Source organism: Rhopalosiphum padi, chromosome 2 (assembly GCF_020882245.1).
Source record: "Rhopalosiphum padi isolate XX-2018 chromosome 2, ASM2088224v1, whole genome shotgun sequence".
In the NCBI taxonomy this organism is placed as follows: Eukaryota; Metazoa; Arthropoda; class Insecta; order Hemiptera; family Aphididae; genus Rhopalosiphum; species Rhopalosiphum padi.
The window spans coordinates 9,007,822-9,272,657 of NC_083598.1; the positions used below are offsets into that span (position 1 = coordinate 9,007,822).

At 28.1% G+C, this 264,836-nt stretch overlaps 14 protein-coding genes and 1 pseudogene across 20 annotated transcripts; 7 read left to right on the forward strand and 8 right to left on the reverse strand.

Moving 5' to 3' along the window:
- Positions 1 to 3,189: 3,189 nt before the first annotated feature.
- On the reverse strand, positions 3,190 to 58,671 carry LOC132921584 (DNA-binding protein D-ETS-3-like). 2 transcript variants are annotated; one of them, XM_060984680.1, is made up of 10 exons: positions 57,973 to 58,671; positions 53,667 to 53,827; positions 53,279 to 53,499; positions 50,928 to 50,999; positions 47,500 to 47,577; positions 26,209 to 26,259; positions 17,876 to 17,923; positions 16,708 to 16,897; positions 14,925 to 15,148; positions 3,190 to 5,289 (listed from the first exon to the last, which is right to left on the reverse strand). In XM_060984680.1, the coding sequence occupies exons 2-10, from the start codon at positions 53,816 to 53,818 to the stop codon at positions 5,099 to 5,101; spliced, it is 1,227 nt and encodes a 408-aa protein (XP_060840663.1). In that variant the 5' UTR covers positions 53,819 to 53,827; positions 57,973 to 58,671; the 3' UTR covers positions 3,190 to 5,098. The 2 variants fall into 2 exon arrangements, with proteins under 2 accessions (XP_060840663.1, XP_060840664.1); XM_060984681.1 differs by lacking the exon at positions 47,500 to 47,577.
- A 22,662-nt stretch (positions 58,672 to 81,333) lies between these two features.
- On the forward strand, positions 81,334 to 97,541 carry LOC132920855 (protein SCAI). The gene is made up of 15 exons (XM_060983573.1): positions 81,334 to 82,434; positions 85,235 to 85,330; positions 86,111 to 86,197; positions 87,243 to 87,341; positions 87,894 to 87,990; positions 88,197 to 88,354; positions 89,271 to 89,364; positions 89,479 to 89,592; positions 90,041 to 90,188; positions 90,249 to 90,335; positions 91,023 to 91,113; positions 91,189 to 91,343; positions 93,547 to 93,723; positions 93,822 to 93,922; positions 95,132 to 97,541. The coding sequence occupies exons 1-15, from the start codon at positions 82,328 to 82,330 to the stop codon at positions 95,264 to 95,266; spliced, it is 1,746 nt and encodes a 581-aa protein (XP_060839556.1). The 5' UTR covers positions 81,334 to 82,327; the 3' UTR covers positions 95,267 to 97,541.
- A 256-nt stretch (positions 97,542 to 97,797) lies between these two features.
- Positions 97,798 to 110,091, forward strand: LOC132920854 (uncharacterized). Of its 3 annotated transcripts, none has more exons than XM_060983570.1 (4): positions 97,798 to 98,047; positions 98,951 to 99,308; positions 101,491 to 103,255; positions 106,249 to 110,091. In XM_060983570.1, exons 1-4 carry the CDS (start codon positions 97,999 to 98,001, stop codon positions 108,235 to 108,237), a joined length of 4,161 nt encoding a protein of 1,386 aa, XP_060839553.1. In that variant the 5' UTR covers positions 97,798 to 97,998; the 3' UTR covers positions 108,238 to 110,091. The 3 variants fall into 3 exon arrangements, with proteins under 3 accessions (XP_060839553.1, XP_060839554.1, XP_060839555.1); XM_060983571.1 differs by having other exon boundaries at positions 97,798 to 98,024; XM_060983572.1 differs by lacking the exons at positions 97,798 to 98,047; positions 98,951 to 99,308 and adding an exon at positions 100,256 to 100,762.
- Positions 109,412 to 113,298, reverse strand: LOC132920856 (negative elongation factor E). Its single transcript, XM_060983574.1, has 6 exons — positions 113,032 to 113,298; positions 112,616 to 112,939; positions 112,345 to 112,550; positions 112,230 to 112,284; positions 112,064 to 112,166; positions 109,412 to 109,625 (listed from the first exon to the last, which is right to left on the reverse strand). The coding sequence occupies exons 1-6, from the start codon at positions 113,110 to 113,112 to the stop codon at positions 109,555 to 109,557; spliced, it is 840 nt and encodes a 279-aa protein (XP_060839557.1). The 5' UTR covers positions 113,113 to 113,298; the 3' UTR covers positions 109,412 to 109,554.
- A 12,564-nt stretch (positions 113,299 to 125,862) lies between these two features.
- Positions 125,863 to 140,729, reverse strand: LOC132922598 (adenosine receptor A2b-like). The gene is made up of 4 exons (XM_060986186.1): positions 140,622 to 140,729; positions 137,946 to 138,625; positions 127,521 to 127,735; positions 125,863 to 126,632 (listed from the first exon to the last, which is right to left on the reverse strand). The coding sequence occupies exons 2-4, from the start codon at positions 138,319 to 138,321 to the stop codon at positions 125,982 to 125,984; spliced, it is 1,242 nt and encodes a 413-aa protein (XP_060842169.1). The 5' UTR covers positions 138,322 to 138,625; positions 140,622 to 140,729; the 3' UTR covers positions 125,863 to 125,981.
- Positions 140,730 to 144,063: 3,334 nt separating this feature from the next.
- On the reverse strand, positions 144,064 to 151,695 carry LOC132919185 (ecdysteroid-phosphate phosphatase). The gene is made up of 9 exons (XM_060980557.1): positions 151,258 to 151,695; positions 150,950 to 151,194; positions 150,661 to 150,855; positions 149,527 to 149,702; positions 149,296 to 149,434; positions 149,162 to 149,231; positions 148,647 to 149,098; positions 147,061 to 147,318; positions 144,064 to 146,298 (listed from the first exon to the last, which is right to left on the reverse strand). Exons 1-9 carry the CDS (start codon positions 151,368 to 151,370, stop codon positions 146,039 to 146,041), a joined length of 1,908 nt encoding a protein of 635 aa, XP_060836540.1. The 5' UTR covers positions 151,371 to 151,695; the 3' UTR covers positions 144,064 to 146,038.
- An 85-nt stretch (positions 151,696 to 151,780) lies between these two features.
- LOC132919187 (DNA-directed RNA polymerases I, II, and III subunit RPABC3) lies at positions 151,781 to 206,042 on the forward strand. 2 transcript variants are annotated; one of them, XM_060980558.1, is made up of 4 exons: positions 151,781 to 151,999; positions 179,769 to 179,852; positions 188,699 to 188,885; positions 205,810 to 206,042. In XM_060980558.1, exons 1-4 carry the CDS (start codon positions 151,924 to 151,926, stop codon positions 205,925 to 205,927), a joined length of 465 nt encoding a protein of 154 aa, XP_060836541.1. In that variant the 5' UTR covers positions 151,781 to 151,923; the 3' UTR covers positions 205,928 to 206,042. The 2 variants fall into 2 exon arrangements, with proteins under 2 accessions (XP_060836541.1, XP_060836542.1); XM_060980559.1 differs by lacking the exons at positions 151,781 to 151,999; positions 179,769 to 179,852 and adding an exon at positions 181,520 to 181,677.
- LOC132919186 (uncharacterized) lies at positions 191,584 to 205,136 on the forward strand (annotated as a pseudogene).
- An 857-nt stretch (positions 206,043 to 206,899) lies between the features above and the next one.
- Positions 206,900 to 215,392, reverse strand: LOC132923062 (uncharacterized). The gene is made up of 3 exons (XM_060986869.1): positions 215,108 to 215,392; positions 212,826 to 213,284; positions 206,900 to 207,112 (listed from the first exon to the last, which is right to left on the reverse strand). The coding sequence occupies exons 1-3, from the start codon at positions 215,390 to 215,392 to the stop codon at positions 206,900 to 206,902; spliced, it is 957 nt and encodes a 318-aa protein (XP_060842852.1).
- Positions 215,393 to 230,292: 14,900 nt separating this feature from the next.
- On the reverse strand, positions 230,293 to 232,565 carry LOC132922333 (replication factor C subunit 4). The gene is made up of 2 exons (XM_060985801.1): positions 232,339 to 232,565; positions 230,293 to 231,484 (listed from the first exon to the last, which is right to left on the reverse strand). Exon 2 carries the CDS (start codon positions 231,468 to 231,470, stop codon positions 230,391 to 230,393), a length of 1,080 nt encoding a protein of 359 aa, XP_060841784.1. The 5' UTR covers positions 231,471 to 231,484; positions 232,339 to 232,565; the 3' UTR covers positions 230,293 to 230,390.
- A 101-nt stretch (positions 232,566 to 232,666) lies between these two features.
- LOC132922335 (density-regulated protein homolog) lies at positions 232,667 to 234,064 on the forward strand. Of its 3 annotated transcripts, none has more exons than XM_060985803.1 (3): positions 232,667 to 232,822; positions 233,274 to 233,574; positions 233,652 to 234,064. In XM_060985803.1, exons 2-3 carry the CDS (start codon positions 233,305 to 233,307, stop codon positions 233,904 to 233,906), a joined length of 525 nt encoding a protein of 174 aa, XP_060841786.1. In that variant the 5' UTR covers positions 232,667 to 232,822; positions 233,274 to 233,304; the 3' UTR covers positions 233,907 to 234,064. The 3 variants fall into 3 exon arrangements, with proteins under 3 accessions (XP_060841786.1, XP_060841789.1, XP_060841787.1); XM_060985806.1 differs by having other exon boundaries at positions 232,684 to 232,822; positions 233,295 to 233,574; XM_060985804.1 differs by lacking the exon at positions 232,667 to 232,822 and adding an exon at positions 232,895 to 233,043.
- Positions 234,065 to 235,173: 1,109 nt separating this feature from the next.
- Positions 235,174 to 242,990, reverse strand: LOC132922332 (WD repeat-containing protein 76-like). Its single transcript, XM_060985800.1, has 12 exons — positions 242,773 to 242,990; positions 240,974 to 241,104; positions 239,826 to 239,921; positions 239,602 to 239,744; positions 239,039 to 239,144; positions 238,593 to 238,726; positions 238,318 to 238,478; positions 238,142 to 238,235; positions 237,917 to 238,055; positions 237,628 to 237,812; positions 237,322 to 237,443; positions 235,174 to 235,575 (listed from the first exon to the last, which is right to left on the reverse strand). Exons 2-12 carry the CDS (start codon positions 241,102 to 241,104, stop codon positions 235,411 to 235,413), a joined length of 1,476 nt encoding a protein of 491 aa, XP_060841783.1. The 5' UTR covers positions 242,773 to 242,990; the 3' UTR covers positions 235,174 to 235,410.
- A 123-nt stretch (positions 242,991 to 243,113) lies between these two features.
- Positions 243,114 to 246,730, forward strand: LOC132922331 (splicing factor 3B subunit 2). Its single transcript, XM_060985799.1, has 2 exons — positions 243,114 to 243,273; positions 244,498 to 246,730. The coding sequence occupies exon 2, from the start codon at positions 244,671 to 244,673 to the stop codon at positions 246,600 to 246,602; it is 1,932 nt and encodes a 643-aa protein (XP_060841782.1). The 5' UTR covers positions 243,114 to 243,273; positions 244,498 to 244,670; the 3' UTR covers positions 246,603 to 246,730.
- A 1,228-nt stretch (positions 246,731 to 247,958) lies between these two features.
- LOC132922334 (uncharacterized) lies at positions 247,959 to 251,326 on the forward strand. The gene is made up of 2 exons (XM_060985802.1): positions 247,959 to 248,172; positions 250,186 to 251,326. Exon 2 carries the CDS (start codon positions 250,253 to 250,255, stop codon positions 251,090 to 251,092), a length of 840 nt encoding a protein of 279 aa, XP_060841785.1. The 5' UTR covers positions 247,959 to 248,172; positions 250,186 to 250,252; the 3' UTR covers positions 251,093 to 251,326.
- A 4,530-nt stretch (positions 251,327 to 255,856) lies between these two features.
- On the reverse strand, positions 255,857 to 264,620 carry LOC132920665 (atlastin). The gene is made up of 9 exons (XM_060983225.1): positions 264,240 to 264,620; positions 260,404 to 260,627; positions 260,022 to 260,333; positions 259,660 to 259,948; positions 259,409 to 259,593; positions 259,113 to 259,334; positions 258,830 to 259,044; positions 257,307 to 257,373; positions 255,857 to 257,241 (listed from the first exon to the last, which is right to left on the reverse strand). The coding sequence occupies exons 2-9, from the start codon at positions 260,620 to 260,622 to the stop codon at positions 257,056 to 257,058; spliced, it is 1,695 nt and encodes a 564-aa protein (XP_060839208.1). The 5' UTR covers positions 260,623 to 260,627; positions 264,240 to 264,620; the 3' UTR covers positions 255,857 to 257,055.
- Positions 264,621 to 264,836: the final 216 nt, after the last annotated feature.

Sequence of the window (264,836 nt, forward strand, 5' to 3'; positions counted from 1 at the left end):
GCGGTATTTTTCGTTTAAAATGACCATAAGATATATTTCCAGTATATTTTATTTTTTAAAAAACAATTTATTCTGGTACTATAAAATCTAAATAAATTATTGTATTATAAAATATGTAGTCATTTTCATTATTACATAAATTAAATATTTAAAAAATTATTAATACATATTTAAGAAAGATAAAATTATTAAAATGTTAAATTATTATAATACCTTTCTATTTTATAATATATTATACTTATATGTATATATGATAGGTATACCTACACATTTTTAGTAAAAACATTAACTGATATTGATTGATTTTTCCTATTAAGATAGATTTTTGTTGAATGAAATTTGCCTTGAACAATTTTTAAATAAATTAAAAGTTTAATGATTTAAACAAATCTGCATAAAAGTATTTTCATTTTTTTTTTTTATTGGAGGCAATGTAAATTGTATGTATTATCTATAAGCAATTTAAGAGTAAGAAAAAACATGAAATTAAATGGATAATTTTTTTTTTTAATTAGAGATCACAGTGGATAATGATTAATGATTATCATACACCGAATTATTTTTGATTTATATTATCATTATTTAAGATATTATGCTTGTATAGTTATTAAATTGTTCAATACTTAATATAGGTAAAATATTTATAAAATATTTCAAATGTAAACTATTAGATTCTGAACGAAGTGATTAATGTACTAGATTTAAAATGATACATTGATTTTTTTCTTGAAATTTCCTTAGTCATAATAGCATTTATTAGAAATGATATAATTTTTAAAATATTCTGGATCTTAATTGATATTTCAAAAAAAAAGTTTAGCGTATACTTAATTACATTTTTTTAATGAGTTATTGAAGTTCAAATCTAGTTAACAATAAATATTGACACACACACTAATGATTTTTCTTAAACAATTTTTATTATTTTGTTGTTATTCAAAAAATACTTATCGTAATCCGTCAAAATTCGAAACATTCTAATATTACTTAAATAATGAATAATAATAATAATAATAATGTAATAATCTGATGATCCTACTCGTACCGCTGTGCTGGCGGGGTAAGTAGTAGGCACTACTTGATACAATATATCTATGGACGAGGAAATCCGTTGCCGGCAAGTAGCCGTCTCCGGCATCCACCACAAACGGTGCCGGTGCTCGTTATATTATGTATAATCGATACCTACGCAGTTATTTCACGGTGTGCTGTGTGTGTGGGTGGCGATATGACGGGTGGGTAGATTAGTGGGCTGGTGAGTATAAATTCAGGAGTGAGAGAGAGCGTAACGGTCGGGCCGCTGCTGGTGGGAAGGAGGATAGAAAAAGCTTGCAGGAGGTAGCGGGGTAGTGATGCTTTTGGCACGGGTAGGTGTGGTCCCACCGTTGTCTCCATCTTGTGCCAGGAAAGTTCCGGAAACGTCGGTTGGTTGCGCAGGTGGTCGATACCAACTTCCGGTTGGCCCTACCACCATTTCCATAACAAAAGCTTCCCGCTCCACCCCTTCCTTCCCCCGGGCTACACACGTGCTTTACCACCGTCTTCTTACTCTACTATATTGCACGCCCTATCTCTTTCTCTTTCTGTATATACATAGAATCATACGCACGCGATGGATATAATAGTGGCTGTTGTTAATCTTACACGCGTGAATTATAAGCCGATTTCCGCCTCACCTGGAACTCTACAGAGAGACTTCGTTGTATTCTCATTTTCCTGTACTTTAAGAACGTTTCAATAAAATTTTAAATAAATCTTATCAACTATAAGTGGTAAAAATATAATAGAACTTGGAATTATTAAAATATCAAATTGTGTGAAAAATTGATTTTATTTTCTCATCAAGTTTTGAATATCATTCACCGTTGTACTTATATAATATTAAGTCATATTTTTGACCTTAAGTAGTTAAGTTGAAAATTTAAAATATAAATGTTCATATGTATTTTATATGTAACATTGTAGCTATATAAATTTCAGGTTTGTTTAAGTTTATACTATAGAGTTTCAATAAAATCGAAACAATAACAATTTTAACTAAATTAAACTTGTATATACCTATTAATTATATTAAATTCAATTTGATGGTATAAATTTCGTGTACCTATTTATAACCAAAGATCAGCATGGAACAACTATATTTAACTATTATTTAATTAACCTATTGGTATTATAGTAACATAGTATAAATATATAATGTATACTATATAGTATATTATAAACATAAACTATAGTTGTTAGAAATAAATTTATTAAATAATACGTGATAATCTGTCATAGATAAACATGCATTTTTTAATGCGTGCGTAATATCAAATACATAAATTCTAGAAAATAACTACATGAATGAATACATTTGAATTGTTTTAATTTATATTTAAATAAAAAATTGTTCATATGGCTAACGGTCTAATAAAATCATTCTATTGATAAAAATACAAAATATAACAATAAAATATTCGCCTAACTATTAAGAATATGATAAAGAAAGTTGTAGGAGAATTTGTTCTAGTTCATATCAGTATTGTAAAATTATAATTTCATAAATGTCGATAAGAAATTCACATTATGAGTGAATTACTTCCTCCTCCTACTACACTTATGAATTTATGATTAATACAATGAAAAGTTTGGTGGGACTTTTTTTTATAGCTTCCGAGGGTAAAAATATCAAGTAGTCGAGCTCATGCATATTCATTGTTACTCGGTTCTAAACTACCCATTTTAATGTTCATGTTCAACAAACGGAGAAAATCTGAACAATATATATATAATATATATATTATATATACGTCGTGTGGTGGTGGCTCATGTCTTCAGTTTTTCCTTCGTTTCCGGCCCCCTCACTTTTCAGTCATTGTTCCACGTGGCGTTTGAAATTATTCTTGAGAATAACCCTCTTATGTTTGTACACAATAACATAATATATATTATATATGTATTTTATATACATATATATTACATAGATGTACATATTTGTATATATTTATGTGACATTTTATCACGCTTCTCATTGAATGAATGGGCATTTTCAAACATATTTATTAATATAATATTGTGCTTATTGTATTTAAAATTTGAAATTGTCAGATAAATTCAAACTTCTTTTTCATTAACAGTAGTAATTTGCCAAGAAAATTAAGAAATACCTATGTAAATAAAAAGGATAGAAATAATTAAGATAACAAATTAAAAACACAGTATAATAATGGTTTTATTTCGTTCTCCAACACGGAATTGTATTTACAGTGTGTAACGTCATTCTATTATTTGATGACACTATTATAATAAATGTAATGACCATATGTATATAATAGCGTATAAGACTAGTTTTGATGCCTTCTATTAGTATAAGGCCTGTACAAAGATTAATATTACATTCATACAAATTAAACTTCTAACTAAATTTCTTATATCTATTAAAACAAAAATGTATAATTATGTATATTGCACTTTACTTTTACTTTAGCACAAAGCTAAGTATTTTTATTTCCTTAATATAAATTATTTTATAATACATTGAAATTTAAAACTTTTTTATATATAATCTATAGCTATGATAGATTGTCATAACTCATACATAAAGTATCTAACAAAACAAATGGAAAATGTTGTACTATACTTGTACAATCATTGTGGGCTATATAAATATTTTTTAATAATAATAAACACTGTTGTTTAATACAAATAAGGGGTTTGTTTATCAAGAAACGAGATCTGAATTGCCAGTTTTAATCACAAAATGACTAGAATAAGTGTTATATTATGTTAAATAATATTGATATTCCAATATAATGTTTGCAGTAAATAGGAAATAACAATTATTAGTATATTAACATTTGTACTTGTAAATTCTATTGGAATAATGATTTTGGTTTTTCACTGATTCAAGGAATGCATATATCTTTAATATATATTATTAATATCTGAGTGTTCAGTTTATTATAGTTACAAGCATTTAAATTAAATTTGTTTTTATAAAATAAAATAATAATACTTTTGTTAAAATTCTGTTTGTACTAGTTGCTTTTAATTATTTAGTTTATAATTATTATTTTAGTATATTATATGTATTTTTCAATAAAAGTACGTACATAAGTGGTAGGCTATATTATTGTATAATTAATATTGCTCAAGGCAAAAATAAGGATATATGATTTTAAGTTTGTACTTGTATAGAATTATCACGAGTTGTTTAACACGTTACATACAGTTTAAAGCATTTAATACACTAGTACACTACACTCATTTTTTCAGTCAATCTTGGTTAGGTTAGATAAGCATAGGCTGGTAAAATATTCAAATTAAAAATGAGTTGTTAATAAAAAAAGGTTAAAAACCTAAAAGTTACAACCATAATAAATAGTAAAAAATTAATAATTTTGTGATAAGTTCACAGAATCAGCTAAATAAAAATCATCGTTTTTTAAATCACAAAATTGACCGATAAAATATAATGTATCAGTATCACGTTTAAACGCTTACCTGTAGTACAGGTGTGTACGTAGTTCTAAATCAAAGTACAAATTACAGTTATGATGTTGATTAGCATGAGAACTTTTAGTTAATACTTTTGCGTGGTGTATTCTGTACATTGTTGATACGAGTTGATTGTCATGAGCTCATAACCTGTGTAGTGTGTGTGTGGGTGTGCGCGTCAGTTTTTTCGTCTTATAAGAACTTTTTTAATACACTAAAACTAATCAACACTTAGCGGCTGCACAGACGAAAGGTATTTTTATAATTAAAATTTATTTGCGTACAATGAAATTAATATGCATTTTCGTACGCCGTTCTTTCCACTCTGGTGAGATTCTAACTGTGTGTCGGATATATAATTATATTGTATTATTATTATTATTATTATCGTTATATCTACATAAAATACGATATAGTATAACGGTTTGAAATTGGACTTATGTTTTCGCTGGATTATTACAACGATTGAAAAACAATGTTGTATTGTTGTGATAAATTAAGCACGTAAATGATGACTAGGGCCACTAGGAATTATTCATTCGGTGTGCTTATATGGATGTGGAGCCCGGGCTGCATTGGTGCCTGGCAGCGACCTGGTGGCCCAGTGTACATCCGTCGGTCATGGTGACGCGTAGTGTGAGTAGTTTGCCAGGTGTGGTGAGACTCCCGTGTGGTGGCTGACACCGGTACTTGCGCCTGGGTGGTGGTGATGATGGCCCATAGAATGCGACGCAGACGCAGCGGCAATGTTCGAGTAAAGGTTGGCACCTGGGTTGGTCCAATACGATGACGCCGATGGAAATATGCTACCTGTAAAATGCAAATAAATAATACGTGTATGACGCGTTTGAGTTAAAAGACTTACAACAATACACGAATATAATAATATATTATGTAAATATCATATCAGTAGCGTATATATTGGGGTGATTAGTGGATCACGCTCACTCTCTTGGATGGATAGGGGGGGGGGGGGCAAGATCACTTTAGCCTAAAAATAATTTTTTTATTCGTTCACGTCTCTTTTCGCATAAAAATTTAAAAATGAAATAAAAATTAATGATAATGCAATATACTATTAAAAATTCAAGAAGTCAATTAATGTGTGAGATAAAAGGGATCCTTTTAAAGGGAAAATTAGTTACAATTATCGAGAAGGGACTATAAAATGTTAAAATAACTAGTTAAGTATAAAAATAATTTATCAATATCATATGAGATACCTACCAGATATCACACATCACACAAATAGTTGTTTTTAATATAGTTATATAAACTCAGAGAAGACAGATGTTCTATAAGGTATATTTCAAAACAATTTGAGATATCTATTTTAAATTTATTTTTAAAAAAAGGTGAAATTTCAGTCAAATTAATATGCCAATGCTATGCCAGCTTGTGTAGATTTATGTATTAGACACATAGAATATATAAATATAATATACACATATTATGTTAATTGTACAAAAATGCTAAACAAATTCGAACGAAATAAAAATTTAGTAATAATTGTAAGCAATGTAAACTTTAAATTATCCCTACTATATTAAATATAGTCTATTTCAATATTTTACCAACGATTAAGTTGTTTTTAGTTAGTTTAACTAGTTACGAAAAACAAATTTAGTATTACATTTTTAACGAGCCACATTTAAAGTTAGAGTAGTTTGTTATAAATATTAAAAACAATAATATTACTAGCTATAGTTGAGATCTCAGTATATCCATATGATCACGTATAGAGGCTACATTACCATTCTAACTTGAATTTTTACGAACAATATGTTGAAAGTAATTTTAAATTTAATGATTCAAAAATCATACACTATTTAAACATATTATTCTTTTATTAATAAATTAATATATATGTTCTGTATTACAATTAATTGATTTGGTTTTTAGTTATATAACATTTGGTAATCTAAAAATCTAAAATAAATTCTGAAGTTGATAAGTTAAAAAACACACATATTATAGTATAATAAATACGTTAAATGAATCGTTTCCTTTTTGTTATCGTAATTGTATTTGTCTGGAAAAAGAATGGGAATCAATGTTTCAAAATATTAGCACCGGAAAAACATATAAACCAAAAGGGAAAACTTCGTTATTGCAAAAAATGTATTTTTTTCCATTGCCGACGGGCAAGCGGTTTAACCGAGGGTTCTATTCCCAATATTTCACGGGTTATTGCAATGAACAAAACCCCCTGTTCGGTGTTCGACCGAAACGAACATATTGACAAATGAAATTACAAACTAATGGATTTCTTGAAATTGATTTTGTTGTTCCTCATTTTGTAATAATTATATTTTAATCAAACTATCAGTAAAACTAGATATTTTACTAAAAATAATAATAATTATAGTTATGTAATAATAAACAAATATACATAATATACATATTACATATTATAAATTACGAGGTTGTCTTATTAATGAATAATTTTGACTATGATACAAAAACTTTAAAAAAAAAATAGTTTTTCTATAATTCTTTAAAGAATTAAGTAGGCAGTATATTTAATTATTAATTTTTTAATTTAAATATTCATTATTTTTTAAATATATTAAATTGATTTAGTTTTTAATCGACTGTTTATGTAGAATTATCATTCGTTATGCATTCATAAATACCTAAACTACATTTTAGAACTTCCATATTCATTCTTTATGAGTAAAAACATTTTAGATTCTAAGCGGAGCGATAAATGTATTGATTTTTAGGGGTCTGGTACGAAACGTCGACAATCAAAATATCGACAAGTTAAAATGTCGACGGCCGAAACATCGACAAGTACAAAATATCGACGGGTCATTATAACGACAAGTACAAAATGTCGACAAATTACAATGTCGACAGGTACAAAATTTCGAAAAAAAAAATTAAATTTTATTATTTAACGTTGAGATAAAATGAACGGTATTCTTTTATATTTAGTATACAAAGATAAGGATAAAATAAATAGTAGGTATTTCTTATGTGATGGTGTGGTCAAATCAAATCATTTCGATCATTTCGACAACGCGCGTGTACGACTATTTATGTACCTACCTCGCAGAGCCTACGTTTAAGACAGTACCAACAATATTCCACCAGTTATATTCAATTCATGCTCCAGTTGAACATTGTACAAATTCACAATTTTTACCTCTGGTTTTTGCTCTCTTAAGTAGTAAGTCTAAACAATGTTATATTCGTATGTTTCAAGATTTACAAGACTATGCATCGGAAAATAATATAGTTTTACAGTCTGATTATATTTTAACCGATTTTGAACATGCGGCTATTAGTGCAGTTAAACAAGAGTTCACAAATAGTCAAAGTCGATTATGTCTCTTTCATTTGGGACAAAGTATGTGGTATTATAATTTTATTTTATTTCATGTTTCATACATTTTATTTCCATTTATATCTATACCCAAGAATATTTATTTTATTTATATAATTCGTATTTCGTATTTTATACTTTATTTGATTTTTATAATTCATATCCTTATATTTATTCGTATTTATTTAAATAAATTAAAATAATAATAATTTTAATTAATTTAATTTGTCGATATTGTAATTTGTCGATATATTGACCTGTCGACATTGTTTACTTGTCGATATAATGATCCGTCGACATTTTGTACTTATCGATGTTTCAACCGTCGACATTTTAATTTGTCGATATTTTGATTGTCGACGTTTCAACTGGCTCCCGATTTTTAGAACGATGGGTCGATAGGTGTGTAATTTTTTACTTGTCTTCGAAAATGATTCGATTTTTAACTTTGCGGATGGTTTTGATAATAAATGAGATTTAGTTAGTACTTTGGATCTTAAGGGGTTAAAAGTAAGAAATTCTTAATATCTACTTTTTTTAATAATTGGGAAAAACAGAAAAAAAAATACGAAAAAACGGGGGCTTTACGTGAATCCCATTTTCGAAAAAAATAATTTTATTTTTATGGTGTAACTTAAAAATGAATAATCGTAATATAATTATTCGCTGTGTCAAAAATCATGAAAATTTAATACAAGATTGAAGATTCCTCATAGATACTGAGAACTTTTATGTATATTATATTTTCGTAAATTTTCTTATACGTAATGTTTATCGTATACATTTAATTGAATTTAAAATTATACTAAAAATATTGTATAATAAAAAATTTATAAAATCTTCAATTTTTAAAATTAAGGTTTGAAAATTTAATTAAACGTTCCTCATAAGTACCGGAACTGAAAAATGTAAAAAATATATGAATATTTATATACCTACATTAATAAATTCAAAACGGCTCTACGTACAAACGGCTTTTGCCAAAGTAGCCACATCGAAATATCCCAGACCGATTTTTCGTTAGAAATTGTCAAATCATTTTGAGTTTCGAGTTAATTTTTAGAGACTTACAATTAAATAGACCATTATTGTGAAAACCATATGAGTTGTACATTTTATTATTATCATCGACACACTTGATGCATTTTTTCAACTGCAGCACTTGGCATACTTAATTTTGTTTTTTATAGTATGTACTCGTTGCAGGTAACCCGACATTTATATGTAGATTATAAAGTTATAATGTTATATAATATGTATTACACGTACATTGTAAGTTGTAGGTACTTAATATGCTATGTGCGTATGTGTGAACTTATAAATTATAGCGATATCGTAACGAAAATGTTTCCATATATTTATGTTATATGAATAAGAAGAAAAAAAATATATCAAATGCAACTGGTGTACGTGCGATTTGCGGGTAGTGTACAAGTGCGATGACTCGAAAGTTTTTTTATGTGGCGTGACCTACTTGTTCAAATCACTAAACTTGATTGGGCGTCAATGTTCGAACAGTATTATATTTTGAAAGAGTACCTACGCCGTAGTGTGGGTTGTGGTTATGGTCTAACGGTCGAAAGTTTCCAAGAGCCACGTGACGACGTCGACAACCTTTTTCACATCGACAGCACGTTTCGACAATTGGGAGTGTGTCGCTTCGGGTCGATCATCATCGGCGGGTGATGTAGAGATTGTCGCGAAGAAGAATGCTGCAGGGGGGTGGGTGGGTGGGTGGATGTCAGCGAAACTGTCGAAGAGACTCATCACCGAACGAGCGAACGGTCTCGCGCGCGCGCGCACGCGTGTAAAGACGAGGATCGCTTTTGTTTGGGTAACCCGCGCGCTTGTCGTCCGGGCGTTGAGGAGTTTGCTTACGGTTGCCGCCGGGGAGTTTAATAAACGCTTTGCTCCCGGGGAACCCGTGCGTACATAGCCGTACGTAGCCTCGTCGGCGGCGGTTGATGTAGTGCGCGTTATCGGTTCGGTAGCGCCAAGCAATTTCCGGGAGTGACGAAAGCTCGTCCGCGATCGCTTTTGTTACTTTCCGCCTCTCCTTACACACACTTACACATATATATATGAATCACCGCGTTTCTCACGACGATGTTCAATATACGCGTGGCCGAGACGTTTTGCCGCAAGCACTGTGTTCGCATTCGACGGTTAATTCTTATCTTTCTTACCCGCCCTCTAGTAATGAACGCGTGATATGATATTATTATTTTAATTTAAATTATTATTTCAAATCATTACACAACTTATGTATTCAAATAAATAAATAAATAAAATGATTTGTCTACATAAGTAAGCTTAAGTAGGAGACAGGAGTTCTATCTAATATTAAGTTTACGTACACAAAGAAAAAAATGTAAAGGCACTACACAATAATAAAGAATAATTAATAAATAAATATGATATAAAAATAATGTTAAGAATTAAAAATTACAGTGAATTCTTATACATATGGCTAGAAATAAATTATACAAACATATAAACGTGTATAATAAAATATGTTGCGTTATATCAACCGCGTGTCTTCCGAGCGTACACAATTTTCAATTATTATCACCACACATCGTGTGAAATAAGCATAATTATATTTTTGGGCTGTGGTTTAGTACAATGTACATATTTTTTTGTTGTATATTATAGGTATAGAGCCTCGTTTTGTGTATTTTACGATTATAAATACGAATAGCTAGGATTGTACTAGAATGATCGATTTACATCACGGGAAGGTAAGAATAACGAATTAATGATATATAAAAAGCCTAATCGCATTGGTCTGAACATGAGTAGTAAAAAATACAAATAAATTGAAATTTCTCAATCATATGTATCAAATTAAATTTTTTTAGTACTTTACAGGCCTTAAGTCTTATACTAAACTTTTCCATCTATTTCGGTTCATTACATTATCCATTTGTATTGACTTATCAATTTCTGAAATATATTTCTATACTACTCTTTGGTCGTTTTTTTATTGATTTCCGATAAAGAAGTATCTTATAACTTTATAAAACTATTTTCAGTTAGATATGGTTAATCCTATTTAATTCGTTTTACTTTAAGAAACAATTTGTCATTAGACTCGTCGTACAACTATTCTAAATTATTGTTTTTTTGTCTCTAATATTCCTTATTTTAATTTTGGATAGGTTTTTTAATTTTTTTATATCTTGACTACAGTTCAATTACGCAATGGTATTTTATCTTGAATTTCGAAATAACAAAATTTATAGTTGAGTTTATCCGTCGTATTTCGTTGAACAGGCGTTTTCTGTATACGAATCGCTGCCGTTATGCCTGCTGCAGCATAGCAGACTGATGACATTGTTACACGTGTGTGTTGCATTATTCTAATCATCGCGAGATATCACCGGTATTTATATATCTATACAATAATAATAATCATTCATATGATATCGATTATGGAAAGCAATATAATATTATATTGTTTTTGTACTCGTAATATTATACGATACTATATGTTGTTACGTTTATCGGACGATTAACGATGTCGACAACGACTGAACGACGTGAGTATAATAATAATATATTATATACGTACTATATATAGTATATAGTAACGGTGCGCAACGGAGCGAAAAATCACTGGATACAATGTCTTCGGGAGCGGAGCGCGTCATCGGTGGCTGTCGCACGCGTAGAAGTATATAGCGCGTCACATACACATTGAAGGGTCCGCAACGCTACACAACAGTCATTAAACGCGGCAAGGACCGAATGACGGCGACGGCAGGGTCATTAAGGGCCCATTGTGGACGGCTAATGAGACAGACGATTCGCTTCGGCGTGTATAAATATGGTCGCTCGGTTTGCACTAAATCTCCGGCTCTTAATGTCCGCGCGTGGGGTCTGCTGTCGACGACTTTATATAATATTATACCATAATATACTATGTATATACATATTATACATATATAATGTACGCGAGCTCATAATGTTGCCAAGTAGGGTCTAATGAATTTCACGATCGCGTAGGTTATAATACACATTACACATCCATATAAATCACATCTTGACAATATTATATCGTATTATCGGTTACGTTTTTATGTACAGTAAAGAAGAGTTCTTGAGCATATCCAACTTTAGAATACTCCGAACTTTGAGAAATTTGGACAGTTTGATGTTGGATATTAATACTCGAAATATCGAATACTTCGAACTTACAATTAGCATATATATAGCAATATAATATTTAGCATATATGCAACAATAAAACATTTTTGGGTGTTGCAAAAGTAATGTTTTGAGACACTAAAATATTCAAGATTGTATTTGTTATAACTTATAAGTATGAATTTCGCTATTTATCATGATATTAATCTATATTGATTTATTTTAATTAAGATAAAGGTACATACGTAAAATAGTATCTAAGTATCTGATTTCTGAATTAGTTAGAAAATATTTCGTTGAGAATTTTTTTTTAAAAATTAGTGACCAATTTTTGTTTCAGAAGATTGAGACCATTGATGGATAACAGAGGGAGATTAAGTATTTATTATAAGTTATAAAATAAACTAATTTTTAATATAAAAAATATGAACCAAATTACGCCCTTAGTTAAGCATGGATAACGAGTAAAACAAACCGTATCAAACGGTATGGATTTAAAAAACAAAAAACGTTTTAACTAGGTCGCCCTATTGTGCATGTAATTTAAATAGAATACCAATATTATGATATAATAGTATAGTACATTAGTACGCATCTTATATAAAATGTAAATTTCGCTGAGATAACAATAATTTACTCGATTCAATTAAGTTAATCCTCAGAATCGGCAGTCAGGACATGTAAACTAATATATTATGTTCATTTGAATATAAAACCAAAGTTTTTCTCATTTGCATATCGTTAAATTAAGTCTCAAAGCTAACGTTTTCATCGACAACAGTGGAAATTAATTTTTAAAGGGGCGAAAAGTATATTATATATATGCGTATAAAACAAAGCATAGATCGAAATTTTATGTTTATTTTCAACGCTTTGACGTGTGATTACGATTTTTTTATTTAAATTTATGAAAATTTAAAGATAAGCAATATTGTGTTGTTAAAATGTCTGTATAGATACATTATAAAATATAAATACACCACTTAATTCATAAATATAGTTACATTATAATATATACTCACTGGCTTGTCACGACTAAGAAAACATTTTAGAGTAGGTTTATCAAGTTTTGCATAAACATTATTATTATTACTGTTGTCATCTGTCGTATTTCTTCGATAATTTAACTTATCCCAACAAATCGTTTTGAGAATAGTGTCGAGTTCAGAGTACACATACGACATACCACTGCACTTTTAGTATAGGTACACACGCAAACGTGTATATACGTTAATATATATAATATACACGTATACTCGTATAATAGAGGTGATGAAGGTGTAAACGTTATTGTACAAACTCGTCCTTTTATTCATTTTTTTCCTTTCTTCGGGTTTTTCCTTCTCTCGTATAAGTAGGTGTACAAACACACACACGCACACAAATGGGTCAATACACACCCGCTTGCAGTTGGATATATATATATATATATATAATATTGTTTGTATTGTGTATACGTTGCGCGCACCCTACTATGCTACTGCCACCTCCGAATTCGATGTAAATTTCCATTGCGACGCCGCCGGTAAAATGCGTGCGGTTGACAAGTTTTGTTTGCTTTTTGTGCGCGCGGTGTATATATAATATTATTGTGTATACTATCATCGGTCCCTGGTCGTGCGACTTTCACGCTTTAAAAGCACAATCGTCGTCGTCTTCGTTTACATACGAATGATTTTCGCACGGGTTGTTTGCCTATAACATAGTTTACCCTTCTCCCCAAACCTATCACACACAAAAACACGTACACTGTTTGCATGCACGAATGACGCGACGAAGACGTTATAATATAGTTCCCCTTCAACGCCGCCGGACTGGCTGTTTTGTTATTATTATTTATTATTAATAGTAGTAGTAGCAGTATTGTATGTACTTCTCGAGCGAGGAATATAATATTATATTGTAAATGTCTTGTTCATTTTTATCAAAAATAATGTACTGTAGGCTTGTTAGTTTTGTTTTCTGATTACTGTATCATATATATATATATATATATATATATATATATACATGTATTGTTTATTATTCATTTATCATCGTCGAGGTGTTTTGATTGAATACTTCACTATAATATGTACCATATATTTTTTAATTGGTCTTACCCGTTTAATTCATAATAAAGTAAAATAAATATACATATTATATATAGTACATACTATATAGCTATAAAGAATGTCGGCTGTACCAGACTTATCAGAGTTGGGTTTTAAATTATTTTAGGTACTAGTAGTTGGGTCCCGAATTTTTGATGTTTAAAATATGTTTTTTGTGGAGCGGCAATTTTTTTTTGTCATGTATATTAGGTACCTAAAATAATCCAAGACCTATAATTATATAGTACTATCTATTGTTCAGCCTAGTACTTGAACTCAAAGATACGCTGAATATTTCAATATGATAATATATAATATAACCAAAATAATATATTTTCATAACGGTCAGCTTAAAAATACGTGTTACGATTATGGTTAGGGTTGCATAAGAATCATAATTCAAATAATAAAAGTTACATATATTCCTTTTACCATTTTTGAAACATATGTTTTTTATCACTTCGATTTAGATAAAAATGTTCAAAATTTCGTTACTTAAGTGAATGTATTCAGCTTTATTAAATGCATAGTGAGATTCAACACAAAAATAAATAATTTTAGAATAATCGTTGAATAAGTAATAAATTAAAACAATTTATGTTTAAATTTATTTTAACAACTTAATCTGTTTTTAACCGCTGATAATTTGATATTATTATTATTATTATTATTTTAGTTTTATACATCCTTTTAGTTTTATTTATTGCAGTTAAAAAAAAAGTTAATGACTTTTTGTATTTAGGTTAATATCTTTTCGTTCTTTATGATTACATATTATTTCTTTCTGACATGTAAAAGTTGACTGGTATGGAAAATTAATGATAAAAATTTTTATTCTGTTTAATTTTATTGTAATAAAATATTAAATTTACCTGCAGTAGATGTTATTCCAGGGGCATGAGGTGAAATGAAGTTTAATTTTGGAGAATGATGATGATGGTGGTGATAGGTTGTCATGAATAAGTCTGATTGATATTTGTACGCAGATGGATCTGCAGCAGCTGGTTGAGTTGCTGCTGCCAACCCTTGAAAGTCGAACTTGTATGCATACCTTTTTCCGTGGACTTTGGTCATAATATTCTTATCATAATAATACCTATAGATTAGATAAAAGATTAAAACATATTTTTTTAGCAAGGTAAAATTTATTTCAAGAATAAAGTTTACTTCCAAGCTTAAACAATGCGTAAAACGATAAATAAATATAATATGTCAATGTATAATATATTTTAAATTATAGCTAATAAAAAATTAAAATTTAGTCTAAGTAATTTTAATAAATAAATGACATTAATTTGTATGCGTTTCGTATGAATAATTTAGATTTTGTACATCACAATTTGTTTTTAAATGTTGATTTAAATTAAAACTCAATTTTGCATTATTATTATTTGAAAGTTTTATGTAGGTCGATTAAATATCAGGTGTATGTGGAAGTATATGTTATGATGATTCGTTAGGATTACGCCAATGGGAATGATTTGAGTCGTAATAAGTTCGTAGACGACGGCGAAAAGGTTTCCAAACCCACGATTATCAATTTATATCCGGACCCTTTTTGAATCCCGTAGACTTAATTTAATTTCCAAATCAAAAACATCGAATGACTTTTGCTGCCGTGCGATATAAAATAATTTCAAATCATTATTGCACCACATAGTGACGAGAAAAGGTTAAAAAATCAATTACTAAAAATAAATGTAAATAACAAATAACATTTAGTTTTCATCAAACAATAAAAATAGTAAAAGTAAGACATTTATTGGTTAGAATCTAAAAAACAACGTTGTCATTTTATGGGATAGTCTTCGACAGCACATTCGGTGTCTTTTTTATCAAAACATATTAAAACGGTGAAATCAAAAACGAAATGTCTGGATTAAATGAGAATTCAGAGGCTTTGGTGCGCTTACAGAATTAATAAACGTTTTCTGTTGTATCGCGTTTTCTCCGTAGAAGAAGGGCGTGGGTGATTAACGCACAATCAGTGGCAATCACCGACCAACAACCCCTCGCGTACAATTAGAGCGCCAAAAGCCAGTTTCACACCCCTTCGCTTCCATACCACTGTGACTGCTGCCGCCCTAACCATGTAATTAGGATATATTACACGTTCGCCCTTTGGTATACCCAGTGGATGAGCGAATACGTGTCTGCCGAAGAACAGGGCATTCTATAAATCCAATTACTGAGGTATATTCGAGGTGAAATGGTATGAAAAGAACAAAAATCAATATGCATAAAAGTTAAATCAGCATATAGTTATTTTATTTGAAAGTGAACAAAATTTTAAATAAGTATTGTAGGTATATTCAAAATATAATATTATATGAATAAACTGAATTTTTAAACCTTCCTTAACACCCATATTATGATTTACCTAACTCAACATTATTTTTTTACATTAGATCAAAAATACATAATTTTTTTTTTGGAACAATAATATAAAATACGCCTCAGATCTCCCTCCATCATACGCTCAATATGTTGGTTTACTAATCTTAGAATTTCCTAAATTATTTGTAGACGTTATTGAAGTTTGCAAGTCGTGGTAAAAGTAATGTTTAGTTTACTGGCCAATTGATTTAATAAATACATTTTTTTTAAATTTTAATGAATGTAGTACAACGCACATTTAAATATAAGTTAATTTACCTTAATGCCCTGCTTAATTTGTCGTAGTTCATGTTTGGCTTAGACTTCCTTTCACCCCATCTACGTGCTACTTCATCAGGGTCGGTTAACTTAAATTCACCGTTCGTACCTTCCCACGTTATACATGCTGCATTACTACTATCAGACAATAATTCCAATAGAAATTGCCACAATTGTATTTGACCAGATCCTATAAAAATACATAAAAACATAAACTGTTCAGTTTTTTAATATGTATGTAGTGTTAAGGTTATTTATATTTGTTTATTTGATTAAATAACACTAAATTAACATAAACGTAGAATTAAAATTTATATTTTTTTATGTTATTTTAACTAATAACTGATAAAACAAACTTATATCTTTATATCATACTGTAAACATAGCTTTCTTAATAGATAAATAAATTCATAAATTATTATTAGGTATGTCAGGTATGTGTGACTGTAAAGTAAAAACTTAAAAGTCTTAATTCAATTTAAAATTTAGAGCATTTATTATTATTTTAGATTTATTGTTAGTGTATTATGCTAAATTGAAAATTTAAAAATTAAATAGATATGTATTGTCTAATTATTTTGGATACAAATCGACATAAAATATAGGGACCAATAAAACGTGTATCTAGTTGTCAGATAGTATATTATAAGTAGGGGGCATCATAGACCGTGACGAATGGGTTGTAGCCGATAGTGTGGCAAAAGTCGATTGCATACACGCAAGCCGGACATAATTCAAACCAAAGCCGGAAAAGTGTCAAGTATTGCGTGGGAATATTTTTTACGCTATATTAGACAACCTTAGTAATATAATAATAATAAATATGAATCATGTTAGTCATTAACATTTTAAAAATAGTACCCAATTAATATGTATTTTTAATTTCAGGTTTATTAGTTAAAGAAAAGTAACATATTTATTTTGTTATCACTATGAAAGTTTTATAATTAATCCAAACAAAATATTACTTTTCCTAAATAATTTAAAAATTATTTGTAAAATGTATTTTTACATAATTAACGAAAATATCTATGATACTAATTTAAAATTTATCAAAATTTAAAAAAAAAAGTAATAATGAAATCAAATGTATAAAAAACAATGTCGTTTCCAATTCCTACAAGAAAATTTTAAAACATATAGTTTATATGATAATTGTTCAACTTACCAGAACTAGCTAATCGACTGCTTGTGGCCCCGAACATTTGATATGGATCTGAAATATTATACATATAAAATTAATTAAATTAATGATTAATATTTTATCTATATGAATATATTGTTCATTAAACATATGATATTAAAGTTTGTGAACATGTTAACCAAACTACCAAAGAATTAATACTAAGTATACAGTATGTGCTTTAATATTAAAAATAATAGATGATATTTTCTTGAATTATATTATACAGTTATCTATTTTCTCTTAAATTAAGTTTAAACGATAATTTGCAATGAATTGATTTTAACAAAGGGGCTAAAAAAATATCCCGAGGGAACAATAAAATAGGGAGTATGTCGAATTGTTTGCGTACAGGCAGCACAAACAAAACCACTACCTACCAAAATATCACCCTAGGGCCTATAATGGGAGACAAGCTATTTAATGATTTTTCGTAAGTAATGGACATATGATGTACATTGTATACTATATTTACCTATATATGTCAATACTATTTCAAACACCTGAATCGTAATACTTTAAATTAAAAATGTTTATTAAGATTTATTTTCTAATTGTTTGCACATAGAAACTTGTCAAAATATTTAAATGTATATTATATACGTATTTTAAATTAATATATCAATGTGTATAAAGTTTATTGTTTTTAAAAAAAAACAGGGAAGTCGCTATGTTGTATAATATTTTCCGAGTGTACATTGTCAATCATCATTAAGGTAGACACTATAATGGATGTGTTAAATTGTAATTCAATAATAAACATTACATATTATACAAAACGATTCTGAGCGGAAACGGTTTGCCAGCTTCTAAGTACTTTTATATTTTTTTAGTATTACCATAAGTAATATTCTTAGTTGAATATTTTTTTGCCAAAAACAAACTGTATATAATATTATTATTAACTCGTGACTAGAGCGCGGAATTTTATGCACTAAAAGTATCAGAATATGCAATAAACATGCAAGACAATTTAAATTATTTACATCACAAATTTTTACAAAATTAATAGAAATATTAATAGTGGTACTTATTTAGTTATTATAAGTATTGTAAAAAAGGTATAATAAATTTCTAAATTACTAAATTAATATATTTTTTATATTTTATTTATTATTAAATTGAATAACCATATGCACTACTAATTTTTTTTTTCTGTGAATCTGTGACGTTTTATGACAATATATTTTTAAATACAGAGATCCTTCGACGTCAACTGAAGTGGTTGAGGGTTGAGGCATACTCATATATATATACGATTATATAGTTAAATAGTAATAGCTTGAATTTTTTCTTTTATTTTATTAACAATTATTAAAATGCTTTCATGTAATGTCATATTTTGAGTTCCTAGTTTTTTTTATTGTTATCACATAAAATTGCAAATGAGTAGATATAAAACGTTAATTCATTGAAAACATTACCAGCCTTGACTTATAAGTCGATACCAACTTTTTTAGTTTGAATAGGATAAAGGTATAAATAACTTAAATCTTATTTAAATATTTTGAAATTGCATTGTGAATAAAAAATAATAAAAGTTTCAATTACCTATGATTAATATTTTTCAAATAATAACAAAAATAACTAAAATTGTTATTTTTTTATTTAAATATTCATGCACATTTTTTGTATAATATATTGTTAATTACATAGTTATTGTATAGTTAATACCATTAATAATAATATATAATCAATGTTAACCCTCATAATAATTAATATGTTAAAATATATACATATTTATTTAGATTATTATTTTTAGACATTCAGTGAGAAGAGAATTACTCAAGTTTCAATACCTAATGAATGTTATTTTTCGGTCAACATTTTTAATTTTTCTTTGCATACAATTTCTTTATAGTTTGAAATTTAATATAAATATTATTTAGAAAAAGTGATAGGTACTTTTTTTTATTTAATTACATTTTTTAATAAACTATTAAATCATTTTAAATAAACTATTCACTCATAATACGAGTACTATGAAGTTTAAATACAAAAATGAGAATATAAGTTGTAAGAGATATATAATTTCAAAAATTAATTAAACTTTTTCCTTTTAAGTAAGAAAAAAATTTAACTTTATCTTTAATCATGCGATTCTTAGTGAATTAATAACTTTGTAAAAGTTATAATACTTCATAATATATATTTGATATATTTTGATTCTCACTTCGCTGGGTTAATTAGAAACTGCTGCTTCTGTAAAATGTTGACGTAGTGACCGGAATTGTGTTTTTTCCCGGGGATCGTCTAATAACTTTGTCACGGAGGGAAGTATAAAAAAAGGGTCAGTGAGTAAATAACTGTGACTTGTTATTCTTTCAGGTTGACTTGATAAGCGACGTTTAGGTTGCATTTTAAACGTGATACTTTTCGGCGGGGTCTGACAACTGAGTGCTTACAAAAACGCTTTAGCAGTTCCATTATCGGCACGTGGACTCGTGTACGGCCGTCTGAGCTGATTGACAGCTTAAAGGGATCGCGAGGGATAAGGTACAGAGTATAGGGGAAAAAAGGCGATCGTTCTTCGTTTTCGGTCCATAACTTGTATGTCAAGTACCACCTCTCTATAACCACAGCCAAAGTTCATTATTCTGCCCAACCCTTTTAAACACATTATTTCCCTCTAAATGTTAACAAAGATTTTTTTTTAAATATATTATACTCACTATATCTAAGTTTAGTGGTGACTACTCTATAAGCTAATTTTGAAGGAGGGAAGAGGGTGAATTCATATCATATTATATAGCTAAATTTTCATTTTCTATTACAAGGAAAAAATCTTCCGGATTCTCAATAATTATATCGAATAGTTAAACCACGCAACGCCAGTCACTAAGCGGTAAAATTAAACTTGGTAAGACATAAGATTTTGACGTCTAAAAAAAATAAACATTTTAAATTGAATTTTCTAATGAAAAATCTATAAGTGTTAGTTTTTTAATCTATTAAAATAAAATGTTATATTAAAAAATGAAAAACAAGATACAAGTAGGTAGGTACTTATCATAATTCAATATTTCTAATCATTCAGAAATAAATAAGCAGTAACCTCAATTACCAGATAATAAAATAGGTAAATAATATAATATTTTATGGATAAGTTAACTTAGTTAATTTGTATATCTTCTACTAATGCGTTCATAAGCTGTAAACTGTCCAATTCAAAAGAACGTGTAATTAAGTTAGTTTAATGACTACCTATACAAAATGGATATACCAATTTTCTCCTTTAAGAACATATGTCATAAAATATCTGAAGATATTATACAGTCATTACTCATTACCTAAAAGTGAATTTTTAATATGATTAAAAGACAAAGAAGTCTAATTTGATACTCTAAAACTGTATAAAAACTTCAAGTATAGTTAAAAGCAGATTCAGCATTAAACAGTTAAGGTTGCTAGTAAGGGCTATTTAGGGCCATAGTCATTATATATAATTCCGAAAACGACGGTGAGGAATGTTTAGTTAAATGATAAACTTAAAAAGACTATAATTTCGAAATGAAGTTTGAGCGACAATTCATATAATTACACCATCATTTTATCAACTCGATTAAATTAAATTTTTTTTTTTTTTCGATTTCCCGATAGGCGATAGGTGTGATATAATATAAATGTTGACTTAAAACAGTGATGTTGAGTATAACAGAAATTTCTACGTGCATTTTTGTGAACTTCGTCAACTCTTGACTAACCATGACAAACGTTACGCTTAGTTTTTCCATCGATTGCGTACATTGTGCTTCCCACCGAGGCAAGAAAATACATATTATATCAATCTCTTAAAGGCTTTTTTTAGATAAATTTGCGATTTTTGATTGGTATTTTTGGTTGTACTTAAACATCGAAATATAATGCGTGTGCATAGGATAGAAAAACAAAACGAAAATATGATTTATTTTGTTATTGAATATCGTGACAACAGCTGACCGATAAGTACGCGCTTGTCGGGCCGTTTTTAAATCGGCATAAAAATCTGGCAGTCAATGCTGTCACGGTATAAAAAAAAATATACAGAAACATATACCACGCACTTCGTATCATATTATTATTATGATAACAACGATATAATAATAATACGATCGGCGAAGAGGGCGACACGGTCGGTTGGACATGGCCACCGTCGTCACCGTTGTCGTCGACGTAATCCCACGGGATGGATTTCGGTTTCGAGTTAAACGCCACGCCGCCTGTTGTGTGAGCGCGAGTACCGGCCACTCTTGTTCACGGTCACTTGTTGGGGCGTTTGGCAGCCACAGTCGTCTGCAACGGCGGCGGCGGTACGCTAGCGAAATCCGCCCACTCAATATATTATTATTAACTACGAGAAAAAGCTGCCGCTTCGCCGTGTCTGCGTTTGCGATTACGTACGGCCGGAGGAGTTTAATTTTAATTATAACCGCCGCCACCCTCCATTATTGTTAATCCTGTGCACACTCCACTTGTTCGATTTATCATAACAATAATATCGCCTACGACACTTTTAGTCGACTCACACTCGTCGCCGCTACGGGACGAGCATGTATTGTACTGCACTAATGGAATCGAATAACGTGCGTAACGCATTTCCGACGAACCGTTTTGTATATTATATTATAATTATGTATATACATTATACACATCGTACAGAGTGTTTTATTTCACTGTTTTTTAAATTTACTATTATTCATTATAACACTATATAAATTTACATAGTATTATTATGTCTAACTACATAAGGCATGTTCACGCCCATTTTTTCAAATTCAGATTATTGGAATTTTTCAAATATAATTAATGACCATATTTTTAATTTATTTTATAAGGTGCAAAGTAACCTATGTTGATATTTCTGTTTTTAAAATGAGAGATTCTTATTTTTAGTGTCAATCTTTAAGTGAATAACTTTTTTGAAGATTTTGATGTAACTAATTAAAAATTTGAACAAGTTATTTTTCAATTTTTAAAATGTTTATACAAAGAATAATAGTCCTTAAAAATGATTTTACAGAAATAATTATACTCGTATTATTGGATCTAGTATGTATTATACATGACCAATTTTTATAAATTATAAATATTGATAGTTTAATAAAAATTAAATGTTTGTGATTTCAATATAATTAAAACTTTTGAATACTAGCTATGTTAATTTTATCAAAACTTAAGCTTTAGTTTTTCCTAAAATATCGGGAAAATATTGAATAACAACGTAACTATGTTTAAAATTTGAATTTTGTAATTTTGTGTATTTATTAATATTTAATAATATACACTTTCCTAAAAATTGCCATTTATTTTATCATACTTGTTATTATGTTTATATTTTAAAAATCTTTTACATTTTAAGTTTCTGAATAATAATTTTTTTAAGTTAAATTATATATGATTTGATCATTATCATTATATTATATCCAATATGAATGAAACATTATATTATGCTGGAGTATCCTGCTTGACATTTTAGAAATGAATGTAAAAATAAAATATTCTTATTAAAATTGTCAAAAAAATATATGGGTGTCTACATGTTTTGATTGAATTTTCATAATATTACGAAACTCAACAGACCCCAGCTATATTTACCAGCTTTTACAGTTGAACGCTTTTACAAAGGTGACGGCCAGCCTAGGGCGGTTCTCGTAATGCGGTCGGTGGTAAATAACAAACATGCCTTTGATGTGTCTAATCAAAGCTCATTGAACCGTTGTGCCTGTGGCCTTTGGCGGTGGTCGAATAACAAGAGATTATAATAGAATTAGATGTCCGTATTCAGTTTGTTTTATATCCCACAAAAAAGCGCCCTGATGTATTTTTAGTTAATAGAGATTCCATTTTTATTTTTTATCTGACAAGAAAATTATGATTCATAATAACTACGTTAAGAAGTTTATTGAAACGATTCCTACGTATAAAATGATTCATTGCAGAATGCATTATAGTCTATAGATTATAATATAATTTATGATTAACGGATATCTTATTTAGAAAATTTATTTTTATTTCACGTGTAAATTTATTAAAATGTATTAATTATTGTAATACATTATATAATTTGTAAACATAAAATAATCAATTATTATAATGAATTATTTCATTCAATATATTATTATATTCAATATTTATTCAAATTATTTTTGTATAAATTTTAGTTAGAAAAAAATAACTAATACTGGTATCATGATTATATAATTTTAAACTTGTGTCATGTATTTTTTAACTTTTTAAAAGTTTGGTTAGTTTAAATTAATTTCATATATAACTTACACAATGACTGATAATGATATACATTATTTAGTTTATAAGCTTGATAATGCTATTCTTTATAGGGAAATATTTTAATTAATGTCCGGGCCCGGGCCTTTAAAATATTGAAATTTATCTAGTTAAAAAAAATAAAACAGTAAATAATTAACAATTCTAAGAACAATTTGATATTTAATTACGTCTATAGATGTTTGTTACAAAGACAACTTTATTAATAATAACTCCCTTAATAACATCAATAATCACTGTAAATTAATATTTTTTATTCAACTTTTATATAATACGATATATATATTTACCTAAATTATCAATATTTTCAAAATTTTTTTTTATCACCCTATATAATTTTGGTCAACAAGAATGTCAAGTTTTGGGATAAAAATCATATAGTTAGATAAACCATAAATTGTATATATTTCATAAATTATATAAATCTTAATATTAATTTTTTCCTTAAAGAATTAAGATCATTGGTAACCCCCGTGAATCGTGATTTATCTTCTCACAATACTAATAAACAAAATAATTTACGATCTAACCTGTCTAGTTTCAAAATTAAATTCCGGGTAACTCACCTAAAAAACGAACAGATATAGAGAACATACTCTCTACTTAAAAAATATAATGTAGGAATACAGAAACAGTATGTCATTCTCTCTTTTGTTCTGATTATTTTAATATTTTACTCCACATTTACTTTTTGGACTTATTTTATATTGTATATTATACATTATAAATATTTTAAATTTTTAAAAAAATAGTTAAATAATAATAGACATAATTATTACAGCGAAATTGAATAGATTTCTATAACTGTGTAAACATTAAAGTTTATTATAATTATTATTGATAATAAAAATATATACTAATATATTAATAATTTTTAAAATGGTTAAAAAATATATAAATGTAACAAGAATTAAGCTTTTGAAGGTTATAAATTTTTATTATAATGTGTATTATAAAAAACTCAAAGTTATTTAAGAATATTGAACGAATTAACTTTCATGCTTTTATATTTAAGTTATAATGATTTGGTGTGATTTATATATTAAATAAGGTTATTTTTTTAATACTGTTTGTTATGTTGTGTTTGCTTTATGATAATTTTATTCAGTGGGATAGAGTAACGGTACAAAAATCAATGGATAACATCTACTTTACATGCAAGAAGAATTGCTCGCTCATCCATACGGATGTTATTTGATTGTCTGTCCGAAACGGCTCAGACGACAACATTTTGATAGTGTTCGCGCGTGATCAAGCGCATTTGTTATACTAGACCTTTTCACCCCTAAAATTGTTGTCTTGATTGGAACGGAAAAAAGGAAAGAGAGAATATATGTTTAGTTGACGATCAAAAGGTAAGGTCTTTTTTATGATTTTATTGATTTTGCTGGACAACGTGACAATCATGCCATGTGTTTATTTAGAATAACCTTTTTTCCCTTTTTAATGTTTTTAACAAAATGTTCTATTCAAATAATCTACCATGTTCATATTATCTGTATCGTTTATAGTTTTGTTTTTAAATTATACGTTGATTTTAAACGATGGTATTATTTTTGATTTTTCATTATAATTAATAGTAATATTATAAACAACTACTTCTCTCGATTTATTTATTATATTTAATAATTTAGAAAAATTAATTTTATAAAATACTTCGATTCTGTGAATAATAATAAAATATATAACGTTGTTATAAGTGAGATCATTAATGTTGAATTTATTTTTAATATCATCATAATTAACTACGAGAATAGTTAGTATAGACCAATAAACAAAACTATTTATTTAAGTTATATTTATAGTTTTGTTATCATTATTTATTATCTTGTAATAATTGTTTAGGTACCTATATTTGAATGAGTAAAAAATAAATTAAATATTTTTTTTATATGTTAAAAAATAAATATTTATTAATAAATTACAATAATTTAAATAAATTTGTATCAGAAAAATAGTTAATAGTTTGCTCACTTTATTATTAATGTATAAGTAATTCAGTTACCTTTTTTATGTTTACATAATGATTGTATAAAATAACTTTAAATACATACCTTGTGTTTGCCCTGATGAATGTGTACTCCATGATCCTTTATAATGAGTATCTAAAACAATATTTGATTATATACATTTTTGTGTAATAGATTATAATTAAACATTAAAAATTATGTATTATTCTTAAGTTAATTTATATTATTAATAATTTAAATATAACGTGATTTATTGAGAATTATATATATATATATATTTTTCAAATTAAAAATAAAAACTGATAAAAACAAGCATTGTGGAATAAGATTACATTTTTCACGATGAAAAAGTGATGAAATGAAATACTTTTAGGTACTGTATATCTTTTTAAATTTAAGTATACTGAAAAATATTTTTACAATTTTTTTTAATGCTTTCTCTTTGATTTTTTAAAATTAAATAAGCAATTAAATGTTTTATATAATATGTACTATGTACTACCTTTAACTTATTATTTATTATCATTCACATAATATAATTTTTAATAATATGTCTAACGTCCATAGTTAAATAACAATATATATATAACAATTATAACAATAAGTTTTCATAGATAATATTTTATATTACTACCTAGTTAAAGTATTTATAATATTATATTAAAAAAAATTAGTTTTTACTATTTTTTTTATTTTTGAATTAATAAAATAAGCATTTGCCAGTGAAAAAGATACGTATGCAGTTATTTCATTATATGTGAGCATAGAAGATAATTATTTGTATGTATTTGTATTTTTATAAGTTTAGGATTATAATATTCCGTATGCATATTCTTTACTGTGCATTATATAGTTGTTTAATAATTATTTGATTAATATTCATTACATTATTATATTATATTATAAACTTGTTTAAAGTTTCAGATATGAATAATAGACATAATAGGCATAGGTATTGTAACAATTATAAATAAGTATGTTACATGACACTTATATGTATACGTACGGACTCTGTTGCTGGCCAATGCAGTATTAACACACACATATATTTGTAAGGCCTATAGCCAAGCCACCGAATGTATAGGTAGTTAGTCAGATTTTACACCTTAGACATAAAAGATTGCTGGACTCCGTACGACTACGTTAAGGTCATTATTAGTATAGAAGATAATTACCGTGAGTAACATTATTTATAAGTATTTAGTATATAATAAAAGTTAATAATACCTGAAACAGAATCCTATTTATTTATATTACATTTAAGATTCCTACATTCTACCCCTGGCTACGGAAACTATATCTATAGAGTCCTACTACTCTCCCTAGATATCTCATATTTAACTGGTCATTCCCCGACCACGTTACAGTATGGTTAAAACGTATTCTTTAAATCTTAATTATCACACGCAAGTTTATATTATTATTTATATATACATAATACATATATATTAATATTTAATTCTATGATAATGGAACTCATATATTTATTATAGATTAGAGAAACACATTTATTCATATCTTTGTAATAGAAAACATCAATTATCAACTTAAGTAAAAAAATGTTATCTAGTTAGTAGTATTTTAGGAAGTAAAAAATAAAAATTTTTATAGAAATACGGAAATACGAGTATTTATGCAGCACAAGTTTTTAATAAAATCAATTTTGTATATTTATTATATTTAAAAAAATAAACAACCGTGGTAACTTAATTTTTTTTCTAAATATTAATTATTTTTACAGGAAATGATTTAAAAAATAATTAGACTTATTTTAAGCTATTTATAAAATTAAAAGTATTTGAGGTTATTTACAGACATTTTCAATGTTAACGTTTGGTATTAGATATTTGCAAAAAATTAATGGTTTTGCTTATTTTGTTATAATTTAAAAAAAAATATATTAGTATAGGGAGTTTAAATTTTTGTTTTTGCATATACTCGTATTATTATTTGCTATTCATAACTAAAATTTCAAAATATTTAGATTAATTTTAGGCTATTTATAGGTACCCTTTTCCACATTGTTCTACGATATGTCAGTATTTACTCGTACTTATAAGTTACAAACAAATCGTATATAATATAATATAATTATATAATATTATAACGTATTCGATAGCTTTTGATGATGTTAGTTTAACTTGCTATATTATTTACTAATAGAAAACAAGAATTACCAATAATAATATTAACAAATAATATTCTTAAAAATAGCAACTGATAGATCGCATCTGATTAGAATCGTTTTACATAATCAATGATCTATTATTAAATCTAAATTTAATATATATCCATTATAGGGATTTAATCAATGATCAGGTACACTCAAAACTTACTATAATGTAGAGAGAGACTCTTCCCAAGGTCTTTTACTTATTATTTTCATTTACACTTTATCATATCTTACTTATCTTCAATTATTAAAACGTATCAAAGATTATTATTTTAACAAATATACATAATAGTCTAGAAGCTATATTGGGTTTAGACAATTAGTAACTATATGAGAAAATTAATATCAATATTAACAAAAGTGACATGTAGGTAATTTATACGTGGTTGTAAGTGGAGGAGTTTAAAATATTTAAAAAAGAATATATAATATGAGTTAAAAAAAACATTAAATAAAAAATTTCAAAATATAAATTTGTAATAGGTAGACCTATTATCAATAAATAATGTAACATAATATTATAAAATAATAATTTAGTATGAAATAATTTTAGATAATATCTTCAGTAAGTTGAAATATTATTGTTTTCAAACAAATAAAACGGGTAGCTAATGTCGTAATTAGTGAATTTATAGTATGCTATTTCAGCTATTTGTTACCAAAAAAAAAAATACAAACACATACCGGCGAAAATCATTGATAAATTGGGAAACGTCCCATTTCTGCTTAGGTAATCCGATGTTTTGATGTCCAACATAATTCACGCGATAGATCGTTCACCCGATCGTCACGATTATTTCCAATAGTGCCATATGTATAGTGTGAATCTAGAGTCGTTTTCGATTAAATCGAAACGGTCTATTAATGTTAAATAATTGAATAGTACACGTGTCACTTTATATATATTTATAATACTTTGTGTGTATGAAATATCTCGGTGGCGTGACAAACAATCGGGAGAATGATATCAGACCAGACGCGATTATACAACTGACCCGCTGACGACGTCGAGGTATTGCCAGCGCCGCGTAAGGGAGTCGCTCGCACGACGACGGTGGACGCGTGGGGCGCGGCGTCGGAAAAATCGATGACGACCAATCGGGTACCGGCGCCCACGACAAATCACTCCCCTCGAGTACTTCCGGATTGGTCGGATAGGATATTGCGACGTGGAAACCGAAAGCAGGGAATACAGAGGCAGTAGTAAGCGTGGGAGTGTGGAGGCTACCGGAGAAAACATACGTGCCGTGTTTGCTGCCGTTCCCGACCATCCATCCAACATTTCACTATGCACTCCCCTGTTCTGAATTTTTTTCACCCTGTCCTCATCCGTGTCGGCTAATAACTAAGTACGTTCAGGCATTCTTTCCTTCCTTCCTTCCTTCCTTCCTTCCTTCCTTCCTTCCGACGTTTATTCTTATCGTCTTTTCCATTAACGTTTCCTTCTACTTTAATTAGAACCACATTACATTTTTTTCCATTGTTGGTGAGTTTTTTCTAGTCACACCTAACAACTTTCATTAATATAAATATTTTTTCACCGCTGTCACTTTTATAAATACGCTGCACAAATAGTGCACGTTAAATTACAATACATAATTTCCGATTTATTAACTAGTTGAATATGTTTACACTTCATATTACCTATACAATATTAGCATGCCAATGATTTACAATAATTCTGTACATCAAACATGTTTTTAATACCTATATGATTCATCTTATACCATAGTATATTTTGAAAATTATGACCAGAAATAATATTGTTATGTTGATGTAATTTATTTCTTATTATCTATCTGTGAACTGAAGTTAAAAATGAAACTTTTTATAGACATAGTTTTGTTATTTTATTATTGAACATGAATACTTATAAATTTAATATGTTATACTGTATACAATGTAATAACACATTATATGGGCTTTCAAATTGTGTATGACAAAAATGGAAGGAATCGCTTAAGAATACCAACATAATCCCCACTATTTTTGTGACACGAAATTTGGAATATTCTATGTAATTTTACTTAATCCGTATAAAAATAAAATATAATTTACGCATATTCAAACACCAGAACACTTTAAATTGCTTAAAAGGTTTGAGACGTTTGAGTATCCTTTGTAGGTATCAAACTAATTCATACATTGCGAAAGTATTTACGCTATCGTCTTTACATTTATATATAACAGTTATATTTAATTTATCTGTGTAATATAAGTCCCACTTTTAGTATTATATTCAACATGTTCAATATCACAGCTATCTGTTTATCAGTGACGGTACCAAAACTTTTTCTACTAGGGGTGATATTATTTTTCAATGATCATTGTTGTGTAGGGAGGAAAGATTACGAGACTTCAATATTTATTATTATCTTTCCGCTTAATTTTGATAAACATATTTACTGACACAACAAAACAAAAATATGGAATATAAAGATATTTTAATTTATCAAAATACAGGTAGAACATATTTGAGATAAAAAAAAATATATGTGTGCAATTCACCCTCCTCATCTTGGCTCCAGTATAGCACCACCTCAAACAGCTCTTTCTAAATATTATTTTATATACTGTTTTTGTATTACTTATGCACCTAATATATTTTAATTTTGTCTTATATCCGCAACATGTTCAATGAACATATTGTTCATTTGACTGTTTTCTATATCACGGTTCGCTAATTTTCATCATCGGTACTTCTAGGCGACGCTTACTACACTCATTTTACGTTAGCACGGGCCATGGTCACGGTCAGTTGTGAACTGCATAATATTTAAATAATTAAACATTTTACCTACTAACAGCTTTTTATATTAGTAACCAAATTTATTCATAGTTATATGCGTAGATAACGTTTTTTTGAAATATCGATCACTCTAATATTTTTTGTTAAAGTTAACACGTTTATATACACGTTCGTTGTACATAATCCTTACAATTATAAATGAAGCATTAATTTTTTAACTAAGCCAATTAATAACGATATACCTTCATTACAATTCTTATTACATAATATTGCCATGCTCGTCACAATATCAATAATAATATTAAAGTATGATCTAGAAATGTATCTTTTGTATCGATAACAATTTAAAAGTAGTTACATGTAACTTAAACAAATATATCAATTTAATTATAACTCAAGATTTACAAAATAAATTTGTAGTTACTGGTTTAAGGAAAAGAAAGAAGAAAGAAGAAATAAGATAGAAAGAGAAGAATAAGATGAATTATAATTATTTTAGATGTAGGTAAAATAACATAATATTTAAAGCTAGTTTTCAACTATACGGTGTATGAAAGGTAAATGTTAATAAATAAGGTAATATCCACATCTTATTACAAATATATTAATAAAATCTATGTTTTTTTTTTAAATTGTTTATACTTCATTAAAATTAAATGATATTATAACAATTTAAATTGCATAATAATATTTTAGGAATCTAAAGTAATTTATATAATATCAAAAATACAAATTAATAGTTAAGTAATTAATAATTTCTAACCAATCATCATTTTTTAAAACTAAGGCTGATAATAGAATTATAATATTTGTAATTATATGTTAGTATTGCCATAGGATACTCCTTAAATTGAAAATCTGATGCTTAAGTGGTTAAGTATATATTTGAAAATTCCAAATCAAAATTTAAATAAATTCATTATTTAAGGAAAAACGAGGTTGATTATTTTTTCGAATAATACTGTTTATTTAATAATTTTAGAGCAAAAACATTAAATTCTTTCTCTTTTATGAAATAGTGAGATATGTTCATAATTTTACTGTGATATTTTTTAAGTTCAATAAGCATTTTAGTAAAGGTTTAAATAAAACTACATATTTTATTAATATTATTATCTTATGATTTATAATATTATTTATTTCTGCTTAAACATATATAGCTTATAAAAAGAAGGTTTTTATAATAAAAATGAATTATTTTTGTATATTAAAACGATGAATATTTTAGCAAAAATATGTTACCGTACAACGTAAAACCATAATATATTAAAAATTTGACTAATAATAAAATTTGTCACGGGCTAGTAAATGCATTTATCAAAAAGAATATGTGCACAGGATGAAATAAAATATTTTGATGTGAAAAAAAGTCTACTGATGCAAAAATTATGTTGTTCAATGGCGGTGACCCATGGCAATAGTGACTGTCATGATGCAGGGAGGGAGGAAAAAATTATAGTGCCTTTTATTTTCGTGTATTGGGGTTCGCGATTTCATTCCAAGCCATTTGATCCTTTAAGGAGCACTATATGTTCCTTCAGACATCACGACGCTAATTTTATATTCGTCTTTTGGCTCGGAATAAAACTATCCTTAAAAGCTTCCGCCGATTCTATAGGTATTTCACCGCTTTCTTTTACGAGTGTGATTTAGATGAAATTCTGTAGAAATTTTCTAAAATCGTAAAACTTATATTTCTGTAGCCAGGTGAAACTAAAGTTGACTTTACAGTACATTTTTTTAGAAATTATATTAAATAGTTCTCTATTGTAACCATCAGATATAGAAGGTAGTAGGTAATATACAATTTAATTTATAGTATATATTATATACAGTAAAACCTCCTTGAAGCGGACCCTTTATAAGGCAGGACTCTTCTTAAAACAGAAAACACCAACAGTTCTGTTTTTTTAGTCTACTTATAACAGAAACATCATAAAAAGACAATAGTTAATACCTAGCTATTCTGTTATAAGGAGATTTTACTGTAAATACAATAATATGTATAAAATTACAATTTATCAATGGTATATACATGTCGATAAAATAGGTGTTACGCATTTGATAGAAAAAAAATTTCACTAATCTGTTAATTTTTTTTTTCCTGTTTTCTAGTAGGTTAATTTAAAAATAAATTAAGCACGTGTTGTTCTGTAAAATATATATCACGGTATTATGGTATTTTTTGCCGTTTTACACGCGTACAATCATATGAGCGCGGTGCGTGTGTATGCGTTCATCGGGTGTACGACTACGGTATATTGAAAAAAAATATCTTCTTATATTTTATTATAATATATAATTTACATTATCATTCCGTCCAATTATCTGCGTATTGTTGGTGGCGATTGAGAGTCAACTACAGTGGGGGCAGCGTGCCGTCAAGGTTCACCGGCGTGTGAGGGAGAGCGTATACACATACGGTAAAAACACGGGAAAAAAATCCACCACCCCGCGGGTAGTCGTAACGCCACGGTGAGAGGGGAACGGCGTACCGACACCGTGTGAAAATCGGTGAAACGGATACACTCGGTCGGTTAAGTGGCTGAGCACGTGATCCAGTAAATATATCGTTTATTATTATACATATACATATATTATTGTTATTATTATTATTATTGTATATTATATTTACACACACACACGCGCGCGCGTGCATTGTCGATTTGCACAATATGTTTTCACCCGTCCACTCCCCCACCCACACAGACCGTGGTGAAGTCGGGCGCGTGCTTCTCGTAAAAACCGATTTTGTCACTACGGTCATGCGACGCACGCGGGTGGTCGCCCATAAAATACCGCTCCGCTTCACCGTCATTAAATTTGACATCGAGCATATTGTGCCAGCGCCGGTCAATGTGAACACTGAACATCTTCATAATATGATATTATAATACTCGTAATAATGACTGTACGGTGTCGAATTTTGTTATGAGCCCATCGCCATATATCGGTGTTGTGGAGGGGGCTGGTTGAGATTAGAAAAAATAACTTAGAATTGTATCGGAAACTTACTTATTAGTACATAGTAATATCATATTTTAATAATGTAATGTACTATTTCAAGTTGAAGTAAGCATGCTTACTAAGTAACTAACTTAACTATAAATGCACTTACAATTATAATGAGAACGTAGCGGAAAACTGTCTCCCTTCCCTCACATCTGTCTTCGAACACATTTCATTCAATACAATATAATGATTTGCGAAAGCTTGTCGAACGATATAATGTAAATTATCACAAACGCGTGTCAAAATACGTATATGTGGTCCACCATGACAATATGTGTCTTGTTTAGTTTATTGTACTTCGATTTTCGAACTTTATATATTTTATTATTATTGAGTAATGCGTAGACAGTTTTTCATTTGTCATGTACTCATGTATGTTTGCATGTGTTGGTTATGAGCATAATATATGTTGCATAAATCATAGTAAATGTACAGGCTGATTAACATTTGAATATGCATATCATCGATATTCTATGCCAATAGGAACCTATATCCATATTATGCAATAACCCTTTTCAATACGGGAAAATCACAACAGTGACAGAAATAAAGACACGAATTATTTTAATTGGTTGAATCGAAACAGCATTTTGAATAGTTGTCATTTTTTCATAATTTTTTTTTTTTACACTTACATGTCTGCATGTATTGAAAGACAAATTATTATATGTAGATTGTAGGTACATGTAAAAATATGCGACGTAAACAAACTTTATCGATATCTTATGAGTTTTGTACTACTTCGTGTGGACAACAAACCAAGTAAAACATTAATAAAAAATAATTATTTCAGGTCCCCTACAGGTAATTTGGAATAGTTCCAACGCCCGGACACAATCGATGCGTTGCCATGGTGATCGAGGGTCGCCGAGGAGCCGCGATCGACCGTTTCTCTCTTAATAATATACAGCGGTCGAGTAATTTTTATTTGGAAATTTAGAATAAGCCTTTCATATAGTTAACTTAGAAACTATCAAAATACACAAATTATCTATATATTAAGATAACAGTATCTAAAATTTTTTTGTCAAAGTGACCTGCACTATTTACCAAACCTAATATTAACCTAAACCTAAACTTACTTGTCAATGCATGTTTGACCTTTTTTGAAAAATACAGTTTTAACAAAATTAATTCGTAATAATAACTAAAGTGTTCCTAAAAAGTAAATATATTAGCTCGTATCATACTTTTAAATATATTTTATACATATAGTATGTACTCATAGGTTGTGATATATATTATACAGAAATAATGACAATTAATGTTTTTTTTATTTAAGCAAAATGTATGTTGAAAAATAATTTATATAAACCGATCGGATGTACAACAAGTATACCTCCCAGTGGGAAAATGGGTGTTGGTTATATTATAACGTTCATATATGAAACAACGGTGGAGAATGGTGATCACAAAAGAACCTTTAAAAGTGGACCAAATAGTGCTGTAATTAAGTGTAATTACTTTCAAAATACGTTTAGAGTGCCTTGGTCGGGAAAGGCTTTAAAAATGGTCAGAAATAGTATGGTGGTCATAAAAGAAAAATCCCCATGTATACAAGCAGGCCTTTTGTTTTCAACTATGTAGTACTTAGCTCATATATACTCATTCAAACAATAAATACTTCACACTATTGTATCAACCCTTTGTCGCCAGTTACACACTATTTTTTTCGGCGTACAACGCATTTATAATCCAATACATAATATTTTAAGTACATCGCGATACCTTGTATAACTGTAATATATACATGACATTATATGTATATGTATTATGTACATAGATTTGTGTAGTGTATAGTGTATTTAGCGAATAATTTAACAGGCAAAAATGTTAATATTTTTTTACGATGATTCATAATTTTCTTGTTCCAAATTTTTTAATGTCGAAATTCTAATATTATATTTATATGTTTATCGAGTTTTGTTAGTAATAACCGGAGTAAATCTTCTGGCTTCTAATTATACTTTATTATTATTATTATTATTTATTATCCATAATTCAAATTAAGAGCCAAATTTTGGTGGTATCCTTTTCTAGTATTTAGATGTAAGCTTCACTATTTAGTGAAAACTATAGTTTTATAGTCTATAACAGGGATGGGCAACTCAATGCTACTAGAGAGCCTATTTATTGAAAGTGAAAATCTAGCGAGCCAGAGAACATAGAAAAAAACAAAAAAGGTCAATAAAATTTACAACTTACATTTATAGTTCAATTCTAACAATACTAAATAACTAAATAAAAATTCATACGTTTTAAAATATAAATTATGCCGGTTTTATAAATATAATAAAATTAAATACAAACAAATTCTAACGTTTTATATTTTTATAAAGTAATTTGAAATGTAGCACAGGCCAAGGCTACCGGGCCAGTTAAAAATGGAACGCCAGTTGCCCATTTCTGGTCTATAATAATAAATATTCTTTATTTAGGTAAAAAACTCTATTTTAAAAATTGTAATATTATAAATATTAAATAATAGTTTTAAATGAATATTAATATTAGTATTTGGTTTAACAAAATAAATAAATAATTATAAAATAATGACAATAATCAATACAATATAATGCTATTGATTATAAATATCATGTTTCCCAGAATACAATATTACTCATATACACAACCGTATGAAAAAGATTGAATACGAATTTAAATGCTTACAATATTTAGTCATGTAGGTAGATAGGTAGCATAGTTTTATTATTTTTTATCAATTGTAATAAATATAGTTATTAGGAGGCATTTTTAAAAGTTTTATTTTATGGAGTAATTACATTATGTAAAAGATTGAAAAATAAAAAATTCAATTATTAGCTATTTTAATAGTCACTTTATCTTAGCAGAAATGTAAATATATAAAATATTTCGATGAGTCGAAACATTAAATTAAAAAGTTAAATAGTTATTTCACAATAGTTAATGAATGTACAAATCGTGTTCGTGATTCTATTAAAGATAAGATGGATATATGATGTATATATTACCTTATATTATATTATCAACGGTACACATACACACGTCAATAATATTGAAAGTTTCTTAGGGGATTGGAAGCAATGATTTTCTGTTTTTGTCTAATATACCGGGAATGTGAGAATTTAGACGTATTTTAATCTCAATAAACCGATTGATTTAGTGAAGCCATAAGAATTTGAATTTGTCGCCAAGTTTAATTTAAATAAACTTACCTACATTTTTGATAAATCCTAAAAAAAATCATACTAAAAAGAAGAAATTAAAAAAAAAAATGGATGTATTTCAATTTTCGGAGAAAACAAAATTAAAAAATCAAAAATCTAGAAAAAATGATCTCGAGTAAGCTTGATGAAAAATTTAAATCTGTTTTAGAAATTTTTATTGCTTCATTAGATCAATTGGTACGTTAGAATGAATACACCTTTCAATTTCTATACTACACGTATGTTGGACAAAGACAGGAAATCACTGTATCTAATAATCCTCTTAAATTATCATCAAAATATTATGAACCGTAATATTTTATTCCAAAGATTATTTTCCTGGGAATTTTAATTCCGTTTTCCTATAATGTAATGGCAACAATAATAATAATATTAAAGTAAAAAATATTATAAATTAAATATTTTCAACTTTAATTTAGGTTGTTAAAAAAATAATAATTTTAATACCATAGATATTAAATATTAAGTGGGAGAATAAGCAAAAATAACGGCGTGCGTCGTGCGTGTATTAGATATTTAGATACACTATTAATATTATTAATAATCATATATCTGTTAATTTCCCTATTATATACGTATGAACATTTTGAAAATCATAATAATTTTTTTAATTCTTTGTATAAATAATAAATAATAATATACAATAGCAATATACCATTAAACTTTTTTTTAACTTTAGTTTTATTATTACACAATTTATAAAATAATTATTTACAATACGTGTAAAAGCTGTATGATAAGTGTTACTTAATAATATATTTAAAGCATTTAAAACTATGAATTAGTTTACTTTGAAAATAAGATGCTACAATTATAGTATTTACATTTTTCTTTACATAAACTGTATCACATCCTATACAATATTAAAATATGAGATTATGTATCATATAATATACATATTTTTTGGATTATCTGTGAGTCATGTCTCAATTATTGTCAGTAAAAATACGGTAGGGCCAACACTAGGGTATACAAAAAAACATGAATTGATACGGTTGTCGTCCACGTGCAGTGTCGAGAACAGGAAACGATAAGGTAACGTAGAGAATATAATATATCGCAAACGCGGCCAACACGCTTGTAACCGCACGCTTATTTTTATCTGATTTTGTAACATTCAACATGCCACTCATAGGAGCATTATTAATTTGATAAAGGGTCGTCGCCGCATATAATAACATCTGTACTAATATAATAATAGAATGTGGTTTTTTTTGTTCGTAGAAAAATCAAAATGTATTACTGGGACCGTCGTCTCAAAAAGTTTTGACATAATATATGTTGTTGTTGACTAGGTAGGTATTCTTATTAGAGTAAAAATGTGATATTATGGGGTTTTCGATAAAATGTGTTTCATTTTTTAACGAGAATACCTAATAGTTATTTAAATCATAAATTGATTTTTGTGCAAATAAAAACTATTGTTTTACGTGTTTTTACAAAGAAATGATTAATTAACAAAATTGAATTACAGAGGAACCCCTCTCGTCCGCCACTCCGGTTGACCAGACCATAGTATTATCAATATGAATAATTCAAAAATAAATTTTGATTTTCAAATTTATTGTAGATATATAAAATTAATTGCTAGTTTAATTTTTCCCTTATAGGGTTCTGTATATTCAGATAATCCTACCTTCTTTTTCGCGTTCCGACCACACCCCCAGTTCCGAAGGTGATGGATTAGAGAGGTTCTACTGTATATATATGCATAACTATCACTTAGGAACTTACCCTCTTATGTTATAAACTTACACATTTTAATATTTTATATAAATATGCACACTGAATTCAATATGTATATAAACGAAAATTAATATAAACATAAAATTATAAAAATATATTTATTTACTATTTCATATATGTTTCAGAATTTCCTTATTATGCAAATAATTATAATTTTAAGGCTAGCTACAACTATTTCTATGTTTTTTTATCATGTAATGAAGGGAGAATAGTTTCACATGAAAACTGATTATAAATACCTACTTTTACTCAATAGTTAGTTAATATAAATTAATATCTAAGTTTCTTGTATATAAAATGTGAACTAACACTGTGTTGGGTTTATAGTTTTTTAATGGACAAATAATTGATAATATCTATTTGTCATTATTTTTTCTGAGTAGGTTAATATAATCATGCATAGTATGATATATCTATAAAAAGATACAATTCTAATATGTTAAATAATATAGCATACATATTACATAGTTTATTGAAGTTCGAAGTAAAGCAACTTCAAATTTCAATGCATGTATTGATAATTTGTGTCTAATACATTTTATTAAAAATAAAACTATATTGAACAATGCATTTATTATTCATCATGATCATTTTTTTTTTTTAATGTTTACAGAACCAAACGGACATCTGTGATCGATCTATAAAATAATAACAGGCACACAAGTCAAATTTTAATTTTTTTGCCAATATTTTAATTTTATTTTTTAATACATTAATGTTTAATCATTTTAAATTTTGAAGTAAAATTATTCACGTATAATGTAAAATGATTTTAATAACGAAGTGTTGAATGTACGACTATAAATAGTTATTATTAATATTTTGGTATTCGTGTAGTACCTATGTTATCTACCATTGTTTGCTACTATATTGATGTAGACGTGTAGTATACTACGAACTAGAAAATATGGTATACGCATACCTGTAGGTTTTATTAATATTATGATATGTGTTATATTTTTATTTCATTTTGTTACTGCAAAGTATCTGTGACACAAGTTATTAGATAAAAAGCTTTAACAGTAATACAATACTATAATACCCATTATGATAACTGATAAATAACCAAAATAATGATAACTTACTACACTCTCGAATTATGTAAAAACACCATAGCATTACAATATACACTATTTTAAAATAATTGACTATGATGTCATGATGATGATCAACAATATTATATTAAATAAGTTTTAGTTTAATAAATCGTAATTAATTAGTAGATAGAACATAATATAGTGTTTTCGGTTAATGGTAAATGGCATTTGACGGTAGGTAGCATATGATATACCTAAGGACACGAGTACCAATATTTTGGACGATTCAAAGGATGTGACTAATGATTAGTTGAAGACTTGAACTAAACTAGTCATCTGAAAAATCTTGGATCCAATTAGTGTACTTGCTATATAAAAACCATTAACCACGGTCCAACTCAACACTAGTGGATAGACGCTGCTGTATTTATTAAATATTAAACTAAGTATAAACGATCGCAATTATATTTAAAAAAACTTAAACATAAAACTATATTATCATGATATTATTGCTGAATTGCATAAAACAATTATTAAATATTTAATAAATCAATACTAAACTGAGATCCATTATATTTAAGTAAATCTATTTTATAGGCAACATGGTAAGTTTATTTGTTGTAATAATTTATATTTTAAATATATAAATTAAAAAATCCTATTAAATATAAACATTATAATATAGTAGGCAAACCCAGCTCCAGATAAAATCATATTTTAAAATACAATATTAATTATTAATTATTATTATTATATTAATCTTAGTAGATAGATGCATTTCAAATATTACTTGATTAAAGTTTACCTAAGTGATATCAATTTTCAGACAGAGTAGTGCGCTCTATGTTACCAATATTTCCTTTCCGTTTTTTTGCACCCCTTCCGGATCATATCGATCGTAGAGAAACTCAATATCCTAGCGCACTCTGTCATTCAATATTCTTGAACTTTCGTCTTTCAAAAGGAAGTAAATAAAGAATACTGATAAACATAGTTTTAAGTATCTAATACACCTCAATTATTACTTAATAATTAATTGATAATATTGTTTTATAATGTCATAAAATTAACAACGAAATTTAACGATAATATTGTTATTAATATAAAATATAATGAACATTAGATACACGGTTCATACACATGGTTTAAATATTTGCATTATTATTATTTATGATGGTGTCAACACACTATTAGTTTTTTATCTCTGTGGTCCATCCGCAATATCATAAATTTTAATTCAGCAGAATCATTGAACCAACCTTGTTAGGAAGTAGGTGTATAATCATTAACTTAAAGTTAAAATAATAGCTCACTATGCTATGCGTGGGTCAGAAAAAAGAACAATAATAGACAGTGTATCGATATCCTTTAATATTCTGTTTTAAATAAAGTATTGCTTTGAATTAAAATTTTGAAAATAGCTCAATATTATTTCAAGTTATAATAATATTTATTTCTATAGAAGTACACTTTCGTGATAAATTAATAGTTAATAAATATAGTTGTAGAATGAACCTAAATATTTGTAATCAATTCTATTCCTATAATTTAATTACATAGATAATACCTTACATCACTATATTATACTACATTCAATATTTCACTAATCGCAGTCATCTTAAAATGATGATTCGATGTACAATGCGCCATGAGCAATAATGCCATAATGGGATTAAACAATGAACACAGTATAAATTGAAATTAGACTTATTAGCCGTCAGATATATTTATGTATAGACAGGTGATGACCACACAGCGGTGTATACTATAATAATGAATTGATTTTAGGGGTGATTAGTACCTACAGAGAACACTTTGGCTTATTATTAAATTCATCTATGCTATTTAGATGTAGGGGAACCAAGCTATATCAAAGTATAATATCATTAAACGATTTAATGAAATCTACGCCAGGTGAAAACAATTTTAAATTATAATAAAAACACATGTTTTAAGGTTGAGTGAAATATATAGGTGTATATTTTTTGTTAGCGACTATAAAGTATAAACATACATTTACTGATTTATTTAATACTATTACACTTTATTTTGTTGTCTGTAGACTGTAAGTACTACGTGCTATTCGTGCTAATATAAACTAGTAAAGTTTAATAATATACTCTATACTCCATAGTAATTTACCTATCTATATGTACTATTCACATTGCCCGTTAAACATTTTTTTTATTCATACATTATAATATTTGATATTTCAGTTTATAAATGACGGTTTTTATTAAATACGTGAGATACAATCTACCTATATACCTAGCTGTAAAAATACAGATTAAAATACAAGAATAAATTTCTTATACATGTATAAGTTACAATCTTAGAATTTTATGATACATAAAATAATAACACTTAAAATATAGATACAGGTTAGGTTAGATATTAGTTTAATAATTTTCATTACGATTCCAATTATTTTTGTATTAAAATAATACAATTTTTTTATCGACGTTTTGATATTTTATAGTTCAACTTTTAAGGTTTTTACCTAAAGATAAAAATATTAAAAATAAATACATAATGTTCGTATAAAAGGAATTTCATTTGATAAAATTAAGTATAAAATTTGACATAATGATATTGTTATAGTCACGTTGGTACATCGCCGTTAGTTGTCATAAAAATGAAAAATTATTGCAATGTCATGTGAGATGTTCCGTATAAAAACGCTATTGTGTACATTATTATTTTTTTATTATTATTATGCGCGTATTTTTTTCTGGCCCGTTTGGTTTTAATCATAAACAAACAATGGTCGAGTTGTAGGACAGAGTGAAAGGGTCGCTCGTTAAAGGCGGTCGTCCACTGGTGAAATGGACCGAAAGGGCCTTTAATTGACAAAGGCCGCGACGCGTGTGGACTGGGGCTATTATTTCGAGCCGTACGTACGGCAGGAAACCGTACGCCGCCGACTTTCCATTCCGAAACGGAAACCCATAGAGATTAGTCATGTTCGAAAACTCGTCGTCGCGGCGGTCGGCGAGTGGGCGCAGTATATGGTGTAGGCCGTGTAGGGTGCCGAAGGAGTCGGGGTGATAGTGGGCAAGAGCAAGCGTATTCAAAGACTATAACATTGCGTTGTTGGGGTGGAAGAGGTAGAGAGACGACATGTGATATGGTATCGACGACAGACAAAAGTAACCATACCGTACTTCGATTTAATTCACTGGTAACAATTATAATTATTATTGTCATAAATTCTCTTTATTATGTAAAATAACGTTCGACTAGAGGGGTAACGTATATATTCGTTGTGACAATGGAACACTGCACGTGTTTCAAATAATAACTTTTCAAAGTTCGAGTCTCAGTAGTAAAAAATGTATATTTTAAACATCATAGCTATTATTGTAATTCTATCATAATTTTTTAAATAATTTTCCATATAATTAGGATCGTATTAGTTATTATATATAATATACACAATATTGTTTTTTTTTAATATTTTCAAATTCAATTAGTTTAACTGTGCATGTATCGGTTGCAGGAATGTTTTCATTTTAATAGATAATTTATTAATATAACATAATATACTCGTACATAGATTAGGTGAAGTGATTAATTAATTATGTAGATAAAGTTACTACATACATGTACGAGCAATTTATATTGAATATATATTAAACGAATAAATATTAAATTTGACTACAGTGTGGGCTCAATTTCCGACACATCGCCCTAGTTGATGCACTAGCTATTGGAAAAATAAATAAAACCTCTATTATTTACGGGTTGGTGGGTTTTCTCAGCTTTGATTACATCTTGAGTCAAATGTTTTATGATGCCGAGGTTAACGTGTGCACGGTGAAGGGTGAAGGGTGGATACGAATGAAAGCTTCGAGACAAAGCATTCTGGGTAAACAAAAAAAAAATAAAATAAAAATGTATATAATATTTTTATTTATTGCTAATAGGGATGGACTAAAGTCGTTCGGCGAGGGGGCCGGAGCCATTAATCATAACCGAGTTAACTGTGGCCTCCTCCCACTGTACAGACTTGCCTATGTGAAATTTTATATTGCATTGTTCGATTCGATGACTGTCACGAAGAGACACCTTGGCTTTTATACGGTTTATTGCGAAAAAGGGATGTCAGTCACGCTATATATATATACCTATATTAACGCTACAGACAAACGCCACCACGCCATCACCCGTGTGTATAGGTACCGAAGTAAACACGATAATCAATGTTTATTTTTTCTACTACTAACTGTATATTATACACGGATACCTGCCTATATTTCGATTATATTAATGTATATTCAGCCTGCTGTGGCGGTAGAATAGGGGTAAATTTTATTCTTGCGTGTTTCGATAACTCTAAAATTTTGGATACAAATGAATAAATCTCATAAATCTTACTTAAAATACAGCTACAAAAACTGAATGAATGACATGTGGGATGATTCTATACTTATTTTCATAACAATGCCATATACGTAAGTACATAGTTTGTATTACAATGCACGTGTTTTATGTGTTATAATAATATTGTCTATGAGCGCGCATATTATGTTGTTCTTTTTAGTTTTTATTATAACTATGCGTACTATACATCAGTGGCGTATTTAGAAATTTGTCAAGGGGGGAATATACGTTGGCAAACATATATAATTTCCTAGACATGGAGGGGGGTACAATTATCACCACTGTTTCTCAAAAATGTTAAACATTTATATATTTTTTATCAATAAGTACCTATACATAAATATATAAATCTGTATTCTTTTGTTTGAAGATTTATTATTCATAGGTAATTAATTTTTTTATAAAACCGAGAAAACCATGAGAATACAATATGTAGTACCTATTGATAAATATATATTTTTATATATGTAGGACGAAAAAAGTAAAAAATAGTGTACCAGGCAACCAGCCTAGTACTGGCAAAAGCGCGAGTGTTCGACTATAATGAGTAATTACTATGCTGGATTAAAAATAAACTATTGCAATAATAAATTATAAAAATAATTAATAACTCGTATTTTACTGTTTAAGTTTGATTATTATTTGTATTGGAATTTATTGTTTAGAACGCCTATTTATATATAGGTACATGCCTTCGGCCCTTCGCCCTGCAATATGTTTTGAAATAGCAACTAAACGCATTTTTATTATTAAAAACACGATAATAGCCGGATCGTTACTGACATTTGACAATAATGACGATTGACAGCATTTTACGATTTACGATACGAATTGTTTTCAATCATATACATATTTAGCACTTTAGCAGTAACTAGTAAGTCGTGTATGGACTACGGGCATCAACCATAAAATTTCCAAATTCTTAATATATCAATATTCAATATTATAATAAAGTGTAGCGTTATCAATAATTTTATTCTGTGTGTCTGTAATACACGTATGGAATTATTAAACCTACCAGTAAAAAAAAGACCAAGGGGGGATCTATCCCCCATATCACCCCCCCCTCCCATAAATATTCCACTGCTATACATTATTATAAACAGTACCTATATATTTCCAAATACACTAATAATTAGATGCATATAATAATGTTTTAGGATTCTGAACGGAATAACGATATATTTTCCTTTTTCTCTGCAGACGTCAGCTTTAGCTTTATAGGAGCAGTAAAAAAGTTTTAATCTTCAACTTTGAGGTTGGTTTTTGGTTGAAAATTGAATTTTGGAGAGTCCTAGTTCTTTTTTAGAAATCATTGTAAAAAACTAAAAAATTGACAAAAAATAGGAATATTTAAGTAACCTCTAGTTTTTGACAATAGATTTTGTTAATTTTTTGCAATTACAAAAATAATAATTATATATAAAAACTTGATAATTCAAATTTCTACCAAATATAATCTTTTATTAGCTTAAAAATGCAATACAACATAATTCTTAAGTCATCCGCACAGGAATTAAAATTTTTTTAATGCCTTTTATAATATGAACAATTTTTTTTAGACAAATTTGTACCTAGTTCAAATCCTATTGAAATTTAACACATAAGCGAAAAATAATAGCTCTGCTTCAAATAATTTAAATTATTCAGTTTTTATTTATAAAATATTAATTGTAGAAACTATTTTATATAAATATTTAGAATAAATTTGAGTCATATTTTTACCAAAAATCTATATTTACACTGTTGTATAGTACTTTTTTTATTGACTCGTTATTGACTTATAAGTTGATAATAGTTATATTAGGTATATCGATGTAGGATAATAAAAATTATTAATAATACTCGTTTATAATGCTATACCTTAGTTAGTTATTGTTATAAATATGTTGTAATATGTTATGATTTTAGTAAAAATTAGTCCAACCTACCGTATTATTATTAGATGAATCACTTAAAAATATTAATAAATAATAAAATATAGTTTTATTGTATGTAATGATTTATTATTGAATTAAAATTTAACAAACTCATAACAATGACTTACACAATAGCTAAGTATACTCAAAACTTATACTTAGCAGAGCGACTTCTCCATTTATTTTAATACAATTTTTAGATATAGATAAAAGACAAGTAAAAGCACAAAAATTCAATATTTGTATTATTCGAAATAATATGGAAATAATAAATGAAACATATAAAATATGTAAGTATATAGTTGAAAATGTTAAAAAAGAATTTAATGATATTTTAAAGAATTTATGCTATTGAGAAGGATACCATTTTCTTTCTATAAAAAGCCATGTTAGCCATGTCCCCTATACTCGGGAACCTATATAAAAGTTATGATTTTAATAATTGTATATTTGTATGTCATACGTATTAAATTGTTAGAGTAAGCGAAGAATAAAATTAGAAGTCATTTTACCACTGTTTTAATTAACTTATTTTATCATTTTTATATATTTTTTTTAAATTTGCCTTTCAATGTCCCCATTATGATTTATTATTGATTTAATATATATTATATGAGATATATCTCATACAAGGATATAAAAAAAGATTAATTTTTGGTGATCATTTTATTAAATGTTATGATTCACAAAGTACAAATAATAGTAAAGATAAATATAAATAATAATAGAGATTTGCTGCAATATATAGTAATATTTCTATAGTGTACCATTTCAGGGAAAATGTTCCACTTTCACTAGACTAGACTATTATATTGTACCTACTATGTATTTATATATGAACTGATTTCAAACTTTATAATACTAGTTAATATACCAAAACCTATCCAAATGTTATGAATATAAATGATTAACTACTACTAATAATAATATATACCTACCTATTAATAGTAAGACGGAAGTTAATTGCATACTTTTTAATGTGAATGTAGTACATTGTTTGTAATACATTTAAATTTTTTTTTTTTATTATCTAATTCACCTTCATGTATAATTATTTAAATACATATAATAAAAATATAAAATTATTTAAAATAAAACTTTTATTGATGGAATTAACTTTAATACAAACGCAAACAGATTAATGACATACCTGATTTAGATGACGATCTAAATGATTCTGATATGGATGATGGCAAATACGACGATGATTTTCCTACAGAAGATAAACCTGTAGAAATTATTAAAAAAAATATTATAGTTATATATTTTTTACTCAACAAAGTTACAGAATATAAGTATGTTTACAAAATATTAAAAAATATATGGACATAGATTTTACGTCATTATAATAGTCTAAAGATTAAATAATATATTATATATTATATATAAGTCAGACTACTACTTGTTAAAATATATGTTTATTTTAATTAATATTAATGAGTATAATGATATTTTTTAAAATATTTAAATCTAATAGAATAATAATTGTTATATACCAATATATTTCAATAGTTTTATGCTGGTCCTCATTATATTATTTATAAGTCAGTATTCAATAGCTAAATATATTTATTATTTGGTAGCTTTATAAACGTATATATGTATTAAAATTTAAAATAATAAATTAATAGTAGAGTGCTCAAAGAATAGCTGCAATTCAGCTGGTAATCAGACCGGGTATTTTTATTTTTATTTAATATAGAGTTCAGTAGTAGGAGATAAATCAAATCGTATAAGTATTTAAAATTACATAAAATTAATAACCTAAACCACATATCTTTATAAGTTTTTTACTTAACATTTTTAAACGTTATTATTCTACACCAAGAAATTCAATTGACGTAATAATCAAGTACAAAATAGTCAACATATATCATGTTAAAGTCGTATACTATTAAATTGGTTGTACCTACTATACATAGATAATAAGTGAAAACCCCATAATTGTATAGTGTAAATATTATAGGTAATAGCTAGTGTATTAGTGTTATACTTATTACTTTATTAGTTATGTAAATAATTGTTTGAACAATTTATATTAGTTATCTGTATATTGTAAACTCTGTGTATTTGTTTACTGCATTTTTGGCTATTATTTATTTATTAATGTTTTCATGATAATCTGATTTGCCGCAAATAAAAATGATTTCAAGCTTCTCATTATCTACAATTAGACTTATGACTTTTATATTTATAGAAGTTTGAATAGTATTTTTGTTAAAAACGTGTGAATCATCGAAAAAATATATTATAAAAACTTTGTAAAGAATCTAAAAACGTTCCTCGCCTTTGTACCATAATTTAATGCCAAACAGAAAAAAATCTATTAGATGTTAAGAAGAAAGCCCCGAATAGGAATGATTGGCGAGGCGGTATGGGATGGCGGCCATTTGACTGACGACAGTTTCCATGGTAACAACATGTGACCCTCATACCGATGGGTTGACAGTTTTTCCCCCTTCCTGTAAAATTGTAAAAGCGAACCTTCGTCGGAGATAAACACACTATATCGTCAAAGAGGAGAGAGTGAGGGGGGTCACGCGACTCCCCTTTTCACCCAACATCACAGCTACATTTATAGTTTATAATAAATAATTCAATATCATACATATTAGGTGTGTATGTAGCCATGTGGGGGTTATATTTTTCGTCTCCGCCCACAGATTATTATTTTTGAAATGTAATTTTTTCGGGATACCTATACAATATTATTTGACAATAACGAGATTATTTTGTATTTATGTCGTATTAATACGTAAGTACAAGTAAATAATATTGAAAATATAAATTTGTGTTATAGTTATTTTAGTTTATTTATAGCAAACGCCTTATGAGATTGTATTAATATAATTTATTTTTTATTTATTTGGTAAAACTTGAATTATTGGTAACTAAAAACTATATTTTGATCGCTTAAATTAAATACGAATTAGATCCATGAGAATAGGGTTTTATTTGAATGTTATAGATAATGACGTAATCGGAAAAGATGCTTTGATTTACCAGTGAAGGATTGACCCGATTAAGTTTTGTGAAAGAAGTGTCTTTTGAATTTCTTTATTTCTTTAAGTTTCATTATAATGAAATTAAAAAAACAGAAAAACAGAAAAAAAGAATTAAGCTGTGTATTTATGTACATTTTATGAAAAAAAAAATATTTTAATATTTTATTAATTTTATCAGAGGATTAGGTACCAAAATATAATATTGTTCAATCATTGGTAGAATTTTGTTAACAGTAATACTGCTAGTAGGTTAGAATAAACCAATTTAAGTTTTCTCAAAATAAATATGCTAGAACCCAACATATGTTCGACGTAATCCGTTTGTTTAGAATTTGTGGAAAACGTATTATTTTTCAGTATTTGTTACAACAATTGCGTTTTTATACGTTCTTTCTGATAATTTAATATTGCTATTTTAGGCATATAATAAATTCATAAAACAATATAAATATAAATTCCAATATTCATTATGAATAAAATATAATAAACATCATCAAAATAAATACTTCAGTCTAGAATGTTTTGTTTTTTTAATGTAAAACACGGTTTCTGGGTTTCGGTGCAATTATATGCAACACAACCACCACGCGAATACATTGCATCAACAATCAACATACTAAATACTTAATTGATACATCACCGCAGATTGCATACTAATTATGGTACTAATTAAAATTAAATTAATATAACATATCAACAAAATTAATCTATGATAAACTCTATATGTATAATAAGCAATTACAGTATTATGAAGCTGTAATGATACAAGATAGGTATACTCTAGCTATAATGATATAATTATATATTATTGATGAATAAATAAGTTATGCAACATTTGGTTAGGTCAGTGGTTTTCAACCTGGATGGTCGCCAAAAAAATGGACGAGATTATTTTTCCATATTATTTAAAAAAATAAAATAAAGTTATAATTTTTTATTTTGTTCTATATCCATACAATAACATGCCGAGGAGCGTACTCTTATCGTTTGATTATTAAATTGTTCGTAACACATATCGTATACGTAGGTACCTATATTTGAAAAATTTTAATAAAAATATTTATAATAATCAGTTCCTACCTAGGTGTCATTTTGGTAGTACATGTATAAATGTATAAATCAAATTTTGATGAATAAAACAACGGTTTTTTTTTGAAAAGGGTCGCATTACAAAAAAATAAAAAATGGTGGTCGCAATCCAAAAAAGTTTGAAAACCACTGGGTTAAGTAACCTATAATCTTTGGTTCCCAATGATCCCATATATTTTAATTTTCTTTCTTATAAATTATAATGTATACTACGACACTACGTTATTACTTAGGTATTAGTTATTTATACGAGTATGTTTAAAGTGTAGACGAAATTACCGTAGTAGATATTATAGTGAAATACAATTATGTTTTGTCAAAGTAATAATGTAGTTTTACAATGTGCATATTGCATTTCAATTCAGAGGTAGAATCTAAGTACTTATAAAATATTTTATAATTGCGTTTATAAAATAATAATTATCCTTTTTAAAATTTATTTGAAATATTACTATATAAAATAAATGTATTGTGTATACTTTACCATTTGAAGTAGACGATGATAAATGCATCAATCCAGAGCTTTTATCATATCTGCTATTTGATGAATCAATGTCTAAAAAAAATAAAAAATAAATTGTAACTATTTATTAAATACATAGAAAAATAATATGCATATGGTGACCAATACTTTTCGTAATACGAAAATATATGTATTATATGTGATCTAAATATTTATGAATTATGGACGTTTATATTCATTACAAGTCACAAGTAATTATTTTGTGGTAGAAAAAAATATAAATAACTAAAAAATGTATTTTAAATCTAATATGCAACAGCTAAATGTCAATTATCTATATAGTATATTATTATTATTTGTAATATGAATACAGATATAATTATATTCAAAATATGTTTGTATTTGTGATTAAAAAATTATTATTCATCATTGAATATTAAATCAAAATAAATAAACTGCACGTTATTGAAAACATTAATAACATAGATGTCAAGAGAAAATAATATGATGAGGGCCGAATCAAATAAAATACAAATAACTAATAAATCAAGTATGATTATTAACTGAAATGAAATAGTATGTTGTCAGCGCATTAGTTAATAATTTTAGAAAGAAAACATATTTTCCACTAATTATTCAAAAGTATCACATTTTACAATAAAACACGAGCGTCTGGAAAATGTTTTTAAATAGATATTTTAATTTTATTTTGTTAAATAACATTTCTTTTGTGTCAAATAAAATGCACCAGGAAAACTAACCGGAACACCGGAAAAGGATACTATCGTTGCGGCTCGTCGCCTGGAATCGGTATTAATGTTCCGGAGGTCTTCTTTTTATCATGTCTATGTTATTTTTTTCTATATTTGTTTATAATGATAATTTTCCTTCTTTTTATGTAGGTTATTCATTATTTTCCGTTTACGTCAGCAAAATAATTATCTAGAAAGGTGTTGAAAAAAAAACAACAAAAGCGTTTACAAAAATAAAAGAAGGAAAAATAAAACATTTGAAAGAAAAAGGATTCTATTCTCGCTGTTCCTTGCATTTATAACAAGAAATAAGATTTGCTTCAAGACATTATTTTCATTCAATTAAATATTTACCAAATAAATTTCAAACTTATAAGATCCTAATATTACTTAAACAGTTAAACTAGGTAATTTTTTTATTACGTGTAATGCCTCATTTATGTTTATAATTATATATAATTTATCGATTACATTATGTATATGCATATACAAATATATTACAAATTTAATACATATATTATAATATAATCTATTCAAATGTTATCTAAGTTTCATTAATATTTATTGTAAAAAAAAAAGTTGTTTGTTTACAAATAATATTCATCAAAGTTTGATATGTTTTATAAATTGTTTTTAAACATTTTTTTTATACAAACAACATAAGTACTTCAAACTTTGATATAACTTGTAATGATTCGTCAATTAAAATGTATTATGAAGTATTTATTATGATTTTATTAAATCAAAAGAAAAAAAAAGAAAATATTACCTAACTAAATTAAAGTTCAAAACTTTATTAAATTTATTAATCATCCTCGTAAGCGTAATAAAAGCTTAAATATTTTATGCAATTACTTATATTTAGAATTTTTTTAAATTAAAAAATATTTGAAGTATGTAAAAAAAATATTATATTATACCATGAATTTTCAAGGAAGGAAATGATAATCATAAAAGGATTATGTGCCTGGTCTGATATGGTCGTCGGAAGTGGACTACAATAATAAAAACCGATGTCCCTGGTATATCATTAAAAAGCATTTTCTTTTTTTCGTTTTCACTTATTTTATTTTTTTGCTAAAAAGCCACAACGGATGTACTCAATTTTCATTCACTCCTCTTCCACACCCGGGAACCCCTTTACTATCTCATTCCTATTCGTTTCCGAATGCCCGGTGAGAAAATATATGTATATAATGTATTGTGTTTGAACTCAGTGCAATTGTTCCAAAATGCGCCATTTTTTCTCAGAGGGCCAAAAGCACAAAACCACTGAAGGATGACGACCGAAAGTTGTTTCCATGGAAACTGTTTTCTTCCTTCTTAACTTTATTTTCTATAGAAACGACAATACATTCTAATATAGTATACTGTTTGGAGATTTTCAACGATATATATTATTATTATTATTGGGTATAGAAAAATAGATAATACGATTCATTAAAAATAAATAGTTATTATATTACCTATAAATAATTATTGCGTTATTTTTACCATTAGTTGAATTGTATTATTTTGATTTAAAGATAAATTTTTATTGCACTTATATTATAGAATGTTATAGGTGTTCGTATATTTGAATGTTATTTTTAAACTTTTAACTGTTGTTGATAAACTTACAATTGTTTCGTTTGTCGGTATTATTTTGTTCATCCTGAAATAAATCGAGTGAATTGGTAGTTGGATGAGTGGACACTGGCGTCCTAGATGATGGTGTTGCTGGACAAAAAGGAGACGTACCTAAGTCACACGATGATAAGTAACTTCCACGATCCTGTAATGCAGCTTTTGCCTTTTCTACTGACTGTTTGAGTTGTTCAAACGTGGAATTACATGCAAACCTTATAAAATATAAAATAGGTATTAATAATAAATTATTACTTGTTCATAGTGCAAGTGTATTTAGTATACGAGTATAAAACGTGTATATAGTGTATTATAAATGCATTAGTGCACTCAAAGAGCTGTTCTAATTAATCGAATTAAGTAAATAAATTGTGGTGTTTACCTATAAGCACAACTAGCCACTCCTACCGATGGCCATTGTGGAGTAGTAGTTGGAAGACAATCGTTTTCTGTTTTTATATTAGGTGGTGATGACATCGCCACCCTTTTTAGGTCTAATGCACTTTGGTACGAACATGCGCTTTCGTACATCATTGAGTATAACTGAAACGCAAAAAATAACTATAAGAATTAATTATATTATATCGAAAGATAGCATGGATTTAATTTAAAAATAATAATTCTATATTTATTTTAACTAAAAGGATTGAATAACTCAACTACTTGATACATAAGTTGATTAAATAGTGTTAAAAGCAATATAGGGTTATATTTATAAGAAATACAGAATAAGAGATACACAACTAGATTAAAATTACAATTTTAATAGAAAAATAATTTCAATAATAGAATATAGTACATCATCTAAAACATAAAATGAGTATCTACTGAAAATAAATTACCAACTAAGAAACATATTAAAATATAATTAAATTTTACTTAAACAATAGGTTAATTAGCGTGTAGTCATATAGATAATATAATATAAAATTATATTTAGAAGAAAAGCAGTAAAAGGTAAGAATTTCTTTGCACCCGATCGATTATTTGAAGATAGTAAAATGTCGAAGGATCTCGTTTTTAAAACATTTAGCTAGAAAAAAGTTATGTAAGTACGTTTTTTATTATCATTAGAGGAAAATAATTATATGTTTTTATACATCAATGACATAAATCATCTATAGTTGACTTTTTTAATAACTTATTTATGAACTTGTAAAGTTCATAATATAAAACGATTTACATTCAGAGATGTCAACAAGTATAAATTAAACATGATACTACAATAATACATAAATAACTACAAAAATACAAAAATGATAATAATTAATTTAAATTTTAAATGTAGGCGAAAAAAATTAAGCAAACATTTATCAATTTATCATTCTTGCTAACTCTAACCTAACCTAACTGTTAGTGTTAAAAACATAATAAAAATATGAATATTTTTTTAAACAAAAACGAGTAAGATAATAGCTTTTTAAACATCGATAAAGAATCTTAAATAGTTTTTAATTAGTATTTATGATGACTGTAGTAATAAACATGGTAAACCATAAATAATAATGTCATTCGCTATACTCCCCTTTTTCACTAACTGCCTTATTTGTAATTACAACTGTTTTAATACTATTTATGATACAACTAAAGAATCAAAACACGTACGTGGTTTTTACATGATAAAAAGGGTCAGTGTATGCATATGTTTAGAGGGTTGTTTTGTCCTTACATGCCGTTATAATTTATTGGCTCGAGTTTTTCGAATAACTTTCCACACCATAACTTATATTTTCCTGTGTGGTATATTTTTGTATACCGTTTTTTGTTTTTTTGTTTTTTTTTAGAATTGCCGGGTAACTAACCATATATGTATATAAATATTATTCAACTATAAATAATAAACGTGTGATTGCAGCTAAAGTAGCGCTAAATATTTTTTAACCCTATTTCCGACCTTTCGTCGCCGCCGACAGAATATAACCTGTTTCGACCACAACAACTTAGGGACATCCATTAGGAAAACCCAACAATATTTTTTTTATCCGATTGTTGAATCGATATTTTCTTATGTCGAATGTTGATAATTATAGGAATTTGTCCAAAATTAAAATATCTACATTTTGTATGTAAAAGTAATAAATATGGGTAAGACATATAACTTATATGTTATATAGTGTAGGTACAATTATTTAGTTTAAAATTATTAATTAATAATATAAATACTTTGCATTATCATAGAGCATTTTATAAAATAAACTGTAGCATGAATAATATTAGTTAAACGATAAAATTAGTTTATTTAATTTGTTTACCTAAGTAATTTTAATGATAAAAAAATTAACTTGGCAGTAAGTATAACATATTTTATGAGTTTAAGACTCCATAAAACCTGTTATAAAGTATAATGTTCCCATTTTTAAGGTAATATTAAAATGAATAACTTCACAACTTCACACTTTTGAATTTTTTGTACTATGTTAACTCAACTAACTTAATATGAGATAATTATTTTGTTATTCGTTAATGTATACAACCCCTAAATCCCCCATTAAAATTGACGCCTGGTCCTGTGCATAATATTGATACACCCTCCGCACGTGCAGTATTTTTTGAGTGCTAGCTGATGTGTAAGTCGTACTTTTAAATAAACCCAAATATTATACAATAAGAGCTCTTATTTTATATTAATATATTTAATGTATCAATGTTTAAATGTTTATTGACGAATTATATTTAAAATTGTATAAAATTATCTATTTAAATGTTTATAACCATTATTATTTTGAAAAAATTTGGCAATTATCTTTTAAAAATAATTTAATGTTACAAAAAAAATGTGTAAGCAATATTTTTGAAAAAATTGATATTTTCACAATTAATAATTATTATTATAAATGTTCATATTTTTTACTTTTATAGAATGACAACATTTCTTTTTCAATTTTATATTCTAAAACTGAATAATGTTCGTATATAATATTTTAATAAATAAAAATGAATTCCGAATAAGTACCTAGTTAGTTAGTTAAAACTTATAGTATTGATTTCAGGATGTATTTGATATTTATTTAAATATTTTTAAGTTTAAATGCAAATTTATAAACGAAATACTCTAAATTATCGAAATAAAAACTTAAATTAAAAAAAAAAACTCGTATAATGCGTAAAAAATAAAAACATATAAATAACAGTAAAAATCTTCAAAATAAATAATATCTCATAAATATTATTGATGCTTGTATAAGATACTTAAATCGTCAATCAATCATAAAATGAGCAACTTGTATATTTATATAGTTAAATAATTTCTAATAATAGCATTTCATATAAAGTTATTTTATTTTTTATTTGCCGATACAACACGCTGGTATAGTGGTATGTATAGGTACTAGGTGCCAACGTTAATAAGGATACCTTATAATATATATAATATATATTATATTTATATACCTTTCTTTAATATTATTAGCATTTATTTACCGATTTTACATAATATTTAGTTATGCATTATATTATTATATATATATATTCAACAAAAAGTTTTCTTTCTATAATAAATTCGATATGAAAGATATCTCAGAATCGCTTCGGATTTTTATGATTTCTAAAAACATAATATAGTATATAATATGTATAAGTTTATGTTTACTATAAATTGATGTACATATATATTGGATAGGTATTAACTTAAATATTATTTTTATATTATGTTTATATAGTATGGCATTTAATATAATTTTGATCGATGCTAATTTTAACTTATGAGTAAGTATAGATATATAATAATAATTAATAAGTATTCATATTTAAAGACTATAAAATTGTATTTTTCATTTGTTCAAATATCAAATGTAAATGTTCCACATATTCGTATATAGGTATAGTCATATAACAACTCTATTCTTTTATAATCAGTCTAAGTTTCATCAGTATACAAGTATTAAAATTTCAAGTAAAATGATATAGTAAATTTTAAATTTTTTCACATATTACCTATCAGTTTAACTTTATTTTATTTTACTTAATATCACTTAATTTTTACTTAATTTTAAATTATTACATAATTTTCACGAATAAAACGTATACATTTATAAGCAAAAATGCATGTATATAACATATATTGTTTATTCTGGATAGTATAGAGCTGCAGCTAATATTTATTAGTAGGTACTAGCGTACTACTTTTTAAAAGTTTTTCAAGAAATGTAAGGTTATTTATTATAAGAAATTATAAAATGTAAAACATATAATTCCTCATCAGGATATCCGATAGATATGTGTTATGTGAACATTTAAGGTTCGTGTATGAATTTTGTATTGTAAATTTGTAATAAAATTAAAATGATTGAGCTATACGTTAATATTTTATAACGACAATGATAATAATGTATGTATTATACGCCATTAAATAAATAATTTTGTAGTTTTTCTATAAACATTTTATATATAATAAATGCTACAATAAAATTATAAAATTTTTATGTAGGGGATGCGGGTGGCAAAGCCTTACGCGGGCCTGTTCTATGTTTATAATTTTAGCTCTCCTCTTCTAACAAATACAATTTACGCCTATGTTTACACTCACATATTTAAACGCAGATATACATACGTATATTAATTAATATTTAACCAACATAGTTTAAAAAAAAAATTACACAACTCATAAGTCCTAGACGTACTACAACATACTAAATATTACATATTATGACGCGTATATTAAAAATAAGCATTATTGTAGGGTTGTTTACCTGTACAAAATCGTCTGAAAAAATATGATTTTCCGATTAGCAGCGTCACACGTGATCAGTGCGACCGTCAACAAATGGATTTTAAAAAAATGTCACGAGTAAAAAATCGCCAAAAAAACATTGCAATTTATTATGGAATTGGAAGTTTAAAAATATCGCCGAAGAACCACCGTGGACTGCCGCACGGTCGCCGGGGTTCCGATTAGACACGATAACGACGAAGACGACGACAACAATTTAGTTATACGTATATATTATATTATACGTAATAGATACGACTGTATAATGTTATTGCAGTTGTTATTGTTATGATAACCGGCACCGGACCACCGTTTTTCGCACCGGACACACTGTTCGGAAGTCAATGTTCCGGCGGCTCCCGTCTCGTCGAAACCGCGCACTCGTTACCTGCAGCGCAGCAGTCGGAAATCGCGCGGCGAATAGGCCGCCGCGACGCGGACCTTTGACGGCGATTGTAAACGAATATTAACCGTAGTAAATACGAACAACGATCGGAATACGGCGCACTCGTCGCAGGTGTATGTTGTGAGCGGATAATAATATTATCGTTATTATATTGTATCGTTTGTTTACGATTTTTCGGATATCGTAGGTAAAGCGCGCGTGGCCACTATATAGACGAACATCCACACTGGCGGCGGTGGTCTGTACGCGATATCAGACGAACTCGCGGGCCTGTACGACTACATAATGATCCGATAATTAAATTTAACTGGCGTCCCGGTGGCGCGCTCGGGGGGTGGGGAGTGCCATCCGACGACGATACGCCCGGCGGTTCCGATTGGTCGGAAACGGATGCGCGCACGCGCGTCGCGTCGTACGCCGAGTTATCCGCCGACCCCCACAGCCGCCGCCGGATGACATTGTCCTTCTTTTTCTGGTGCAGCTAGGGATTCTCCAGGCGTCGGCGGCGGCGGTGACGCGCGCTACCCCCCTTTCCGTTTGCCGTGGAGTTCCCCCAACCTATCTACCCATCTACCCAGCTCGGCCCATCATCACGTCTATCCTACGCCCCCTTACCACCCGTTGCACTTCACCACGGTCGCCGCCGAAATAGGATCATCCGTACAAATGGCGCTCGATAAAGGGCCACCGTTATAATATTAATATTATTATTAAATGTATATATTATATATTATCTGTGTCGCTCCGCAGCATTACCAAAGAGAAAATATCGTTTCGACGACGATATTCATACGTAGAACGGTATATGCGTTTGTGGATATAATAATCTTATTATATTAATATTATATTAGATACGAGTTGGAAGAATATATATATATTTTAAATTGTGAATAATGCATTTTATAAGTTTATTATTTTAATTTTTGAGTTGGTATATTATTATGTATTACAATTATTTAATAGTTTTGTTCTTGATTTTTTGTGCATAATATCTTCTTATACCAACAACTACTGTCGAATCATTTAAAATGATCGTCCCTTTTAGCGTTGAGCGAATTTCGACATCCACGTTGTATAAAATATTGTAATAGGTAGTCAATAATATAGTCATTATTTTTTACTATAATATAGTGTTCATATTATAATACATAATATAATATAATTAACATTTTTATATATTTTCACAATATTTCAACATTTAAATCTCATTCAAAATACCGCCAGGGCGCCAGAGTGGGACAGTATCAAAGATAAAATTGTACATCTTATATCTTATTGTAACGAGTGACGAGTATCATAATTTATCTTATTTTGCCGAAAGATAAAAGATGCTATTATAATAAAAATTTGTATACTGAATAGTGAATAGTACAAAGAAATTTGAATTCAATTTACAGGATACTTGAAACTTAAAATCAATATAACAATAATTGTAGTATTGTGTGTGTGTGTGTGTGTGTGTGTGAGTATTATTAACCCTTTGAGTGCCATAGACGCATATATATTTGTAAAAATAATATTTTGCATTATTGTAAATAATTTCATTGTGGATCCCTGAATTTTTATGAAACATTTTCCAGGCATACAATTGAGCTGAAATTATTGATAACGAAAAAAATTACAAAACAAATTTGTAAAATAATTTGAAAAACATAAATTAAATTAAGATACTCTGATGGTTAATGTATATAGTTTATACGTGTAATATTCAATAAAATAAAATTGTATATATTTTAAAAGTATCATGTATACTTTTACATTTTCTTGTATATATTGTATCTATAGATACACTAAATGTATGTATCATGATTCTTATTTTTTTTTGAGTATCTTATCCAACCCTGAATACTGCAAAATTATCAGTTCAACATAAAAAAAAAAAAATCTCAGAAAATATAAATAAGTTAAGTTAAAAGTAAATAGTTACCACAATATCTAAACAATAATATAATTTTTGGATGCCAAATTAATAATTTTTGGTTTTTTAACTTTGGATCTTATTATTTTCTGGAAATTCTGATACTCGTGTAGGTATTTAGAAATTATATAATATTGTCGTATTCTTACGACTTCTACTCACATTCTACAATAGACATTTTAATTTGTACAGTGTACAGTCGTATAGAGTTGGTTTGTGATATTATATCGTGCTGATTATCTATTCCGAAGGGATAAAAAAAAAATGTACATTTATGTGTTTAGTGTAAAACTATTAAAATGTAGATAATTAGCTTATATAAATCCTAAAATACATGATTTAATTACGTATTTATAATATAGCGCTTTTTAAGAGGCTTTCAATAAAATTTTCGATTGATGTTATATTGTGTGAATAATATTAATATATGATATAATATGAATAATAATAATATTATGTTAAATAATATGATCCTATATTAGTAATGACTGATATCCCTTCCCTTATCCATGCCCATTTCTGTCATCTGATTTAATTTGTCTTAATTTAAATTTTAATTAGTACTTATTACCTTCATAAATATATTTTTGCTTACGATATCCCGAGAACAATAATCAATTATATACGTAGTATTTCGTTGTTATGTTTTATGTATTATGTTTTGCCGTATTATGTTTGTTATATTTTAGGTATATAACGTTAAATCATTTGTTAATAATATAATATAATATATATATATTATCCATTGCATTTTATGGCCACATTATTTAAAGAGCATACCATTGCACTATAACTTTAATGTATTTTTGGAAAAAGAGTATAAATCATATACTTTCATACGCACTAGCATTTCCTTCGCTATATAAACGTCGTAAATGAGATGTTCATATTATATTCATAAAATTTGCATTTTTCCTTCATAGAACGATGTTATAAATCAGACACGCGGAATCCACGCACGTAAAATAACAGCGAAGTTTTCGTTGTCTTATACCGCCTATAAATGTGAAATAAGTTCTCCATATTTAGAAAGATACGTCACTTTTTAAACAAAAAAAAGTTAGGTAGTTTATATGTTGTTGCCGCGTTAATTGGGATTCCGTACGTATACATTATAATGAAAGCGAGCGGACGTATGCACTCGTCAACCGTACTATAAACCTATACCTATATTTGGTGCATAAACATTATAACTTTATATTTATATTTCATGTATAAAATAAATACTCATATACACGCACTTAGCCTACGTGTATATACACGATACACATCCATTTTATAAACGATCAGAGTATAGACAGCTGAGTATGGGATGAACAATAAATAATGGTGAACAATATATATTATATAATATACATTACTAAAAAGAAAAAAGGCTAAACTGGACACATGAAATCGAGTGATTTTTGGTTAGGAGAAGGTGGCGATGTGGTGGTGATGTGTATGGATTTCTATTTAAACTACATTATATTACTTAATTATTATTATCAATATTATCGTATGACTTTAGGTTTTAATAATCATATACCTACTAATATTATTATTATTTATTTTTATAAGCAGATGAGAAATCGTTTAATTAAATAAAACAGCTTAGATCCAATGGCGCAACTAGGGGGGTGCAAAAAGGTCTTTAACACCCCCAAGTTAAAATTTAGCACACCTTGTTTTTTTACACCTAACAATTATTATTTAAGTGAAATACCATCAATTGGTAAACTGTCAACAGTTTTAGCACACCACATTTTAGAGGTCTAGTTGCGCCCGGTGCATCCGAGTTGGGTCCCGAATACTAGGGGCTAATCGCAGGTAGTGTACTAGTTAGGTCCCAGATTTTTATAGGTACTATACTAGTTGGGTCCCAAATTATTATAGGTATTCCACTAGTTCCTGAATATTTTTTGGTAAGTACTACACTATACTAACATTTTCATTCCCATTTTAACAGACTGTCTATGAGCTATTTAGACCACAGGTATGGTTAAAAATGTTTTTTACAGTTTTTTTTTAAAATATTAAAAATGCTAAAAACCAAGTATATAAATACATATTATTTAATTTAAATAAATCCATATAATAGGTTTATGAAGAATTGTATAATTTATATAATAGTATTTGATAGTTAGTAAAAATATTGTACAATAATATTAATAGAATTTTATTAAATTTAAAAGTAAATGAAAAGTACTTATACATATATAATATGACTATTATGGGATATTCGTAATAAAAAAAGACGTAAGTGGTTTTCTCTCATGGATTTTTCGAGCATTCGTGTAATAATATCAGTATTATAGAAATATTAAATAGGCAGATATTAAATAATAATTTAAAGAGAAAAGCTCAAAATGATATATGTGAGAAACCTTCTAAATTATTACATGCTGAATTAAAAAACAATGATATAGATACATTAACACGTTACGATTGTACACTTATTAAAAAAAATATTCATCACGCGAGAAAAAATATTCTACCAAATATTCCACAAAGTTATGACGAGGTTCACAAAGTATTGAACGATTTAAATATAAAAACTAACAAACAAGAAAATTTTTTATTAATTAATGATAATCAATATAACATAGTTATTTTTTGTACAGTCGAAAATTTAAATTTTTTATGTAACAACAACACGTTTTACGTAGATGGCACATTCAAAAGTTGCCCAAAAATATTTATGCAAATATTCACAATACATACAATACATAATAATCATTATATTCCACTTATTTTTTGTCTACTCCCAAATAAACAAAAAGAAATTTATACTCAAACTTTTCGGATGTTATGTAATGAATGCGAAAAACTTAATTTAAAATTTTTACCTCAAACAATATATGTAGACTTTGAAGAAGCTATTCATAATTCTATTTTATCAGTATGGCCGGAAATAAATATTAAAGGGTGTAGATTCCATTTAGGGCAGAGCTGGTGGCGGAAAATTCAAAATTTGGGATTAACAAACGAGTATAAAAGTAATTCTGAATTAAGTAAATATCTCAAATATTTTTTTGGCTTACCATTTCTACACCCAGAAGAAGTGGAAAATTGTTTTATTGAAGATATAATGAGTCTCCAACCAAACGACAATAAAATTCGAGAATTCACTGATTATGTTTTTGACAATTATATTAATGAAGAATCTAGATTTCCACCAAAAATTTGGTCAGAATTTAATGCCTCGACAATGCGAACCACAAATTCCTGCGAATCATTCCATTCTCATTTTAATTCTATGTTTTACACAGCACACCCAAATATTTATCAGTTCCTAGAAATTTTAAAAAACGTACAAATTGATACTTATATAAAAATGAGAAGTGTAGAAGTAATGAAAAAAAGAAACTGCATTTTGCTAAAAGAAAAATTTATAGCTGACAATATGAATAAAAAAACTGCAGGAATAATCAATCGATTTGATTTTGTAAAATTAATATCGTATAAATTTTTACCAACAAACATGTGATTTTTCCAAAAATATTTTTTTTTTGTATTTATAATATTATTGTATAATAATTTTAACATTTTTAATATTTTTTAACTTACACCTATATGGCTATATTTATATTATATAATATGTATTTTTATACTAATTAGTTTTTAACCTTTTCAATATATAAGTGATTTATTTTTTTATAAAATTCTAATTACTTATATTTTAATAGAAAAGAAACAAAACTAAAAAAAAAACTGTAAAAAACATTTTTAACCATACCTGTGGTCTAAATAGATCATAGACAGTCCTAAGTCTGTTAAAATGGGAAGGAAAATGTTAGTATAGTACTATAGTGTAGTACTTACCAAAAAATATTCAAGAACTAGTATTGTAGCTAAAATAATTCAGGACCCAACTAGTGTAGCAACTATAAAAATCCGGGACCGAACTAGTATAGTACCTACAAAAATCCGGGACCCAACTAGTGTAGTACCTAAAATAATTCGGGACCCAACTAGTGTAGTAATTATAAATTTGGGACCCAACTCGGATGCAGCCGTTGCGCCGATGCCTAGATCAAACCTTTATAGGTATCAATTAACTATACGAATGTATATATATATATATTATTGCTTAGTATAATATTATTTATTTTCCCAAAACTGTTATTAAATAATAATCTCAATTTAAACCTAAAATACTTTTAAACAACCTGCATTTTTAACGTTTGTTTAGGTATTTTTGAATTATGGTTATTATGTCTAATTTCTATGACATACCATAAACTTACATAATAATATAGTAAGTATATTTTTTACGCAAACTATTCGCTCAAAATTTAAGACTACTCTTTATCAAATTATACATATATATATATATAGCCTAACCTAACCATTTACACAATCGATCCTTTTCTCAAACGGTTCCTTTGGGTTTTAGTTTTACGAGCTCCAAACTAAACGTTACACAATGTGGACATTAGATATTTGCATTGTGCATATTACCTATGTATTATTTGATACCATATGTTAATATGTAGATATATTAACATACAGAACATCTTCATGTCGGCGGGGTTAAAGTAAACCACCGAGGTCGTTCAATATTCATATAATACAACAATATTAATCTTATTATTATGTACTGCCCTGACGATACGCAGTACAGAGAGGTACGGTTGAAATTAATGCGCCGTCGGTGTATATGCGTCACTACGTCACTATATCTATATCTACGAGTATATATGATATGTATATATTATGTGTGTGTAACGGGAACGCTGATAGTTTTGGGGTGTTTATGATTTGTAGCTTTTGGAGAAAGGGGTATATATTGTAATTTTGGTAAGCGAGCGGGGGCGGTTTTGGGTCGTCGGGTGTACAGGGGTAGCTAAATTCGCAAGATAAGACACGTGCAACGGTCGCCGCTTTTACACGCTTTCACCGCGACGGCGGTGGTGGTGGTGTGAGAAGAGGCGCGACGCAATGGCTGCAGAAACAATTCCGTGAATACATAAATACACAATTAATCACTCTCTCGTTAAAATTGCGAGCCTGCCGCATCGCGTTTTCTCTGCTCCGCGCGTTAACGGATGAAATACATCACAATCGCCCTTTGCATCTTTTCAACCTAATCGCGACCCTGTACATTAAACCACATGTGTAATCGCTATAATAATATTAACGCCGTGTATACCTAATGTTTTCGGCGGTCGTTTTTATTGACGGATTTTCGTTAAATCGCGAAGAAGAACAAAATCGGTTACAGGGTGATATTCGATTTTTTTATTTCGACCATACACCCGATAGGTATCAGTATTATCCTGCATTGTGTAATAAATGTAGTATGGCCAGTACAGGTGAGGTGAGATTCACGTTTTTAAACTCAAGGGAAAGTTACATGTAATGTCACATTATTAGATCCATCTTGATATTTTTGAAAATAGTTTAGCATATTATTACTTGGTTTAACATTGATGGATGTCAATGATGGTGTCACAGTGGTTTGATTTATAATACATTTTAATAATTGTGATATCATTAATATTTAATGTTATATATGTGTCACGAACCACTATATATATATAAATCAATATCACTACGTAAACCACGAGATTATATTAAACTCCTATACTACTGCCACTATATGGTTGTAAACCCGATAATTCGTACCATTCGTGAAATATACCCTCACCGCCAAGTTCTGCAATTTTAGAAAAGAAACTTTACTCAAAGTTTTTATCATCAACCGGACGCGGGTTTAATTAAAAATAAACTTTCGCAGATTGGACCCGACCGCCGGGATGGCGCTTCACTCGGTTATAACTTATAGTTATAATATTATTATATCTATATATATATATATAGGAACGTTGAATCATTATTATTTTCTGTAATCGCATGTATACAAACCAAGAAAATCTTTGACGGCGGGTTTGGTAATAATATTACGTATATATAATATATATGTTCTTATATATATGCCTTGCATACTATATACTTTTTTTTCAAAAACTACATTAAAACCTTATCGCCGTGCGAATGAAATTTTGAAACAAGAGTTGGCTTAATTACTGTTTTAAACTTTAATTTAATTATACATGTCACGTTTCGCCGACTATCCGACTCCGCGTTGAAATATTATAAAACATTATTTATATCTTGATTTCATATATAATACATACAATTAAGTCAAAAAGACTGTTGGCATTAGCATTATATAGTTATTCGTACATTATGGTATAATAAAATTATTAATTATAAAGTTTAAAATTATTAAAAACAGATCTATACTTAAACAATACATTTTTTTTTTTTTTGATTTTTCTCAACTTCCCCTATAACGTTCATTCCGGTTATAAAACTCACTCATTTATTGTTGGTTCCAAAGAGAGCCTTATAAATGGCGCCCACTGTATGTAATATAATATGTATGTCGAATGGAACAAATAAACTTGTATTTAGGCTACCTTCTTTTCGGCTAAAATGTGCCTTTCTTTTTTTGGCTTCTGTTTTTCTTCTCAAACAGCACAGTTTTGTTTAAAGTTTACAATAGAACCACTTCACTAAAACGCTTTAAATTTAACTACTTTATAAGATACTAAATATCAGTGACGTACGCAGAAAAAAGCTTGGGGGGGGGGTGTTTTTGAAAATCAGTAGAAAAAAGTAGAACTTTTTTTTTAATAAACATACGAATTTTTTTGATCAAAACTAGCTATACTTACTTAAGTACAATACCTACTTTTTTAAGTATAAACATTGATATAAAGAAAAATTACAATACTAAATCTAATTTTCGCGAAGTTTTAGCTATTATATTAAGAATATCTTCACTAAAAATGTTAAGTCTTTTGAAGATTATAACCGTTTAAAAGTTTTATTATATATATTGAAAAAATAAATGATATGCATAGGATTAAAAACTAGTTAGTGTAGATCGAGTGACGAGTGTTTGGTACACTCAAAACCATATATCGTTTTGGTGCGTAAAATGTACGGCCGCCCGACGATCCACCATTCGTCTAACGTCTTGGTATGTAATTTGCATTGCCATCATATAATATAATATATATATATGAGTCAACTTCGTGTGCTATTGGTGGCGCATCAGTTTCGTTATGAATACCTACGGCCCGTCAAATTCACTATTACCGGACGACGCATCACATCGAAATCGCGCGTCTTCGCCGGTGATGCAAACGCCGGCCGGTCACCTTGTAATTGTTCCGTTGTGCTTATTATTATTGTTATCAATGACGTATTGGCGTTAATATCACATATAGTCCGTGACCCGATGTCAGTGATGTCACCACAGTATTTTAATTCATAATAAATATATATATCGTCACCATCACGGCAACAGTCAGGATATATATGTATATATGGATCTCGTTCAGTACCGCCGTGTCACTGCAATTACACATTGTCACTACATTCAAAGACATGTTGACCATTGGTTGTATGTTCCCGCAATCCATGTCACACGAGATTTGTTTTTTTTTTTTTATTTTTATAATATGTTCTTGAGACGTCTCCGACACCCGACATCGTATTATTGTACGATCGCAAAATACCATTTGCAATTTTGTCGATTTTGATCGGCTGCGCTTTATCGGTCACCGTATTATTTTTATGCGTCTTCGATTGCGTTCAGCGGTTCGTCAGCCTCCGCCCTAGTGTGCCCCGCTTCGTGGCAACTTACTCGACGTTAAACGCTTTAGTACGTTTTTAATGTTTTTATCGTTGTTGTCCGGCTTCTTCGCCGGCTGTTCCGTCGCCGCCCGCCAACTTTTATACCGTTTGTCGTTATACCTTTAAACGCGCGATGCAGTACATTCTCGCTCTAACTATACCGTTATCCATGAAGTTTCGTGTCCATCAAGCAGTCGGTCGCATTGTTACGTAACGATTAATTGTCGATCTCTCGTAAATTAGTAACAATTGCTATAACTGCTATTGGTGCCGTTAATAAGGTAGCACCGTTGTCCACTCCGGTACCGCTTATAATAAGAACTGCAATTTTACGTACGTCGTCGGTTCGTCAACTGCTGTATCTTCAATGCACGAAATCATTGTATTGCGATAACGATAATATACGATTACCGATGATTTCATTAATAACAACAGTGAGTCGGTGTATTCGATTTCATTGATGTTGGCTGATTCGTAGACTGCAGCCATTTACTCTCGTGTGGTGTTTGACGTTTGAACTCTGAATTGCAAATTAACTAAATTCTGATTTCGTCCGATGCCGGGCCTTCCAGGCGACGAGTAAAACTTTTTTTTTTCTTATTACCAGCAAGCTATAGTGTGATGTTCATTATTCTTAACGGCCAGTAGATATCAGGAATGAACGCTTTTTTATTTTCTATAGACGATTATTTTTTATGTATAACACGTAGTACTTACGGTAAATAGAATATTATATTTTAATATCTTAACGAGGATTTGTATTATTTTATACTCGTTTTATACTTTTAAGAAGGGGTCTTTTTTATATTTAATTTTTCTTCTTTCAATTTAAGTCTTCAGACATATTTTTCCAATAAAATTAGGTAATTTGAAAAAAAACAGTGTTCGATTCAGAATATACGATAGAAATCGTCATAATTTACAATGAGTAAAAGCAAATTATTAACCACGCCAGTATTATATACATAATTAATTGTAATTTTTATGCACAACGTTATGAATAATATTAGATATTAAAAGCAAAAAAAGCACATTTTTAACCACGCATTTTTAATATAACAGATAGTACTAAGCCTGTAAAAGTGAGAAAGAAAATGTGCTTTTTTGGAAACTAAACCTGTGATAACCAGGGACTCAGTTTACCTTATACCTTTTAAAATCCGGGACTCAGTTTACCACAAAAACGGTATTTCGGACTCAATTTACCTAGCCCCCCGTATGATATTACAGGTTAGGTATATCAAACCTGTTTATCAAAGTATAATAATAATTATGACAATTAACATTAAGATAGAATAAGTAAATAACCATACAAAAACCAAATATTTTGGGGGGCGTTTGAACACCCAAAACACCCCCCTGTGTACGTCCCTGCTAAATATATATATATATTATATTAGATATTTTCCTTCATTAAAAAATCAAATTTATTTAATTACATTTTAATTACATTTAAATTAATTGTTCTAATTGTAAATTTAAAAAAAAATCTAATAATTGAAAAAGGACAGTGGTGATAGAAAAGGAAACGTTAAATTTTGGTCAAAAAGGTAGAGTAATTTTGGTCGAAAATAGTGTCACTCATATTTTGCTGTTATGGAAATGAGGAAAAACCTTTTTCCCATTTTCATAATCGAATTATTTGCTTTTACTTAATTGTAAAAATAATAAATAACTATAGACATGTGGTACTCCGAGTAGAAAATGTTACTAAATTTATATATTATTTTAACTTAACTATAATTGTATAGTTTAAGAGTTTTACAAATTTAATCGAAGATTAGGTTCGATTGCCAAAATAATGTGATGTATTATATTGAACAATACATGTTGGGACCTTCATATAAGTACTTATTGTAAATAGTTCTATTCAACGTACGGAAAGTCAAGCGTACATTTTTTAGTTTGCTAGTTTTATTTTAGATATTTTATCTTCTCCTTGTAATCACGCCTCTGTTGGCAATCGCAAATCATCTTAAGAGTACACAATAATGCTAAGTACACAAATGGAAATGGATAACACGGTTATTGTCTATTGAAAATAATTGAGTGAGTTTGATAAATCGGAAAAAACTTTGTAAAATATTTTTATTCAAAATTAAAGCCTAAACAATAATCGTATTGAAATTAATACCACAACGCAATCAATTAATTCACTGATACCGAAGATCTTGGCGAAAAATTCTATAGAACGCGTATACGAAGCTCGAACGCGTTACGACATCCGTCAGCAAACTATAGATGAATTTATAGAACCATGAAAATTTAGATTTACATAGGCAACGCAGGAAAAAATGTCGGCGGTTGTTTTTGAAAAAATGTACATAAATATCATACTATTCATATGTAGGTCAGGTAATTTATTTTTTGTTCTTGATGATATTTCGGAATGGGTTTAAACACCCCTCTCCCTGCATTCGTGCCTGTACATAGGACATCATAATATAGTTATTATCAGTATATCGTACTATTAGTATAATAAGTCAACACTGCAGGCATTACGGTAGGTATTATTATTACTTCAAAGTATTTGTTATATTATCAGCGGAGTTATCGATGAAAAGGATACAAATTTTTATTTCGATCTACTGTGGACAACAAATAATCGGATAACCGTATAACGCACGGCATGCACGATATTTAGATTCGTACAACTCCGCGCACACACATCCTCTACTGTATACCGCAACGGTCACCGGTCACCGATTAAAAACGTTGTTGCGCCGTATAATCCCGTCGTAATCGCGTCGTACTTGACTCGTCCCTCACAACACAATATACTTTAATACAATCAACCCATCATCGCGTTTATTTTCCGTGTTCAAGAGTATGGTTTTTTCAATATTTTCGGACGTGCACTCCCGCCGCGCACTGCCATATCATATCATATATACACATAATATTTATTGTTCGTATACACACAGACGAGTAACGGTCGCATCGTACGATAAAAATACGTGTGCGTATATATACATATACAGTGCTCATCCGGTCGCGGACGAGCACTCCGCTGCCGACGTCGTTGCGCGGCGCACGTGACCGGCGAACGCGCGCGTATTATAATAATATAACATTATATACGCGCGCGACCGTCGCATATAGAGTCGTACCACCGGCAGCGAGCGAGGGGTGCCGGGCCACGTGCGCCGGGCGTGCGGTGCCGTGAAAAAATTATCGACGAGCGGCGGCCGAACACCATAACAGACGCCGGCGGTGGTCCTCGGGCAAACGGTAAATTAGCTAGTTTCGGCATATTGTCCGCGGTTAATGGTTCGCGATGTTTTCGCGATGGTTGCGAAACGTTTACCTCCCACGGTCCCGCCGCGCCGTGGCCTACGAGCCGTACGACAACGGCGACGACGACAACGACGGTACCTCGCCATCGTCTCTGCGATGTGAAATAATTATTGTGAACGTCGTTCAGCGATAATGGACTTAATGCACTGCACCGCTGGTATATAAACATAAATATAAATGCTAACATCATCGTCACTGAGACCTATAACCCAACCTTATAGTGCGAACCGTGAAAACTTGGGAGTTTTTTTTATACATAATATGTTACGTAGGTATACACTATAGATTATTATTATTTTTCGTTGTCTTAGTTTTATGTTACCGGTGTATACGAAGGTGATATAGTTTAGATTTTTGACTTTTTCATCTCTAGAAAATAAAATACGACTGACGGATTGTGCCGTCTCTGTTCGGAATCGTTTTGCTCCTGGAAGCAGTGACGCACAGAAAATAAATGTAGCTATAAGCTAGCTAGTATAAACGTTTGGTAAAAATTTAAAATGAATAAGGTTATTCGTTTTTGATTACACCAAGAAAATAATATCGATTTTGACTTCTCATAGTACTAACTAGATCTAATTTGCTACCAGAATCCAGTCTTAAAATTTAAATATTATTTTTACTGTCCTAAAGATGAACAAATAAAAAAAAATACATATATATCATTCTAAAATGAATATATTTATCGGTTAGCTTAGAATCTAAAATTAGCTGCATACTTTTTAATCATGTTTCACGATTTTGATAACATATTTCGATTATTTTTAATGAAATATGTCCCGCATAGTTCTAGTTTTAAATTATAATAATATAATATAATATAATATAATATATAATATTATTATCAAGAACTTATTATATACTTTTCACGTGATTAAGTTGGTTATTTATTTTGCATAATTTTTATCAATCGTCTTAATATAGGATTTCTCTGATCACCCAAAGAACATTTATACTATTATTATGTCGGCATCAAAATTATGGTCAATTTGCAGATACATATTTAAATAGATTTCTTGTTCAATATTACTGTAATAGTATTATTGTTAAATTTTTGATTTACCGGAAACGTCGGAGAGTGACGACAAATTTCAAATTGTACAATCAAGTTTAAAATATGATATCAATATATCACCCATTGTTACTAATGTTTATACCTAAATATTAACGTATGATCCATATTATATAGGTATTGACTTGTTTTTACATATTGAAGTATACGCCCACGTATTATAGAATTCACGTGTTGACAGGGATGCAGGGTGTGCGTTTACCCACTCGGAATCGCACCCTTGTTTTTCGATGTGCTCGTTTCGATAAATATAAATCTCGGTGATTCTGCACTTGTGTAATACTCTGTATTCATACCACAACATGTTTTTATCCGATTTTCTTTTATCGTATAACCCTTTTAGCTATTTCATTTTAACAGCCACGAGCAATATCACAGAACAATATGTACTGTAACAAAATAAGTAATATGAAAAATATTTGTTTGTTGTTATTTTTTTTGTTGTTATATTTTAGATGCATACCACCTACCTATCAGTAAAAGAATATTACTATTTAATTTGCGTTTTATTTTTTTAATGATTACTTTTCCACGTGATTTTATACTAAAGATCTACTGACGTTCACATATTATTGTATTAAATTAACTATTTTTAAGTAATTCATGTAAACGTAGAAACAGGCTATAGTTACGCTGTAATATGATTTTTAATAATGTTTTCCTTCTATTATCACCGCTATTTCAGTTTTTCACGTCAAGTTTATTTTTTTCTTAAGTAATAGGATATCGGTATGCTTACATTATCTGAAATCACTCGTTATACTGCTTATTTATATAAAATATTACATGTATTTATGTTTACAATTTAGTAAACAAATCAATAGTTGTAAATGTCAGTTTTCAATCAATTGTTAATGATTTATATAATATACCTAATTTTATTTTCATAATTTCACAAACACTTTGCTTTAAGAAGTGTTTTCTGTTAATAATTATATAATATATCAATATATCATATGCTAGGTTGGCAGGTTACTTAAAATATCAATAATATTTTATAAATTAAATACAAACTTAAACCCTAATATAGTCGTATCAACAAAATATTTCTATATTTATTTTACTTAACATTTTAAAACGTTAAAGTTATTACTTATTTGCATAAAATAAAAATTCAGTTTAAGTAATGGATGATACACTTTGAATATTTATACTTTGTTACAAGTTTTTACCCTATAATGTTGTAATGCTGTATATATTTATACAATATTCGCATCGACTCATTTAGCTTTAAATTAATGCAATGTTTTTTAATGACTTCATTTTTAAGTTACAAACAGGGATCAAAATGGTCCCCTTCTTATAATAACTTCTTTATAGGTTGGGCGTGTCGTTATTAAAACACTTTTCATTGGTTAAACTTGCATTTCTTTCTGTCAGTTAACTTTGCTAATTTACATTTCTATGCAGCTTCTGATTTATATATACTTTAAAAAGTTTTAGGCTTCTATTACCTTTCTTCCACAACTGATGACATAAAAATCGATAAAAAAAAATATAAAATTATGTGTACCTAGGTATATTTTGGTATGATAATTGATCATTTTATTCTTGGTTTCTAATAAATAGATAGGTATAATATATTTAATTATAATATAAAGTTTAATAAAAAACTAATCAATTTAAGACATCATAAATATCTAAATATTTATTTTGTATTAGACATACAAAATTGTTGGTCTTTTATGAGCTTAAATAATTCCAAAGAAGTATAATAATCATATTAAAAAGTGGTAAATAGTGAATAATTTGGATAGTGCTTAGTGTGGCTATTAAATTGAGTCCAAGTATAAAAATATTTTCTTGACCGGTCTTAAAATATTAATAAATTTTTGAATTGGTATTTGATATCTGTACTTGTAGGAAATCATTTGGTTAAAGTTTAAAAACATATGTTATATAATAAAAAAAACTTATAAATTGAGTAAAACTGTTAGTGGGAGTATAGAACGAATAATTAATGATATTATTACCTATTATATTTACCTTATTATATTGATTACCTATTGCTTATAATTATAAATAATAATAATCGTAGGTGTACAACGTTATTTGAAAATCTAGCGTACATATTATATTTTCATCTATAAACTGTTAGAAGTATTTTGTATTAAATAAAGTGTATGTGTTTTGGTATGTGTTAATAACACAGTGTTGTAATGTCTTACTTTTCAGTTTTTTATACACACTCATATTATTTTCATTTATGATGTATTTGAATTATTTGCATATTATAATTATTATATAAACCGGTAACATTTAAAACCACTCCAAGTGGAGTGGAGTCAAATATTGTATTTTTTCTAAATAGTTTCTTACAACTATATTATGTGATTTATTCGACTTGGTAAATCCATAAATAATGAAATATTTCGGATTTTTCCAGCGCAGTTATAGGTACTACATAATATATAATATATAGTATATTCTATATTAATCTTTATACTTCTGTTCATATAAATACTCGAATTGCTATCTTGGTATTTCATGATTCGTTCTGTCACTGCCCACTGGATAGGCGAGTTATCATCGAGTGTGTAAAATTATATGTTATAGTGTTACACATGTATCACATATAATGCACAGGGTCGTGTCTGTGGCGTGGCGATTATATATTATATGTATTATTCACGTGTATACTGTATGCATCGTGAGAACTTTCACTCAGTGATTTCTACGGTCGGTCGTTAAAACGCAAAATAATATACTCCGCCGGATATAATTTCGAGTTGGCAAGATTCGTCGCGCTGGGTATTATTATATTATATATTATATTTATGATGCGCGTTTGGTAGAGCACGAGAGGAACACCGGCGTGACGTCTATATATACACAATAATTATTATGATATATATTATATGTGCGTATCAATACGGTATTGTTACATTTGAATTTAGGCCCACGCGTGCATAGTGTATATATATTCATATTGTTGTTTGATGTACACGAACGACTCAATTATTCGACACCGTGACTAATTGTCGCGGGTGCGCGCTGTAAGTGCCGTCGATGTGGCTGTAGGGGGATTATATATATTATTAACAGGCATGTGAATCTAACGTAAAAATGAATTCAAATGTATACTTTTCAGATTTTGCATTATACATATATATATATATAAAATATTAAAAAAAAATTCAAACGTATAATTCACAGCGATTTATACTCTGTCCTGCGAGAGAACACGCCGCAAACCGACCAAAATTAGTTTTTCTGCGCATTCCCCAATGATACCCAGTCATAAGTGAACCAGTTTTTATAGCATGATGGTGACGGGGGGAGGTTGTGCAGAATCGGCGCGTTCTCTTGCTGGACAGACTATAGGTATAATAATTATAATAATTTATTAAGTGATTTATGTAGGATGAAATATATGACATATTAACTCAACAGGGCTAGCGCGCGCGTAACCTGCAATATGACGATATAATATAATATATAATATATCCTATAGTTTCCTGAAAAATAGGACCTATAGTAACTAGTTCATAGGTCAGATTAAACGCGTTCCATCGTATTTTGTTTAATACCGTGAGTGTAATATAATTTTCTAAATTTGAATGTGTAGACAGCATCATTTTTATTTTAAAATACTTGTGTTTCGCCTTAGCTATATATTTAAACAGTAAAAATCGGTTTTTTTTTTTAAATTTATGTATAGGTACCTACTATTAAGTTGCTATTGTTAAATTGTTTAATAACTTAATGTTTGAAGTAGTGTAATGAATTTTCCGAAAAAATAAGATTTCTGTTGGAAAAGAATGAACATTTTTACTTGCTTATAATGATGATGTATAATAATGACCTATATATATTATCATAATATGTAAAATTGAACCTTTAAATATATATATATATATAGGTACTTACTTACTTATGATAAATTATTTGTTTTAATAATTCACATAATAAAATGTATTATAAAAAAGTTATAAACAATAAATTCAAATAAATATAAATAAAACAACGAGGTATATTTTTTGTGTTGTCTTATTGGTCTTCTGATTTCAAGGAAGATTTTTTGTGGTAAGCGCGGTTTGACATAACGGCAACTGGCAAGTTTAGATGTTTTTTCACATACTGATTAATTATCCAAGGACCCTGTTGATGTATCTCTAAATATTTCTTTGAATCATCTTTATTGTTTCATTAGATGTCTTGGTTGTTAATTTGTACCAAAGCTGGATTTATTTATCTCTTCGAGGTAAATAGCTTGGCTTCACTTTTGGCGCAGGGATTTAGGATAAGTTTCCATCTTGAGAACCACGTGGATAATTCTCGTTCGTTTAACATGATTTATCATCTTTCGTGCAAATGCGTGTGTGTTGGGCGCGCGCAAGCATAACTATTGCTATATTATGTGATTTGAACTATGGGGCGGGTCACGGACGGTGTGGGAAACGCGATGCGCGCACCGTGACGAAACGGTGGCGGGCTTTTACCCTCCTTGCCACCCGTCAGTTCATCTTCGGGTGCCCTGCCGATGCGGGGTGTGTGGTGGAGGGTAGTTTATCAATCGGTCGCCGCAGGGGCGCGACGGACCGACGACCGTCACCGCCGCCGCCGCTGTCGGATCGTCCGTCACGGCCAGACGCGCGTGCCCGTCCCCATCGCTCTGTATACACATCACTATAACGTTATTATTATTATTATTATTATTATTATCATTATATTGTATAACAGCACCGCTTCGTATTATATCGTTCACGATGTTTTCGGCGGACAAGTCGAATGATTTGACATGTTTCGGCGGTGTTGGCGTCAGCGCGTAAAGTATAATGATATTATGTACGCACTACCGTTACGCACCGCTGCGCGCCGCCGCTGTATTTTGTATAGGTCCTGCCGTCGCTACTACACGTGAGAATCGTTCCAATCAAAATTATTAAAGGTGCGTCACGCGTGTACATCTTTTTTTCCGGGCACGGGACGAGTCGGACGCGCCAAAGTATGTCGCGATAAAATCATTAAAGTAATTATTATAGTATTATTATTATCAAAAATAAAAATATTGATATTAATATTTAATGTTTTTTTAGAATAACTGTAATTAATTGATTTTTATTGTCATTTGCTAGAAATAATATTATACTAAATTAAAAGTCGAAAAATAACTATACGATTTAGTGTGAAATTCTAATTACCCCGTGAGCTTGCATAAAGTATTATGAATTTATGCACCTTATATAAAGTGGATGTAATATATACAACATAATGATAGGCCTGTGCTCATTTACGGAACAGTTATTATCTATAGGTGTAAAAATAAATAACTCGTAGTTATTGCAAAGACGTCATGTTTACTACTAAATAAATTTTAATAATAACAATAATGATTTGTAATATTATAGCTAAAATGTAACTAAAAATAAAATAAAAACACAAATTATTAAAAAACTTTTTTTTTTTTTTTATTATTTGAGTACCTATAGACTGCTTGTATAAAATAAAAACAAATTACATGAATAATAAATAATAATATGATTTATAACATTATAGGGTCAAATCGCTTCAATATATATATAAACTATCATATATTTTATTGAATTATATATAATATAAATATTACAATATGTATTTTTTATATCTTAATGAATCAATTGAAATCATAAATAGTCAGAATAACAATTATATACAATTTTTTTTGTTTAATCACTGTAGTTATGAATGTATTTATGATGGTTATGGTGTTGTATATTGGAATAAAAATATACGAATTTAAAATATAGTAATTTTATTCATATTTTATAAAATAATATTTATAGGATGTGTTTATTAGCAAAGAAAATGAAGTGCGGAACATAAAACAAAAAGCAAAGCAAAATAAAAATGAATAATAGCAACGAATATTTTGACAATTCGTCGTTTGCCTGCCATTCATTCTTTTTCACATATAAAGCACGTTAAAGTCCATGAAAAACTCTGTAAAAATAGTTATAAATAAAAAAAATACAATTTATCAAATCACCCCTTCTCTAGAGCAGGTCGTTATATATACGTAAATATATAACTGAAATTCTACATGATGATGGGGTAAAAATACACATTCATATCGTACAAAGTTTGCTAAAAAATCATTTATGAAATATATCATATTCATGCATATACACGTAAATATATATTTTTTTTCATCACTCTGAATTGGAAAAAAAAATTGAATAACAGCATTTATGCTCTGAATTCACAGTTGTTATTGTTTTGAAATCCGAGAGAATAGTACCATTCAAATTCGACGTGTAATTTATATAGATTGTAAATCATCCTGAGAGTAAAGCGAGATCCGCCCGGATATGGAGCTATTCTCTCAATCCCCATTTGTTGACATAATGTTTGTCATAACATTAAAATAAGTAACGAAATGTAAGAAGCACTATTTAATAATATATTTTTCTGTACCTTCTGTTTTTTTATTATAGTTGGAATTTAATCATATAATATTATGTTTTTTACAATTATATTTTAAGTATTACATTATTAGATTGATGTGAGATCTATTTGTAAAAAAAAATTACGATTTTATTATAATTTATAACAGTGGTCGGTATAGTGGCCAGGGTAGATTCTTAAAATTAACTTTCTTCTTTTATCAACAAAATGAATAAGTAAGGAATATACAATTATTGTACAACTAACCTAAATATTATATAATAATAACAATTTAAAATCTTATAGTGCTTAAATATATGCTGGCACGTATATAAGGGGATGATTTATGTGCTCAAACTTCACCAAAATAAATTCAAAAATTACTTTTTTTTTAATATAGCTATATAGAATTAATAACAATTTTTAATTTTATATTTGTGAAATGTTTGATTTATATTGCTAACTATTATAGTAGTATAGGTTTTTTTGAATTCAAATTTCTTAAGTTAACCCGCTAAACCCTATACTAAATATAGTTCTAAAATTAAAATAGTTATTAATTGTAAAAAAAATATAAAAATTACTAATTATTTTGGTTATTTTTAAATAAACAACTTTCGAATTAAAATGTTTTCTCTATTCTGAATATTTTATAATTACCAATATGATGAAATGGCTGTAATATACTCATTTCTAATTACTGTATGTCATACCTATTGTTTTTTTTATAATGTATGTATAATATATTACATAACATAACAAATATAATATAAAATCATATTTTGTAAAGAATTTAGGAAAATCAACTAAAATTAATTTTCGATATTACAAAATTGGAAGCCAATTATGATATCGATTATTATTTGATATGATATTGACATAAAAAAATTAGAGTGTAAGACCCACAAGTGCACATTTTTGTCTTGTGAGCACGTTGAGTCTATTAATTTAAGTTCAGTTCAGTTTAGTTGTATTCCATTTCCAGATCACTAGAAATTTAAACTTGGATCACACATCACATCAGTCTCTTTTATTTAGTGAATTAAACGTGTTTTTATGTGTAAAATATAGTTTATAAAATATATGATATTATTTTTTAAAACTAATTTTATTATACCGTGATGGGGAAGAAGTAATTGCTGTTGCAATGTATTTTGGAGAATTCGACAAATCGGAAAGATTATATAGATGCAATCATTTAAGATGGAAATAGTATTATAATACATGGCTGTGTGGGGGGGGGCTTTTGGGGCTATGGGTAATATCAATAGGGAATTCATAATCTAATTCTATTTCTTTTTACATTTTTATAATGTTGTGAAAAATGTATTTTTAGACTTGTTATTATTTTACTATTTTTTTTTTTTTTTTTTTTTTTTTTTAATACAACTAATTCGTTAAGTCCATTTCATTACCTGAACCTTAAGCAGGTACTAATTCGATAACATTTAATTTAATAACATTTTTTTTTATCAAATCTTGTATGTTAAACACATGTACAATTCACTTATGAATTAAGATATTAAAAATTATTTTGAGTAAATCATTTTTATAAAGCTATTCAATTATAACTTATAAATGCATTTCATGCATTATAATATGGACATTTTTATTATTGACGAGATGCATATTTTTTAAAAGTTAATGTAATAGTAATTTATTATTGACGAGATGCATATTTTTTAAAAGTTAATGTAATAGTAATTTATTATTTGGTGATATTTCATTACTTACATTTGTTAAATTTAATTGTAGTAATACTTGGTAATCTTTGTTTTTTGGTATTAACTGGGTAAAATTAAGACTGTTAAGTTATAAAATATTTTAACCATCTATACGCTTCTTATTTCTTAAAGGAATATAACATTATAAATCACATATACCTATCAGGAATATGGTTTTCTAATTTTCTTAGCTCGTAATCTGTAACGAGCCATGATACTTTTCATTGGTATACCTAGATATTTATAACTTAATAATCTCTTCCATGACTTCAGACATTTTATCCAAAAAATCGGTGAGCTTGTATTGTTATTATGTTTATTTGTTTTTTAAATAATAATTTAAGATTTGAGTTGTAGGTTGAATGTTTCTTTCTCTATTAATAAAAAAGTTTGCATTTCTGTCATTACCGATCACCTAACTTATAATTTACTTAGGTACGTTCCACACTACTAAAATCACCTACGTAAGTTTATATATTTTTATTTTGTATGGTCGTTATTATTTATAGCGCCGTCTCTTCATCTCACAAAATATCGTTATGAACTCGATGCGTGACGACGTTATAAGTTTTTAACAAATACTCGTCGATGGTAAATATAGTAATAAAAACAGTTTTTTTTCAACAACGTTTTGAATAAAAATCATAACTTGTGTCGACATCTGTTGGCGCGATAAACCAAAGCGCGCTATCTGTAAGTATCGCGTGCTTCGCATTGATAGCCGACATCGCTATACCAGTGCGTCGCGCGTCGCTGCTGCCGCCGCCGTCGTCAGCAAAAAGTTCACGGCCGTCCGTCGGCCGTGGTGGCGGCACCCCGCGCCGGCCAGATTCAACCCTTCTCGTTGCGGTGCAGCCGTCGACCGTGGGGTTGGTGAGCGGGAGGGTAGCAGTACAATCAATAACGACGCAACCCTTATGCGTCGAAGCCGGCGCGGTGGATTCGGCCGACGAGACGCGTCGTCGTCGTGGTCCGCTCACCGCCTACGCCGCGCCGCTACCGAAATTGAAACGACCTACGCGAGCGCCGTCTCCAGTCCGCCAACGCAACCACCCCCTCAACCGACGCACTGCTACCACTAGCGAAAACCCGCAAAACGCGTGCCACCGCGCCCCGAGATTACATTTCGTTGTTTCGCCGGACGCGGACGAACGCCGACCGAGCGCGCGCCGCAGCCGAACATCGATCCGTACACGTGCGTGGGCGATACGGCGCTAAACACATCCCCCGCCGCCCACGAGACGCGTCTCTCCGATCGGTGATTGTGCGATCGCCGTCGTTGCTCGCTCGCCGCACACACTACCGACGACAGTGTACACGGTCGCACCACTATCGGCTACTATACCGCTGAAACCGCCCGTGGCTGGTCTCGCGTGAGTATAATACGATCGTATAATAAATATAATATACACCTCGACAAAACCATTTACCTCCGCACGTTTTGAACATAAAATAATAACAGTCGATCGCGTTATGGTCAGCGTAGAATATTGAATTGCACATCGCACCGCTGCAACAATAATATCGTCACAATATCGCGTATCGTACCAGTGTCGCGGGTGCAGGTGCAACGGTCGTTTGGTCGGCGGTGACCGACATGGACCGCCGCGCCGAACCACCGACCAAATCGGGCGCGACGCGGCTCCGCTGCTGCTGCTGCTGCTGCTGTCAGACGACGGGACGGACTTACTGGTCGTCCACACGCGCTGCGGCCGTTCGAACACGTCCCGCCGCTAGTACGTGAGATCGCTGCTGCTGCTGCAGAGCTCCGGCGGCGGCGGCGACGGTGACGACGGTGACGACGACCATCACTGTGCGGCGAAGGTGCAGCGGGCGGCGGATGCGGCGACGTGGTGATCGCCGGTGGTGGCTTGTACCGTCACAGCAGTTCGTCTCTCGACACCAGTGTACGTGATAATTATGGTCGTGGCCGCAACCATGGCCAGCATGGATGACCACGAGCGGAAGATTGTCGTCGAGTTCTGTCAACTGCTCGAACAGTCGAAGCAGCTATTTAACGGGCTCCGGTAAGTGATGCGTTATGGTGCGTTTATGCGATACCGGCGATTGATTATATCAAAACCAGTTGGATCGGATTGCGTCGATGGTGGACGTCGTGCAAACGCGTCCGTCGTCATATATCTATATAATAAACGTATAATATTTTATAATTATACCATTCGTGATGATTGTATAATATTTTGTCTGTGCGCGGTAAACTGCGATACAATATTATAATGTTATATCGATAGAAGGATTCTCTTATCGCGGTCTCGCGAGGGGTAGTGTTCAACACGAGTATGCGTCATATCCGTACAAAACTGGTGTTATCGCGTTTTTATGTTTTATTCTTCACGCTTATATACGCGATCCAATAATCGACGTTATACTGCTTTTTGAAATCGCACGTCGCCAAACATACAGGGGGGGGGGTTCTTTTAAAAAAGAAATACGAACATAATAATTTTAGTACATAACTACGCATTATTGATACATCACGTATTTATTAATATATTAATAAATGCATGACGTCTAACAAGTCCAAAGGAGGGGGCAGTAAAGCCTCTCCACCACCAATGGATCCATCGATGCATATCGTACCGTGTATTGATGTCGACAATTATTTCAACGCGCTCACTTACACAGAGTAGGTTTAAAAAATATAAATACATTTCCGAGTATAATACTATTATATGTACCTACGTCATTATTATGACAATAATATTATATTGTATTTACGTCATCGTATGGCATTCTGCGCGTATTGTACAGCTTATACCTATTGTGCTCACGTTGTATAAAAACAGTTAAAACACAGACACATACACACATATACACACTTGTCTGTTGAAATAACAAAATACTATACCGTTAGTACGTTACCAAGCGACCATTACTCTGATTACGTTATTTCGTGTTTAGCGTATTTTGAAATGATGGTCTTACGAATATTATATTCAAACGTGGGACGTGATTTAGTCGTTGGTTATAGTGTGTTTGTGTGTGTATGTGTGGAAGGGTTTAAAAAAATAGAGCGAAACCTTCGAGCACGTACCGGGTGTCTTGTACGCAGGTATAATCGTATTGTATAAATCATTATGAGTACCTATGCACGGATTCGATTTTTTCCGTTTTCCACAAATCCGGGAATGTTGACATAATTTCAGATTTTTACTAGAGAGGTAAACGTTTTTTTACAGACCGTTTTTATCCCACACGTGCTAAATTAGTTTTACACGTATCATATTATTCACTAAATACTTAAGTTTTAACAACGTGTTAGCCTATATAGGATCTTTTTTTTAAATTAACTGTAGACATAACTTATTTATAAACATATTTCAAAAAATTATAACTAGTGAATGATACGATTTATACGTATGTAAAATAATTGTAGAGATACTAAGCGCTAATTACTCATTACACATACAATAGTAAATGAAGACAATAATAAAAGTACGTCAACTTAAAACGACATTCCAGTGATTTAAATTCTTCATTTTGATCAGTGCTGTGTACCTGTATATATTAATGTTATATAATTATATGTTCCCTTTCCAATAGAAAAAAATTATTTTGTTAGGTATATGTTTATTACTAATTGGTGGACACAACATATTTTTATTAAACGTTCATTGGGGGGGGGGGGGGGACAAGACGGGACATTTGCCCTGAAATTCATATAGAGTGTTGAACATTTTAACTCTTATTTTGATTTATAAACATTTCATCGATATTTTTACTTTAGTGTATGGGGTTGGTATTTGATTTCATATAATTCTAACACATTTTGTAGTTTACAAAGAATAGACTTTTTTTAATGTATTTTTTGGTGTTTGATTTCATTATGCCTCTCCCTGATAAATTTCCTGCGGGCGCCCATGTAAACGTTAATCGTTTAACATGCCTTAGGTTAGGCTAGGTAAATACGTTTAGTAGGTCTCCTAGGTGGCTAGGTTTCCATACATTAAAAAACCTTCAATGCTCAAATAATGTCTACTTACTAGAAACCAAAATTATGTAACCTATAAACAAATCATGTATTATGCCTTATGGTATATCCGAATATTCGATACTGGGATATATACAGCGAAAAAATCTAATATTAACATTATCAAATTCATTCAGTTAATGAATATATACTCTTAGTAACAGGTACATCATGGTACGTAACCTTCGACGTTATAGTAACCACTCACTTAAAAAATATTTAAGAAAAATAAACTCTTCTTAACTAAACATCCAACTATACAGAATATATCTCATTTCACTATACTAGACTACACAAATCCGTTGTTATCCAAGCTCTACGCATTTACAAACCCTTTATAACTTAACCTAACTTGAGTAACTTCACATCTTAAACGCGATTCGACTATACAAGGATCTCTTCTGATATTTTTAACTTATGCCACTTTACAACTAACAAATCATAATAAAATAAAAATATATATTTTAGCGCGTGAATTCAGAACTCGTAAAGTAGTCTCTCTGAACGTCAAAACGTCAATATTTATAATTGAATTAGTTAATTATTTATTCTATCAATATTGATGTGTACTGCAGATTATAAATATTTCTTAAAAAAAATAAAATATTATTATTTTCCACTTGCAGACTGCAGTATGTGTATCAATAATACCCTAAAAGAATCTATTATATTACTTATTTGTGATTATAAAAAAGGCTATTGCGAGTTATTCCTAGTAAAAAAAAAAATACTTCTGATCTAGTGATACGCACTAATTGTGTATTTTTTTTAGTCTAGACGTTAGTGAAATGGTTCCTAGTAAGATTTTAATTTTTAATTTTAAATCATATTTTCAGAGACCTTCCACAATGCGGTCAAAAAATCTGGCAAGGGTATTTCGGAAAGACTTTCGACGTTTACACGAAACTTTGGAAGTTTCAACAGCAACATAGGTAATTCGTAAATATATATTATATAATTATAATATAATTTTTACATTTAAGCTGCACAATTATTATAATAATTGGTCGTATATATATGCTACAAGAGGGATGACCATCAGGCGGATTTGTCCGTCAAGCCGTTTTGTTCGGTCTACTGCACTATAATACTGCAGGCTACCTATTAAATTTCAATTTGTTTTTTCATAGTCTAATTATTTTGATGTTACTATATACATTTTTATCAGTAAATAATAAAGTTATAACTATTAAATATAAATTTAATATACATTATGTATGATCGCTTAATTGTACATGGCATTATACGATTACGATTGAAAATAAAATACATTTTTTTCCTTGTTTACAAAAATTTTGAAATGTAAAACGTTTATCTCAATTTTTTTTTAAATTTTTTTTTTATCTAAAGCAAATAAATTTTTTAGAAACTCCTATCATAATACCCAAATAATCACACGTACAATGGTATAATGTATGCAAATTTATTATTATTATTTAATATTCCTTTCATGTGTTCAATGCTGAACAAAAAATATTATACAATTTAATCCTTATTTTTTTCGTTCGTTTTTACTTTTGACAATGCTGTTTGGTATTTTTTTAACAGCTTTTTGATGATATATTCTCAAGTTTAAAAATAAAAGATAATTTGTTGTACTATTATACTGTGCAGCTTAAAGTATTGTGACTATTAATATACCTAATATTATATTTATACACACCTTATAAGTTATATAACAAGTCTACCTCTATTTTAATATTTTGTTTTAGACAAGTGTTGGATACAAAGTATGGCTTAAAGCGATGGCAAATAGGTGAAATAGCCTCGAAAATAGGTCAACTGTATTATCATTACTAGTGAGTATATTCATATTTTTCAGTCAGGCATAAAAATGTCACATTATCCGATGAGCCCATAATTATTGATCCTTTCTATAACTTAACGTGGTGAAAAGATAAAAAAAAATCGTACAAAAGCCAACGTTACACAGGATGACAGCCCCTACATGGAAAACTAGCAACCTAAATTAATTTTGAATTCGACATTGCTAGGTTCTACTTAAGGTTTTAAGTGTTTTTTTGGGTTATTCTTATAAATTATCGGTCAAGGGTTTTAATTATATTATCCACTTTTGAACGTGATCTCGGGGAAAAAAACTACCGTTTTACACTATTACGTATTTATAATGTATATATTAATATTATACATACATATAGGTACCCTATTATAATGTATGGCAGTCACTCCATTATATAGCTTATTTTACATAATACGTAAAATCGATGCAAGCGCGGTCATACTTGGACTTGTCGGCTTATATGTATAGGATGTAACAGAAATAGTTAACAAATATATTTAACTAACTGTGTAATAAACTAATAACTTTTGTTCTTATCAATATTACGTATTTTTTTTTAAATTTATAAATAATAAGTTATAATATAATATCTTGATTAAAACAAATTTACAAGAATAAAAGTTATGATATAGTTAGTCATTTACACGTGTCAGTTATTTTTATTACACCCTGTACATAGGTTTTTACTTTTTTTATTTAACGGGAGTTTTAAAGGATTGGGGTATAGTTTTCAAGTATAAAACAATAGTGTCGTGGCATGTCTCTCGAGCGTGACGGGTCTATTTTTTTTTTTACACAATTCACTTATCGATTTAAAACTCTTTGGCCATTGTATAATATAAATTTTCATTAGGTACACGAGATCCGTGAAAAATTTAATTTAATATATACATTATATTATATAGGTTTGCACAAAACCCTCACATTTATTTACAATTTATTCTTATATCCATTAATCATTAATCCTTTACTCCATTACTCCATTAGACGTATACTGTATGTTATATGGAATAATTTAAATGTAATTAAATAATTCGTTTTAGCCTTAGAACCAGCGATACGAACAATTTGAACGAAGCGTATTCGTTTTATTCGGCAATAAGAGGAAGACAATACTATTCTCGAGTATCTCAGGAAGATAGGTAAGTTACAGTAAATTAATTTATAATCATCAAATAATAAACAATAGTAATAGTAATACCAAAAGGTATTCTAATTACATCAATTATAATATTTATGTCGAATATCCTATCGTAAAAATTATAATAGAATATATAATAGATACATTGAATAAAACGTATAATATAAGTTTTAATAAGTTTTATTTCATTATTTTTAACTATTTAAATTTAAAATATTTCCTTACATTAAAGTGATAATATATACAATATACATATAATGACATGTAGGTACATAATATATTTATGCATCATAGTTATATGAAATGACGAATAATATTTATAAATCTAATGTCAACTATACCGTAAATAGAATGGTTCATTTTCAATATCCATTAGTGTTTTAATGTTATATTTGTTTAATAGAAGTATCATTTTATCAGACATAATATTATATCCTGTAGGTCATAACAATATGTCAATATATGAACCTTATTAAATTAAATTTGTATAACACGAAGCTATTTTTGCATCATAATATTTTGTGATATTAATTTATAAATTTTATTTTTTCAGATCTGATCTAATGGTAAAAAAACTGAGGTACTACGCTAGGTTTATTGTGGTGTGTCTGTTGCTAAGAAGAGTGGGAGCCATTCGCGAATTATTGGCTGTACGTATAAAGCAATCATTTTTATTAATATCAAATATGAAAATATTTTAAGTCAGTTCTTATAGTATCGTTCGCTTTATACGCTTATTGAAGAGAAAAAAATCGATAACATTTTACTCAAATAGCATCGTTTTGTTTTTTATTTTTTACTCACATGTATTTTTTCTTATATCATATAAATTTGTGACTGTGTACTTTATGTTTAGGAGCTCGACAAGCAAATCGTAGACTACACGAGTACATACGAACCGGACGACCAGTTGGAATGGTCTTTGGTTTTGGAAGAAATCAAGACATTTGTAAAAGCCGATAGTATTGTAAATGTTTTACACGCTGACCAGAGCAGTGTCATACTTTCACACAGGTTAACAATATAATTTAACTAAACGTATTCATGCTCTGTGTTTACCTATGTAATAGGTTGTTACCCAGCTACAAAGGTTTTTAGCTTGTTTTTATAACTTATTCAATATCTATAACTAAGACCTATTTTGAAAACTATTAGCTCAAAATTAAAACTATAAAGCTAATCGCTGTGTGTCGTGATCTATGGTATATTATTTATATGATAAGAATCCGGAATAAACCTAAATTATTTCACTATTTCAAAGAATTTAAAAATCTAATACTTCAATTAATATAATATATTATGTATTTTATTTTGAATCGGTTTAATATATTTTACTTAAATAATATGATACACTATGTCTTATAAATTAAAAACAAATTATGGAGATATAACATATAATATTTAATATTATTTAAATAATTAAATTTTATATTGATTTTATATCAAAAACATTATTATCATTAAAAAAAAACTACCAAAGTACTAAAATTAAAATGATGTACCTACCTAACTGTGCTTCAATAATACATTTGAAAATAATATAATACCATAAAACGTAAAAATATTCAAAAGAAATTTTATAAATAAGCTGAAATCATAGAGTTCTCTAAGAAAAAAGCCCTTTAGGCTTCAAGTGAATAAATATAATGAGCTTTTTTATGGAATTCTTGGAGAATATACCATTCGCATACGTATGCATTGTAGCTAAGTGAATATTGGTTGCAGTACGTATCTGCAGTATTTACTACCGTTCAATTTCCCTCTGTCAACAGCCAGCATTTAATTTATTTTTGTATTTGTTACATCGCAAATGATACCATACAACGTACAAAAGCGTTAACGCATGATTCGTTTTCCTTATATGCGTTTGACACGCACATATGCAATAAAAAGAAACTTTTTCAGTGCTAGATACAAATTATGTTTACAGGCTAACACCGCTGACTACGCCACCGGTGGAAAAATCTACGATGATGAATCTCTCGTTGCAAGAAATCATTCTTATAGGAAATGCTTCGGAACAGGTGAACAATTAATCGATTTATATAATATTATAAAAAATATATGATAGTTAATAATATTAAACGATATGATATAATGATCAATACAAATTATTATATTAAAACGGTTTATTGTAGGTCAAGTTCAGCGAAATGACGATAGACATGTTCAGAATGATGCAGACGCTAGAGAGGGAAAAAAACCGAGACGAAGTTAATCACGTATCCGACCCCCCTTCGAGAGCATCATTTGTGAGTCATCCCGATCAAACGTGAAATTAATTAAATTTAGTTTTATTTTTAAATTAAAAACAATACATGGAATATTTTGCACAGTATACGTATACCAGTATACATATTAAATAGTACAAATTATAATAGCCCGTATCAAATTAATCAAAATGTTAAATAAGACATTTGTAAGTTTGATAATATTTTTGATTCCAATATCATATTTTATTACACAGTTTATTTTTATGTGGATAAACAGAATATATTAAATATTTTTATCTATAAAATATTATATTGTTAATGAATCTATATTATACAAAATACAACTATGCATTTCGATGCTATAGATTCTGCAGTGCAGTAGTATTACTAATTTCTCTTTGTTATTATAGGTATTATATAGGCATATTAATAATATAAATTATATAAGAGTATTGACTATTGACTAAATTTTTAATGTATTTTATAGGAAAAAAGTTACTCGATAACTAGTAATAAAACCTTAGCGTACCCAATGATGGCGAATCATGACGTGAATAGTTCAAGAAGAGAAAATCCTCACAAATATATACTTTATAAACCAACTATTACTCAAATAATGATGTTTTTAGCAACAGGTTTAAACATATCAATTTTATATATTTAATTTATTTTTAATTTAATATTTTCTATTTAAGGTTTTAAAGAGCTTCCTGCAAACGGTGTGCTACTAATGTACATTTCAGCAGACGGATGCTTTCAAACCTCAAAACACGTAAATGATTGTAAGTTAAATATTTTTAAATTAAATACATATAAGTTTATAAATACGTATAACTTATTCTAAAAGACACATATTGAATATTTCGTATGTTTATATGATGCATGTACGAATGTACGATGTACCTACTTATATTAATCTATACAAACTATAAAACTAATAATTTCTCAAAACGTTTTAATGAAAACTCAAGTATAAAAATATTATCAATATATCAACAGTCGGTATTGTCAATTTTAACATTTGAAAATGTTTATCACTGGGTAAAACTCTTAAATTATGCTCGATAATAAAAATAATAAAAATACTAATACATTAAAATAATAAAGAATATATTAAATACGTTATAAATAAGTATATATACATATAAGTCAATACAAGACTAAATTAAATAATAATAATTTGATATATTTTTTTTGATTTCATCTAATAATTTTATCATCATGAAATGTTGATTGACGGAATCACTATAACGTAGGTATAACACCAAGTGACATAAAGCATTGCCTACATAGTACATATTATGATATTTTTATTCTATACTTTGTCATTATTCATAGTGAATAATTATCTAGGACACCTCATTCATTGAGGTACATTATTATGCACAGATATATGTTATTATTTACATATGTCTTGCGTGATATACATTTAAAGTGTAATTAAAAGCTAATAGATAATTGTTTTTCAGTGGGTTATGACTGTGGAGGAATCATGGCAAGTAGCAAACGAGAAATGGAACTGACCAATAAAAAAGGTGTACATGTAAAAGAGATCCACTGGTGAGAATTTGTATAATGTTCAAACCAATCTATTATTTCAAACATTAAAATAAATATTTTTTTTTCATCCAACAGCTTATATCCTGGAGATCTTTACCCGTTCACTAGAAAACCATTGTTTGTAATTATCGATTCCGATAATAGTTTTGCCTTTCAATACATACCGAGGTATTTCGGCCATCCGTTCGTCGTGCTCATGTCTCCCCAAGAGTTGCCAGATAAACTTCACGGTTGGAAACATGATATATAATAAATAGTTGATAATAAAAATATAATAATATTATTTCTATAAAAATGGACGTATAGGTAGTATGAATTTTGTTGTGTTTTATCAAAATTCTAAATTATTATTCTGAATCATCTGTTAACAAAACAAATATTCATTTTTTTCATACACCAATATAGGGTGATTCTTTTATCATAAAACGCTCATTATTTTAAAAAGTATCTATGTTTTTGAAAATATTTTTTACATAGTTTCAAGTTCTTAAAAAACAACGTTTTTAAGTTTTTTACTTTTTTTAATGACAACAGAGTTTTAATTTCATATCCCAAAGCAGAATAATTTTCTGTGTATTATGATACATAAAAATCGAATTTAGGGTGAGTAGTTTTAAGTTTATGATTATGAGTTATAAGTATTTAAAGTTTTGATGCGTGGAGTGGCGTCGTACGGGGTAACCCCACAAAATGTTTGTCCACTACTCCGTTTGTCTAAACTTTAAATACGTATAACTTATAAACTACTCGTCCTAAATTCCACGTTTATGTATCAAAATACTCAGAAAATTATTCTGATTTGGAATATGAAATTAAAACTCTATGTTGTCATTCAAAAAAGTAAAAAACTTAAAAAAATATAAGGATAAAAAATATTTAAAAATATAATCTTTTAATAAAAACGTTGTTTTTTTAACAACTTGAAACTATGCAAAAAAATGTTTTCAAAAACATAAATACTTTTTGAAATAACGAGTGTTTTATCGTTTTATGATAAAAGAATCGCCCTGTATTTTTTTTCTATGTACTTCAGAACGGTGCGAATAAATAGTCGTGACTCGTTATATAAATAGCTTAACATTTATCTAAATATTTTTAAAAATAAATCATGTACTTACGAGTATAGAAAACAATAATATATATTTTACGAAGAAAAGTTGTAACTAAAATTGTCGAAAATTTTATGTTTCTGTAACTACATCTTATGAGAAACCTTTAATTAAATTTTCAAAATTGTTGATCTAAAATAATACTTTTTAACAATATTTATACGAAGAACCAAAAAAAGATAGAAAATTTAAAACGCTTACAATTAAATATCTTATAATACATTAAATATTTTGAAAATTTAATTTTGTAAGAAAATTATAATTTAAGTGCCTGATAGTAAAATGTTCAAATTTCTGTAGTTATTATTTTTTGAATAATTAGAAAATATTCACATCAAAAATCTATAAGATAGTTCGTTATTATTTATAAGTTTGAATGTTATTGAAGTTTAAAATCCAATTGCTCAAAAAGTTATAAATAATTTATGTGGATTTAAACTAAACTTTTTTTTAAATTGTTAGTAAAAAAGACTTATGAGGAATCTTTTATTTTATCTTCAAGTTTTTACATCCACAAATAAAAATTGTATGATAAAAAAAAAAAAATTTAAATAAAACTTATACAAGTCTAAAATATTAAATTTCAATAAATAACCAAGTTTCTAGATATTTTGAAAATTATATCTCATTTTATAGATTATAATAATATAAATATTTGGGTGAGTATTATGTTTTTGTGTAAAAATATTTGGTTTTAATTTTTTCAGATTATTTTAAAATTTACTAAACATTTTGAATTTTGGTCTTTTCATTTCCAATTACCAAAAATGTATCAACTAGATCTTATTTTTTACCATAACAACCCTCAAAGTCAAGTATTGGAGTAATTTTACTTCTCCAAAGGGCGATGACATGATATAACAAAATAAATATTTGATTCTTTAAAAAAACCCGCTACACTCACAATCTTTAATATATTTTTCATTGAATTTTTACGAAAACAATTCTCTCTTTCTATTTTTAACTGCATAACTTTTTTTATATATATTAATGTTTTTTTTTAGTTTTTAACTCTACTATAACTTGGATAAACTATTATTTAGAATCTTGTTGGTACAGGGTTTGTTTAGTTTTTTTTATAGTTTACGATTGAAATTAGTAATAGCAGACTAAACAAATCGTTCACAAAATATATAGATAGATCGACACACAACATAAACCTTTAGAAATAAATAACATTTAAATGTCGTCAACTAATAAATGTCTCAAGATTAAATTACCTTATATAGTTTTGTGTTATTATATTATTATATTAATTAATTTAAAAACTATACATTTTAAATAGGTGTGTGATTTTTATTAGACTATTTATTTTTTTCAACAGAACAACTACAACACAACGGAAGTTTGTTCACGTTATTTTTGCATAGCCCTTTGACTGCATTTTGTCTCATATGTAATATCCTAACGGTTAAAATGCATTTATGGGAGAGGGCCAATTCGTACGTAGATAGATTCATCACGGAAGCTAGCCGTCTGTTTACTAGCAAAGTGAAACCAGGTAAAAAATAAGTTAAAATAATATAAGATTCCAGAAATAATTGTTTTGTATAACTTAATGTCTTAATATATAAACGTTGTTTATTGTTTTTATTTCAGACGTGTCTTACATACAGTTCTTTGGTGACGACTTTTTACGGCTATTATTATTGCGGTACGTCTTTTGCCACGTTGTACTTCGTCATCATCGAGCATTTATTGTGAGTTAATGACCATGTTATTATTTTTATTTATCGTCATTCTCCATAAATAATATAAAATTATTCATTTTGAGTAAACTAAATACGTATTATATATTTTCGTTATTATTTAACATAAAATGTACAATTATACCTTTTGGCATTTAATATTTATAATCTTAAAAATTACAAGTTGGTAGAGAATAGTATACAGTATAGTTACATACCACACATGCCATAAGTATATATTATATACAACATACTTATGTATTAAATATGTTTTAATTTAGACATTGGCATAAACAGTATTTACAAATTATACGCATTGTGGAAATGTTTTACGATAATGAAATGTGCTATTTTTGAATATACTAAACATAAACATATTATATATTAACTTTTGCAAACACCATACCAATATGCGGAATCCCACGGATCTCTGAAAATGTGTACCTAATCATAAAATCGTTTTTAAATTGGATTATTTATTAAACACATATTTGATTTTAAAAATCCCTAAAATTTCATTTCACTTTTATATTACATGTTTTTCTTTTATTAATCCACGATGTAATAAAAAAATAAAAAAATTTATTAAATAGGTATAATTACCTATATAATTATTATTTAATCAAATTATTTATAAAAAAAAATACAACTATTAATATTATGAATATATCTTTGGCAAGATAACTTTTGTTTTTATTCTTGTATTTGTACAATAATATTATTATTCAAAGTGGTATTCTGTGATTGATTAGCGTTATTTCAGCAACAAAATCTAAAAATAATTTTTCTTCGGATGTAAAAGTCTAATAAATATTGAAACCAACGTTCATAAAAAAAAAAAAACATTCAGTTATAATAGTGGCAATAGTGCGTGCATATTATACTCAAATAATATGCTTCATACATTTTAGACCATCCACATTGCACAATGCACAAATAATATTATTATAAATTACGAAATTTGAACGTATTTAATTCTAGTTTCTACGCAATAACTTGAAATGCTATTTAAGAGTTTTAAGTTATTTTTTTAATTCATATGTGTGATAATTATAGATTATTCGATTATGTACTGTTATTTGTACTAATGTCTACTATTTGTTCTAACATATGAACTTATAAGTTATCATATATCAATCTTACTAATAAAGTACATGTATTACCTACCTATATATATAGTAATAGTCTTACAAACTAATAAAACATTTTCTCTGTTTTTAGGGAGAACAGTATCTTCCGCGGTGTCAGCCGCCTTTGCCTTTGGCCAGCTTTTTAGACGAGATATCTCTGAAAAAATACGTCAGAGAGTTGGCCAAACACCTGGACGTTTTGTCACATTTCGAAAACTTCGAATGATCCTCACGACCCACTATTATTATATTGCTCGGCGGTCGTCAACTTCTTCCAGTATAAAAATAATGATAATTATTATTATCATTATTATTATTATTATTATTATTATTATTATTATTATTATTGTTGTTATTTGATTATAATACATAGCGTGTAGTATACCATATATTATAATACTATGTTTTTATAAATATTGTATAAATTCGTGAAATTCGTGTGTGACCTATACCTGCATATTGTGTGAAAATTGTTCGGATACGATGTATGTCAACGATATTTAAATCTATTTTAAATCTTGATTTCGACCAAACGTACGTAAAATGTGGTGATATTATTCGTCTAGTTTATCCCACAGATTATTTGTTTTGTTTTCAATAACCAGAGTTCGATATTTGTTCTACATGCCTATATTATATACGTTCAGTTAAATAGTAGTATCTAGATTAAAAAAATATAATATACATATGTATATTTATATATTTTTACAATATATGTTTATATGTATATATATTATATATTTAAAAAAATACTAATTAAATATTGATGGTATAATATATGTACATTATATTTATACATAGATGAGATGATTCACTAAGGATGCCCACATCCCCTTTTCTTTAGTAATCGAATTATTCAAAATCTAATTTTTGAAATTATTAAGTATACTTAACGACCATATTTCCGAATACTTAATAGTTTTTGTACCATTTGAGAAGTGTTTTATGGTGATGCAAACTTCTGTATTTAAAATTCAAACCACCCTTCTTTACTTTAAAGTTTAAATTAATCAGCAGATCATTTTTAAGAATTTTGATGTATCTAAATAAAAACTCGAACATACCTATAGTTTCTGAGTTATTTAACAGTATGTATTAAGGATAATAAGTTTGTGATTATAGGTTTTAGTTGGAACTATAATGATTTAAAAATTATAGTAATTAATATTAATCTATCCGAATTTTAAAATTTTTAGAAATTGTCTTAGTATTATAAATATTAGTTTCAATATTATATTATCTATTTTATATTTTTGTAAAACCATTTTTAAAAAGTTTTATTCTTGGATTTATATCTATTTTAATAATTTATAAGTTACTCGTTTGAATTTCAATTTCGATCAAACATTTATATTAAAAATTAAAAAAAAAATGATTTACTGAATAATTTTAAGTAAAATAGAGGGTTCTCATCTAAAAATAGAATTTTTCACTATAACAAGATACTCATTAAATGGTATAAACAATTCAAGTATTCAAAAACATGTTTTTTTTTTAATATCAAAAATTAGATTTTGAATAAGTGTATTTAAAAAAAATAGGGAGGGGGCATGTTTGAGGAATCACTATGTATTATAATTTATATTACATTGTATCAATAATATATAATTATTATTTTTATTGTTTAGGCCCTAATGGCTTAATTATTTGTTCGTATAATCTGTTAAAAACTATTTAACTCCATCGTAAAATATTTGAAACTTAAAAATGTGTTATGGTTTAATCAAAATACGTTCGATCGAAAGTACAATAAACGTATATAAGCGCTAATAAAGCCTATAATGTTTAAATACGTGAATAAAAGTACCAAACTACAATGTTATATTATTATATAAGTTATGTGTACCAATTAAATTTGAAAAAAACTGTAACACTTTTCTTTTTTTAAATTCTAATAATAAATAGTTTAATTTTTTTCTAAATTAATAAATCGATTTCCAAATCTTCCATTTTGTACTACGAAAAATCTCTTAAAATTGCATTATATACAAATTGTTAGCGAAATAAAGTACAGTATTTTTTATAAAATTCATTAATCTATTTATATTATAAAACTACTTGGTTTCAAAAAAAAAAAAAAAACATTGCTGCTTATAAAAACCAAATACCCTAAATTAGTTTTATTATACAAATGTTTTATCGTCATTATTATTATAAACTATATTATTGTTTCTGTATACTGTTTCTTGTAATCCCTATATTCTCACATGTTATACTTCATGGAGCTGAGTACGATTTACGTGTATCGTGTTTATATCGTGTATGTACTGCTGATGTAAATGCGTGAGAAATGAGTATGTACTACTCAAATATTCATAATATATATTATATATTATATAATTTAATGTTATAAGCGCAGTATGCAATTGTTTATTATATATACTCAATAAATCAGCCGAAAACTGTTTACTTTTATATAATATATTTTCAAAAAAATGCAATACATTTGTCCGTTCTGTTTATAAAAATCAATATAGAATTTTAGAATTTTGTTTGAATAACTTGACCGTTAAATTCATATCATCATTATCTGTATTGTTACCTTGAGGGGGATAGACATCGCGATAATTAAAATGCTGCGATTTTCATTTTCGATCATTAACGGCGGCGAGTGGAAAACTAAGTAAAAAAAAGTGAAAGATATGGGCCACTTCGCAATATGACAAATCCAAAGGGTCGAGTTTATTTTTAATTGATGAAATTGGACGCAGTCCAAACATGTCTGAGCGCCGGGACCACGTCGTAAACGAGCTGCATACATGCATCACACAAACGGTTTTCCGCCTCCGGTGCGCGAGATCCGACTCGTGTGCGTGTCAACTTAATCGTCAAAGTCAAACGACAAGTTCTGTAAAAATACAATAAATATAAAAACTGAAACGCATTTGAAACAAATAAAGAATTAAACTGTGCGAATGTTACTCGTGCCTGGACCCGTCATCGCGTAAGTCTCATCGCATGACGTGTGACGATGGAAGAACCAGGTCGGTACTTATATGTCTATATAGTACGTATATCCCAAAATTATCCACGTGACTTCCTAGCAAATCAATAGGTTAGGCTTTATTTAAATGTTGTTTTTAACAATATAGGTAATCTATAAGAAATGTATACAAATAAATTATAATTTTCTTATAGATTTCTGTTGAAAAAATAGCATTTAAATATTATATTGATGTGTCACAGTCTCGCGAAGATACTTAGGGTTATAAACTTACATGGGACTTTTGAGACACACTGTATACACGCACATATTAATACTATAACGTTATATGAATCTAGATTATACAAATAAAAAGGTTTTTGTGTTCAATAATATTGTTGACTTTGTAGAATAAATACAAAAAAAAATATATGCGATATATGTGTTAATCCAGTGATTCGAGGGTAAGAGGGTAAATGACACGGTTACCTCAAGTAAAAAATGTTTGGAAGTGTGAAATTTTTTTAACGTGTTTTTTTTAATCGTTTTCAAATATATATTTAACAAAATTATTCAAAAACAAGATTCTTAAAAAATAAATTAAAAATTGTATTTTTGTTATATTTAACGAAAAGTAAATAATATATAACTAATATATATCTCGTAGTATCCAAAGTTTAGTTTTTAAATTCAATTTCCATAAATATGTAAATTGATTCTTAACAGTGTGATTATTATCTATTACTGAATTTTTTGGAATTAGTATAACGTATAATATTATATGAGCCTAACCTTATAGGTGATATAAATTATCGCGACATAAGGTGTAGGGTACCATCGGCCGTGAAATTTGTTAAATTACCTACCTAGTACAGCTTTGAAGTTTAATCGCGTTAAATTTTTTTTTGTCAACGGACTCAATAATCCGCTCTTCACAAACCATATTTCATTACATTAAAATATATTTGAGTAATATTTTTGTATTAGATTCACGTAAATCAATCTCCTGTAGCAAGGACGGACCCTATTATTCGACGCTGAACCAATCGACTCTCGGCAGGTCTCCGTCGACTAAGTCTACACCATGCAGGTCTCCGTCGACTAGGTCTACACCATGTAGGTCTACTTCACGTAGATCTACCCCGGGTCGGTCTACATCAGGCAGGTCTACTTCAGGATGCAGTAGATCTACATCGGACAGGTCGACAACCCCAGAACCACCGCCCGTTCCACCAGCCACCTATCACTGGGAGGAAGTGAGGAGAAAACGGTCTGTAGGTGGGTATCCATGGACGCATCTCAACAAGCCACCGTTCGATGAAAAGACTTGGGTGAAGTATGAAAGGCAAGTATACACCGTCAGGCGTCAATCACGCCGTCGACATCCCATTAAAGTACGTTTGCAGCTTATGGTTTTAATGGAAAACAAATCAAATAAAAACTATATATCTGCAGTTGCGTAATATATTGCATCATACTTGTCAAAATGTGTGCCAACGAGTTCGTCGCTATCGCCTATTGTAGTAGGCGTTTTGTAAAAAATAAAAAAACAATGCCAAATCGAAAATAAAATACGATTTTCGATAGAATTGAAAGAAAATTTATGTCTATCTATGTTTAAATTACACGGTTGTTGTACTCGTATATTATGCATAATCTGCAGTGACGGTCGACCACTCGTTGAGTATTTGAAATTGGTCAAGTATAATATTGTGCATAAAATCCAATGTTTAAACTATTTTTTAATAATAATAACAACAACAATAATAATGATACATCAACGAGTCGCTTTTAAAGTGTTTTCACGAGACTTAATAGATAAACATAATATTTTATAATAATTATTATTATTATTGTACAGTTATTATAATTTCCATAAATATTTCACACAATTTCCAATCCTATTACATGTGGTACGTATTAATTTTCTATTTATTGTTTGTTTACAAACAATATTATAATGTTAAGTTAGAGTATATGACCAGAGAAAATGTCCATTATATTTTTTTAAGCTTAAGGTTATTAAATAGATACTATTTTATAATCAAGACACAATAGTTTTTGGGTTTTTATTCGCGTTTCCTGTTTTATTAAATACTATATTATAGTATAAAACTGTTTTCACCGGATGTTTATGACATTAATATATGATCTAGTTCATATGTATAATATTGTACATGTATTTACTAAAACAATTTTATCTTTTTAAACGTATATTCGTCTGTATCGAATAATATACTTAATTATTTCATGTACAATACATATATGTAAATATAACGCGAGCAAATTATTTCGATTGCAATTTCGATCTCGATATTTTAATCAATTTAATAACGAGTGCATTGACACTCAGGCTGTTGTATATTATTAAACTACCTGCAACAGACTGCGGTACATATACCATTTGGCTATGTAAAATGACAAAAATCTCAACTATATTGGCCCAGAGATGATATTAGTTGGAACTTGGTAGTGAAAAAAAACGAGCACTCTTCTCGTCTGAATATTCGGGTTATGCCGGACGGCCAAAACACATTTGGCAACCGTTACGGCAATTTCGATTTTTCTCTCCGTATAATCGAGCACGATTGTGTAGCGCGTGGCGGCGATGTCGAAACCGGGGAATGTAGCCTTACGACGATTCAGTGTAGTCCGGAAATCATTTGCAGCCGCTGGTCTTCCGACACCATTGAACAACAGATTATATTTCCTCCAAAGATGCCAAGCACACTGTTGAATTCGTAATTAACTTGAAAATTTGTACTGCATGATTTAATATAAGAAACGTACAGACATGGGGTGAGTAAACAACATCATTAAATTGATCTGACCATTTAACGAAATAAAAAGAGAAAAATATTTAAAATATTATATAATATATTCATTTATAAAGTTACTAAATTGAATATTTAGTTTAAAATCAGGTCGTTATATTTGGGTGTGTATAAATATAATTAATCAGCATAATTTTACAGCTATAAATCTAGCGTTTTTATCCACATTTTTTTTTATAGCTATTCTATATTTATACGACAACACATTATAATATTATATTTTTCGTAATATAATATCAATAAGACAATGCGTTTAAAATGTAATGTGGATACATAATTTATGTTTTTAAGTTGAACATAAACACATACTGCTATCACGAATTGGTATATCAATTTTAAATATTTTATTATCGGCCAAATGAATAAATTAACAACAAAAAATAACACTGTATAGTATATAGGTACACGACGGATCTTATCCACTCTACGTCTACTTTTAGCTCCGGACCAACAGACACCTATAAATAAGTTTTTGCTCTCTCACGAGAGGATTCTTGGCATGTCGAATCCTCTGTCTCTGTCATTGTCGCCAAATAATAAATAAATTTAACCCTTCTGTCGTTACACTGGTTTTTTTTCCTGCGTCCGTTCGTTCACACGTGAACTAGCCATTATTTCTGATACAAATATTTAAAATATGTTTGGCCCGATCTGTTTTTGATAACGTTACATTATTTTTTTTTTTTTTTTTAGAGATCACGTATACGAACCTGTCACGCCAGCAGCTAGCGCTGACCAGATATCTCCGCCCATCACGAATTCAAAAAAAGACGATAATCGTCATTTTTTACGCATACCATTGACCGAAGAACTCGTGATGGCCGACGACACGGGTTCGGAACCAGAAAGTGATCAGCAACAACAACGACAACTACGATTAGCTAGACAAGAAGAAGATAACGAAGACGACGACAATGACGATGATGAAGAAGATGATGAGGAAGAGGACAATGATAATGACGACGACGACGGAAATGTCGGTAAAAAAGTTGTACGATCCGATGAATCGACTTATGAGGGTGAAAACGAAAACTCATCTGTGGGCGATGTGGAGTCCGGTAACACACGTATGAAGGTCTTCCAACAAAAAGTTAAAGTCAAAGCAGACATACTACGCACCAAGCTGCAAGGGGTAACCAAACGGAAACCTAAGCAAAAAATAGTGGTAGACGCGCCTAATGGTGAAAAGTCTCGCCGCAAGTTCGGCCAGTTCGCCACTTTGCCAAAAAAGTTCACATTTAACGCACCCAAAGTAAATTTCTCCACAGCCTTTGGACACTTTTCGCGAAGATCCGTGGATCCGAACGAATCTAGTACGGACGAGACAAAAAGTGTGCGTGATGAGACGAAAAGTGGTCGATTCTCGCTGCCACGTTTTGGATTATCCAGGACGTCGTCGGAATCTCCGAAACCGTCAAAATCCGTGAAAATCGGTGGTTCCCGACTGTCTATACCGAGTTTCCGGCCGCGTACTTGGTCGGACGCTTCGAAAGTGTCGAAACCAGATAGTCCAAAACCTCGGATAATGGACTTCGGCACATACCCAAGGATATTTTCGAAACGTCGGAAAACAAACGTGGCGAACAAAGCAAAGACGCCACCACCATCTTCCGACGGAGGAGAGCCAGAACAAAACAACTATAAACGAAAGGACTCTTTTCATCGGCGCTTCTTTCGGTCACACAAAGAGTCAACGCCAGCTCCAACGGACGAACAGACTGCTACGCTGGCTGTGGAAGAAGAGCTAGATGAGCCTCAACTGCAGGTATCCAAGGAATCGTTGGCGGAATTTGGCGACAGCGATCTACAGGAGGTGATATCGCTGAGTGATGACTGTCGATCGAAGGATACGAAGAGCTTGTCTGAACACCGATCGGGTGTAATTGAAGAAATTGATTCTGACGAATTTTTCCTGCGCGAAAAAGGTCTAAGTCGCGGCGACGTGCACATCAGCAATTATTTGTCATCAGAGATCAGAGACGTTTTCCGGTCGAACCGGACACGGTCTGTGGAAGGCGTTAATGATAACGACAGCGGTACGAGTGCAAGAAACAACCGCGACTCAAGTAGTGGTATCTCCACGCCGGTGAGACCGTCGCGGACCAATTCGCTGAGAAGGCCTAACCGGCATACTACAGTTGATGCGAATACTGAACGATCTTATGTCGCTGATCGGTTCAGTACGATGCCAAAATCGTTCGGTGGCACCAGGCCGTCAAAGAAAGACGTGGAAGACTACACCCCCGAGAACATCATCACCAGTCAGACATTTGAACCATCGCAAAATCCAATACTACCATCGGGGGTGCCCTGGAGAACTTCCGTTAGGCAGACTTCTTCTGCCGCTGTCACACACATGCCGCCAAAACCACCGACTAGACAACGCATGGCTAAGTTCTCCACGTTTGACACGCGGTCAATGATTGATTTGTCCAGAAAGAGAAGCCAGTCACAAATCGTAAGTATATAAATTTTATATATACTCGTACTACATAGCACTATTTAAAATATAGATAACTTTTAAATTTATTTACTAGACACGACTACGCTTTCTCAAACAAAAAATATTTGAAAACTATTCCCGATATACCTAACACTTTTACAAGCGATTGTCTCAAACAATAAATTAAGCTTGACTGTTATTTAACAGACTATACCATAGAATAGAATAAATTTAAATGTAATCTATTCTGTGACTACACTGTTAACGTTAATTTTTACTGTAATAAAATAAAAATACCAAATATGAATCTAAAATATTAATTTCTGAAAATAAAATTAATAATATAAAAAATACCAAATAAATATCTCGTAAATCACTACAAAGTTACTTATGGTTCTTATATATATTATGATAAACCATATGTATATTATAAATAGAATTATTATAGATATATTATTTCCTACATACGTTTGTTAATGTTAACCTTCTACTGACTACCAGGCGAATATATGTTTTTATGTTTATGCGTTAGCTGTTAAGTAATATACTATATTTTCCTATATTATTATTTAAGAAATTTCAGGACGCACGTATTGATATTCATGTTTTTTTTTAAATATAAAAATATAACTAAATCCAAGAATATTTTATTTAATATGAAGAAATTAAATGTAAATTGTAGTTTTATTTTTTGTTATTTAAGATTTGTTTTAAATGTTTTAATATATTTGTAATTTTAGATTCTAAATGATGCAAGGAATATATCGGTTTTTCAATTTGATTTTATTATTGTTGTTACGATTTTTAGCAGATTTGCTCCAATCATCTAAACCAAGGTTTTTAGTAGCATTTTTAATCAATTTGTATTTTGAATTTCGGGTCACATAGGAAATTTTCAAGATTTTTCTTAATAATTTTAAATTAGAGAAAACAGCAGAAATTAACTAATATTATACAACACCTGTTAGACTATTCAATTTTACTTTTTTTAAATAATACTTGTATGTTGTATATATTGGCGCACTTTTTATACATGACAACATTTTCAAAATATTTTGGCTCGGTACGTCGGTATTAGGTACTGACATGTGATTTGTTTTAAAAATTAGTTCAATCTATATCTAAGAAATTACTAATAATAAAATAACATAATTTAAACTAGTGATACACGGTTGTGAACTGTTAAAATATACAATTGCCTTCGAAAACTACACGATTGCGGATAAATTTATAAACAAACCCTCAATGATATAGGAATTCTGAGCGTATAAAATATAAACTTACAGTATATTTCGCAAGTAATTTAAGGTTAATACTGTAGTTATTATAGTACATATTATGAGTACGTTAAGTTGTTTTAAACAATTCTTAGAAATAAAGGGATCTACTGATCCCTTATATCCTTTGCTTAGAATCGCTTTTTCCTCAAACAACAAAAGATCATTTAATTCGAAATTAACTCCATTTATTTTATATATAGTATATACCTATACTAGATTATATAGTGACTTACACAACTACACAGTAACGAGGTCACTCGAAACACACTATACAGCAGAAGCGAGTTCTCTAGCTTTTATTTTTTTCACACTAATAATGTTAGATGTACAATTAATTTTTCTATTATTGTATATACCTATATATTATTTTATTTTCATCTTTAACTTTCAATTTTCATGACTTTCACTCATAAAGTCCTGTATATAATATCCTTATTTAGTAAGTACCTACATATTTACTATCTTTTTTTTATCAAATCACAACTACCGTTATAGATATGATTGTACATTTACAACTGTGGTAACATCAAATATTTTCAAAATTATTCTCTCTTGGTATTTTTTGTATACACTAAGATTTTAAGTATTCAGTCATCAGTCAATCAATTTTATGCTATTTTTTGTTTGAAATTGTATACTTATTATGCAATTTTAAGTGCTTTAAAATCTTATCCTTGTTCGGTATTTCTTTTTGTCGACAAGTTATAATATGTTATAAACTCATAACCATTGTTTTTTTTTTAATATTTTTAGGCTTATATAATATAATATATGTATATATTTATTTAGCCATAAAATTGATTGGCTAGCCTCGCAAAGAAACGTGTAAGTTTATTATAGCTAAAAAAAAAATCCTATAATAGTGGCTGTATAATAATATATGCACTTGTATAATAGACAGTAGTTATGTCGTTATCTTTACTGAAATACGCTTTGTCAGGAAATAAGTAATCTATAAAACACCGGGAACATAAGTCATAGCGGTAAAATTGCGCTTCTATTTTTTACACAAATGTAGGTAAAGATATCTACCTATAAAACGATTCCGTTCGTTTATGATAGGTGTATACAATTCACGTAACTTAACCACAATAATTGAATAATTAATCAGAACAAATAGCATACTTTCATAATTTTATGGCAATAAGTAATAACTGATGTCATAAAATATAAATTATAATAATATAACAAAAAGAAGTCGGTCGACGATATCGTAATATAGGTGGTATAGATTACGCAGGTTAGCGCGAATTTGAGGGGACTTAGTCCGCCCAAGTCAAAAACAAGTATAAACGTAGTCTACACTCTACCTATACGATGTTTTTATTTTTTATTTATATTGTGTAATTCGATCGATAACTCTCCACTCCAACACAACCTTATTATAGGCTTAAAGAAGTTGATATATTTATATACATAAACGTAAATAAATTTCAAATTTCTCTTTAATTTATTTATAACTTTAATATTGTGTTCAAACAAACACATAACGAATGACGACAATGGCGTAACAAATGAAAAACTGTTGAAACAGCTGCTGGACGTATCTACGAGCAAAAAAATTTAAAAATAGTAGTAGCAGCTAGGTTAGGTATTAAGTATAATGTATAATTTTTAGAAAATATTATTGGGTCTAAAAAATTAGGCTACACACAACCATATGAGTATACCATTTATACATGGTTTAATTCTTTAATTTAAATCTGACAATTTTTTTTTTCGTCACAGGGATTCCAACCGTCGATGAACTTTTCAGATACCGTGCCAAAAGCTCCGATGCGTCGGTCCAGAACTTCGTTGGCCGGTTCCGACCGCGATATTTCGTTGGCGGTGACCGATAACGGCGGCCGGCCTTCGTGGGCAGTAAACGGCAGCGGTGCAGGAGCGCCGACACCGCCGCTGCGCCGTTCGCGAATGTCACTGACGTCAGATGTAGACGTCGAAGAGCGGTCTGCAACAGCCGTACACGCAGTCAACGGCACTGCAGCCGTGAGGTCCACGCCTCCGCGACCACCTCCGCCACAATCGACGACAACGACATCGGCCGCGGTCGCTGGTTACGCGACGGTGGACAAATCATCGCCGTCCTCAGCGTCGCTTTTGTTACCACCACAGTCGCCGGTGCGTCACAGGAGGAAAAAATCATACGACGTGATCAAAAGTCAAGAGTTTGGAGCGTTTTTCACCATACCGAGGTCGTACAGCTATTGCGACAGGAATGCGCGGCCATCCACAGATGCAGACACCAGCTGTACCGCTAAACTGCCACCGCCGTCGAGACCCGCACGCGCCTACAACACCCTCGGACCGTCTCGACCGCTTCGGCGCCGGTTACCGATCCGCGAACACGAGTACGGCGACGTGGCCGACGACGGAAGCGGTGGCCACAACGACAACGATGAAGGCGACGGCGCAGACAGAATCGACGGGACGGCCAAAGCGGCGGCGGCGTTGTGCTCGGGCGACGTGATCGAAAAGATGAAACTCCGGCCGTTGCCTTCACCGCCACCGCCACCTCGCAAGTCGAGAGCGGCCGACGACGTCGCTACGCCTGAACCACACCGGCGTAGGAACACCGATTCAGCCCTGGTCCCTTTTTTAGATCGGCGAGAAACGTCTGTAACATCGTCTAACGATTTTTTTGCCGACGTTTCTCGTGCTCTGTTGGCGTCTGCCGCTAGAAACACTGTTGCCGCCACCGATGACGTGTCTGTGGCCGTTCAGACCGACCCGTCACCGGATGATTACGCGTCGGACGACCACGACGACAGGTCATGCTGTTCTGCCGAGTCGGACGATCGGGCAACAAAGTCTGTAGCAACAACGTCTCAACATCTCACCCCAAAAACGCTGACCACCGCCGCCCCCGTCGACCGAACTAGATCTCGAACGTCGTCCCAGGTCACTGAGTACGTTGACCGACCGACGTCCGGTATGTCGGTAAACACGGCAGACGACTGCAGTTGCAACGGTTACGCGATGGTGTCTGAAACGGCAAATGCCGCGAGCGGTGTCGCGGCAGTGCGCGCGCAACGCTTAACCGTCGAAGAGCTACAAGTGGGTAGGATGATCGTGGCCGATATACTCGGGCAGCGAATGGCCGTCGACGATGTGTCCGGATCGAATCTAAAGATCGCTCAGTTCGCTACTGCGGTTCAGCATCCGTCTCTGCAGCAGCTGCAGCAGGATGCCGCAGCCGCCGCTGTGCAAGCAGCGCCTACAGGTGACGACCTGACAACACACGTGTCGCTGTTGCAGGACGACAACGCGTCGGTTCAGTCTTCACGCGTATCGTCCATGTATCCGGAAGTGGATTCGGACGAGGACCGGGCTAGCGTGTTAGCAGCGCCCACACCACCACGTCGACGCAGTAAACCTCCGTCCTCACCTCGTTCGGCCACCGACGCCGACCGTCATGACCGTGGCAAAAATGGCAGACCACCAGGAACCGTTGGTGCCGTCGATCTGTCCGCTGCCGACCCATCTATCACCGAACTCAGCTGTCAGCTGTTCCGGTTGTGTCACTCGAACGTATGCAGTCTGTTCACCAAAGTCGTCCAGCAAGTGGTCCCGGAGGACACGGAGAAGCGGCGCGACCTGCAAGCCGCCCTGTGCTTCCTGAGCATCATACTCGCCGGTCTGCTGATCTTAGGCTTTGGAAACGAGAAGACCATACACCATCACCACTGGGATTTTCAATTCCCTCCCAATCAGTAGCCACACCACCCATCGTGGGTTGTTGCGGTACTTTTGTTATTGTTATTGTTGCTAACCGATCGTTGTTTCTTTGTTTTGCATTTCGATATTTTAATATTCAATTGTATAGCATACGGTTGTTAAAAAATATGTTTTCCCTATACATAAAAACAACAGTCGTTTCTGTCATTGACTGAACGGTAAATGATAATTTTTAGAGCTTACATTCAAAACATCTAACACTTATACAGTTATACGATTTTCGTTTATGTACCTAACTTTTACCTTACACATTTTTTTTTTTTCTAAAATATTTTTGCAACATTTTGTTGTTTTATTTAGAGACGTTATATTTGCTATTTTTCATCTCGTATAAATCGTTAACAATAAATAATTGCCCGCTATACTCAACAGCGGTAATTAGAACACAAATATTATGTAGGAAGGACAGGTAGGTGCATTAAACTTTGTAGGAATATTAAATAATAATATAATATTAATTCATTCATTAAAATGTTTAATGATATTCCGCTATTTTATGTTTAACGGGGTAACGCAAAGTGAATTAAAAACACTCGATTATCCTTAATGTTTAGACTAGGATAAAATTACTATATTATAAAATTATAGTTTCGAGTAGAAACGCCGAAATGAACTATTAAGATTTATTACTAGTAAGTGTTATTAGACGCAATTTACTGATGTCTATTGACTCTTTACCAGCGTCTAACATATAAAATCACAAATTGCTGACTAAATACAATAAATATGATCAGAGGACTAAATTTCTATAACTTGACTACAAGCCACATAAAGTATACCTATACTCTTTATGTACCAATAATCATAATAATCAAATCATCAAACATTCAATTTATTGTCATTAAACACTTTCGGCATAGATCTTATTTTAATTGTTAAAGGTTTGGTTTCATTAAGGCTTTATAAGTAGATAAATGTGAAACTATAATTTTAATTTTTAAATTGTATGATTATCTATAGAATAGAATAGATATTGTCTAGAATCTAGATTGAAAATCTCCATTTCTGCATACATAACTGAAATCTCAAAGTTATATTTTTATTATGAGCCATGTTTTTGTGGTAACTAAATTATTTGTTAAACAACTTATTTTATGATGATGTGGTTACTGAATTCATTTTTTAAGTTAACAATAAAATAATTTACAATAAATCAGCAATACTTTCTTTTTAATAAATAGTTTATAAAAATTACATCAATATAATAAATTACATGAATATATCATTTTTATCACTCAGTCATGAAAAAAAATCTCTATTATATAATTAAAATCTAAAATAAATAAAAACAATTGTTTAAATTAAATCATCATATGTCACCAGCGAACGATCATCTCGTTGATTTCCTTTTTGAGATTTATTAGTAGCTAGAATTCAAAAATAATACACATTAATTTTGACAATTAAAATCTGTATATCTAAATTATGTTGAAACCATTTAAGTTATTTGTTTATATTTTATGAATAAAAGTATATTTTCAGTTAATTTAAACAAATTTTTTGGTTGAATGATTTTAGCTGAATTCAAGGAGAGATTAGTCTAAGAGGTACATGCCAAGAATTATGTTATTAAATCAAATCTGATATTCAAACATTTTAAAATTAAATAGTTGTTGCACATGACAACTAAGGTATGTAAAAATATCTACATAATATATTATTATGTTAAAGGTTCAAAAATATTAATTTATTATGTAAAAATATTATAATATAATAATGTTATAGGTAGTTATATCTTAGTAAAAGAACTTTTTCACAACTAATTCATTATTATATTATATATTTATCATTAATTTATTTTTATGAATTTAATAAAAGTGAAAAAAAAACTAACTGTGATATTATTTTAAATCAAAATCTTAATATTATAACACAGAATTATTCACTGGACGTACTTAGTGCTGACATCCATTTCCTTTTATAATGAATATATTTATATTTTAATTTTTAAGTTTACCTAGGGACCATATTTTTAATTATTTACATTTTTATATTGTTTAAGAAGTATTCTTTGGCGATACCAACTTCATTTTTTAAATGAGAAACATTTTTTTTTTTTTTTTTGCTGTTATAGTGTTATACACTTTTTATACAACATAACATAGTTAAAAGAAAAAAGCTAGGATTGTAACATTAAATTGGCCATTTTCAAGACAAATGCACAATGGACAAGAAACCACTCATTGTTAGTTATATTTTATATGACCAGAGGTTTTACAAACAATAAGGAAATATAGACATTGGGACTCTTAAAGGCCACTTAAATAGAAATTCAAGATAAATTTAGCATATACCTTGGCTCACAAGAGAACTATGTTTCGCACATAAAGACTGACAGTAATGACCAATATTAACTGACGCTAACGTTATAAGTATATGAAATTAGTAGAGGATATGTGAGTTAAGATGGATTTTGGTTGCCACCTAGGTGCATTCTCTTGTGGGCCAGAATAAAGTCTCATAGCCACCATTCCAAGGGGATTGTCTGTAGGTTAAACAGTTGGACATAGCTAAGACACTTTATGAGGTAGATTGTAATAAATCATCAACTTATAACACCACTCTAAATATTGGTTATAATAATTATGGCTTGGAAGTTGTAAGAGTTCCATATATTTTATTTGCACTTAGTTTATAGCAGACTATGCTAGAAAAAAATTCTATAGAATGGCAAGTTTAAAAATCGAAAATATACATTTTGTACATTTTGTCAATTATAGAGATTATTATTCTCCATTTTTGTGCAAAAAATTCATAGTTTTAACCATTTTTAATGTTTTTATTTTATGGTGTGCATTTCACTCATTTCAGTATACATTTTCAATAACAAATGCTATATAGAAATCGATATTTCAATAACTAATATATTGCTAATAATTTAAAAAATAGTATTACAAAAATATATATATAAAAACAATTTATAAATTACCAAATAGTATAAAAAAAAAAAAATTATAGAGCATTTTTTAAGGTAATTGTTGACTATTTTTTACATCATATTTGTATGATTTTAAGGGCATTTAAATCCAGGCCCTACTAATAACCTATTTTTTTTCAAAATATCTTTTAAATTGCAATTTACTAGATAAAAGATAAATTTTTTATATAAAAAAAAAAATGGTATCATTAAATACAGTTTTAATAGTTTTAAACTCCTTTAAATAATATAAAAATTGAATTATATGATTTATTTTTAATTTTAATTTTAAATTACACACTCTATAGATTGGTGGTATAATAAGCATAGGTACAAAAAACTAAACAATTAATAAAATACATGTATATTGTTGTATGAATTATTCAACACAAATCTTTGGCAAGACATGATTTAATTGAAAAATCAATCTATACCAGGGGTCGGCAATTAATTTATATGGAGGGCCAGATATTTAAAAAAAAAAAAATTTCGAGGGCCAAAAAAATTTCAATATTAGTTTAATTTTTGTTATGAAGGGTAGGGGGAGTGATGCATAGGATGTATAGGAAAATTAAGAAAATTTTTGGCGGTCCATATTTTTTCCTTCCACGGGCCGGACATGGCCCGCGGGCCGCCTATTGCCGACCCCTGATCTATACCATAAAAATATAATAAGTTCAAACTTATATGAATATTTTTTTAATTTATTTTTACACTATACAAATCATTGAATAAATATTTCAAGGCATTAATAGAATTTTTAGTATTGCTAATAAAAATTTATAATTAATTATCACTTGGTGTATTTAAAATATATAAAATATTATATAAATACAAATAATTTCAAATATTGAATTAAAAATTTAAGATTATTAATAAAACGCTTACCAATGGCATTCCATGAATTAATTCCTTTATCGCCAAATTCAATAGGCTGATTGCGAGAAATTGAAACTTTTAATTTAATACCAGATACTGTAGTAGTATTCATCTATGTAAACATTTAAATTTATGAATTATAATTATAATTTCTTAAGTATCTAGAATTAATTACTTGAGTTACTGCTTTTTCAGCAGTATCTGGGGAGTTGAAAGTGATGAACCCTCGACTAAAATCAAATAGTTTAATGGATTAGATTTTTAAAAAAGTAAAATATTATAAAACTCACTTTTTTTCTATTTCCATTGATATGTTAATTATTGTACCAAATTTACTAAATGTAGATCTTAAAAATTCTTCAGTCATTGAACTACTTCCTCCAACAAATATAGTGATATCTTTACGAGTAGGTGTTTCAGGAACTGATGGTTCTGGTGAACTTGGAGCTGGTGGAGTGGTTTTAGAAGTAGAAGAAACAAAACTACTATACAAATTCTGCAACCAAAAGAAATTTTAAATAATTAAAATCATAGGTTACTCAGATATAAAATTATATATACAGAGAATTTAGTGGTAGGAGTTGCTTTTGGAGTACTATCGGGAATGACTTCAGCCTTGACTGGAGAAGCTGCTGAAAACGGTTGATAGCTGCTCAAAGCCTGAGTAGTAGTCAACAATTTACGTTCCATTCCACAAGGCCTCTTAAATGATTCCTGGTCTGTACGATTGGGTACTTTTTTTATCGGTCCTATAGCACCAGACTTCAATAGTTTTTTTGCTATTTCTCTGGCATCACGGGCCGTTTCTTTAGGTCTTTTAGGATTGAGTACAGGTGAAGGCTCAGGTTCAGGACGAGGTGTTTTTTGCACTTGCAATGCTTTTTTCTAGATAAAGTAAGTATATTGTATAAGAGTATATAATTAGTTAATGCATGATCAATAGTTATAAGACAATGTTTGCATCTGAGCAATATTACCTTTTTTCTCAATTTTTGATACTTATTTTGCAGCATGAGTTCTTCTTCGGTCAGATTCGTCGGAAAGTGCAAGTACACCATCCTGACGCACTGTAATCGGATTATCTGGTTGTATTATAATTTACAAAAAATTAATACGCTAAAAGACTTGGATAATCACGATTTGAAAAAAAGCTTTTGTCGTCCGTCTATCGACGATAACGGAAAGTAAATATTTAACATGTAGGAATAAAATTACTCTGTAACCGTGATAATGTACTATATCTTATCACAAAACGACTAAGATCGTGATAACCACAGACAAATACCCGCGATTTGAGATATATCTTGAATCGTGTAAATATCACATTTCTACTATTTCTGCGAAATAGCTCGAGTACTTAACACGATCATGTTCCAGTCAAGGGCGGATACATGGGGGGGTGCAATGTGGGAAATTTCCCCCCCCCCCCTGTTCACAAAAACAAGTATCATATATTCTAACAAAGTTCTTTTTTTAAATAGGTGATGACCTTTTTTTAGTTGATAACTAACAAATTGCCCCCCCCCCCGTTTAGGACCAGTAGGACCACGACTGTATCCGCCCTTGGTTCCGGTGGAACGTTTTTCTAGTACTTTTGCTACTTATCATTTCTGATAAAACAAACACCGTATATTTATTGCCTATGAATATCATAAAAGGGGTTTAAATAAACAGATATTTTTCAGATATATAAATAAGATTAAAACTGGATAAATATTAAATAATAATGATTATTATTAAGAATTTGAGAATGTAGTGATTGAATGTTAAATATTAATTATATCAGTAATATTAAAACAAATTATTAAATCATTTAATATGTATGATGTATCTATGATTCTCGCCGCAGAAGTAATGCTAACGCAGTCCCCGTAGCATTGTCGGTTAAACATTAAAGATTAAAAATAAGTATCTGCCTATTATTCTATTATAATTTATGCATATTGAAATGTACATATCTACGTAATGAAAAATTGCAATGTAGAGCATTTTATTATTCTAGAGTAACATTTTAGAGAAAACTATTGATATAATTATAAAAAAAATATTATAAAAATACAAGCAGTGACTTTTATATTACGCAATATGAACAAAGTTAATAAATTTGAGCCTCCGACAACTTGTGAAATTTATTATAAACAACAAAATAGATCCACATTGAAGAAATGAACACTCAGAAACTCAGATGTGTGTATAATAATACATAGAGTACCTATATAGGCCTATTGGCTTTTGCCTATTAAGACTATTAGGCAGTGGCGGCTCGTAGATAGGGACGACGGGGCGGTCACCCCCCTTCTAAAATTATTATTTATTACTAATTTATAAGTTTAATATAAAATTTCAAATTTATATTGTAGTATAATATTATTGTCAAAAATAAAAATTAATTTTCCTATATTTACACTAATAAATATTATGAAAACATTATCAGATAATGGGAGTTTACAATTTCTGAGAAACGATTACCAATAACAATTTGCCGAAATCCACGAGCAGCGAATGCGATCTTGGGCGATGTTAAAAGTCGCCCGTCATAACTATGATCGGAATATAAAAACTAAGAAGGGGGAACACAATAATAACACTGCCGCAGGGGCGATGATTTTAATCGCCCGATGCCCCGATGTACACGGATTCCGAACTTGCGTGTGTTTATTATTTACTTTTTGCCGTCGTAACTCATCGTAATCAATTATTATTTTATTATTTCTTTATCATTATATATGTATTAAATGAATTTAATTAAATAACTATTATTAATATTATTTGTGTTCAATACTTTCCATAAATAAGAAATTTTATATCAACCTACCACTTTCAAAGCACACGAGCCGCCACTGCTATATTAGGTATATTATTATACCTTGTTATATGCAGAACCTATATTACATAGGTATATTATATAAAAAATTACAATACTATTCAGTGGTGTGGTGAACATTTGTGATGCACAATATATATATTTCAGTTCCCACTCCCCACCACTTTCAAGGACATCCATAAAATTTGTTCGAAAAAAAAATTGAAAATAATTAATAATATTTCAAATTTAAATACCTATACTTATGTTTTATTAACTCTTTCCTGGGAATACTAAATTCTAAGAGGCTTTTCCCTAATTTATGTTATAATTGACTTGGTTTACCAAATATAACAATTTACCACTTTTTTTCTTATTTCCCACCATGACTGTTTTCACCGCGCGCTACTGTGACTATATCTATCTGATAAATCGTAAGTATTTAATATCCATAAAATATTTTTTTATAGTAGGTATAACTAAATTTGACCTAATTATTTAGTTATGAAGCCAGAATATATAAGTATACATAAGTATTTAGTATTTACAACTACTAACTATAGCTACAAGCCAGTATACCTAACCAATCTAAATAGTAAATAGTAAATTTTGGCTAATGGTTCTTAACAGTATATAATATGTAATTTATATATTGTTTGTAAAATTAATACTATTTCTTTTTTATCACTATGAGATTGTTTATGTATCAGCCATCAGTTATGTTTACTTTTGTCAAAGTCCGTAAAATAAATAAAAATAAAAATAAAATTGGATGCAAGTGAATAATAACTAATAAATCATATAATACGTTGAAAAACTATTTTTACAACTATATTAATATAGATTCATTTTATAGATTAATGATATAATTCTAAATGGCTAACATGGATAAAACCAACTAATATAATTATCCGGCCCGTTATATATCCACACTTCGGACTTTTAAAAAAAATGTTTATTTATTTAATGTTTTTGAATTTGAATTTTAAATTAATATTATAGCACGTAATTTTTTCCTGTAACATATTGGCCAGCTTCAATTTTATGCTTACGGTTTTTTGAAAGAAAAAAAATTAATTTTAAGTCCTTTTGTGTAGGGTGTCTGTTAGGCTTCTATAAATAGGCTAAATTTTTAAAGAAACATAGCCCTATCTTTTAAAACAGTAATATATTTATACATTTCACTATTTGTACTATTATGGTCTGATGCACCATGGTGGAAAAATTTGGCTTGCTTAAAATTTTTGCATACCTATTTTAAAAATAAAAATAAATTAGCGTACCTGATTATACTTACCCATTGTACATACAGCACATTAATTTTATATTTAATTATACAAAACATTTAAATTTATATTCATTGTATTTTTTTATTCGTTATTCGATTATCCGTTCAAATCGATTATCTACTCTTCCTCGGTTCCAATTGGTGTGAATAATCGACATTCCATTGTATTAAAATCTCTCTATTATAAAAGAAAAGTTTTGAAAAATTGTTTCCTTAAATAATTTTGATAGAAATCAAAATATAATAGTTATGAGTATACATTAGAAAAAATTCACTGGCGTTTTGTAATTTATCACGAGGAACATCATGCAGGATCATCTAGTTTAAAATTTAAATGATGTATAATCTTTGTTTAATTTTTTATTGAATTTTTTTTTTATTATAGTTATGAGGTGTCAGCTCGACAAAATATATTGAATGATGGGAGGGAGGGGAATCGAACAAAATGAGAAATTGTCAGAATCTTATAGTTTCGATATATAATTATAAATTAATCATTTATTTATGCTATATGTATAAGTATAATTGCGTAATTTTACAAGCTATACAATTTATATTTTGTCATGGTTCAAAATATATAATATATATTATCTAAAAGACATAAAAACAATACACTAAATGGATTATGCAACCGTGGTTACTATATACCATCATGGACCATGGTATCAATAGATACAACAACCACAGTAAAGTATGGAGTAATTTAAGAGTGCAACATTTGAAGTGTTTGAATTAAAAATTGTTGTTACCTTATTCCGTGATCCAAGATCTGAATCATTATTATTTAATAAATAAAGCTTTATCTTCAAGTATTATATAAAATATGATGTTAATGCCTTAATGATGAAAATATGTAGGTATTTTATTTTTCGTTGATTCCAAGAACCACATAATTTTGATAAAATATAGGACAAAATCGCACAATTTCGGTCGGTTAAAACCGCACAATTTTACAAATTGTCGTATCCAACAACCGCACCGTTATGATTTCGACCCCAAAAAGGTCGATATGTAAAATTAATTATTTATTCTCATTATTCTCATATTTCATCAAAAAAATGTATATATTCAAAATTTTAAAATATTAATTTAAAAAAAATTAAAACTTTCAAAGTTTAATTGACTGAAACCGACTGCCGACGTTATTTAAAAACTTTACACGATCTCCGTCACGTAAAAATTCTTCCCAAAATTGTAACAAATGCTCTTTAAAAAAAAATAGGTAACTTTAATGGCAATTAAAGACTTGATTATTGTATGTATATTGTATGTAGTACTTATCGTTATCTTATAATCTTATATTATCACTATTTTCACTAAAAATAGTGTGCGGTTTTAACATACCTACTCTAAATGTACGGTAATTTGTTATAAAATGACTGATAAGCTGTGCAGTTTTCATCTATCAACCTTTTTAGGGTCAAAATCAAAATTGTGGGGTTTTTGGATGCAACCCCATTTTTGTATTTAAAATGATTTTAGGCACGTAGATAAGAAAAATTGGTTTAGTCTGTGGAACTATTTCTATTAAATTGCGTTGTTGCAAGCCAAACGTTTAAGGTAAATATAAGGTATTTTTATTATAAAAATACATGTCATAATATATTTATTTTAATGTACAAAATACATGAATAAAAGAAGTTATGAAATAAATTATTAGGTACTCACAATTTTAATTACGGAATCAAATTAGTAATTACAGATTGGTGTTCTTAGTTCCTAAATATTAAAGCGAAAATAATGTTTTGTTAATTTCAAATTTAGGTCTAAATATTCTAGGAGTCATTTTCCTTTGTAGACACAATAAAAACAATTTAGAAAAAATTAATCTTTACTTATTTCTAAGTACAGTTGACACACGTTGCACGTATTTCCTTGTAAATTTGTAATTTATATATAACGTAATTTTATCAGAAAAGTACTTTCGCACGAAATTCAAAACTATGATTGCATGAATACTGACACAGCAAACAATACAATTGTATTCGAACCAAAATTATTTTTAAGGTGATTAAATTCAGTATGATATCCCAGGAATCTATATTTCTTGCCGTTTCACTGTACCTCAATTTTAAAAGGAAAGAAATATTTACTGAATTTCAAATTTAGATTTAAATATTTAGGGAAGCGTCGTAAATGAAGGAAAAATACATTTTGAAAAATTAAATTGTTACCAAAATTTGAAATTTACAATACAGTCCTTCCTTTTTAAAATTGAAGTACATTGAAAAGCAAGAAATGCGTATTTTTAAGTTTCAAAATATTGTTGGCTATATTCCAATATTCATGCAATTTTAGTTTATAATTTCGTACTGAAATTTTTTTCTGGTAATTATTTAAAAAGAAAATACCTATATGGAAACGATCATTACCTATAACAGGTTTCTCCATCTCAATATTGATTTAAAATATTAACTTCTTGACTACTTTTTAAATTTTAAACATATCGTATTTATTGAGATATTTGCTTTTTTTATTAATAAAACTCTCTTTTCCCACAATAACATTATCACACGAAGTTTTCCGTATTACGCATTTCTTATAATTTATATGTTTAATGTTACTCCACATGTTTAATATTACCTTTATAAAGAAATAAAGAATGTACAAATAAAACTTTGTTAAATATGATAAATATATCAGTAGGTAATCTTGTATGCTATCACTAATGAGTTATATGCAGCTACTTAAATTCATTTTTTTTAAAGTGCCTTTACTTGTTTTAACATAGTTGTTGTTTAAATCGGGCACTTAAACTCTGCAAGGAAAATGTATCCTAACGCTTATGGCTTATATAATATACTTGTATTATATTATAGCATAGGCTATATAAAATGTGCAAATCTACATATTACACGCAACTTATACAAGCATTGAGCCATTGAATATGATATACTTAAAACAGTTGTATATTTTATATTAGTTTATGGTTATAAACTATAATAATAATTGTATTTCCTAAAAACCGTTTTTATGGCATCTTTTATTCTGCCACTGAAATGTATGATTATTTATATTAAGGATGACCAAACTTTTTCGGCAGAGTTCTACTAAAAATCTCCTTCCATTGAAAATGTCTGGACATGACACTAGTAATCAGTATATTGGTATTAGTTGCCTACAACTTACTAGACGTTATTTATCAGGGGCTTATGCAGTTAATTTAATTAATAGTACCTGTTTCATTGGTAAAGCACGATTCCGTACAATTTATCTTTTTGGGAACACGATTCCGTAAGATTTTGATCAAACAATAGATTGTTAAAAAGACCCCAAAAACAACACGGCAAAACGTGATGACAGACACAAAAATAAAAAAAAAACACACATTGTAAAATCAATACATTCATCACTCCGTTCAGAATCTAAAATATAAAAATATAGTATGCCAATGATTTTATTTTAAAGGGAAGAGAAACTAGTGTTTTACAAAGTTTAAACATTCTATTTTGAACACCTGTTGTTAACCTGATAGCAGTTCAATCATTACACCTATATTTTACCCGAGTGCGCAGTTCGACACTACCTTTTTTTAATCTAAGTGTAATTTGGGCTGCATATGAACTGAGTCCCAGTATAACCTTTTTTGACGAATTGAGTCCCGGGTTGTTTAAGGGTATATACCAATTGAGTCCAGTGAAATTTTAGGTATAATACTAATTGAGTCCATGTTTTAATACTAACTGAGTCCCGTCAAACTAAAAAAAAACATTTTCCTTCCCATTTTTATAGACTTAGGACTATCTGTAGCATGTTCTAACATGATGTATATTTTTTCGAATTAATTGTAAGTCATAGGTATTTAAAGTATCTGTATCATTCTCTCTGAGTTCTCTATGAATAATTGTTGAATGTCTCTCAACTGGATCATCTAAAGCTTTACGTTTTAATTTATTGCTAATTTTCTGTCTATTTATTAAATTTTCACTCGGTTGTTCATGATTATGACTAATAGATTTCTCAACTATAGAATTAAATTAATTTAATTTAAAAAATGACTTACAGTTATTTTTGCAACAAGTCCAGCGTTGGTGATTATTGGCTAAATTCTTGTGAAAACGAAATTTGTATCCGTCGATTACAAATATAGTTTTATTTCTTTCACTTAGTATAACTTCATCCATGATGCTTGGTGTACCTCGTAAACTAGTGTGTAATATAATAAAAAAAAAATTCCAAGTTGATATGAACAATATCAGTAGATATCGGTAATTATTTTACTAACGACGATAGAAATAAAATCTAAAATTCCCGGCCTATAGTATAATAATATGTTACTATATTATCTGATGAAAGTCATAAAAATGATATGAACGAAATGTATATATAGTATTATATACGTATATTGTACATCCATTTTGACGCCCGGCACGGCTGTGCGGCATAATTTTCGCTTTGTCTGGACTCGGACGGTTGATTTTATATTTTACTCAAAATAATCCTCGGACTCAATTCGTATACTATTAGTTTCCTAACCCCGGACTCAATTAGTATATATCTCGTTAGTACCCAGGACTCAATTAGTATATAATTTTTTTTCCCTTCAGGTATAGGGACTCAATTGGTATACAGCGGTAATTTGACTATCCCGTTTTCATGAACCTCATTGCGAATTAATTGTGATAATTTTGTACTTAGGTTTTTTTTATGTATCCCGCATGGACTATGGAGTAAAGAATCTGAACAAGGATGAATTCTGTTTTGTAGATTAATTATATTTATTTGTAATGTTTTAGACTTAATTTTGGAAAATATAATAAAAATAAATTTTACACAATTTATAAAAATAAAAGACTATTACTACAAATAGAGAAAAACCATAAATCTTTTACAGTAGTATATAAAAAATTTAAAAAAAATTAACTGATCAATACAATTCATAACATATTTTAGACTATTAGATTGGGGAGTATAAATGTATTTGTAATAATTATAAGTTTTAGTTTTTACAATGGTAATATACTGTTTTTATTGAATACAGAAATAAAACACTTAAACAAGTACAGTGGTATACTTAAATAGTTTAAAGTATATTTGTTTGTGAATTTAGTTCATACGTAAGCTATATTAAAAATAAAATAGGGATAATATAAATTATAGATGTTTTTAAAAGTATAATGATATTGTTTACCTATGTATAATTAATTAACAATAATAAATACGAACCACATTGAATCAATGATAAAAAAGTGCCCAAATATAGTTTTTAAATTTAAATTTACAAAATAACTAAAAAAAAATGTTAATTTCAGTCAATTTATTATATTTATTTTATAGATAACTTATTTTTAGTATCATTATTAAAACGATTATAAAAGTGGGACTTAATATTCATTTAAAAATGAGCCTAAATTTCTAGTTTTTATATTAAAAAAACATAATTTATTATAACAACATGTATGACGTGGGCCGTTTTTCTTATCGGTGTTTCAATTATTATTTTAAGTCAAGTTAAGTCAAGTTACACAAGGCACTTAATTTTTTTAAAATAGAATGTCATAATATCATTTTATTCTGTAGTTGAATTAGATAATTATAATAAATTATATTCAGTCATTTATAAAATATATTACTACTTAACTTATAGGTATAAATAATACAATATTTGACTATTTTTTTAATTATTATTTAATAGTTAGATACATCTGTAGATATAAATAACTTATTCTTTATTTAATTTGAGTCGTAGAGCTAAATAATAATAAAAAACTTGAATCGTACTTTTTTATTAAATTATTTTTATATCTTTAAGTAGGTACCTACTTAACTTTTATTTATTATTATTTTATGTGCCTAATAGTATCTACATATTAACAATGACAAATTATTTTAAGAGAATATAGTAATTGTGGTTATCAGATCTGACAGATCAAAAGACATATCCGTTTTTATTATTTGAAGACATCGGATTTTTAGAAAATGTTTAAAAATGTGATATCATCAATATATATCATATATATATATTTAGTGGTAATAAACGAATTTGATATACTATAATGTTCTAGAATATTTTAGTGTGTACCTTTTAGACTTTTAGTATATTATATAAAAAACACAATGCATCTAATTGTCGATCTCATCAACACTTGCTAAACGAGGTTCTCGCGATATCAGGAAAACGTGATAATGAAATTTGTGAAGCTATTAAAAAAAACTAATACTATGATAGTTAAATATTTTGACTATGTAAATATAGATATAATTAACCTTTCAGTTTTGGGTGTTTGAGTTGTACTTAAAATTACTTTTTCATACACTAATTAATTTATCTTTTTAGATAGCATATTATAAATACTTTAAAATTCTTAGTTTTTTTTATATATATTTTTTTTAAATACATTAAGACAGAAGAATTTAAAAAAAACAAATACCCTTATGTGAACCTTGCCTATTACCGATCTCCAATTTAATGTATCCTCAATCCTAGCTAAAAGTACCTATATTAAACATTTGCTACTAAGAATTTTTATTTATTATTATTCAAATAAATTTAAATTGTATGTAAGTACCTAGAAAGTTTGTTGACAAAATTGTTCATATTAAAAAATTAGTCATAACATATTTTTAATAAACAACAATAATAATAATAAAAAAAAATTATTGGATATTGAATACATAATATAATGGTATGGATGGTCATATTTTTCTAACTGTAAAAATTATCAACTGACACGTAAAATCAGTGTTACAATCAGTTAAATACATAACAAAATAATACCCCCATTATACAAAGATATTATAATATTATACAACGATCACATCAACTTTTGGACGAAACATTAGACTAAACCAGAAATTCAACAATCACATTCTCAATTTTTTTTTTAAATAGTATGTACACGACATCAAGCAAAGGTTAGAATAACAAAGTTAAACTATATAGTTAAAAAAAAAAAAATTGCAACTAAGATAAAATATTGAAAATTACTTGCCAGAATTTAAAAAAATGTAAAACTATAAACTAATGCTCTTATGCTAGAAGAATAAATATCAAAAGAAAAGAATGTCTAGTACTCTATTACCGTAAATAATATTATAATGTTTGTATATACGAGTATATAAATATTTTTCTTGTATTACTAGTTCATGTTTAACTCGTATAACTATAGATTAATTAGATATTGTGAAAATTCTAAAAGTTATATATAAAAAATAAAACATGATATATATGATTATAATATAACAGTTATTTTTTTTATATCTATACACTATACAGTATAGTATATTAGTATACTGAATATACAACTAATGAGGAGAATACACATATACAAATTAACACAATGGAACATACTTTAAATCATTTTTTCTTTAAATGTAAAAAATTAGACTCATAAGTAATATTTATTACAAGACTTGGAATTGTACAGTATATAATTTATTTGAATACCTATTATAAATAAAATATTAAATTATACAATAGATAATCTTGTATATTCGATTGTAAACTATGAAATATTTATAACAATTATTTGAATAGATATACACAATTTTATAATTTAGTTTAAGATTCTTGAATGCTATTATATGAGAAAGTGAAAATCTTAAATCTATAACGAATTGGTTTCAGACGTTTCAGTGAATAAGAATGTATATATTTTTTATTGGTAAATGGTAATGACTAATGATAAATCAAATTCCAATTGATTTTATTCGTACCTGTACTTAAATGAATTTATATTTTACAAAACTAAACTTATATTAAATGTTTGTATAGTTTTTGATAAATAATAATAATAATAATAAAATTAAAAATATTAGTTTAATGCTGAATCTATATACTAGGCTAATAACCATATATATTGTATTCTCATAATAATAATAATAAAAATCTCTATTTAAAAACTTAAAGATTTTTTGAAAAATAAATCATTAAATAAAAATAATACTTTTTTACTTAAAAATTAATTTTTAGTGCACGAAATATATGTAAATAATAATATATAATAATAATAAATTAATTAAAATAAAAAAATACGTTAAATTATAATTTTTTTTATTCTTTGTTGTCAAAGAACTTCCTGATAACCTGTAAACAAATTTTATACCATTATAACTATAAAAACGATCGCACTTATTTAAATAAGTCTGATTGACGAATATGTACTTTATAAATATGTAAAAATACAATAGTTTTTAAATTTGTTATAGAAAAGTAACATAAAATTAATTGGTTAAAGAGAAATATTTTTAAATAACAGATTTATGGTTTCATAAGATATATCGTTGTAGGTATAGAGAGTTTCGTTAAATAGAAGTTCCATTGTATTAATAACATTTTATCTATTCATATCAATGTACATTTAAAATTTAAAAATACAAAAGAACTCTGCAATTGCATAATTAACATAATATACCTAATTACTTATATTATATAAACGGTACACATATTTTATAGTATTATATTTTTTTATTTACTATATCTATCATATTCAAAAGCCGATTAATTCAGAGAGAAAAAATCTCCCCAGTCCATTATAAAGTACACTATATACGTTGTATTATTTTATAATTTATGTAAATTATAAGTTTTCAGATTTTTGTTTAAGTTTTCAATATAAATACCTAATAAAGTAATTACTATATATATACATTTGATGCTACAGTGTTATTTTTACCTGGGAATTTAATATTTATTATAATAATAGAGAAATATACAGTGATCTATGTATTCAATGGTAAAAGTGATTTAGAGCTAGCTGGTGGAACAAAAATATGTTTTTCTTATAGTAGTGTTACGAATAATTACACAATATGTTTGTTATTGGCTTTAAGAGCTGGGGTTGAGTTTTTAATTAAAATTTAGTAGGGGAATAAAGTACCTATGAGAATGAAAAAGCTAAGTTATAGCAGTTTTGATTACTATTGGAAATAGTATAGTATAATAATATTCATAACATATAATTAACAATACACATTAATATTTTGTATACTGTAAAATCATTCCAATCACAAATGTATGTATATAATGTTTCTAAGCAAATGCAATCTTAACACTTAACATAATTTGTTATTAGACTAGGAGGTATATTAAAGAGTAGGCACGTACTATTCAATGGTACTTATGTTTTAAACTGATTTTTATTAATAAAATATAGTTGGCGTATGTAAGCGCTCAATATATTTAAATATACTATTTATGTACAATCAGGAGACGTAATTGTTATTTATCTATTCAAATAAAAAGTCGTTTTCATATCGTTGCAGTTAAGTCCAAAAACGCAGATCAAAAGCGAAGTTTCCGGGAGTGGTCGACAAATTGAAACGTTATAAATTACACAAATATTTTTCAAGTGCATTTTTGAATAGTTTATAATTAAATAATACCTATACAATTATACTGAACTTTCAAAACGTACTGACCAATACGACTATGGTACCTATTAGCTATATATACGTATTTATATAGTACAGCACTTTTCTGACGGGACTATAGTTTATCATCACAATATTAGCTTGTACATTTTTTTATCAGTTTTTAAAATAATACCATATTCCTATTTAATGACGTATACCCGTAGATAATACGTGAGTTTTACTCATTAAAATTTGTGAATAGCATAATATTATGTAAATTATACATGTGTGTGTTCATGCACATACACGGTTAAGGTTACTTAAAGTACCAGAAATAAACCAGTAACCAAGTCATCCGAGATGAAGCACGCGAAGATCCCTACATTGCTTTATTTACATATTAATAAATAAGATAACGATGAATACGTTCTTGTCAGCAGCGTATAATAATATTAATTTATAACGATAACGATACAATATGTAGGTATACCGTGTCTAAATCTGTAGTCATATTATTGTTATATACGAGCGCCGAGTGGTTTTCACTCGACGAGCTGACGGACAGACAGCAACACAGGCACGGACCGGTCGATTACAATCGCGACAATCTCGCGGTGATCCTGTTCGGTGGGAGATCGCGTGTCTCCTACACACGATGCTGTGTCGGCGGTAGATTTGGCATTTTTGGCGGGTCGGCGCCAACATTCGACGATGGTCGATCGGGACGAACCGCCCGAACACGTCAGCGACGAGCTGACGGAACAATCGGTACCGTTGACACCAGTTCCGGTACCACAACCACCGCCGGTCACGGCAGCGATGGTGGTACATCCGGATCGGGACTGCGCGGGGTTCCGATGCCGCGAGCTCTTCTTGCACAGCAGCAGCGACTTGAACGCGTTCCGGAAGTCCTTCAGGTGGTACGCGTACAGCAGCGGGTTGCCGGCCGAGTTGAGATGTGATAGTACGATACAGCCGTGCATGAGCGACGCGGGCACGGGGCAATCGTCACAGAACGCCTGCACGCAGTTGATGGTGTACAGCGGCATCCAGCAGACGGCGAAGAACGCGACGATTATCGATAGGTTCTGCGTGGCCTTCACCTCGCTTTTCCGGGCCGCGCCCAGTACACGCAGTTTCGTTGGGCTGTTGCCACCGCGTTGGCCGCCGTTCAGCAGCGTCATTTGTTTGATCTGAAACGGCACTGCAGGTTTGATTTGATTTCTTTGATTCTTTCTATACAATGTAACCCCGCATCCGGTAATCACAATAGTATTAAATAGGTAGGTACATACAATTTAATGTGCACGGTGTTCCGTAAATAATGCCCTGGTTTCACAACCACAATATATTTAATAAATTACCCGAATTACACTTACAAAATTTAAGCAGATAAAAATAAAAGCTGTAGGTCATCAAGTTCTGATTTTTTAAAACCCGGACATTTTTTATGGAACACCTGTATTTTATATTATTCACAGTATCGTGAACAATTATTTTAAACACGTTTACGGCTTATAAAGTCGAATATGTATGAGTGCTCTTTAGATTAACCCATGTCACGCAAATACATACTTGACAAAGTGAATAATATTGTTTATTATTATATATTACTTAAAAAATTATTTTAACAGATATTATATTGCCGTGGATTATTTTATATAATATATTTTCCTCAAAATTGGCTTTAGTTATAAGTAATGCTTATTTTAATTATTATATTTGAAAAATAGTTTTTTCTTCTTAGTAGTTAATTTAAAACAAATAATATAAATAATAATAATAAATAAATACCTATTATTATAATCATGATGAAATTAAATTTAAATTTATAAAACCCTATTCACTCGTATCCGTATACTGCTGCTATCACACTTATTTAGTATCCAAAATTTATTTGAGCTTATAAAATAATGATAATATATGATTATTTTTATTCAAACTATAATAAAGTAAATTTTAATTTTGTTAACTCATTTTATAGATTAAAAAAGTTGACTATTTTATATTAACTGTAAATATTATTTAATTAATATTATATACATTTCTATTCATGACATTATACTTTTTAATATACTTACTTGTTTTATTACGACCGTATAAATATGAGCATAGGAGGTGGCCATAAATAGAGCAGGTAAAATAATAGTCGCGAAGTATAAAAACACCAAGTAACTATAATCCATTACGAGACTGAATTCGCATGCGTCCAATGATGGACCTTTGGCGGCTCTCCAGCCCATTAGTGGCAAGAAGCCTATCAGCAGACCCATTATCCAGCAAATACATATTATACCTATAAAACAAACCAAATTAAAATATAGTAAGTACTAAAATATAAAAACTTTTTTGGTGGAGATTTATCGACTCTATACCGAAACATCGTATTTTGAAAAAAAAAGGTATGGATTATAAAACGACTTCACTGACTACTATGATCCCAAGTTTTATATTATTATAGACTTGATTTTTATATTTTAATAATTTTTTTTTTACCTATTAAAATAATTAATTTATAACACTTTTGTTATAACATAACATTTATTAATGTAATATTATATATTAATATAATGTACAATTTATTGTAAATACCTACATCACGATTTATACGATATGGATACTTACCAATATATTATACAAATTTTGAGTATAACTAATAAATAATAAGTGCAATCTAAAAAAAACATATACAATTCAAAATAATAATTAACATGATATTAGTAGATTAGTAGGTATATAATAAACGATGAAACAATTAATTCGTTTTATACTTAATACACTAAGTCGCAACTAGGGTATCATTTTTGTAGGGCTAATTTTTTTTTTTTTTATATAAAAAATCTGCAAGGTCTTCGTCTCCCATCGTAAAAATTCTTAATTTTAAAAATTAAAACTCATATAATAACACTATACGGATGATTTAAAAAATAAATATCAGCTCCTTTTAATAAAATATTAAATTACTACTAAACTTATATTTGTTGTTGAAAATATAATGATAATTATTTTAGTTTTCAGACTAATTAGTTATGTTTTTTTGATATTCAATATTGAAAAATTTGAAAACCGCCCTTCTTTCATTATTGTTCTCAGCCTATTTTTTATTCGTCACATTGAAGAAAATGAACTTTCACAGGTTGTTGAACTAAAGGGAATAATAATAGTAGTAGCAAATTTAATTTTTATTTTTTTTTTTTATTTTTATTTTTTATTTTTTTTTTTTTGAATTTATACAAATTGGTCACACGTCTTTATTAGGTACTTTATACTTACTCTACGCAAAGGTTGGTAATGTTCAGCGAAATTCATAGAGATTCTCAATAAGTGGTTATGATAAACGTGAGTCATACTTCATGTCATCAAACGGCAAAATGAGTTCATAAAATAACTTATTAAATATTGATGTCGAAAAATGTTATGTTTTTTTTATTTATGACAAAAAATTAAAAAGGTTCTATTAATGTCTATAAAAAATAAATGGATCTTATTTTGTAATTTGTCATTATATTTTTTTTAAGGGGGGGGGGGGGGGGGTACTAAACAAAATGTAATCTAAAGCGGGTTAGAAAACTCTTTTGGTCACTACTTTATTATATTTAAGATGGGTAACATAAGAACTCAGGTGTGTTCCCATAGGATATAGATTTTTTTTTAATTTTATGAGTAACTGCCACTGCGTATATTTTCAAGTCTCAATCAATTTGCGATTTTGACTCTCAAAATATTTTTACAATATTGTGGATATACATATACTGCATATACTCAAATCATATACAAAAAAAATAACAAAATTAATTTAATTAAGCAATTTCTCCATATTTACGTCAATTATTTATGACGTTGATAACTGAAATATACACTAGGTATATATTATAATCATAAATTTAAAATCGTTAAATACTCGGATAACAGGAAACATCACGTTGGGTGATCGAAGTGCACTTAAACACAATCTATCAAATATCAGTATATCCGTTACCACTGACTCGTAACATTTATAATATGTTTGTGCTTTGTACGACCTACCATTAACTTACTAATTTAACGTAAATAAGTTCTAAATTTTAATATTAGTTATAATTTACTAACGTAGGAAATAATTTATTGTATTAGATGAGTTTTATTGAATTCAACATTTAATTTAATAAGTTGTCCTATACTGTATAACTAATAATATTACTGACTTTTAAGTGTTCTTTTTATAAAAATATGAGTTTAAAATTCTAAATGCGCATGTGGAACACTAATTGATAAGTTTTTTATACTACGAGAAAAAAATTGGTTGTGTCTTAAACGTACGTTGATTTGTAAGCAGTTTACTAACTATAAAAGCTATATAGAATAATTATTGAAGAATATATTTACATGTTAGTAAAGCACATGATGTGACATCAAATGGCATAAGAAATAAATTAGAACCCTCTTCTTTCTGAGCTAGCAATATTATCTTGCATATTATAGACCAGAAATACAACCTTAATGCGTGCCCAATCGGATAAAATAGAACCATTAGAATTTTAGAAACCTGAAAGCTGAAAATGGAGAAAAAGAAAAGGAAATCAAAGAAGCTATTCAGAGAGGAAATCAATATTACAATAAAAAAATAAAAAAGAATCAACAAGCTGTAATTTTCAAAATATATTGTTCTTGTTTTGTGCTATTTAAAGACATTTGAATTTTCGTCTTTTTTATCTGTGATGATAAGTCAAATAAATTAAAAATTGAATATAGGGTTTTTATAAGTACTTTATAGTTCTAATAGCAATAAAAATATTCATAAAAAATATCATTTCTTTTTATAACCCTTTGAGTTTTAAGTAAAATGTTGAGAAAAGTATTTAAAACCATGGAAATTTATAAATTGTTTAGTAGTTAAAAGCTAATACAGTGTTTTTATAATTCTAATAAAATTTACAAATTTAACACAAAAAAAAATCTTCAATCTTCATAGATTTTCATAACAATGATGTTTAATTTGTAAATGAATCGGTTTGTAATTATTTTATTATTAATAATAATTATAATGATGATAGAAAGACTTGTATACACATTTTAGATTGGACCTTGGAACTTCCTGTAAGTTGATATCAATACTTAAAAATAATTATTGTTTGAAAAGTGAATTCTAAATTTACATATTATACAAATAATTTAATAAATATTATCAGTCGAGATTTTTTTTATTTTATATGTAGGTTGTAGGTACTATAAATTATAGTATTTCAACTAATAACAATAAATAATAACCATAAATATTATACATATTATAGTATAAGTTGTTATTAGTAGATAGTAATAATTATTTGTACCAAATTATAAACTAATATGACTTATACTTGCGTTTTTATTAAATAATATACTAAATAAGTATAGTATATACTATAATATAGTTAATAGTTTAAAAATTATGTATTTATTTATATATAATGTCCTGATTTATTATTTAAGTTGATTATTTTTTTTTTTTATAAATTTCAACTTATTAGATGAAGTTACTAATAGAACATATGAGCAATGGTCATACATATTACAGCGAAACATCCCTTAACGGACACTTCTAAATAGCAGACATTTTTTGAGGAACGGGGACATTTTCATTACTTTTCTATAGGAAAACCTCTAAATAACGGACACTTTTATGGCATTTTAACTTTTGATTTTAATCATTTCCATCGTAAATTCAGAAAAATAATTGTGGAATTTCTAGATAAAAGTCTACTCGTAAATTGTATTTTATTGATATTACCCATTATATATTATTAAACTGTTATACCTTATCTTAGCAGGTATACGTAAATACATTTCTTCTATCGAAATACAGAACTATACTTCATTGTTCTCCAGGACAGTGGAATTAGAAAATGCATTAGCATACGAAATAACTTCACGTCAAAACTCAAAATACAAAACAATCTAAAGTAACTTTTATTTAATATATGTTATTAGTATTAACTTTTATATTATCAATTTTTTTTCTTTTTACCTTTAAATTTTTAAAAATACATAAAAATAAATTAAATTTATTATATACCTATGTATAAATAATTTTAAATAAATAAATCAATTTTTTAATTATAATTTCAATTTTTTAATAATCTAATATTATATTTTTCCCTCTAAATACCGTACACCTCCAAATAGCGGACAAAATTTCAGCGACCGAGGGTATCCGGTATTTAGAAGTTTCACTGTATATCAAAACGCAAGATAGCAAGGTCAATAATACGTTTAAAATAAGATATTACTAAGTGCCTATAGGTAAATTTATTATTTTGTAAACATAGCATAATTAATTTAAAAGTATTTTAATATGTATAAATTATAAATACACATTCGTTTCAAATTTAATTTCATACCTATTTATTCACCTTAAGTGGTTTACAATTATTGTTTACAATCGTGCTTATTTTATATAATAAATGAGCTCACTTATAAATGACTGTAAAATAAACATTGATTTGTTTATATTAATACTCTGTATAGCTGTGTGCTTATAATATCCGATAGGAACCTAATGTAAAAATGGTATATTGGCGAAGGCGTGAAGTACGTGCCTCAAACCAGTCAAACCTAGTGTAAAAATAAATAATTTTATTATTAAGGTATACTAAGATATATGTCTCATTTCCAATTGGCATACCTATAAGATATAACACATTTTTTTTATCTGCCTCTACTTGGTATCTGTATCTATTGAGTTTACGATGATGTATCTTTTAATATTTTAAAAAGATATGTAATTTACTTTTTCTATAGAAATAATGCAACTAGTGTACAACAGTGAACAGTTTCAATGTTTCGTTTTAGATCAGCAATTTAAAACAAATACATATTTTATAAATAATGCGATCATTTTGGAATGTTATTCTTTTTTTGAATATAGATTATAGTTTTGAATATCAGCTACAAAGACCTGAAATTTTAATTCAAGGTTACTATTATGAAGCGTAACTATTCAAATATTATGTTCGTTAGAACTATGTCAGTAGGTAATTTCTTTTTACTGAAGTGACACTTTTGATATTATTATAAGCCAAACGAGTAGATATAGCGAGGGAGTATGGCTAGTACACTAAAATTAGCTTTTAAAATATTAAGCACTTGTATATTAATATTACTACTTCTATGATTAATCGACTAATTTACAATCATTTTAATCTTATCCGTGGACCGTGATGCAATAATGCCACAAACCACGCTCTGCTCAATTTACTAGTATAAATATTTTTTTTATCAGTAGGTAAGAAAATTGACGCAGTTGTCATCAAACATAATTGTATCGGTACAAAATATCATAATATTTTTATGTATTTCATATTATTATTATAACTATGGGGTTAGGATAGGATATCATAAAATAATATGCACTCCATAGTTTTAATATTTTAATTATGTAAATTATATTGAATAATAATACACTTTATTTTAAATTGTCATCACTTCAATAGTGTATCTATTTGGAGCTAGTAAGTTCTTGAATCTATTAAAAACAAAACTACTATATAAATAAAATATATTATTTGAATGAATTAAATTAAAAAATAATAGTTTTCATACCTAAAAAAACTTCTTTCTAGGTTCTACATCAACAGATGAAATTGACGCAAGTTAAAAAAACACCAAATCATCCACATATTTTTGGAATTTAACTAGTTTAAAGTTTGAATCAACTGTTTAAATTTTTTGTATTAATATTACTTTTGAAAAAAGGTATCTAGATGATTCAAGTCGTTATGTTGGCTGATAAATTCAAATTGAATTACAAAATATAAAAAAAAAAAAAATGTTTTTTTTTTGTATTTTGTACTCAAACCCGTTAAATACGTGCTTAAAACAGAATAAAACCAAATTATTTATTTAAAAACGAAAATAGGAAAATATGCAAGTTTATGCAAAATACTCTATATTGATATTTTTAATAGTATAGGAATAATTTAATTAATTTCTAAAATAATGCATGTAATGGGGTAACTATAGCGTCTATAGCTAGGTACTAAGAAAGTAACTAATAAGACTACTGAGCTTGATAAACGCAATATAGTGTTTAAATTTAAATTTAAAGACGAGACCAATATGAATAGTTATCTATATTATAATTAATATTTTGCCGACATGTTTACAAAATGATCAGTGTGTGTATAGGTATTATACATTCAATGTGACATAAAATGGCTGCTAATTTTAATTGAGAAATTTATTAAAAAAAACTTAATTATCATTTATCAGTTACAAAATGTAATATAATTATTATACATAATTTTTTTATTACAATGTAGGTACCTTATAAATATAAGTATTAATATTAGGTTTGTGAATTTTATGATCCTTTATTTAAATATCATTAAAGGTACCTTTATTAATATATAAAATAAATTTTAAAATACAAAATAAGCCATGTATGTTATATATTATATACGTATTTATATATCATAATATAATAGTCAAAAGGTTGTATAAAATAATTAATATTACCATCGTTACAATACTTACATCCTTGTTCTACATTTTAAGTAAGATATAGCATATAACTATATAACTATATCAATAGCACCAATATATACTCTAAATTCTAATCATGTCTCAATAGTTATTCGTTAAACATTTCGTGACAATAGATATCAAATAATTAGTAAATTATTATTAGTATGCAAAATTTGTAAGACAGTGCTAATTAATACGCGTAACATATATTAGTAAATGTCAGAATAAATGTCGCGAAATTGGCGAACGTGATTGCCTGTCCTTGTGTGGCGCCTACAAATACTTTATAATAGAAATATAATCTATAGGAATTTTTAATGACATGGTCGGATTTTGCAGAATTGTATAATATATATTATATTTAAGATAATTAGTGTGGTATTAATGTGTAAATTTGAAATTTATATTCATACCACACATGTTAGTGTCTCTTTTTAATGAGATTTGTAATATTTTATAAGTTTATGACATTATTTCATAGTTACAAAAATATATTAAAGTATATAGGTATTTGTTGTACTGCAGGTAATACTTTTATCCTTTGGTTATTTTAATTTTTACCAATGTACTTAAATATCAATATGTCATCCATAAATCAAGATTTCAGAATGGTCATTATTAAAAATTTTAAGAAATTAAAAAATTTGAGTATTTAATGGCCTTGATGGCCAATTGTATATTTATAAATATTATATATGGAAGTTACCAGTAGGTATAGAATATAGATAGGTTATGACACATATATTATTTGGATAGAGTGAAATATATTTTACATTTTTAATTTTACGATAGAACGATTTTACAGTACCTATACATTGTTTTTTGTATACGTAAAGTACCTAAAGATCTTCAAACGTAACATATAATTTATACATAAGGGTTTGTTCTTTAAACAAATATTTTTAATTTCACACATTTTTTTAGTTTTATTATATTTTAATATATATATATATCTGTAATAATAAATATGTATAAATCGATATGTTGATTACTATTCTTTACTTTAATATTTCCACTTTCAAGTATCAATTACGCTCTTAATTACCTATAAATCACAATTATTATCATACAACAATTTTAATAGATGTATAATTTATAACATGATGCTGAAAGTATTATTGATTAAATTAGGTTACAAGGTCATAAGGTTACACATAACTAATTTAATTTTAATAAATTATTATAATTCTAAGGAATATTAAAAAATAAATGTAATTTAATTCCAATTTTAGCATAAAAATATAACTGATAACGTGTATATAGTATGTGTCAATAGGTTTAGGACATAGGCACTCAATAATGGTATAATATATTATACCATTATTATATATATAATCACTTAATTATTAAATATAAATTTTTGTATATTTTTAATAAACATATCATTTGATTGGATATTAACCTTAAAAGAGAGATTCAAATTAAAATTTGAATACATTGTGCAAATATATTTTAAACAGCTACCTATAGTCATATTGCATACTACTGATTATTGGATAAAAAATAATTTAAAACCTAATTTTAAACACAATATTAAATAAACTATTTTTTTTTGAGCTTCTGATTTAAATATTTTTCTTTAAACAGTAAATTGCTTGATATTTATTTTATGTTTTTATATTAAATATATTATAGTTAATATAATCAAATATATAATAGCATATAATATGTGTGTATATTTCAATAACTAAGTAACCAATCAAATTTTTAAAAAAAATTTGGTTAAATTAAATAAATTTTCAATTTAAGTAATAAAAAATAATGTAAAACGCAGGTTTCACATCGTCATAACATAAAACCGTTACCTATAATCATGAATCTTAAATAATATACAATTTATTAATTCACATTAATTTTTGAGGGATAAACGCCAGTTTACTACAAGTCTATGAGTACCTATAAATATTTAAACAGCAAGTATTATATAAATATAGATTCTTCAGTACCTACTTGTGTATGTTCCAAAGTTAATATTATGTATGTATTAATTTTATGAATAGGTAACGACGGTAACGTCTAAATGATTCTTATCAAATAAATGATATTATACTATTATAGGTGAATAATATATTGAATACATATAAGCCCTGTAAATTTTATTTTACCTCCACTTCATTTTTGTCATTTGTAATTTTTAGAACATAATAAATAATAAGAAATAATAAAAAAAGCCGAGCAGGATACAGAAATTACAGGTATTAGTCACTGCACTATAAATATAACTTTGCTTATTTCAACATAAGTATGATATTGGTGACATATTGTTATATAATTTTAATTTACCCAATAATTTCAGCTTATTATAAGTTTGAATGCAAACATGTTATGATAAATTATCTCATTTAAACGAATTGATTTCGAATGAATACGAATCCCCAGACCTCGATTATACATAGTAGGTACTTAATGTTTTAATGTTTTAATTACTTAATAATATAATATAAGAGTATTATAAGACGTTTAGATGTGTTTAAATCTAAGTTATATAGGCACCTACTCATAAAATTAATTAATGATAAAAAATTAAAAACTAATTTAAAGTTTTGGAAATTTTTTTTTTTTTGATTTAAAAAATAATAACATAACTAAAAGTGTATTCCTTAAATTTTGACATCTTTTTGCGGTTATCGGTAAGTGTAGTTTTCCATTACACTTGAAGAAACTGATGAACAAATCTTGCAAATCTAATAATTTAAAGTAACAACTATAATTCAAATCTCCATTCAATAAATAGATAAGGTGACACGAAAGAAGTTTGAAGATCAGCTGCTAATAAAAACGATAACAGAGACAATATTTTACACTACTAAATTAATTCACAAAAAAAAATAATTTATGAATATCCCTAATAAATAAATAATATTGTGCATAAAGTTTAAATATGGTGTATTATTTTTAAATACATATGATTATTTAATGTTCATTATGATATATGCATACATTAAATATACATGTAAATATGTAATAATTGTATAATTAATAAATATACTTAAATAGTTAAAAATTATATTTTTGATTCAATTACACAAATGATTGTTTAAATATGCAATTGATTAAATAAATACTAATCAGCTAGGTATTATAATAACTAAAACTACTATAAATACCGTATACCACAAAACAAAACTATTAACTACAATACTAAAAGTATGCGACTTACAACTATAATAGCCAATACTTTATTTAATACAATAATATACCTAGTACCTACGTCCTATATACGTATATATATAGAACAAATGTTTTTAAGCTAATAATCCAAATAGTTAAAACTGTTGTTTTGCACTATAGGAATGTAAAATAATTTTAATTACGCAGACTAAATATTCAAGTTGTATATTTTCTGAATTATCCACAATATAATATAAGGTACACGGTAGTAACTATAGTATTATAATACAACTGGTAACTACTCGCGTATTTCTTTATCATAGGTACACGATGGAGGTTCGAAACATTGAAACTCAAGTAGGTAAATATAATTGTATAAATAAGTATGTATAAATCGTAAATCACGAGACATTGTTCAAACTGTATATCTACAATCTACATACCTAATATATTATCATAATTCTCTATAGCAGTCACGTGGAAAATAAAAATAAAATAATATTACAAGTGCATTATACGTCGACGATGATGTGACATTTAGATTTTAGAAACATCTACAACACATAGTATATCTAATATATCAGAAAATAACGATGTTTTTGCCGAAAATCAAAATTTTTTAAAATGTACGGAAAAATTAATTTCAACAAAATATTGATTCTCACTTAATCGAAATCGTGACTTTTAAGTAAAACTTGTTTTGTTTACTTTTCATTTTAAAAAGATTCACGGATTAAATACTACTGTGCTTTCTTATATTAAAAATTTGGTCGAAGCTCAGAGTGGAATTCATGTAAGTAAATTAGCAAGATATTAACTCACAAGTGAGTGGTTGAGTGCCAAGAATCAAGATGTACTGAGCGGATCTTAATACGCGCGTAGATATTCGAGTGTACACGTGTGCAGGTACTTACTGATTGCGATTTTGGTGTTCGAGTTCGTAGAGTAGGCCATCGGGTAAAGTATGGCCCAGTAACGGTCGGCGGACACGGCCACTAGGCTGAGTATGGATACGGTGCACAGGACGATTATAAGCGACACCGAGAACATGCACAGGTGCAGATGACGGGGCAGACCGACGCTAGACATCACGGCGCACGGTATGCCCACCAGACCGACCAACAGGTCGGCGACCGCTAGCGACACGATGTAATAGTTGGTGCGCCGGCGGAGTCGTCGTTCCCGCCGAAAGGCCACGATAACCAACCCGTTCCCGACGGTCGCCCCGACGGCCACCAGGCCCTCGAGAACGGCGTACGGTACGTTCAGCCCTCCGCCGTTCGCGGCCATCGTTGTGGCCAGCGTCCGCAATACCTGTACGCTAACCTGCACGGTCGCTTACCGTTGATCCGTCGCAGCGGCGATGTCGACGGCCGAAGACGGAACCGACTGTTATAACAACGACGGCGACGATACGGCGACAGCGGCGGTGGTGCTGAGGCGTTCGCCGTGCATGCATTCATAACGCCAAACCGTGACTGACCTCAACGGCGGCCGTGGCGGCAGGCCGGCGGCGTCTCGGGCTTTACGCTCACCTCCCTCGCCCCCACCATGATATATATATTGTTTTACACCGATTAGGTATATTATACTCCTAAATACAATATAATAATATTAATATAAAATATATATATTATGTATAGGATGATTCACCAAGAGTGCTCGCACCCTTATTATTATAGACATACTTGGTGTATTAACAAATTTATTCAAATAACAATCCTGATTTTTATAATTTTTAAGTATACAGGTATACGTAGGGACCATATTTTTATCCAACCTTTTTATATTGTAAATTAGCAATCCAACGACTTTTTCAAAATATTGTAAATGGTAATATCTATAAATTCTAATTGTAACGTGTATAGTTTCTGAGCTGTTAAAATATACACACTAAGCATATTAATTCTAAAAAATGGATTTATATAAATATTGAGTGAGTATAGATGTATATTGTATAGTATTGGATGGATTTAGTATTTATTGTATACTCAGACTTTTTTTACAAATTATAAAAACGTCTATATAGATTAAATATATTAATTGGGTAAGTACTGACTATATAATTTTCAATCATCATAGCCCCCATATTTTCTAAACCCATTGTCTTTAAGACATAAAGTTTATTAACCCTAAAAACTACTTGTTCTAATTTCAATTTAGATAGGTAGTTTAGGTATCTAAAATTTCAAAAAAATCATCTAATAACTTTAAAAATTATACAACTTATATAAAAACAGTGATATTAGAATCTGAAAATGATGTTTGTTCCACCTACAGAACTTCTTAAAATAGTTTAAAAAACAAAATTTGAATAAATTCATTATTTGAGGGAAAATGAGAGTGAACAATGCTTAGTGATTTACCCTGTGTATATTGGTACCTATACATAACATGTGTGCGATAAATGATAGTTTACTGTTGTGATGGTGGTCAACCGCAACGAGTGACGGTTATTAGTTATTACTGCAACACATAATATATATAATAGGAAGGTACGAAAATTAATAACATTAATATGTCGTTGTTTACATAACGATTATACGATATGTATAATAATAATGGTTTGTGACCGTTAAAATTATTGGAGTCCAATCAAGTTACCGACGAGGGACGTGAGATATTTTATTACCTCAGCAATAAGCTACACTAACAGTTGGAACCTAAAACGTAGTACGTATTATATGATGTATATACATGTATATTGTATATATATATAGGTATACGTCGTGTTTTTAAAACTACTATTATACTGTTTCATAAATGTAAAATACAAACTATGTCGATTTTATCGTGATTGGATTACCTTGGGCGTGATCAATTTTTTTTTTTTTTTGAGGGTGGAATGTGGACAAAGTAGATGAGTAGGTGTATCACGATGCCAACACAAACTTACTATAAAGGTACGAATAGTGTGATATTGTTATTTATATAAATGTCAATCACTTTTCTCAATCCAAACTTGCTAGTATTGGTTGACGATACAATGCAATAATTTCAGGTAAATAAAAAATAGTATGAGACAAACCAAAAAATGTATTTGTAAAATAATGCGTTTTTTTCTACAAAGATTTAAAAAAAGAAAAAGTAGTAGCAAATATGTTTTGGTCTTCAACTTTTTTTAACAAGTTTTATTAAATTTTTGTTACGCTAGATCAAAAAGGTTGAAAATATCATGCAACATTTCATAAAGGTACTTCTTATAGTAAAAAAGAAATATCGAAAATACCGACATAAGACCTACGAAACGATTTTATTTTATAGACATGTCACACGTGTAGTTCAAATTTTGATGAATAAGGATACATATTTAACAAAAAATAACGATTTTAGAGTAAAATATAGAGTTATAAGAATAATTACATAAATATTAACCGACAAAGATAAAAAAATTATCATAATTTGTACTTCAAAAAATAAATGTGGGTGGATCTCGGTGTGCAGCCCTCTTCCCACCGATAAATCCGGCTCTGCGTACAATAATTGTTGTAGATTAAAACAAATTATGATAAACAAATAAAATAATAATTTTTAAAAACATTTAAATATCAACAATTATGAATATTATAACAATACAAATTCTTAATTACCGTTAAAATGTTTTATTATGACGCTGCTGGTTGATAATTTCATTAATTTAAAGCGTAAAACATTTAAACGTCACTGTATAAAATAAATGTATGCAAGATTGAATGAATGATGTGTTTCATTAAACTAATGACTAACAACATAATAAATGAAATTTCATTATCTATAGTGCACTTCAAGTTTGGACAAATTATAATGACAATATTACAATATTTCAATACACCCGGCTTATAAAAAATTAATAACTGATGTTCACGCATGCTAAAACTGCTTGAAGTTACTTATATATAAATATATAGTATAGTAGGTACAATTTTTTTAGGTTTGTTTATACAGAATAAATCATTTTTTAATAAACATAATATTATTAATTATTAACTACCTATTATAATTTATAATGAGTATAGATAGGTATCTATAACTATAGAAGTAGTATTTTCATGTATTTTATAATTTAATCGAATACTTTAAAAATAAGAAAATAAATTTAAGCTTATATTAATATTATTTAAATGTATTAGTTAGATATTTAATGGAAATGATCTTTATACACTATACAGAGTGATTTACCAAATAAGTTAATACTGTTCATGATTCATCCCTTCTTCTTCCTTGAATTCTTTAACTACTGCTTTCAGCTTTGTTAAATTTCTGACTCCAAGGTTTAGAATATTTACTTAATTATCTACTCTAAAAGAGTTAAAATCTAAATCGATTTACAAGTATATAAACTTCGATTTTTATGCTATTTTTCTATTATACCTTATACGAGTAGAGCTTATTTTTGTAATAGGTACTACATAATTTAGACTTATGTCATGTCTCAGCGTTTATGTCACATAATAATTAAACATATATTCATATATTCATATATATGTTTAATTAAAACTGATAAGTTTTGTTCTAATAAATCGTAGATTTTAGAGTACTACAATTAAAATAGGTATATAACTATAATATATTACAATGTTCGTTTTAAGTTTGTAACAATTTTTATTAGTATTCAGTGGTCATACACATACCTACGACATACGTTAACTGAAAAACGCAATTATGACACAACAATAATTTAAAAGTTATTAACCATGGAGAATGAAGATAATATCATACGACTATACGAGGTTATTATAATGTAATCTATGTACTATGTAGGTACAGACAGTAGCCCTCCCTGACGAGGGGGCTCTTTCATTCCCAAAATAATTTTGTCTTGCTAATGCAAGTGAATAAGTGATGCATCTATTGATCTATTGTGATAATTTTATTGTGGACCAATTATTTATGATGTATCCGAGATTGTACTAAGAAAAAAAATAAGATTTTAATTACCTATTTATTAATAATGTTGAGTGTTTGTTATTGGATGGTTAATTTATAAATCATCACTAATTAATTAATTATACAATCTATATATCTAATATAGTAAATATTGATAGAAAATGTAATTAATTTTTTTTCACTGCTTAAATACTTACCTAAATGACTAATACATTACAATTTTCTAGTATTAGACAGCATAATTTTTGGAAGCAAATTTGGCCTATAATAGTTATTTTGAGGAATCTAAAGTAAAGCATACATTTTTGACAAAATATTATCATAATAAATTATGATTCATTGTTGAAATTTTCGTCTATTATTTTGAAGTATTGATAAAAATTAAGTAGGTACCTATTCCACGTTAAAAGTTTGATAATATTATGAACATTTGAAAATTATTTTGTAGCTAAAAGAAATAACTTGACAATTGATTCAATTGAATTGAATACAAATACAAGGTAAGTAAGGTTATTATAAGGTTAATAAGTTAGGTATTCTTACAAAAATAAAAAATATGCATAGTTTTTATTCGACGAAATTGGATATCTCCAATATGAGAGATTGCGATTTTAGTTTTCCATGAAATACAAAATATATTCATAATAACGTAAAAAATATGAGAATAAGAAAAAATAGCCAGAGGTAGTTATAACTTGAATAACCAGACTTTGGGAATTATTCTCTACTTATTTATGTACTTACTAGAGAATATAATGACCTATCACAGGGATGTCCAATCCATGGCCCTCGAAGCCTTTTTTCGGGCTCGAAAATTCTCCAAATTACGGAATTTTTATCTAGACATTTTTTCATTATTTGGAAGTTCGTATATTTGTGAATCAGCATTTTAGACTATTAATTTAATAAAGTCTAAATCAAGAAACCGTATTCTCAATTCGTCTTTAGAATCGTGCATCAGAAATCAGAATATCAGATTAACCACCAAAGGGTGTTCAATTGATATTGAAAAGTTGGATTCTAAAAAATAATGCCAATCTTTACATTAATCATCTAAAATCTAAATTCTAAATTCTAATTATAAGTAACCTAATTGTTATAATTAGATATATGGTAATATTAATCTATAATGTAATAATTTATGCTTTATATTTATATAATATTTTTGTATTAAAATAAAATATAAATAATAATATAATTTTTTTTTCTTTTACAGGCCCGAGGCCCCCCAGTATTTGTATGAAAGTGTAAATTGGTCAGCCCATTACAAAAGGTTAAATCACCTTAACCTATCAGATACCAGATATATAAGATCCTTACGTTTCTAAGAAACTAGAATTCTCCTTGGCGGTAGAGGTCCTTATTTAAGTCATCACTTTTTTCTAGTGGCACAGTTACACACTCACAGGTCTGTGTTTCATTGTCACAAAATCGATAATAAGTTATAGTTACTATGTGACCTTATAATGCGAATTGTCCCTTTCATCAATGATGAAGATTTTGATTGGGAGTTAGTACCGTTAATTTATTATTTTAATTATTATTTTTAAATTATTATTTAAAAAAAAAAAATTATGTGAGGGTAATTGGTACATTTAGTTGAGGGCAATTGGAATAAAAAAAAAGGTAATTTTGAGGGCAACTGGTACATGCCCCTCCCCTGGGTCAATATTATGGTTTCTTGTAACTTGTAAGAAATATTAAATTTAAATATTTTTATTTTACAATATATTTTGTTTTTATTTTGACCCTAACGACATTTTTAAAATTAAATAAGTAGTACTGAAGTAGATCCGGGAGAGTATATAATCGCACAACTTTAAGCTATTTATACTATAAATCTTATGACACAGGAATCGACTTATAACTTATATGTTAATAGTTAACAATAACTAATATTATATTAAATAATATAATATGTACGCAACTTGTTTTTGGAAAGAATTAATATAACCTACTATATTACTAAAATAAAATAAATAAATTATAGTAATATAAATGAATTATAAAATACTCTGAGAAATATAGGTTAAAACAGTGGAGACCTGACCAATCAGAATTGTTTTTCGTGTACAATGGTTTATCAATTATTAAATTAAGATTTAATACATTAAATAGTGACCTACTTAATGACAATGTACACTCAATACCTTTAAAATAACAAAATTAATTTCCCAGTTTTTCTTTTTATTATTTATTACTAATTACGATACACTATAACAGCATACATTATATTTGATTGATTTTCATATATTATGTAATATGTACAGAGAATAAATAAACTTTATTATGTTTGTATAAATAAAACATTTAATTTTAATATTCATAATACATTTTTAATTTTTATTAGATTATCCGCACTAATTTGCTCCCTTCTTGGTCCCAATTTAGTGAGGATACTTCATAACCTACTGAATATAACAGTATTAAAGTTGGGTGCATGTGTTGAAGAACAAAATACTAACATTCATAAAATATTAAGACTAAGACATAAAATACTATGTAAAAATATATATAATAATAATAATAATAAAATAAATACAAGGTCAAGAGAAAAATAAAATATATTATCACTTTGACCTAGGAACATTAAGTACATATTTTAGTAGTCAAGTACATAGAAAATTCTTGTAATAATTAAATTAATTTATAATTGCAAATTACCCTAATTGTAATACATTGTAATATAAAATTGTTATAAAAATAATTACATATTATTATTCAAATTATTAATTTGGTTTTGAGACATTTTATGACCTAAGAGTTTAACACATACATATTTTATATTGAAAAAATTATCAAAATTTTGCATTTAAAAATAGGTTTCCGGTAGATGAATATAAAATTGTTATATATAAAAATCTAAATTTGAAAGAGTAGTTTATGATTTATAAGTATTTTAAGTTTAGTTGAGCGGAGTAATTGACTATCATTTTAAGAGATATCTCCATACCACACTGTTACAAAAATCAAAACTTTAAATAGATATAACAATAACTCATAAGCTACTTTTCCAAATTTAGATTTTTATGTATTAAAACACTCAGAAAAATATGACTTTAAAAAGTATGTTGTAATTAAATTAAAGTAAATCTTAAAAAATTATAACAATAAAAAATATTAATAGATTTTAAAATAATAAGTGTAGTTTGATAAAATAAAAATGCAATATATAATAATAACAAAGTATAATACAAATATAAGTTACTAGACAACCAGTTTTAAATTTCATTTTTAACATTGAGAAAGAGTTAACTAAAAAATAGTGTGAAATTGATTATTAAGAAAAACCAATAATAACAAATAGGTAAGTCTTGAAAATCAAAAGTTAAACAAATATTTTTAAATCTGTTTTAAAGATATTTTTTAACATTGAAAATGAATATTAAAAATGTAAATACTTAATTCTATATTTTTGTTGTAATCATATATTCATAAAATGTATTTTTTAAACAGAAACAAATGAGTACTAATCGCCTAAAAATCATACATTTTTGTCTACCCTGTAACCTATATTACATAGATAATTATTATTATAGAAAATGAAGGAATACCTATTATCAAATTTTTGATACCAAGTACATTCTTTCAAACAATCATAATATTAACAACAAAGGCTGGATAAGTAACCTAATATTTTATTTCCTAAAGTTGAGTTACTTTTTTTAATATGTAAAAAGTTAATAAATAGAAAAAAAAGGCAACTCATTTTATAAAATTTAATTATTATGGTATGGCATACTTTATAAATATTCTGTAAAAAATAAAAATATTTACTGATTTATAATATATGCAAACAGAAAGTAAGAAAGTTATATTTAACCATTTTATTTTATTTTGATCACTATTCAGATCCAAAAATAATACATTTAACACTGACTAAAATTGAATTAACTGATTTTCAAACTGATTGAAAACAATTTTAACTTGTTATGTTAGAAGTTATTTTTAATGAAAAAAAAAGTAACTCGTTATGTAACTTAGTTAAGAATTACTAATTTCTTAATATCCAGCCTTATTAACTACCTATGTAATTAAAAATAAACATATTTGTGTTTTAATATGTGCAGATTTTAAAATCAATTTATTTTATTTTATTTAAGGTCATTTTAGTCATATTAGTATTGGATTTAACATGTTATTAATTTGGGGAGACATCAATGTCTGTGGTTAAAACCTTCCAATTAAATCTTTTATTAATCGAGTTAGTTAATGGTGGAACTGGTGGATCGACAAATGTCCAATCATTGATTCCATCAGTCATTAAAGTTACTAAGCCACAATAAGGAATGTCTTTAACCATTTTTACAAAATTTTGTTTAGTACGTGGAGATTTATGAAGTAATGATCTTGATAAAGAATCCAATGAACAAGCATGACCTACCAGTAATATATCACCACCTAAAAAAATAAATTTTTAATGTTATACATTATATTTAATATTTATACTATAATATAGTAATATGATGGGTGTATTGGTTTAACAATGATCTATTTTTTATATAATCTATGCCGTTATGCGTGTGATGTGTGCCGTCAGAGGGAAACCGATCTTCATCTGGTATATTCTCTTTTGGAACAAAGTATAAATATTTAATCACTATTGTATTATAGTATGTTTACATTGACTCATAACTCATAAGTTAATAATAGTTATTTATTATATAAAATTGCATGCAATTTGTTTTTGGAAAAAATGAATCCAATTTACTGTTACTAATGGAAAAATAAATAAATTATGAAATATGCTTAGAAATAGAGGCTGACAACTACTGCTCAGAATATTATTATAGTTGAACTTGGTTAACTCGTAGTTGAAGGGACTGGGAAAAAAGTTTGAGTTATCCAAATTAAATTTATTTTTTATTGCTATGTATATATAAACAAAAAAGGAGTTAGAAAATTATTTAAAAAAGGTTTTAAAAACCTTATTTTATAGATAAATGAGAGAAAAATCACAATTTTATAATATTAATAAAACTCAAAACTTCGAGTTATCCACGAAAATATTTGAGTTAAAGAAGTTTGAGATTGAACCAAGTTCAACTGTATTTGTATGCAATGATGTTTATCATTGAATTCAAATTTAATATATTCATTACTGTGACAAACTCAATGAGTAGTGTACACTATATAAAGAGTGAATATTTTGATTATTATTACCTTTGGGTTCAGTTGATTTGATTAAATTCTGTATTACTTCATCACATCTAATATAGTACTGTTCAACTGTTTCTGACATATTTTCAACAAGAAATGGTAGTGATACTAAAGCTTCATATTTGGAATTAATATTAAAACCAGCAGTTATTAACTCTTCGATACTCATCCAATCAGGCAGCCCAGACTGATTATACCAACCAAGCCACTCAAATATACCGGGTTCAATACAAATTGGTACTTGTTTATCAATATCAAGGCCTATATTGACAAAAAATTCTAATTAATATACATATTATTGCTAAGAAAAAATGCCATAATTTGAAAAAAATAAAAATAAAAACAAGATAATACTTTCTTATGTATAATATAATAGTTTTACACATTTTTTAAAAGCAAAAATACTGTAACTATGGTTATTTATCTGGAAATTTGTCCTTGTAAGAAAATAATATTGTCACAGTAGGGATTATAATCGATGCTTAGCAAAAAACACACTAATCAACATTTTTTAAGAAAGATTGCCTACGTCTTATTTCATTTATGACAGTTTGATTTAGTAATTTACTCATAATTTATATTTATGACATTACTGTTTTGGAAATTGGTTCATCATTATCATCATCATATATTATATCTTATAATTTAATTTTAAATTATTGATAATGTTTGGGATTTTGCTGTTCTACACTGTTAAACCATACACATATTTGGTTTAGTTTTCCATAATATTTTGTTGTGAGCAATTTACATCTTTGTCAATTTTTAAAATTAGTATATAAAATCAATTAATTTATGTGCCCAAATGTAAATGGTTTTTCTGTTTATCAGACTTAGTTGAGACATTGTATCAATAAAAGTAGAATAGGGAAAATAAGTGTTGTTTACCAAAAGTCAATTTAATGATGAAAAATATACAGCGGATTTTCTCCAAAAAAGCATATAAACGAAAAAGGGAATGCCTTGCCATTTCTGTATACAGAAAATTGTAGAAAACCAAAAGAAAAACGTAACAATATAATTTTGAATTCAAGTCAAACACTTTAAGTTAATAGAAAATTATTTTGGGAAAACATAAAATTTATAATGAGTAGTTATTTTAAAGTTTTGTATTATTATTTTAAGTTGAAGACATGACGTGACATGTAATTTAAAAAGTAAAATTATTATTGACATTTTTTTTTTATAACTAAAAATTAATATAAATAATATAATACAGCACTATTTCTTTAATCATTACTGATCAGTACATTTTGGTATGCTAAGTAAAAATGCCATAACTTGAATTACAGCGGTTTTGCTAGGTAAATAATTCTAAAAAATTGATAATGTTCTTAGTATAAATATCGAAATCAGAATATCTTGGTGAAATAAAAGTGGAAAAATTTCATTGCATTTATCAGGTATTTTACTAACAGAAATAATGTATTTTATTTTGAAATATATAATATTTATGAAAATAAAACTAACAAAAATTACAAAACATAAAAATGAATTTTAGTCAAAATGGCACGAAGGAAACTTGTGGCATTCTTTTTTAGCAGGGCAGTATTATAATTATATAATTATAATTTATGTATAATACAAACCAACTAAAATATTATGGCAAGTTTGAATACAGCGTAATGAAGGTGAACAAAAGACATGTTGAATTGATTTGGTAGAGTGAGCAGCTTTCATACCCCATCCAGTTAATTTGGCTTGATATTCACCAACACATGTAAGAGGAGTATCAGTTTGGTAAGAGTTTGGAAAATCACGTCGTTGAGGTATATTCGGAGGCATGTTTAAATCTTTTCTGACATATTTCCCATCAGAATCAAAACTGTAAGGTACCCATGTACCAAAAGTGAAATCTACTCTTTCTCCGTGACGACATATATATATTTTTTGAGATTTTGGACCTTTTGGTGATTCTGAATGCGGTGTGTAATCAGCTGGAACAAAACTAACACCATATTTTTCAACTAGTTTTTCTTCAGTCATATTTGTATCATTAACTTCAATAGATTCATGATAACTACCATCTAAGGGTAATGAACTGTAAAAGAAATACAATTAAAAATTAGTAATTACTAAGTTTTAATTTAGTAATACATTTTACCAATGTAGAGTCCATGTATCAGATTCCGCAGTACGTTCAGTATAGCATAGCGGAAAGTAGCCATTACATCCTGAAAATATTTTCAGAAATTCAGAATTTAGTTAAGAACTTAAAATTCCAAGTTTATCCATTACCAGTTAACCATGACATTCCTTCAGCCCAACCGTCAACAGAGTTATCTATGCTTTCTTTTGACACATATATATAATCACCTATTCTTAATTCTAGTTCATCAGCAGCTTGGGGGACGTGAGCATACACAACTTTATATACCTAAAATATTTCATATGTTATGCATAATATGCTATAAAAACAAACTAATAATAATAAAATATTTTGAAACAAAATATAATGTAAACACTAACCTGTTTGTTAGCAGCTATTGGTTCTCTAGAATACAACTTAAGTTCCCACAAACACGGAGTTGATGGATTTATTGTAGATTTAATTAATGATTTTAAAGTTTCTTTTTGGCTTACATCAAATTGATAGGCCAAAGTTAAATGTAAAGATTTTAAATGGGGATCTACTTGAACTCCGACTACAAAAAGTAATAACAAATAAAATTATGAGCTATCTAAATTTAAACTGTAATATAAAGTAACATTGATATTGTAGGGCTACATTGTCATTAAATATTATTTTATTAAAATATTTATATTTACTATTAATATTAATCATTGATTGTTATTAATAGTTAATTATAAAATAACTAGAAAAAAGTTTTTGAATACTTATTCTATTTGGCCTCATTCAATATATCATACTTGTTTAAGGGGATTGGAAGCGGTGACTTTCTGTCTTTGTCTGACACACGTGGAACATAGCTATACGCCTGACAAAAATTAAGGTACTTCTAGTTGTTCGATAGTATATAGTATATAGTTATACTTGGTATACAAGTTTACTTTGCATCGGTCGAAGCACTTTTTCGATTGTTTTATTATTTAAAATAAATATTTTGATGAGAATAAATATTTTAAATTTTTATTATTAAATATATTAAAAATATGTTTCGATTGATGCAAAGTAAACTTGTATACCAATTCAATCATCTTTACATATTTTAAATCGAACAACTAGAAGTACCTTAATTTTTGTCAGGCGCGTATAGCTATTTTTTCTATGTTCCACGTGTGTAAGACAAAGACAGAAAATCACCGCTTCCAATCCCCTTAAACAAGTATGATAAATGTTGATATCAAAAAGTTAGATGCAATCACTTCTCCTATCATGAGCGTGAATACGGGGGGTGCAGGGTATGCACCCCCTACAATTTTAGGTGGCACCATAAACTAAGCAAAATTGTTCAAAAGGGGGGCGTAAAGCCCCTTAGCCCCCTGAGTATGCACCAGGTTGCTCCCTCTCATCAAAGGTCTGGACACACCTATGTCTCCTATAATTAATTCCTGATGTTGATTAGCTTTTTTGTTATACCCATTAAAATTACAATAACGAGTAATAAATATTATTATAAAATACATAAAGCTTAAATTTACCAAGATCTGTGATTCTTTCTGCATATAGTACTGAAATTTTTTTCAAGAAGTTTGATCCTTGGTCAGATAAAAAAAAACCCATAAAATTTGATGAAGTGTAGGTTTCTAAATGAAAATCATTGACGGTCATTTCTTTAATAACCTCATCTAAAACATTTTTTAGTATAGATACCAATGTATTAGCATATTCATCGGGTACCTGTAAACAATATTTAAAAAATTTAACTTAGTTTATATATTAGATTTTAAATGTCTATATTTATGAGTTTAGAAAATAATTCATAAGTAGGTACCTGAAAAAATGATACTAGAGTTATGTGTGGCAAAAAATTATGAGCTCCATTACGTCCACATTTATTAGCTGATTTATTCCAAAATTCCCTTAGCTCATACATAAATGAACCACTTGGACAGGCATACATGATATACTCTCTACTAGTGCTGGAATCTAAAGAAGTATCGTTGACATGAGCCAAGAGCCAATCGGCAGCTAATTGAACTCCTCGATTACCAGTGGCTGCTAGTGCTTTTTCTCTATTAATATAAAATATAACTTGATGATTTTTATGTTTAATAGTATCAAACAGTTCATCTTACGTTCGATTTTGGGGGAACCCCATTTGTAAAAGGGTTTGAAGGGGCGTCATTGAATTTTTACAACTTTTTTCAGATGAGACTGTCTTCGTTTTCCGAGGTGGAAGCATAGCCATTATAATTTAGTTAGAGTGGCTAAGTAGTTTAGAATAGGGGGTTGTAAGTTCGACTAGAAGAGTTGATTTAATTCCAAACATTGAAATACATACAATTAATACTGAAATATTCGTTACCGACAACCAACTAACCAAGTAGGTACCGATTTTCGTTCGACTAACGCACTACGGTGTACGTCTAGTTTCTACCACACGTCCAACACCAAACCATATTCAATATTCTATTTAGTATTAACTATTAGCGCCGTTCACGACTAGTACCGGGACTCTGACAGCCACGAAAACTACGATAACACCATACTTTATTCGATCATACATGGATAACACTAAAATAAATGTACATTTTTTGAGGTTATTCGTAAAATATTTATTTACACTTTTTATCATTTATGTGGACTTTTTTGATAACAACTTCGTGTAATTTAAGCGGTTGTCAGTTGTCACATATTTACTTATTTTGCGGCTACAAATAAAAGTCACGATCAACTTTTGTTTCTTTTTCTAATTTTACTATAAGTTCTATACAAAAGTTCAAAACTGACTTACCTGAAAAATGGCTCAAGGAATGGTTTTTGAAGATATATTCAATGTAAAAGACATAGATCCAAATGGCAAACAATTTGATCGAGGTAAACATAACTACATATTTATTATAATATTATATGAATATAATAACGCTGGTATATTTTGTCATAAGTCATAATGTATATTAAGCGATTACCAGTTACATATTTATAAATTCTTAAATTATTTTCCATTAAATTAAAAGTTTGTTGATTGTATAAAAGTCGTTTTGTTATACTGATAGTTATTCTAGATACTTGACTAAGTATAATCTAATGTTGAGCCTTTCAACCAGTTCGACACTTAGGCATGTTAAAATGAGGTAATATAAACCTAGCGTAATGGTTATGTTTCTGAAAATCATAGGGGAAAGAAAAAAAACATTTTTTCTTTATTAAATCTTATTATTGCTTTAAGTGGTGTATAATCACTACTATTGGACAATATATTAATTATTTCACAACCACCACTCTCTATATTAAATACACTCAACTATTAACAAAGGCCACTTGAAGTGTTCCTTTAATTTTCAATATTTGGGTTATGTAAGCATCGATTTGGCAAACTCATAAATCAATATTAGGAACAAACTAACTTGATAAAATGACAGCCGTGATAGGCAATATAAGCCTCATTTCCTACCACCATCCCTCAAATTCCATTACTTTGTAGGTACTATGTAAAATATTACAATTTTAAAATGTTCATAAATCTCTCATTTACTCAAATATTTAAGTTAGCTATACGAAATTGGTTCTGGTGAATACAGATTTGTTATGTATGTGATATTTGTATATTTGTATGACAAAGATGCAGGTTAATTATCTTCTTAATTTAATCTGCAATCTAAATAAAATAATAACATTTTTTTTTTAAATGAAATACAAATTGTTCATGTTTATTTTCTTAAAAAGTGTTTTTAAACCTTTGTATTATGGTGATACATTATTAAAATATTTCATATTTTGTGAAATACAAAAAAAAACGGCCATCTTCTTGTATGCGCTCTACCGGCAGCATGGCGACTGCAGTATGCGCTCTACCGTGTTTTGCAACTCTACAACTATATTTCAATTTTAGACAATATATTCTAGTAATAAGTGGGATGATGTAAAAATGGTTTTAATGACGATCAAACATTTTTATGAATAAAGTAATAAAAATGATTATATTATATATTATCAACGCATGTCTTTGTTTTGTCGCCGTCTCGTTATTTGTTTCAATAATAAATATTAAAATACTAGTGCCATGTACCTCAGAAAAGCGTTAAATGTGTCACTTTTATTAATACCTCTCTACCACGTTTCAATGAGATACCTGTAATTGTTATTATACTTATATATACCTTCGTATTATTATTATTATATTATAATATATTATACCTTGGAAGCAAATCTGGAGTTGTACCACACACATTTTTCACGATTTTTAGTCTTAGAGGCCGCCATAAACTTTCAATTCTCTGGGTATATGCCTTTGATATTGGATCTACGAAATTTTCGCTATGATTTACAACATAGTGGTTGTACCTGTGGTCCAAGAGTTCATTATACCCTGACCAGCCATCAGAATGTATTGTAGACCCAGCAATAACCTCTCTTTGTATGATTTTGTGTAAAGTCGTTTTGTCCCTTTTTTGGGTAATAAAATACCTTCCTTCTTTATTGTCACACAAGCCGAATACTGGAATACCTATGGTCCATCAAGCTGTCTTCCATTGTTTCTTGCTCCGTTTTCTTAAGGATTAACATTTTTGAATCTGAGTTGTCGTCAACGTTAAGATTTTTGATTGGTAAATCTGCAAATCAAAGTTGACCTTTATTAGTTTTCCTCGATCCTCTTAATAAGCATTTGTCAACTTGGATCACTATTCCGTGTCCTCCCAATTTAGTACGATTTTCAAACATTCTGACAGGTACATCACGGCACAAGTTCATCCAGTCACACGCTGTATTATTTGATTTACCGATTAAACTCATAATTGTAGTCTGTTTTATATTTTGACACCAATAATAGACCAGTTCAAGTTGTGTATCGATGCTCAATCCACTATTGTTACAGCCATTTTTGTCAATGTACGTCCAAAAACTATTGTTTTTTCTAAATATATAAGTAATTAATAAATAATATTATAACTGAAATATTAAATAACACCTACGTTTCTTACCTTATACTTTGAATGGTTTGACACTGTTTCCTTTTACACCTCAACAATTTCCTTAGGAATAATGAGTAATATTCAATTTTAAATAGGAATGTATAATTAAAAATAACAGAAAAAATCATAACTTAAAAAATAATAATAATTGTCAATAACAGATTACTGATTTTTAATCATCATAGAAATTATATAAAATATCTATTAATTTTTGTAAATTGCTTCAAAAATGTTTGTACATTTTGTATCATTTAATATACTTGGTGATACATTTGGATTTATTCAGTAAAACTCATTAAAATTTATTGCATTAAGATAATTGTATATTTTGGTCATAGGGTTACATATTTTCATTTATAAAACTGTCTAAAGCTGTTGAGAATCAAAGGACTATAAATATTATATTTTACTCATTTCTAATGCAATATAAAGCCGATGTTAATTAAGTTAAAAGTTATGTTAAATAACTTTGTTTACTGTGAACTAGTTGTTTATCATAAAAATGAAGGATTTTGAACTAATTTTTTCAAGTACCTGTAATTTTAATTTTTTATTATAATCTTACTATACTTATGATAATTTTTTTTATTTATTTTAATTTTTAAATCAAAAAAAAATATTGAAGTTCATTACTAAAATTTTATAGTTATTTTTGTAGATAAAAATTGTTATTATACCTTCTCAAGGGAATTATTTTGTTTTATAAACTATGTATATTGTTGCTGTGAAAAATAATTTTTGGTGGTAGGTAATTTGATAGTTCTGATAATATTTTTGTATTTAATTTTTATAGATAAAATATTTTACCCTTATGTCTTATTACCTTTAATATATTTGTAGACAACTTGCAAATACAGAATTGTATCAATTTAAATGTCCATTATATATTTTCTTCTAATTAAATCCAATAATTTTAAAAGCCAGTTCTACAAAAGCATTATTTAAAAAAGGTATGGGCTATAAATATATGCATAAAACATAAACAAAATTATTCTAGTTGTTATCAAATCACTTAATATTTATTATAACAAAAAAAATGTTAATTTAAGTTAAATGTATTACTTCTGATATGTAATTAAGAAGGTAATTAATCACTTATCAAATATAGTCAAGTATAAAATTTCAGATGAATTACCTATGATAATTATGTTTATTATTTTTTTTTATACACAAATGTATTAATATAATTACTAGCTATTAGTATGAAGTAATTTAGTTAGACATATATAATATAGAATAATTTGAATTTTATTTTATAAATTATTTACTTATAAACTATTATTTATATATATACTGAAATATTGTTATAAGTTCAGACTATATCAATTTATTTCCATGAAAAATTCAATTAGATTAATTTTAATCGTTCTAATGTCAAATTTTAAGTGGCAATACAACTTACATACAATGATAACAAAAATTTAAAACTTTTAACTGCTAATTTTGTATGTCTATATATTATAGCTACCTCTCATTGTCATAACTTAAGACATATATTTTTTAAACGTTTTTATTATTGCATGCCGAATATAAAAAAAAGTAATGGATAGATTTGGACATTATATAGAATGTTTATGTTACTTATAAATAGTTATATCATTATAAAAATAGTTGAACAAATTAAAATTAAAATTAAACAGTATTTTAAATTGTATCATGGACAAGTTAATTGTTTTTTTTTTTTTTTAAATTAATATATGTTTGAATATTAATTACTAGATTGTTATATTGCATATTTCTGAATTAAATTTTCAATTAACAATTAATTATCATAAAATGTAAATCATAGTAGTAAGTTATATTTTATCAAAAATAGCCAAACATTAAATATGGTCATCCATATTAAGAATTTGCTTATTTATTATTATTATAAGTAAGGAACCAATAATAAATTATTGCATTTTAAAACCAGTAAATGTACCATAAATAACAATTTTTATCTTAAGAGTAAATTATTGTACATTAAGTAATTGTTACTCAATAATTAAACAATAATTTTGAAGTGTTTATCTTTGAATAGGTTACTTAAAGGAATGCACTTTGCTTACTATTCAAATTTTGAGTATTTATTAATGAATACAATAAATGACAAATCTTGTTTTATTATTTTAAATATCAGTATCCAAAGGCTAGATCCATGAACAATTTTATTAGAAATAATAAAAAAAAGTCAGACAGTTAGAAAAAAAGGGGAACTGCTCTGCTTTTACAGTAGGTATCGAGTGGGCCACTGCAATAGAAATTATGTTTAATTTGAAAATTAAATAATATATCATTGTATACAAAAAATAATTTTGGGCTGAGAAGGTTTATAAGGTTATTTGACTAAGTATATTTCATGTAATGTTTGATGATTTTTGATATTAGGTAATGTAATTTATTTTTGTATTAGGAATACGGTAGGTAGGTTGAAATAATCATTACCGAGAACATTGCATTTGAATTCATTGTATATATAAAATATTATAATATCCATAAAAGTTTTACGTTTCCATGGATAATTATTTTGAACTATAACAAAATGATCTTTATCGTTATTCATAGTTTTTATATGTAATATAATTTATATTTGAAAAAAAATATGATTTAAAAAAAATTAAACTCATATATTTTTAGATTTTTCAATTTCAGTATGAAAAATTTATGAGGAACTTTGTATTACATTTCCATGCCTTTACTATAAAAATTGCACATTTTATAAGTTTTTAACTGCAAATAGATTTTTATATTCCTGCGATTTTGAGTAATGTTGTCAACATTTGAACTTAAAATTCTTATAAAAATAAATTGTGACTATGAATATATTTAAAATATTTTTCCATATCTTTCAAACCAATTTATGTGGAAACTTGTATGCAATTTATATGCATTTAAAAATAAGTTTTTACCACCATTTATTTAGAAAATAATGAAAAATTTCAAATGCTTACAAATAACCCCAAAAAAGTGCATAGAAATATTTTAAATTATTTTGGAGTTGAAAATTAATTTTAATGTTTGTAGTTGTTGTTATTAAGTAATAAAATAAAAAAAATATCCAATGTGCATATTGGTTAAACAAATTTTGTACACATATAATTTCTTTTTATATACATAGGATTTTTAAATTTTGTAAAACTGTTTATTATAATGAAAATTAATGATTTTTCTTCTTAAGATTTTGTTTTAATTGAAAAAATATTAATTGTACTAATTGTAGAGACTTTGAAACATTTGCAATTGTTATTAGGGTATCGATATGTTGGTATTGGCTTATATTCATAACGATAATATCTCTATGGTATGTTACTAAAATTGTTATTATCTATATAATATGTACAATGTTATTGATAAAAATATGTTCAACCTACCCTCGTGGCTCGTACTAACAAAAAAATAAATAAATACGTGTACTTAGAAATAGAGGTTATATTATACAGTCCACTCAGAGTAGGTTTTTGTTTACGATTTATCGTTGAATTCAAATCAACACGTTCATATAGAAACATTTTTCAATGATGAAAACTCGACCCTACTATAATACAACATGGCGAGTTCCTCGTTTTTTTTTAAAATTATTATTATGAATAGAAATTTTATTTTTATCGATACAAATTTATATAGGTATATCTATGTTTGATTAAATCATGTAAAATATAATTTCATTTTCATAAAATAACACTTTTATGAATATCATTCATCAATAAATAATGTATAAAACAAGTAGATTTAATAAACACTTGAATTATATATTAAAAAAAAATAATATAGTTGTATACAATTAATATATGATACTTATTCCATTCTTAAAGTAACATATTTCCAATGTCAAAAGTTCAAAGGGTGTGTCCGTGGCATTTGTGAATTTTCCGATCCCATCAACCCCCTCGGGGGGCGCATGCTCGGTGCCTTGAAAATCGATAGAGCCCCGAGCCCGGGCTTAAAGCACGGTCAAGGTCTTCTCTTTCCCAATTCCTCCACACTATATACAAACTGAGTATGCTACTTTGCTTTCAACTATACATTAGTCTAAAAACTACGATTACACACTCCATCATAACCTTTACGCTTTTCAAAATATTATCAACATTTTACTATTTAATCATAAAAGCTTAGTAAATATGATGCCGTCAACTAGTGTATCTAATGTTTACCCAGTAAAATGATTTAAATAAAATGTGATTGTTATTTTTGAAAACACCCTGAATAATATAAAATATAAATTGAAATTATGGGCGTAAAAGATACATTCAAATTTAGGCTTAAACTACTACTAGTTTTATAAAAAAATGCATTCGGTGTTTGATTTAAATTAGAAGTATTTTCGTTTGGAATCTTAAATCATGGATTATTTTTTTTTAATTTCGAGCTGGACCATGCGTAACTAGTTTTTTTTTAATAATTTTTTTTTATCTGTTTTCAATTTTTGGAGTAGCAAAATGCTCAACCTTCAACTTAAAAGGTGGTTTTAATTTGAAAATCAGATCTATAGTATGAACTTTTTTTAAACAAAATTGAACCTACCTCAAAATTTGCTGTTCAATTTAGACAACTACAATTTAACGAACATAAACACGAAATAAAAGATTCATGATACTATTAACAAATCGAAAATTTATAACTAACCTCGGAACACATTGTATATTATGCAAGTATAAATATATTGGTACTTAATACTATAAATAGATTTTTTTGTATTGTATAGTTTATTTAGACTTGGTGTAAAATACCTAAATTAATTTAAAAAAATTATTTGTAAAATTTAATTTTTAATATACAATAGATGCACAAATAATTATTTATTTATTTTGAGTTTAATTTTTCATATATTATTTAATAAATTGTTTAACAAAATTTGATACCTTTATAACACGATATAATTTTATATCTATGATTTATAATGTAAATCATTACCTGTCATTACATAAAATGGCATTTCAAAAGTTGGATGTTGTGTTTACAATATTTTGATTAATGACTTGAATGTGATAGATGCGAACCTGTCTACAGTAAAGAAATATTTTGAGATATAAAATCGTATAATCATATTCAATACAATAAGTAATGCTTTATATTAGATATATGGTTCTGACAAAATAATATTCACACATAGGTACATTGAAATCGTTAATATTGTTTATTAAAGTGTAAACAAATGTCTTCATTATAATATGGTAACTTTTATTAATACACAAAAAAAATATAATAATAATAAAGTAATGATAAATATTTAGATACGTCCTACGTATACAATATACGATTACGATATGATAAATTGTTTTGGAAATTTTAAGTTTAAAATTTTGATTGTGCCTATTCGTTTTGTTGATACTTATTTCATTAAAATTAAATTAACTATTCGTAAAGTGCATTAAATATAAAATAAAAATAAAAAACATAATTATTGTTAGACACAATTTAATTTACAGTCATAAATGAGGTTTAATTCTTAAATTATTTTTGGAAATATTATGTTTATATATAGATGTATAATATTGCATTTACTGCGGAAAATAAAGAATACAATAACATTGTAAAGTACATTTTTTTCTTTTGGTATTACATTGGTAACAATCTGTGAACAATTAATAGTGAAGATAAACGTCGGTCGCCAACATGAGCGTAGATGAGGCAATTTGCCAAGTTGCTTTTTAAAATGTTTTGTCAATTTAATAATGGTCATAGCTTTCTCGAGGTCGAACTGAATTTTGTTTATATAGACCACTATTATAATGTAACAAGTACATCATAGAACCCCTTTTTATAGTTTTTTCTAAATTCCTAAATTCTTTATGCTATATTTTTTTAAATTTTCAATACAATTTTCAATGCAGTTAAAAACAACACTAACTTTAAAAAATAGATTTTAAATAGGCTATTTTACATATTTATGTACTTAATAAATGTATAATGTTTGAAATTAAATAATGCTAAACAATAATTTTTTTTCTCGCATTAGCATATACTCGTATGTTTTAAAAGATAATATATTGCATATAATAAAAATAAATAATTAATCATAATTTATATTTATTAGCATAAACATTTTACAAATATATAAATAGTTTAATTTTTTTCAAGTACACATAATGTTATAAATACTAAACAAATATCAAACTGTATATAATATTATTTTTATAAGAAAACCCAACAATTGACTGTGGCCATATATTTGTAGTAAACAAATTACCTTATATATATATATTTTTTTTTTTTTGAAATTAATATGTTTAATATATATTATGTAAATATATTTTATTATTTTTTATCATAATTAATTTTTAAATTACAAAAAAAGACGTAGTAATAAATCAATTTAGAACTATATTATTATTACGTATTTATATTTTTAACGTTTGTTTTTCATACAAAATAATAATGGAAATATTGTCACGCCCAGAGCTGTTTATATTTCCGATCGATTAAGAGTGCTATGTTAATATTTTTAAACAAAAATAAGAAAACAATTAAATAGTTTTAGATTCTGAGCGGGTCGATAATGTATTAACTTAGCAATGATTTGGGGTTTTTCTTAAATATTTTGTAAGTAAAATGTCTTGAAATTTTTAATTTTAACACAAAAAGTTTGAAAATGTAATACAAGGTTTCTTATATAAGTTAATATTTGTGAAAATATAAAAAAGTTTAGCATAAATAGTGACATACACTTTTAATGAGCGATTGAATCTGATAATGAAATGTTGATGATATAATATTTTGTGGTTGGTCCATGTGCTTAGTTAATCTGAATACCTAGATGTATGGTAACTATTAGTTGCGGAATTATGTTATTATTTAATAGCATTAGAAGAATATGGACATAATATATTGCAACAAAACTTTATATTGGCTGAATTGCTTGCATTTTTTTTTAATTCCCCAAAGACTGAACCAGTTTTATATCTCTGTTAGTTAAGCCAGAAGAAAATCGCAGAATTCAATAATTAGGTTGATGTTAATTAATTGATCTTCACAACGTACTTACCGAAAAAGATATTTAAAAAAAAAAAAACATTTTATTACTTATATTAGTTATATATATAAGAAATTGTGTGGCAGAAAAGAAACCAATTGTGTAAGGCCTTCATATTTCTAACAGACGAACGTAATTTGAGTTACGTTGAGAAATACACTTTATAGTACCGTTTATTCACGATGGATTGGTATATCCGTACATGACATCAATTATCCATTGGACTTAAAGAAATTAGTGTTTATTTTTGAATCTAAATTGAGTGCCTGAAATTATGTTTTAGTTTAAAAGTGTTGGATTAATTATGTAACTGATATTTTTTCTAAGAATTTTGAGAGTAAGAGTAAGAGATTATATAGTCCACTGCTCCGATCGTTTATACTTGAAATATTTTTGACTAATTAGCTTGGTAAATACTAGTTTCAAATAGTATAAATTAAAATTCTTGAAAAAATATCTTGATTTTAATAATAAAATAAAAAATAAAAATGTATGCAATTGTAATAAGACTTAAAAAAAAATGAAAACAATAAAACAATTTTTTTTCAATAATTTTATTTTCAAACTTAAATTAGTAATTGTTTATTATTATTCCACCAACTTGCCATATAAAATCTGGCATATTTGTATTCCGAAATTTTTTATATATACTGTGATAATATTTTAAAATAAAAATGAATAATAATATTACTTTGTTTATAATATTTATAGTAGCATAGTTAATAATTAATATCTCATAATTATTAAACGTAAATAAACAAATCATAATAAGGTAATCCCTAATTCTAAGATCCTTTAATTGTTATTGTTTTTATATGTTGTAAACATTTAATTTCAATATCTAACATAATTGCGATGAATAATTCTTTAAAATTAAGTTTTATCAATGTTTTAAAATAAGTTTATATCATTTTTTAAATAAAAGTACTTTAAGTACATACTTACTTTAAATCACAAATACCTACAATATAGAGACTAATCGACAGTATACCTACTAAAATGATTATTATATAATATATTAATAAATTTAGTAATTTAGTTATAAAATATTATGAGAAGTATTTACTATTTTTCTATTAATCAATCACATAATGAATTTACCTACATGTAAGATAACGAGATATAGAGAAATATAGAATTTTTAGGTTAAAGACTGCTAACTTAAGGTCGCGGCGCTTGGTAACTGGGTGATACATTTAATACGGCTCGATAAAAAACAAGTACCTATACTGTTTGACTTATCTATAAAACATATTTCTAAAAACAAAAGAAAATGATAACCTTATATTTACCTTTTAAAAAAACTGTACTTGTACACCTATATATCTATATATTTATAATATCTTGATTAAAATTCAAGATTTTTACAAAAATTATAACAGTTATTTAATGTTTATTTACTCGTTTTAAAAGTATCTAATATTATCATTTTAAAAATTGATTATAAAGAATATATATTTTATATTTATGTTTTGAATTTGATGCTTGTATGATGTTTAAAACTCAAATAGGAGATTCAATTGTCGACGAATTATGTAAAACATATCTATCTATATTTAGGCAGTGAAACTAGTGAAAGCTAATGTGAGACCTTCGATAGCATTACTAAATAATCAAATATAGGAGTACGATATTTACTATATTATTTGGATTTAAAAAAAAAACTAAGTGGGAATGCGGTTACTGACTCAAAGCAATCGTTCGTTAACGAATTACCCCTTTCTCTCATTGAATGTTTATCTCTACATTCATTTGTATATGTTTGTTGGGCGATTGCAAAACAGTGTGGAGATAATATCATATATACAAAACCCCTGGATTACATTGCATAATCTTAATTTCATATTATAACTATTTGAACTCCGTGTTGCCCAAATATAGGGTTTCGAAAATTACTGCTAACAATACAATAAATACATGACACAATAGTTAAAGTAATCGGCTAATACACAGGCGAAGGTTTAGTAATAGTTTGTTGAAAATAACTGTTAGAGCTCTTAAACAATTTGACCAAAAGTATAACTCTTAAATAAAAAATTTAAATCATGAATCATTAGTTATAGTTTATGTTATATATAATAATAAAAATCAGTGTGAGCCAGTATTTATTTTTATGACTTATCTGAGAAGATATACCTTCAATAGTTAAAACCAAGTTTAATAACATATTTTATCACATCAATTATCTTTACTAAAACTTTATAATTTGTTTTCATATATTTAATTCATTATTATTTAGATATAATTATTTTTCTAAATAATTTCGCTGTAATAATTATTTGGTATTTACATTTTTAAACTAATAGATAACTTCTAACTTTCTCATCAAACAAATTGCATGTATTATTGTTTAAACAATGCAAAATTACACACAGAATAACTTAGGTCATATAGTTTTCTTGGTGCGTTTATAATTATGTGTTAACTCCAATCAAGCCAATAACCCTGAGGATTTTTCGTGGTGTACACCTGACAATGAAAAGTAATGAAAAAAAATAATATTATAAGAAAAAACTATCTATAAGTTATTATATTAGATCATCGTAGACATCCTTGAATATTGTTGGCTTGGAGCATTGTGTTACGCCTTTTATCTTTTCATAAGTACAATTTTAAGATCAATGCACTCAGTTGATTGCTTCGAGTTCTTCCACTATATACTTGGTGTACAAACAATCAGATTTTGTGAGATATATATTTAAAATAATAGTCAAACTCATGTTATAAAGATCATTTAATATAAATAACATTTTAATAAGCACAATATTTAGACTAAAAGGCTTATATCTTGTAATTTTATTATAATATTTTTTTACTTATATACCTACCTATTATATAAAAATATTAATTTAAATTTTATGATTATTTTGTATTTGTCTATTATATATTTAATATATAATATATGCTTATAATATATGTATATATAGTATACTCATGTCATAATTACTGGTTAAATATATATATTATATACGATTCATAATATTAATATATATAAAATAAAATAATTAATTGAATGATTAAATTTATCACGATTTTAGGCGATCACAATTTTCTACTAGCTATATTTTTATTTTTATTGTTTAGGTACTTACTATTATTTTTAAAGTATTTTTTGAGTAAAAATGACTGCCTTTTTTTATTTTTCAATATATATTAAATATATGCATTTTATAATACACGCGTATAATTTGCTACACTCCATCATCCGTACCTTGCATTTTTCCGCCTAGCTAAAATTATACCAAATAATTATATAACATATAATTCTGTTGACATTTATTCACACATTGATGACACCTATATTATTTATATAAATAAAAATAGAATATTATTATTATTGACAATTTATACCGGGGGTGGCCAACACCAATGATCTTGTGAGCCACTTTGGAAATACATTATAATCTCCCGGCCGCATAACATTGGTGTATAAATTAATTAATATAAACAGAATGAATATATTATTGTTTTTATTATTAGGTACTCATGATTTAAGACATGGATAATATAATAATTATTATTTATTTAGTGAGACATTTGTTAATAGATATTAGATTGGTACAAAAATAAAATTTTTTTGAAAATGTGTGATAAATCTTATGGACCATCAAATTATCCAAGGTAGACCGTAGGTTGTCCACCCCTGTTTTAGACTATAAGCGGGGAGCTATGAATATAGCGATGAATAATTTTACAATAATATGTATGTTTCTTTTGTGTCCGTTATCGCCATTTGGAGCTGCGTAAATATGATTTAATCTTCAACTTTGATGTAGTGATGGTTTTTGGTTGCGAATGAGATCTACGTGGTACATTGTTTATTATTTATATTACCAAGTACTTTTCAAAATAAGCAAAATTTTTTGTTTTAATGAATCTTAAAATACGGGAATATTTATAAAAACTAATTTTTAACAAAATTAGTTTTATTTTTGTTATAAATTATTTTCTGTTCTGAATAAAATAAAGAGTAATAACATATATATTAGTTAATACAAATGTATTTCCCTGTAAACAATATGCAATAAATTAACGTATCATTAAAAAGAGGAGAACTTTATCTATTATCTCTCATCGGTATTTTTCAATAACTTTAATACAACGTCCACAATTGATGATAAAGTTTTTAACTTTTTTGTTTTTTAACGGCTAATTTTCAGGATAAAAAATTGAGATAAAGAAAAAATCCGACGAGAGATAATAGATAAAGTTCTCCTCTTTTTAATGACATATTAATTTTAAGTCTACAACAAATAGGTGAAGAGAAAAATAGTTTGGCGATGTTTTAGTAACAATTTTCGGGTGTATAGCATCCTCTTAAGAGTGAAAACATGAGTTGCTGGATAATATTCAAATTTAAATTATAATAAATACAATGTTATATTATAATATTTTATTATTAAATTAATTTATAAGACTTAACATTTTTAATTCATAAAATAAAAATAGCAAAGTATATTTTTTTCTAATTTACCAAGTTTTATGTAAATTTAATCAGTTAATTTACCTAATTATTTTTTATCGGTAATTCCACATCTGAAGTCGAAAAATTGAATTGATGGTAGTTTCTGGGTACAGAAATCAGATGGAAAACAGGCTTATTTCAAATGTATACATATATACATATACACATTGAAAGCTTAGTGCTTACCAACTCGATGCTCGTTTATAAAGATATTTAAGACATAATAACATTACACCTACATATTATGTAGATTGCAATAATCATTTCGGATGATATATATAGAAAATTCGTTGCGCTGTCATATATTGCGGCGGTGGTGTGACGAAATGAGGCCCGAATTAGGTTGTTGGGCACGGTTTTTTTAGCAACCGACGCTTGTCCTTGGCACATCTGTGTATGTATGTGTATATCGTTCTGCAATAACAATAGGGCACCCGTGGGCCCCCCTCGTATAACATTTTCGGCAATATAGTCTGACCACTTCAAGGACGTACATGTGCCAAAACAATATTATCACTAATAATCGCGCCCGCGGATCGTTAAAGAGTTCCACTAGTTTCATTATAATATGCCTGCAATCGTGTAGCCTTATAATATAACAACGTGTAGCTTTATATAATGTATATATGACACATTATTTGTATGTATCTACCAAGTTTTTATTTGTAAATTGTTTGTACTTTTTAATTTTTTTTTTTTTAGTGAACCAGCCATATTATATTTAATACCATTTTTAAACAGCATTATATTAATTATTTTCTTAAGTTAGTTTTAATATAACTCATGAATCAAAAATATAAATAATAGTTATTATTTTTATTGTTATTTTGTTGTCTTTCTTATGGGTTAGGATAAAATAAGTGCTGTACTGCAATAATGATAATCACACTTTCACGTGTTACCGATTATTGTTTATATACTTTTCATTGTGGCTGATAATGGCTGTAGAACTTTTCTCAAGGTCGATATGTATATACAGGATGATCTATCAATCATGCTCACCCCGGTTTCTTTCATTTAGTAATGGATTCATTCAAATTCTTATTTTTGAAATTTTTAATCAACTTAAAAACATAGTCTTAATATTTAAATTTTTTATTTAATTTAAGGAGTGTCCGGTATACGTATATATGTGGCTATTCAACTTCTTTTTTAAAATAAAAATTAGCCTTTTTTCTGTTAGGTTAGATTTTTTGTTAAGCACAGATGAATTATTAAAAGGAAAAAGGAGGATGAGTATGCTTTGTAAATTACCCTAATAATTTATATCAAAGTCTCTTGTTTTATATGTAGATAAATTTCTGCACGTAATATAGAAGAATTAATGACTATACAGGGTGATTCACCCATCATGCTCTTTTTATTTGTCATTTAATTATTAATTTATTCTAAATTTGATTCTTTTTTATACCATATAAGGAGTTTTATTGGTATAAAAAAATCTTAGTAATTGAAATCTAGTGCTATCTTAGTGCTTTAAAATTCCAAAATTCAGATTATGAAAAAAATAATTGTAAATATAAAAATGGGAGTCTGCACCATGCTCGGTAAATCATCTATATGGGTACGATAAAGAATTTTCTGTATTTTTTAAAATTATTTTTTTTATATAATTATTAATTAAACGCTTATTATCACAATCAATTATTGTGTTTTTAAAAAATGAATGTATACATTTAAGTGCTGATGAATATTCATTATTAACAAAAAAATGTCTATTATATTTGATTTTTAAGTTTTAATTTTAACCTATATATTTATTTAAATTTTCTTATTCATTAACAGAATAATTACCTATTCCTGATTATTTCTATGTAAAAATATCGTATAACATTGTAGGACCGTTAATATTTATTAGTTATAAATATTTTAGTTATATACTCGTACATATAAGAAATAGGGCAAATCCCCGGATACAGTGAAAGGTCACTTCACCCTCCTCCAATCCATAAAAATGTAGTGATTTATTAATGTGTATTATTATGATAATTTTGTTTTGAACCGGCTTGATGTACTTTAAATTGTACGTCGAAACAAAAATAAAATTTGCAATTACTAAATAATGATGGAGGATGGATGCCGACTGATAAATTTCTAGATTTGCCTTCCCACGTAAAAAAAAATGATTTGCGCCACTACATATAAAGGAAGACGTGCTTTATAGAAATATATGATACCTTATACTAATTGCTAATTTAAAATAAAAATATAAATTACCAATTGGTTCGATATTTTAAGCAAAAATATTAAACTTAAAAAGAATTAACATTTAAAAAAAGTAAAAATCAGAAAAAAAAATTATTAACTAAAACTGAAAATAGCTATAGGTACCTAAGTATTTATATTTTTTAACTTGATGTTTATATTATGTATTATATAATATATTATATATTTATCTCCTTCGGCATATAATGTGTATACGCGTTTACTATAATAGAAATATATTTCGAAGTTAAATGCATATAAAACTACAGTTATAATGTCTTAATAATGATTACTGTATCAGTTTTTGGAGCGTGGTCGAGTAAACTTGTGAGTACCTAAATCCTGCTAGTAAAATATAAATAATAAATGTAAATGGATCTAAAAAACAATTCCATAGAACCAATAATTTTAAGAGTACTTATAGGTGTATCGTGTAGGTGTAGTAATATAATAGTATATATACTTTATATTACTATAAATTAATGTTCTGAAATTTAATATATGTAAATCAATAGTAACAATAAACCGAATATTTATGTAGTATGTATGGAAAATACAAAGTTTAACATAATATTTATATCCCATAGGAATGTCGTCAGTAGTTGGCTTTTCAAAATACCAATACCTAAGCTTATTATATAAAATTGTATATATTTTTTACCTACTGAAAAATAAAAATAAATATTTTAGAATGTTGAAGACTACTGTTTAGTTTGGATAAACTAGGTAAGGTATAATGCGTGAATCACATATAGGGTTATTAAACTGTCAATATAATTCCAACAATGTAGTTAATACTCGTATTCTCAGTCTAGTAAAATCTATGTTGTATAAAAAGTATGATCCAAGTTGTTAAAAGGGTAGTACTCAGCTAGTATGTATATAGATGGTGGGGGATGAGCTTTTTGTTTTCCATCCCAGAAAATGGGCAGTTTATATATAATATGTGTACTTATAACCATAAGCGGCTGACGAACAATCAATTTCGTTGCCCCACCACATGAAAATATGAACGGGTTATTTAGTGTACGTATGAAGTAAGAGCGTGAGAGAGAAAGAGAGGGTATAGAGGTTTTTTGGCAATCTAGGACGGACCTTGGGACCTTGGAAATATGAACGCGCAGTCGTACTTGTTTTGTCGTTGCGTGCTGATCGACAGCTGATTATTTCTTCTTTAGTGCACATAAATGTATATGTTCTTTATCAATTCTACCGGCATTTTATTTAAACTTGAAAATGATTTTTGAAGTATCCTACAACTCGACAACAAACAATTCAATGGACACAGGGATATATTTTACGAGGTCTTTATTATATATATTATTTACATTTTATTTTTAATTAATTTATATATTAAGTTCACTTATGTGAGTTTAAGTTTATTATATAATAATGTAGATTTCTTTCATTTTAACTATAACGTTAGATCGTTTTAAAATAAAATCATAAATAATGTTTTTCTGTCAAATCGTTTTTCTTTTTAAATTTATTGGTAGGTAGGTACCACTACCTCCTATAATTTTTACATAAGTAGGTTATTCTATCACATTATATACAAATATATCTTATTTTCGTCACTTTTTGTTAAAATGAACAACCGTAATGTAGAAAGGTAAAAGTAGACCATAGTATAAAATATAAGTGGTACTAAATATATATATTATTTAATCAAGACTCAACTGGGATACTGTTAAAATTTTGTGTACATATATATATTCAATTCGTGCCTATACAAAATCGTTAAAGACCTTGCGGCCACATTTTATCATTGTTATTTTTATACTATATACCTACGTATAATATTAATTTTTAGTTTTTACCGAACACGATTTATATCCTAATTATATTATATCTCTACAGAAATATTTTATATAATTTAATGAGGCAAAATGACCTTCCAGTTTTCGGCAACCTTGCAATTTCAAATATTTCAACAATAGTAGGTACATTAGCCTCACTTTTAAATATAAATCTATTAAAAATACATGATGTAGTCCATTTTCAAATTGAAAACATTTGATTAATGAGTGTCAAAATAAGTTTTTAAACTTAATAAGAATAGATGACCTTCGCTACGTGTCGAAACAATTTTTTTTGTCGTAACAAAACGTGATGACTCAAATCACTTATTTTATGTCCAACTTTGGTTGTTAAGAAGTAATAACTAATAAGGTATAAATTCTAAGTGATACCGTTTTGTTAATTTTGTTAAAAATGTCTGTAGTTCTAACGGTTTTAAATTATTGATACATTGACCGTTATGATTCTAATGATTCAGTTTAATGTTTATTCGCATTGAAAATTAATTTTTAGTTTATTTTTATGGCTAATCCTTATGATACTATATTACTAAATATGATTAGTAATGTGTTTTATTGATCAAATATTTTAAATTACATTAATTATTATTTTACATGTTAAATAAATAATTATTTAGTTAAACGTAGTAATGTGTACCTACTATGAATTATATGAGCATCATGTTGTATTTGTATATGTACAGCAACAACACATAATAAGTAGGTACCTTATTTGAATTTTTTAAATTTAATGTAAGTATAAAATTTTTTTATAAAATTTTGATTTTTAGTTTATTCTAAGTGTCGTCGTATTAATTTCATGTAGATATTAAAATGTAATAATGTATTTAAAATATAAATTAATCATTAAAGCACTGAGAATATACTAAAAATGATTTTTGTTAGGTATTACTATTTTAAATAATAAATTAAAAAGATTAGTTATTATTAAAAAACTAATATTATGAATTTTGTCTATTAACAGAATAAAATCTAATTTTATAGATAATATTATGCAAATATTGTCTGTGCATATAATTAATCAATACATAGTATGAATTTAAAAGATTTAAATATAAATAATATAATACATCTTATTATTTGCCTTTATACCTTTGAATTAATTATTTGAATAATACACTTTATTTTGTGACGATTCCTTTATTGGTTGAGTTAATTTTAATCTAATAATAATTTAACTATAAATCTAATTAAAATTTGAAATACAAATTTATTTTCTTGTTATAAATTGTGGAATACTAGTCGTTAAATATAAGTTTTATTTTGACAGCCATATATTTTTTAAAAACTTTTAATTGATTGAATATAAAATAATTTTTAATTAGCTTCGTTTCAATATTAAGCAGAATTACGCATAGAATTTAGTTTACAAGGATGATAATAATAACATTATACTATTTTAATAATAGTAGAAATATAGTATTGTATTAGTAACAGTTTGTATTAATAAAACAAACTATATATTACTTAACTATTATACTAAATAACTCTTGCACTACTTTATTAGCTTGTTGATGTTATTATTATTATATTTATTTGTATGTTGTCTTAATACCGTAATATTATTTATTTTGATGTATTTTAATACATAATCTATATTAAAACAATATACTATTTTTATTAAATTAAATACATTATTTTAGTACAAATGTAGTTACAATCAGTTTAGGTTTACCATTAGAGTTATATAGAGAACTCACGAGGTTGTGGGCTGGAGCTATCGATCTCTTCCACTCTGTTCGTTTTAAATGTCAAAGATCGTCCGAGTCCCCTCCTTTTTACTTCACCCGCTAGTTTCATTCTGTTTACGTCATAGCCCCTCTACCTCGAACACTATCTCATTTCCTCCTCTGAACCATCAAAAAAACTTTCATCCCTTTGTATGAAAAGAGAAATAAGGACAGGGATTGCGAAATATTGCGCCATCTATACTGACTCACCTACATTCCGTTTCGAAATAATTAGTAAATCCCTGTATACGTTATAAAGTCATTTTTTAATAGATTAGACACAGAATATTTTCATTAAATATTAATACAATTTAAATATATTATTATATCAATAGCATATAATATATTGTTTAATAATAAGTAAAAAAAAACATTTTTTTTTTAAGTTAACTTAAAATTCATCCTCTATCTGTACATTGTATGAACTTAAGGTTTTTAAGTATATTACATAACTATATCGTTCTAACCTCATTTTTTTAATTCAACATGTATCGCGTATAATGTAGGTAATTAGTTTTCTGATTATTGTTTACAGTTTAGTTAATTATAGAATTAACAACTGTTATAAGAAAACTTTAATTTTGATAGATATTCACTCAAACTATAAATAGTATTAACTATTATTAGTATTTATTTTATAAACTATTTTTATGTTATAATAAAAATTAAAAAATTGAACGTTACTTTTTGAAAATTATAATATTGTTTTTATTTTTTTATCGCAAAAAAACCTAATATGTACCTATTTTAAAACAATTTTTCTTAAGCATATTTTAATTTGCGGCATAAATACATAATACTACTATTACTTTTACATATTGTAATTGTATACGTACATATTGATATACGTCATATAACTGTTGTATTTTTTTATATTATTAAAATAAAACTAGGTAATATGTCTGGCTACTATTACCTGAATATTTTAGTATTTATTGGATGTTTCAGTTTAGTTATTGCGTATTATATGTACAATGTACATCTGTTTTAAACACACGAAATATTTTAGGAATAAAGATTCTGAATTTCAAAATATTGTCATTTATAATATACAATATAATATATTAAGTTTAAAAAACAAATTAACACCTAGGTGATAATTGATCATCTTATACAACTTGTAATATACTTAATCACATTTAATTAATAATTAATTATTCTAATGGGGTGATTATTTAAATTTTGAGAATTATTTACTTAATGGAATAATGTACACCATAACCCAGTTATCATGATTAATGATTATAGTGTTTAAAATTAGAAAATTTGATACAGAAGTAGAACTGTTGGATTGTCTTGAAAGTAATATATATATATATACCATTGTATTTACTTATCAATTATCATTGTATCCACAATTAAAAAAAGACTGGGGTGATTGTTTATATTTCTTCACCTTAATTCGCCAGAAGAATTCAAAAAATTATTTTATATAATATACAGTATGCGATGCATCAGTACCATTGGTTTTCAAATTACTATATCCATTATATTGTTGAACACAATTTAAATATTATATTCAGAAACACGAGTAGACTAAATGCATAATCTATAAATGTACTAATAAAAGAAATTTAGCAATATTAAGTTTAACAAGCTATAAACATTTATTATGAATGAACATTTTTTTTTATTTAAGTATAATAAAGTAAATGAAACTTTAAAATTATCTATTATTTTAATATTAAATCATCAAAAACCTATTAGGCATTTAAAAGTAAACATACAAATTTAAAAAGTTGCGTACATAACTGTACATTATTTCTTATCTAATGACATTGTGTATTTTGTAGCCATTGTACACAAATGCTAAATTGATAATACGATACAATAAAACGATTTTTAAAAGACTAAAAGTTGCAGTTCTATTGTTTCTGAGTTGTTATTTTAATATTTGTTCTTGTTTATTAATTTGTATTGTTTTGTTTTTATAATAATTACACATTATGGTTATTGGTAAGTGGTCAATATGGTCATAAACCTGTCACCTGGTATTAAAGCAAAATGTTATAGAATGTATTACTATAGTAACTCGACAATACCAACAAATCAAAAGGAACACCTATAATGCCCGTTGCCCTTGATAAACATTTTATTAGAAAAATACCTAATTAGAACGCAGTTAGGGTTTCTCTGGAAATAATGATTTAATCCTAGTTTATGTATATTATATCGGTATTGCCTAAGCCTTTTTTTATCACATACGTTTTAATATTAGTGAAACAAAATTACTCACACACACTTACGTCGTACAGTTAATATATTTATGCGTGTGTGTATATGTATGTTTATTCTGGGCGAGCGCAAGTGACTATGGGAGAAATGTTACCCCGATGGGTCGCAGGGGGTTCGTTGGGCGGCGTTGGCGGTCTGACGTCAATGAATTTGAGCGCCGCCCACAATAGCTAAGGCGCGTACCAGCTCTCCGGATCGAAGTCTCATTCAGCAAGGCCACAAGTGTCAATGGGCAACGGCATAGTCTTCTCTAGCAACTTTTTTTTTTTTTAACAATTTGTACTTGATTTATTCTTAATTTTTATTCTATGAACTATTGAAATCATATATTGGCATTTTAAACCATATATACCATGACAGAACTTGGAAAAATTATCTTCAGGTAACATTATATTGATTTGATAAAAATGTATATATATATTTTAATTTCTTTTGTAACAGTTTTCGTATTACTATGCTGGTTTAATTTAAGTGCACTCGATATAATAACAATAGGAAGGTCATTTACAAGTACAATTATACATATTTAATATAAATATAGCACTAATTAATGCGTATATATATATACATATTAATAAACTATATTTTACACAGATTGAACCAAATATTGTGTTATTTTATAGTCATATTACACATTTTATAATTTTCAGTAACATGTAAAAACATTGACTAAAATTCATACCGGGTTTCATTATACGAGTATTTAAATTTTTGACGATTGACCGATACATGAATGTATTGTTTAAATGGATAAACGATTTACTGGCCGATCTTATGTTCATTATTTTATTTGGACATTATTAAAATGTGTTTTACAAGAAATTATATTTGATTGCTGCCTTTAGTACTTATAGTAAGTAGCGTATATCCATGATGTCTACAATTAAACATCTGTTACTTATTAATTTTATTTAAAATGTTATCAATAAAGTTGATATTATTATATACAAGTCAAAAGTAGTAGTATAATGTATTTGCTTTACTTATTATTCTAACTTAAATTGCTTAGACTAGAAATTATGGTATTTTATTATATTATCTATACCTTATAAAACCAAAATATATTTTGATACATATAACATGTTTTTAAATAATAATAAATTTAATTAAAATAACGTTCATTATAATTTCGTTGTTTTAAGGAAAGTTGAAATGTAACATATTAAGTTAATACAAATTTGATTTATTAAAAATTACTATTACAATATATTTTAGTTTTAGATTACGAGTATATGTTAAGAGAAAATGTAGGATAATCTATACTTTAATGACATTTTTTACGTTTCATGTATTCATTTATGTAATAGAATTTAGGCGCATATTATACTCAGGATAGTTCCGTTAGCTAGTAATTTACTGAAATATTTCTAAAAATAATTGAAAAATCGTTGCATAAATGCGGGAGACCCGTATTTATTTCCCACCGGGGAGGACATTTTTTTCCTTATTTAACAATTTTTAATAATCTTATAAACATAAATTAATATCTACGATATTTATTTATGAATAATTTAAACGTGCAAATATAGTTCTGAATATGTATTGATCATTTTTGGACTCTGCATTAAAACTGTATTAAAAACAAATATTATTCTAACTTAATTTATGTGTAAACATGTGAGGCCAAGTTATAAACTATGTACGTATTAATTTCGCAAATTTTTTATAATGAAATTAATCTTAATATTTATTTTTTTTCTTACATAAAATGTTTAATTTTAAATTTAAATAGAATGTAAGTATATTTAATTATATTCTTTTTGTAACATTTTAAAATTCTTGACTCAGCATTTTCATGTATTCAAAATTAAAAAACACTTTAGTAAATAGAAATAAGTAATAAGTAATAACAGATAGCTAGATAGGTACTATAAAATCGTTTTGCGAATTCAAGGTTTGTTTCAATTCGTGGCTTGTTTGTACAAAACAAAATTATTGACCACACCCAGTTTTTGTTGGTACCTTGTCTATGATTGTTTATTTAATAATTTATATACTCAATGCATCGATTCTTAGAAGTGTATCATATTGTAAATAAAAAAAATAAATATTTAGATCTTTAATTTAATAATATGTTCTATTATATTATTAATAAATAATTTATACAGCTTCATATTTATTTCAAAACAAAATAATAATATATCTAATATAATAGATACAGATTTTTTTTCACATTATATTAAACTTTATCTTTGCCAACTTTTAACCGTGTTGTATAAATGTTTTAATAATTTTAGGTAAATAATATTTATTTATATATTGCAATCACAGCAGGTGGTGACGAAATATTATTCGTCGGCATTTTTGTATGTATTAGGCTCTCTTATCAAAATACTGATTATTTTATATTCTACTGAGTAAAGAACAAGGAATGTATTTTTTTCTTACGAATTACAGCTTAATTTTCTAAACAATATCGGGTAATGTTTTGTATGCGTATTATAATAATGAAATTATATTTGTATAATATGTTAACTGTTCGCTATTAATAATATAAAAGAATAACTTCTGTCATGTTTTAATTTTAGTCTTTCGCCCATGTTAATGTTAAACCTAACCTAGTTAATTTAATAAGTGAAAAATTTTAATTTCAATTAGAACATTTTTTTTTTTAGTAGCCTCCAACCCTTGATTAATTATATTGAATTGGCATTATTTATTACTACCTAAATTTTAAGAAATAATTTTTAACAATTTATTATCATTATGCTGATTAATGTATAGGGAATGTTTCTATTAGATTATAAATGTTTGCCATTACATTATTTGTTAAATTTAATCCATAATTGAGGAATAATAAATGTAGTATACTTATATTTTATAATGATTAATTTAAAAAAATGGTAATAATAATAATTATACTAGAAGTCCGCTAACTCTGAGATATAATATAATATTGCAGTATAATTATTATACAAAAAAACATTTATTAAGAAATACCTCTATAGCTCATAGCTCTTTTTAATGGACGTTTCAGAATAATACATAAATATTATTGTTTCACTGTGAATATTAATATTAATATACAATTAATTATATCTTTGTATAATTGTCTTTCTTTTAGCTATTTGATATAGCTTTGATATATAAGTTGAAAATCATTCAAGTTTAAAATATTAAACTATATTTTAAATATAATTATACAAAATGAATCAAATTGTTACACCTTAAACTATTGTTTTTTAAATGTAAAAATGTAATTAAAATAAAATATATAATTGAACTAAAAAGAGTGTACCTATATGTTTGAAGGTCTTTTTATTTTTTTCTACATCCATCGTTGTGATTTAATTTTATATAAGTAAAATATTTTACTTGATGATTAGATGATGTTAAATTCCCACTAATACATAAAACGTTGCACAACAAATAAATAAAAATTTATTAGGTACCTATATAGTGTACTTATTATTTACATTTTTCACTAGGTACCAATTTGGTTTGATGTATTATTAGAACAAAATGTTTTTCTTTACAATAATATGTATTATAATAGTATGTATTATATACGAATTTTTAAGTTTCGTTGTTGAAAATTTGAATTCATTACAAGTCACGATGAATCTGTATACAAATTATAATGATAAAATATTTTATATAAATATCACTAATGTCAGTACATAATTGCTAAAAGCTTTAAATATATTAAATATTTTTTGGATACATAAAAGTTCTTTTTGCATTTATTGAAAAATCCTTATCGTCTTAACTAGTAACACTTTATAATATATGTATGGATTTAATAATAATAATATGTAAAAACTTAAACGATTGGTGGTGACATACTCTGGTGATGTAAGCCATAATAATATAACAATATTGTATACAAAATAATGATTTTTTTCTAGTTAGTCGGCCATTTTGTTTTGTTAATTCTTTTACCAAATTAATTTATTATACATACATAAGCCACACCTGTGTATGCACAATGATGTTCACTATACTAAAGGTAATATAAATGTTATACCATAGAAAAGGTAAAATGCACCGTTGTTTACAGGCAGTTGTTGCGTTATCATAGTATGGCAAATTATTATTATTATTTATTATTATTTTAATAATAATAATATTCAAAAAACATGTAGTATATCATGTCATATGATTTAGAATAATTATTTATTTATTAATTATTCGTTATAGTTCTGGTGGTTATAGTTGGTGGTCGTCACATATTATTATAATAACAATAACAAATAATAATTGATAAATATGAAATTGGTGTGTATAATATATTTATTATAGTTGTACCTGACTTAACCTACTTTCGATTGAAAATCAGTTTTTAAACTTATTTATTAATTTTAAATTCCCATGAAAATAACGACATAATTTGTACTCTACTATATGACCACAAATGGAGTATATATTAATGAAGAATGATAAGGGAATTATTACTTTCCGGTTAGGTTGCTTGTGTGTACACTGTACAATATTATAATGACTATTATTTATTGTACAACGACGAAGTTCGTCTCGTGCACATATTATTTCTAAACAAATTCATTTGATAGTGTGCATTTCTGTCTTTTTTCCCCTCACTCCCACATCATAAGCTTATAAGTTGTAATTGTACGAAGTGCGTCATCACCGTTTAGTTATATGGTATTGACTGAATCGCGGGTAAACAGATTTTGCTATTTAGGAGTCATCTAAATATCCAAATTGTATATTAAAATATATATGTGCTCAGAAATGCATATTATTCTGTCGATTTATATTTAGAATTAATGTATTTACCAATTTACCAGTTACCTCTGTACAATATATATGTGCAATACGTTTAACCTATGGCTGGTGTTTTAAATAACGTCACGTGAAACTATGTGATACATTTATATACAACGTGATCAAAGCTTTGCAGGGGGTGACCAAGAGATGGAATACAGCACAATATAGTGGGATATACCACAATAAAACGTATCAATAACAGTATTAACAAAAATTCAACGAGAATGACGTGGAGGTGAATTTAATACTATGACATAAAATAATACATATGCAAAAATGAATGTTCCATATTCTTACTAAATTTTGTCCTAAATACTTATACGGTTTATTCTTATTATATTTTAAAACTTATAATATTTACTGAATAAATTATAGTTTTTTAGGGTATTTATATATTTATAACCAAGTCCCAATAGGGGTTGGGGGAAATGATCGCCTCAATGCTAACCCTCAATACTGTCACTGAATGATGGCAGTAAATCGATTCGATTTCGGTACTGTATTGATGTTGACGAGCACGAGGGGACCGTGTGTTAGTTATTGCATGAAGAGATTCGAAAATAATGCGTTAGTGCGTTTAAAAAATAATCTATTCTCAGCTGAAAGTCCGAAATGTTACTTTAGAAATAATATATTTTTATATCCGATATAAGAATTATATATTTATAATTTATTATATGCATATTTTGTTACAAAACACAAAGATCGCGATCGTCTTATTTTTTAGTCATTTGTAGTTGTTTTATAAATCATGTTCTATACGTTTTTTACATCAAAATTGTTATTGACTATCCTTAAACCGAAATTACTGTATGTTTATTTTGTTTTTAACGTTTAATTTTAGACGATTACAGAATAATTTATTGCTGTTGCCTGTTATAGGTGTTTTTATTAATCTTTTATTCTTTTATTCCTTATTAAACGACAATAAATTATAATTATTGTTATTACTATACTGTAAAATACTGTATAGAAAATCTATGAATTCTCTTAGTTTTTACCTATGCTGTTTAAAGTATATGTATTGTACAGTTATTACGTATTAATTTCGTGTATTAACTTAACTCACATATTATAGACGCGCTGAATTGTTATTTGCATTTACTTAACATAGATTTTTTTAAGTTCACACGTTAATATTTTCTCGATACCTTTATTATATGTAGGTATTATCATTGATTATATTTATAATCAATAGTATTATTGTAAACAATACATTTAAATTTAGTATAAATATTTGCTTTATCTTACTTGATAACCTATTACCGCGTTTTCTCTTTCATTTCTAATAGTAAAAGCGGATTAATATTTATTAATTTGACCTATTCTGTGTTGTTTCATACTGCATATATATATATATACGGTTTATAACTTGATGACTTATTTATAAATGTATATAATTTTTCTATTTTTTAATGGAAATAAAAAAAATTCCAATTGTTTTGTTGCCTACTGTTACAGCTATTGTGTGCGCCGCGCGTATGTAAAACAGCACTGGATATGTTGTATTATTATTATATCCTTAATTTTTATTTCAGTGAGCCGACTGCATTGCGAGAGCGAATCGTTCAAGATGGAACTGATCTTAGATATCAACTCGTGGATTTATCCCATGGATTTGGGTAAGTGTTTGTTCTTGTTTTTACTTTCATTAATACGTTTTAAATATGATTTTGGAAAATTATTACTGCAGTAAAGGAAGGACCCTGTATAGAATATTACTATATTAGTATATACAAGTACTCGATTCTAACTACCTAGCTGCTACTAGATAGAAGAGTACACTCTTTTACCGTTTTTAAACACGCAATACCTACCTACCCATACATAAGTGGTATTGTTTGCGTCATTCAACCGTAGCTGACTCGTCACTCGTTACGAGTAAGACACGAATTACACTAATATTTTATAGTCAGTAAAATTTAGAGCGGCATAGAGATATTGCATTTTTAAACGTGTTTTAAATAAATTAACAGACATTTTATTGTTTAAATACGAATTTTAACAACCCTGGACCAAACAGTGTTTTCAATCGTTCGATTTTTTCGTTCACATAATAATAATAATAGTCATTATCGTGCCGTACCCGAATTTACCGTTATACACTGAACATTTTTTTCCATCCCACAATGTATTATTATTATATCGTATAACCCTATACGTAGTCGTGTCGGTCTCCAATAGAAATTCGCGTTCTTAAATACGGCTAGGTATTAGTGATTATAATAATAATTATAATCATCATCATCATTATTATTATTATTGTAAGTTGTAATTAATATTATTTTCGCGTACACACGGCTCGTCGGAACCGTACCGATTTATCATATACACAGCATATAATAATATAATACGTACACATTTTATACGATCGCTCGCGCACGCGCGCACCCGCAGAACGTCGTCGCAGTCGTCGCCGTCGCCGTCGCTGTCGTCAGCGGCGGCAGCAGCCGAGGCGCCTAGAGTAGTATATACACTCCTACGCCCGCCCCGCCGGCCCGTCAGTATATTTGGCAAAACGTGCGTGCGCGCCGCCGCCGCCGAACGCGGGAGAGGCCCAGAATGGGTTGGTGCGAAAGTTTTCGACACGTAGGTTAGGTATATACGCGGTGCAGTCGTAATATTTTGTCCGCGCTCGCGGGTTTTTCGAAAACCCCACCGCACGCCAGTCACAAGTGCACGGTCGTGCACTCCCGTCGCTCATCACTGTGCCACATTATACCGTCATCAGTCATCACCATAGTCGCCGCCGCCTCCGTTTATACCGTATTGTATGTACTGCTGCCGCCGTGTGTCGCACGTCGCCCCAAAAGAACGCGCTGACGACGATGGCGTTAGTAGTTTTCTTGTCGCCGCCGCAGCCGCTTAACGCTTTGTCAACAACACAGGCGCGCCGCCGCAGCAGCAGCAGCCGGCCGCCGTAATGCCATCCACTTTTTTACGGTAATAAAAAAAAAAAAAAAAACATTTACGCGATATTTTGATATTTTTCGTTTCGTTTGAAAAATTATAATTGATATTGCTATTATTGCACCTTACTCGTGCAATAATAATATCATGCCGTATGGACATTTTGTATAGTATAACCGTGGCATACAATATTATGGTTTTAGGCGGGCAAAAACCATACTATAATATTATTGTGTATGCATTCCGCCGTCGAGAAATATAATAATAATAGTTATTATTATTATTGTTTTGCCGATAATATTATTTGCGCAGCCGTTTTAGCGCAAAATGTATACGCGCATTATTATATTATACTACCATTTTTTTATGCGTTTATAGATAATAATATTATAATGTTATATTGACGATATATTATGCGCGCGGACTATAAGTCGTCACTAAGCTATCGGACTATACGGTGCCTACGAATCAGCCCGCGGTGTGAGTGTGTCGTATTGCTTGACTATAATTATGTATATGTCTACACGGAACTCTCTGGTAATTTAACTGTCGCTAATATTATTATATTTGATTTTAATAATAATTATTTTATTGTGTTAAAAATTTAATTTTTATTATTACTGTCGTCGTGTTGTCAACTTTATATTATGTTAATATCATAATATTGCGTTGTTCGTTATAATTGCGGTCTTGCGGATATCGATTTTCAGTTTATACGTTTCATTATTTTCCTCTCGAAATTACTTGACTTTGTGTTTGGCGGACTGATGTTTTCATTTCGATAACGATATTATTATACGTTATGCGAAAACACCGAGTGGAATTTCTTGACCCGGTAAAGACACTCCTCTGCCAAAATTCCTTCCTAACATCCGATTTAAACCGAAAATAAATCATTCAGTTTACAATAATCCACTTCTCCTTTCCCCGCCGACAACGCGAATTCTGTTTCCCGATGTATGCACGCTGCATGTCATCTCCAATTTTCGTAGACTTCAGGCCTTCGGCTATTTTATTCGACAGAAAGTATACACCACGTATAATCAAGAAATAGATATTCATCCTTATAAGTGTGTAAATTCGATCGACAAAATATAAGAAAATTAATAATTTCACTTTATAATATCGGTTTACAGTACCGATTATTTTCGTTGGAGGGTTTGGATATAAAATATATATTACGATCAATTTCAGTGGTATTTTATTTGAATTTGAATAATTAGGCAAATGTTAACACATTTTTGTATGTATACTTATGATAATTTTACTGTGAATATAACCATACAATTTTATCTCTATAGAATTCACTTAACATCAAATTATTTAGTAAATATATTATATCCATTTTATTTTAATATATGTATTTGGAAAGCTGTTTATTAAAATGATTTTTTTCTTATTGCCTTTAAGTTTGAAGATTTTATTACTATTGTAGTGTTATACTTTCATTTGTTATTTAAATACTAGTATTCAATTTTTAATCTCTTTACACAATAATAGAAGAATAAAAAATAAATTTTGTATTAATATTTTTTGTTTACACATTAAGTATACAAAAAAAAGAAAATTACAAAGTAATGAGATACTTCAGATACTCTTGCAGTTTTTCGTACTCGTGTCTGTACATTTTATAAAATGTTATAAAAAAGAGATCATCTGGAACAACGATTTATAAAATTATGAATAATTTTTACTATATTATTTTAAAACAATACGTGCTCACACTACTGTATACAAAACTAGATTATTTTTATTATATGCGTAAGAACGCGATTAAATATTTTTTTTTTGAAATCCTTTTCTTTGTACAGTTGTGTTTACTCTTGTACCTATTTACTGCGTTTCAATTACAGACTATGATTCGTTTATTTTTTTTATTATATAATCGCTTTCTGTTTTCGAGAAAACGCTAGCAAAAGTTGTGCATTAACCGCACATTTTTTTTCCCACGGAAACCCAAAAATAAAATTGTTTAAAGTTATACATCATTGCCGTCTAATTGTATTATTGAATAGTTGCCAAAATTAAAATGTTTTATGCGAATATTTATGCGTTTGTTACGTGCTGCTCGTCTCGGATGATTCCGCGGGAATTTTCTTACGTTAAATTTCGCGGGGCGTAAAAGCGACACGATATTATAATCACGCGGTCGTATCGATGCGAATATTTAATGAGAATTCGTCGTTCGTTTCGCCAAACTCCCGCGCAGCTGTTGGTATCGTACAAATATAATATTTTAGTGTGTCTCGCGAAAGGAAAGAAAAATATATATTTATTGACTTTAACATCAAAAACTCTAACAACGATGTATATAGAAGAAGTGCCCTCTATATATATTTGATTATACGTGTATTGTCATTTGTCGTATTCTGCAAATCCAAAAAACTACCACCAGTACTACTTACGCTTCTGCACGGAATACGAAATAATATTATCACCGCGTTGTACCTGCAGTCATGACTATCCGAATAAAAAAAAACCACGAAAAAGTCATTTGGGAGGGGAACTTTATCTCTCGTACTATTATAATACGATGTGTTCGAAAGAAAAATAATATTATCCAAGGTTGCCGCCGCCATCAGCTGGTGATGTGCCACATACACACACACACACACATAAACATACACACACATATACATACATACATACATACATACATACATACATACATACATGAACCATCGGATCGATTCGCCTGTCCACCCCGCCACCGACCTTTGTGCCTGTCCGCCGCCCGCAAACGCGCGCGCACGTTCTCTCCGCCGGTGGAATGACGCAACACCCGGCGTAGTGTGTCAGGTCTCTGACGCGCCGGTCCGACTGTTTTTTTGTTTTTTCGCTTCCACTCTCGTCTGACCGCCACTCCGTCGCCCGCACGTCGCCGTTACCCCATTCCCGCACTGTCGGCAATTCCCTCCGCGGTTCGCGCGCGCGCCAGGCGCTCCGCACTGTCCGTAATGCCGCCGGCCGTCCGCGGCGGCGCCACGTTTCCATCGCGATTTCAGCGAGTCTTCTCCGCCCGCCAGTCCTACTCCGCCGCGCCGTCGATGTTTTCAATGCCAAGGTTAGATGCGCACGGGCGGTTCTCAGTGCCAAGGTTGTATACGCGCGGGACGTCGCGCGCTCACTCTCGCTATCTGCCCCTCTTGACTCACTCTTTCTCATACACACACACTGCACCCCCTCTTCTTCTATCTTCCTAACAGCTCCGCGTATATTTCATCTCGCACACCGCTGCCGCCGCCAATCGCATTCGCTCGGTCGCCGCGCGGGCGCGCTCGAACATTCGACATCGCTGTCGTCCCCGCTGCCGCCGCCACATTTACTAATACACGCACTACTAAAATACAATATTACGTAGAGGTACAGTGTGTAGTTTGGTATAAGTAAAGTGTAAATTTTCTCTTTGTTATGTGTTCAATAAATATTGTATGATGAACAACAACAAAAAACCGCTAGGACGTGCGCGCACACGATCGCGCATGGTAACCGTCCCCCTTCACACAGCGGCGGTCGCCGAGAATTTGAGTTGCGAGGGTGGCGAATGGAGTTCAGCGGATCGAGTTCCGCAAAAAATAAAAAAACTAGGGCGAACTTATAACATCTCTGGTGCGTTGAGTATTCACCATAATATGGAAAACGGAAATAATATTATACGCGTGCCTTTGAGCAGTTTCTGACGTTCGCAATAAGAGGAATATTAAAATATAATAATTTTATTAAAACAATCGGTTATTTAATTATCTTGGTTAAATATTTTAGTATATTATTATGTTTAAACAACTAAATCTTTCTGAACTTGAGATAGCCTCGTATTATATATTAATACATTATTCGTTGTGTGTCGAAACACGCGATGCGCAAATGACAGTCAACCAACCAAATTTTATACCTGAGGGATTAATGATACGCAAACTTCAAACTCCGGACACGACTGTTACCACTCGCAGTTGTTTGTATTCGCGGTAATCTTCGGTATCGTCTGTATAGTGATATAATTGGTCCAATTGTAACAATTTTTATAACGAGGCGCATCTATAGCAGGTGCAAAATGTTTAAATAAAAATGGTACCTATGAATAATAATATACATTAGAATGGTGAAAACTGCACAGTTTGCAAAAAATAAATCATTGTATCACTTACTACTGTGTGTATGCTGAACATCTATTTTACGGAGAAACATTACATGATTTTACGCTAAAAACTGTTATAAGGCATAAAAAATAAAATGTAAAATGTTTCAATAATATAATAGTAGATATTTTATGTATACTATAATTTAGTGTAATAATATGTTTTAACATAATATTATATTTGACAATAAAACGAAAATTAGAAAACATTTTTTTTTTCACAATTATGTATTGGTATTGATTTTATTTTTTAAAACGCAATTAGTACATATTATATTATAATAATATAGTTTAGAACTTGAGATAAACAACTTTCATGAAAAACATTTCAATGAAAAATTATTGATGTTATAAATGCTTTCATATGATGTATTATACATACATGATGTTCATACATTGTTCTAGGCCTCTATAGGGTTATATTTTATATAATATAATATAGAATCATATTATATAAATACGTGTATGTGATTTAGGCAATGGCTTTTGGTTAGTTTTTTTAATAAATTATTAAATAAAATAATAAAATAATTTATAATTTATATATTTAACATCTTTAATAGATCATCTATCACAATTACTGTAATGTGTATTATTTTGTACATATTATAAATTGTACATATAATATATTATTGTTTTATCTTTATTCGTTTATTGGATATTACTATTACGTAGTAACAGTTTAACGTGTAAAACAACAATATTACATGAGGTCATTACAATGATAGAATATTCAAAATAAAATTACATTACATTTTTCTATTAATAAAATCATTGTGTACAAATAAAATATGTAAAATAAAATGGAAGTGTTTTTTTTACACTTTTTGTTTTGATGGAATTTAGTTTGTGATAAGTACAAATTCAATGCATACATATTTATTTCAGCTAGACTGACAAAATATTTTATGTCAACCTCCATTTATTGACCCTTTACTATGATCAAAATCTAATCCTGAATAATTTATTATAATATTTATCAATAGGTATACAATTCATTTTAAAACACTATAAAGTTTTTTACTCTCTGAATTATAAATATAATATAATATGACTTTATTTTTTAAGTGGTTTTAAAGTTTATTATACCTACTGAAATATTTATTATTTAATAAGCACTTTTAGGCTTTATTTCTAATACTTGAGCATTTAATAACTATTATGTATATGCCATAGAGTCTTAGTCAAAAAATGTATATTCTAATTTTCATTAATAGGTTTACTCCTCTGAACACGTCTAAACAAAAACTTTTAATATTTAGCGAAAATAATAGCTTTCTTTTTTATATCTATCAATCTATTGATTGGAATTCTCGTAATTAAATAGTACTTAGTAGACTTGTTCAATGTTCATATTCACCATCTAATCTCAACATCTTAATCGTAATGTATTGTTATTTTTACTTATACTTGTAAATTAAGATACACGAAGAACTATGATAAATAACTATTATAAAATAATATATAGTCAGCAATCAATAAAAATAAATTTAAATTATACATAATATTTCATTGGTAGTGAGATTAATGAAAAGGTTATGGGTATATTATGCCAATTTAAAAGAATAAATAAAACTGAATACTACTGTGAATATTCTAAACTTTAAGTGATAGATTGTAAAATATGATATGTGAGAGAGATCAAAATCTATACTTTTATTAGATTGGTGAGTACAAAGAATTCAGAAAAGAGTAATTTGTGAAAAGTTTAAAGACGTGTATTGATAATAATTATTATCTGCTTGTATAAACTTTTAATTTTTCAGATTAGTTTTTATGTTTTTAATTGATGTTGACAAAATTATACTACTAATTAAAATATAATATTATAAACGTATTTTATTTTTATACTTAGAGGCAAAATTCAAACCTAATTAATTAAGTATTTATACAAAGCTTTATAGATAAATCACATATGTGCTTATTAGAATCCTATAAATATTTTTTTGTCAAATCAATTTATTGGTATACTTTTAATTTACTTTTAATTGTATCAGCGATTAAACTAAAAATATTTAAAATTTATTCTAACTATTGTGATAAATAAACTTTATAATTAATTGAAATTTAAAAATTAATTTTTAATATAAAATAACATCTGATATTTAAAAAACTGGTTTTTAAAAATTACATTTTTATATTAGATAATATATAGTATATACTATATACCATTCTATATTTATATACGTGGATATCAGGATTCCAAGTGTCAAAATGACTAATAACTAAAATGTGTATACATATGATGTGTATAAACAGGTTCTTCTACAAAACGGACTTCCATCAATTTGTTTATTCTACTTATATACACGTTTCAATGATAAACATGTATAAATAATTTTAAGATATTCTATGTATCCGTTATACCTAGTTATATAATTTTATCAATCTTGTTTTATTGATGAGAAAATAAAATATAAAATTCTTATTTTATAAAACATGTATCTTGACAATGTATTATAATGTAACTTAACTTACAATTTCACACTTAATTTGATAATAATCAAATAAATATAATAATTTTATAATACAGCATATTCAATATCTGATTCTTAGTTGTAATTTTTAATATACGAATAATATATTTAATATATTATTCGATGGCCATCATATTCTATGGCAAAAAAAAATATATTCTATTGTTTCAAAATCTGATATTATAACGACATTATTATGATTTTAAAAATAACAAATATTAAATGTGATCGATTATACGTATAAAACACTTATATTATAATTAATGGACTCAGTTTTATTTAATATGCATGTGTTGAATTACGGTTTCATTTTACTGATTTTTCTCTTTCTGCTAGTTATTCAAATCATCATGAATAATAAATTAGAAAGGGTAAGTTATGAAATACTTAAATTCTAACAGTTTATTAAATTTCACTGTAAACATGCACCGAGTAGTGGGCTAGATAACTGTATAATAATTAGTCTATATACATATAGGTTGGTACTTTTGGTATTTGTAACGCAACGAATCAATTATGTATTAATGTATTATAATATAGTTGTCTCTGGAAAGAAAAATACCCGTACTAAAGCATTCCCAAAAATTATTAATATTTCACAATCTTGCATTCGTGGTCATGCAGTGTATAAACATTTATTTTCTCTACCTATAGCTCATATTTACGTATGTGGTCTGGTGGCCATCGGTCATATATGAATATGCTTATATGGTAAAGTAAGAAAAGAAAAATTAAATCTAACCGGTTTCGTTTTTAACGTCTTAGATTTTTTTCTCCTATTCAACCGGTTTCCTAAAGTGCTGGTAAATATAGTATAAGTCTTAAAATATTATGACTTTAGGAAACTCTGAAGTCGAAAAACATTAAACGATTGTAACCAAACACTGAAAAATCGTAGATTAGATGAAATAGACCTGTTGAAAACGCAATTATTTTTCTGTTATAGGTGATAAATTCAGGCTAGTGTTAGCCACTACATTACGCGAGGATGGTCAGCCTGATGCTGGCGACTGGAACCCTATAGAAATGGATCAAAACGGCTGTCGGGCTGACAGTTTCGAATACGTCATGTACGGCAAGATTTATAGGATCGAGGGCGACGATAAAGTGAAGGAGTCGCACAAAAACAAACTGTAAGTACATTGTGTGGTTAACTTTTGTCGAATAGTAATATTATAACGATAATACGATATGATAATGATAATATAAGCAACCGAACTTATGTTGGGTAAGGTGTTATGGAACTGCGATAAATTTTGATTTCAACGTTAGCCAGAAGAGATTGTTGGTGGAAGTGGTAGAAATATTCACGATTTTTCCCACGTGAGGTTTTATAATTATCACGTTTAACATTGTTATTTCGATGAAAACAAAATACTTCATGTACCTATTCGTTGTGTCGTGCACAATAAACATGACGATTAAAAAAAACAATATTGTTATTCGTCTATTGTATTGTCTAAGACGTGCATTCCCTTCACCAGCCACCACCATCGCACGGTAGACTATTTTTGGTTTAGTCCCATAGTGGTGTGCAATAATTATTTGTACCTATGTATGTAAGTTTTTTTTTCAATTTATATTACGCTAAGATGTATCAGTACGGTACACGCAGCGCGATCTATGGGTAAAAGACGGCGCGTGTTACCGCTAAACATTGACGACAGATTACGCAATCGATATGAGGACGCGGACTACACCGTTGCTGCAGCTACCAGACAGAACTGCGACCATTCTGTTGTGTGGGACTGGGAACCTCGCTGTGTTAACTTGTCATATTATTTCGATAATTATTCGATGAAATCAGAGTGAACACAGCTGGTGGTATCTCAGTTCCATCGCAGAACAATTTCTACAGACGCATCACTCCACTGGATAAACGTTACTTTATAATAAGTATTTTAATTTATAGGCGTAAATAGCGTTGGGCTAACTGCTGACTGTTGTATAGTCCCTCCTATCTCAAGTCTCAAACACTATTTACGCCTATGGACTTGTAACGTAATAACAACCTGTATAATAAATAATCATAACTTTGTAGATTATTAATAATAAATAATAATTATTGTACTAGTGCATAATAATAACAATATTATAATATTATATAGTTTAACATATACTATGTGATCAAAACCATTTATACTATTGTCTATTACTCGCGTAATTTGTGATGATAGTATTGATAAGTTGAAGGTATGCGTGTAATTAATAATAAAAATAACACCGTCGTGGAATTATGGGAACAGCCAAATACAATTTGACACTGTCGTCGGTTCGGAAAAATATAGTGATAATATTATTATAAATTAAAATATTGTCATTATAAGTCGGTTATCTTTTGTGGCTTGCGGAAATTAATGGAAAATAAACCGCACGTATGGTTGCAGTATTGTAACGATTTTTTGGTGTAGATTTAAATTACATTGTATTTTTATTTTGACGGAAAATAATAAACGATTACGATTCAATTAGATATCAGATATTATAGTAAATATATAACTAGCTATCTAAATACTATTTAATATTATTTTAGATTCTGAGTAGAACGTTGAATATATTGATTTTACTGTTTTGTGATAAGGTGGTATTAACTCAAAAAGTCAAAAGTTAATAACAATAATATAATATAGTATAAATATTAAATACTATAAATTATATTTATTATCATTATATTTAATACATTATTTTCAGAAAAAATTAAATCAATCTATTGTATTACTAATAGGAAAATAAATTACTTTTATAGCGTTTACTGTCTTTTATTGTTTTTATTCTATTTTTTTTTTCTTTTCAATGACAAATTTATTTTTAATATTATGATATTTGTTATCAATATATATACTTATATTCCTTATAAATAATATATAATCTGCCTGTTTGTGATTTCGGACATTTACAACCGGAATCGTATAATTTAATATTGTATTATATAATGCTTTAATGCTTTATACTATATTATATTATATATTTGATTATTGCCATTCAATATATTGCTCCATTCATTTTGGCAATATAGTGTACAAACATAAAGTCTAAAAATCCAAATAGGATTGTCCTTACACGAGCTGTTTGTAGGTCGCTGTGGTGATATTAAATCACTAAAATATTATATTGTCATCCCGCCTGCGCGTTTCGGGTTACTTCGACTAATGATAATAATAATATGTCATATACTCATATTCCCTACATATCACGTACAGATCGTTGCAGATTTATTTCCTTGTGGTGTATAGGTACTTGAAAATTACAACTCGCACGTATCTAGATAGAATCATGCGGGGCAGCGTTTTCGTTTTAAGTGATACAAATTATATATGATATATAAAATAAGATTATTTGTATGTATTAAAGTACCTATAAATTATAATACAGCCATATTCGTATAAGTACCACTAATCAATAAATCTATCAATATACTGCCTATTTTATAAAAAATAATAAGTTTAATGCTTATGAAAAGATATGAACTAATTATTGTAATTTAATCGTACGTTTATGTTTATAAATACGAAGATATTTTTGACTTTAATGATTCTTATTTATTTTTGAAAAAAATAACAAATGGTTGGCCCTCATAAGCAACAAAAGTTTTTAAAAAAAGTTTAAATTAAAAATATAATGTTATTACTTTAAACTTTTATCGATGCAATAAATAATTATTTTTTAATACCTAAGCATAATTATTTAACCATGAATATAGTATTCATGGTTAAAATAATAAATATTCTTTTTTTTAAATAACAAGCTTTTTATAACAACAAACAGTAAATTTGTTTCTTATAATTATTAAATTAATTTATGACTTATCGTATTTATATCTTAGTATCTACTAAAAAAAACTGTGATAATCATTATCAGAGAATCAATTCAAATCCAAATTGTAAAATTTAAATTAATTTCCTATAATATATGTTTTTTGTTTGTTAATTACAACTAATCAATTATTAATTTGTTTCTTTAATAAATATTCATGTGCGAACAACCCGTAATAGCTCATATTTAATTTAAATGATTTAAAATAATGTATACAGTAAAAAATAACGACTACGATAGTGGGTAGTTATTAAAAACCTTATATAAATTAAATTACTTTTATTTTAGATGATTAACTAATTGCCATCTTGAACAGTGATATTTATACCGTAGATTTTCTTTTGCCAGCACAATCTATGCTTAATGACTAATAAGGTTGTTTTGTATTCATTATTTTAATCAATAATAGTAAACATAAACTGAAAACAATTTAATATACATATTATATATGATATAAGAATGCATATTTAAGGGCTAGGTATTTGTAATCAGAAAAGTTATTATCCATCTTACGACATTTTTAACCGCTTTTTAATATACAAGTTTCAGTATCACGCGTATATTTTCAATTTATTATTAAATATAATATATTTAGGTTTAGTTAGAAATAAATTAAATAATGTCTATATCTTTAAAAACGAACTTTGAAATTTATATGTATAATCAGTTACGTAAATTCCAGTGTTAAAATTAATTGTCTATAAACTGTATATACTCGTACATAACAATGTGCAAGGGCTTGTGTAATTTAAAACTATATATAAGGGTAGAAGCGATAAATTGCTTTGAATTTATTGCGTTAAACAAATTGTTCTGTACCGTAAACCAACGAAGAAGATACCCCTAAATTAAAACAGCAGAGTTCATCTAAGTTTAAATTTGTTGCCATTGTCTCTATTAGGTGCTTTTGTATTCTGGTTGTTGAATTTTAATAAAATATTGTTAATACATTTTTAAATTTTTTTTCTTGTGCTTTTTAAACATGAATTGAACGAAATTTGTATTAAACAAATTTGAGTAATTTCAAACCATAAATGTTATTATTATATAAAATAATATGTAATATTTTTATCGCCTTAAATTTAGTTAATTTTCTTTCACATTAAATATATTAATTTATTATAAAATGAAAATGATGTAGAATTTTTTATACTAAATAAATATTTAATACAAATAATACTTTATGTTAAAATAATAATTTGAATAGGTATTTTTTTATAATAATTCAACGATAATTAATAATCATTTATAAATTGTTTTTATATTACTTCGTTTATACTGACGTTTACTCGAATTAAGTACTAGATTGTGTGAAGGTCTTTTGATTGGTCATTCAATCATGTGCAAATGATATTAAATATGAACGGTCAAGGTTGTGGTTTGTGTACTGATCATATTATCTTCTGGTGGAATTTGTTTTTCAAATTATGTAACATCCATTAATTACACGTAATAGATACGTAGATACAGTTGAAGTCTAATATAATATACCGCATAAATATGATATTTTATAAATGTAAATCATAATACTTACTCTTAACTTATTTAATCCACTCAATAATACATTTTTTACTATTTTTTTAATACATTTTTTCATTTATAAAAAATGAAGATATTACATATTTTTATCAATACTTATTTTGTATTAATTACGTTAGGTTAATCAATTGATGCTTATGATTATTCGGTTAATTTTTTTTGTTATTTAATAATAAAATTAAAATTATTATTCAAATAATTGTTGGATTATACAAAAAGATATATCTATAGTTTTCTTATTGAAAATATATATAACATAATTTATAATATTTAAAATCGCGTGCGAGGCTAAAATAGTGTAAAAAAATTAAATATTTCGTTGCGCAATATCATTGAGGGCGTAATGAGTAGGCAATTCAGAGGCATTGCTGTATACATCTAGCGTAAAAATAGTTGTGTGGGTCGTACCGGAAATTACCATTCCTTTAGTATTTTATCGTTCCACTATCTACTACTCAATAAACGTTCGCGTTGGAAGTAGTTTTTTTTCTCACTCTGCCTCGCCCTCTAGTTTATCAGTATAGACCTTGACGGATTAATATCAGTTAGTTAGTTTCGCAAGTTGTCAATTTCAATTTGAATACAAAGATTACAAAATATACTGGACGCATACACATCCCGGAATTTGATTTGAATACTTTTTATAAAACTTAAGACATGAAGTAAGTATCTTAGGGTTGGCTTTCCTTTGACACACGTCACATTCCAACACAGAAAAAAGGTTAAAAGAGTATTAAACTTATGTCGGAGTCTGACGGATGTTCGGAAAAATGACGTGTTTAAATATTACAATACCGTGGAGTAATAATAAAAATACCCGCATGAGAGAGAGAGAGTGAGTGAGAGAGGGTGAGAGAAAGAATAGTTATAAAGGCCAAGAGTCGCGTGGCACGAAACCCCACGGCAGAACTGGGTCAGTGGTGCATTGCGGCGAGTACTTAATGTTGTATTCTCTCTTCAATCCCTTCTACCCCGCTCCACGACGACTACCGTACACTTTTTTTTGAAGCTTTTATCTATACATACACACACACACACACATATTATATATATATATATATATATAATATGTACATTCATTTTTTCTTCCCGCGCCCTTTCTCTCTCACACTTCCACTCTCGCGTTCGTTCTTTTATCCTTTGCCACCGCATTAGCTTGTCAGAAAATCTATTGTGCGAAAGAATAAATAAAATAAAAGACAGGTGAATATAAATCTAATAGTGTAGGTCGATCGTGTATATGCCACTGCATACTTAAACCCCTTTGCCAAGTGGGCCACGTCCGTTTCGATTAGGACGTTTATTGATAGCACATATATGACGGTTGCCAAACTTTGTTGTTGCAAATTTTACTGTACCTAATTTAAACAGTCTATTAGAATTATATTGCGTACATGCCAATTCAATCATCGAGAATCCATTTAAACAGATCCAGTTTATAGAAATATATGCGATCTAAACTGTTTTTGAATTAATAATCAACCGTATATATTATTGTAATATTACTGGAAAAGTGATTTTTATTTATTTTTTTTTTTTTTACTTATAATTACATATAAATGTTATGTTTGATAGTACCTATTGATGGATAAATAGTATAGTTTATTTAAACAATATTTAACTTATTAAATAATATGATTGAAATAAAAATGTAAATTAGTAATATTTTGTGGTCTGGTTGTGAAAATGTTTATTTTTATTTGTTGGTTTTAATATATAATTTATTTATTTTTATGCGCAGTTATTTAGATGTGAATCATGCTTAAATCATTTTATTTAAATATCAATTGAAAATTATCATTAAACGCTATACATAATCAAATACGCGGTCATGTTTTAAATAATATATAATATATCCTGGTTAATTGCGAGGACCGCAATGCAGTCATCGATTTTTAAACCTTCTTCAACACAACATTTTATTACTCAACATTGGTCTAATATATAAAATATAATAATATGCTATATATACCATATTATATACACACCGTAAAAGTCTATAAGCATTAAAACAATTTATCGTCTGTCGCCGTCGTCGTGGTGTTCTCTCCTCATTAGTAACGCGAATGCCGATATAATTAATAATCAATTAGGTGCCCATAGTGTACGGTTGATTGTGATCGCGTGCGGCAAACATTATACGCGAGACTCCAACACCATGCATCGATTGATTAAGAATTATGATTATTAAAAATATAAATAAATGGTCGGTTTGGTTTGTGTATGACAGATATAGACTTGAACTTTTCGATATTTCAGCAGTTGTTCTTAGTCGATATTTTTGTTTGGTTCATATACACACTTAACGGATAACATAATGTTATAGTGTTCTATTGTTTGAGTGAATTTCACATGCGTGACCTATATCAATCGCCATGTTCTCACCATACATCACAATAGAGATAATAACTAAAGGTATCCCGAGAAACCAGTCGAAGGGGGTTGGAAATAATTTTACACAAAAAAAAATAAAAATCCGAGAGAACAATATGTAATGTAACAACGGTTTTAGCCTCGGTCCCGTCAAGGCATGGTTCGGGGTGGGTGTGGTGTTGCGGCGGGTATGATTCGCATGCAGTGTAATGACGAGGAGGACATCGGGCGCGAATATAGTTTCTTACGACGAATAAAACGCGCGTGTTGGGCCGGACTCTGGCCCCTTCCCCTCCTCACCGTGACAGTCGCGTAATGCACCGCCGCCGCAGTTGCACGCGAACACACACGCACAAAAATACACTCGAACGCACGCACACACATGTGCGCAGGCGCGCGGTCGTCAAGCACGCAATTGTGCAACGTCGTAGTGTGGCAAGCGGCAGCGCCCGTCCGCCGCCGCACCGCCGCGCCAAGGCTTTGGCTGGCGCCCACCACCGCTCCGCTATGACCGCCGCCGCGGCCGCGTACATGTTCATTTCATTCTTCGGTCGTTCGTGGCAGAGACCGGCGGCGGCGGCGGCGACGCGCGCCGTTACGCGAACGGCGAACAGTCGGTGCGGTGCCTACGGGCGCGTCGCGTGCTCGCGTGCCGCCGCATCACAGTCCGTGTGTTCTCTCGCCGTTCACTACACCCGTGTCGCACAAGCCGTCCGCGTTCGGTGTTCGTTATCGTCGTTTTTTTTTTTGTTCACTCAGCATAGTATTACTCGACCGCTATAGTGGACACCACTGCCATCACATACACCACGTACACACGTCGTTTCGTACGGGTGCTCGAAGACCGTACCAGAAGTGTTTTTGACATGGACACACGGTTTCGCCGTTCCTAAATCATGTAAATGCACTATCTGGTACGACACTTCGGCGCCCATTTTTCTACTGTCCGTCCGTCATTATTATACGCTATACTGGGATCGTATCGCCGCCGTCACCACTGCCACACGACGACGGGGCTACGACGACGACGTCTTCCTCAAGCAGTTACTGTTTTAACTTTTTGTTGTTTTTTTTTTACAAATCAATTATTATTTATTGCGCCTGCGCAACGATCGCAATTTACTACATTTCCGACGTGCGTACTTAAAATTGTCTGCGCCGGTACAATCGAATACGATCTGTATGCGGTTAATTTATTGTGATTTATTTATCGTGTCAGCCGCGTGTAGTTGAGTAGTTGTTTTGATGAACGTCGAGAGTGTAATATATTATTGTAGGTATGTGTAATATGCAAAATACATAGTCGTATTATTATGATATTACACTTGGCATTAGTAAATCATTATTGTTATAATACGCGTTTTTCGCGCGGCATTTGGCCCACAGCGGTGTACATCATCCTTATCCGCAACGCTCTAACCTAACCGGGTCGGTCTATTTTTAATCGGCCACTGCTAAATGAAACTATAGGTATTGCACGCGTGATGTTTGTTGCGATCCGTCGTACACATTTCGTCTGCCCGAAGCACGATATTATTGCAATTTGCTACGGGTAAAACAACGGGGTATAAACCATCCAGTTCATCTTGACATTTGGCAATCGTTCCGATTTCGAAAAAATAATAGTGGTCCGAAAACCATTTTTTTTTCTATGTAATATTATATAATTTTCGGACCACTAGTTTTTTTTATTTTTTAAATTGAAATGGTTGCCGAGCGCTAAGATGAAGTGGTCGAGTTATACCTAACCCGCGACCGTTTCGAATTTCCCGATATCGCAGTCGTTTTGTGTTGCACTGTAATGTACTTTTTTTTGCTCGCCGACCTATGTAATAATATACGATATGCATGCGCGCAGTTTCTGCGGTTTGCCGACGCTAAACGCGCACGCGCGTAACGAAGTGCTATATTATTATGTTATAACGATTAGTACGAGCGGTAAAACAAAATTTATATGTTATTATAAATAATAAGTGTTGTTATTTACGCGTTTGTTGTGCATTGTTTGTTCTCAGCCACGACGGTTAGGTGCTTAGGCTGCAAGTTGGGACGTTATAATATGCGATTTATGTATTTTAAATCCTATCGGTTCCAAGAGTTCAACGCGCGCACTGAACACTTAATATTATTGTTTATATACATACCTACATTTTAAGTGCACTATACGCTATTATTGTTACTTAGTAAATAATAATTCAGCAGTAATATAATAATATCATTACATTACATATATCTATGCATTAAATCGACCGCTGAAAACGCGTAATTATTGACAAAACATAATACAAATACAAGTTAACGAACTTGTGTTATATGAAATATTATAATATGCCGCGTTATATGACAAGTTTAATATAATATACATAATTTTTGGACAATTACATAAGTCTACGGCGACAAATATTCTTGTTCGACTCTTGGAATCGGTCCCACTAAATTGTTGTTACGTAAACTTTTTTTTGTACCACGTAAAATTGTTTATTATTATAATAATATATATTATAATGTTAGGTTTATTGTCATTGTAGTATTTTTAGTATTTTTATTGTTTTTTTTTTAACTTTTCCTCTTACAACATATTTAAAAATTAGTAATTAACATAAGAATATTTATGTAATATCATGCAAGCGTGCACGTGTAAACTGCTTAACTGCAGTTAATATTATACTTTTGTTTGTTTAATTTTTTATTATTATTATTATATATATCTATATATTAGAAACTAGATTTTAATTACAGAATAAAACTATTCTAGTTTGCATATTATATTATGATATTATGTTATTAATCTCTGGGAAAGTCAGTAATTATGAAATCAACTGGATTTTCGTGTTTTTTTTTTATACTGTTTCCCCTCTACTACTAAATGTAAATATATATCATAATGATAATAAATTACAACCGTTTTCATTCGGAAAACGATTAAGTCCGTTAATACGTTAATAACGTATATTAAATTTTATATTCATGTTACATTGTAGTATATATACATTGCATTATATAGGTATCTAACACTCTAACCAAAAAACTATGTACATTTATAATACACATCGAGAACGGTTAATAGGATCTCTTGTTGGTAATTTTTTGGAATTCAATTCATGTAATATGACAATTTATTATTGGTATGTACTGCAACTGCTGAGCGGTTGACAGGTCATCGTCGTTTTGTATACGTGTTCGTAAAATATACTGTACGAAAATGAGGCGAGTTGTTAAATGGCGACCATCGTGTGTGTGTGTGTTTTAATATAATGAACAATTTATTATCATTTAACATCGTGTACGGGTAGGAGAGGTCGGTCGACCTCTGCTTCAATAATAGTAATAATTATTATTGTCGTCGTCTAAAACACTGCGGGCCATATTACCCATTTATATTCCTAGTACCTATATTATAACCTTTGGCGCGGCTACATCATGGCAGTTGTCTGTTGAAATTCCACCGACGACGGCAGCAAAAGGTCGTCCCGGTGACGGATTCACTCTTCGATTGAATAATAATAATAATATAGCAATGATACAATATGACTTGTATGGAACATGGGCATAGCCGACATGAGCCCAGCAAATCGCAATCCGTCACTCACAGTTGTTAATTGCGCGTCAGAAATCGAGCCTACCCGGTAGTATACTCGCGACATTTGCAGAAAATCAATGCAGCAGTGGATAATTTTATTGCATGCAGCTGTTAATGTTAATCGAGACCGATAATACCCAAATTTATGTACAATACTTGGTGTTTCTTCACTCCTACCTTATACGCAAATACACAATTATATATACAAAATGATTCGCTAAGCACGCCCATTTCCATTTTTTCACTTAGTGATGTATTTATTCAAATTCTAATTTTTGGAATTATAAATATACTAAAAGACCGTATTTTAAAATTCTTGAGATTTTTTTATACCACAGGAGTGTCCTGTATCGTATAAACTTCTGTTTTTCATATATGAGCTTATGCAGTGTTTTATACTGTAAATTATTTAGTGGATAATTTTTTAAAAATGTCAGTATATCTAATTCAAAATTATAATCAATAGTTTTTCAGTCATCATAATGTTAATAAAAGTCCTTTAAAATTGTTTAAAAAAAAAAAAATAGATGTTATTTATTTAGTGTTTATTATACTTGAACTATTTATACAAATTGTATAAAAAGTGATTAATTAATATTAATTACTAATATTTTCAATTCACCATAATCCTCATATCTTCCAAACCTATATATTCTCAATTATCATAAATCTGTTATCTTTAGTACACAAAGTATAACTTAAAAACTACTCGTTCAAATTTTAATATTGTGTTACGAGTACATTAATAGTTTCAGAAAAATTATCCATTTAATAATATTTACAGTATAAAAAGAGGATTCTCATTTGAAAGCAGTAGTTTATATCACCACAAAATACTCCTTAGTAGTATAAAAAATCCAAATATTTAAAAATATGGTCTTCCAAAAATCAGATTTAGAATAACTGTAAAATTGAAGTAAAAAGGGGATGAGTATACCTGGGAAATCACCCTGTACATATTATAGATTTATATATGTTCGCCCCTGCAGGTTACAAGTACCGCATCAGCATAACCCTATACAAGAGAATAGCATGAACGCACGCGACGTTCGTTATAATTCAGGTCTTTGCATGTAATTTACTACTATGTATAATATTATATTGTATATATCACACACACGCACGCGCCATCGTACGACCCGCAGATTGGCGTACGACCCCTGTTCGACTACATGTACATAATTGTACGAAAATAGTAAAGTTCTTTAAACTCGGCAAGTATTTCTTAAATACATTTGATTTACGACTTAAATTTCAGAATAATAATAGTATGCGTGTCTATAATATTGAAACTCCAAATTTTTCGCGAAAAGAATTCTTCTGATTATATATTTATATATGTGAATTCGAGTAACGTCTACACTTTTCGGTTTTCCTGACCTATAATTGTTATTAAATGTCAAATTTCGATTTTCTACCAGAAAGTTTCTCACTGCAAAACAACTTAATTACGTTTGGCGTACTCACCCTGTATACTTATAACATTTATGACGTATATTGTATAATGATATAAATACATTTACAAAATGTATATCTAATAATAAATAACAATACCATCGGAATACGTATATTATATCATATTGTTGTGCAAAGACGACGACGTATATTAACCAGGAATATTACAGTACATAGGGTCGACGTGACACGATATCGATCCTACCTATTATGGTTATATTGTTATAAATTGTAATATTTTATAATCTTTAACATTAACACATGATAAACAATATAATGAGATGACGTATATTTACGCCGATATTATAGTTGGTAATTTTATTTTTTATTCATAAATGGACAATGTCTGGTTTGTAATTCTTAATATTAGCAACCTCTGTCGCCACAAATCAAACTTGCAATCATAAGTATTAAGTATATCTATAATATATATTACGTTTATATATATTATACATTATTTAATAATATATTATCCATTATTCGTCTAACGTGACAAATGACGATGTATATGTAATAGGTATACTATATGGTATATGATGTAGAGAACGTGCATCGGGATCATGCAATCGATGTAATACGATTATAAGTTTGATTTGCACGACAATCAAAATATATTTTTACACAGGTGATTTAACGTAATCATTAATCTAACATATTCATTTAACGTAAAACTCTAATTATTTTAAAAACTATTAACAGTCTTGAAATTTTTTTTTATATTTTTAATTTTTTAAATTATAAAATAGTTTTTAATTAATATCACAAAGCAAAATATTATTTGGAGTATTTATATGTATACAGATAATAAAATTTCAAACTAATATTTAATTAGTTATAAATATTTTAAGTTTAGGTGCCATTCCACTCTGATCATCTAAACTGTAATCAAAAATAATTATAAACTACTCATCCATAATTCTATAATTATATACATAGAAGTACTCTGAAAAATATTCTGCGTTGAAATAAAAAAAAACTACCAACAAATGATAAAACTCAGTGATAAACATTAGAAAAATATACAATTTTTTCGAAAATTTTAATAGTTTTTGAAATTTTTTAATATTTTTCTATAAAACAATATAAGTACTGCATTGATACAATTTTTAAATCTTTGTCGTACAGTGCCGTAAAATTTGTAACCATATCAGTAACTTTATTAAAGCGCACGGCCGACAGTCGCCGTATAAATACATTTTTCTCAATTTCTCCCTATGCCCCACTATTAATCGTCAAAGTTCTCTTTAGCAATAAAATCGTACGACGACGATTGTTGTACGGTGGTTATGTCCATAGCGTGTTTTGAGCGATGTACAAAATAATGATATAAAAATGTCAAGGCCGCCGAAGGGCAACAGAGCGGACACACTGCACCGCGTAATATAATACGTAGTATAGGTACTATTTAGGTATAAGGTATGTAGTATATAGTAATAATATATAATATTTCACATAGGAAACGCAATTTTTTTTAACAATGCAAGCGCCAGATGAACACATAATATATACCTACGCAATTTATAGTATTTCCGCAGCATACTATTCGTGGTGAGGAATAGAAACAAAAAAATATTAAATATGAAAATTTTGAGGCCGCATAAATAATAAATATAATGCAAAAATTATCTATTCCTATAATATAATACACTGCTGTTCGGCATCGGTGAACCGTACACAATCGATATAATATTATAATATATAAACGTTGTAATAATACGCATGTGTGTATTGTACCTTATACTTTTGTCCTGTATTGTGGATTGAGTACATATATATATATATATTGTATACATATGCATTGAATATACACCTCATGGCTCATATAATGGATAATATAGTTTGGATTCGAGTATTATAAACGATGAATATAAGGTGGGGGTAGAGAAAACGCACGCGATCTAGGCCGGTGTGCGACATACTCTTTATTATATTACATATTATCATAATTATAATAATATGCAAACTACAACTATATTTTCGATTGATAAGATTATCAAAACATGTTTTTATTTTTAATTCTTTCCGCATTTGTAATATTATAATTTATATAATTGTATAGGTATATATCTATAAATATATATAAGACCACGCTGTATTATTATACAGGGTGATTCACCCAGCACGCTAACCCCTATTTTTCCATATTGTTCTATGCCAATGTTATAATATTATAATCTATTTCTTCGTCAGAATAGCTAACACTATACATTTAATCTGTACATTTTCTTATTCGTGTATACTAATGTTTTTCATAACTACGTCTGTAAATTGTATTATTGTTAAATATCTATTGGGGAACCAGCTCGAACTTTCAATTCAATTTTTTGATTCTTGGAGTTTTTGTATATGTCTACTTTTAAATTTCAATTTATTTATATCAACTTTTGAAAAAAAAAAGAAGAAATTTATATCACTACATAATTCATATATTTTGTATAAAAAATATAAGTACTCATTTTAAAAAAAATAGCCCTTAAAAGACTAAGGATAATTTTATTATTATTTATAAGCACCACTATTAATTTATTAAAATGTTATGATTTGTAAAAATTGTCCATTACAATAAATACTAGACTGATTATGCATCAAATTAATTTTAAATTACAGTTAAAACAATTATTATAGAGTAGGTAATGACTATTAGTTATGATTTATGAATAATGACAAGATTCTAATCCTTCGTACATAAAGTTTGATAACTTAAAAATTAGATATTTTTCAAGAATTTCGTTCGAAATTTAAATTTAAATGCATTAATATTTTCAAAAAAAAATAATGATCCGCCAAATAATTTAGAATAAAAGGGAAGGAGTATGCGAATCACCTTGTATATATGTATATATATATAACCACATATAATATATGTGTTAATGTGTGTATATTATTATCAATTACGTATTTATGTATATTTATGTGTTTATCCATTTTCTATCATCATAGCAGCGAGTGTTTTTGCCGGATTTTCGCACTGTGGCAGTGTGATTAGCTGGTTGTGTACATATTTGATATTATACTCACGGCCACTAAGCACATTCCACTGGGCGTCAGGCCATGTCCGACGATGACGACAACCACGATGAAGTTCATCGCATAGAATAACAAAAATAATATTATAGTAATAGTTAACATTTAATAATAACAAAAACATTAGCCGTGTATAAAAATCACTTATTGATATAGAATCATCATTATTCATTACTATATATTGTACTATGTATATATTATCGTTTAGATCGCGTTAATACGAACTGTAATACATATAACGAGAGGTTATCATTATGACGTGTTATTTTTATATTATGTAATTACAATATATTTACAATATTATAATATTGGTTGTTTGTGTTTAAAATAACTTAGCGGTCTTCGGTGTACCTACTTGAGTTGACATACAACAGACCAAAGTTTAGATTATAAATTATTGTGCATGAGTGTTGTTGCATACGTATATAATATGATGAATGGGGCCATGGGGGGCGTTCATCGATGTGTACATAATATAATGTATTACGATTATATTATTAACTAACTGTGAAAGAATATTTAAAAACATAAAAAAAAGGTACATCAAAAACCGTTTCATGGAGTTTGATAATAATATATTCGCATACATATATTATAAAATATATTATTGTATTTAAGTAATACACGCGTACTCGCGTGCTTTCATGATGGGCGTAAGTTAGTAAAAGTACCTATAATATATACGTACAAGTCGTACTACAGAGTTTCGAGACGGGAATCCGTACAACTACAAAAGTGTCGCAATAAAATGTTTTATCGAATTGTATCGGTTGTTTTGCAGCTAACGCGCGTCATGTTAAATCATATTATTTATTTATTTATTATTATTATTATTATTATTATTAAATGCGTACACGTTGAATGCGGTCGTCGTATGGCTCTGAATAATTTTTAAACCCAGATTATTAGATGGTTATTTTGCACGTGTGTATATGCGGTGAACTATGAGCAATTAAAAAATAAATAAAATAATAACACTACTCAGGGCCACAGCACTTCAAATAAAACATCTCTGATATATTACATACACTTTTTTATCTAGCCCATTTTCGTTCGTTTGGTGTACGCACATTATTATCACATAATACATGTCATTATATCTAACATTCATACAAAAAACGACTTTATATTATAGTCCCCTCCCTAGGACCGGTATAATGTTATAATATATTATAAATCATTAATCAATGTATGGCAATATTATATAACTTACTATAAGTATATAGTATATTCATAAATATTAAATCGCATATTTCCGGGATTCATAGTTTTAAAATATAAATTTTGTTTATTTAACCTGCAGTAGCAACATTTAGTGAAAATAGTATTACTTTAATATGGAATCGTCGTGGAGTTTATAATATTATTTAGTTAAAATGTAATTAGCGCAGACATCAAATAATCTTTCGATCGTTAAAAAAAACCTAACTGCGCGCAGTCAAAATCATCTTCGTGATTCGATATGGACCTAATTACTTAGGTTTGCTTTTATGTATCTAAGTTGTATACAAATACAATGTATATACTATTCATTAACGAGTAGGTAGTATAAAAGTAAATTTTACTCTAATGAAAATACGTGAGTTTATTTTTATGTAAAGGGGAAAAAATAGAGTATTTTTCATTTAGATTTGAAACTCGCAGACAAATACAGTTATTGTGTCACAGTCGCTGTGATATAAACGAAAAATAAAACACGCTATTGTACAAAAAAACATATTATTTTCTCGCCCAACATGGCCAAACGAATACAATTTTATAACTCTATCGCAACACATGTCTCGTGATGACGGTAGCAGTGATTGTTTCGCGCTCCTCTCGTTACTGTGTTAAAAACATAAATATATAGGGATTATGACAGTGCCACTCAATAGCCAATGCACGAATGTTGGTAAAAAATAAAAAACTAGAATATCCGGACCTTCCAGTTTACTGTAGGACTTTCTGTATTTGAAATTTTTCGTACAATGTGCGATATTGCTCCGCTTCTCATTGCCGACATATTTTATCCATCGAGTTCGAAAAAGTAATGTAGTATAATATTATTATTGTTTCTCGCATTTCCTCCATGTAATTATAATACAAAACTCGCGCGTAACGACCTGCGAGTAATCCTGATAGTGTATACGATTGTATAAGAAGATAAACTATATAAATATCGATGAACGCCTTCCCCCCTCTTCTTAATTTATTACTTTACTGCCCGACATTTATGTTCGTTTGAAAGTATAATATTATATTATAATATGTTCTCTTTTAATTTTATTTTTTAGTGCCGCCTACGTATCGTTTGGAGGATTATTGATGCGACTGTTGGGCGATCCAAACAATTTACACGGATTCGAAGTGGACCAATGCGTTTACCTGTTGATGAAAAAATTAGCTTTTTAAAGTTATCTACAGTTAAGAAGGGGGGCTATAATAATTTTGCTGAAGATAAACTATACACATTTTTATACAATTAAAATATAAACATTGCAAATATATATTATAATAATTTGTCTGATTTTTTGTTTTTTTTCTTTTAAATAATACCATTTCATTGAAATGTGTTGACGGAACCCTTATCGTATACATAATGAATATACCTACTATCTAAATATGTCTGCTGATGTCATGCAGTAAGTCATGTCAGGAATGTTAATTACATTTAGTTGTATAATTAATAATAGATTACAAATAATCCCTCTAACTATTGTGCCGTTAATTGATTCCCCGATATCTTCCATAACTGATATGAAATTCATTTTGTTGCATGCTTTTTCATACAATAGCACAATCGCCACTTATTTATTCCAGTTTTTCTGCTTACCTTTCAATAAAATATTTTGGAATATCATGCAGAACATTAAATATTGTGCATTTTATTATTTCAGCCATATTTCATGACTGGCTGAATATTTTTCTACATAGTATTATAAAAAACTCAAACATTATTGTCTCTATGCAGAGTCTATATAGTATATATATAGTTATGTGCTTATAGGTATAGTGCCCTAACAAAACCACTTGAAGTCAGCACAGAGCTATTGCAATGCAATACGTATTCAATGTAGTAGGCAATTATCTAAGTGTCACATTCCCCGAGTTGCATAACTGTATTATACTGGATAAAATTAATAATTAGAAGAATCCATTAAATTATAATTCTGATGGACTTACGCGGACAGTAATGTATGTTAAAAAATTTATTAGATTTTCTAAAAATAGATCTCGTTTGTTTGTTCTTTCGTGGATTTTCGATACTACGTCTGTGTATCGTATGTTCATCTACTTTAAAAAAAAATAATTCCGAGATTCATGTTCTAATATAGCGCACTATGGAACAGCTTAAAAGTCGACGTCGCTCAATATTATTACAGACTAACACGATTTTGATTTTTTACTGGCTGTCCTCCGCATTGAAATTCGACGTTTTTGTGTTGCTGCGATAACCGGTATCAGCTGGAAAGTGCACTCGCCGTGTTTATTCACAGACATGACAGCGCCCGGCAAACCGTATCCATTGTAATCAGGTGCGCTAAACACAGTTACGAGCTTGTGGCCCGCGAAATATTGGTAACCGCCATTAACGCACTGTGTGCAGGACACGTAATGGATGATACATATATTATGATATATAATTCAAAACATAATAAAAAAGAAAATTGTACTGTACACTTTTTCTATAACTACTTAGGTTAAATTAATGGTCTGCAAAGGGTAGCAAACACTTTTTAAGAAACTTGAATTATGCTGTACAACACGTTTTAATTTTTTTTTTTTTACTGCAATAAAAAATTGTGGTAATACGATGTGCGATCCGATTACAACAGACTATCCTCGTTTAACAGCACACCTATGACCTACATCTTCACCTATCCTACTGTGGATTGACGTACAGTTCTTATAAAAACATATTTATATTTATATAGTTATATATCATAAACTTATAATATACTTTATTGAACCGGAAATTAAACCTATTAAATTGATCAATCTGAAAGGTTTTTATGTAGGTTGTAAACAGTAAGCTTGGTGATCTATTATTTACGCTAAGAATATACTTAAAGAGTATCTTTTTTGGAAAGTTGTTTTTATGTACTAAATTTTAGTTTTTAATTTTATATATTAATTTTAGGTAACAAGGAAAAAAACATGTATTTACCGCCCCATTTCATTACGATATAATATATTTTGTAAAACATAATAATGTTGTAAAACTAAATAACACGCTATATAGCATTGTATTCAAAAAACATAATTCTATAATAATACATACTTAATAGAACTAGATAGGTTATCACAATAAACATATAAATTATTAGGTTTCAAATAAAATAAATCTAAAGAATTTATATATCTAATATATAGTGGTGAAGTCTGGAAATTCGAAATATGATGTTAGTTAATGTTCTAATAAATTATGTAGATATATTTACCGTGAACACATTAAAATTTAAAGGTGCGCAATTTTAATTAGAGATTTAATATTACAAACATTTTGTATAAAGTTTGAAGTTGCTAAATTATATACAGCGTAATAATGGATAATATTAAAATACTATGTTACTCAAGTATAAGTTACAGAGTTTAGATAGGTTCAATGTAGATACGTTCTTTCTAATTTAATTTTAATATTGTCTTGGCAAATAAATACAGTCAACTATAGCGTTATAACAAATTTTAAGGGATAAAGAAAAAAGTTTGTTATATCAAGAGTTCGTAACATCGATATTCGCATTATATATCACTATATTTTCAAGGAAACAATAATTTCATTTGCTATAGGTACTTCGAGTATACTGTATAATACCTATTTAAAAAAAAAGTATTAGCACTCGCGTAAAATATATTATATTGATTAATTTAACTTGTTCTACAAGCTTTCTTCACAAGGTTACACTAAACCTACATAATAAATTATTTTATTTATAATATCATAAATATTACGTATAATATTATGAGTATTATGACACATAAATAAATTATGATTAATATATGATTATATTTAATACCTACTTACAGTTGTAGTTCACGTAGAATATAAAATATAGAATTTAAATAGGCCGTAATTTTTATTAATTTCTACTAAGCTTACTTTAATTTATCTTGACAAATATAACTAAATATTTCTAAAAGCAATTTCTTATGTATCTGAAAGCATTGATATTAATATAACGTCAAGCCAGATGAACAAATATAATAAAAACAATGAACAAAAAAATTTGCAGATGATCCTCGTTGACCTAACTAAAAACTAAAATATTTTAATGCAGTTTGAAAAAAAAATGGTTAAACTTATAGAGTATATAAATGTAAAGATTGAAAAATGAATTGTATAATATATTTATAAGCTATGTAAACATTATTTCAGACTAGTTATATTCAAAAGGATAAGAAACTATATTATTGGCTAACAATTAAACATAGAACCAATAAATAATACACGTCTATATAACAAATAATCATTGTTTCAATTATATACTCATAAATAAAAATTATAAATTAGATACCATCGTGATATGGCATCACGTAACAAACAAAATCGTTTTAATTTACACAAGTATGATATTCATAAAACTATTTAATTTAGAATTTTAAATTCATCGAGTAAAATTTTAATTAATATAATGCGTATGTTATATAACCCGTGGTCGGTACCAAGCCCCATAATGAAATTATTTATTTAATTGTATAATCCCTGTAGGGACTGTACTAATAAAATATACTTAGAATGAATGCATTACTTAAAAACTAACCGTGTTCTATCTAAACATTGTGCACACGGTAAGCATGAAATAACAAAAAATGTAAATGTTCAGGGTAATAATAAAATATAAAACAAACTCATTACGCGTAGAGATTTTAATGAATTTGTAATAAAATTCTTTGAAATTACCACTAACTATTTACCTCAATACTTGAACCATACGCATCTGTAAGACTATAACCATTGCCAAATTACAAATAAACAAATATATATATATATATTTATAAACGTTAAAACGTAGCATAGTTGGGCCATGTACCAAGAACGTAGGTAGTAATAATAATGATAATATAATCTCGTAACGAACGCCCGAGTGACCAAAAGAGAGGATGACAATTTTACTGGTCGTGTATATCACCTATATACATTTATATACATGTTTTATAGCTATATATATATAGTCATATAGATATAGGTATATGATTGAAAAATTCGTTTCCGGACTATTAAAATAAATTGTAATTTTGTAAAAGATAAGATCAAAGGTGATAAATGTTCGTCATAAATAATATTATGTTTGATGTGAATACCTACTATTCGGATGTCCGCTTCGTGTTCGTAGGGATATCCATACTCGACTATTCGTATACCTGCTTTCCAACGTTCCAACTATATTATTTACTAGCTACCCCCGTGCACTTCATTGCCCGTAAAAAATACATCCGTGTTAAATTTGGTTGCCTAAGCTAACATTTAGCGTAATTCGCGTGTGGATAAATAATATTTTTGGTTTACTGTTTTGGTGAATAAATGATATTTCTGACATATCAACTTTACATAGCTGTTCCTCCCAACGTTGCTATTTTTTCACCATTTAACCTGGATTTTTTTTAAAGTTATTTTTCTTTCTTTTTTTTTTTGTTGAATGGTCCAAATTTTATTTCCTTTTCATTCTGGACCAAACACCAACAACTCAACAAGACAAAAAGTTTCAATAGTGTGAACCAAAAGCAACTAAAAGTTTTATATTGTTTTACTACATCAACTATTAACACAAATGAAAAAAAATATCTTTATGTGTATATTTGCCGATTATTTAAAAATTAATAACTCGATTTTTCATTAACTGATAGAATCAAAAACAGGTTTAAAACCTGCTCTACAATGTACTCATTCGTTAAAAAAATCAAGATAATCAGATGATTTAGATGAGTAGTTTCAGAGAACATGCGTGACAAAGATTTTCATTTTCATATTTATATTTATGTTACGGGCAAAGTAAATAATTTGGGCGTTTTATACAATGCCCGGTCATTTTATACAATGCTCGGGCGTTGTATATAATGGCCTTCGTATATTGGGAAATGTATATAATATAATATTTAAAAGTAAAGTATTGCCAAAATATAACGAATATTATATATTATATAATATATAATATATATTTATACTATAATATTTTTTATTTGTGTTATTAGAAAATAAAATTTTATTTTTTATTTTTACATCACTTATTTTCGCAAGTACTGCTTTGGTGGCATTTAGATATGCATAGCCGCTCAGCTGCTTTACACTTGCACTTCCGTGTTTTACATTTTTGTACACATGTACATCGGTCGTAGCCCTGACCACCCAAATTAGAAAATTTCCGTGCCGTCTCACGGAGTGAAATTTTGGTTTGTGGCACATCATCGACTTCTAGAAATTTTTTTTTGCAAATCACAAATTGGTTCCTACTGTATAAAGTCGAAAGATGACCTTCCTTAGTCCCAATTTCGTACATATTATTGTTAACTGCAAATATATAATAAATTTATTTTATTATTTTATCTGAAATTTTAATAATACAAGTAAAATGTTTGTAGTCACCCGAAAGAATAACTCCAATAATGTTTCTAAAATCACTACGGGCCCTATCGACGTCTGGAATCTTAATCGTCACTGACTGGCCTATTTCACCGGGACAGAATCGATTCTCAGAAGCTTGCTTCATTTTAGTGGCTTGAACTTTTAAATTTTTAAGCGATTCAGTTCTATTATCACGAATAGATTTTATTCTTAAAGGTATAACTAAAATAAAACAAATATGTGGATTGCCCCATTGTAAGAAAACCGCTAAGAACAAATGAAAAAATACACTAACTAATCCAAATTTACAAATAATAATCATTGTTTAATCTGGCTTTGATATACGAAATCAGGACTAAGGAAGGTCGTCTTTCAACTTTATACAGTAGAAACCAATTTATGATTTGCAAAGAAAAATTATGCGACTATACACATCAAAATGCCACCAAAGCAGTACCTGCGAAAATAAGTGATGTAAAAATAAAAATAAAATTTTATTTTCTAATAATATAAATAAAAAAATATTATAGTATAAATATATAGTATTCATTATATTTTGGCAATACTTTTCTTTTAAATATTATATTATATACATTGTCCAATATACGAAGGCCATTATATACAACGCCCGAGCATTGTATAAAATGACCGGGCATTGTATAAAACGCCCAAATTATTTACTTTGCCAGTAACATATATATATATATATATATATATATATTGTATTGTTGTGTGTGTGTTGGAGTAATCAAAATGAGTATGTACAAGGTACTACCACAAAATGTACTATGTTAGCATGAATCGTGTATAGGCAATATTGTAAGCAACAGCAATAATCGTAGAGCCGATTTGTCTTTAAGTAAAACGTCATCTTAACATCTGCAGTATAATAATACACTTTAATTGTCTCATGTATTTTGATATTTTAAAATATTTCCTAAACTATTCAACCAAAACAACATAGGTTTATCGATATTTTTAAGGAAGTAAAATATTTAAATATTTTTCCAATTATTTTCATTGTCAATAAACTTTTATTATATTACATGTATTTATTTTAACGCTTAAATGCTTAATCAATATAAAATATCACCACATGCCATTACTACATATCTTTTACTTTTATATTTAATACACAATAGAGATTATTTTTTGAGATAGATATACATAGTGCCACAAAATATCATGTAGAACTACTAAAGAAAAATATTTTTGAATATTCACATGTAGTCAACGCACGCCAATTACAAATATTATTAATCACAATCAATAGCCCATGTCGGCATGTCACTCTGGAATAATGTAGCTTTTTATAAGATAATTTTTTAAGTTCTTAGAAGCAAGTATATTATGTCTTGGACAATATTATAATTTCCATTTCCATTATTTAGCCTAATAATTAGGCCCTATAATTATAGGTACGTCATCGCTCAGCTACTCTATTATTTAACGGAATTTAATATATTTTTTTTATTTTAAGTATAATATCGTAAGAAAATTGAAGTAAGCTTAAAATTATAACAATAAATTAATAAGCTTGGCTCCAAGTTTAGCTCAAAAATTTTCAAAAATATTACAATTATTCGTAGAAAAATGTTACTGTCAAATATTAATTTAACTCCTAACCTATAATCAAGATCATAACCTGCAGTAACCGGATACAGGTTATGTATACCTTATTTATGCATAAGTACTATAATATGCGCACTATGCAATACCGATTTAAGCTACAGTATAATAAAGGCAAACCTGATGAGCCCTGACCACCAACTGGAACTGAAATCGGGACAAGAAATCGGCCACCCGGTCAGCGCCGAACACGTACGACACGTTCCGGCGAACGTTTTTGCGCCATCCCTGAATAGGGACCTCGGCCGGATCGGACCACAAAAGGTCGCACAACATGCCGCGCCTAGGCACCGTGGTGGGCCTACGGATTCGATCGATCTGGGCCATGTGGTGTAAATCTGGGCTGAGGCCACCGTGCGTGCAGAATATGAGGCCGCTGATAACCGCAGCAACCGGCATGCAATCGAATGTCCGATTGAACGCTCGCCACAACCGGGCGCCCCGAAGCAGGCCGTACCGGGACCGGCACTCGCCGTAGAACCCGTACCGGACGTTAACGGTACGGCACTCGTGGTTCCCTCGGAGCAAGTGAACGTTTTCCGGGTACCGAGTCTTGAGCGCCAGCAGTAGAGTGATCACCTTTGCGATGCATAATATATTAAATGCGTGTGTGTATATGTCGTATCCTGACGAATTTTGTAAAATGGATTGAAATTTCATATGGCTCACAAAACAAAACTTCATTTTTACTTACCTATTGCGTAATTACACAATGTGAATAACGTTTCACGAAACGGATACAGATATTATACGTATACAATTTTTACTAATAAAAACAATACTTGTCGTAATAATCTGTAATAATAATTATAATAATTATGCATTGTAGAAAACAATTAGGTAAATTTATATTAGAAATTATTAAGAAAAAATAAAGAAAAAAATGAAAACAAAATAATAATAAATAAATAATAGGTAAAATTGCAAAGCACGTAATTTATCATTTGTTTGTACAGGGGGTAGTATTATGGCAACGGATATTATATTTTAGATCAATGAAGCAAAAGAGTTAAGTCTTAATATTAAGTTTTCATATAGTGGTAATTGTGGGTTGTCCATAATGTATTAATGTGAAACAAAAAAATGCGCTTGCTTTAAATCAAATCTAAAATGTAATAGCCATTTTCATAATACTACCCTATATTCAAAAAAATGATAAATTGCATGTTTTGCGATTTTACCTATTTTTTTTTTTTTTTTATTTGTAGTTTACAAAATAAATTTACTTAATAGTTTTCCAGAGTGCATAATTATTATTACAGGTTATTACGACAAATTGTTTCTATTAATAATAATTATACACGTATTAGTTGTTTCGTCATGTGTATGTAAAGAATAAGGAACAAGTTCCGTACTACTAAATATTCGTATCCATTTCGTAAAAAGTTGTCCACATTGTGTAATTACACAATGTGTAAAAAATGAAATTCCGTTTCGTGAACTGAATGAAATTTTTATTCATTTAACGAAACGGGTCAGAACGTAAAGTTGATGCGACATGTATAATTATTGACTTAATTTCATACAAATATACGTATAGCGGATAGGTAAAGACAGTGACTTGTAAAGGTACCCGTGTATTGTATTAGTGGAAATAGTATCATTTATTTTTCCTTTGAGGGGGTGAGCATTTGTTTAAGTACCTGTTTGATTTTAAAAGCCGTTGGACAGACGAAAACTGGTTTTCGGTGAAAACAACATAAACCTATATTTGTATAATTATGAGGAAATTTCATATTAAACAGGTATTGGGAATTTATTGTGACAATAATATTCAAGATTTTTCAGTTATATTTTAGCATTCGTGCTTAATATCTATTGTAATTTATAACTTCATATTTGTACCGCCCCTAGAAAAATCTAACCTAATAAGTAATGAGTAATGACCAAAGATGTCATTCATAATTTAAATTATAGCTACCGATGTTTTTTTTGTAATAGATAATAAAATTAGGCTATTTTACCCTATACGGATTATTTCTTGCCAACATTTTACAACAGAAAATATATAGCACTTATGAAATTGAATGTTAAAAAAATTCGTTCACAAATCGACACACGCCGATGCCGCGACTTCTACGACGTGAACGTCGTGAACTGACTAACTGAGGTAAACTAAAATCGAGTTACACCAATATGATAGTGTCGTATCGTGTGTGTTCGTTTATTCCCGGGAAAAGTTTTTAGGTACAGCTATCAGGTGTATGGCCGGATCGCACGAACGACACGAACAATCGCTAAACATTTAATGAATATATCTATATAACGAGCTAATAATAGTCCCCTAAACATGATTTATAATGGCCCGTGATTAGTCAATTAAATTTATTAATTTTCCGTGCAACTTTTAATTGACATTATGTATTCCATAAAATGTTTAATATAATATCATATGTGTGTACTTCAACGGACTGGGGGCCGCGGTCCACGAAATCGCCCAGGAACAGGAAGTCGGCTTTCGGTGGCCGGCCGGTCACGTCGAACAACCGGAGCAGGTCACCGAACTGGCCGTGCAAATCGCCGACCACTTTGATGGGGGCCTGTAGCCGCAGTAACATGGGTTGCCGGAGGAACGCGCGCCGAGCGTCCACGCACAGCATCCGTATGCGCGATTCGTCACAGAGACGGCTCGCGGCGCCCAACAGACCGTCGACAATGTCGTCGTCGGTACAGCGTCGTCGAGACATGTCATCTATATAATATTATATACCTGTATTATTATAATGTTTTTGATATCTCAACCGCAGCGCCACTACCAATTTATATGGGTCACGAGACGGCCAACTGCGAAATTATAATATTATTATAATTGTTATCATAATATTATCATCATTATATTATTGTTAAACCAAGTACACATAACCATAGTAAGTTGCCGTATCGAACAATCACGGCGGTGGTAAAAACGCGGTCGCCATGGTAAATGTAAAGAATAATTTATCGCAATCGTCCGCTCGGCTCGTACGAGTAGTAAGGTTATGAATAAAAAATTTCCGTTTAAGAAATTTACAGAGAGTAAATCTCATAACAACAATTTTTAATGATTGTTTATGTTTACATATCATAATATTTTGCTTATTTGTGTGTAAAAATCCATAATTTTTAAGAGATTGGCAGTCCGAAAAAGTATTTCAATCTATTTTTATGATTTACATTTATCGAATTTTGAATTTTAAAAACAAATTGCAAATACAATAAATAGGTATATATTATTTTTTCTGTGTATTCCAAAAAATACACAACTATTAGGTAAATGGTATCCATGTATATAACGCGTTATCATCAGTTCATCATAATATTTTTATTTCTTTTGAGTTTTAGAAATGTAACGAATTAAATAATACACATTATTTATAATAATATATAATCATTAATCGTATAATATGTGTTACTGATTATGGGTTACTCGTATATATGGAATTCAAAAACAATTAGAATTTAGAGGTAAATTGTAGGTAAGATATACACAGTTCAGTTCAATACTATAGTAATTCTAATGTATATAAAGTTAAGGGCTTTTACTTTGTAATTTGTGAAACCATTTTTTTTATTTATTCGCGTGCAATAACGAAAATGTAAGACAATTTACAGTTAGTATATATAGGTAGTAATAATACATGCTATATTATATTATAATTTATAATAAGCACATAAGACACACAGGACACAGCTATTATAATATAATATCTAATATTAAATTATTGAGTATATTATATGGTATATCTAACCGTATTTACGAGCTTTTTTTTACCAACGTCACATACACACAGACATGCAAATATATATATATTAAAAACATAGAAGTAAATCGTTAATTGTAGTCGGTAAAAATGTCAAAAGTGTTCACATTATGAATGGCTATAGACAAATTGTCCTGCAGGAATAAATGTCCATGCAAAAAATATTTAGTTATATTTCGTTTTATCAAAACCAAATATGATCTGGAAAACCAACATATTAGGAAATGCAATATAAAACATTGTGCCTTACTCTATAAAGTCAGATTATGCAAACCGTCGTATTTCTTAAGTTTAATTTTAAATGTTGTAAATAACTAAGGCTAAAGTAATATCATCGAATAAAAATAAAAATAAATTATATTTACACAATTCAACACAATTTTAAATTTATTGTGTTTGATAAAATGTATTTTATTTAATGTCGACACTGTATTAACAAATAAAACTTGTAAAAAATATTAAAATCGATATTATTATTATTGATGTAAATTTAGTTTGAGTTTATTTAATATTATTTGTTTATATACGTCCTATACTTTACAGGCTTACAGCACGTCTTAGAATGTAAAAATTACATATAATTTGCAAATAATTTACTACACTAACATAATTTTGGTAATACTAATCATGTACTATTATACTAAATTGTTCTTCACTAATTGTTTTCATTTAGACCATATTTTCTTCTGGCCATTTCGATACATAGACATTTTTAAAACTGTAGTTTATGCATGATGATCTCATGATGCAGACTTTTTCGAGTAAAATTATTTTTACCTAGCTCGTTATTATAGTCATTAAACATTATGGTATAGAGGCGTTCTCAGGATTTTTATTATTGAAGGGGAAATGAAAATGTATTAAAAAATGAGCAGTTGGGGATAAGCCTCAACACCCTCTTTCTTGTATGAAAACAACATACAAATATAAATTATAACATATTATATTTTTGATTAAAATATTGCATTTACGAAATGATATCAATTTTTTTTGATTCTACACGGTCTGTAACCGTGCGTGGTCATGGTCTCTATTTTTTTAATCTATACACAAATCAAGTAGTACCTATATTGATGCAATATCAATACACCTTGATACTAATATTGTGAAAAATGATAACGAGTCGAAAAAATGTTTTGATCATATTTATTTATTTTATTATTATCGCTAAATATCAGTTAAACAAGAAACTCTATACAACCAAAAAAAAGTCATGGAAGATCAATCCCACATAGGCCCATGTTATGTTATATATATGTTATGAATCGCATACACTTATTTAGTGTATACTTTATATACGTTATAACTTATAAGAAGTGTAAAAATTCTGTGCATTTTTTCGGGAAATACGAATTACACATTCTCTTATTATTTGGAAATTTTAATTGAATACCAGGGAAATTCATAAAATGACCAATTTAAGAGGGACAGTATAACTTTAAAAAAATGATCCTTGTATACAATATATATTATATATTATGAAAATACTATAATATAGAATTCATGCAAAAATAAAAGATTCTTGATCTTGAGTTGTGGATCTTGAGTTTTTAAAAACTATTGAGAATTTAATTCGTGTTTAATTTCTCATTTTAGTTTATTAAAGATGAGGTGATAATGCAGTCATCAAATTTGAATGATATATAGACTAAACTATCAAGATAATAAAGATTATGAAAGTACTGATAATAATTCTCTGTGTTCTCAATTTTTATGATCTTGATAATATAAAATCATAAAATAAACTGTTAGTTTGTTACTTTTAGTTTGATGACTTAACTATGTACTTAGTCACTTAGGTATATTATGTATATATTACACATTTACGCATTTATTAAATTAGGAAAGAAGTCAACAGCCCACCAGCTACCCTGCTACCCTGACTTACCATGCACCAATGCACCACTTTATGCCCATAACTGAAGGTAATACAAAGTTCAAAATTAAATATTATATCTAATATCTATTATGAGTTTAATTAAAAATGGTTTAAAATTATAAACAAAATTCATAGCTGATTATTTATTAGAATAAAAACCATGCAAATTTTTAAAATAATATTAGCATTACAAATTTTACGGACCTTTATATGATGGGTTATATTATAACAGACAATACAGACAGTACCTTAGAAACCACCGGTGTATGCGGTGCATTGAACTGAGGTACTTGATCTTGAAAGGGCCCTGCAGATTACCTGATAATGTGACCAAAAATATTTAATATAACAAAAAAAAGAAAAAATAATATGAGATGAATGATGATAAATAATAGAGTGATCTTTTTAGTTATTATGTAGGTAGACGCATATCCGGTAATATAGTTATATATAGTGTCGTTAGCATGAGACGTAAGATCGACCTAACCTAGTACAATAATTAGTATTAATAATACTAGCTAATATCTGACTTATAACAAATATAATTTTGATAATTATTTAATACTATTATTATTTTTACAAAGAAAAATTTAAGTTTGACGTTTTTTTTTATAAAGATTGATATAGAATATATAGATAATAAATATTTATCGATGTTTTATACCAAATAATATAAAAAAAAAATATATTTTGTAGCCATCTTACCTACAATTATTAATAATGTGTAATTCAATTAATTTTTTTTTTTAATTTGTACAAAATAAAATTTAAATTATATATTAGTTTTTATCAAATAATAGCATGCATTTACTATTTTGTCTTAATTTGTTATGTGTATATACTGTATAGTAGGTAGATGAATATAATATAATAGATACAATCATTAACATAAGTGATCTAGTAATTTTAAATAGTGAATACCTAATGGCTAATAATATTAGATTATATTATAATCTAGTTATTATTATAATGTAGGTAGGTACTTCATAACGTTTTAGGTGTTAACTTAATGAAATTATTTGATATTACATTAAATTATATGAAACTTGTGTAAATTTGTTTGTCTCTATATATTTATTCTACTACGTGTATTTATAAATGGTACACTATAAATGGCTATTCAATTAAGTAATTACAATTTACAGTTAAAATTTGACCGTTTGATATCTACTTTTATGTTTAACAGAAATAAGTTTTATACTAAATACCAAAATTAACTAGGTAATATAATTTTATGTTGGAATAACCGAATAAACACATTTTATGGGCAAAAGCGCAATTTGAAAAGCCAAAACTAAAATATTTTAGGGGAATTTGTAGTGACAAAAGAGCCTCATTAGTCACTAATAGCGTTTAAATTTATGGGGCACCTAGACCAATTTTTATCAGGCATAAATATCTAGCTACGGCACTGGTTATAAATTAAATAACAGAACGAAGATACCTATAAAAAATTACATATAAAATGAACATTACAATTAGTTAAACAGAGTATATACCAGCTATATTTAAAATTATAATATTTTTTTAAATTTAAAAATTGGCTAAGTTACGAAAAAACTATACATAGTTATTAGTTATTGCCATATTGGCTATCAATTAAATTAACATCATCCTAATAAGAGGAGAATTCTTTGCAAAATTAGTTAAATTTATTCTTTAAAAAAAATAATATTAATAATAATAATTAAATATTAATACCTACTAGTATTAATACAATACTAAACTTACTTCTTAAATTCTTAAAAACTTATTTTTTTCTTTAGTTTGTAGTTATCTATATATAAAACTCATGTATAACGTCTTAATGATCTAAATTTCTCGCTAAATCATTGTATTAAATTCTCAGCTCATATATGTGATAATTTCTACAATTTCCACCTTTATTGTATACATTGGGCATTATTTACAGTGCTTTTGTAATTTATTTAATTCCTAGTTTCCTACTTCATTCATAATTTATACATAATACAAACTACATATGTGTGGTATTTAACAAAATTGTTCACTATATCCGATAATCAAAGAAGACCTGCATTCGAAATGCACTTGAGTAGGTATTGAATCACGTGGTGCAATCTCGTGGCTTGTAGGACGAGAGCCCTTCAGTGCATGCCTTTAACTATATGCAATTGTTTATACCTCATCCTCGTGCATTTCACTTATATTATATGGCAGCAAAACGTATGTCACAAAGCTTAAATTGGATAAAAAAAATTGAATGGCTGATTCTATATATATATTCTATGACTTAAAAATCATTAACACGCAACAGGAACACATAAGCGGGGAGTAAAATGTTAAAAAGACTTCTTTCCACTTACGCAAAAGCTACTAATTGCAAAATACAAAAATGTATTGTTTGTTATAATCCACAAATGTATTCATAGAAGTAACAATTAAGTTACAACAATAGTTAATGTATACTTAGGTACATATTTAATTTTTATAATTTGCTAATATCACGTTAACTTAATAATAATATTATTATTATAATACATCATAAGTAAAGCCTCAGTTAACTTTATTAAAATATTATGTACTGTATATAATTTAAAATTATTATAAATTGTATAGTTCACATGACGATGTTAAATTGATTGTTAATTTCAATACAGTGAATAATAAAACAATACACATTACCTAACTTAGACTTTTTTTAATCACAAGCCTGAAATATTACTTTTTCAGTATAACATACTATATTACAGTATAACAAGAAACAAGTTTAGATAAAAATCACTATATTTCATGAAATTAAAAAAAAATGTTTCATTTCTGTATTGATTTGATTGTAAACGCTTTTTTATTTTTCATAAACAATTTAAGATAATAAAAATAAAAAAATCAAATACTTTGATAATAAAAACTACATAGGTGGGTAGTTATTTATATTTTTCTTCTAACATAGTTATTTGAAAATGGCCAAACTTACATCTTTTGAATTATTTCTCGTGTATAGGTATATAATAATGATAAATAATGTTGTGCGAACGATAGTATATTATACCTATATGGCTTTATAGATATATAATAATAATATTAGTTAAGTACCTATTATTATAGTTAGGTTTTAATATTATAAAAATAGATTAATATTCAAAGATGAAATAAATGTAGACAATATTAGGTATTTATTAGATATCTTATATATATTTTATATAATAGTTACGCTTACGAGATGATTAATATTGAATGCAATTTATATTTTATATATTACTAGGTATATAATTTAAGTATAAGGATGTTAAAATAACAATTATTATAATCCTGTATACAACACCTACTGCTATACAGTACGTATGCAGTCTATGCCCGATCGATATGTATACCATAATGGCACAATATATAGTATATACATAGAAATATACGCCATACTGCCATAGTATATATATATAGCATTATACACCATAATTCTTTAGAATCGAGACGTTCCATTAATTTATATAGTTTGTAAATACTAAATTGTAAGGAAAACCATAGGGATTATCATATAATGGTGGATCGGAGACAATTTTCTTTTATGGACTTCGATAGTTTTGTAAATAAGTGTACAATTTTTAAAATAGCTATATTAAGACTTAGAACAAAGCTATGTTATCCATTAAAAGTGTATGACCGTCTAGTAATATTTTATTTTTGTTATTCATTATTGTTAAATATTGTACTATTTAGAGTATTATTATTTAATATTTATAGTTAAATAAGAATTTATTTATTTATTTCTCTCACCTTTATGATATCATGAATAAGAAATTGTAAATATATTTGTTCCACTGTTCGCCTATATCCGTAATTACATACTATTTAATATAATATTATCTGTTAATTACCTATTATAGTCTTATAATTACATAATATAGGTTATTTAGTTAACATTCTCTAATAGTGCATAATATATATATAGGTGCCTAATATAGCTCATGCTGAGCGAATAACAATAATTAAAGATAAGATCATTGTTCTGAATCGTAACGAGTTCAGTAATTTTTTTAAATTAACCTAGCTCCATCAAAACACATTCAAAACTAATTGAAAACTATTGGTTTATATTACTATAATTATTTAATTGTTTTCATTTGGTAGCATTTTCCACATCCCGCTCGCCACTCATACGTTAAATTTATAGTTACATTCCAGCACAGCACATACTATATAGACATAAATTTAACATATGGGACATATTATACAAACATGTATTTAACATATGGGACATATTTGCTGTACATAAACATATTTACAATTTAAATATCCATACATGATGATAAATTTATTATATTAAAATATACTGCAGATTTTATTGTTAACTGTATGTCATCAATTCTTCAGTAATTCGTGCGTTCGCAACTTGTCGGTGTTGCAGATCATCAATTATTGAATATAGGAAGGCTACAGTCACCAACAAATTTTAAAAAGTTAAAAACAATAAAAACCAATCCGTATTTATAGTTTATAGTTTATACCTAATAAAATAATTATTATAAAATAAATATTTCCTATGTGTATATCATGTATCATTTAAAAACATTAAATTCAGATTATTTATATTATTTAAAAATTAAAAATCGTTTAGAAGTTTAAAGCATGAACAAATATTATATATCTTAGTTCATTGTTTGAGGTGTACATTATATTATGTAGCTAAGTATATTATACATTTTGAGTAAGTACACAGGATAAACCATAAACATATCTATTGACGTTATTTTGTAAATTTCGTTGGTGGGTACTACTTTAATGGAAAATAAATAATTGTGGAGTACTTATTTGTTTGAAAAAGGTATTGTGCTCTACAACAAATACTGTAATAAATGTATATTGCTATTATATACAATATAAGTAACGTATTCTCTTCCATACCTATGCGGCTATGCCATATTATTTGCGTTCATCGATATATATTAAATATATTAATATGTATGAGTATGATAAATACCTACATATATACCTACAAACACTATTTAAGTATACTATATACTCTATAGTAGGTAATAGTATTATATATAACTCGCCATGTGTTCAAGTACACGAATTTCAATTTATTTCTAGTATTGATGGTGTTAAATATGTAAAACAGATACTTATTTGAAATCGTCATAACTCATAATTGTTTGCATAGGTACATTAAGAATGAGGTATACATCCTTGGTGGCTATTTATTATAGATAAAGTATAGTCGTCGTTTCACTAAATAAAGATATACGACCAACATACATGACATATAAGGATAGATTTATAGTATTCGTATTTCGTTAATAATTTTCTGCAGGATAAATATTACCGCCCAGTGCGTACTAATGACAATGAAATATCGTAATTGAAAAAATAAATCGTTGAAACAGTTTCAATTTATATCAAACAACTGACGACTGCTATGCATAGATGAATACAATAACAATATATATTTACATTATAATTCGTAAATATCGAATTTTTTTTAAATATTTCATATTTGTATCTATTATAATCCATATTAGACTTGAACACGATATCCTGGATTATCATGAATATTATAAACATTTATAGGTAGGTATTTATCTGTATGCTATACGGCCTATACGCCTATATATTATTATATATATACAAATAACTATTTTAATTTTTTGTAATAGGTAGGTATAATAACGTACAAAGCCTCGATATAAAATTAAATTCCTAGATTATAGATTATAGATATACCATAACGGCATAAAATAATATTTATATTATAATTTATAACATAATTATCGGAGATATTGAATTATTGATGACTGCATGATGTTACACAGATTTCTTATCAAATCTAATTGTTCGTTTTTCACAGTAAGTAAAAAATATAAATGATTCAATTTTATTGATGTATCAGAATTCATTTAAATACGATTTTATTTTACCACAGCCGTAATATAATATAAATGATAATACAATTGTAGTTGTTATGTTAATTTAATAGCTATTATATAAATAGGCCTCAACGTAGTTTACATTGTAACCATTATTATTTAATATAGCATTACTATTATTTTTATAAAATCATAATTTTAAAACACTACATATTTCACAGGCGACAAAACCCAGTTATGCGATGTGGCATACATGATTTATGTATAAGACACCACTAAAACGTCTAAGATATATAACAAAATACTGAAAACAGTTAGGTCGGTGCTTATTTAATTTCAAGAATAAAAGAGTACTTGCCGGTGTACAAATAAAAAACTGTTTTAAATGTTAATATTTGAATAAATTGAGCTATATATCAAACTTAAAGATAACACCATTGTATGTGTTTAATTTTTTGAAAGTATTATTTTTCTAATATTAAATACACTATGCCAAAATATTACAGGTTACTGTTTAAAAATATGCATATATGCTTTAAAAATTAAAGTAGGTAAAAATCGAAAAACACTGACAAAGGACAACAAAACACAGATAATGTTTTAGCTAGCTTTTAAATTAAATAATAAATCAATTCATTCTTAAATATTAAAATATTTAAAATCATCAAAACCAAAAGTAAACAGCTAAACGTTATTAGCTAAGACAACAAATATGAGTAATGCCGTAATGGCATAATAAGCATTTTTAAAGATATTATATCACCTTTCACGAAAGACAAAAAAGAATATAACATAATATTAATAACATGCGATGTTGTAGTCATCGGATTCTGTTGCATTCGAGATAGATTAGGATAAAACTTGAATTTAAGTTAGATTTATGATGTACCCAACTACATCATCAAGTTTTCGTAAACAGCGCCATATTGGATCGGAATTAGAATCATGTACGACAGCCCTGTCTAGTAGCTAAGTTGAGTAGCAGTCACGGCAAGTTTCTTAGTGAGTTAGTGAACAAGTTAAAAAGTTCTAAACGAGTAACGACAAAGGTAGATGGCACTTTCGTTATAGTCCAGACACGTAGTAATAAATTGTATGCATTATTATTATAAATCGTCGTCAAAAATAAAATCAATCATTGAGTTGGAAAAAATCTTGACCATGCCTGTTAAATTTCGAAATCCAAAAACGACATCCAAGAAATATGTTTATTTGAATTCTATCCCAAAGCCGTAAAATATAATGATTTAACATGGGGTATGTAATAATAAAATATATTTGTGTATTACACTGGTGTAATATTTAAGGGTTCGTCATATAAAAATATTAAAGTATAAAAAGAATAATTTAATTTGTTACTTTTATTTAAATTATTAATTTGTATTTCTATAATGTATAGCTCAATATAAGCATAATATATATTTATTTTAATAATTTATACATGCAAGCCTTTCAAAGTTTAAAAAGATATTTACATGATTAAATAATTTTGAGTGGAAAAAAATGTATATTGTTATCAATAATTCTCAATGTAAATATGATAAATACAAAATATACGATCATGATACCGTAAACGGTGTAAACCGTTCATTTAAATTATTAAATAATTCAACTCGTTCGATTACCTATCTTATGAGCGTGGTTGACGTCAACTGCTCTAGGAAAAAAAAAGTCTAACTTTAAATAATTAATAACATTTTGGTAACCTGATGTATATATTTTTTTTAAGGTAGGGGAGCCAATTCATAGGTACTTTTTAAGGATACAATATAGACTACCTACTTGTGGGAGACAATCCAACTGTCCCATTGATTGACATATCTTAATTTAATAAATAATATTTTTATTGATGGAACCTGCAGTAACATCGTTCCTAAAAACTCTTAAAATCCAACACTCGAGACCCATTTAAATATAATATAACTCGAATGATTTTTTTTTTAAACATCGAAATTTTTAATTAACCGAATCCCAAATAATTTTTAATTTACAAATTACACGTGATATGTAATTGTGTATGGATATTATAGCGGTTCGTTCGATTTTATAACCGTGTGATTTAAGGACGGGTGGATGGAGATATAACTCCAAAGTCCAAAGACAATTAAATATTATTAATTTAAAAAATGCTTTTGATAAATTAGAGATTGAGAAGTAAAGACAAAGCCTTTATGACAAAAGGTTTGAGTTGCTCTCTGGAATCAATCGATTTTTACAACTACCTACGCAATGTTATAAGCCCACGTGCCAATTATTCTACTAATAGTTATTTTAACTAGTCGAGTTATTAAGTAATTTAACTATAACGTATACATAAATAACGTAATGTAGATTTTTATTAACCTTCTATAAATTATTATTATTAGGTAACTTAAAAAATAAAATGTTATCACATAATATGAAATAAATTTAAATTGAATAAATACAGACATGGGTTACGGTTAATACATTTATTAAAATACATATATAATATATTTATTATAAACATGATTAATGATTATATATAGATAGGTATTTAAAGATCTTTTGCCCGAGCCCCGAAGTATCTACCTATTGAAAAAGTAGGTACATCACCGCGCCACTGTCACTGTTTAGTAGTAGATTGTCAAGTCGGTGTTTACTAGTTTCGATCAAAATCAAAAATTCCGTACTAGTTGCGGTCAACCAACTAAAAGGTTACTTACTAATTGCGGTCATTGTTTGCGCTTTTATAACTCATTAGTGGGATTAAAGCACAACAATAAATAAATATTTCTTAAATAATATATATATATATATATTATATAGTATTATTATATTTCAAAAACCTGTCAGGTGTGACCTTTACTAATAGTCGTACCCTACATGGCTATGTAGAATGATAAATATCTAAAATGTTAAAGTAATAAATAATTATAGACTATATATCTATCTCGCTAGTGGTAATTCTCCGAAAACTATGACTGAATGAATTAGGAAATTTCGTTAATTCGTAATAACGCTTTAAGTTATACCCATTGTAAGTATACTGTATACCTCTATCCATATACTATTATATAAAGGAGTTTAGCCAGAAAAAAGTGATAGAAAAAGATTGAAACGCATATCGCTAGTGCAGAAAAACTAAAAGATGAAATATTAAAAAAAGCACGTCTATAGTATAGAAGTACTATTATAGGTAGGTATAGACACTTCAACTCGACCCGACGTGTTCTTTCGGCTTTCGGTCGACTGAGCAAATAATACAATTATAATATATGTATATATTAAAAAAATGCACTCAATCAAAACCCGCGTGAAAGGGAGTAGCCGAGTAGATATTTAATTTTAATTTAGAACACGCGCGAAATTGAGCCACTACTGCTCGTCCGTATAAGAGCCAAGAGGATTTACATGAATATGTGTATTTATTAGATTTATTAGTTATTATACATTTCCAGTATTCATTAGTGTCATTACATTCAACAATTCACAAAGTTTTAATTGCTAATTGCAGTTGTAATAAGACTAGTCAATTTCCTTGAAAATTTTGAAAAAAATTACTTAAGCTTCGCGGAACACAGTTTAACTAGTTTAAGAAACGCTGCCATAGACCATAATTAATACCTACCACCTGAGGTATTTTAAAGTAATAATCAAGGTTTAAATTTGATCAATATATAAGTATAGTTTTTAATATAAACATGCGTTTACAGATATGTAGGTATATAAAGTTATAAATATCAAATACTAATATTTATTGTTTAACGAAGGCACCGGCAACCCGCGGCCCTCGGCCCTCGGAACTTTTTGCTGCGGCCCACCAGATATATTTCATGGTGTTTAAAATTTCAATTTTATATCTTAAATTAATAAAAATTTAATTTAATCATGACTTTAATATAACAATGTGCACATCTCATGACATAAGCTATGAGCAAGAACGTAATCTAATCATACATAATGAATACATATCGTAATATATATATATATATATATATTATATATATATAATAAATTATATTTTTTAATTTTTATGCGGCCCTCAATGAAAAACTGAAAAAAATTATGGCCTGTGTAAGTAAAAAGGTTGCGACCCCTGGTTTAACGTATTAAATAATTTTACTTTCTAACATCAAACTGTTACGTACCTGATTTTTCCGTTTAACGTTATTATATTTTTGATAAAAATTAATAATTATTAACTATTATTAAAAAGTTAACTAAATTGAATTCATCATACCAAAAAATTTCAGAAAAAAAAATAATAAAATTGAATTTGAAATTTTCATAGCCTATAGAAAATAGGTATAGCGTAAAAAAGATAAATATTATTTTTAATAATGTTATTTATAACAATTAAACCAAGATTCGTAATAATGTTTGTATCTAGTATAGGTATCTACAATATGTTTATTGTTTAATTCTTGTAAAAGTGTAAATATGTAGTCGGTTTTTTTTGTTATTTTTTTACTGAGCATGTTTAAATGCATTACCTATTTTAGATTTTTAGTGTACTTGATTATAAACAGTACTTTTAATAATCAATAATAATATAATTGCATATTTTGTCAGATTTTATTGTAGACTTACTTATTTATGCGTTTTTAGTGCATGAACTTATGAGTCCTATTTATAGCTATTTTTTTTCAATTATTATATTTTATATGTGTCAGCATATTACATGTAACATTATAAGTTTTTTAAATACAATTAAGAATTTATTTATTAAATATGGTATAAATGATCGGAAAATGTGATGCGTGATTTAATTTATTAAGGAGTGGGAGTGATATTTTGTTTATTAGGGATGTTAGAGCAGCTAGGGGAGGGTTTAGGATTAATTTTAACTCAGCTATTTTTTTAATTTACATACTATACGTTTATGGTTTATTATTAATTTTTATTTATGTTTTGATTTTTTAATATTTACAATTTTGAATACCTAAATTATTAATAGTTAAAAATAATCGAAATTATTTTAAATTAAAACATGCTTATATTTATAAAAAGTGTAAATATTAAAAATCTATCCGGTCAATGCACAGGAAATATATCTATTAATTTTTTTAACTAATATTCTTAGTTATAAATAAGATCTTAGCCCTTATTAATTCCTTGTGTTGCTTTTGACAAAGTGAAAAATGATTTGCTAAAATTTTTATTAAAAAAAAAAATCTTAGTGCCTTTGTGGAAGTATTGATTATAGAATAAATTAATATTATATAAATTCATAATCTAATAAAAATATAAATGTTAAAAAAAAATTTCCCAATTTGTGAAACTACTTTAATAATTTAAAAATATATTATATTGGGTTTAGTTGATTTAATGTTGATCAATCATACAGTTTCAGCAAGTATTTGAGATAAACTTTTGAATATTTATGAAAAATAAATTTCTGTAGAAGGTTTTGATTAATGAAAAATAAGAAATTGGTTAATATTAAAATTAATATCTTCTATTCTTGTGCATAGAACATACAAATAAATCTTAGAGATCTTAAAATCAGCACAACTCAACAATATTTTAAATTATAGTAGATTAGTCAATTTTTTAACAATTAATAATTGTTGATAAATTATTTTACATAAATATAACACAATATACTGTATAGTGTACGCAATTGATAGCAGAAACGTCAAAAGTTGGTTTTAATGATGCCACATTTAATTATATGGATGGTTATGTAATTTTTAGTTAAAAAGTACTAATTGGTAATAAAGTTAATTAGCTCTATGAATTAGGTATATGGTAAATATTAATAATTGGCATCTTGTCATATGTTACAGACAACATTTATGATGTATTATACATCATGTATATAATATATATTATATTATGTTTAATTTTAACACTAAACAAAACAATCACAATTAAAATATAGTATAATATAATGTTCATTATACAAATATCATGTTTAATGGTTAATTGATATTAAAATTAAAATAAGTATTAAATAATACATATTATAAACATTGATTATAAATATTATAACACAATTATAAGTTCTTTATAATCATGTATTATAATAATATATAATCAATGATATAAATTTACTACCAGTAAACAACTATAAAAATGACATAAATATAAATAAATGTATTGATTGATAATATAAATCATACTTCAAATTGATGGGTGAGTTTTTAAAATATAGAGAGGATGATAAAAAAATATTACAAAACTGTACTAATGATTACACTTTTTATTTTAAAGTTTTAAAAATATAAATTTAATAAAAATGGAATAAAAAAATAGTAAAATACAATGCATATTTTTTAACTTAACCTTTTAATGCTTTAGCAACTGAGCATAATAAATGTAAAAGAGTGACATATTCACTACAGCCTTCTTGTAATCTATAGGCACAAATACTGATAGATTTACAAATTAGAGCCTTCTGTTGGTCTTTTAAATCTGTAGAAAATACTATTTTATCATGCAATTGTTCTAAGATCTGAGCTGCTGAATAGGCTTCAAATATCAGATCTTCCACAAAACCATCCATTTTTTGATAGTCGTACATACGACCTATATCTATCATACGATCTAACCAAACATCAGGAACAGTGCCAACAACTTCTAAAACATCTAATTCTTCAATACCATCTTCACCTTTTAATCTAGCTGTGCTTTGGAGTGATGTAATTGCTCTACGCATATCTCCACCAGAAGCATCAACCAATCGGGCCAGCACCCGTGGTGCACATTTTACTCCTTCTTCTTTACATATGTGTTCAAGACGAGCTAGCATTATGTCATGTGATAAAGGTTTGAATCTGAATTTGGAGCAACGCGACGTTAATGGATCAATAATGCAACTAACATAATTGCAAATAAGGCAGAATCTAGTAGTCTTGGTCTCTCGTTCAATGGTACGTCTGAGAGCTGCTTGAGCAGCTGCTGTCATTGAATCAGCTTCATCTAATACAACAATTTTGAACGGTGGGCATGGTTTACCATCTGGTCGTCGGTCAGAAGCTGTAAGCTGTGCAAATGTTTTAACTTTATCTCGAATCACTTGAATACCACGATCATCAGATGCATTAAGTTCTAGCATACGGTTTTTGTACATATCTCCAAACAACTGGCGTGCAGCTGCAATTATGGTACTAGTTTTACCTGTACCAGGTGGGCCATAAAACAATAAGTGTGGCATATCAGCACCTTGTTCTAAACATTGTTTTAGTACAGCTACAATCTCCGACTGTTCAGATACCTCATCGACAGTACGAGGTCGATATTTTTCCACCCAAGGTGTGGTACTGTCAGAAATTCCTCTTGATCCATCTTTACTCTTCAGACCACTGCTAGTAGATTGTTGATCTTGATTGATTTTCCCAGTTTTTAGAAAAGAATCCATAACAATTATAATTTCTATAAAATAATAAAATTATATTAACATAACAAATATAACTAGTAATTATTAAAAAATAATTGGGACAGATCACCCCATCACAGATAATCTAAACTACAATAAGTATAACACAACATGTGTAATGTGTTCAATAATATATTTTGTCATATTATATTTTAATATTTTAGTAATACAAAAATATAAAGTAAAATATTATGGTTTAAAAAAAAAAATTTCAAGATTATTTAATGAAATATCTTGCAAAATAATTTTTAACATTTTACATTTGGCCTTTTTGTTGAAAATATGGATATAGTTGACCATAGTAGGAACTTAGGATAATGATAACTACCAAATTATTATATTGCAACTTCATCAGAATTAATATAGTTACAATATTATATAATTGAAATAAATAATGAATTAAAATATAAAATTAGGTATATGTTTTTAGAAAGACAAAAGTAATTTATTATCAAATACTTCAAGTATAATAGAATATATTAAAAGAATAAAAATATTATTTTTATCACATCCATTAGATTGTTATTAGCTAATGTATCTTTACTTGTAACTGTTAAACTGTAATAATTTTATATTGGTAGCTTTAATAAAAATAAATAAATAAATATTATTAATTAAATTATATTATTTTTATTAAAATGTTAAGTTCTTTTATACTACAAATAAATATATACACATGTGTTAGGTATATATACAATTTTTTAATAAAACCTTTCATTAGATTCTAAAATCATAATAGCAAATATTGATGTAAGGTTTATGGTATTCAATACAAATAGCTGTTAATGTTTAATAATAAAAAAACATCAAACAAACGATTATAATTAGATTATTATTTTTTATTACTTACAAATAACTAATGATTAAAAACTCCACAAAAATCCGTCGGTCGTTAATTATTTCTGAATGGCTCGAACAACGAAATTGTAATGAAGAATATTAAGGACGTACTATATAAAATAGTAGTAATTATTCATTTAAGTAAGTATGCAGGTTAAGGCCGCAGAACTGCAGAAGTAAAAAATGAACGATAGGTACAATATAAAACTAATAACAAAGTCTTAACTAATAATAAGTCTTAGTGATAATGTTGTGTACATTTACCGCCAAAATAAAAATTTCGTCTTGTCATACTAGGTTATGATATTAATCCATTATACCACGGTCTTGATTATGATTATTTCAAATTGATAAGATTGAATTGAAATTTTATATCATACAATTATTTTCAACTTAAACCTTAATTTTAAATTTTTAGTCTGTACTTTGTAATTATACATAATTTAATTTCATTAGACTGTAAATAATTGTACATAAAATATACACAGTTTAAAGTAAGTAGATATTTTTTTAAGTCTTAGTGTTCCTAGGTATATTATACTATACAATTTGCTATTTGCAAAGTGATAAGAGGGCTTAATTCCTCATAAATCTTTCAAATTTCTTTTTAAAAAATTGTCAAGCCAGTGACAATGATTATAATCATTTTTAATATGTATTAAATCTCAATACTTGTGAAGAAAAAGCTTCATGAAGTGTAAAACCTTTTATTTTGGTAATTTAAAAACTTTTATTAATCGTTTTTAATCTCTGTATTGATTGATTGTAGTTAATTTTTAAATCATACTTATATGCAGCTTTAAATCATTAATTATTATTTTTATTTTATTTTTTTAACTAAACAAAAATAAAAACATTATTTTAATTAACCAATTTTTATGAAATAGATATTATTATAATTTTAATACAGGATTAATAATTGATTTTAATGTCTATTTGATTTAGGTAACAAAATTATTCTTACAGAAATATAAACATGGCTGAAGAAGAATCAAATTCCAAACCATCATATCCTCTGAAAGTGTTATATTGTGGTAACTGTTCACTTCCGCCTGAATATTGTGATTTTTCCTCAGATACTGATCGTTGCCGGGAATGGCTTGAAAAGTATTTACCTGATGAATTTAATAGAATAATGACATCAAGTGGAACTGCTGGAGGTGATGATTCTGATGAGAAAAAACGTCAAAAACGTGGTGGAAAAGGCATGGTAAAGTCAAAGAAGAAAGATGATGGTCCCAAACAAGTAAGCAAGCAGATTTAAAAATGAGATTTACATTGATACAAAAATAGTTTATTTATTTGTATATCAAAATCATTTAGGTATGTTTATCTAGAGCACCAAGAGGCAAAAAGAAATCAGTTACTGTTGTAACTGGCTTGAGTACATTCAATATTGATTTGAAAGTTGCAGCTAAATTTTTTGGTACTAAATTTGCTTGTGGATCGAGTGTGACAGGCGAGGATGAAATTGTCATACAAGGTGATGTCAAAGATGACTTGTTTGATATAATACCTGAAAAATGGCCTGAAATTGATGAAGATTACATTGAAGACCTCGGAGATCTTAAACGGTGATCACAAAATTTATTTATTTTCAATGTGAAACAAATGATTCAACCATTGAATTTTTGTTTGACTGAAGGCAATATCCAGTCTTTGTTGTCTACCTGGAATATTTAAATTTATAAAACCAATATATTGCTATGGGATATATATTATTTCCAATCATTTAATTGTTCTTTTTTTTATATATAAACTATTCCTTCTTTATTTTCTTCAAAAAAAGGAAAAATTAGCACTCTGCAGACTTGCCAAACACAATTTTATTTATTTACAATTTGTGTGAATAAATAGTTAATAAGTTATGTTTTCAAGAGTAATGTAAAATTGTAATTAGTAATATAAGGTAATCATATTATGGAGAATAATAACCTTTAATTCATATAAACATATGATATGTATCGATCATCTGTGTGATTCAAAATAATGCAATGATGAGTTTCTATAAAAAAAAAGTACCAGAGTTGATGATCTACAAGATTTAGAATTAGTAAAATCTTATTTTATCAGATTTTAATTATAGCCATTGACAAAGATAAGAGTAATTTGAAATGATCAGGTAAGATAGAAAGCTCTTAAGGTTTAGAGTACCTGCGATAAAAACGTACAAGCTAACCTCATGTGCCACCTATATTCATACACTATTTCCATATGAATGAATATATTATATCTGAAATGTAAGGCATAATTTTACTGTGAATTGTGATACATGGCATATATAGGAATTTTAATTGACTGACTCACTAATAAGTTGTTATCTTAGTCCCATGGTTAAACATTTGTCATTTATATTAAACCTGCTATTAAGATAATCACAATTCAAAAATTTTGAGTTTAATACTACTAACTGCTCATTGATGTGATTTGTCTACATTGATTATAGAATCAATATTGTAGATATTATGATGTTACTAGTCAGGGTTTCAATTTTATTTTATTTTTTATGGTTTAATACTTTATAATATTAGTGCGTGTTTTTAATACTCATTATTATATGGTATAAGAATCGTGCAAATATTTTTTCTGTTTAATGTATTATAAATTATAATACTTTGCTACATTACATAAGTGCATATATGTGTAACCAAATTTTGAATAACATTAATCTTTGGTATATCAATAAAATACATATTATACAAGAGAATTATAACCATGCTATAGTAAAATAGAAATATGGGTAGAACTAGTTAGGTAGGTGATCATATACTTTTAATTTAATATTCAAAGTTTAAAAATTATATACAATGTACATGTATTAATATATACAATATAAAAATACAAATTAAACTTTGACCATTATTTATTTTTAAAGTCCTCTTTTTGTTGTATTTTATACAATATATTAACAATAAAAAAAATAAATATATATATACATACATTTTTTTGTATTTTGAGTAGGCAAGTCTTAATTAACTATAGATTTGTGTATATAATGAAGTATCCTTATAAAAAATGTACATTGTTTTGTTTAATATTTAGTATAAAAAATTAAAACTGAATAATTTAGTAACTGAAGCTTTTATGTTAGTTGTTCCTTGGTGCTAAATATATGTAAACGACCGGATCCATTTCCTCCGACATAAATAGCCTGAGTGGGATGTACTTCTATGACTGGACAATATGTGGTCATCTCTGTAGAGGTCAGATTGTGTAATACATTTCCGGTACAATTATAAACTTGTATCTGGAAATACATAAGAAATTAATTACAGTGTATGTTTGGTATGTTTAAATAATATAAATAGGTTTTTAACAAAATAATACATTATTTAACTTGTTGTAAACTTGATAATTGTACTAAACATTTAAAGATATTACCATTTTCATTAACAATGTTATACATATTTTTTTAGTATGTTTGTGTTAACTGTGTTTTTCATACCACGATTAATTTTTTATTAATATTACTAACCTATTACAAACAACTGCCTTAACTACATACCAAACCTGTGTCGTTTAAAACATATATAATATTAATGAAATAGTTAAAATATTCCTAAATAATAAATATATTTATTTAAATGTTATAACAAAAGATAATTTAAACTAAAATGTTCTAGCAAATATTTTATCAACAAAAAAATATTTGCCATGCAGCTACTACTGTCCAAGAGAAGAAAAATCATTTTATCTTTTGTTTATTGGTTATTACATAGTATAATTTAGGGTTTATTACAAGTAAGATGGGGTACCAGCAGTGGTACAATAGCAGTTGGATTACTTTAAGGTTAATAAAATTAGTTTTGTCTAACTCATACCTCAAACAACACTATTAACAATTTAACTCGTTCACACAGTTCATCTAATGTTTCTAACAGTGAAAAATTAATGTCTTGATTTTTCAGCCAATTCTGCACATCATCTTTCCAAGCATTACTTTTTGGATAATTGTTTATATACATGAAATTATACGACGTGTTATAGTTAACAATAACACATGGTTCAGGAAGTAGCTTTAACATATTTACAAGCCAACCTTTAAAAACTCATTTTGACCCTTCAATGAATTAACAATACGACCTCCTTTGCCTGTTGGTATTTTTAGTTCTTCAGTTTCTTTGTTATTTTGCCAAACATAAAACCTTGTATGATTTTGGTTTACCCAGATTTCATCTAATTTCAAGTTTTAAGACTTAAGACGGATTCCTCATAATTTGGCATTTTATTTTTTAATTTCAATTCATCTTTATCATAAAATTTACTTAGTGTTTGAAGAACTATATCAACATCAGTCATCCATTTCCGTGCATTTCTTTTGACAGTTATACAATTTATGTGGTTTATATGATAGTCCTTCCTCTACGACTAATGTAAATTTTTTAGCTTATACATATATGACACTTCAATATGATGACACAAGCTTCAGCAACAATTTTTGAAAAAGTCGTTGTCAAATCATATTTTCTAATACCATTATAATAAAATTAAATACATTAACATTTTTTTTTTATCTTGACTACAAGAGTTATGATCTTTAAATGACATTTTATACAAAGCTGTCAGTATATCAATAATTAAATTCAAACAAATACTCACAAATGTACAGAAATTCACAAAATATGTTTACTACAGCACAGGGTACAAACGAAGTGAAAAAAAAATGTAAAGATGTACAACAGTGCATGTTCTCCTCCAATACCTAAGGAATATAAGGAGCACAAAATACTGAATGGTTATGTAATATATTGAGTATTTGGGCAGCTGTGTCAACCGGGTGTTAAGGCTACATTCATTTTTCATGCTCCCAACTATAGGATATAATATGATTGCTCTTTTGTTTAATTATGGATTATACATTATTTATCATTACATTTATATATATATATTCTGTAGCCTACCAATCCCTTTAATTATCAGACAAAATGGTAACATTATTCTGTTAAAAACTTCTTAATATAACTGAATAATAATTAATAATTATTTAACATACTCTTTTTGGAGTTATCATTGATCCAATGAAGAATTCGTTATCTCTTCCAGGATTCCATTTAGCTTTAAACACTGAAAGCCACCGTCCTGTATGATTATTATGTGGAATTATTTTGATAGGTTCTAAAAAATATATTTGAATTAATATTATTTACCATCACAGTTGGTAAAATCTACTAGGTTATACATTAAAATTGAGTCTAAGTAATTAATTTCTACTTCAAAGGTTGACTCAGCTTTTTTATATTAAGAAAATTGATAATTGATTGAAAAGTTATACAGAAAACGATTAAGATTTAGAACTTACTTGTAGCACTTGAATTTAATGTATCGGTATTAAAGATTCTAATATTATCATCATTACATGTAGATACCATCTTAGTACCAGAGGCAGAAAAAAATGCACTAGTTAATGATTTAGGATGCTCAAACTGTAAGATTGGATTAATTGATTTATCAGTCATATTCCTTATGTCCCATAAAGAAACCTCTCTAAAAGTATAATTTTAATTAAATAATTTTTTTTTTTTTTTAATACATTTAAATGCATGTATTTTAGCAGTTAATATAATATTATAATAGCAATTAGTAATTACCCAATTCCAGATGAAGTTAAAAAGTGATGTTTTTCCAAAGGGTGACATTGAACTGTACGCACAGATCTTTCATGGCACCAAGCAGTGTTAATAATTTGATCTGGTGTTCGTATGTCAATCATATCTACATGTCCCGAACCTTAATAAGCAAACAGTTAAACATATAATATAATCATAAAAAATTGAGATTTTATGTGTCACAGATGAGAAAGCCTAGCAACATACCACTCCCTATTAGAAGATTTCTTTCAAATTCAGTGTGCCATGTAGTATGATTCATACCATATTTATTTTGACCTTTCCAATCTTTCTTATAGATCTATTTATTTAAAACGTATAACTTTAATTAACATGATTAAAAACAAAGATAATAAATTCTTATGTAAAATGATTTTACTAACAACATCAAAAGTTCGTTTAACCATGTCACCACATCTGACTGACCCATCATGACTAGTTGAAAACAACTTATATGGATCCCAAGTACAAAATGAAATACAATTAACTGGAGCATCATGAATTCTATACTCGCGCATTTCTGAGTTTCTATTGTTGTATAAGGCTACAAAATGTTAAAATTAAATTATTACTAATTAAGAGTCAGACAAATTTACAATAATTTAATTATTATATGAATTCCATAATAAAAATATTTTAATTATATATTCAGCCTCACACAAGTTTCCGTTCATGTCCCCCACCGCAACTATTAGAGATGTTTCTGAAGGATGAATAGCAAGAGAGTAGATTCGTTTTTCACACACTTTTACTGGTGTAATCATATCAAGACTTTTTAGCACATGAACAAATCTAAATACAAATAAAATAATGTTTAACATATCAATAGATAAGAATGGAAATTATTTAAATATCTGTAAAAAATCTTAGAAAAATATACTATTCATAGTAAAGAGAGAGAAGAAAACTAACATTAATTTTGAGGATAAACTTACACTTGATATATTGTTATAAAACATTAAATACAATTATTATTTCATTAGATGTAAAGTAAGTTAATAAATAAATATACTATGGTATATTTTTTTAGTTACATAGTTATTTTTCCAATTTTAGCATTATGGGAAAGTATAAACTATTAATAATTTAGAATTTATTGCATACTTATCACTTGGTAACATATGAAAATCATTAACTGCTTCTTTAATGGCTAATTCATCACTCAATTTTTCAACAAAAACAGAGTCTTCTTCTGGCATTGTTATGATACCTTAAGTAAATAAAATAATATAATTAGTAATAAGTATGTTTCCTTTAAAATAACACACTATGAAAGCTGTAGTGAAATGGAGCACAATCTATTTATAAAATGTAGATTACAGACAATATACATTGGGTATTATTTCATCTGGTACTTTTTCTAACAGGTTGCCTTAGTATAAAACAATATTTTAATTAATTTTAAATCTCACATACATAAAATGATCTTGTTCAAGGTACGGTTTACATAAAAACAGTTAATTATTTACTTAAATAGTTGCTGTAAGTTAAAGTATTTCAATTGTATTTTTTCAAACTTGGATAAATAGTATACCTAAATGAACATTTAATGTTAACTTTATAATTTATTAATAGAGAAAAAAACTAAAAAAAAATATGTGAACAGTATGGATTACCTATGTGTTGAACAAAAATAACTAGTAGCTTAAGGATAAAAGTTTACTTACTTTGATCTATAAATTTAGTTTCATAAGAATTGTCTTTTTCAGAGATTTTGGAATTGTTAGATTTTAATTCATATTTTTCTGGGAGATGATTATCTTGAGGTGCAGCCAAATGAGCTATTCTCAATGAACGTCTTTCAGGTTTTCTGAAAAAAATAAAATATATGAATAAAATTAAATAATAAAGTTTTAAAAATAATTTGGTCAAACATTTAATAGGTACTTACAATTTTACAGATCGAGATCTTTTAACATTTTTGTAAGCTGCCTTTTTTTCTAAGCTATTTGCTAATGTCTTTGCAGCCTGATTTATACCAAGTATACTGGAATATTATTATTAATTAATAAATTTAATTACAAATTTTAGATGAATAATTCATGAGAAATTAATCATAATTTGTGTTATTAGTATACAAAATGACACACCAAATAAGTTTGTCCTAATTTTTCCTTTTAAAATGAACTGAAGTATTAAAATTTAATTAGAAGATTTGTGATTTTTTCAAATAAAAATGTCTTGTTTTTTTTCTGTAAATTTTAATACAGACGACTTTTTGAAAATGCTGATGTATTTAACTTGAAATACAAATAAGTTTTTGGATAATTAAAATTTCTATACTAAGAATAATAGGTTTGAAAGATATGAGTTATAATAATAATTTATTGATATTTTATAATTTGTAAGAATGTTTAAAATATAATAAGTATTGGATTAAATATTTCATTTGTATTATATTTTTGTAAAAGTGATTTAAAGACAATTATCTCTAACATATATATTGACGGTCTGCAGCAGTGCAAATACAAAGTATCAAGCATTACGGTGTAATGCCGATGCTCATTCCTATCATAACTTCTTACACAACATCAATTTTGACCGTACCATGACAAACAACAAACAAAATTATTGCAGTTGACTTTTACATTTTAATAATTAAGCAACTACTCATTAGAACTTTGATATGAATCAACTAAAATTTTCAAAAAAATTATCAGCATAGTATAGAATAAAAAGTTAGTTATAATTTAAAAAAAAAATATAAGCTTTTATGTAGTGCCACAAGGCACCCCTTAAACGATAAAAAATTTAATTATTTGAAAATATTTTCCTTAAATATAATGTAAAAGTACCAAAAATCAGAATTTAGAATAATTTAAAAGTATTATTTTAAGTAAAAAAAATAGTAGTAAGCATACTCGATTAATCACTCTGTTTATATATTTTTTTAAGAATTTCAATTTTAGATAATAATAATGCACGATAAAAATGACTAGTTAAACTTTAAAATATATTTAAAATCACATAAATCATTAAAAACTAGCTTAATATTTATAAGCCTGTTAAAAAAAATAATTTTCAAAGAAAACTACTCACTCTAATATTTCTTGATTTTTTTTCATTCTTTTTTCTCTTTGTTGTTCATATGTCAAACTTTCGTCTTCATCATCAGACATACATTCAATTTCTTCCATTTTTAAAGGTGATGTGTTTTCAATTTTAATCATCTTAAAGATTTAAATGTGAATTAGTAAATACAAAATAAACTATTATATTATATACAAAATATTGAAAAAATAAGAACGTATAAATTATTTAACTATAATAATAAGGATCAATAAAATATTAAAAATAAGTAGTTACAATTATAGGCACTCATCTCACTATCAAAGTAAAATATTTTACCAAAATAAAACAATTTAATCTATGTAGCTGGGAAAATTATATTAATAACTATTATTTTTATAATATATGTATAGTAAATAATAACTAATAAGTTAACTACTTATGTATATGATTTATCAGTTACATCTAAAAATGGCACAGCAGTACTCAGTTAACAATATTAGATAGAAAATTGTTAGACTTTAGACGAACAGAACCCTACTTAACTGTGTGACTATGATCATACAGTTAGATTAGTCCAAATTCTAGGGTAGCAAAAAAAAAAAATTATCTACAACAAATTTACATTGCATTTATTTTTAGAAAGTGAAAAATAACTATTATATAATATAATAATTATTATTTTAATAATACAGTATACAGTACACACTTGAATAATAAACATCAAATATATTTTCTAAATCTAAGATTTCTTTGGGGATAGCAAAACAATACCCTTGCTACCCCAAAAAAAATTATGGGGTAGCAAAGATACCCCTTAATGACGCCTATGTCTATGATACATGAGTAGGGACTAGGAAAGTAATTGGAATTGTGGCATTTCCATACAAAAAATATTAATTCAAAATAATATAAATTATATTAACTTAAAATATTAAAGAATGGACAACTCATGTAGACCTAAACATAAGTAGTTGTTACTCATTAGTTTAAACTTTAATTCTTTAATGTTTATAGGTTTTTTTATAGTTGTTTGTTCATCTAATGATTCTAATGAATAATGGAGCACTGCTCAAAATTTGAAAAGCAACTTGGCAACAAAAGAAAAAAGGTTACTTAGTTATTTAATTTTTTTTTTATAGTATATGATGGTAAGTGGAAATTCCCCCCCCCCCCCATATTTTTATTTCAATATACCTTATAATTAGTATATTAATATAATAGAATATATGCAATTATTATTTTTATTTTTTCTTAATGTGTAATAAATTTAATTATTTACATTTTTACATTATTAATTAATTTGAAATACATAATAACAGTAGTAGTAATAATAATACAAATTAAAATAATAAAAAAATAACTAGAAATTGCGACATAGATATGAAACATTTTGTAAAAACTCTTTAATGTACTATTCTTTACTTATCCCTAAACACATATTTTTAAGCCTTTTTATATATTCAACCATACCGCCCATACCAGTTTGGATATTTAACAATTTAATAATTGCTACCAAATTTGATTGTGTTTCAATAAACATCCAAATATTTAAACTTATTTTAAATACATTTTGAATATGGGTGGGAAAATAATAAATATTGTGATAATTATAATACGTTTTAAATAGTTTAGTTATATAGGGGGAAAATGTCATCATCAAAAAATATACGGTTGGAAAATGTCCTACTATGTCGAAAATAACAGGGGGGAAATTGTCCGGGGGGAAAATGTCCGCCATTCGTAGATGATAGTTGGGTACTTGGTACATAGTAATTTTATAAATTAATAAATTGATTAAATGTTAAAGTATGATGAAATAACCTTACCTTACTAAATAGACTATAAATTAAATCTTAAACGACTCCACGACTAATGAAATGGAATTTCTTCCTTAATCGTGGGTATGACAGTAAGAATATTGAATTATTGAAAAGTGAATAGTGAATTAGTAAAACTGAATAGTGAATTCTGACCGTGACCTAGGTATTCTAGTCTAAACACTAAAGCTAAACAATCAACTTTTAAATCGACAAAAGATTCATCAGCAATTCACAAATAAAATCAGACTAACCTATAACATTATCAAAAAATGGCGCGAAAATTTATAACTTCCCAGTTATTCGCACGGCGTCTATTTTGTTATCTGTTCGATGTTTATCATCAACAAGGCACAAGTAACAACAGAGTACAGACCAACACACCGACATCTCTTGACTTAACCCTGTGGTCGTGTGCCCAGAGTTTTATTCTGTAGTTCTATTATTCCTCGATCCGTAAAGTTTGAAAAAGAGTTCGTCTTCAAAGTTCAAATGGAATCAAATAAAATGGTATGTTGCTCATAATTGTTTGATAGGAACATTGGGCTGATCTTTATATGAATTGTACGCTAAACGTTCAAATAATATTTTCTAAACTCTGAAACTTATATGAAGTTCTCTATTTGTGTATTATGTATTATCTATCCCTCTATATGTGTAGATGTTATTGCGACTTGCTATGTAAATAATCAATTACAAAACAACACGTAAACTAAACCTATAGATTATCATGAATAAACCACTTTTTGTAATTGTCATTTGTAATCATTGACCTTATCCAAATTAATTTTCGTAAAATTAAATAATAAGTATATATATTGTTTTTTTGTTCCTTTACCAAACCTATTTAACCTGTTTTGGTACAAATATGTAATTATATTGTTCTTACTATTCAATTTTTGGTTCTTGCTTGTTATTGCCCTGCTATCGTATGACTATATGTTAGTAGTATTTTATGTATGATTTATTGATTTATGATGTTGGCTTGTTATTATATCGTATGTGTAATTTTAAGTACATATATTATATTGGATTTTTATGAGTTACTACAATATTTAATATCATCTTTTTATTTTTACAATTAATATTTAACATATATGTGGCAATGTTTAAGAATTGACTATTTACGGATCCTTAACAAATTTTATAATTTTTTTGCATTTATAGAAATACATATAATTAATAATTATGGAATGTAATTATTAATTGTTAACAATTTATTATTATTATTATCAATTTATATTTATTGAAAGTTAAGAAAAATGTATGAGTGCAACATAATAGGTCACTTGGAAATAATGTATTAAGAAAAAATTACCTAATTCTGTATATCATGGTATATTATGAACATGGTTATTAGTTATTACTTAATAGTTAAATTGAATATAAAACATAAATATTATATTCTTGTTTTTATGAATAACTTATAGAATGTATTATAAATAATTAATCTTATTTCAATCAAACATATACAAATTTGTATGGTGAAAACTTCAAATACACAAAATTATATAATTTGTAACATAACTAATTTATATTATATGCTATGTGTTGCATACCTATGTATTATTTTATTTTCCAGGTGTTGTAATGGTTAATTTAATCAAGTTATTGCCAATATAATATCAGTTTTTGTTAGCTTTTACCTAATAAAAGCTTCTTTTAAAATAACATTTAACGAGCATAATATGAACATGTAATATGTGATTAATAATTAAATTCCTATGTTTCTAGGTGCAAAGTGGTGATTGCTGGTAGAAATTGTGTTCCATTTTTAAGAAGCATAGAATTTCAATACTTGGATCTCAATTCATTCAGCACTACTCGAGAGTTTTCAAAAAATATTCACAACCGTAAGCTTATTTTATAATTAAAATATCTGTTCAAATTTCTTGTGTGGTTCAATTATGTACGAACCGGAAGTTGCTTTTGAAGAAGACTTACTAATTCCACCTGGTGAAGATGTTGCTCTTCCCCCAGCCCTTGAACAAGCTTTGAACTATATTCAAGCTAAAGAATATTCACATGAAGACAACACTGAAGTTGTACAGCCTAAAATCGAAGATGTCGAGGATGATGAAGATGATGACGATGACGATGATGATGAAGAAGAACAAGTAGTTAAAATGTCTACCAAAGATCGTAAAGTAGCTAAAAGAAGGAAGAAAAAGTATAAAAAGAAAAAGAAGAAACAATTGAAAAATGAGCAAAAAGTAAAAGAAACATCATCTTCAGACAAAGAGAACAAGGTTGAAAAATTAGATATTGAGGTTGAATACATACAAGAAACTTTAAGTGTATTCAACCTTGTACCTATGTATAGGCAATATGCTAAAGTTTTTGAGAATTTCAAAATTCCTGAACCAGAGCAAAAACTATCTGATCAAGATGGTGGTCAAGAAGCTACATTACCCAGTTTAGATTTAAAGAAAGTACCTAAGCTTCCTGAACAAGAAGATGATGATGACGGCAAAGATAAAGATGGAGAAAATCAACCAAAGGGTCCTGATAAGTTGTCGAGAAGGCAATTTAAAAAGGTTACTCGTTTAAGTGTAGCTGAACTAAAGCAGCTTGTTTCTAGGCCAGATGTTGTAGAAATGCACGATGTAACTGCTAGAGATCCTCATCTATTAATACAGTTAAAAGCGCATCGTAACACAGTGCCTGTACCTCGCCATTGGTGCTTCAAGCGTAAGTATTTACAGGGTAAACGAGGTATTGAAAAACCCCCATTTGATTTGCCTGATTTTATTAAACGTACTGGTATCATGGAAATGAGAGCTGCCCATCAAGAAAAAGAAGATGAAAAATCATTAAAAAATAAAATGAGAGAAAGAGTTAGACCCAAAATGGGTAAGATCGATATTGATTACAAAAAATTACATGACGCATTCTTTAAATTACAAACTAAACCAAGATTATCTCTGCATGGTGATTTGTATTATGAAGGTAAAGAATATGAGACTAAACTTAGAGAAAAAAAACCTGGTGATTTGAGTGCTGAATTACGTACAGCATTAGGTATGCCGGTTGGTCATAATGCTCACAAAGTCCCTCCACCGTGGCTTATTGCTATGCAACGTTATGGTCCACCGCCATCATATCCAGCTCTTAAAATTCCTGGTCTTAATGCTCCCATTCCTGAAGGATGTTCTTTTGGTTACCATGCTGGTGGTTGGGGTAAGCCTCCCGTGGACGAACGTGGTCGACCTCTTTATGGAAATGTGTTTGGTACACCATCTGATTATGATGAATCCCATGTAGCTGAAGAGCAAATTGATAAATCTATGTGGGGAGAGCCAGATTCAGAATCAGATGCTGAAGAAAGTGAAGAAGAAGAGGAAGAAGAAGAAGTAAAGGAAACCGAAGAAGTAGCAATTGATGCTAGTGGTATTGCCACACCAGTTGCCGAAGGTTTAGCTACACCATCAGGAATTATGTCTGGATTACCAAGTGGTTATGAAACACCAGAATATATTGAATTAAGAAAACGAAAGATTGAATCTGAAATGGAAAGTAGTGAGCAACAACCACTCTACCATGTTTTACCTGAGAAGAAGGTTGACACTGTTCGTGGCTCTATGATGGCATCTACACACATGTATGACATACCAACTGCAGCAACAAATAAACCTGGTGAAGTTGAAGTTAGTTTAGATCCATCTGAATTGGAATTAGCTGGAGATGTAGAAGCCATGGCAGCTAGATATGAGCAAAGAATGAAGGATCAACAGGGCGGGGAAGATGATGGCACTGAGACCGAAAAGAAAAAATCACAAAAACGGAAAGCTGCTCAAGAAGCAAAAACAAGCAAAAAATATAAGGATTTCAAATTTTAAACAAATAAAATTGAAAACTTTTTGCATTTTAGAGAATATTAAAACATTGTTTATATATCATATGACTCTTTGTATATTCAATTATTTATAATCACTATAAAGTCTAAATATTATGTTATTGAACAGAATTGGTGTAAAGTTTGTACTGAACTTAAAATTAAATCCATTTAATAAAAATAATATTTAGAAAATGATAAATATTGAATTATCGTTTCTAACTCTTGATAAAATGAATTTAAAAAAAATGTTAACACCATGTGTATAATAAATAAATTATACTTGTGGATAATAAAAACAATGAAAGTATTATAGGTATGTAGCTGTGCAGAAATAATAAATAATTACACGAATGAAACTACTCTAAAACAGTTTTGTTGTATTTGTTACTTGACAGTTGACATAATTACTCTGATATATATTTAGTGTACTATTTTATTATATATTTTTTAATTCTTCTTTCAAGTTTCTATTGAATCAATTTAAAGTTTAAACACCTACATTTTATTGATGTAGAGGCGTTTCATAATATTCAATGTGTGTTAAGGTTACTATGACCAGTGTGAAATAAGTAATGAATGTACGACTGCCTTGTGTTTTGTTTATTTTCAGGTTTTGATTCGTTTACGCTTTGGTGAATAACGCCGGAGTATTTTACGATCCATTCTATCGGACTGAAGATGAATTTGATGTAACATTTCAAACAAATTATTTAGACAAGAATACAACTCAATATTATTAGTTTATTATTTTGTTGACTGTTGAGTCTTGTTCAGTTGTATGCATTTTTACCTTAGCGTTGGTAATGTTATTTTCGATACAATAGAAACACAGACGCAACTGGTCACTAGGTCGAAAGCTTACTTAGAAACATAGTATAATATGTATAGAGGTGAGGATCGAGTTCAAATTGAATATTGAATGAAAATCGTCTCGCTCTCTCTTTATCTATCACACACACATAAGCATCGATAGAATAAGGTTAGCGTGCAATCGCCATTCAGCAGTTCTCGTTTTCGAGTGCTGAAAATAATGTAATTTATAGGTAACCGACAACGATGGTTATTTTGTAGGTCTGTTCCTCTTGACGCATTTATTGCTCAACCTGTTCCGTGCACACCCTCAGACAGAGGCCACCGAAGTTACCTGCACGAGCTGAACCCGAGACTTGTCGACAACTTGGGCACTCGTTCCGTTTTGTCGTGTACGCAGCGCCCTAAACATGTCTACAGCTGTTTAAGCGCAAACTTTCGACGTCGTTGGCTGATAAAAAAAAACTTCCATCGTCTTCTCCAAACCATCCTATAGTATCGTTCGCCATCGTCTCTACAATCATTTACACACGTGTTGTAGGTATGTATCCCGTTTTACAGATGGGTAACTGCGAATGACTTGAATCTCGTTAACGCTTGCTGTACTTTAATGTTTGAATCACTTATTACCCGTTGTTGTGGAAGCTCTGGCGGTTACTGATAAATAAGACTCCCTGGGAAAAGGCCGCAGACTTCTTTGCTCTTGTTTGTGCAGCCGAACCTCTAAAACATCACGGCCAAATACTTCACGACTCACATCCGTACGTCACACATATATTGAATTATTATTTTATCGAAAAAAACTTATTTCTGCAATGTCTAACGTTTATGAAAAATACATTTTTGAAAAAAAAAAATATATTTTACTAGGTATCATTTATTGTTAGTATTTTAAGATTTTTACTTTTTTGAATGACATCCATTTTTAATCTCTTATTCAAAAGCAGAATATTTTTTAGAGCACCTACTTCAATGAATACAAATTGAAATTTAAAAATCTATTAAAAAGGTTAAATGAGACGAGCAGAGTAAATCACAAAATATTGGTCTCCTACTCCACCCATCTGCACTTTATAAGTACCTATAACCTATATAAAGACATAAAGTTATAAGTTATAACTAATTATCTACATGTCCGAAATTAAAGTTGTATAAATAACATAATACCTACCTTGGAATAAGTAGAATATTTTTGTGTAATGTTTTTTTGATATGCAAATATTGCAAATAGTAATACTTTATTTCTATTTATTTAATAATAACTTATTATTTATTAGTAATAAGTGATTTTGCCACACATTTCATTAATATTCAGTAGCTCTCAACCGACATATAATTAAATCGGCCCCGTATGCTACTGCATACGAAAAAAATTTCAATAATACTATTAAAAAATAATTATTATTTTAATTTGATATGATTATTTTCTGGCTGTAATTTAATGCACCTAACTTTTATTATCCAAATTTACGATTTTCATTGTTATAGTCATTATTTAATAGTAACTAGGTATAGATTTATACTTAATACGTATAGATACTATGTTGAGTCTGTTGAGATTAACGAATGTGAATGACTTAGCGGCTCACCCGAATTACTTTCAATTGAACAGCTTAGTTGATGCATTTTGAGAAAATTATTATAAGAAACTAAAAATATTTTAGATTCTAACTTATTTTATTTACATATTTACTTGTTTTTTTTTTTTTTACTTAATTTTTTTGAATATTTTGCTGTTAAAAATAATAATTATTAAATTTTGAGTGGATCGAGTGAAAATTCTTGAACAATTAGTATTTGCTATAGTTTTTTTCCACAAACCTTGTGAATTCTAGTTACGCCACTACTTGCATGGTGTTTTCCTTGAATAAGTTATAGTTAACCAATCTTGTAGTTGTATTCCAGCCTAACCTTCTGGTTTCCTCGTTTATATACCTATTGAATAAACTTGCTCAAAATTGTTAAAAATCTTGATTTTTTTTATTTCGAAAACATATGCATAGTTCAATATGATCGTTGTTTCAAAACATGTCAAATCAATACTTGAATAACTATAGTTAAATTAGGTATACGTAATCTACACAAATAGGTCTTATTGAAACACTAATTACACCCCTAGAAAACATTCAAGACTAGTCTTAATTAAGAATCTTACTTTTAGGAGCTGCAGACTTACAGGTATTTATTTCACGTCCCAATTTTAATCCAAACTTATCATTTAATAAACATCGCCATGATATTATTACTTAAGGAGTAATGGCTTGGTATATTTACATCATAAAATAAATTGTTTAACATTTAATTACATAAGGATATTAAAAAAGAGACGTATAAAAATGCATTATGCGTAATTGTGTAAAGGCAATACACGATTGTTAATTGTTATCATATTAACTTATATAAGATCCATAGTTAAGAATACGGGCGTTGATATTGGGTAATTAGCTGACTCAAAAAAATGTTGTTAATTATTAAAATATTTTATAGCTGACGCGGAAAACGTATAATATTATGGTTGCGAGTACATACAAAAATCCCATAAAAAAAAGTACTCAGATTTTTCCCAATTTTTCAGTTTTTCTTTCTAAAAAAACATTATTCGGACTATTGGCTATTGCAAACAATTTTTTTTTTTTTTAATGGGTCTTATAAATAAATTATGCGCTAATTATCGAACAGTATTTCAGTTTATAAACCATATATATATATATATATATATATAGTCATATAGATAATAGATAAATAAATAAATATTAAGCATGTGGGTTTTATAGGGACTGCGTGGAAATCCTATAGATTCGGATTCTGCCGAGGCCACAGGGCGAACAGTCGGCTGCAGAAATGAACAGGATTCCCGTTTGCGAGGTGATCGACCAGCGTCCGTTGGCCGACAAAGAGTCGCCGTCGCCGTCTTCCGTATTCCGGCCGCTGCCCGGCGACGAGTGCTCCATCACGCTGACGGACATACGGCTGCAGGCCCCATCGGCCGACTGCAGCCTGTCCGCGTGGTTCCGCGGTGACACGGACCGCGATCTGGCGTTTGTGCTCGGCGAAGCGGACTGTACGGTGGACAGGGGTCTGGAAGCGGTAGTGGCCGACATGCGGCCGGGCGAGCTCCGGGAGTTTTGCGTGGGCGACGGGCGCGGGGGTCGAGTCACCGGTCGCGTCTGTTTGTCGGCCGTGCGGAAGGCAGCCGGCGGTGCGAGCTGGCGCGGCGACGACAGGCTGAAGCTGACAGAAGCGGCCCGACAGAAGGACGCGGGCAACCGGCTGTATGGACAGGGCCGGTTCGCAGACGCGTTCCACCGGTTCAACCGGGCGGCCAGGGCGGTGCTGTTCGTCCGGGACGTGGACGCTGTGCGATCAGACCGAGACGCCATGTACGTGGCCGTGTGCAACAACATGGCCGCTTGCCAGCTACAGCTGGGCAACTACGAACACGCCCGCCAGCTGTCCGGAAAGGCGCTCGCCATAGACCCGAGCAACGTCAAGGCCCTGGTGCGCCGATGCCGGGCGGCTGCCGAGCTCCGCATGTTCGACGGTGCCCTGGTCGACGCCGTTCGCGCCTTGGACATCGAACCGGGCAACGCGGTTGCCGAGCGATACCGGGACGTGGCCGCGCGCGGCGTGGATGCCCAGAACGCTCGTTACGGCGACATGGTCAAGAAGATGTTCGCCTGAAACGGCCCAGCTCGCTCGCAATTGCCCGTCATACAATTGTATTCGTGCTCATATGATGCGTAAAACGACCATATATATTATGTGCCCATAATAGTAACATGCGATTTTCAACGTGCAGTGCGTGTAATAAACAACGTTGCCCACACGACGTACGAGTTATTCATTTATTGTTGTTACCTGTAAATGGCCTGTTTAGGCACACATATACGTCAATTATAAACAATAATAATAGTATATCCTTTTTGTGTTATTATTGTTTTTATAACTGTCTCATCAGTGTATAGACTTCACACCTTCATATATAATACGCAGCTACGTTAACATGTTGTATTTTATAGTTTAGTTGTACTACTAAGGCACTTTAAAGGTGCCTAGTGCTCTAGTGTACTACCAACTATACTATATTGCCGTGGTAGTTATATGTTGACGGATGATCGGGATACAGACCCAGACGGCTCAGTAATATACAATGGGCCACTAAAATATGTCTCATTCAAACTTAAAAACAAAAATTTAACTGCTCTACATTGCGATAAAATAATATTATTTTTAATTAAAAAATTATAATGTTGGGGGATATAAATATATAATCTGCATCCTGCGACTTATCTCCTCCTATGCAAGGCACTGTACCAAATTTTTGAACCATCACGAGTGCGATATACTTGGTTGTAAAACAATTAAATAATTCATTTTTTTTAAATAGATAGTTTTTTTATAATTCATTTTTAAAATATCCTTACATATAAATAATTCCATCTTTGTTTAAAAATTCAATGAATGGACTTCTTTAAAAAAAAATAAAAAATACTTATGTACGTTTTTAAAAATATTTCTTTTACATAATTTTAAGTCTTTAACAGTGGCAGATCCAGGGGTGGCAAAGGGGGAATCCCCCCCCACAAACGCCACGTAGTTGCCCTATGTCCTTATGTCGTAGATATTCAATTTTCTCGAGTCACAGTATTCAATAATTTTTGTATAGGCGTTTATTGTAAATATCGTAAATTCGTAAAATTACAATTCTGAAAATTTCTCGGCAGTCTAATAATAGTATTACATTGGTTATTACGTTTCTTTATCATAGATCTCGTAAATATTGACTGGACCGTCGACACAGACGTTCAATAGATAAGATAAAATCAATTACATAATAATATACTATATATAACTCGACACACGACAAACGAGTAATGACAATCTTTACTCTTTAGTCTTTAGTATCTATGTCTGATGTACTAATAGCATTGATTAAATATACTTAATATTAAATAAAATATATAAATATTATAATAATAAAATAATAATAATAATAATAATTATTATATTATATTTAATCAATGCTAATAGCTAATCTGTTATTACTTATTAGTTATTCTTATTACTTAATAGTTAATACTTATCGTTTGCGCGCAAAAAAACACGAAATAATCCAGATTTTTATTTTATATCACGGTCACCCACGGCCCCTCAGCCCCTGTTCATTTTTCGACTAAAAAACTAAATATACGTATTTTTAAGATGGAACCTTACTCGCGATGACTCTAAAAACGCGGAAGCCGGTACAAGGGACCGTCGGAGCTACCGCCCACATCCAAATAATGCCGAAAATACAAATTTTAACCACCTAAGTACGGTAAAAACCACTTTTTTGAAAAAAACTCGTGTGCAAGTTTTCGCGGCGATGGATTTATTTTTCGACTATGAAACTTAACACGCATCGTCAGACGGGTTGCCGAAACGGTTTGAGCGCAAAAAAACACGAAATAATCCAGATTTTTATTTTATATCAAGGTCGCCCACGGCCCCTGTTCAGTTTTCGTCATTTTTCGACTAACACGCATCGTCAGACGGGTTGCCTAAATGATATTTGCTTTATTTTTATTTTTTTACTTTTACTATATTTTGGTGAGACATTGAGACGTCTTCGACACCGACATTGTATTTGTGTACGATCTCAAACTACCATGTGCGATTTGGATCTGCTTTTTTATCGGTTTTTATGCTTCCCCGATTGCGTTCCGCTGTTCGTCAGCCTCTGCCCGCATTTTTGCGACGTATAAACGTCGTTCGCTATGCGGTTTTTATATTGACGTGCGTTGAGTGTGCCACCACTTCATGGCAACCTACTTGGTGTTAAACGCTTCAGCACGTTTTTAATATTTTTATCAATGTTGTCCGGCTTCTTTGCCGGTTGTCGCCCACTGCACTACTGTTCATCGTTACCTTTTTACGTGCAATGCATTACACGCAGTCTTGCTCTAACCATATATACTGTTATATAATAATATTATTTAATAGTATTAATAATAATAATAATATTATGACGTTTCGCGTCCATCAAGCAGCCGGTCGTATTGTGTCGTAACGATTAAAAAATATAATTATAATTGTCGAGCTCTCGTAAATTAGTAACAATAATTCAAATAATTGCCATAACTGCTATTGGTGTCGTTACTTACAGCCAGCATCGTAGTCCACTCCGATACCGCTAGCCACCGTGTCGCCGTCGCCGCCTAGCCGCACGTGATTGCAAAAGGCTGGTGTCGTTCAGCTGGCCGTTAAATAGAGTGGCTACAACGCGTCTAAAACAGATTTGTTATCGCCTTGTGTAGAATTTTCCAATCTTTTTAATATTATGTAGATTAAGTGCTTCGCTACCTTCCGCGGATAATCGAATCACGTTAGACGGCGCCACGGCGGTCGCACGAATAATATAGACACCGAATTCGGTCGCCTATTGGCTCTTATGAACTATAATCATTGGTATTGCACTATCTTGTGGTTCGATTGCATTCTAAACGTATGGCGCTTTGTACATACTAAGACGCAACTGAATAAACGGCGTTTCTTATCCCTAGCCGCCTGAAAAATAGTCACCCAAGTAAGTAGGGTGGCCCAACTTTAAACTCGTATAACCCGTAATAACAATATTTGCTTATTGTGCTTTTCTAACACAAATTGTTAATTCTTCAAATTACAAAAAATTTATATTATATACTTTATGTCTGGTAATGTTAAAGAGTAAAGACTAATAAAATGTTAATTAAAACCGTCATAAAAATTCTTCCGAATACAATTTTATAGGATTGTGACATGGACAAATATTAATAATTACTTATATTTCTTTTAGTTTTTAATTGTATTTGTATATGACTATTGTGCTTAATAAATAAATTGTTATAAAAATAATATAGCATATGATAGTGTCCGTACTGGAAACCGTTGCATAGAAATTAAGTAGTTTAAATCAGAGGTGTGTTTAGATCTGTAGGAGGGGTGGGATTAATTTTTAAATAAATAACTTGAATGACCAAAAATATAAATCGCATAAGATATTGAATAGAAAGATATATCTTTAATCGTGGTATAGTTACAGAGTTACATAATATTACTAACTTATAGCCTATAATAATTAATAAGTATGAAAATAATTATAAAACATTTTTTTTTCATATATTTATATTATATTATATAGATTACATTTTTTTGTTCATAGTTAATATTTTACATAAATAAATATTTACGAGTAATAACATTTAACAATTAACTTTATTATGATAAAATACATATTTCATGATGACTGTTTATTATGATTGCTGTAATGCTGTCCCAATTTGAGTAGGTGTTTAAATTAAAGTTTATACGATAATAATATCTTGCTAGAGTATTTCTACAGCCTACATTATAGGCAAATAATAATTATAATAATATATTAATATATACAAATTTTCCAAGAATATTCTACTTTGGAATAAGGAATGAAAAATACATGTTATTATTAAAAAAGTAATTATTTTTGAGCAACAATGTTTTTAAAAATTTAAAATTACTTAGGATGTAAAAAAAATATTTTCAAAAAAATTAAGTTGTTTAGTGTCATCTAAAACATTACTCGGTATCTATAAGCTATTTATATAATATAGTACTAAAAGTACTAATTACCTAATAATTATTAATATGATAGGTATTATGTTAATTTAATAAATATTAATAGGTACTTACCTGTATTTAATACCAATGTACTATCGAGGAATTATAAATTTGAAGTGTTTATTCATTGTTTTTCAAAACTTGTACTTATAAATAAGAGTACCTATTTGTAAATGTAATAATTTGAGTTTTTAAAATGTTCAGCAATATTATGTGGATATAGCCATCAATCAAAAATACTTCGATATTTTTTCTAATAGGTAGCTAATATAAGTTCCAATTTGGTAGGAAGTCAAAAGTAAAAAATTCCCTATACTTTTCTAAATTTGGGAAAAATAAAAAAATACACACATAAATTCACAATTTTGATATTTTGTTGCAATTCAAATAGAACATGTCTATAATTCTATGTTGAGCGTGTGTTTGACAGAAACAGAAAACCACCGCTTCCAATCCCTTTAATTTACAAATATATAATGTTGTATAAATGTACAACATATGACTAAGTTATATAAAAGAAGTGGATTAGAAAGAAGGCATTGCATACTTTGATAAATGAAGTGGACTATTAAGTTGTTTGAAGAAATTAAACCAAAATACTTTTTCAACTACCCAGGCTTTGCTTTGTAGAAAAAATAAGATAAACGTATATTATAGTGTATGCTTAAAATAAAAATAGTAAATATATTGGATGGAACAGATTATGGTTTCATGTTATTTTAAAGGAATTAGTTTCAAATAGATGTTTTTGGTTTACTTTAAGTGTTGATTGAAAAATTTACAACATTATTAACTATATATAATAACTAATAAAATACAAAATAAGCTTCATTAAAAATATAGAACATACATTTAATTATAAAATTATGAACACAACAACCTATACACCCAAAACACAGACAATCAGTGTCGTACTATAAATGTAATATACTAAGTACAAAACATCTAGTATCTTTAACATTAAAACTATACTCGCAAAAAATTTAAGTTGCGCATTCACATTATATTGGAACAAATAACTTAATTTTGATTGCTCTACTTTTACATAAAATACCATTCGTTCAAATACGATTATGAAATACAAAAATAAATAATATAACCCTTGCTTTTATTATTATTTTTACTATAGTATAAATCCAGAAAAAACAACAGTCCCGTAATTAACTTAACATCCATGGCACTTAAAATAGTAATATTTATGTACATACATTTTAATCTTAAACCCACAGTAAAATGGTTATTAGTTTACATTAATTATTTATTTAGGTAATATAATAATATATATATTATAATTTTTTACCAATAAACAGTTGTGTTGAATGTTTTTACATAAAACAATAGTATAATCCATAATTAACATAAATCATGAATATAAATATAATAACTTATGCAAATAAAATAATTTAAACATCAGTTATTATTGCAAACATATTAATGGTAATTAGACATAACAGACCTAACAATATTAGCCGTATGTTAATTAAAATATTAAATCCAAATGAATATAGCTGTTAGAAAATTTTACGGCTTGGTTCTAGTCACCACAATTTGAGCAATTTATCTAAGAGAAAGTATAATTAAAATATATTTGGAAGACTAAGATGGGCCTTTCTAATGAAAAATAAATAAAATCAAATAATATTAAAATGATTGTTGAATTGAGTATGCATATTAAATGAGGAAAAATATTTAGATATAATAATATTAAAATTAGGTTTTATTTAATAAAAATTATTACTCATTTTTGTATTGTTAGATCTATAGTAGAAATTTCCTTGAAACAAAATGTATTATTTGATTTAGATTAAAAACTAATGAAAACATATTTATGGATTCAACACAATAAATAGTATTAACCATCAATACACATTAACGTTAAAAAATGATGATAAACAATGAATTTCACATACAAGTAGATAGGTATAACATTTTATATATATATATAAAAAAAAAATATATATAATCACAGAAAGTTAACATATGTGTGCCATTTATGAGACGAATTAACAACGTCATGAGGCAATATTATATCATGACTGTCTAAACCTGTCGTTCATCTCGACGTGGGAATTCATTCTTTGCATTGGTTTTTTTCCAAATGGTGACTGAACACCAGTAATAGGAGAAGTTGTATTTTTCACAGCTATGTTGATTGCTTGATTAGTAGCCTGTTCTAAACTTTTTTGAAGGAAAATTTCATAGCTTGGCTTCAAAAACTAAAACAAATTTAAATAATTAATAACTATAACAAATATTTTAATGATAAATAAATAATACTAACATTATCCCACGTAATGTTAGCTGCATCATCAATAGTTGAGCCTAGTTCACTATGTACTCCACTGTACCTGTAACAGAATACAAAATCAAAAATATTTATTAAGTATTTGTTGAAACTTTAAAAGCATAAAGTGGTAATAAATGCTAAAAAAGTTATTAACATTCATGAATCACAAGTATCATTAGTATTAGCAGGCATTAACAGAGCTAAGCAATAATAATATGATAAATCATTGTTTATAAATTGTTATAATATATTTATTTTTCACTCATTTACTCTATGTTTATACTAAATTAATTCTAAATAATGCGTAAAAATTGTATGAATAAAGTTAAGCTTTTTCATGACTTAATGAAGTGTGTTCAATAAAAATTTAGACTAAATTTCTTACAGATAAACTTGAAATATTATTGGTAATATTTTTGTACTAAAATAAACTTAACATAATTTTTAGTTTTTTTTTATATATATAAAAAATTAATTTCCCAACCCACATTAGTTCTCATTGACAAATCACGTTCAAAGTTATGATGCTTTATATAAAATCACAATTTTGAGTTATTATGGAACAATAAGTATGCATTAAATTTTGTTTAAAATCAATAGTACGAGCTATACCAACTGTTAACTCAAATAGAATATCTTATTGAACTGTGTTTGTAATTGAAAGTTTGAGTTTCTAATGATTCAAATATTATAATATTAATTATTATGGGTATATGGATATGATTCAAAAACCTAAATCCAATTGCCAAAGTTGAGGAAGTAAATGCATTCTTTCATAAAATGATGGTAGAACTAAAACTTTAAAAGCTCTAGCAAATATATAAAAATGTTTTAAAAATGGCAAGACTACTGGAAGCACTAAATGGTACCTAAAGTACATTATTTTGAAGGTAATTTATTTAAATAGAATCAATAATACACTATGTCTAGGTGTTAATTGAACACTTCTCGTTTACATTTTTAAACTAGAATGGAAGAATGGAACCTCTGAATACCGGACACTCTAGGTTGCTAAAATTGTATCGGCTATTTAGAAGGGAGAAGGGGCAAATAAAAAAATGAACAATATCAAAATATATCAAAAAAAATTACACATATTTTTATTATTTCTATGTATGAACTTGTATGTATTATTATTTTTAAAAAAATAGTTATTTTAGCTCAATGGATATGCTGCATAAAATGGCTATTACTAATTATAGAGATAAATTATAAGGGTATAATATTGTGTTAAACATACATTTTAATAAAATTTATTGTATCAGTACTTTAGGGGTTTTCCTTTAGAGAAGTATAATCCGTCCAGTTCATCTTGGCCATCTGCTGACGTAACAAACTACTAATACAGTTGATATTACTTTATATTATAAAATAGTAATCATAATGGTTGCCAATGGCCAAGATAAACTGGACTGGTTATAGTAGATATGTCCCTGTTCCCAAAAAATTTACGCTATTTAGAGGGGTTTTTTAAGGAAGGTACTACTTTATAATGAATAAATTATTAATATACTTGCCTTATATACGCCCACATTATAAGAATGAGAAGAGCAAGACCCATAATTAAATTAATACCACTGGCTACAGAGTACATTCCAAAGAAGTTAAATATTCCAGATATGAAATAACAAGCAACTGCAACTGCAAAGAATACTGCTGGTGTACGTGCAGATTTGAATACATTTTTGCTTTCATTTTGTGATTTAAACTTTAAGTAATCTTCATCGATATCCTAAAAATTATTTGAGTAATTAATCAATTTAGTAATGCAAAGTAATAATTATGAATATATTGTCTTACAGTCTCTAATTTAAATTTGTATGATTCTGAGAATTCATCACCCCCCATTTTTCTCTTTACAATGAATTGTTCCAAAGCCAAATCTTTGCTCTTAATATGTTCCTCATCTAGTGAGTTGGTGTTCAAATATGGTCTGTTACCACCACAAATAGTATCCATCATCTGGCGGTACACTTCTCGAGCAGATGCAACAGCAGATAAATTATTTGCTTCAGCAGTTGTCTAGCATATAATAATTAAAATTTTATTTTATTATTTTTTTGCTTACTTTTTAATATAAATTTATTTAAACTTACAACAAGCATAGATTTTGGTTCTGGCAGTTCAGCTCCAGTAAACAATTTAATATATGCTTTGAAATATTGGACTAACTCTTTTGCTTTTACTTTTTGTCCACCAATCTCTTTCAAGATTAATTTGTTTGGCTTCAATAACATTGGTATCAAAGTTAATAGGTTTTGTTTAAAGTCAGGTTCAATATCTAAATAATAATAAAAATAAATATTTAATCCCACTTAAATATTATTATAATTTATTTTTTTATTACCTGAAAGTTTGCCATCAAAGTTAGGATTAGTAGCAACATTCAGACCAGGGTGAGGCATTAAATAACAACTGATATCGGAAAAACACGATTTAATGTGTTTTCTTAGTGACTGAAGTTCTGGATGTTGTTTGTCGGATATTTGCAGTCTTTTGTCTAATATTTTTTGCCCACCTTCTGCGCCATATTCAGCTTCATATGGAAAACTCCAATCCCTAACCAAGAACTGTAATTTTTGGAATGGCTTTGTACCAGTATCTTCTAGTGCTAAACGGCCATATTCGGTGAACAGCTAAAAAAATAATAATTATAAAACTGTTCATCAATTAAGTAAATTGAAATAACATCAAATAAAAAATAATTACTTGTAAATGTTGTAAATCATCTTCTTGAATATTAAATTTTAGGTTATATATTTGGATTGAGCTAAGCAAAGTGCTTAATGCAAAAACTGTGGCACAATCTTTGACTGTACTTTCACTATCAAATGTACCTTGGGTATCTAGTAGTATGATGGCTACTTTTTCACCATCTTCTAAAGTAGCTTTAAATACTTCAGACCACATAAGAATACCTGTAGTATCTCTATCAGATCCACCACGCCAGGTAAATCCATCCAATGGCTTATCATCCGAACCAATCCAATGAGCATCTTCTTTTATTAGGTTTAAATGATACTACAATGATATTATGTATTAATAATATTATAATACTTAAGTTAATTAATAATTTTTTATGATTATTTACTGTAGCTTTCATGTATCTGAGGAAAAAATCCATTAAAAATGATTTTCCTTTTCGGTAAGATCCAGCAACAGATACCACAACAACATTTCGATCTTTAACATCATCCTTCAGAAGAATACTTTCAAGAGCTTCTTCATCGAGTATGAATTGATGATCTTCTTCAGCCAAAACTATTGGTACGGGTTTACCAACATTTATAGCATCTTGAACTTCTGCCATAATGTCTGCAATAATAATAGTTTTAAATGATTATTCCATGTTATTAAATTAAATAGTAATTATAGGTAGGTACCTAAAATATTAAAATATATTATAAATAAAATATAAATAGATAACTAAAAATATTCTTGGACTAATTCATAAAGTTGAAAAGAATAATATTTTTTAAACACAACTGTGATAGATATTTTCTTGGTAATGTTATTTTTCGTTTAGATAAATAATGATAGTCTAAATGTTGAGAGTATATTATTGAAATTGATAATAAAAAATTTAAATTTGTAGCTATCTTTTAAATTAAAAATAACATTTAGTGCTTAAGCATTTTAAGACTTAAAGTAGTAAATAAAAAAATTAAATAAAAATAATTCATTGGTTGTTTATCTCCAATTATAATACTGATTAATTGATACTATTTAAAGCTGCAGGTATATTACATTATGGTTTAGTATATTATGTTAATAAAGAAAAAAACCTTTTTTTGGCACAATAATACAGTATACCTATAGATAGGTAGGCAATTAAAATACAATAAAAATATCAATTAATATTGTAATAAATATAACATTATAATATTATTTTGTTTTTAGTAAGATTCTAGTAAGTAATAACTAATATAAATAACATTTTTACTAGATAATATTATATTATTTTACAGGAAGAACCCTAATAAAATATGAAATATTCATGGCAGCAACTACTATATTATTATTATTATTATTTATTTTATGTTATATGACACTTGGCGCCACCCTTAATTCAATTTTAGGTATTTTAACTTTAAATTTAAAACTAGGTACTTACAAACAATATAAAATGTAACTACTGTTTAGGTTAGGAATTATGTACATTAATTACCATGAAATTACTTTAAAAAAATGTGTAATGCTACTTAACCTGTTAGATTGTACTATGATTTCATGCAACCTTCTAACAATACAACGAGGTCAACAAAGAAGCATGACAAGCTGATTTTCTCTTACTCATTAATAATACCAGATAATAAAATGTATGTTTCAATAATTTACAAAAAAAAAAAATATTTATGTCAACTAAATTAAACTGTTAATTAATATACGTTTATTTAATTATTTAATAACTTATAAAAATAATAATTGTACACAAAATTATTTTAAATTTCTTTAAACAATTATATACAAATTAATGCTTTTAAACAACAATGATTAATGAAGGTAAAATAAAATATTTTGTTTGGAAGGCGCTTTGATGTGGAAGGAAGGCCAGATGACCTGGAAATGATTATTTGCCCAAATCCCAATTGGCCACCAGTCTGATGGTATTTTAAGACTTTAGAAATACATGCCAAAGTTTAAATATATGTAGAATTATATATGAACAGTTACAAAAAATGTTTGCACCTTATTCAAAAATAAAAGTAAATAAGTATAATAATTAAATTAATTGTAAAATAGTTGCTTTCTAGTCAAAGTACCAAGGGAAATACTTTAATAAAAATACAATTTCAGAATTTATTCCCAAACATTGATATTTTTAGAAATTAACTAATATTCAACTGTCATACATAATAAATAGGTAAGAGATTTATTCTATCAATTTAATATGGCTAATAATATCTACAGACCAGTATAGAAGTATACAATAAGTAGTTAGAGTCTGTAGCTTAATTATCTTAAGAAGTATTAAATATACACGTATTTGTGTAGTAAAAGATGCAAAATAAGTATTGTTAATTTTTTTTACAAATATTTTCATAAATACGAAATTTAATAAATTATACAACTTTAAATAGTAAAATATTCATAGGTTAGCTAAAAACTGTAACTACCTGACTATTTTATAAAACAGCTGGAGAGTAAAACACCCAACAGCTAATCTTTTATGTATTAGATAAAATTACGTGTTATTGATACACTCATGTTTATTAATCTGATTTAGACAGTAACTATTTGATTGCTGAAGCTGGCAGAAAAAAAAGCATTTACAATTTGTGGGACAGAAAGAGGTTTTGTCTAACTTTTCAACCAGCATGAAAGTTTAACTTTAGGTGCAAGCATGATAAAAAATGTATCTACTTGTTCTATTATAAATATTTATGGATTAAAATACATTTTAAAAACATTAATTTATTATGTATCAATTAAGGTTTTTTTTAAACATGATATAATTCAGAATACAATCTTATATAGAGAGCTCTCAAAATAATAGAATCAGGCACAGAGAAAAAAAATACAATCCAAGGGGAGAGGGGTTGCTCTTTCACCCACCCACTTTATTTGTTAGTCATCTTCCATGATACTATTTAATTTGTTTTTTTGGTATGATGAACAGAAAAACATTACTAGATAATATCTGCATTATAAAATATAATTTTTAGTAATTAACGAGGTAATTAATCTAAAACATATAATAAAAATAAAAATTAGGACATCTATTTAAGCTGCCACTATTCCATTACATAGGTATATATATATATATATATATATTTTATTTATACTTTGATTGAAATAATATGATTATCTGTGCTTAATTAAGTATGTAGACTAAAATAGAATAGTTAACTACTCGGTTAACTATAATAATTTATAGTTAAAAATAAATTTTGTAGAACATTTCAAAAATGAGCGTGCTATTTCAAAGAATCAAAGAAATTAATGAATTGATATTACCTAATTCATTTTTAAATCAATATCTAAACAATTGATAAAATGGTTAATTAAATAAATTGATACTTATCACATTAGATGTTAACTAATACATTTGCAATGTTTTTAAATTAAAATGCAAAATAATTGTTAATTTAATCTATACAATTTAAAAATGTACTAGGTATTTATAGTTTATACATATATCACATTTTATGTCTAATAAACTATTAATCAATGTGAAAAATATCAAATTGATAAGATAATTAAAATGACTTTTTTTTCTGACGAAGAAATACCAACTTATTTTAACGATTATAAAAGTTATCAATAATTTCTAGTAGCTACCTTTTAACTTTTAAATTATGTTTTGGATTGGGTATATTGAAGTTTATCAACAAAATAACAACATTACCTATTTGATTACCTAGTAGTTGAATAAAATTATCATGGTAAAATTTAAATATTGTAATTGTTTATTTAGCTCTTTATACATAATACATACAAACAAAACAATTAAAGCAAAAAAGCATGTTCTGTTATGACGAACAGGTGATACACGAGTTTGCATAATGGATACAAGAATGTTTTTTTGAATACAAACACAAGTATATTGAAAACCGGCAGTGTTTTAAAACAATGTTATAAATCTGTCAATTATCATATTAAACTGATTCTTTATTTTGTGATAACATTTTAATCCTGACAGCAGTAGTAAAAGAGAGCAAGTAATGACTATCCTGGAGACGATAAACTTGTTTAATTGTGCACTAGCACTTAATTGCAGGTATACACTGAGATTAGTAGCATTGAGAGTACATTAAATTTAGAGGACACTAAATGAGGAAGGGTGGGGGAACATTAAAATTGAAATCCTAGTTAACAGTTCGGTAGCAAGCCATTGAACAATTCCCGCCTCGTCTTCGTAGCTTTACACGAATATTTCGGGATACCATTCGTGTTTTGCGTCTTATGGATTTTGGACGTACTTACCGGGCGTAGGTAGTACTCTGGTCTCTCCGGACGCTCTCTGGGTTGAACGTGTACAGTTTGACACGCGCGCTGCAGTGATTTCGCGAACCGATCGTCAAATGTTTCAAAACGGAAAATCCTACCGGAATACTGTACGGTAGGCGCGAGGACGGGGAAATAGAAATCACGAATTAAAATAAATTAAATAACACACATAGACACGACACGATCGCATGCACACGAAAACGTCAAGAGACACTGTAAATAATCGAATATTATTATCTCGCACTGACACCCACTTGTTTCAGTGTGCAGTTGGCCCACGGTCGGTGAAGGAAAAAAAAACAAACGTCTAAAGTCTAATGTCTATCATTAAAAAAAAACTTGTTTATCGTGTATTTGTGTTGACGGCTGCGCGTTATTGATGCGCCTGCGCACAAGACAGCCGCGCGGAGAAACTGCCGCCGAAAACCGTTGACGTCATCATAGCCACAAGCAGCGCGATCTGGCGGACGGGTGTCAGACATACGTAGATCGCATAATAATAATAATTAATAAATAAATAATTATATTATATAAAATTAAGTACTACTTACTAAGTACTAGTTACTGTTATGT

Excerpts from the sequence above, each read along its gene's own strand:
- LOC132921584 (XM_060984680.1), bottom strand. The coding sequence starts at position 53,818 with ATGATGTACGAAAGCGCATGTTCGTACCAAAGTGCATTAGACCTAAAA. Across the intron at positions 26,260-47,499 it reads TAGATCGTCATCTAAATCAG|ATACTCATTATAAAGGATCA; the intron begins GTATGTCATTAA and ends ATATTGTTTTAG. Across the intron at positions 5,290-14,924 it reads TGGAATAACATCTACTGCAG|GTAGCATATTTCCATCGGCG; the intron begins GTAAATTTAATA and ends TGCATTTTACAG.
- LOC132920855 (XM_060983573.1), top strand. The coding sequence starts at position 82,328 with ATGGTCGTGGCCGCAACCATGGCCAGCATGGATGACCACGAGCGGAAG. Across the intron at positions 86,198-87,242 it reads CAACTGTATTATCATTACTA|CCTTAGAACCAGCGATACGA; the intron begins GTGAGTATATTC and ends AATTCGTTTTAG. Across the intron at positions 93,923-95,131 it reads GTCATCATCGAGCATTTATT|GGAGAACAGTATCTTCCGCG; the intron begins GTGAGTTAATGA and ends CTCTGTTTTTAG.
- LOC132920854 (XM_060983570.1), top strand. The coding sequence starts at position 97,999 with ATGACGTGTGACGATGGAAGAACCAGGTCGGTACTTATATGTCTATAT. Across the intron at positions 98,048-98,950 it reads GGTACTTATATGTCTATATA|ATTCACGTAAATCAATCTCC; the intron begins GTACGTATATCC and ends TTTTTGTATTAG. Across the intron at positions 103,256-106,248 it reads AGAGAAGCCAGTCACAAATC|GGATTCCAACCGTCGATGAA; the intron begins GTAAGTATATAA and ends TTTTCGTCACAG.
- LOC132920856 (XM_060983574.1), bottom strand. The coding sequence starts at position 113,112 with ATGGTGTACTTGCACTTTCCGACGAATCTGACCGAAGAAGAACTCATG. Across the intron at positions 112,551-112,615 it reads CTCCTACCACTAAATTCTCT|AATTTGTATAGTAGTTTTGT; the intron begins GTATATATAATT and ends TTTTGGTTGCAG. Across the intron at positions 109,626-112,063 it reads TAATTCATGGAATGCCATTG|CTACTAATAAATCTCAAAAA; the intron begins GTAAGCGTTTTA and ends TTTGAATTCTAG.
- LOC132922598 (XM_060986186.1), bottom strand. The coding sequence starts at position 138,321 with ATGGCCGCGAACGGCGGAGGGCTGAACGTACCGTACGCCGTTCTCGAG. Across the intron at positions 127,736-137,945 it reads GAACACCAAAATCGCAATCA|GTATAATATGTATTTGCTGG; the intron begins GTAAGTACCTGC and ends TTTGTTTTATAG. Across the intron at positions 126,633-127,520 it reads ATACGGTCGTAATAAAACAA|ATCAAACAAATGACGCTGCT; the intron begins GTAAGTATATTA and ends GTGCCGTTTCAG.
- LOC132919185 (XM_060980557.1), bottom strand. The coding sequence starts at position 151,370 with ATGGCTATGCTTCCACCTCGGAAAACGAAGACAGTCTCATCTGAAAAA. Across the intron at positions 149,435-149,526 it reads CAATAGCTGCTAACAAACAG|GTATATAAAGTTGTGTATGC; the intron begins GTTAGTGTTTAC and ends GAAATATTTTAG. Across the intron at positions 147,319-148,646 it reads TTGCCATAATATTTTAGTTG|GCCTTGATATTGATAAACAA; the intron begins GTTTGTATTATA and ends TTGTCAATATAG.
- LOC132919187 (XM_060980558.1), top strand. The coding sequence starts at position 151,924 with ATGGCTCAAGGAATGGTTTTTGAAGATATATTCAATGTAAAAGACATA. Across the intron at positions 152,000-179,768 it reads TGGCAAACAATTTGATCGAG|TGAGCCGACTGCATTGCGAG; the intron begins GTAAACATAACT and ends TTTTTATTTCAG. Across the intron at positions 179,853-188,698 it reads GATTTATCCCATGGATTTGG|GTGATAAATTCAGGCTAGTG; the intron begins GTAAGTGTTTGT and ends TTTCTGTTATAG.
- LOC132923062 (XM_060986869.1), bottom strand. The coding sequence starts at position 215,392 with ATGTCTCGACGACGCTGTACCGACGACGACATTGTCGACGGTCTGTTG. Across the intron at positions 213,285-215,107 it reads GCGGCCCCCAGTCCGTTGAA|GTGATCACTCTACTGCTGGC; the intron begins GTACACACATAT and ends TGCATCGCAAAG. Across the intron at positions 207,113-212,825 it reads TGGTGGTCAGGGCTCATCAG|TGCGTTAATGGCGGTTACCA; the intron begins GTTTGCCTTTAT and ends TCCTGCACACAG.
- LOC132922333 (XM_060985801.1), bottom strand. The coding sequence starts at position 231,470 with ATGGATTCTTTTCTAAAAACTGGGAAAATCAATCAAGATCAACAATCT.
- LOC132922335 (XM_060985803.1), top strand. The coding sequence starts at position 233,305 with ATGGCTGAAGAAGAATCAAATTCCAAACCATCATATCCTCTGAAAGTG. Across the intron at positions 233,575-233,651 it reads AAGATGATGGTCCCAAACAA|GTATGTTTATCTAGAGCACC; the intron begins GTAAGCAAGCAG and ends AAAATCATTTAG.
- LOC132922332 (XM_060985800.1), bottom strand. The coding sequence starts at position 241,104 with ATGATTAAAATTGAAAACACATCACCTTTAAAAATGGAAGAAATTGAA. Across the intron at positions 238,479-238,592 it reads GGACATGAACGGAAACTTGT|CCTTATACAACAATAGAAAC; the intron begins GTGAGGCTGAAT and ends AACATTTTGTAG. Across the intron at positions 235,576-237,321 it reads CAATGATAACTCCAAAAAGA|ATACAAGTTTATAATTGTAC; the intron begins GTATGTTAAATA and ends ATGTATTTCCAG.
- LOC132922331 (XM_060985799.1), top strand. The coding sequence starts at position 244,671 with ATGTACGAACCGGAAGTTGCTTTTGAAGAAGACTTACTAATTCCACCT.
- LOC132922334 (XM_060985802.1), top strand. The coding sequence starts at position 250,253 with ATGAACAGGATTCCCGTTTGCGAGGTGATCGACCAGCGTCCGTTGGCC.
- LOC132920665 (XM_060983225.1), bottom strand. The coding sequence starts at position 260,622 with ATGGCAGAAGTTCAAGATGCTATAAATGTTGGTAAACCCGTACCAATA. Across the intron at positions 259,949-260,021 it reads ATGATTTACAACATTTACAA|CTGTTCACCGAATATGGCCG; the intron begins GTAATTATTTTT and ends TTATTTTTTTAG. Across the intron at positions 257,374-258,829 it reads ATAATGTGGGCGTATATAAG|GTACAGTGGAGTACATAGTG; the intron begins GCAAGTATATTA and ends ATTCTGTTACAG.